The following is a 246,844-nucleotide window of genomic DNA, read 5'->3' on the forward strand; positions in this document are numbered from 1 at the left end:
ACCAGCTCCCTGCTAATGCCCTAGGAAAGCAGTGAAAGATGGCCCAAGGCTCCGGGCCCCTGCACCCACATGAGAAACCCAGAAGAAGCTCCCAGCTCCTGCCTTTGGCCTGAACCAGCAGATGCAAGATCTGTCTCTGCCCCTCCTCTCTCTGTCACTCTGCCTTTACAATAAATACATAAATCTTTGAACAAACAAAAAGGTTCATTTCATTGTGGAATCCCATTTCTACACTGTGCCCGTGAGAACCATGGCTGGTTTGGGCTGTAAAGCTGCTCTCATACCGGTCTGGCTGCTGCTTCTCCGAGCTTCTGGAGCGAGCAGTCTCACCGAGACTCAGTGGGAGTCTGTGCAGAATACCAGGCGGCTCCAGTCTTCCTGCCGGCGTTCCTGGGCAGCCCCGTCTCCTTCTCTGGGGTCACCCTTAGAGGGCAGAGTGTCAGGCAGACACAGAAGTCAAAGGAGCACCGAGCCCCAGGCTGCGCGGGTGCCCACGCGGACAGAGAAACTGTGCCGCTGAAAGCCGTTGAAAGCAATTATTGAGAGCAATTTCAATTCTAAATACACTGAATTTTAGAGAAAAAAACTCTGCAATGAAATGACACTTTTATGAAAAATATATGAGGTTGCTTCCAGTAATTATAGATCAGTGCGGATATGTATCTTTCATTGGCCATTAATTTGTATCAATTATTTATTGAATCCTGTGATGCTGTGTGCTTAAAACCACTTAGGCCTGGGTGCAGAAATGTGTTCTTGGAGGGGACAGATTCCAGATTCCACTTGAAGATTTTTTTTTTTCTCCTGTGACTGACATGGCAAGAAAGTAGTGAGATCAAAGTCGATTTGATCCTCAAAACGAAGTTAGTTTCCCCACCGTCTACTCCCAAAAGTTATGGAGAAAGTTTTTACAGTGTTTTGGTTTTTGGCCATTAGTTTTGCTGATCACATGGGCGATGCTACTCTTAAGGACATCCCCGGTGGTCCCAGACAACAGTCATGGGAGTTAGCGCATTCCCGAGGTCCCGGCTGGGTAGCCCACTAGGCACCAGCGCGAGGCCACCCTTGAGCCCTGGGCTCGTGCACTCACAGCTGAGGTGCAGCTGCTGAGGGCTGACCCACCAAGGTCGTGTTCTCTGCGCTGCCTTCTGTTCTCTGATCCTGCGTGGTAAGAACCGAGACAGCTCTGTCCAGAGCGGGAGCTTCTGCACTTCCGGGAGGTAGAAGTGTGGAGTAACAGTGTTGCCGCCTCTGAGTCAGAACGGGTTGCTTCCGCCTCAAGAGGAGCAAGATCGCATGGGTCAGTGCGTCAGTTCCAACCCACCTTGCAAACTCCCCTCACCCTCTCGGGCTGTGTTTGGACACCAGCGCGCTGGCCGGCCACTGTGTCTCTTCTCGATTCACAACAGCCGTGGGCCTGGCACGCTCTCAGGCTGCCCTCCCATCCTCCACCGGCCACCTGTGTCCTTCTTCTCCTCCAGGCTCTGCATGGCGGCTGCTCTCTCGCCCTCACATTCTCCCTCCCAGCTTCTGTGCCCTGAATGACCCTCCTCGAGCACGTCCTATTCTGAGAAGCTTTTGCACGTGGCCCCTGCCCCCTCCATCCTCTGCTTCCGGGGGCCATGTGTCATGGCCACAGCTGCCCGGGGGCCACGTGTCATGGCCACAACCACCCGGGGGCCACGCGTCATGGCCACAGCTGCCCGGGGGCCACGCGTCATGGCCACAGCTGCCCGGGGGCCACGTGTCATGGCCACAACCACCCGGGGGCCACGCGTCATGGCCACAGCCGCCCGGGGGCCACGTGTCATGGCCACAGCCGCCCGGGGGCCACGTGTCATGGCCACAACCACCCGGAGGCCACGCGTCATGGCCACAGCTGCTGCTTTATTTGGCAAGCTCCCTGCTAGGCTGAGACTCCTGCTAGGACAGAGAGGATGTCTTGCTCATCCTGGTATTCCCAGGGCGGTCGCGTAGCGAGAGCCTGGCGTGGGCTGCATCCTTAATGAAACTCACCAAAAGCTAGCAACAAACCCCAGATCTACCGAAGGGGCAAACCTGGAAAGGCCCCGCCTGTCTGACATCTCAGGTGTTGGCTGTTTTCCTCCCGATGCCTCACGCCCTGAATCCTTCCAGAAACCTTCCGACGAGTGCTGTTTCATTTCAGATTTCGAGAGCTGAGAAGGAAGAGGAGAACCAAAGACTTTATTTGTAAAAAAAAAAAGGAAGGAGCACAAAGCCTGACCCCCCCCCCCCCGGAACAGGCCCGGAAATCTCTCAAGAACACAGATCACCTGGTATCTCCTGACGACGATGCCGATGGAAGAAAAGTCTTGCTCCGTGTAATGACTGTCTGTTGTGGGTCACAGATGCGTGGGGGTTAAAGGTCATGGGAGCGACAGTGGGAGCAGCAGGACAGGGGTCCCCCGAATCTGCAGCTTCATTTTCTGCGCTTTCTGTTACCCGTGGCCATCCTGAGTCTGAAATGTTACACAGAAGACTCCAGAAACAAACCGTCCTGGCTCCAACCGTGCCCTCCTTCCAACAGTGAGATGAGGTCTCATGCTGCTCCACTCCATCCTGTCTGGGACCCAGACTTGCCCAGTGTGTCCACGCTGTGTGCACTGCCCGCTCACTGACCTCCGCACAGCTGTCTTGGTGGTGGGACAGGCTGTCAGGGTACCACAGCGCTTGTTCTACTTAAGACTGGCGCCAAAGTGCCGGGACACATTTCCTCCAGAGAAAAGGTGGAAGTTCCCGACTATTAAAGAAGAAAGGCCACGCTGAGGTTGCTGTGGCCTACAATAAAGGAGGAAAATGCAGCTGGCTGGCCAGGTGGGGAACGCAGCAAAGAACCCAGGGCCCAGTCTGCGTTCACACTGGGGTTTTCATGGGTGCGGGACCACCATGTCTCCTCCACCTCCCTCTTCTGCGATATTGCTGGGCTGAGGGCTTCCCGGGCATGGAATTCGTGGGCTTCCTCCTAGGGCTTCATCCTCACCAAACAGCCCCCCGGCCCGGGGCCGGGAAGATGCAAGATTCTCCCCTTCCTTCATAGCCTTCTCACGAGGGTGGCAGCCCTGGGTCTCAGGGGCAGCGTGGGTGGGATCTGCCTGCCCTGCTCCAAGAGAGCTATTAGTTCCGGGAGGAATTTCAGGAATTCCATGTCCAGGAAGCCCTCCACCCAGCAGGATCCCAGACGGTGTGTGGGGAAGAGAAACGGTGGGCCATGCCCAATTTCTGTAAAAGCTCCAGTGTGAGTACACACTGGCACTCAGTTCTTTCCTGAGATGCCTGCCCGGCCCAGCAGGAGTGCTCACCCCATCATACATTGCTGTCTTGCCTAGCTCTCCTCTCTTCTCATGTCTGGATTCTTTCTTCCCTGAAGACAAGACCTTCCAGTCAAATGACTAAAATAACACGGCTGCAACTAAAATATCTAAGAGAAGCTGTTATGAAAGAAGGTTTATTTTGGTTCTATTTTTTTTTTTTTCAAAAAAAAATTTTTGAAAGGCAGAGTTAAAGATATGGAGAGAGCCGGCGCCATGTCTCACTAGGCTAATCCTCCGCCTTGCGGCGCTGGCACACCGGGTTCTAGTCCAGGTCGGGGCGCCGGATTCTGTCCCAGTTGCCCCTCTTCCAGGCCAGCTCTCTGCTGTGGCCAGGGAGTGCAGTGGAGGATGGCCCAGGTGCTTGGGCCCTGCACCCCATGGGAGACCAGGAGAAGTACCTGGCTCCTGCCTTTGGATCAGCGTGGTGCGCCTGCCACAGCGCGCCGGCCGCGGCAGCCATTGGAGGGTGAGCCAATGGTAAAGGAAGACCTTTCTCTCTGTCTCTCTCTCTCACTGTCCACTCTGCCTGTCAAAAAAAAAAAAAAGATAGATATGGAGAGAGATCTTCTCTCTGCTGGTTCACTCCCCAGATGGCTGCAACAGCTGGGGCCGGGCTGGCTCAGGCCAAAGCCAGGAGCGAGGAACTCCATCCTGGTCTCAAACATGGGTGCAGAGGCCCAAGCACCGGGGTCATTTTCCACTGCTTTTCCAGGCACATTAGCAGGGATCTGGGTTGGAAGTGGAGCAGCCAGAACTCAGACCAGCACTCATATGGGATACTGGCATTACAGGCGGCAGCTTAACTGGCTATGCCACAATGCCAGCCCTTTAGCTTCACAGTCTAAGATCGGTGTCAGACAAGGGCAGTGGATGGTAGAACACATGCAGAGTTGGTAGGAAACAGGCAGGCAGCTAGCTAGGTCTGATGAGCTGGAAGTCACCAGCCCCCATGTAACTCAGGCCTCCCACTTGCCAATTAAGCTGCTCCCTTTCCTGGGATGCATTTGCTTCATCTGGGACTTGTTGGGACAATGCCATGAAAATATGGATATTGAGCTCTACACAGAGCTTGTGGTGGGGCCGTGTAATTCCCAGGTGGCTTCAACCTTGGTGGCCCCATTCCCTACCTCATACAAGAGACCAAGAACTGAGGGGAACCCCCTCTTCCACTGTGGACCACAGCTGGAAGGCTGCTGGTTCTCTCCTTCTCTCTCTCTCTGATTCCCTCCCTGTTTCCCCTCCCCTGTGCTTCCTCCTTTGGGGCGATCTTCTGGCCCACTGCCCCCTGGGTTCTCTCCCTCTCTCTCTCTCTCTGATTCTTCTTCCCTGTTTCCCCTCCCCTGTGCCTCCTCCTTTGGGGCGACCTTCTGGCCCACTGCCCACTGGGTTCTCTCCCTCTCTCTCTCTCTCTGATTCTTCCTCCCTGTTTCCCCTCCCCTGTGCCTTCTCCTTTGGGGCGATCTTCTGGCCCACTGCCCCCTGGGTTCTCTCCCTCTCTCTCTCTGATTCTCCCTGTTTCCCCTCCCCTGTGCCTCCTCCTTTGGGGCGACCTTCTGGCCCACTGCCCACTCATAATGGGTATTTGTCTGCATGGGGCAACCTGTGCTCACTTTCTCACCTTTTAACTAGATTTTATCACCTTGTACACCTTACATGTGTCAGCACTTAGAGTGTGTGTGTGTGTGTGTGCATGACAAGAGCCTGGAGTGACATTAACACACCCCTCACCCACGTCAGAGGAAGCCAGGAAGCAGTCGCAGGCAGTGCTTGTCCTGTGCCTGTGGCCTGTCCTTACAAAGCCGCTCCATTCAAACACAGGCGCAGCACCCTAACAATCTAATCCAATCTGGTTACACTTCCAATCCATTCTGTTACGTCATTTACAACCTGCCAAAAAGTGCAAATGTTAAAGCTGAGGCAAAAGTCAGTGTGCTGACGGCAAGAGGAAGTGAAAACCACAGACTGATAGCTGGGAGAGAGACAGGAAAATGGGTACTTTTTGAATTGTGACCATCACAAATGCACCTTCCCTCCGTTTTCCATTCAACAAACAAAATCCAGTGACTAACCTTGTGACTTAGCTGAGACTAGTCTTATGGCTATCTTGCGGCTAGTGTTGAGATCTCTGAGTAATAAGATTTGTACAGACTGTCAGGAGTGATGGAAAGGAAATAATTAGAATGGCAGACCTCACACCCAGCTAAGGAAGAAACCTGCAACCAGCAATTACAGATGAGATGGGGGGTTAGTTTTTATTCCAGGCTCTTGCCGTGCACAAATGCTATGGAGACGATGAAGGCAGTCTAGGTTCTTGTTTCACATTGAAGAATTTCCACACGGACAGGGACAGCGAACGGAGCAAGGTTTATTTAAGTGGAAGCTTCCTGCCACAGCAGTCAGGAGGGGAGCTCCCAGGGTGGAATGCCCAGAGAAACGTGCCGATCTGGGGCCTTTCGAGCACCATTCTGGGGTATAACACCAGCTGACAATCAACCAGAGGGCAGGACAAAACCCATCAGAGGGCCAGACCGTAACCCTGTTTAGCCTGAACATGATAAAACAAAAAACCATCAGAAGGGTGGGTAATTCTGTCTGCTGTTCTACAATAAAACTAGAAACTCCAAGGGGTCAGAATGGTATTTTTGCCTTTGCTAAAGGCGGCTTTGGGGAGAAGTAAGCATTTCGTCCACCCCTAAAGGATTCTGCCCCTTTTCTCATTCTGGCAGGGACCTGACCTAACTGCCTATGAGCCCATCTACCTGCTGACACAAAGATAAGAACTGCAGTCCTGACCTACATAACTTTCCTTCAGGAGGTGAGAAAGCAAACACGCACGAGCTTGGTTGTCCCACATTTTGATTGACATGTCGAAGAATAGAATTATACGTGGGACGGGGCTTGTGACTTCCACCTCAGTGATCCTAAACCAGCCTCCTGCCTATCCGCCATCACAAACAGCTGAACTCTCAGAGTCGTCCACATGACCTATGATCGTTAGAATACCTGAAATCCTGCCAACAATCAAGTGCCTAAGCCCACTGCTTTTTTAAATTTTTTTTTTATTTTTTTAAAAAGATTTTATTTATTTATTTGAGAGGTAGAGTTACAGGCAATGAGGAGAGACAGAGAGGTCTTCCTTCCGTTGGTTCACTCCCCAAATGGCCGCAATGACTGGAGCTGCGCCGATCCAAAACCAGGAGCCAGGAACCAGGAGCCAGGAGCTTCTTCCTTGTCTCCCACGTGGGTGCAGGGGCCCAAGGACTTGGGTCATCTTCTACTGCTTTCCCAGGCCACAGCAGAGAGCTGGATTGGAAGAGGAGCAGCCGGGACTTGAACCGGCGCCCATATATATGGGAATCCGGCACAGCAGGTGGAGGATTAACCTACTGCACCATGGCACCAGCCCCAGCCCATTGTTTTTTGCAAACCTCCCCCCTACAGCTATGCTTTTCCCTCAAAAATCCTCCTTATGGCTTGTGGGCTGGAAAGAGGCCATTTCTGACCCAGACAGCCACCCATTCCCCTACTGCCCACTGCTGGAAATAAGCCTTTTCCTCTTATCAGCTCTTGTCTCTGGTGCACTGGCTGCCCAACACTGAGTCCCTGGGGCCTGATTTTATCCAGTAACAGAATTCTTTAGATTGTGTCTTTCCAAAATTTGAGAAGTGATAAATATGTCAGTTCCTCTTGAAGATGCAATGGCACACAATTGCTTGGAGAATTTTGTAAAGATTTACTTACTTATTGGCCAAGTAGGGTCAGCAACATTGCTGGCAGAACTGGAAGTTTCCTGTTAGAGGTGCCACTTGCCTTCACCTGGCCAGCTCTCCTCCCAGGCCAGACAGGTAATGAGGTGCCTTCCCACGGAGGTTCACACCTCCCTTAGGATGTACCCCATGTGGAGAGATAGGTCTGGGCCTCATAACTGGCAAGGCTTTAAAGCCCACCAGATTGTTATCAGGCCCCTTCTGTCAGTTTCTAGTGGCCTCTTAATCGGAAAACTTATTCATGGCTTAGACAGCAGCTTTCCAATAATGACTCTGTCCTTTGTTCTAGACCCTGTCTAGCCCACTTGGGGCCTCATTACTTTGTACTCATAGTCTCTACTCTAATATCAATGACTCTACTCCCAAAATCATACCATACATCTTCTTGGACCACAGTGGAATTACTAACTTATTAATTTACTTAATAGACTTAAGAGAGTCTATTAAGTAAAAGAGTCTAATATGTAAATTAGTAACTTACTAATTTACTTAATAGACTTACTAATTTACTAATAGACTTACTTCTAAGGGCACAGTTTAAAAACTTGTCATGGGACCCCAAATCCCATTAAGCTGGGTGGTAAGAATGTCATCTTAGGTGTTCAAGTGATCATATTAAGTGTTAAAGTGAACATATAGACAGGATTAAGTGTTAAAGGGATTATATAAATATGATAAAGTGCCTGGTAATAATAATAATAATAGATAGAATTAAAGAGAGAATGTTCCAACATGGGAAGAAGCAGTCCACACAGCAGACTCATAGAATGACAATCTCTTTAAGTAACACTCTGACCTCAGAATCAGCCCTTAAGAAGCTTCCTGGTCTGGCTGAAAAGCCCATGAGAGCATTTCAAGCATGGAAAGCCAAGACACTGTGGCAAAAAAATATGCTACATGAAGGATCTCTGTGACTGAGACCCCAGCGGAAAGAAGTGGGCATTAAAGAAGGATGTACTTTTCTCTGAAGGGAGGAGAGAACTTTTACTTTGCTTATGGCCTTGTCCAAATACTGACAGAGTCTGTGAACTCAAAAGGCTTCCATAACCCAGGCAGCTCATGTCAGAGCCTTGAGTGTTCACTGACGTCATAGATAAGAGTGTTAATTGTTAAATTAACAATAGGAGTCACTGTGCACTAACTCCCCATGCAGGACCTCTGTCCTCAATGAATTGTAAAACTAGTTCTCAAACACTTGTGTGTGTATAAATTATTGAAATCTTTACTTAGTATAAAGTTGGTCTTCTCTGTATGAAGTTAATTGAAAATGAATCTTGATGGAGAATGGGACTGGGAATGGGAGAGGGAGGAGGTGGGGTGGGAAGAATAATTATATTCCTAGGCTTGTTCTTAGGAAATTTGTATGTCTTAAAAAATAAATTAAAAAACAAGGAAAATCAATGAGACCTTAAAGAAATATTTACTTATTTATTTACTTGGAAGGCAGAGTTAAGAGAGAGAGAGAGAGAAATCTTCCATTTACTGATTCACTTCCCAAATGGCCATAATGACCAGGGCTGGGGCAGGCTAAACCCAGGAGCCTGAAACTCTACCCAGGTCTCCCACCTGGGTATCAGGGGCCCAAGCACTTGGGCCACCTTCTGCTGCCTTCCCAGGTGCACTAGCAGGGAACTGGATACAAACAGAGCCCAGGACTTGAACTGGTACACCAGTATTGGATGCAGGCATCACAGGTGATGGTTTAACCAGCTGTGCCACAACGCCAGCCCCTCTCTCTGAGAGTCTTATAAAGGAAATGGTTCCGCTTAGCACAAACCAGAGTTTCTAACCAGAGACACATCTTGGAAAGTATGTCACCTGCAGTAGTCTGCGAAATGCTGACAGAGAATTACAAACCGTAAAGAGCCAAGAGACGTTGATTACCTGTCCCACAGCTCCCAAATCTCCCAGAAGCTTCATCAGAGTTTCATCAACTTTACTAAATGAATAATTTTCCTGCTATGGCAACTGCTCCAAGACACACACACAACAGATGGAAAGCTGCCCAACTTACTCCAGCAGGCAAGCAGTTGCTAACACAACAAAAACCGGAGCAAGGCAGGACAAAGAGAAGGTGATGAATGGATCTACAATTCAGCAGCAAAGGAGCAAAGCCCTTGAACAAAGCAGAGTGCGCCAGGGTGTTCAGCACTGTGAAACGAACAAAGATAATTCCCAACACTAGACCAGCAAAGGCAAAAGACAGTGCCTTCAGCAACCGACACTGCAGCACAGCGGGTGCAGGGGCTGCTTGTGACACCTACATCCCACATCAGGGTGCCAGCTTCAGTCCTGGCTGCTCCTCTTCTGACCCAGCTCCCTGCTAGTGCACCTGGGAAGGCAGTGGAGGATGCCCCAAGTACCTGGGCCCCTGCCACCCACGTGGGAGACCTGGATGGAGTTCCTGGCACAGCCTGGCTGCTGTGGGCATTTGGGGAGTGAACCAGCAAATAGAGATTGCCATCTCTCTCTCTCCCTCCCCTGTCTCTCTCCCTCCCTCTCTCTCTGTCTCTTTCTCTCCTGTCACTCAGCTGCCCTCCAGGGTGACGTCAAAGCAATGCCACACTTTACAGTGATGTCAAAGCAATGCCACACTCCAGGGTGACATCAAAGCAATGCCACACTCCAGGGTGACGGAGGGTGCCATCCTTCAATCAGGGACTCCTCAGGGCAGCATTAAGATGTTCATGAGCCCTACACAGTTTTGCTTTCATGGGCCCTTTAGTCCACTAAGTCTTAAAAATGACACGATGATGCCTGCATTCATATAAAGGCTGACATAATCCAGTCTGAGCCACTTCCATTCTTCTGGTTTAAAAATCTGTGGCACAGCCCCTCCCCCCAGGTATCCGTACACACCACCTCCTGGGCTGATGGAGGAGCCCACCTGCCTGAGAAGGCATCTCCCGCTGCTGAGTGGCAGCCCCTGGCGTTGGCTGCAGCTGGCTGGCCCACGTCTAATGGCTGGTGGGTGCAGGTGTCCACAGGCCTGGCCATCTTGGTGCAGAGCAGGAAAGCTCAGAAACACCACGCTCCAGAGACCCCAGTCAGCAGCTGGGTCCATGTCGGCCGACTCCTCCCCTGCCCCCTCCTTGCACTACCATAACCAAGTATCTGAGCCAAGCCAATTTCATGTTATGTTTATTTTTTAAAAGATTATTTATTTGAAAGAGATAGAGAAAGCAGGAGAGAGAGAGAGAGAGAGAGAGATAACTTCCACTTGCTGGTTCACTCCCCAAATGGCCTCAATGGCCAAGGCTGGGCCAGGCCAAAGCCAGGAGCCAGGAGCTTCATCCAGGTCTCCCACATGGGTGACAGGGGCCCGAGTATTTGGGCCATCTCCTGTTGTTTCCCAAGCACATTAGCAGAGAGTTGGATCAGCAGCAGAGTAGCTGGGACTTGAACTGGCGCTCCAACATGGGATATGACACCCTGAGCAGTGTCTTAACCCACTGCACCACTACACCAACCCCTAACTTTATTTGACAAAAAAAAAAAAAGGTTTTCTTTGACTCATGGTTCTATAGGTGCAAGGCCTAGGGCCCAAATGTGGCCATGGCTGCCTTGCTGGCCGGGTTCCAGGGTAGCACAGTGCGTCACATGGCAAGAGTCAGGGAGTGTGTCTGTTTGTCGTCTGTATCTGAGTGGTCTTCACTTATAAAGCCCCCAGGATCTAGTCCTGGGAGCTCTGTCCCGATGACCTAACCTGCTCAAACCTGCGCAAAGGCCCCACTTCCAAACACCACCGTCCAGCTACCTTCCCACACTCTTGATACCATTAACTCCTGCGCAAGTTTGGGGGCCAAATCATACTTAGACCATAGCACCTCCTTTCCTAAGGGGTCGATGCCATGTGCACCCTCAAATTAATGCCCCCATTCAGTCTCCTTCCCAGGAAACCAACGAGAGGCAACAGCACGTGTCACAGAGACAGACAGCAGGCTTCCTCATGTGCACGGCTCAAAAATGTTCAATGACACACTTGGGGCTTGGAAACTGAAGCCTGTTCTCATCGCAAAGCCAGGGTCAGGGTCACTGTAGATGGAGGAGCACACACGGAGCTCCTGGGTTGCTGGCCGTATCTGTTCTCTTGACCTCTGTGGCGTTCCAGGATTCTTTCTCTGTGAGTATTCTGTTAACCATACGTGGGTGTTTCGTGCTGTGCTCTGTGATGTTAAATTGTGCATTAAAGATGAAAAAGATTTAGCATCCGGGCCGGCGCCGCGGCTCAATAGGCTAATCCTCCGCCTAGCGGCGCCGGCACACCGGGTTCTAGTCCCGGTCGGGGCGCCGGATTCTGTCCCGGTTGCCCCTCTTCCAGGCCAGCCCTCTGCTGTGGCCAGGGAGTGCAGTGGAGGATGGCCCAGGTGCTTGGGCCCTGCACCCCATGGGAGACCAGGAAAAGCACCTGGCTCCTGGCTCCTGCCATCGGATCAGCGCGGTGCGCCGGCTGCAGCGCGCCGGCCGCGGCGGCCATTGGAGGGTGAACCAACGGCAAAGGAAGACCTTTCTCTCTGTCTCTCTCTCTCACTGTCCACTCTGCCTGTCAAAAAATAAAAAATAAAAATAAAAAAAAAAAAGAAAAAGATTTAGCATCCAAATGTGTATTTATGGGGAGTGGACATTTAGCACAGTCGTTAAGACGCCTGCATCCCCCATCGGAGTACCTGGCCTTGGACCTCCGCTTCAGCTCCCGAATTCAGCTCCCTGCTAGTGCACACCAGAGGCAGTGGTGACAGCTCAAGTAACTGACTTCCCGCCATCCACGTGGGAGACCTGGATTGCATTCCAGGCTCCTGGCTTCACCTTCATCCCAGCCCCCACTGTGGGTGTTTGGGTGCTCTCTGTCTCCGCCTCTCAACTAAGAAACAAAAAGTAGGGGCAGACGTCTGCCACAGCAGTCCCGCCACTTGGGATGCCCAAACCCAAAGCCAGAGTGTCTGCTCCTGATCCAGCTTCCTGCCAATGCAGACCTGAGAGGCAGCAGGGGCCGACTCACATGGCTGAGCGCCTGCGCCAACAGAGGAGCACAGATTGAATCTCTGGCTCCTGGCTTCTGCCTGTCCCAACCCTGGCTGTTGTGGGCATTTGAGGATTGAACCCGTGGGTGGGAACTCATTATCTCTGACTCTGTCTCTGTCTCTCTCTGTCTCTTTCTGCCTTTAACAATAAATAGCAATTTTTAAAGCCTATTTATTGTCACTGTCATTTCGGTGACGGCACTATCTGTTCCTCCATCCGTTCCAGTCAGCAGGAAGGAGAGGGTCCTTCACTCGGTCCTCCCTGAGTGAGGTGGCCAGCTGTGTTGCAGGCCAGTGCTGTTCCCAAACTTGCTCATGCACGCTTCCCAGGACGGTGGGATTGTGGAGAGGACCGACGTAGGTGAGTGGCAATGAGGGCTCTTCCACGCCTAACGGAGTCGCGGGCTCCTTTCTGAGCCTGTAGCAGGTCTTACTGTTGCCAGTGAGTGACAAAACGAGGTCCCTTGTTACTGCCCTCCCCAGCAATGGGATGGGTGAGCACAGCCTTCGGGATGTTAGTTTTTCACCAAACAACGCTCTCTGTGACACCAACAGACTTTTTATCCACTATCCTCGAAAGGGTATTCAACTAAGGAACAGGCAGACATCCAAATGTCTAACTCCCCATGCGGTGGGACTCGGAGCTGAACTTGAACTCTGCCACCCAGGCCCTGCAGGGAATTCAGCCCCAGGAAACACAGGAGTTTAGAAACGTCTTTAATCCTCACAGCGATGTGAAAGGCAGGTAAAACGCCTCACACTCCGGTGCACAGGGCAGCCACTGCTCCAGGCAACATTTTCTGCTCACGGCCATTTCCAAGTTGCGGCCAAGACGTGTGAAACTGTCAGCTCCCTCTGGGGCCCCACGGTCCATTAAGCTCCAGGAGCAACACGGTTAGGTGTGCCGTAAAAGCCCAGACAGCACAAGCAAGCTCCGAGGGCGAAAAAGTACTGCCCACCAACAGGAGGAGGAAAGTAATGTGGTGCCATTTAGAAATCTCTGCTTCATGGATTTGATTTCCATTTGGCTTTTTAGGACTGTAAAAGCGAGATCCAAGAGTCGTTTTCTGAACTAAGGTAGCAGCTCTTTCCAGATCTCAGAAAAACTTTGAGACTTGGGTTGGTAATCGCACAAGACTGCCTGCACCCTGCTGCTCCTCATACTCAGGTGCTCACCCAACACACCCTGTCACTCCCATCACGCCATTAGGATACCAAGTGGAAGTAGCCCCTCTCTTCTGCCTGTTCTTCAGCTCCCGTCCCCACCTGCATGGTTAAGAAATCAGCATTCCTGGGGCTGGCACTGTGGCATCGAAGGTTAAGCCTCCACCAACAGTGCCACCATCCCATTCGGGTGCTGGTTTGAGTCCTGGCTACTCCACTTCCAATCCGGCTCCCTGCTGATGGCCTGGGAAAGCAGCAGAAGATGGCCCAGGTGCATGGGCCCCTGCACCCACACACCTGGGAGACTCAGATGAAGCTCCTGGCTCCTGGCTTCAGCCTTCCCTAGCTCCAGCCATTGCGGCCATTTGGGGAATGAACTGGGGGATGGAAGATCTCTCTCTCTCTCTCTCTCTCTCTCCCTCTCTCTCTCTCTCTGCTTGTCCATGTATTTCTGACTTTCAAATAAATAAATAGATCCAAAAAAAAGACAAGAAAACAAAGAAATCAACATTCCTTAGCAACTATTATACTCATGCCAAACACTGTGCCAGGTGCGTTACCTAGCTCATTTCACTTAATATCTGTAACACTACAAGGGAGACACTGTTCCCATGTTACAGATGACAGAACCAAGCCTCGGATATATTAAGATGCCTTTGGCTATAAACTGCAGAACTGGGACTTGGACAGAGGTCATCTCCCTCCTTGGTAGGGGTAGTGGGAGGATACGAGATATAGACACTGTTGAGCACAAAAATCCTAAACAGTGTTACATGATTGCCAATTTTATTACCAGCTGCCAGAAGTAGATGGCTTGCATTGCATGTCCCAATCCCATGACATTATCCAACACGGAATCAGTCATTCAGTCGGGGGCATCTATGGGGCCTGCTGTTACTCTGAGAAGAACACAACGAACAAAGAACAGAATGGAGTACAGGAAAAAGGAAAGACAATGGCCATCGAACCTATAGACATCTGCTCAACGTAATAAGGAAAACTATGACAAGACCAGACTCTGCCAGGTCGAGTACCCAAGATTCTGACCACTCGTGTCGAGGACACGGGAACTGTACGTTGATGGCCACCGTCTGCAAGGTGCAGCATTTGGCACTATCAGATTCTTGTGCAGTGTGGGCAGACCCTTTAATCCAGCACTTCTCCACCTACAAGTCCATCCTGCCTGCCTACTCACACATCTGCAGTGTCCATCCTGCCTGCCTACTCATGCGTCTGCGGTGCATCATACAGACGCAAAGGCAACCCGGGCTCTGTTCTTCCAACAGTCAGAGGTCATGGCTGAGAACCATCTATTCATCAGCAGGGAGTGAGTTACATTTAAAAAAGCCTATGCGGCCGTTGCCGCGGCTCACTAGGCTAATCCTCCGCCTTGTAGCGCTGGCACACCAGGTTCTAGTACCGGTCAGGGCGCCGGATTCTGTCCCGGTTGCCCCTCTTCCAGGCCAGCTCTCTGCTGTGGCCAGGGAGGGCAGTGGAGGATGCCCAAGTGCTTGGGCCCTGCACCCCATGGGAGACCAGGATAAGTACCTGGCTCCTGCCATCGGATCAGCGCGGTGCGCCGGCCGCAGCGCGCCAGCCGCGGCAGCCATTGGAGGGTGAACCAACGGCAAAGGAAGACCTTTCTCTCTGTCTCTCTCTCACTGTCCACTCTGCCTGTCAAAAAAGAAAAAAATAAATAAATAAATAAAGCATATGTGGCTGGCGCCGTGGCTCACTTGGCTAATCCTCCACCTGGGGCACTGGCACCCCATGTACTAGTCCTGGTTGCTCCTCTTCCAGTCCAGCTCTCTGCTGTGGCCCAGGAGCGTAGCAGAGGATGGCCCAAGTGCTTGGGTCCCTGCACCCGCATGGGAGACCAGGAGGAAGTGCCCAGCTCCTGGCTTCGGATCGGTGCAACACCAGCCATGGCCAGTAGGGAAGTGAACCAATGGAAGGAAGACCTTTCTCTCTGTCTCTCTCTCACTGTCTATAACTCTCTGTCTCTCTCTCTGTCTAACTCTGCCTGGCTAAAAAAAAAAAAAAGTATATGCACCCAATGGCATCTTCCTTAAGTATTAAAGAATTTTTTAAAAGATGTATTTATTTATTTGAAAGTCAGAGTTACAGAGAGAAAGAGACAGAGAGAGAGGTCTTCCATCCACTGGTTCACTCCCCAGACGGCCGCAACGGCCGCAGCTGCACCGATCCAAAGCCAGGAGCCAGGAGCTTCTTCCAGGTCTCCCACGCAGGTGCAGGGCCCAAGGACTTGGGCCATCTTCCACTGCTTTCCCAGGCCACAGCAGAGAGCTGGACAGGAAGCGGAGCAGCCAGGTCTCGAACTGGCACCCATATGGGATGCCGGCACTTCAGGCCAGGGTGTTAACCCACTGCACCACAGCACCAGCCCCAAGCATTAAAGAATTAATGTATTTAACAAGCGTTTAAGTCCTACTCACTTTATAAGGTATTAAGGACTTTACAAATATCATTGCATTTACTCCCCATCACAACACCACGAGCAGACCACTCATCTTGTGATGAAAGCAGAAGTGCAAGGTTAAATACTCCCCAGGTTCACACAACGAGGAGTGGAGGAGATGGCCCTTGAACCCAGATTCATTCACTGCACGATGCCGCAGGCTCTCGGGACAATTCTCACCTTCAACACATCCACCATGAGATAGAAAAGAATGATCAAGTCATCACATCAAGAAGTTAGACCACAATGAAGAGAATGGCTTCCACGCAAAATGTGAACCGAAAAACTCACCAGTTGTAGAAGATATAAATGAGATAAGCCCAATAAATAAATGGAAGTATTGGTGCTTTGGGGAAAAAAATACATGGAAAATATAAACCAGCAGATAGTCTAACCAAGGAAAATACATGGAGGAAGCCCAGCATTTGCAAGCTGACTCAGAGCTGGCACTACCCCCCATCACTTCCCCGGCACCAGCCCAGCCCAAAGCAGAGGCAATCATGTCACCACCCAGAGAGAAAGCAAAACGTGGAGAGATGCAGCCCTGGACATCACAGCTGTGAAGCCACCGCCAGCAGCCACCGTATTGCCAGGCTCAGTGTTAATAGGAACAGTAAATCCCGTTTGCAAACGCTGCGGCCACGTGGATTTTCAGACCTTGCAGCTAACACCACTCCTACCTAACAAACCAGGCCACTGACAGCCTGTGTCACTCTCACTACCTCCATCTCTACCCGTGCGGATCCCTCTCTAGTCTCACCAATGATGCCCCTGCTGAAAACTTGAAAGAACTGTCCCTACCCCCGGCCCTCTCAGCAGTGTTTGGTGCGTGGACCCTTCTCTCCTCTACGATGTCCTGACCCTGTTAGCCACCCACCCTGCTCCCCACTGATTGCGTTCCCCAGATTTAAATGTTGAGGTCCCTTGTGGTCAGAACCAGATCTTCGTCCCATTCTTCTCTCCTCCTGAGTAACCACACCTTAAACCAGGCATCAGTCACCACCATGCGTCCCCGCCTGCCCACTTCAAATGTGCAACGCAGATCTCTTTCTGTGCCCTGGACCCTTACATCTCTCTGTGAACTCAGGGTTTCCACCTGGATGGTTCAAGGAAGCCTCCAGTGCATCACCACGCAGGACAAAGCCACACGTTTCTGCATCCTTTCCTGTTCTGGTTTTATTATTCCTTCATCCTTGTGTATCGGTGCTAGATCATGGTCACAGGACGTTGAGGGCTCACCCTCGGGCCAGATCAAGATAAAACACAAAAAGGGACAGACATGTGATTAAGACTAGAGCTGACAAGGCTGGTAGATGCAGTGAGCATAAATTTGAGCATTGGGGACAGGAAATTAGTGAAATCATGTGCACAAGGTAGTTGAGTATGAATACAAAGATTACCTTGGAAAGTTAGTAGAAAGAAATATTTATTTATGTATTTATTTAAGGCAGACTTAGAGAGAGAGAGAGATATCTTGCATCTACTGGGTTCACTCCCCAAATGGTGCAACAGCCAGGGATGGGCCAGACCAAAGCCAGGAGCCTAGAACTCCGTCCCACTCTCCCACATGGATGGCAGGGGCCCAAGAACTTGGACCAGCTTCTGCTGCTTTCCCAGGCACATTAGCAGGAAGTTGGATGGGAAATGGAGCAACCGGGACTCAAACCATATGGAATGCCGGTGTCACAGGCCCCAGCTTAAACTGTTGGGCAGAAATGTCAGCCCATCCACTCTTTCTTCCTTTTCTTTCTTTTTTCCCAATACCTGTGGATCATTTTTTCATATGCCAACAAGTTGGTAATAGAAAGATAATTCTGCCTTTCTTCTCATAGGGTTGATCTAACTTTGTTTTTGATAGCAATAGGTAAGCTGCTTAAACGTGAGACTTCCCGTAGAGAGGAGCTGACACATTATTTTTTAGATTTACCTGGTTTGTAGCTTACAAAACACAAAATCTGATAAATTCCACTTGGTACAGTTCTCATAAAAAATCGACGACTGGGAACACACACGATGTGTTTATAATAGCTGACATTGCCTCATCTCAGCATGAATGTCGGCAATGGGTAGTGGGAATATTCTTGGAAGACATTCTGACATCAAGATGACTAGCAATTACTTAGATTACAGAGAATTGACAGAAAATTACATAAATATACCCCACAAAACCCACGTAAACATATCTTCAATTCTGTTTTTCCCTTGGATCTCAAAACATGGCTATAGCCCATCTAAAGCCACCCAACACAGGGCATTTATGACAAAGGGGAACTTGGAGTGGAAAGAGATGGATGCCTTAATTGATGACGGGAAAGAAAGCTCACTACCAAAATTGTCATAAAAATTAAGACCAAGTCAACAAACAGCACAAAGCCTTTGCAAATGAGGGCTTCTGAAGTTTGAGCTTTGTTGCTTTCATGGTAAATGGGTCTCTGAATACTGCTTATATTTACGAAAAAAATGCTAGTGTGATTGATTAGGTTTTAGGGGTGGGAAAATATTCAGCTCTCCATCTTTCCTGGCAATATAGCCATAAGTACATTCCAGATGAATTAAAGAGGTGTGGGGGAAATCAAGCCCTGTTCTAAAAACATACTAGCATGTGAATCTTGGTCATGAAATGGGGAAAGATAGTCTAGGCTTCTAAACAATGAACAGTAAGACAAAGGAAAAGACTGACAGATATTCTGTATAATTTGAATCTTTTGCCTATTTTAAAAGGCAAGAGCAATTTAATGAAACAAGAAGATGGGGAAAATTGCTGCAACAACATTATATAGAGAGAAGCACTTTAATATAAAAATATTATACAAGCAAATAAGCAAACATTAAGACTGTAGTAGAAACCAAAGGTTAATAAATGTACGAAAAGTGTTCAACTCAACCAGTTTATGAGATACGAAAGTCAGACATGGTGCAAAGAGAAGCCTTTTTTGCATTTGATAATTTTTTTTAAAAATGAATGTGTTCGGGCCGGCGCCGCGGCTCACTAGGCTAATCCTCCGCCTAGCGGCGCCAGCACACCGGGTTCTAGTCCCGGTCGGGGCGCCGGATTCTGTCCCGGTTGCCCCTCTTCCAGGCCAGCTCTCTGCTGTGGCCAGGGAGTGCAGTGGAGGATGGCCCAGGTGCTTGGGCCCTGCACCCCAGGGGAGACCAGGAGAAGCACCTGGCTCCTAGCTCCTGCCATCGGATCAGCGCGGTGCGCCAGCTGCATTGCGCCGGCCGCGGCGGCCATTGGAGGGTGAACCAACGGCAAAGGAAGACCTTTCTCTCTGTCTCTCTCTCTCTCACTGTCCACTCTGCCTGTCAAAAAAAAAAAAAAATGAATGTGTTCAGTACTGAGAAAGCAGAAGAGAAACTGGAGTGTGCAAGCATCAGTAATGGAGAGTCCACGTGCCCGAGTATCAGGATCTTTAAAACATTTATACACGTTGACAATTTTCCCTTTTGGAACGTCTCCAAGGAAATTATTTGAAATTCAGAGAAAAACTTGTGTATAAACATGTTCATAGCAGGCACCGTTCTTGATTGAAAACTACCCTGATGTGAAAGCTCAGCCGTGGTGAAGTTAACACATCTCGTCTAAGATGCCTGCTGTAACACACAGGTTTGCACCTGTGGAACTCCCAGCCTTGGCTTCCACCCGGCCCAGGCCTGGCTGTTGTGAACATTTGGGAAGTAAACAAGCAGATGGAAGATTCATTCCCTCCCTTCCTCCCTCCCTCTCTCTTTCCTTCAATCTTGCTCTGTGCCTGTTTTCAAATATTTAAAACAAGAGATTTTTTTTTTTTTTAAAAATTGGACTGTATGAGGCACTGAATGTAACCAAAGCAACAGTAAGACCCAAGTATAGATCGTCTCCTGAGTGGATTCCCTCAGGAATGGCCTGATGGTAGAGTGTGTCCATTTCTAAGACAACAGTGCACCTCAGTTTATTCTGCTCATGATGGCCAAGCACTGAAAGAGAAACAAGGAAAAATAGCCCATTATTCATAAAGAAGTCAACCAACTTAGAGATGGACTGGCTATTGAGACCTGCAGGTATGAACTTTACAGTAACTGTGATTAATGTTAACAGTAGCAGTGGAAGAGTTGGACAGAATCATGTACATACGGGAAATTTAGCATAGAGGTGAAAATCTTAAGGAAGGGACAAATGGAAAAAGAAATAAAAAATATAATATCAGGTATGAAAATTTCTCTTAACAAGTTTATCCGTATTCTTGACACAGCTGAAGAATAGGTCAGCTTGAAAATGGGTCAGGAGGGGCCGGTGCCGTGGCACAGGAGGTAAAGCCGCCACCTGCAGCGCCAGCATCCCATATGGGCACTGGTTCAAGTCCCTACTGCTCCACTTCCAATCCAGCTCTCTGGTATGGCCTGGGAAAGCAGCAGAAGATGGCCCAAGACCTTGGGCCCCTGCACCTGCGTGGGAAGACCCGGAGGGAGCTCCTGGCTCCTGGCTTTGGATCAGCACAGCTCCAACCACTGTGGCCATCTGGGGAGCTGGGGAGTGAACCAGCTGATGGTTATCTCTCTCTCTCTCTCTCTCTCTCTCTCTCTCTCTCTGCTTCTGCCTCTCTGTAACTCAGCCTTTCAAATAAATAAATAAATTTTTTTTTAAAGAAAATAGGTCAGGAGAAATTATTCAAGCTGGAAACAAAGACCAGCAGAAAGGAACAGAAGATCCAAGAGATGTGAGACTATGAAAGACGGTCCCGCGTGTGTGATCGGAGTTGCGGAGGGAAAGGTGGGAAACAGGGCGAAATAGAGATTCGGGAGACGGCCGAGTCAGCCGGGGAGCACCATGCGGCAGCTGGAGGTCCCTCCTATGTGGCTATTGAGGGTGCACAACCAACACCACTTTCCCCACCCATTTGGAGGATATGCCACCCTTTCTCGGGGAACCTTGTGAGACTTATTGAAAGCAAACTTTAATATTTAATAAGAAAGTGCTTTTGCTTGGTAATCTATGGCATGCTTTTCCCTTCCGTTTTCTAGAAATGCGTCTCATCAATAAACAGCCACAGTCAGACGAAGTCTCTGCCGGCCCAGTCCCTCCCAGTGGGGATTACGCTCCGACAGGAGTTTCAGAGGGGACAGTTCGTGGTCAACCCAGAGCGTGCACGGTCCTCTAGCTCACTGAGACTCCAGACTCTTCGAGGGCAGTTCCTTCCGAGAGGCTCAGGCGCCACCTGCCCGCTGGATGCTCACAGCAAATGTCGACTGACGCTTCCAGACAGGGAGACGGTTCCCACCGTCTCTGTGACTTCTCTTCCCCAGAGCACTCTCAGTTAGATCCTGTTTTTAGCATGGAGGAATGACTGCAAATGGAACGCATACCATCCTCATAATAAATTCAAGTGTGTGATAAATACTATTAGACGCCATAGAAAAGAACAGGCATGGAAATGAGAATTATTGCTTTATATTAAATACTTACAGAACTATAGAATTAAGAAAATTCATGGGGGCCAGCACTGTGCTGTAGAAGATTAAGCCTCCACCTGCAGTGTCTCCATCCCATATGGATAGCAGTTCTAGTCCCTGTTGCTCCACTTCCTATCCAGCTCCCTGCTAATGCTCCTGGGAAAGCAGTAGAAGGTGGCCCAAGTCCTTGGGCACCTACACCCATGTGGGAGACCAAAAGGAGGCTCCTGGCTCCTGGCTTTGGCCTGCCCCAGCCCCGGCCATTTGGGGAGTGAACCAGCAGATGGAAGATCTCTCTCTCTCTCTCTCTCTCTCTCTCTCTCTCTGCCTTTCAAATAAATTTTTAAAAATTTTAAAAAGGGGCCGGCGCCGCGGCTCACTAGGCTAATCCTCCGCCTTGCGGCGCCGGCACACCGGGTTCTAGTCCCGGTCGGGGCGCCGGATTCTGTCCCGGTTGCCCCTCTTCCAGGCCAGCTCTCTGCTGTGGCCAGGGAGTGCAGTGGAGGATGGCCCAAGTGCTTGGGCCCTGCACCCCATGGGAGACCTGGATAAGTACCTGGCTCCTGCCATCGGATCAGCGTGGTGCGCCGGCCGCGGCTGCCATTGGAGGGTGAACCAACGGCAAAGGAAGACCTTTCTGTCACTCTCTCTCTCACTGTCCACTCTGCCTGTCAAAAAAAAAAAAAATGTTAATTCTAGGGACCTGTGCTGTGGCGCAGCAGGTTAACGCCCTGGCCTGAAGCGCCAGCATCCCATATGGATGCCAGTTAAAGACCCAGCTGCTCTACTTCCAATCCAGCTCTCTGCTACGGCCTGAGAAAGCAGTAGAAGATGGCCCAAGTCCTTGGGCCCCTGCATCCATGTGGGAGACCCGGAAGAAGCTCCTGGCTCCTGGCTTCAGATCGGCGCAGCTCCGGCCATTGCAGCCAACTGGGGAATGAACCATCGGATGGAAGTCCCCCCCCTCCTCTCTCTGTGTAACTCTAACTTTCAAATAAATAAATAAATAAAATCTTTAAAAAAAGTTAAGTCTAGGAGCAGGTGTTCGGCCCAGCAGTTAAGATGCCACTTGAAACACCTGCAGCCCCTGTCAGAGCGCCGGGGTTCCAACCCCTCCACTTCCAATCCGAGCTTCCTGCTGAGGTCAACCCTGGGAGGCTCAGGAACTTGGTTCCCTGCCACCCCGTGGGAGGGCTGGATGGCTCCTGGCTTCAGCCTGGCCCAACCCCCAGCTGCTGTAACAGGCATTTGGTGAATGAACCAGAAGATGGAAAATACCTCTCTCTCTCTCCTTTTTCTTCAAACAAAACTCATTTTTTAAAGACTAATCCTACATAAAGACTAGATTCACCAATATCTTGCAAAAAGCAGAACAAAGTGTTTTCTGTACCTTTCAAACGGACTCCAGTGACCCATGATAGGGGAGAAGGGCCTGCAAGCAAATAATGAAAGAAGAAATGCGGGAGGGCAATCCAAGAGCATTTCTAGGGTGCGGAATTAGAAAAATACTTTAGCGAATTATCAATTCACCCACAGCCTCCTGATTTAAAAATATTCACACACAATAATGGAAAGGTGATCCTGACCGCTCCAGCGAAAGATGGCCTGAGAGTTTTCAGATCCATAACTAATAGGGCTGATTAAAAATAGGTCACCCGAATCAGCCTAATTGCCTTCTATTTTTAATGTAAATTCTTTTCATTGATTTTTAAAATGGACAGCCCATTAAAACACATTAATCATGACCCTAAAAGTGAATTTTTCATGCAAAAAAAAAAACAAACCCAAGATGAAGAATAAAAGGCAATTTCCCACCACATGATACTAGGGGCGGGAACGGCAGCAAGCAGAGCCCAACTTTTCCCAGGAAAAAAACATTTCTGGGTAAGAGCCGGGAGGTGAGCTCTCACGATGGCGCAGCTTGGGCCAGCTGCGGACGGCTGTCGCAGGGTGTGCGGAGCCGTGTGTCTCATGTGGGTGAAAGGTCTCTAATTTTGCAGAGCCCAAGTACCCTCACCACTGCATAATAAATGCTCATTCTAGCAAGTGAAGCAAAAGAACGGGAATACTGAAAACCACTCAGCACGCCATCATCCAGAGATGACCCTGGGGTGTGGTGTACGCCCCTTGTTTGAAAACACAGAACGCGTACTTGCCAAATGCAGGTGTGTGACCTTTACGTGGGGGATGCCCTCTGTGCTAAAAGCACAAGCTGTACACGTTCGAGGTGCCAGTCAGTGGAGCTCCCCCGAGTCGTTAGTGGGGCACAGAGGGGCTCCGTCACCGCTGAGCCAATTCCCCTGCTGGTGCCGGACACTAGAGATGGCTTCCTACAGATCCTTCGGCTAAGTCCTTCCAACGTCCTCCATCAGGCAGGAAGCAGTTCAAGACAGACTCTCCAAATCACAGTATTAATAAACAGGCTTCGAAGGCCCTTTCAGGCCAAACTGCCCTCTGGAGGCCCCGTACTCACTGATGCTGTCCTGAAGGGGAGGAGTCCCGATGCGTAAGGCAACTCCACTTCACACCCTCGCTAATGCGTGCGTTCTCCATCGTTACTGATTAACAGGCTTGAAATAACAATCCGTAGCTTTCCATTTCATTTTTCAGGCAGGAAAGTTTATGTGTGTTATAGGTCCTTTGAATCCCATTTTTTTTTTAATATTTATTTGTTTGTTTGAAAGGGCTACAGGAGAGAGGGAGAGACAGAAAGAGCTGTTCCGTCTGCTGGTTCACTCCCCACATGGCCACAATGGCTGGGCTGGGCCAGGCTGAAGCCAGGACCCAGAACATTTCTCTGGGTCTCCCATGTGGGGACAAGGGCCCAAACACGTGGGCCACCCTGTGCTGCTTTTCCCAGGCCATCAGCAGGGAACTGGATGGGAAGTGGACGCTGGCGACCATGAGGTGGCTTTGCTTGCTATGCCACAGTCTGGCCCCTGTATCCCATCTTTGATGCCAGTTTGGGACCTTTGCTTATTCCTCCTCTGGAGTTCACTCCTCTTTATACATTCTCACTATAACCCTTTTTAACATTCAATAAAATTACTTTTCCTATTTTGTTGTTCCACCTGTTAAATTTATCTCAAGAATTTTTGTCATAAATAAATGTTTGAATTCTATGTATCAAATTGTGTTAAAAATCTGTTTTCTTTATACTTTTTGGTTTGGGCACCATTAAAAAAAAAGATTTATTTATTTGTTTGAAAGTCAGCGTTACACAGAGAGAGAAGGAGAGGCAGAGAGAGAGAGAGAGAGAGAGGTCGTCCATCCTCTGGTTCACTCCCCAGTTGGCCGCAATGGTCAGAGCTGGGCTGATCCGAAGTCAGGAGCCAGGAGCTTTTTCCACGTCTCCCACATGGGTGCAGTGGCCCAAGGACTTGGGCCATCTTCTGCTGCTTTCCCAGGCCACAGCAGGGAACTGGATTGGAAGTGGAGCAGCCGGGATTCGAACCGGTGCCCATATGGGATGCCAGCACTGCAGACAGTGGCCTTACCCACTACACTACAGTGTCGGCCCCTGGGCATCATTTTTGGAAAGGCTTGTCTAACCCCTGTATGATATTGAAATATTCATGAATATTATAATGATCCTTTATGTTTTAAAGCCTTAAATAATATAGACACAACTTTTTTTAACTAAGTAAAATAGCCCAATATGAAAACAAAAGGGAGCATATTAATTCTTTATGAGATAATATGCATTTCTGAGTGCACATTAGTAAGTTCAGCTACTATAAAAACATAAATGAAACAAAATTAACAGCCATTCTGTATAAAATACAGAAAAATGAATACCTGAGATACTAATGACCAACAGAATAAAAACATGAAGTTCCAACGAGCACTAGAATCTAAAGTTATTGTTGAGTAATAGTAGACCTCATTAAGCGAATATAAGAGAAAGAAAAGGGAAATTAAGGGAAGAGAGAGAGGAAGATAAGGCAAATGACATTGTGCAGAAGTGGGGAGTATCAGGCAGTGTGACGTGCACAGGTGTGACGGCCGTGTTTTCAGAAGCGTGCCAAAGACTTCTCTCTCGTTAAAAAATATTCAGTATCTATTTATTTGAAAGGCAGTTACAGAGAGAGAGAGAGAGAGAGAGAGAGAGGCAGAGAGACAGAGAGAAGGAGTGATCTTCCACCCACTGGTTCAGTCCTCAACTGGCCGCAACAGCGGGGGCCTGGAATCTGCATCTCCCACATGGGTGGCAGGGCTCACGCACTTGGACCATCTTCTGCTGGACCAGAATCGGAGCAGCTGGAATTCCACTGGTGCCCATATGGGCTGCTAGCGACAGGTGACAGCTTAGCCCACTGGGCCACAACGCGGGCCCCTAGGAAACGTTACCAAATGTTGAGCCACTAATAAGTCAAGGACCTTAGAGTCACGTGCTTTAACAGGCGACAGGAATGGAGAAGGCGTAAGAGAAGAACCAGGAATCCAAGAGGATACAGAGCAGTTTACTGGGAGTGTGCTTGGACGTTGTGCGGCCTGGAGTCAGTGACCCAACAGCAGGTTGCTCCAGTATTTAATTCTCACAGCCAAAACAACTATCCTAATGGTTGGCAATACCTTGTATGTAAATTTGAAATGGTGTAAAATATTTAAAGACAACTTTTATTAATGAAATTTAGTGAGGTCTGTGCATCTCAGCTGTTTCTATGAACACTTGTTAATGCTATTTGGGCCCAAGTCTTAAGTCTGCTGTCACACATGTGGAATTGGCTTAGTTGATTTGCAATAACTGGATCACTGCTCTGAAATGCTTTCCGCCCAAACACGGACATTTAGCTAAACACATTATACTAAGTGTGCATATTTCCAACACAGTGGTTGTGAAGAACCAAGAGTTTCTGTTCCTTGACTGGTTTTACCAAGTTTGGTAGAGCAAGTCCTTCTAGAAATGCGAGTTAGCACTTGGTTTAATTTACCCAAACTGATCAGATCTTCCATGATTATTCAGCTCCTTACATACAATCACATTGTAATTAATATCCTCTAAATTAGCAGAATATACTTCCCTCAGTATCCTTAACCATATACTCATCCATCTGTTACAAAGATGTAAACAGTGAGGCACATTTAGAATAATATGTTTTTCATTTTTTATTTTTTTGACAGGCAGACTGGACAGTGAGAGAGAGAGACAGAAAGGTCTTCCTTTGCCATTGGTTCACCATCTAATGGCTGCCGCGGCCGGCGCACCGCGCTGATCCGATGGCAGGAACCAGGTACTTCTCCTGGTCTCCCATGGGGTGCAGGGCCCAAGCACTTGGGCCATCCTCCACTGCCCTCCCTGGCCACAGCAAAGAGCTGGCCTGGAAGAGGAGCAGCCGGGACAGAATCTGGCGCCCCGACCGGGACTAGAACCTGGTGTGCCGGCGCCGCAAGGCGGAGGATTAGCCTAGTGAGCCACGGCGCTGGCTGAATAATATGTTTTTAAAAATAATCTCATAGTAATTCCCTTCACCTTAATGAGATTGATTCATTCTTTTAAAGATTGAGAAGGATCTCATTTAACTTTCAAATATAACTAAGTCTCAATCTTTCAATGTTTACTTTGTCATTGATTAAATCATTCTTTGCATTAGAATCAGATATTGAACCAAGTCGCTTTAATCCATGTCGTTTGGAGAGACAACTTTCCGTTTTACATATAGGACCAGACATTAAAATTCTTCACGTTCTTTGCCAAGGAATATCTTGGTGGAAGGACATCACCAGTTGCAGTCATTGTTGACAAACTCCCCCCAGCCAGAAAGCACCCATGAAACAGTCACCAAAAACAATACTCTGCACCATACAACAGTTTCCAGCACATTTGAAAGTCCTGTATGTGCCCTCATGGTGTGAAAACATGCCATGCGTTCTTATGGTGTGCACATATATATGTTTTGGAATCTCTTCTTATATAAGATGATCATTTGCATTTTACAGTCCAATGACGAGTTTTGAAAAACTGCTGTTATATTTTCGAGAAAACTAAAGAAAAAAAGGAAGGAAGGAAGGAAGGAGAGGGGTTGAGGGAGGGAGGGAGGGGAAGTATGGGTATCCTAGAACTGCACCATGAGATACGTGAAATCTGTCCTCTATCAACAAAAACTAAAAAGGAAAAATGGTCGATGAACACGGATGCTATCACCACTCCCCAGCCAGCACGGGCGCTAGGAACCGCTTCCCCAGATCGCCCCGCTAAGTCCGTCCAGCGCCCTCGGTGGCTCTGGACACATCTCAGGAAGCAGACTCGTTAAAGCGGAGAGAAAGCCCGTCTGCGAGCCTTGACGGACACCTCGTGGGAGGCCCACGTGTGGCACGAGCCCGGCAGCCACCGGGCAGGGCCTGGAGCTTCCCAGAGGCAACTGGTCCCGGCAGCTTCTCACTGTCACCAAGGGGCCGCTGAGCCCACGCCGTGCTTCCCCTCACAGCTGGGTGGCGCCATGTGCAGCCCTTTCCCACCTGAATGATCCATTCCCACCTACTGTGTTTGAAGCAACGTTCAGGCAACACTGTACGGAGCAGCTATGGGAAAACCGATGGGAATGACTTCCCAGGCCTGTGGCTGGGAACAGCACGTCCGGGGCCGCGAACCCCAGCCTGGCCAGCAGAGGGTGCTGTGCAGCCACGGCACAGGGAGACCCCCGAGGGAGAGCGAGCCCCGCGCTCACCTCTGCACCTGCAGGACCGAGGCTGGGAGGAGCCGAGTTACCATGCCTGCCGGTTACACGGGTGGGATGCGGCGGGGGACGGGGTTGCTGCCCAGGTCTGGGTTCCCGAGGTCGCAGGGTTAAGCTGCCAAGGTGAGTGGAGTTGGGAGGAACTGCATCGTGTAAGAAACCTGCAGGGTCCCTCTTTCCTTAGCTGGGCCGCCACTTTGGAGCACCGGACGGGGGACAGTCAGAGAGGGCTCAGGCTGTGACTGGTTCAGAAGAGGACCGCCCTCCCCATGGTACCCAATCCCGGCGTGCGTTAAAGAGACGCTGTCACAACATCCGAGCCAGTGAAGGAGGAAGTCCTCAAATGCCTTGCAGGTGACACCGACCTGGACTTCCACATGTGACAGGGCACGTGCAGTAGGAGAAGTGATGGCATTTGCGTTGTAAACCTGAAGCTGATCTGGGAGAAGACTCTGCTGGCGGCTCACGCCACTGTCGCCATTGAAAACCCCACTGCTCAGTGCCACGTCCCCCAGGAATGCTGGCCGGAGGGCGGGGTGCAGTTTGCCGCTGTCACTCAAGTTATGCCTCTTGCTGGCCGCGTCACACCTGGACCCCTCGGTCACCAGGCCCAGGCAGCCTCCCGGGAGCCAGGTGTTCTGGTGGTTAGTATCCCAGTCTCTCTCGTAAGAGGCATCGGATGGGAACTTGTCAACCATTGCTCTACGTAACACAGACCCTCCTTAGCACTATGCGGCCATTGCCATCCCACGCAACAGCCAGGGAGCCCTCTCCGAGGGTCTGATGTGGCGGGTGCTGGCCTGGGAGGTCCTGCACACACGTGGTACCATCATCTCCTGGGAGCGTCCATGGAGGTCACGCCTCACCTCTGCTTCCAGAGATCCAGAACAGCTCGAACAGAGAGCAGCCGCTGCAGGCAAAGCTGTGACCAGGGAGGAGCTGCAGGTGAACGGACCGCGCCAGCCCCGTTTCCCGCCACTCAAGCTGATTTGCAGACTAGTCTGAAGGTGCAGTGCCTTGTGCCTCCCAGCAGTTCCCAGCTGAAGCCTGGAGCCCTCGGCCTGCACAGAAGACGGAGCTGCTGGTCCCACTGCTCAGCTCCACGCGTGTCAGAGGGACCCCTGAGTGCCTCCAGCTGCTCTTCACAGACTCCACAGCAACATGGAAATAAGCGAGACGGGAAATAAACACATTTCTACAGAGAAGGGGCTGGCCAAGAGAAGTCGTGGGTTTGGCTTTCAATGAAAGCGTTGAACTTGAGGCTGAGAAATCTTTCTCCTGAAGTTACCCATGAGCCCCTGGGGACACAGGCAGATCCTGGGATGGTCACTAATTGTCACTGAAGCCAGCCAGGGAGGTCTTGGAACTTGGGAGTGGTTTCCAGGGATGGGGACCAATTCTTGGGAGAGGCCACTTTTCTGTTAGAAAGTCATCGAGGCCGGCGCCGCGGCTCACTAGGCTAATCCTCCGCCTTGCGGCGCTGGCACACCAGGTTCTAGTCCCGGTTGGGGCACTGGATTCTGTCCTGGTTGCCCCTCTTCCAGGCCAGCTCTCTGCTGTGGCCCGGGAGTGCAGTGGAGGATGGCCCAGGTGCTTGGGCCCTGCACCCCATGGGAGACCAGGAGGAAGCACCTGGCTCCTGCCTTCAGATCAGCATGGTGCGCCGGCCACAGTGCACTGGTCACGGCGGCCATTGGAGGGTGAACCAACGGCAAAGGAAGACCTTTCTCTCTCTCTCTCTCACTGTCCACTCTGCTTGGCAAAAAAAAAAAAAAGTCATCGAAGAGAAAGTGTCCAAAACATAGAAGGAATAAAACACTTTATCCAAGGTCTCGGGTCTTGCTCGAGTCACTGGCCCGTGGAAGTGCAGAGCCAGAAGGAGCGGCACCCCACAGTCCCAGAATCCCCACGGGAGGAGGGGACCCAGCCCTGGCAGAGGTCAGCACTTACAACGGTCCAGCTGTGCACTGCGTTGGCTTTCGCTCGCCATCTACAAAATAAACCTAAAACTCTCACTGAGCAGCACAGAACGCTGGGTTGCAAGGCGGGAACAAGGAAACAAAAATACAAAAAAAAATCTGAGACGCTAACGTCACTTTTCTAAGGGTAAAAACAGAAGAACCCTTCTTAGTGTTACACTCAGGACTGGGATCTCTGATTGTTACCAAAAACTGGTCTGTTGGCTCTGTCTGCTTCGTTAAGTTTGATTGACATTTAGCCTGAGTGACTCCATTTTGGTTTGGTCGGTTGGAGCCTATAAACAATGACCTCCCGTAATTTTTATTTAACAACTTGTTTGTGAAAACCTGGAAAGTGACCAATCGAGTGGTAGATCCATGGCCACTTGGAGCTAGGTCCTTGTTACAGCTGGCTTCTCAGAGGGGCGGGCAGGATGCCCGGAAGGGAGTGCCCTGCAGGCCAACAGCTGAGCGAGCACCAGAGAGAGGCCGGGCGGACTTGGGGTTGTCCTGGGGCCTGGAACGGCACAGGCTTCTATGTTCCTGCCTGGATCAGTCATCGGATTTGGGCTTCCCGGGAGCAGCACAAGCCTGGGCGGAGTGGCTCTGTCACTGAACATTCCGGAACACTGACTAGGGAAGGGCCCTGCCAACAGCCCAATGAGACCCCCAGGGCCATCTCTGTTCATGAGCCCTGAGGCCCCCTCTGCACCCTCGCCCCAGATTCCTGCAGGGGGCAACGTGGGATCCGTAGGAGACTGGTACAGGGACCTACTGCGTTCAGTAGCGCTTTTGTTTTCTATAAAGATTTATCTGAAAGGCAAAGACAGAGAGAGGAGAGGCAGAGAGAGGTCTTCCATCCACTGGTCCACTCCCCAAGTGGCCACAAGGCGGAGCTGACCGATCCGGAGCCAGGAGCCAGGAGCCAGGAGCTTCTTCCGGGGCTCCCACGCAGGTGCAGGGCCCAAGGACCTGGGCATCTTCTGCTGCCGACACCACGGCACTGTCCGGGCCGCCGGACGTGGGCCCGGCCACACCACCGCACTGTCCGGACCGCCGGACGTGGGCCCGGCCACACCACCGCACTGTCCGGACCCGCCGGACGTGGGCCCGGCCACGGGCCCGGCCACACCACCGCACTGTCCGGACCGCCGGACGTGGGCCCGGCCACACCACCGCACTGTCCGGACCCGCCGGACGTGGGCCCGGCCACGGGCCCGGCCACACCACCGCACTGTCCGGACCGCCGGACGTGGGCCCGGCCACACCACCGCACTGTCCGGGCCCGCCGGACGTGGGCCCGGCCGACACCACCGCGCTGTCCAGACCCGCGGACGTGGGCCCGGCCACACCACCGCACTGTCCGGACCCGCCGGACGTGGGCCCGGCCACACCACCGCACTGTCCGGACCGCCGGACGTGGGCCCGGCCACACCACCGCACTGTCCGGACCGCTGGGGGTCAGTCTTCCCTTCCAGACCCGCGGACGTGGGCGGGCCCTGACCCCCTCGCCGGGCAGCGGCCCCACCCCGCGGCACCGACGGCCCTGGCCGCACCGCCTCGGGCGCCCAGCGGCAGAAACCAGCGAGCCTCCGCGAGTTCTCGCGAGACAGGGAGGGGGCGGGGCCTCACGCACCGCGGCTGTTGCCGGGGCGCTCGCCCTCGTTTCCGCCCGACGCGCGCCTCCGGGCGGGGCCATAAGCGAGGGCTCGGATTGGCCGAGAGGAAGCGGCGTGAACCATTTTTTGAAAGGCCCAATCAGAGCCCGGCCTCCTTGCTCCAGCCAATGGAGACTCGAGAGGCGAGCGGACGGGGCGGGGTTTCCTATTTGAGCGGCGCGCGGGGACCTGGGGCCTGGTTCGGCGCTGCAGTTGTGGCTGGGCCGGGTGCGCGACATGGGGCGCCAGGAGCTGGACGAGGGCGCGCTGCAGCGGAAGCTCAGGGACAGCCGCCGCCGCTTCCAGAGGCGCATGCAGCGGCTGATAGAGAAGGTGCGGCTGGGCGAGTGGCCGGGGGCGAGGCCCGCGGGGCCCGGCGTTCGGGAGGGGAGGGGGCTGCAGGCGGGGCTGGGGGCTCGGCCTCCGGAGTGGGGGGCAGGCAGGGGAGGGGGCGAGGCTGGGGTGCGCAGCGCCGAGAGGCAGGCCTGGGGGTCCAGCTGCGGGGCGAGGGCTGGTGGGGCCGGGGTGCCGGGAAGGGAGAGCGCGGTTGGGGCTGGGGGCTCTGCACCTGCTCTGCGTGGGCCAGGGCCCCCGGCGGCCCCGGGACCTGACGGGACGCCCCTTCCTCCCCACAGTACAGCCAGCCCTTCGAGGACGACCCGCTGGTGGAGATGGCGACGCTGACCTACGAGACGCCCCAGGGTAGGGCCCCCGCCCCCCCCCCCCGAGCTTTCTAGGATTGGGGTCGCATAGGAAAGTCAGCCCCGTTCGCCGGGGGGCATCACTCGCGCTCAGGAATTACTGGTTTCCATCGGGATTAGGTAAACTAGTTTCTGGGGACCCCAGGCAGGCCCGGTGTGTGGTGGCCTCGGGTGTCCCTGGGCAGCTCTGGGGGCAGCTGAGGGGTCTCCCCTGTTGCCCCGAGGGCCTAGCGCTGCTTCCGTCCCGGGTGTCACCTGCCTGCGGGGCTGCTGGGGACACCTGGCCTGGGGTGGGGCCCGGAGCACCTGCGGGGTGCTCCTCCGTGGGTTCCTGTTTCCTCTCTGTTTCTCTCTCTCTCTCTATTTAAAGATTTATTTATTTATTTGAAAGACAGTTACAGAGGGAGAAGGAGAGACAGATCTTTCACCCACTGGTTCTCTCCCCAAACGGTCGCAACAGCCAGGACTGAGCCAGACCGAAGCCAGGAGCTTCCTCCTGGTCTCCCACGCGGGTGAGGGGCCCAAGCACTCGGGCCATCTTCTGCTACTTTTCCTAGGAGCATCAGCGGGGAGCTGGATCGGAAGTGGAGCAGCCGGGACTTGAACCGGCGCTGCAGGCCGGGGCTTTAACCTGCTGAGCCGCAGGGCCGGCCCCTGGGTCTGTGTCCCTGACAGGCTATAGCGGATGTTGATGGCACAGACCATTCAGTTGCTTGTTCTGCAGCGACACTCGCCGAGCGGCAGAGCCTGTGCGGGTACCTGATGGCGGGGGCTCCCGTGGCGGGGATTCCTGACTGCAGGGAGTCGCAGGGGGCAGATGGAGCTGCCAGTGCCGCAGGATCGCTGCGTGGGCAGTGGGAAGTCGTAGCCGGGCACGCGTGCCCTGGAGAGACAGGCACTGTTGCCGGAATGCTCCGTGTTTAACGTGGACGCCGCACGGAGAGGTTAAGCAGCTCGCCCTGGGTGACTTCGCCAGAGGGGCAAAGCCTTGGTTTGACCCAGCCCAGGGCACGCCCTGGCCCCAGCACGCGGGCAGAAGGCCCCTGCCTGTGGACGGGCTGTGTGTGCGCACTGCGCGTACGCTTGCAGAGGGCTCAGAACGCGGTGCGTGTGTGCCCTTGTCGCTGACGGCTGTCCTGGTTCACTGAGGCCGGGTTCTGCGAGCCGGGCAGCGGCAGGCAGGACAGCGTCCTTGAACCGCAGATCTGCTACTGCCGGGCTTGGGCCGCGTGTGGAACGAATCCAGCACCCCCGAGACCGCTCAGCTCCCCAGGCAGGGGGGTGCCCTCAGGGCGTCAGCCCTCGCGGGTGTGGCGCGTGGGTCTGTTGAAGGAGCAGCCCTCGCATGGCTCTGCTCCCTGCTTAGGTTTAGACAGGCTGCTCCCTCCCATTAATGAAGGACCGTTAATGACAAATTTCCCTAATGTGGACTTAAAACAAAAACCCCTTAGCCCCAGAGACATGGGCGGGAGGGCAGGGACTTGGCTTGGCTGCCTGTGAACGCGGGCTGCTCACGTTGCCTGGTTTCTCTTTGAAGGCCGGCGGATGTGGGGTGGACGACTGATACAGGAGGGAAGCGAGGCACAAGCCCAGGTATCTGATGTCCGACGATGGCCGTGCTGCGGGGTGGGGAGGCTGACGGCGGGGAGCACGGGAAGTGCTGCAGCCCCGCGCGTGGGGGCTCGCCTTCCCCAGCCTCGCCGCATTGCCTGTTGCCGTTCTTGTTTGTTTTGTTCTGTTTAAGATTTATTTTATTCATTTGAAAGACAGAATTAGAGGTAGAGGCAGAGAGAGGTCTTCAGCTGCTGGTTCACTCCCAGGAGCCAGGAGCTTCCTCCGGGTCTCCCACATGGGTGCAGGGTCCAAGCACTTGGGCCATCCTCCACTGCTCTCCCAGGCCACAGCAGAGAGCTGGACTGGAAGAGGGGCAACCGGGACTCACAGGAAGAATCTTGACTAGGCTGAGCGTTTGGCTCAGCGGTGAAGCTGCCGTTTGATGCCTGCATCCTGTGTCAGGGCCTGGCTCAAGTCTGGCTGCTCTGCTTCCGATCCGGCTTCCTGCTGATACGCAGCCGGGAAGGCGGTGGGTGGTGGCTCCGTGCTCTGGGGCCCCGCCAGCCCTGTGGGAGACCCGATTTGAGTTCTGGACTTCTGACCATCCTGATCCAGCCTCGGCTGTTGCGGGCATTTGGGGAGTAAACCAGCGGATGGAAGACTTCTCTCTCTGATTCTGCCTTTCAAATAAAATAAAGAAATGTCTTGAGGAGCTCTGGGGCTTTCTTTAAAGGGGGCGCACGGGGAGCCTGGTGAAGCTCTGGTCCCCTCGGGGTTGCGGGGGGATTGTTTGTGACTGACAAGCGTCCTCCATCCAGCAGGTGAGGAGGAGCGACGGCCCCCTGCAGACCGCGTCCCAAGGTCATGAGGTCTCCCTGGACAGCACGCGGGGCCCGGAAGCCGGTGAGTGTCGCCTCTGGTGGCAGCAGGGCAGCAGGCTGCTCCGTGCCTGCCGCAGAGTTTGAAGTCTGGATTCCTCGCTGTTGAGGTTTTTATTTTTTCCAGGATGCATCGTAGGAACTAAACATCCTAAAGTGCCCGGGTCTGCCCCCGGGCTCCTGGCGGGTAGGGAGCCCTGCCCACAGGTGCGTCCGTGGTGCTTGGCACGTGAGTGGCGCTCATACAGCCGTGAACAAGTAAAGCAATGGAGATTTCATGGGAGGCCGGGTTTGCCCTTGGTTCTGCAGCAAAGCTTCTCTGCCTCTCCCCAGCACCCCGCCCCTCGCCGGCGCCCCGCCCTCAGGGGTCTCTGCCTGGGCCCCGCCCCGCCCACCCTGGGGTCCCTGCAGCGCCCCTCCTCCTCTCTTCTGGATGTATCCGGCAGTGTTCAAACACGCCCGGGTTCCGCCCTGACGGAGAGCGTGTTAGAGGAGGCGCCCCCAGCCCCGTCTGTCCCCTCCTCACCACCTCCCTCTGTCCCGGTCCCTCCGCAGCCCTTGCTGTGTGATTTCTGCCCCGGCCCCATCTGGCTTCTGTGACGCCACTGAGGCTGAGCTCTGCGTGAGGCTGCCAGACCCGCGTGCCTTCTCTGGCTGTGTCTCCCCTCCCCTCGGTGGCATTTGAAACATCTGGGAGCCCTGGCCCTGGCCTGCGAGCTCTGCGCCCTGCAGGTCCCCGCCTCTCCTGGGGTCGCGTCTCCCTCCCCACCCACTCGCGCTGACTTCTGCCTCCGGCCCAGGCCACTCGCTGGGGCTGTTTGAGCGCCCAGCGTCTCCCTGCTCAGGCACTTCCTGTCCAGACCTGCAGGCTCCCCCTCCCTTAGGTTCCTCCCGCGGTGCACGTCCACCGTCCACCGCCATTGCTGTCCTTTCCTCCTGCTCGGGGCGTCGCCGTCCTGAGCCTTTGATGCCACCCGGTCGTGCCGGCTGCTGTCCCTGCCTCAGCTCCCGTGCCCAGGGACACGTGTGGGAATCCGGACGCTGTCTTCCTGTGCTCTTGGCAAAGGCCAGGGTCCAGAGCATGGTGCCTTTCCAGCCCCCCCCCCACCCACCGCCGCGGCCAGAAGAGACCCCGCTTTGATGAAGGCTCCGCACACGGGGCTTCCCCTCGAGCGGCAGGCAGCTTGTACCGGACCCTTAGACACCTGCCGCCTGCAGCCCCCGCCCCGCCCCGCCCGGCCCCTGCCCCGCGCCTCGCCTGCACCACAGCGCAGACCGGTGCTCTGAGAGCAGAGGGAAGACCCTGATGGAGCGAGGTGTTCACGGGTGATCTCTCGTTGCTGGCAGGAAGCCACACTGAGCTCTGTAAATCCTTAGGTGTGTGGATTTTTCAGACTGCTCACTCGGGAGCCACGGTGTCCAGCACGGTGTCCACAGCTAGCTGTGACTGTCCAAGTTCTCTGAAAACTACGTGAAACCCAAACCCAGCTCCTCGGCCTTCCTTGGCCACGCGTGGCCCCCACGGTTCACAGAGTCCCCGTTGCCTGGACGGCACGGCGGGCGGCACTGGGGGGCCGCGTTTCCAGGAGCTGGGGTGGTGCACAGCTGTGCTCCCACCACCACGACTGTGGCGGGCTCTCAGGGTCGCCCCTCCGTGGGCGGCCACGCGGGGCCCCGTCCTCAGGGTCGCCCCCTCTGTGAGCGGCCACGCGGGGCCCCGTCCTCAGGGTCACCCCTCTGTGAGCGGCCACGCGGGGCCCCGTCCTCAGGGTCGCCCCCTCTGTGAGCGGCCACGCGGGGCCCCGTCCTCAGGGTCGCCCCCTCCGTGGGCGGCCACGTGGGGCCCCGTCCTCAGGGTCACCCCCTCTGTGAGCGGCCACGCGGGGCCCCGTCCTCAGGGTCGCCCCCTCCGTGAGCGGCCACGCGGGGCCCCATCTTCAGGGTCACCCCCTCTGTGAGTGGCCACGTGGGGCCCCGTCCTCAGGGTCACCCCCTCCGTGAGCGGCCACGCGGGGCCCCGTCCTCAGTGTCGCCCCCTCCGTGAGCGGCCACGTGGGGCCCCGTCCTCAGGGTCGCCCCCTCCATGGGCGGCCACGCGGGGCCCTGTCCTCAGGGTCGCCCCCTCCATGGGCGGCCACGCGGGGCCCTGTCCTCAGGGTCGCCCCCTCCGTGGGCGGCCACGCGGGGCCCTGTCCTCAGGGTCGCCCCCTCCGTGGGCGGCCACGCGGGGCCCCGTCCTCAGGGCCGCTCCCGAGGCCGTGAGGTTTTCACAGTAGCACCTGCTCCATCCTCCAGGCGGCACAGGCACCGTCCTGGAGGGGAACACGCAGGCTCCCCGCAGCTCTGACGTCGACTTCCTTCCTTCCTTCCTTCTTTCTTTCAGGCTCCAAAGGCAGCGATGTGGATGCGTCTCCGGAGCGGGAGGCTGCGGCTGCCCGGGCTGTGGTGGTGAGAACTGTGTGCGCCAGGGACGGCAGGCGGCCTGAGGCCTCGCGTTCTCTGGCTCCCCCTTGAGGCCCCCTGAGGTAGCACGTGCCTCCCTCTCAGGCTGGCCGTGGCGCCTGGCTTCCGTGGCTCTGAGTGATGTGGGGCGACACACCTGGCAGCGTGGTCCCCCCTGCCTGGACTGAGCCCCCAGGCTTGAATGCAGGGTTCCGAGTTCTTGCCCAGAGCCTGTCACCCACCAGGGGGTGTTCTAGCCAGCGCTTCCAGATTGGCCCTCGCGAGCTCATGTGACCTGCGAGCTGGCACCACGTCAACAGTGGTGTTTGTACGGTGGTCTCCCCTGTGCCCCGCGGGTCACAGAGGCCACCTGCCATCTCGCCTTCCTGCGGGTCGGGAATGGGGGTGGGGTGCACACAGGCGTCTCCCAGCCCCGGTCGCCTGCCGTCAGACACCGTGAGAGCTGGCGTCTGGTTTTACCACGGGATTGCTTTTGGGTGCAGGTTTGTGGCCAGGCACCCACGTGGCACTTTTAGGAGAAGAGGCAGTGATTCAGCGTGGGGGGGGGCACTTTGTAAATATCTTGCAGGGCTGGGGGACAGGCAGGGTGTCCTCAGCCAGAGGAGTGGGGTGCTGGCCCTGCCCCAGCAAGTGGCTGGTACCTCCTGGTCCCACACCCCTGCCTCCCCCGAGCAGGTGCAGGAGTGGAGCAGGGCTGTGGAGCCAGCCACCTGGCCTCCTGGGCTGGTCATGGTCTCCTTACAGGCCAGGGCTCACTCCTGGCGCTGGGCCCTGAACTCCTGGGAGGTTGTTCCGGGTGTTTTCCTGTTCCAGGAACGCTGTCATAAACCTCGCCAGACTTATTTATTAAACTGTACTTGGGTGACCGGCCTAGGGCCAGGTTGCTGGGCCGGGGGAGCACCGAGGGGCTGGACCTCTGGCACGGTGGGAGGAGAGGTTACTCGGGACAGCCCGGTGGAGGGAGCTGTGCGTTCTGAGCCTGCCAGTCAGTCCAGAGCTCACCGGGTCAGCCTTCTCAACACCGCCTCTCCCCCGTCAGCCCGCAGCGCCCCAGGGCCCTTTGGAAGTTGAGTTGAGAAGGAAGTATTTGACCCAAGTGGATATACTGCTGCAAGACGCGGAGTTTTTTGAGGTAATGTGTGTGCCCTGAGCTCGTAAGCGGAGGGCGCCCTGCACGCACTGTGCCCGTGTTACTGCTCAGAGCCAGGGCGGCTCCCGTAAGCGGAGGGCGCCCTGCACGCGCTGTGCCCGTGTTACTGCTCCGAGCCAGGACGGCTCCCGTAGGCGGAGGGCGCCCTGCACGCGCTGTGCCCGTGTTACTGCTCAGAGCCAGGACGGCTCCAGGCTCTGAGACCTCCCCTGCCCTGGGGCAGCACCACTGGGGCAGCTGCTGGAGGCCGGAGCCCTGGGGGTGTGCCCTCCGCTGCCCACTGCAGAAATCTGGGGCCGTGCGTGGGGCTCGAGCTCTTGGGCAGAGGGGCTTTGAGCTGCACAGTCAGGGACCAGAGCCCCCCTTCCCTGGTGTGAGGGGCTCCGGCTCGTCCCAGCTGCCCTGGGTCCGTGTTCTGGTGGGAAGGGAGGAGGCCCCTGGATGCCTGAGCGCCCGTTACCCTGCAGCTGCTCCCGGAGCTCTGCCCGCGGAACGGAGCCTGGCAGTGCAGGGACACAGGGGTCACCTCTTCAGCTTCCTGCCTTCTGTCAACGTCACTCACACCAAGGAGGACGCCCTGGCTCCCAGCAGGCAGGCAGGGCCCGGCACGATGAAGAGCACCCCTCTCCCAGCACAGGTCCTGCCGTGCCTGCGGCCGCGGCAGCACCACGGGTCCTGGAGGGGCCTGTCTCCACCGCCCGCAGCGAGTGGCGTCCTCTCGGTTGCTGTGTGACCTGGCCAGGGGACTGGAGGGCGGGGCAGCTCCCGGGGGTCATTGCCCGTCACCAGCTGCCGTGAGGTGCTTGCTGTCACAGTGGACGGTGAAGAGAGGCCACCAGCCCTCCCGTCGGGGGGAGGGAGTCCCTGGAGCCATGTGGACTGCTAGATGTTGCTGGGAGTGTCACGGCCACGTGCTTGTCCACACCGCCCTGCTGCTGCCCGCCGTGTGTTGAAAGGGGAGCAGCTCCTTACCCCGCCCTCGGGGGAGGCATTGCACTGGCTCCACGCGCCCAGGGCCTCGGCACCTGACAGCTCTCGCGATTGTTGGCTTTCATTTCAGAGAGCAGCTCTCAGAGATGGGAAGGACACGTACAAGACCCTGGCCCGGCCAGCTACGCCTGCCCCTGGTGAGTGTGGCCCATCCCCTTCACTCGGGCACAGGAGCAGTGCGGTGGGCGTGGCTGCCCTGCACGCCACAGGGACCCTCCTGTCAAACCAGCTGCGTCCTGTGCACACGCGCACGTGGACGCACATCCATGTGCACACTGTCCCCTAAGAACAGGGCACCCCCCAGGGGAGTGTAAGAAGCTGAGCATATGGTAGACATGAAACACTGACACTGACAGGACCTGCCCCGTCTGTCGTAGCCGTGTGTGTGTCTGTGTGGCTGTGTGTGTGCGGGTCGAGTTGTGGGTCCCTCACTGTTCAGCTGTCACCCCCCCAGCCCGCAGCACCCCTGGCGTTGGCTCTCTGGAGCGGTCCAGGCCTGTCATTCTGCAGGGCGGCCCTGGGCGTGGAGGTGCCTGGTTGTTTCCTGGGTTGTGCTCGTGGGAGCACTGCTGGCACACGCGCTCGCTGGGTGGTGCTGTGAGCCCTGCAGGTTCCGGCCAGCCTGTCCCATCGTTGCTGGCCTTTGGGTCCGGTGGTTTAGTTGAGGTGGGGCCTGCTCAAGAGCCCTGGGTGCCGTCTGTGGCGGCCTTTTCCACCCAGTGGTTTTGGCGTGCAGTGGCGATGGTGGCCAAGGCTGGTGGCTCCGTGGTCAGCTTTGCTCTGCGTAGGGGGGGCTGTCCCCTCACTGTGTCTCCTCTGCACGCTCAGGATTCAGGTGTTTACTGTCTCAGAATCAGGACTCGCGGGCCGTTTTTAAATTCATGTCGTGTTTTGTTGCTGGCGTCCGGGCCAGTGCTCCGGCGGTCCTGGATTGGGCCTGGGGAGCCCCTCAGGCTGGCCTCCGTGTCCTTTAGCTGTGCCCATCAGTTCTTGTTTTTGTGTAAGGATTTATTTACTTGTTTGAAAGGCAGAGAGAGAGAGACATCTTCCATCGTCTAGTTCACTCCCCGATGGCTGTAACAGCTGGGGCTAGGCCAGGCCAAAACCAGGAGCTTCTTCCAGGTCTCCCATGTGGGTACAGGAGCCCAAGGATTGGGCCATCTTCTACTGCTTTCCCAGGCCATAGCAGAGAGCTGGATCAGAAGTGGAGCAGCCAGGACTTGAACCGGTGCCCACATGGGATGCCAGCACTGCAGGTGGAGGGTTAACCTGCTGTGCCACAGCGCCGGCCCTCCCCGACTCGATGTCCATCCCTCTGGGTCATCACCGCAGTAAAGCGTGCTCACCTGGCCGGTTGTCCAGAGCCCAGGAGCCCCGCAGGGCGGCACCTCTCGCCCTCCTCCCCTTCTGCTTAGTGAGCGTGACACTTTTTTCCCAATACATAAAGCATTTCGCATCCTGCAGAAGTCACAGCTGCGCGAAGCAGTGCATTCGGGATGCTTAGCTCACTCCCGCCCAACCTGGCGGGAAGTGTGTGGGCACCTCCTGCCTTCCAGTGAGCTCTCGAAGACAGCAGGTTCCAGGTCAGTCCCGGGGTGGGAAAGCAGGAGTCTAGTTTTGATGCCTGGAAAGGAACCTCTCCCTCGGAACCTGGGGCTTCTTACTGTCATTGTCATTGTCATTATTGTCATCGTTGCTTTGAGAAGGTCGCGGTCCGGCCTCGAGTTCCATGATGTCTGCACAGGGACGTGTGACTGTGTGTTTCTCCCAGGGTGCCGTGGTGGGGTCTCTGGAAGCAGCCCCGGGGGCCCGGCTAAGCCGGCCTCGCCGCCCCAGGAGCAGTGCCCCCTGCATCCTGGCTCCACAGACACGGGCACGGAACACCAAGACGACAGCCTCTGCTCCCTGGGGACGGACGGGAGCGGCCGGTCCTGGGCGGCTGAGGAGCTGTGCGACGTGACCATCAGCGAGCTGTACGCGGGGATGCTGCGCTCCATGAGCCGGCTGCTGAGTGCAAAGCCGGCGTGCGTCATCTCCACCAGAGCGTCTGTGCTTCAAGCCTGGAGCTGCAGGCGGCGGCACAGGTGGAGGAGCAGGCTGAACAGGACGTACTGCGAGGCGGGCAGGCGTTCCCGGGGGAGCTCCTCGCACCCACCCCTGCCGGGGCCGGAGCCGGAGCCGGGTGCGGGACCACTGAGAGACTGCAAGAACCTACTCGATGTTTCTCGCCGTAAGGCGGGTTTTAAATTGGAAAGGGCTTGTCTTGAAGGCAACAAATCCCAGGTGCAGACGTCAGATCCGGGCTGGAAGGAGCTGCAGCTGACGCCACGGAGGAACTCGGCTCCGGCAGGCTCGGACGTCGGAGCGGTGCGCGCCCTGGGCCGGGAGCGCAGGCTCGGGATGCTGCAGTGGCTGCTTTCCCCTGTGAAGCTCATCTCTGGACCAGCAACGCCACAGGGCCCCCGCAGGGAGCGCTACAGGGAGATCCGGGTCCGATTTGAGAGACTGCATCGGGAGTACGCCCTGAGCCCCGGCAGGCAGCCTCGCCACACGGGCCTCGCGGACTCCTGGGCCGTGGGCCTGTACAGCGGCGGTCCGGTGAGCCCAGGGGGTTCCTGGAGCTTCGAAACCCACAGGCCGGGTCTGTCTGTGAGAGCGAAGGGCAAGACGTTGAGGGAGGCCTTCGAGCGCCTGGGCAGATCCGTGGACTCAGGCCAAGGCCGGCCAGAGGACGGTCCCTCTCCCTTGCCTGCAGGGCCCAGCCCCGTGCCGAGCCCAGGCCGCCCGCAGCAGGCGAGGAGCCTTGTCCCGGGAAGCAGCCCTGGCCTGCTTAGGAAGGCGGCGTCACCCGGCGGAGCTGTTCCAGGACCCAGGACAGAACCTCTGGGCTGCGGGAGGAATCGTTACGATGAGATTAAAGAAGAGTTTGACAAGCTGCATCGGGAGTACTGCAGCACGGCACCGCGGCCGGTCGCAGCGTCTCCAGACACGGCAAGTGCGCAGGCCCGGCACCGGACAGACGATGTCCTGGGAAAACCGAACCCGGACTCCCGGTCCCAGAAGTTGTCGCTGTCAGCCCAGTGGCACAGAAAAGGCGCACTGGGCTCGAGCGCAGTGGAGGACGGGGTGTCTGCTGGAGCCACCAGGGGTGACCATTGGTCCCCTGCGAAGCGCCGCAGGCTGCCGGACCCCCAGCTGCGCGCACCCCAGGCCGACTCCTGGGACTCCCCAGGCCCGGACCACCCAGCGGGGAAGAGAAGGTGAGTTTGTGTAGCTGGGGCTGGCGGCTTCCTGCGGTAGTGACCTGCGTGTGCCTTTGGACAAATTCCAGAACATTCTTGGGTATTTGTTTCTAAGCATTCTCTCCCCTTTTCCTTCCTCTAAACCAGCGTTTCCATTAGGAATGTGTGTGAGCGTGCACACGTGTGTGTGTGAGAAAGACGCATCAGACGCGTGTTCTGTGATGTCACGTGTGTATAACATCACGTGTGGGCTCGCCAGCAGCAGATTGAACAGGCTGCGTCATCTGCTGTCGGCCAGAACCCTTCCGAGGGGGAGCCCAGGAGGGCGGCCCAGCCCTGGGCGCGGCGCGGCAGGCTCCTGGTCTCCGCCAGTGCTCCGCTGGAGCTGGGCTCGCTGGTGGTCCTGGGCCATTTGCCCCGCCCCCTCAGCCCCTTCCTGTGCCCCTTGGGCTTTACAAGACCAACCCACCAGCCGAGTGACTGGCGGCCAGCGTTGCAGGGGTTCTGGGAGGGGGAAGCCTCAGACAGCCCCCAGCCCCTTCTTCAGGGAACGGCCTTGAGCGCAGTGCCACGCCTGCACGCTGCTGCCAGCTGCCCTCTGAGGATAACCTTGGTCCTCGTAAAAGGCAGGACTTCACGGAAGACAGTCCCACCCAGAGAGCCACGCCGGGCACCCGGAACTGCCGTGTGCTGTCCTGCTGTCTCCACTCCTCCAGTGCCCTGCCCAGCCTCCTGTTCCTTCACTGTCATCCCGCCCTGGGCCCCCCGGGCCCCTGTCCCACCTGACCCCAGTGCAAAATCACCTCGTGCCTTTTCACCTGCTTGGCCTAAAGGCCACGTGGAGGGGACAGCTTTATAGACAGGTCCGTGTCGTGAGCAGGCGCCCCGGCGCCTGCAGGGGGGCACTTAGGTCCCCCTGGAACTCGACTGTCGGTCTCGGTGGCCAGCACCAGACGCCATCTTAAGGCACAATGTGAGGGCGTTAAACCATTGTGACCGGTCTGAGGAAGGGGCCAGATCATCCTCGTGCTGTCTGGGTCTCCCATGTGGCTTCCAGGGACCCGCGTACTTGAGCCATCACCTGCTGCCCACCAGGTGCAGTAGCAGGGAGCTGGAGTGGAGGTGGCGCCTGGTCTCAAACGCAGGCCTCTGTGGTGGGATGCAGGCTTCTCACACGGGGTCTTAACCACCAGGCTAACCACTGCGCCCACGTGTCCTTTCTCACACCGCGTGGAGAGAACCCTCCCATCGGATGAGGTCGGCAGAGCAGGCGGGTTCTCCCATTTGTAAATGAGGCAGTGAGCTTCACTGTTAGGACCTCTGTGTTGACACGGGCAGTGCAGGGTGGCCGGCGTCAGAGAGCCGGGGACTGTGTAGTCTCGCTCTTTGTCCTGAGTGGCCAGCATTGGAGAGCCGGGGACGGGCCACAGCTGCACTGCCTGTGTGGGGATCGCTGTTGGGTTTGTGTCTGATTCCTTGGGGCATCTTCTACCGTGAATACAGATACTTCTGTGCACGCCCTGGGATGACCGGAAGGCAGGGGGCTGTGTGGGGCCTGGCTTTGGGGGCCCTGTCAGATGGGGCTGCAGTCGGATCTGTCTTTTCTGCCCGCAGAGGCGAGAGCGCGGCTTTCCAGACAGACGGACGGAGTGACTGTCGCTAGAAGGCAGTGCCGGCGTCTCCACCGGGCAGTGTGCAGCGCTGTCCCCCTTGCTCTCTGGTTTGTGGCTTTTTCTTCGGCATCACAAAGACGGGAGAACCTGGTTGGCTTTCCTGCCCTTAGACAGATTTCAGCAGCACCCACTCTGTCAGACGGCGCTCGGGCCCCGGGACGAAGTCATGGAAATAAAGTCGCTTAATTAAAAAACTCCCAGACGTCTCTGGAGACCCGTCTTTCTGTTTCCTTTGAACGGGGACGTTTCCGGCGACACGTGCCCCGCCTCCCGCATCACGAGGACGTCGTCTGGGTACGGAGCCGCGCAGGCCCTGCCGTGGGGAGCAGAGGGGGCCGCAGCTGCGCCGCCTGCAGCTCAGCCCCTGCGCCAGAGCTCCGCGTCCTCCCCGTGGGGGGATTTCACAGCCCGGAGCCCCTTCGTCCAGGAGCAAGGAAACAGCGGGAAGAGGTGGGCCCCGCGGCCCCAGTGTCGCCGGGGCACCGTCCAGCGCACTGTCTCATTAGACCCGGCTTCCCGGAAGACAGCCGCCTCGCCAACACCGGACGGCTCAGCTCAGCCTCCTGAAATAACGCTGGAGCCCAGGTCAGTGGCTTAACCGCTTCCGAGGTCACGATGCCAGCGAGGTCAGGTATGCTGGGAGCTGGAACCCCACCCTAGGAATGTGAGGGACCCACGGGTCAGCCCACCGCACCGTGAGCGGTCAGCCTGCTGGTGGCCAAGAACCCGGCCAAAGCCTCGCACCTCGGCAGGGTCAGCTTTAACAGGCGGCCTGGCTCAGTCGGGGCTGGCGGAGGGGCCCTGCCCGCCCTCTAGCCGTTCTCGGCCTGCTGCTTGCTGAGAGCCCGGCCCACGCATTTCCCTCGTCATCCTTGCCCGGGGTGCTGGGGCGGTGCCGAGTCTCCCCAGCCAGGCTGCGTGCTCCCGCTTCCCATCTCCGTCCACGTCTTGTGGAGGAGGGCCAGGGCCGGGGGCTGCCCCGGCGGGCGTCTCGCGTGTTAAGAGCTCCAGGTAGACACTGTGCTCCCCCGTCCTGGTTGTCTGCAGACGGGGACAGGTGGCCGTCCTCGGGCACACACCTGGAGGCGAGTTGTGTGTCAGGGCAGGTGTGTCTTGGCGTCCCCGCCTACTGCCTTTTCACTTCCCCAGGGCCTGGCCCGGCTACTCTGGCCTGCGGTGCCCGGGGGCTCCCGGGGCTGTGAACGGTCACAGCACAGATGGCAGGGCCGGCGCCCGTGCTCCAGGACGCTGCTTCTCTGCTGGTCTCCTGTCACCACCTTGTGCGTTCTGGCTCCAGTTCTGCGAACCCCAGCTCAGAGGCTGCAGGAGGCTCCTTGCGTCCGGGGCGCGCTTAACTCGATGGCGTTTTGTTGACGCGGCCACAGAGCTCAGTCAGCACCTGGCGGGGCTGGCTCTGCTGCCGGTCGTGAAGAGACACTGCCTCCTGGGACCAGCAGTGCCACCTCCGACGGCGCTCTGCGGGGTCAGGCCCTGGGACAGACTGCACGGAGCACGGCCGTCGCCCCGTGTACGGTCAGCGCAGCGCCACTGCTGGCCACGTCTGTGGGATCCGGCTTTTAGCGGCAGCCCCGTGCGGCTCCAGGCGGAGCCCAGCTCACGGGTCCCTGGGAGCCATCACCTGTGGACAGCCCACTGGTACTGCCTGCAGCAGGTGTAGGGGGACAGCCTGGAAGTCGGGGTGACTGCTCGGGGACTGCCAGACAGCTTGCTCTGGGGGACAAGTCTTCCTGCACGTGGGGCCCATGCCTCCTTTGCACACTCAGCCTCCCTGGACTCCTGGTCCAGCAACCCAAATGTGCCCTGGTAACTGTAGGCCAAGCCTCGTGTGAACATGGCTTCCCCCACGAAGCCATCCTGGGTTGTGCCCAGGCTGACGCGGCCACCACAGCACCTCCACCCTGGCTGTGTGTCGTCTGCCCTTCCCTTCCGGAGCAGGGTACCTGGTGCGGAAGCTGGACGACTGCTTGGTGCCTGGCAGAGGGCGCACCCTCTGCAGACGGGACTGGGGTCCCAGCGGGGGCCGTGACACACCCTGGTGCAGCCACCTCGCGGACCTGAGCTGCACTGCAAACGGCTAAGGAGATTTATTTGAAAAACAAGGAAAGCAAAGTTTATCTTAAAACAAACTCAAGTGCACAACAGCGCGCGCGGCCGTGGAGGACCTGGCACACTCGTGGTTTCCACCCGTCCGAACCAGGAACCACCAGCCACCTAGGACCTTCCTCCTGGCAAAGCCGAAACCCAGTGCTGGCTGCAGCCGTCCAAGACTTGGAGGGTCTCCAGGGCGGCCCTCCGGACGCCAGGGTCCGTGTCCAGCTGGAGTTCCTGGAGCGCTGGGGGCGGGCACAAAGGGGAAAAGACCTGCTGCCCCCCAGGCTGCCTGCTGCATGTGGGACCCAGAGACGGCAGGAGCCGGGCCCACCGCCCGCCACAGACGGCTTGGCCAGAGCTCAGGCAAGCACCTGCGAGCTGCCGAGGAAACGCGTGCCGCCTGGCATAGTGCAGGTGGTGTTTCTTCCTAGAGACCCCGCCCCGCCGTGCCCCCGTCTCTCCCTGGCCACACCCCCAGGATAGCAGCCCAGGTCACCTGGCTCTGCCCCCAGCCTCGGCTGCAGCACTCACAGTTGCGGAGGGAGGGGAAGTCCAGCTTTTTCAGGTAGTGGGCAGACATCTGCTTCATCATAATCCCTAAAACGACAGCAGAGGGACTCGGCCGGCAGTAGGAGGCCGGCCAGGAAGCAGGAGACGGTGGCGCCGCGCAAGACCCTCGCCCTGGGATTGCGTCGGGCCAGACCTGAGCTCGCGCCCACCTGCCAGGTTACAGGAGGCGATTCTGATCCTGGACAGATTGTTGCTGACGTAGGTCAGCGTCTCCAGCAGGAAGCAGTAGAGGACCGCCGGCTTCTTCTGAGTCTGCGAGACACGGGACAACGCGCAGCCTCGGGGGACAGGCTGCTGGCAGGGTGCTCCCTTCCACAGGGACGGCCTGCGCCACCCCAGACTCACAGCGAGCCAGCTGGGCAAGTTAAGGACCCTCGGCCCCTGGCTGCGTTCTTGGGAGACCCTGCGGGGATGGGAGGTGGGGCTGTGTGGTCCCCAGCAGTAGCCGCTGGCCACCCTTGGCCCTTGAACACGTGGAATGTGGCTGGTCTCAGTGTGGTGTGCTGTGTGGATTCGGAGGGCTAGACCCAAGACAGTGCAAAGCATCAATTTGAATGTTGATTCCACGTTAGTGATCATATTGTGGTTATGGTGGACTGGATGAAATAAATTATTATGGCGTTTCCCGTCCTCCCACTTCTCTGAGTGTGGCTGCTTGAAAGGTAAACATGGGCCTTTGGCCAGCCCCAGGGTGCTTCCCAGGGAAAGTGGGATGAGGACACGTTTACTTCGGTGCAAAACAAGTGGGACCCACGCGCGCCAGGGTCTTCAGGAGCACACGGGGATGAGTACGGCAGACGCCAGTCCTGTGTGCCCCAGGGCGAGCTCAGGTGTCCCGTGAGCTGTCTGCAGTGCCCTCCCTCTCCAGTGCTGCCCCTGCCGTCCATGGCTAGAAGGGAATCGGGGTCACGGGGAAGTAGCCCCTCACCAGCACGGAGCACATGGTTGTCTGGAACACAGCCAGGTCGTCGGCGCTGGCCTTGCCTTGCCTTGGGGGCCGCTCCAGGGACTTCCAGCCCCAGAAGTGCACACACTGGAACATGGTGGCCGTGCAGGCCTGCAGGGGCGGGGACACGGCTTGAGTGGCATCAGGTGGCTGGGGGCCAGCTACACCCCTGAAGTGTGGGGGGAGGAGGCAGGGCTACCCCCATCTCAGCCACCTCTTCACCACCCCTCCCCCAGTCTGTATGGGAAGAAAAGGGACTGGGGTCCTGAGCCCAAGGTGGACAGTCCCCATGTAGGGGTCCCAGGCAGCCAGCATTTGCCCAAGAGGCAGCGGCCACAGGAGCAGATCCAGACACCGTTCTGCCTCCTGCCCCAGCATGGAGGAGCTGGGCCTTGGGGAGGAGGGAGAGGAGAGGCCAGGCCAGGCATCCCTCCCTCCTCCTCGGGTGCCAGCAGCCCCAGCGTGGGCCTGCCCCACCGGGAGGTGGAGAGGGAGATCGCTGGTGAGTCTCAACCAGAACTCTGAGTCCTAACACCGAGAAGTGCCGCAAGGCGCGGCGTCTGCCGGGAGAAGGGCTGGGCAGAAGGTGTGGCCACAGCCGAGAATCCCCAAGATAAGCCGGTCTCGCGGGTCTGGATGGTCCCCCTGCACAGCCTGCATGTCCCAGGTGCCAGTCCTCGGGGACACGTCTCACCTGGGCAGCCCTCGGCACGGCCCGCGGGTCCCAGATCTCAGGGACGCGTCTCACCTGGGCAGCCCCTCTGCACGGCCCACGGGTCCCAGATCTCGGGGACGCGTCTCACCTGGGCAGCCCCTCTGCACGGCCCGCGGGTCCCAGATCTCGGGGACGCGTCTCACCTGGGCAGCCCCTCTGCACGGCCCGCGGGTCCCAGATCTCGGGGACGCGTCTCACCTGGGCAGCCCCTCTGCACGGCCCGCGGGTCCCAGGGGCCGGGCCTCGGGGACACGTCTCACCTGGGCAGTGTTGGAGCAGGGGTCCTGGCAGTGCAGCAACAGGGGGACCCAGGCCTTCCTCACTTCGCCCTTGAAGAAATGCTTCTTGGAAATCCCCACCACCGTCGCCAGCTTCCCAAAGAGCTCGAAGGCCTTGAAGCGCAGGAGCTCGCTCTCCTGGACCGAGGGGGTCACACTGGGGCAGGTGCCCGGCGCCCTGGGTGCTGGCCCCTGTCCCAGACTGTCTTCCCTGGACCAGGACTTGGGCCAGATTTGAACACAGGCCCCTCTTAGCAAGGCCCAGCTGCCCACAGCGCATCCGCGAGCTGTGCAGGGCTGAGGGGCGCGGCCTCCCCTCCTGCTGAGGCTGGGGCGTCCGTGAGCCCTGGGCTGCCGCAGAACTGAGTGTGTGCGAGATCCCGGGATCGGCCTGTTGCCCCAGCAGGGCCACGTGGGACGCTGGGCTGCTTCTCCCAAGCGTGCCATTCCTTTGGGGATGACACAGGTGCTGCTCACTCACTGATCTGAATGTCCCCCAAGAGTTAGGAACAGTCCCCAAATTCACATGCTTGGGGGGTGACTAGAACCAGGTGAGCCTCGAGGGAGGAGCCCCAGGGTGGCCCTACTGGGTTTGTAATAGGAGGAGGAGGGGCCGAGCCGTGGCACAGCGGGTTAACCCGCCGCCTGCACACGAGCGCCAGTTCTAGCCTAGGTGCTCCACATCGGATCCAGCTCCAGGAGGGGCCGAGTGTCTGGGTTCCTGCACACACGTGGGGGTGGAGGTCCAGCCTCCTGGCCAGCCTGGCCCAGCCCTGGCTATTGCGCCACTTGGGGAGTGAACCAGCCAATGGGAGAGTTCTCTTTGTCTCTCTCTGCAACTCAGCCTTTTCAATACACACTTTAAAAAAAAAAAAAAAAAAAAAGGAGGAAGCGAGCCCGAGTGGGTGCACTTGCTCTGCTCACCACAGCCCCCCCCCCCCCCCGTGAGGACACGGGCCCCATAGCAGATGCCTCCCCACCACGGGACCACGAGCCACCTCGGCCCGCGTTCCACGTAGACTCACGTTGTCGAAGAAGAGTCTGCAGTGCTCGGAGATGGCGTCGAAGGAGGCCCCCACGTCCCCTTCGCGGAGCTCGGCCAGGAGTTTGGTCAGGGCCTCCATGCCTTCCGCGGTGGCGCGGGTGCTCGCCGGGACCCGCAGCGAGCCCAGGCAAGTCTCCAGCAGGAGCTTCCGGTACTGCTTCACCTGCAGGGCCACGAGCGGCTCAGCCTCCCCCCAGCTCCTCGGGGGAGCCCGCCGCCCCCGGCCCTGCACACCTTCCTGGGGGCCCCCAGGGCCATGTTCCCCAGGGCGCGCAGGGAGAGCACCCGCAGGGCCTCGTCCTCCTCCTGCTCCGCGCCCCTCTCCAGGAGCAGCACCGCCGGCCTCAGCAGCTTCTCCTGGTGCAGCACCGGCTCGCCCATGAACTGCAGGGGAGAACGGGGCGTGGCCTGCTCGCGGCAGCCCGACAGGGCAGGGGGCCACGGCAGCTCACGTGGCCGCTGTGTGTTGGGGAGGGCTTGGGTTCTTCATCTGTGAACGGGGGGTGATATCCTTGCCCCCGACTCAGGGCTGCCATGAGGATTCAGTAACAATGTGCGGGCAATGCTGGGCCGATTCACACATTCATCTCTGTCAGCGAACACGCCTGCACCGCCGGGAGCAGGAGCCACGCCCACCCACCGCTGAACAGCCACAGGCAGGGTGATGCCTGTGTTCCTTTATTTGGGAGGCTCACTATTGGCCGAGACCTCAGGCCCTGGCGTGCATGTATGCAGGCACACGCACACACACACACACACACACACACGTGCACGCACAGGCACCCGAGTGTGTTTTAAAGGGATCTCAGGAAAGCCAAGCAACCGATCCATAAGTCCAAGGGGAAAGGAGAAGGGCAGGCACTCTGCACCTGTGCCTGCCTCGCTCCCGGCCCGGCCTGACGTCAGCGCGGCGGGAGCGTCCTGCCTGCCTCAGTTTACCGCAGTGTTTACTGGGCTCCTATTCAAGCCAGCGTCGTGCCTGAGACACACCTGATGGTGAACGCCGTTTGGGATAAAGTCCTAACGTCTTATCACTCCTCTCACGGGGAAATGGAGCCCTGGATAATCAGCCCTGCGGGTTTTGAAGAGTTTAGGGCATTGGCTTCTTAGAAGCTGAACCTAATCAGGAGTCATTGGCTAGCAGTGAGCCAGGCAGCCCGGCAATGAGAATGTCACCGCATCGGAGTCTCACCGAAGCCCCCAGGGCGGCCCCAGCTTGGCCCCTGTGGAAACTGAGGCACAGAGACCCTAAGCCACTTGTCCTTGGCTACACAGCTGCTGCACCCAAGAGCTGGGCCTCTGCCTGCAGCCCCCTGGGACTGAGCTGCACCAGTGCCCGCATGAGGCAGAGGGGGGGGCCTCGCCTTCCCAGCTTTGTTTCGAGGTTTTGCAGAGGCAGCCTCACACTGGGAGGAGCCCACTGAACTGGGACAGGCTTGGTGAGCATGTCCCGGGAGCTTCTGGGTGGCCCACAGCCAAGAATCGTCGCGGTTTTAAAAAGTAAGAAAAAACATCTGAAGGACGTAGGTGACACACGACAATCACACTTGAAGTTTACGTTTCGGCTCTGTCGGAATCCCGACGTCGCCAGTGTCGGCGCTGACTTCCTGCCACAACAGCCCAGTCGGCCGCACAGTCAGGAAGGGGCCTTTCCCGGAGGCTGGGTCTGGCCTAGCAGGAGGGGCACTCGCATCCCACGCCAGGCTACCTCGGGCGGCTCCCGGCTTTGGCTCTGACTGCTGACTCCTGCCGATGCAGACCCGGGGACAGCGCAGGTAGTGGCTCCCAGCCACCCACGCGGGGACCTGCACTGAGAGCCCAGCTTCTGGCTCCGGCTTTGGCCCGGCCTTGGCTGTCGTGGGCATTTGGAGAGTGAACCAGCAGACGGGAGATCTCCACCCTCCCTTTCTCTTTACCCCTCAAATAAAAATCTGCTACATGACCCTCTACAGAAAGGGCTCGCCCCCGCCTGGGCTGTCTGCTTCCTACTGCGTTTCGGGCGTCCTGCAGTCAGGGGATTCCTGCTGAGAGTTTGCTGGCCAATTCCCTCGGGCCCCCGCAGAGCTCCAACAGCCACAGCACCCCCCCCCCCCGCCTCCCTGCTCTCTGAGCCCCTGTGAGAAGCCTTCCCCAGAGCCCAGGTGCACCCTCTGAGCACCACCGTGTCACCCAGGGCTCGGCTGCCACCCCACAAGTGCCTTCACCCCCACAGCGCCTCACCGTGAATCTCTCATGAGATGAATGAATGAAGGAACCAGTGAATGAGTGAATGAACGCACGACGGAAGGCAGCTCTCCTGTCCCCGGCCCAGGCGTCCCTCAGAGACTCAGCACCTGCCCTGGAGGCGAGCCCAGGGCACCCACCCCCCTCCACTCGCAGCCGGCCCACGGCGGGGCCCTCACCTCCACGCAGGCCTCCACTCACACCCGGCCCACGCCCAGGACCCTCACCTCCAAGCAGGCCTCCACTCGCACCTGGCCCACGCCCAGGGCCCTCACCTCCAAGCAGGCCTCCACTCGCACCCGGCCCACGGCGGGGCCCTCACCTCCACGCAGGCCTCCACTCGCACCTGGCCCACGGCGGGGCCCTCACCTCCACGCAGGCCTCCACTCGCACCCGGCCCACGCCTGGGACCCTCACCTCCACGCAGATCTCCACTCGCACCCGGCCCACGCCCGGGGCCCCCATCTCCACACAGGCCTCCACTCGCACCCGGCCCACGCGTGGGACCCTCACCTCCACACAGACCTCCACTCGCACCCGGCCCACGGCGGGGCCCTCACCTCCACGCAGGCCTCCACTCACACCCGGCTCACACCCAGGACCCTCACCTCCACGCAGGCCTCCACTTGCACTCGGCCCACGCCCGGGGCCCTCAACAGACCTCCACTCACACCCGGCCCACGGCGGGGCCCTCACTTCCATGCAGGCCTCCACTCACACCCGGCCCACAGCAGGGCCCTCACCTCCACGCAGGCCTCCACTCGCACCTGGCTCACTCCCGGGACCCTCACCTCCACGCAGGCCTCCACTCGCACCCGGCTCACTCCCGGGACCCTCACCTCCACGCAGGCCTCCACTCGCACTCGGCCCACGCCCGGGGCCCCCATCTCCACGCAGGCCTCCACTCGCACCCGGCCCACGCCCAAGGCCCTCACCTCCACACAGACCTCCACTCGCACCCGGCCCACGGCGGGGCCCTCACCTCCACGCAGGCCTCCACTCGCACCCGGCCCACGGCGGGGCCCTCACCTCCACGCAGGCCTCCACTCGCACCCGGCCCACGGCGGGGCCCTCACCTCCACGCAGGCCTCCACTCGCACCCGGCCCACGGCGGGGCCCTCACCTCCACGCAGGCCTCCACTCGCACCCGGCCCACGGCGGGGCCCTCACCTCCACGCAGGCCTCCACTCGCACCCGGCCCACGGCGGGGCCCTCACCTCCACGCAGGCCTCCACTCGCACCCGGCCCACGGCGGGGCCCTCACCTCCACGCAGGCCTCCACTCGCACCCGGCCCACGGCGGGGCCCTCACCTCCACGCAGGCCTCCACTCGCACCCGGCCCACACCCGGGACCCTCACCTCCACGCAGACCTCCACTCACACACGGCGGGGCCCTCACCTCCACGCAGGCCTCCACTCGCACCCGGCCCACGCCCAAGGCCCTCACCTCCACGCAGGCCTCCACTCGCACCCGGCCCACGGCGGGGCCCTCACCTCCACGCAGGCCTCCACTCGCACCCGGCCCACGGCGGGGCCCTCACCTCCACGCAGGCCTCCACTCGCACCCGGCCCACGGCGGGGCCCTCACCTCCACGCAGGCCTCCACTCGCACCCGGCCCACGGCGGGGCCCTCACCTCCACGCAGGCCTCCACTCGCACCCGGCCCACGGCGGGGCCCTCACCTCCACGCAGGCCTCCACTCGCACCCGGCCCACGGCGGGGCCCTCACCTCCACGCAGGCCTCCACTCGCACCCGGCCCACGGCGGGGCCCTCACCTCCACGCAGGCCTCCACTCGCACCCGGCCCACACCCGGGACCCTCACCTCCACGCAGACCTCCACTCACACACGGCGGGGCCCTCACCTCCACGCAGGCCTCCACTCGCACCCGGCCCACGCCCAAGGCCCTCACCTCCACGCAGGCCTCCACTCGCACCCGGCCCACGGCGGGGCCCTCACCTCCACGCAGGCCTCCACTCGCACCCGGCCCACGGCGGGGCCCTCACCTCCACGCAGACCTCCACTCGCACCCGGCCCACACCCGGGACCCTCACCTCCACGCAGACCTCCACTCACACACGGCGGGGCCCTCACCTCCACGCAGACCTCCACTCACACCCGGCCCACGGCGGAGCCCTCACCTCCACGCAGACCGCCACTCGCACATGGCGGGGCCCTCACCTCCACGCAGGCCGCCGTGCTGCTGACGCGGCAGCTCAGGACGTCCGAGTCCATGCCCCTGAGCACGAGCTCCGCGAGTCTCTGCCGGTAGCCTGCCAGGAGCCACGCGCACAGCCTGCAGACAGGACGCGGGGCTCACAGGCTGGCTGCGGGCAGATCCGGGACTCCTCTGGGCCTCTCCCACCTCCTCCAGGGGCTCGGGTGGGGTTGCCGGTCCCTTTCCACTTCCTTTGTATAAAGGAGTCACGAACGAGGACTGCTCTGCTCTATGCGTGATGAGGACGCAGCAAGCAACTGCCCATCCTGACCTGGTGGCCTTGGGCAAGCCCCTCCCCTCCAGGACCTCAGGGCACCTGCGATGAAGGGTTCCCGATGTCCTGCACGCTGCTGTCACTCCAGCCCGGGCTGGGGCCAGTGTGGCGGGTCAGCCCCCGGGGAACGAGGCACTCAGCCACGGCTGGAGGGTGCACTTCCCGGGGGAGCCTCTCCCACCCGGGAGAGCGCGGGCCGTACCTGGCCAGGAGGCTCACTCCCTGCAGGAAGGTCCCGCTGCTCTCCAGCAGGGTCCACACCGACTGCTCCTCCAGGGCCCGCAGCAGGCGCTCGCTGTGCAGCCTCCGGAACAAGAGCTGCATGGACTTCACCGCGACCCTGGAAGGAGGCGGGGGCTGTGGCTACTGCTCCATGAGGTCGGGGTCCCGGGGGCCTGAGGGTGTGGTCACAGGAGAGAACGGGGCTGCCAGTTCTGAAGCCCCCACATGCTGGACGCACAGGAAGGAGTAAGACCAGCTTCCAGAAACTGCTCCTCCCCACCGGGAGAGGACATTTGGGCCCCTGTGGGACAGCACAAGGCCAGTCCTACCCAGGCTACAGCCTTGCACCCGTGCTGGCCTCCCCACTGCCCACCTGCCTGGCCGCCCCGAGCACCTTTGCAGGGTCAGCTCCTCGGGCAGGGGCCCCGGCTGGACCAGCCTCCAGGTCTTCAGGGCGGGCGAGGCAGCCTCGGGCTGGTAGCTGCAGCCGAGCTGCAGCAGGAGGGTGTAGATGAGGTCAGGGGCCAGGTCGGACAGCTCGTCATCGTCGTCCATATTCTCAATGAGGAGGTGGGTGGTGCACAGCGTCTGCCGAGAGACCGGCCAGGGGCGTCGGGGGCGCCTCCTCCCCGAGACCCTGAGGAGCCCCAGCGCCCAGCCCAGCACTCACCATCAGGGGGTCCACCGCGGCCATGCGCCAAATGTCCGCCTTGGAGGTGGCGTTGACCCTCCGAGTGAACCGCGACTGCAGCCGGCCCATCAGGCCACGGAGCACGGTCCTTGCAAAGGGCGTGCTCTTGGCCACAGCCAGCCACACCTCCGTCAGGTGGCTGCCCAGACACGGGGCAAGGGTTATGGGATTCCTGCCACGGGGGGATCCCCTTGAACCCCCTCAGCAGCCCCCTGAGTAGGGGCTGAACCCCGAGGGCTGCCTCTCAGAGAGGCGGAGTGAGCTGGTGGAGCTGGTGGAGCTAGAACCCCGTTCTGGCTCCCTGCCTGGCCCCTTTCTCTGTTCAGGCTCACGGTGCCCCTAGGAAAGCCGTAATCCACTCAGAACTCTGGCTGCCCTGCTGGGTGACCTCGGGGTCCCCAGCCGGCCCACTGTCTGAGGTCCTTCCCGACATGTCCCCAAACCCCCAACCTGCGTCAGGCCAGCACAGGCAGCTTGCTGGTGTTGGATACCACCTAACCCTCCCAACGCATCTTTTGAAATTTGTATTTATGTATTTTATTCCTATGTGAGAGGCTCAGAGACGGAGAGGGGTCTTCTAGCTGCTGATTCACTCCCCAAATGCCTACAGCAGCCAGGACTGGGCCAGGCGAAAGCTAGGAACCAGGAGCTCAAACCCGGTCTCCCACAGGCATGGCAGGGACCCAAGTGCTCCCATCCACCCCCAGGTGAGTTCTGGCTCCACCCAAATAATGCTCCCCACATGTGGAGAGACCCTGTCCACACATGGGAACTTGGCACAGCTGGCAGAGATTAAGCCACGAAAGGAGGGGCTGCCACGTGTCACTCGGGGCTGGAGGTCGGGCCGGGTTATCCCCGGGGACTCGGACAAGCCACACGCTTTGAGAGCACCGGGCCTGCGGCATCTCAGAAGGCTTGCTCGGATCCTAGGCCCACCCACCTGCCACAGGCACCGGGCTCCGCGGGTGCTGGCCCAGAGGAGCCACAGGAGCCAGACCCCAGTGCCACGGCTGGGCTGGTGCCCGGGTGCCCCACGGGGGGGTGCCCCATGGGGGGTGCACCAGAGGCGGCCCCTCCCACAGGGATCTGGAGGATTTAGAGGGTTCAGGCCCCGCCCCCGGGGGGCCCACCTCTCCATGGGCAGGGGCCGCCTGAGCAGTGCCGTGAGGACGGTGTCCTGGTGGTAATGCGCCAGGAGGAGGATGCCTTCGATGAGGAGGCGCCGCACGTCCGGGTCTTCCGCCACCGGCAGGTGGACCAGGATGGCGCCCAGGATCTCGGCCACCTGCGGAGGGGCGGGGCATCACCACGGGCACCCCGTCTCTGCGGCCGACGGTAGAGGGACCCCCAGCACACACCCCGCCCCCCCCCCCCCCGCCTCGAGCGCATTTCCTTGGGTTTCTGGCACTCAGGGAGAGGAAGCCGCAGGGGCCAGGTCTCCCGTCGGTCCACACGCTGACCGGGACACCTTCTGTGTGCTCTCTGTCCACATCTCTCCTTCTCCCCTTGGGCAGCCAGGGGCTTGGTGGAGCCTTGTGAGGTCCCCCAGTCTGGGTGCAGCCAACAGCCCCAGGCACCTCGCCCCGACCCACCCAGCCCCAGGTGCCCCTCCACGCCCCAGGCAACCGGCCCTGCCCTAGGGGCCCCGCCCTGCCCGGCCCCACCCCGCCCCCGCAAGCCCCGCCCTGCCCAGGCATCCCGCCCCCGCAAAGCCCCACCCTGCCCAGGCGCCCCGCCCCGCAAAGCCCCGCCCTGCCCAGGCGCCCCGCCCCCCGCCCGACCCCGCCAGCCCCGCCCTGCCCGGCCCCACCCCGCCCCCGCAAAGCCCCGCCCTGCCCAGGCGCCCCGCCCCCTGCCCGGCCCGCCCCGCCCAGCCCCAGGCGCCGGGCCCTGCACCTCGTCCTCCAGCTCCCAGGCCCGCGTCTGCAGGAACGTGCTGATCCAGGTGACCGAGGCCTTGTCGTGCTGCGGGCCCAAGGCCCCGATGTTCTCGCAGAGCTTCTGGACCAGGGAGACCAGCTCGCCGCTGCTGAACTCCACGCAGACTGCCTGGGAGCAGAGCGGCTGCCGCTGCGGTCCCTGCTCCAGGGAGCCCGCTCGGGCCCGAGGCCACGGGCAGCAGCCACCTCCAGGGGGAATGTGGGGGAGCAGCCAGCCAGGGAAGGCCCAGCACCTGTGGGAGGGCCGGGTGCCCCTAGGCCAGCCCCCTGTCACCTTGGCGATTCGGGCGGTCGCGCCGAGAATCGAGTGGGCATCCGCGCCCCACAGGTCCTTCTCACACCTCTCCAGCTCCTTCTCCTTGGAAGCGCCCCACAGGGAGCAGGTCTGGCTCGCTGCATGGGGGGAGGGGGACACAGGGCCTGGCCCAGGCACGCCACAGAGCCTCCTGCCCCGCCCCCAGCCCCAGGAGCCTCCGCTCCCACTGTCGCTGGTGAACGGCCTGCAGTGCCTTTTGGCTCAGCTCCGGCCAGCTCTGCCACGCCCTTGGTGTCTACAAGCTCATCCCTGCACAGGCCCTGGCTGACCCACCCGAGCGCAGGAGCCTCGGCTTCCAGCAGCTCTCCCTACTCTGCTCCCTCTACCGGACACCCTGTCTGTCTCCAGGCCTGTCCAGCCAGAGGCCACGCCCCCTTCTCATGTCCCGCCCACCGCGTACCGTGGAGGTCCAGCAGGCAGGACAGGACTCTGGCTGAGGCCACGCGGGTTCTCAGGTGGGTGTCACAGGTGCAGGGGGCGACGAGTCCCACCAACGTGCCAAACTGCCCCAGCTTCAGGGGGATCTGAGGGACCCGACCGCCCGGTGCTCACACGCTCCGCCCTCACGCACAGCGTGCAGGGTGACCGAAAAGGGCGGCCCCACTCTGAAAACATCAGGGCCCCACGGCCGGCCTCCCCACCCCACGGCTGGGCGCCTGGAGGCCGATCTGCCAGGACAGTGTCTGCTCAAGACGGTGCCAGGCCCCTGCCTGGCTCCTGGAACTCAGCCCCGGGTTCTGATCCGGTTTCCCCGCCCACTCACTAAGGGCCCTGGGTCTCCCAGTCCCTCCTGCATCCCATCTGTAACGTGGCCTCCTCTTCCAGGAAGGGAGGGAGGACGGGTGGTGGGGGGGAGAAGTAGAGAATTCCTTAGCACCGACCTCGGCCCAGGTGCGCCCTGCCTTCCTCCCCACCTCCACTCACCATCCCAGGGTCTCACCGGCCCCAGCACCGAGGCCAAGCCCCACACTGGAGCCCTGGGACCCCACCGTGCTCCTGGCACAGCTACTGCCCAGGACAGACAAAGGGGGAGGAGCCAACAAGTGTAGGATAAGGGTCTCACGCATACACGCAGGACTCTGTAGCCACCGACTTTCTCCTGCTAAGAAAGCAGTTTACTTTCCCAGCCAGCATGGCGCCCGGGATTGTGTTCCCTCTTCCCAAAGAGGGCCCTCACCACTGCCTCAGACCCCACAAAACCCAGAACCAAGCCCAGCCAGCCCGCCCTCTCCTCCCCATCCAGCCGCGGGGCCTTGGGGCCAGCTCCTGGCGGCCTCTTCCCAGGGGACACGTGTGGGGCCGACTCGGGCTCCCAGCGTGTCGTGCTCCCCTGGAGGGAGACAGGAACTCCCCGGGGGATGTCACAGAGGCGGGCGTGGACTCACGCAGACACCGATGCTCTGTGCGTAGATCTGCACGAGGTGCAGGTGCAGGTTCATGGCCTTCTCCCGCTCCCATTCTTTCTCCGACAGGATCCACTTCTCCAGGAGCTACAAGGGCACAGAGCACAGGGGTGGCCATGAAGATCCGGGGCCTTGCCCTGGCTGGCCAGCCCTGGCCCTCCGCAGCCTTTGCCCTCCGTGGCTTCTGTGTGGTCCTCAACACCTCTGGTTTTCTCCCTGAGCCCTGGCACGGAGGGAGATGAGGCTGCAGGATAGGACAGCGGTGCCAGAAGCCTCCAGGAGTGGTGCTTGGCGGTGGCATCCGGCCTGGCTTCAGATGTCTGCCTGCAATAAAGGGCACAGCCCCCCGCCCCGCCCCCCACCCCCACCCCCATGGCCCTGGGGCTGCTCTGATGTCAGGGTTCATTTCAGGGGGCCGGCATCATGGCACAGCGGTTTGGGCTGCATCCTGCAGTGCCCACTTCCCTGTGAGCGCCAGTTCAACTCCCAGCTGCTCTGCTTCTAATCCAGCTCCCTGCCATACGCCGGGGAAGGCAGCAGAAGATGGCGCCTGCACCCATGTGGGAGACCTGGATGGAGTTCCAAGCTCCGGGCTTTGACCTGGCTCAGCCCTGGCTGTTATGGGTCTCTCTCTATACATAATAAATAAATAAATCTTTTTAAAAGATGGAATATCAAAAGGTTGATTTCAGAGCAAGGGATGTGACTGGACAGAGGGTTCATCTTGATGATCAGGGTGGGTTTGTCAAGACGACGCAAGAGCCCTGAGAGCCTGTGGCCCTGTGACACGGTCACAGCACACGGGCGGCAGAGACTGACGGAGCAGAGGGGACATAGGGAAGTCCACAGGCACAGAGCAAGACTGCAGGGCCGCTCTATTTATTTGAAGGCAGAGTTGAGAGAGAGAGAGAGAGAGAGAGAGAGAGAGAGAGAGCGTGGGTGCACACTTTCATCCACTGGTGGACCCCCCAAGTGGCTACAACAGCCAGGGCTGTGTCACACCCACACCAGGAGCCAGGAGCTTCTTCCAGGTGTCCCATGTGGGTGCAGGGGCCCAAGCCCTCAGGCTATCATCTGCTGCTTTTCCCAGGTGTGTTAGCCGGGAGCAGCCGGGACTCGAACCAGCACCCACGTGGGCTGCTGGCATTGCAAGCAGAGGCTTAACAGGCTGCGCCACAATGCCAGCCTCGGCTGCTACATATTCTTGCTATGTAAAGACAATATAGGTTGGACATCCCTAATCTAAAAATGTGAAACCCAGCATACTCCGGAGTTTAGAACTTTTTGAACTCCAGGTGGGAAACTGTCCCAAGAGGGAGGTTGTACACCATGAAATTAGGTTTCCTGCACAATTTCTTTGAAAACATCACCTTTAGGCCACAAAGCGTAAGTTGTGCATGAAACATAAATGGATTTCCTGTCTAGACTTGGGTCCCATTCCCAATATATCACACTGCATTTAGGCAAACATTCCAAAAGGCAGAAGAGAAATCAGAAACATTTCTGGTCCCAAGCATTTTGGATAAGGGATCTTAACAGGTGATAAGAAAGCAAACAACCCGCTTTAAAAACAAACAAAAAACTATCTCACCTCTTCCAAAAACGCTGAAGATATGAAAGACAGACAGAAATTGTTTGTGACTAAAGAGGAATAAAGAGACAGAGTAATTGAACGCAGTGCATATCTGAATTAGATCCTGAACCAGGGAGAACATATCCATTAGGAACTCTTTTAGGGCAGCTGATAAAGTGAAATTTGAATCTGGACCAAGATGTTTAGCATTGTGTGAATATTAAGTTTCCTGACTGAGCAATGGTACCATTGTCATAAGAAAATGTTCTTGTTCTTGATGTCTAAAACTAATTTTCTTTTTTTCAAAATGTGTATTTTTATCTACTTGAAAGGCAGATAGAGAGAGAATTTTTCCATCACTCCCCAGATGACTGCAATGGCCAGGCTGGGGCAGGGAGCCAGAGCTCCGCCCATCTCCCACATGGATGCCAGGGAGCCAAGCACTTGGACCATCATCTGCTGCCTCCCAGGGTACGTTAGTAGGAGGCCTGATTGGAAGTAGAGCAGCTGGGACTCAAATGGACACTCCGACATGGAGTGTGGGCGTCCCAAGGGGTGGCTTAACCCGCTGTGTGCAATGCCCACCCTTGCAACTAATTTGCTGTGATTCAAGATGTGTGTGTGTGTGTGTGTGTGTGTGTGTGAGAGAGAGAGAGAGAGAGAGAGAGAGAGAGAGAAGACAGAAAGAAAGAGGAAGACAGAGAGGGAAAATGTGCAAACTGTTACAAACAGTCACTCTGGATGAAGAGGGTCTCTGTCTGTTCTTAGAGCTTTTGAGCAAATGTGGAATGTTATCACAGGGGCTGGGACTGTGGTATAGCAGGCAAAGCTGCCTGCAGTGCCGGCATCCTGTATGGGCTCCAGTTTGAGTCCCGGCTGCTCCTCTTCCAGTCCAGCTCTCTGCTATGGCCTGGGAAAGCAGTAGAAGATGACCCAAGTCCCTGGGCCCCTGCACCCTGTGGGAGACCCAGAAGAAGCTCCTGGCTCCTGGCTTTGGATTGGCCCAGCTCTGGCCGTTGTGGCCATTTGGGGAGTGAACTAGATGATGGAGGACCTCTCTCCCTCTCTCTCTCTCTCTCTCTCTCTCTTACTCTCCCCTTCTCTGTAACTCTGCCTTTCAAATAGATAAATCTTTTTTTTAAGTTATCACAATAAAATGACTGCAACCATTGCTGCTGCCTGCACCTGTTCCCCCTGGACCTGACCCTGGGCCACTGGCTGGGAGGGGCAGCCCCTGCTGGCTCCTGCCCCCCGCGCAGCGACTCACCTGCACCATCTCCTGCAGCCCCCTGGGGTCCAGGTGCCTCTGCAGGAGGCTCTCCATCAGCTGCTCCAGGGCACTCAGGGCGTTCCCATACAGGGCCTGTGCCAGGACAGAGAGCTGGGCAGCAGTGGGGGCAGCACACAGCCCCCTCCCAGGGGACATCCACGCCAGGGCTGAGAGCTGGGGCTGCTCTGTGCCAGGACAGAGAGCTGGGCAGCAGTGGGGGCAGCACACAGCCCCCTCCCAGGGGACATCCACGCCAGGGCTGAGAGCTGGGGCTGCTCTGTGCTGGGACAGAGAGCTGGGCAGCAGTGGGGGCAGCACACAGCCCCCTCCCAGGGGACATCCACGCCAGCGCTGAGAGCTGGGGCTGCTCTGTGCTGGGACAGAGAGCTGGGCAGCAGTGGGGGCCACACACAGCCCCTCCCAGGGGACATCCATGCCAGGGCTCAGAGCTGGGGCTGCTCTGTGCCAGGACAGAGAGCTGGGCAGCAGTGGGGGCCACACACAGCCCCTCCCAGGGGACATCCATGCCAGGGCTCAGAGCTGGGGCTGCTCTGTGCCAGGACAGAGAGCTGGGCAGCAGTGGGGGCCACACACAGCCCCTCCCAGGGGACATCCATGCCAGGGCTCAGAGCTGGGGCTGCTCTGTGCCAGGAGAGCTGGGCAGCAGTGGGGGCAGCACACAGCCCCCTCCCAGGGGACATCCACGCCAGGGCTGAGAGCTGGGGCTGCTCTGTGCCCATCCGTCACCCTCTGCTATCCGTCAGCTTCTGCCCAGGCCCCGAGCCCCTTACGTCCTGTTCTGCCTCTTGCGTGGAGTACAACACGGCCTTTGAAGAGAGATCCCTGTCCCAAAACTCCCAGAGCCCACTTCTCCTGACCTGTGATTTGGGGCCAGGCCCTTAAGGCAGAGGTGGCCATGAAAGATTTGCCCTCCTCTTCTCAGTGTCACTGGGAAACAGCTAGGGACTACATTTCCCAGTAGCCCCTGCTTCTAGGTAGAGCCATGTGGTGCATTCTGGCCAATGGGAGGAAGGCGAAGTGACTGCTAACTCCCTGTGCCGCCTCTTCCCCCAAGTCCTGGCTGGATGTCCCAGGGCCCTGTGGTGTGGACGATGGCGGGGCCTCTGTCAGCCTGGGTTCTTGAACAACTGCATGAAGCGACCCCACACCCACTCCCACTGACAACTGGACTTTACTCGGGTGAGGAATACACAGGGCTGGGGGGTGTGCCCGTCACAGCGGCTGGCATTACCCGACCCTGACCAACAGGCACAACGCTGCCTCTGGGCACTCGCGGCGGGGCAGGAAGCTGGGCCCATGGCGCTGCCTGTGTCTGCATGGACTTCCAGCCCCTGCCCTGGCCGACGCGGTGCCCAGGGGCGCCTACCTTCATGGACTCGTTGTCCCCTCCCGGGGGCTGCAGAGAAATCACCGAGTGGATGCTGATGTCCATCAGCTCGCTGCTCTCCTCTAGGGAGTAGAAAGGCTTCAGCTTGCTGGGGAAAGAAGCGGTGGCAAAGGCAGGCGTCACCAGGAAGTTGGGGCCCCGCTGCCCAGTCTGGACGTGGACTGCACATCGGAGTTCAGACAGGTGTCCCTCCCCCGGGACCCTGGCTCGGCCCAGCCGCCAGCATCCAGAGGTCAAGGCCCCCTTTCCTGTTGTTGCCGGCTCTAAACCTGTGACTGTCCCACCAGAAACACCTGCTGTTCACTGCTGGCCATGGAACCTGCCCTGGCAGGCTGGTCCTAGCCCAGGGCTCTCCAAGGTGTGAGAGACTCGGACCCGCAGCAGCATCGCATCCACGGCCCCGCTCCAGACCTACTCAGTCAGAAGCCCTAGGGCCGGCTCTGAGCGCCGTGTCTTCTCGAGCCCTACCGAGGTGTAGCCGGCCACCTGGGGCGCACTACCTCCTCCTCTCCGTCACCTTCACCTGTAGCCCGCAAGCCTGCTTGGTAACAGGATCTCAGGGCTCCTTGCAGCCCCAGGGATCCTTCCTTATGGACTGGGGTGGGGCCGAGATATCAGCATTGTGCAAAGCCCCCCCCCCCCGGCTCCAGGCAGCCCCCAGAGTTGAGAGCCACCATCCTACATCAACGTGGGACCCCTGCCCCTAAGGGTGTCTTGTGCTTCACCCTCTTATCAAATCTGCCCATTCTGTGTGAGGCCGCCCCTGCAAGTGTCCTAACCGTGACCAACGGGAGCGCGGGTACTCATCCCACAGACTCAGGGCTCCTTTCCAACCCACTCGTGGGTCAGCAGCTCCAGGAAAGCAAACTCTGGGGTTTTGAATCACCTGTGTTAACCCCATCAACAAACAGCGCTCCACTTGCGGCCTGAGCCCAAGCCCAGTGTCCTCGTGAGATTCCCGGCTCAGAACGGCCTGTGCGTGATCAGCTGGGGACCGGTCACCTCCTGCCGTTCGGCCCCAGCATGAGGAGAGCTGCCCAGCTGGATGTCATGCCGAGAACTCCGGACAGGAGCCGGCTGGAGCAGACCCTGCGCCCTGCTACCGAGGCAGGCTGTGTGTGTGTGTCCTGGGGGATAGAAGGGTGCCGACCCCTGCAGGAGCACCAAGGAGGAGTCCGCTCACCTCAGGTGGGCCAGCGCCTCCATTGCCATGGTCCGCACAGGAGAAGCCAGCTGGTCGGGCGGCTCGGCCTTGATGATCGCCTGTCCAGCGTAAGCAGGGAGGGCAGTGAACCCTCGCTGCCCAGGGGTCCCGGGAGGCCTCGGACAGTGACAGCGAGGGCAGCAGTGCCCCCGCCCCTGCCCCCAGGTTAGTGCACAGAAGACCCAGCCCCGCACACAGTGCTCCAGCTCCCCAAGCCTCTTTTTTTCTTCCTAGGTATCTCAGGGCAGCCAGGCCCTCGGTGGGCCTGGGCTCCTCGCTCCAGGCTGCCACTGTCACCCGCCTGGGCCCCCAGCCCCTTCTCTGGAAAACAAGGCTTGGCAGCCTGTTTGCCAGGGCTGGGCCACGCTGGCATGAGGCGCCAGGTGCATAGCTCCCGGTACGTAGCGGGAAGCAGGTGAGTGCTCACCACCTCCCCTCCCCCTCCTTGCCTCCACCCTCCAGGCCCCGGCAGGGGTGCGAGGATGGGGCGGCCTGGGAATGGAGCACGCTGGCTGCCCCACAAGGCCCGTCAGCCCTGGCGCAGGTGACATTTTCTACGTCTACCAATGCCACCCCAGGTCCTGCACCTGGTGAACCTTTTATCCCCACCAAGAGGAGTATTTGTCACCTCACACCGTCATCGCCTGGACCCCGATCCTGCCTGTACCTGCGCTGCCTTGGCAGGAGCAGATATGCTGACCGAGGCCCATTCTCCCCCACCCCGGTTAGGACGTCACTGTCCCCTAAGTGTCTCCCATGGAGGGACGTCGTGCTACAGCTGGCCTGACCCACGGTGCCCCTGCCCACCGGCCCCTGAACCAGCCACTTCTGAGCACCCTGGGTCCCCGCACAGCCAGCCTTCCACCCTGGTTTTCCAATGGATTCCTGGCTCTGAAAACCTTTATCAGCCCCAACCCTGGTTCTCAGAGCCCCCCCAGTGAGGCCTAGCAAAACGGGGCTGAGTCCCCTTGTCCCGCAGGTGCCCCCCGGACCTCTCAAACACTCTGACGAGGGGGAAGCCGGGCAGCCCAGGGTCCTGCCCGAGCCACCCGGGACAGAGGAGGCCCGGCCCCACTCACCACAATAGTGCTGGTGAGGGTCACCTTGTGGGCAAACTGGAAGTCCTCCAGACTCTGGACGCCTCTGATGGCGCTGGTGACCTGTGCAACGCTCTTCATGAAGGCCATTTTGAGGCTGATGTCCTGTGCGGGGGAGGGATGGGAAGGAGAGCCCGCTTGCCCCAAGGTGCTCTGGCCGCTGCCTCTATGTGTTCTCCTCCTTGCCATTCCAAGAAAGTAGCCAGTGCCTTTGTGTCTTCCTATTTCCTGTCTGTTACGAATACGCCTGGGCCCGCGCAGAGGGAGTGAGAGGCTGGGGAGGGTCGGGGCTCATCCCGTGGCTCCTGGGGTGTCATGGTGGCTCCTGGGGTGTCATGCTGGCCCACTCAGCACCACCTGCTCCCCTGCACGACCCTCAGGTGCAGAGAACAGCATAGCTCTGGGCACCCGTCTCCACAAGTGCTGGGGTCACCTCGGTGGGGAGGAGGAGGTGCAGACGGGGACAGAGGGTGGCTCCACCCACCTGGCTGGAGGAGCACCCCTCGCTCGGGTGCCAGGTGTGGGTACCTGGCAGCTGCTGGAGTAGTGGTGAATGATTTTGGCAGTGATGAGGTTGTCCACGAGGGTGAGGAGCAGCTGGGGGTGGCAGTAGGAGGCCACACGGCTGTACATCACCATGAAGGCGCTCTTCACGGTCTCTCGCCCCCAGGGGTGGTCCTTCTGCAGGGACAATGAGAAAAGGGAGGAGCCACTGAGCTGGAGGGGGTGGGCAGGGGCTGCTCAACTTGACCTTCTGGGACGAGTCTGTGGCCACACGACCAGAGGAGCCATTGCGTCGGCTAAAGGTGCTGCAACTGACGGCTCGCTGGGTGCCCGAGAGGCGCATTCAATTGTTCATGCCCTCATTCATTCATTCCCCTGTATCAGGCACCTCCTACACACCAGGCACCGGGAATAGGACAGACCACCCTGGAGGACTTCAGGCGAGTGCAGGTGCCAGGAGCTGTGCGTGGGAGATCGCGTGGAGAGCTCTGAACAGCGGCTGTGCAAGCTCCTTCATGCCGTGGAGCTACCCCGGGCCCTCCCCTCCTGGTACCCACGCCCTCTGAACAATCTCACAGCCGGAGGAGGCGTTGGAGGCCGCCAAACCCACAGTGGGAGGGAGCAAGGTGTCCACGCCCCACTCGGATATGAGATCCAGGTCTCGGGTCCTGCTATGAGCAGAAGCCCAGACGCTCTCTGGAACGCCCTTGATGCTTCCCACACAAACAAGCAGTCCCTGGGGCAAGGGTTCAAGTCCAAGGGCAAAGCCTACAGTGCCAAAGGCTCCGGGGATTCTCCTAGGGGCTCAGCCAGCCTGTGGACCATCCCCTGGGGCAGGGAGGCACAGATGATGGGGCCCTGGGATGCCTGGATCCGAATCCTGGCTTCCCCTCGGCACCAGCCTTTGGAGGAGCTGCAGGTTCTTCCCTGCGCTGCTGTGGGATTAGAGGGCCACCCCCGCCATGTCAGCTGTGTCAGCTCCTGGAGGGAGAGCTGCTAACAGAGGAGCACCCCCGAGCACCCCCCGAGCACCCCCTGAGCACCCCCAAGAACCCCCGAGCACCCCCCAAGCACCCCCAAGCACCCCCGAGCACCCCCCGAGCACCCCCTGAGCACCCCCTGAGCACCCCCGAGCACCCCCCGAGCACCCCCCGAGCACCCCCTGAGCACCCCCGAGCACCCCCCGAGCACCCCCGAGCACCCCCGAGCACCCCCTGAGCACCCCCGAGCACCCCCTGAGCACCCCCAAGCACCCCCGAGCACCCCCTGAGCACCCCCCGAGCACCCCCTGAGCACCCCCCAAGCACCCCCAAGCACCCCCGAGCACCCCCCGAGCACCCCCGAGCACCCCCCGAGCACCCCCTGAGCACCCCCGAGCACCCCCGAGCAGGGCTGCAGCTTCCGTGGGACCGGGTGGGGCCCAGGGCTGGGCATTCCCAGCCAGCACCCAGTGAGCCCTGGCTGCTGCCTGGGGAGCAAACCACGAGTAGCCTGGGGCTGGGCTCCTCGGCAGGGCTGGGTCCCGGAGACGCCTGACCTGCGCTCTGCGGCTGAGACCGTACCCGCCAAGCCCCGATCTGCCAGGACCGCTCCGACTCCTGGATCCGCTCCTCGAAGTCTTGGAGCACATTCAGCACCGTCTTCACCTGGCCACGGGCACACAGGCCAAAGCACACACTCACACCCTGCAGGGAGACCCCGCAGCCAGGGTGAGGGCAGGGCAGGGCAGGGGCCCACACCAGCGAGCAGCACACACACACACACACACACACAGAGACACACACACATGTGGTAACATGCACACATGGGCACACAGGCCAAAGCACACACTCACACCCTGCAGGGAGACCCCGCAGCCAGGGTGAGGGCAGGGCAGGGCAGGGCAGGGGCCCACACCAGCAAGCAGTGCACACACACACACACTGGCATACACATATGTACACACAGAGACACACACACATGTGGTACACATGCACACATGGGCACACAGGCCAAGGCACACACTCACACCCTGCAGGGAGACCCCGCAGCCAGGGTGAGGGCAGGGCAGGGCGGGGGCCCACACCAGTGAGCAACACACACACACACACACCGGCATACACATATGTACACACAGAGAGACACACACATGTGGTACACATGCACACATACACATATGCATAAGACACAGTGCATGCATACACATACCCACAGTACATACATGTGGATATGCACACACGTGGCGCACATGCACACATATGTGCACGGCACACACGTGTGTATGCATGCATATGCACATATGCATACACACATTACATACATGCACCAGGCATACACACAAGCACACAGAGGCACATACACATGTACACACATACACATACAGACATGTGTTTGAGGCACACATTCATATACATGTTGCATACATGCACACACATGTGCATATAGGTGCACACATGTATACACATGCACACGTGGGCATACACGTATATGCATAAGACACACATGTGTGTGCATGCATCTACACACATAAACACATTACACACGTGCACGCAGGCATACACAGAGGCACATGCACATGTGTACACAGACATACACACATGCACAAGACATGTTCACAGGCACACATTCATACACACGTTGCACGCACACAAGGCACCCACACGTACACATACAACTACACATGTGTCCACAGGCACCCATACATGTATACACATGCACACCGGGATCACCCAGGTGCACACACGTGCACAAGGAGGCGTGCACACGTGTACAGACACTCAGGTGCGTGCCCTCACCTCCCGGTCGAAGCCGTTGCCGTAGTCTGTCTTGTACAGCAGCTCCAGGAGCAGCACCTCCACCTTGTCGGCCTCCGGGGTCATGGCCAAGGTGAAGCCCAGGGCCTGGTACAGAAAGCCCTGCACAGCACCAGGGAGCAGCGGCTCAGGCCTCAGCAGCCCGCCCCCAGGAAGGTCGGCTAAGGACTGGTAGGACGATGTAACATGACGTGTGCTCCTTATCAAAGGCATGGCTTGCAACCGTTTCTCCCACCCTGTGGGCTGTCTTTCGCGTTACTTATTTGAAAGGCAGAGTGACACAGAGAGAGAGAGTTCTTCCATCTGTTGGGGTTCACTCCCCAAATGGCCACAGCAGCCTGTGCCGGGCCAGGCTGAAGCCAGCAGCCTCATCGGGGTCTCCCACATGGGTGGCATGGGAGCAAGTACTCGGGGCGGGGCATCTTCTGCTGTTTTCCCAGGTGTATCAGCAGGAAGCAGGATGAGAAGTGGAGCAGGCAGGACTTGAACTTGTGCCCATATGGGATGCCGGTGTTGTAGGCAGCGGCGTTACCCACTGCGCCACAGCAGCAGCCCCCGCGGTGTTGTATTTAGGAAGACTTTGCCCAACCCAAGACCACTCCACAGCCCAGTCGGCCTCACACACACAGCACAACCCTCCCCCCACCTCCCGGAAGTGCTCCGGCCCCGCGGGCAGAACCTTCTCCACGGAGGGGCTGTCAAAGTTCTCCATCTGGTTGTTGAGCTCTCTGCTCAGGCGCAGGATCCAGGTGGACCCCCGGGTCTTCTTGAGAGAGTGCTTCAGAAACTAGGGAGGCAGAGGGTGTGGGCGGGAGGGGGCCAGGGGAACTGGCTGTTTCCCTGAGCAGTGGGTCCTCCTGCCTGGAGCCCCTTCCCCCCAGCCTCAGCCCCTCCATAGCTCCATAGCTCCTCTTCCGTGGCTCTGGTGGCTGGTGAGAAAGGGGCGACCCCCAGCTGCCTCCCTAGGCAGGTGGTTCCCTGGGGGCAGGCTCACTCCCTCCCCTGGCAGGTGGCTCCTGGGGGCAGGCTCACTCCCTCCCCAGGCAGGTGGCTCCTGGGGGCAGGCTCACTCCCTCCCCTGGCAGGTGGCTCCTGGGGGCAGGCTCACTCCCTCCCCAGGCAGGTGGCTCCTGGGGGCAGGCTCACTCCCTCCCCAGGCAGGTGGTTCCCTGGGGGCAGGCTCACTCCCTCCCTTGGCAGGTGGCTCCCCCAGAGAGCAGGCTCACTCCCTCCCCTGGCAGGTGGCTCCCTGGGGGCAGGCTCACTCCCTCCCCTGGCAGGTGGCTCCCCAGAGAGCAGGCTCACTCCCTCCCCTGGCAGGTGGCTCCTGGGGGCAGGCTCACTCCCTCCCCTGGCAGGTGGCTCCTGGGGGCAGGCTCACTCCCTCCCCAGGCAGGTGGTTCCCTGGGGGCAGGCTCACTCCCTCCCCTGGCAGGTGGCTCCTGGGGGCAGGCTCACTCCCTCCCCTGGCAGGTGGCTCCTGGGGGCAGGCTCACTCCCTCCCCAGGCAGGTGGTTCCCTGGGGGCAGGCTCACTCCCTCCCCTGGCAGGTGGTTCCCTGGGGGCAGGCTCACTCCCTCCCCAGGCAGGTGGCTCCTGGGGGCAGGCTCACTCCCTCCCCTGGCAGGTGGCTCCTGGGGGCAGGCTCACTCCCTCCCCAGGCAGGTGGTTCCCTGGGGGCAGGCTCACTCCCTCCCCTGGCAGGTGGTTCCCTGGGGGCAGGCTCACTCCCTCCCCAGGCAGGTGGCTCCTGGGGGCAGGCTCACTCCCTCCCCTGGCAGGTGGCTCCCTGGGGGCAGGCTCACTCCCTCCCCTGGCAGGTGGCTCCCCAGGGGCAGGCTCACTCCCTCCCCAGGCAGGTGGCTCCCCAGAGAGCAGGCTCACTCCCTCCCCAGGCAGGTGGCACCTGGGGGCAGGCTCACTCCCTCCCCTGGCAGGTGGCTCCTGGGGGCAGGCTTACTCCCTCCCCTGGCAGGTGGCTCCCCAGAGAGCAGGCTCACTCCCTCCCCTGGCAGGTGGCTCCTGGGGGCAGGCTCACTCCCTCCCCTGGCAGGTGGCTCCCTGGGGGCAGGCTCACTCCCTCCCCTGGCAGGTGGCTCCCCGGGGGGTGGGGGGCAGGCTCACTCTCAGGGGCTCCTCCACTCCCCCCTCCCCGCCCCGGGTCACCTTGTACCTGAAAGAGTTTGTCCTCCCAGGCCTTCTGGTTCCAGGTAAACTCCGTGTGTTCTGCAGAAGCACACACACGGGGTCACCCTCTAGGTCAGCTCCTTAGCCGTGCACTGGGCGTCAGGGCATTTCCCTCCCTCCCGCGTGGAGCCTTGTCACGTGACCAGTCCCCAGCAGGCGCTCACCTTCCAGGTACCGCACCAGCAGCGGGATTTCCGTCTCCCAGACGTCTGCCATGAAGGGCACGATGCTCTGGCTCAGTGTCCGCAGGAGGTTGAGCATGGCGACCCCACGGCCCTCCCCCTTGTAGGGTGACGACATCAGCACCTGCAGGGCAGGGTGGGGCGTGGAGCAGGGGTGGGGCTGGTGGGCTTCCAGGGGCTAGCGCGCCCCGGCCGGGTCTCAGCCATCACAGCAAGCTGCCCAGGCCACATCTACGCAGGAGGATGGCCCTGGGCTTGGCACACCCTGTCCTGCCCGGTGTCCAGCTCCCTCACTGTACCCTGGATCCCGCCTCCTTCCAGGGCCCTATGAATGAGCTCAAGGCAGAGGCACGCAGGGCATGGCCACTCACCAGCAGACGGGCCAGCAGCTTCTGAGGGGTGGGTAGGTCCACTGAGGAAGAAAGAGACACAACGCCTACTGGAGCTGCCTGGCCCACACCCCGTTCCCCACCCTCCACGGGCAGCTGCACCCAGCACCGCCCCTTTGCACCCCCAGAATGGAGAATGGATTGCCCAGGGGTTTTTTCCTTCTCCTTGGCTCATTCTGGGAAGAGGGGAGGGCTGGGCTCTAGCTGGGGTGATTTCTGGCCGTGCCCGTGGGCACCATGACTGGGTCTTACTTCTCCTGTGAACCTGGGCCTCTGCTGAGCCACAGTGACCAGACGGCCCCCTCCCCACCCCTGTCTGCAGCTCTGGGAGTGGAAACACTGTGCTGAGCCCTTGCAGGGTCTGGGTGGGAGGGGCGTGCGGGAGACCCCAGCTCCCCCCACCCAGGCTTCCAAGACCAGCTCAGGGCATGGGCTCTGACCTTTGCCATCCCAGGTCCTAGAGTCTCCCTGCATGCCCCGATTCCTGGCCCCACCCGTCCCCCTGGAAGCCAGAGTTGGGAGGGAGGCAGGGGGACATGGGTGGTGGTGGTGGGTGGGCACAGCGGCGAGCCGAGCGCCTGGTGTTAATGGTGCCCACTGCAGGTGGACCATGGGGTGGGGATGGGTGGGAAGGCTGTGGCGCCCCTGGCTGGCTCAGAGACATGGGACAGAGCAGAGGACCAAGGAGTCCACATGGGGAGAGAGGCCAGGCCAAGAGCTGCCTGGGGTGGGGTGTGGCCAGGGGTGTAGCTACCCCTCGGCAGGCTACAGGATTCCCACACCTCCTCGGATAGCTCAAGGGCAGGCTCTGCATGGTTCCTGGAGAAGGGGAAATTGGGGGACGCACAGATGGAGTGGGGTCGGGGGGTGACGAGGAGCCGGCTGCGGCCGCCTGCTCCCACCAGCTGGCTCGGGGCTGCCCACCGAGCTTGTTCTTGCTGGCCACGCCGGCCTCCACATCCTGGCCGTGCAGCTGGCGCTCCGCCAGGTTGGTGAGGCTGATGCAGATGGGCGTCAGGGCCTCCGTGTAGTTTGTCTCCATGATGTAGCACAGGAGCCTCACCCAGAACTCCTGTGAGCAGGGGCCTAAGGTCAGCCGGTGGGGTCCCGCGGCCACCCCGGGAGGCTGGGCAGGCCCCCGCCCTGCTTCTCCAGAGCTGTGCCCTGACCCTGTTGCAGCCCTGAACTGGCTGTGCGCCCACCCCGGTCTTTGTCGGGGTGCCCAAGTGGTGCCCCGCTGGTACGCTGTCATCCAGTCCCAACCCCACACCCACCACAGCCTCGCGCCCTGAGCCCCTCTCCGATCCCAAATCCTGTAGAAGAGGTGCACGCCGGGCAGATGACCCGGCAGGGCCACCTGGTCGTGGTGGCCGGAGTTATGGGTTCGATTACACAGTCATGCAGTTGGGCACTAGGTGTTGCCGGGAAGGAGCTGTGCAGCTGTGACAAACGCCCACGCCCCACATGGGGGGTCATCCTGTGAGCAGACACTGGGGCTGCCATGAAGGCAGAGGAAGAAGAAGGTATTCTGCTGGCCTGCAGCAGCAGCCCCTGCCTCGGTGTCCAGCCCGCCCCACACGCTTCAGACAAGTGCAGGAGCCAGCGCCTTCACTAACCCTGACTTTCATTACTTCTGCTGGCCCCGCTTCTCCAGAGAAGCTGGACCCACACAGAGTGTTGGGGCTGCATCTCTACGCCTCTCCTTGGCTGACCATTCGACACCCCAGCTAACTGTGACCCCTCTTGGGTGAGACCCTGCGCTACCAGCTACCAGGTGCAGCGGCTGGAGCCATGCTCCCCACCAAGACTGAAACCTCCGGGCTCCTGGGCTCCCCTGGGAAGCAGCCCTGGGAACAGGAAAGGGCGTTTTATCCTGGCTGTGCTGCTTAGCAGCTGTGAGGCCTTGAGGAAAGTAATGGGTGCCTTGGAGCTGCAGTTTCTTCATCTACAGAATCAGGTGTCACAAAATCAGGGAAGTGAAGGAACCCACCTGGTGTGTTCACTGACAAAGCTGCGTGAGACTGCACCTGTGCGGCACCTGCTATGGCAGGGTCTCCATGTACTGTGCTGTTATTATTCTCAATGATTCTGATTATTATCAATATTTCTGCCATTCAGTGGTCAGGGAGCACCCGCCACTGGACAGGGAGCAGCCAGGCTCTGGCCTCACTTAGTGGACAATCATTCTGTTCATGAAGTTTTCATGATAAATTTTTTCTGTCTTATTGCTATCTCACATTTATTGCACTTAAATATGACCATTTTTTTCCTCCTGTAGCCTATGAACTCCTTAGGATCATCCTGGGACGTCCTAGTCTGTGCCCTTGATTGTGAAAAAAAAAATAATCACTTCTTTACACACACACACACACATACACACAGCCTTTGTGACCTGAAGGGGTTTTGAGGCAACAGACGCAGTTCAGGCATTTAGACCTACTGTGTGCCAGGCCCGCCCTAGCCTGCGCAGGGGAGACAGAGATGAAGATCAAAAGGATGAGCACGCACAAGGGGATGTGCAAGACCCCCCCCCCCCCACCGCCCCGGGACCCTCAGCAGTGGGCTGGAAGAAGCGAGGCGGCACACGTTCTGGGCACACTCGTTCCCGGCACAGTGCAGCCTGCGGCCAGGGCTCACTCACGTTGCTCATGCCACTGACGGAAGACGTGATGACCTTCACGGTGTCCATGGTCACTCTGTGCACCATCTTCTCCTCCAGGTCCCTGTGGCACAAGCTCTCCCGGCAATTTGTCTGAAGACAAAGTGAGGGGTCCCTTCCTGAGGGCTCAGCCTGTCGTGGTCTCAGGGGTGAAGCTCTTGATGTGGGGTTCCCAGGCTGCTCAGAGGTGCGTGCGTGTGTGTGTGTGTGTGTGTGTACACCGCCAGTGGGAGTGTGCGTGGCATCCTCAGGGCTTTGCAACCAGTTCCGAGATCCGGTGGCTGCCGGTGTGGCCCTGGGGCCACTCACCAGTTTGTACGTGGATAAGGTCAGCTGCACCGACACGTACTTCAGTCCCCAGCCTTTGATCCTGTCCTGGTAGCCGGACAGAGCCAGCTGGCTGATGATCCGCAGAATGGCCATCCGCACCTGGCGGGGGGACAGGGGTTGGGGTGGGTTCAGGGACAGGGGCTCGGCACCTCACGTCCTGTCCTGCAACAGGAGACAGCCAGGAGTCTGGGGACTAGAAGGAGCCTCCTGCCCACTCTGTCCCCACCCCTGCCTCACAGGATGCCCCTGTGCACACGCGCACGTGGGAGTCTCATCAGAGCCCACCCATCCCCTTCTTTTCTTTTCTTTTTTTGACAGGCAGAGTTAGACAGTGAGAGAGAGAGAGAGAGAGAGACAGAGAGAAAGGTCTTCCTTTGCCGTTGGTTCACCCCCAAATGGCTGCTACAGTCGGCACGCAGCACCAATCCAAAGCCAGGAGCCAGGTGCTTCCTCCTGGTCTCCCATGCGGGTGCAGGGCCCAAGCACTTAGGCCATCCTCCACTGCCTTCCCAGGCCACGGCAGAGAGCTGGACTGGAAGAGGAGCAACTGGGACAGAATCTGGCGCCCTGAGTGGGACTAGAACCCGGGGTGCCGGCGCCGCAGGCGGAGGATTAGCCTAGTGAGTCGCAGCGCCAGCCCACCCATCCCCTTCTAACACTGGCTGCTCCCCCCCACCCCCCCGCAGCCCTCATGCAGGTGGGGGGAACTTCTCTCACTGGAAACCCTGGGGCCCACCACAAGGGGGAGACAAAATGCCAGACCCAGCCTCTTCCGTGCCTTGGACAGCCCCAGATGCAGCCTATGACCCTGCCATTCTCTCCCCTAAGATCAGCTCTCTCTAGCCCGGGCCTACCCCTCCAGCCAGCAGCCAGAGCCAGGGCCACCTTCCTCTCCACACCCCGCCCCAGGCTGGCCACTGCTGGGACTGGGGTTTTCAGCCTTTGTGGGGTTGGGTGGGGGGAGGGTTGGAGGTCATATCCCTTAGTTTCTGTCCATCCACGTGCGATAAGGACCTCAAATAGCCAAAACCACCGAGCAGCCCGGCTGCTCCCCTGTCCCAAGGGTGCCTGGGAGGCCACACTCGGAGACTCCAGGTTCCTGGCGAGGATGAAGGTCCGGGCCAGAGTAGGACACCAGCATCTTATGGGTCTCGCTCTCCCACCGCCCTGCTCAGGACCAGGCAGGGAGCCAGGGTCTCATCACAGGCCCCTGGGCGCCTACACCTGCCAGGGCCTTGGTACCTTGGAGCGGGTGTCGGACAGCGTGTTCTTGACCACGCGGATGGCCAGGCAGACAGTCCTGATGTTCATTCTGGGCTCTGGAAAAGGGGAGTGGGGCCTGGAGGGCCGCAGCTTCGGGTGACGTCGTGGGGCTTGTCCCGTCCTGTCTGGTTCTTTCTTCCGCTGACATCACACAAGCTCAGGGAACTTTCAGGCCCGGCTCCCCCTCTCCTGTCCACGGCACCACCCCCGGCGGGCCCCACACTCCCCTAAGGGCCTGTCAGCGCCCGCAGCAGCCCACCCAGCAGTGGCGAATGCTCACTGTTGGCGCTGACCACAGCCCTAATCAGGGTCAGGGTGCCCACGCGCACGGCCTCCTGGCTTATCTCCATCTGGCTGAAGAAGAACCGCATCAGCTCCTTGGGGTAGGAGTGCGCTGCAGGAGGAAGGACCCTCTGTCAGGGCCCAGGCGCTGGGAGCCCGCCCGGGGAGGCCGCCCCACCGGGCAGACCCAGGAGCGCCCCCGCAGAGCCTCACCCAGGGCTATGAAGCAGTGCACAATCTCCACCAGGTTCTGGCTGCTGAACTGGTGCTGGGCCGGGGCCTTGGTGCACACCTGGGGAGGGGCGTGCAGGGAGCATGGGGGGCTCACAGGGCCTCAGGCTGCCTGGGCACCACAGCTCCCCTGACCAGCAGCAGGCACCGAGAGAACCAGGCCCTGGCCCCTCCCAAAGCCTAGCCCCTGCTGATCCCACCCTGAGCTCGCCAGCCTCACCTGCACGTGAAGTTCTGTGAAGAGGGGGTGCAGCTGCATCTGGGGGATGGGGGTGTTGGTGGAGACGGACATCTCCAGGATCTGCCTCAGGACCTGCGACGGGTGGGCAGATGGAGGCAGGGTCAGACTCTGGACTTGCACCCCCTAAGGGTGGCTTTTCTGGTCCTGCCCTAGACTTGCTGAGTCAGCGCTGCTTGTCCACCAGCCCCAGATCTGCTGAGTCAGCGCTGCTTGTCCACCAGCCCCTGGTGATGCCCATGCCCAGATCTGCTGAGTCAGTGCTGCTTGTCCACCAGCCCCAGATCTGCTGAGTCAGTGCTGCTTGTCCACCAGCCCCAGATCTGCTGAGTCAGTGCTGCTTGTCCACCAGCCCCAGGTGGCTCCCATGACCAGATCTGCTGAGTCAGCGCTGCTTGTCCACCAGCCCCAGATCTGCTGAGTCAGCGCTGCTTGTCCACCAGCCCCTGGTGATGCCCATGCCCAGATCTGCTGAGTCAGTGCTGCTTGTCCACCAGCCCCAGATCTGCTGAGTCAGTGCTGCTTGTCCACCAGCCCCAGGTGGCTCCCATGCCCAAATCTGCTGAGTCAGCACTGCTTGTCCACCAGCCCCAGGTGATACCCATGTCCAGATCTGCTGAGTCAGCGCTGCTTGTCCACCAGCCCCAGATCTGCTGAGTCAGCACCACTGAGCCTGGCACTCAAGGCCTTTTCACATTTCTCTCCTATTTCCCTGGAGACGAATCCCACAGGCAGGGGCAGGTGTTCGCCTTGTGGGTTAGGATGCCAGCGTCTCACATCAGAGGAACGGGCTCCATCCCTAGCTCCAGTTTCCCACTAACTGGGCCCTGGGAGGCCTCAGGGATGGCTCCACCAGCGTGGGAGCCCTGGATTGAGCTCCCAGTCCGGGGTGCAGCCCCTACCCCCACCTCAAGCTGTTGTAGGCAGAGAGTGCACCAGCAGGTGGGAGCTGTCTCCCTGCCTCACAAATAAATTATATATATATATATATAAAAGATTTATTTATGTGAGAGGTAGAGTTACAGACAGAGATAGGGAGAAACAGAGAGGTCTTCCATCTGCTGGTTCACTCCAAAAATGGCTGCAATGGCCGTAGCTGGGCCAATCTGAAGCCAGGAGCCGGGAGCTTCCTCTAGGTCTCCCACGTGGGTGCAGGGACCCAAGGACTTGGGCCATCTTCCACTGCTCTCCAAGGCCACAGCAGGGAGCTGGCTTGGAAGTGGAGCAGCTGAGACTTGAACCGGCGCCCGGGAAGCCGGAGCCACAGGCAGTGGCTTTACCTGTTACGCCACAGAGCTGGCCTCACAAATAAATTATATTTTTATTAAAATAAAAAGGATGCACAGGTGGTCCTCTCAGTGTGTCACACCGTTTCTGCTCCTTGCTTTTAGAGCTGAGACCCCCCCCTTTGCACGTCGCCACTGACAGCTGATCCCATCAACCCAGGCCACGCCCCCACCGGGAACCCTCCCCGGCTCGGCCTCTGGTGTCCGCCCAGGACCTCAGAAGGCGACCTCATTTTGCAACAGGGTCTCTGCGTAGATCTGTAATCGGTTACGGAGCTCGAGGCGCCACCCCGCTGGACTTTGGGCAGACGTTCAGTCTAGTGACTGGCGTCCTCGGAAGAGGCGAGGAGGACTCAGGGGGACAGCCCTGGGCGACAGGGGCAGCAGCGGGAGCACCTGTGGCCCGCACAAGCCAGCAGAGGCAGGGAAGGGGGCGTCCCCCAGGCTCCAGGGGGAGCATGGCCCTGGGGCACCTTGACTTTGGAGTTGTGAGGCTGAACGTCTGCCGTGGCAAGCCCCCGCCTGCGGTGGTCATGGGTTGGAGCAGCCCCCATCCCCAGAGACTGACACAAAGGCCCTCCCCGCGACCCCCACAGCCTCTGCCATCCAGGACAGCAGCAACCCTGCACGTGCCAGGCCCCACGGCCCCCTCACAGGGCACAAGCATTGGGTCTGCTCACACAGCACTAAGACACCTGTGGGTGCAGGCGGCCCCCACCCCGGGACACTTGGGGACCCCAGGTTTCCGGAGCCCCTGGCCCGCACCTGTGTGATGAAGAGCGCCTCCAGGCTGCCCTGGTACTCGGCCAGCAGCAGGGGGATGTAGTCATAGACCTGCTCCCGCAGGTCATCATTGGGCAGAAGCAGGTTCAGCATGGGCTTCAGGGACTTGATGACCCCCAGCTTCACCTGCCACAGGAACTGGGGCCGTGGACTCATCCCTGGGCTGCCCGGCAAGGCCAGGACCTCCGCCCCACGCGTGGAACCCAAGGCCGCATGACTAAAGGAACCTCACAAGCAGGGCCAGGCCGCCCCGGGCTCTGACTGGCGGTTCTGAGGCCCAGCGGGGAGCCAGGTGGCTCGGGCAGCTATCTGACCCCTCTGTGTCTCAGGGTCCTGGCCTCATCAGACGGGTGGTGCAGGAACCGCAGCTAGAGCCACAGATGCCTGGCGGGCAGCGCAGCGTGGAACAGGTGCCCCAAGAAGGACAGTGACCATATCCAACACGCCCGGGGGCCTGAGGCCGGGCCGCTCAGTTCCCGCAGGTCCTGGCTCCCTGGGAATCCGGGAAAGGCTGCACCCAGGGGTCCCTCAGCGCCTCCCGGCCTCTGCGGGCCCCCTGAGATGGGCCCGGCTCACCTCCGGGTTCTGGTGCCTCAGCCACACGGTCACAAAGTAGCGGTACATGGGGAACAGCTTCAGAGCGAACTGGTCCTCGGTCATCACAGGGTACACGCTGTCCTCCAGGTGCCGCAGGTAGAACTGCACCGTCTCGCAGAAGGTCTCCATGGCTGCCGGCGGCGGGGAGGGGCAGAGTGGGAGGCTTCTCTGGGAGAGGGCGCTCGTGCCCCCTCCCCAGAGCCAGCAGGTGGCCGGGCCCCTCCCTCTGCTCTTCCAGCCCCTGGCAGCTCCCTAATCTGCACTCTGCGCATCTAGGTGAGAGCTGAGCACACCCCTGTGTGCCGGGCCCTCCCCTTCAAGGACACGGGGTCAAGGGCACAGCCTGGAAACCCACTCTCTACCCACACCCTGGGGACTGCAGAGGGCATCCAGCACGTTTGGATCTTTTGCCTCACAAAACTCGAAGCCGGGTTTTCAGATCTCAACAGCATCAAAAAGGAAGACGTGTTCCTGGGTTCCCATCTCCCGTGGACGCCAACCCCCGCCTCTTGTCTCCTGAGAAGCTGAGCTACTGAGCAAGCTGCAGAGGGTCCCAGTGACGCCCCCCGCCCCCAGCCATGACCTGCTAAAAAGCACCCATGTCTCTGCCACTTGTCACCCAGAGGGCCAATCAGAGGCCACGCCAGATAGGAGACTGAGCAGATGAAAAGCACACCTCTCATCCGGCAACCCCTCCACCCGCTCCTTACTCCACTTCCTCCCGCACCCTGATCAAGCCACACCTGCAGGCCCAAGAGGTTCACGCACCGTTACAGATCACCTGGCGCATCTTGGCTTCGTTGGCAAGCCTCAGCATTGTGAATATGGTGGCCAGGGTGATGCCCATGTACGGCATGAACTCGAACACTGTGGAGTGGGTGGGGGGTGAGAAGGGAGGTGCGAGAGAGGGCACCCCCACTGCCCACCATGTCCAGCCCCTGGCACTCCACAGTCACAGGGTGGGTGGGAGTCAGGCCAAGAAGGAGTGAGCTAGAGGTGGCCAACGGGTAAAGGAAGACAAGGAGGGAGGAGAGGAGTGAGGGACAGAGGGAGAAGGAAGAAGGGGCCAATGAGAAGCCGAGGGGGGCGGGACCCAAGAGCTGCTGGGAGGTGGGGAGGGAAGCGAGAGGCAGAACCTCAGTGTGCCCCGCCCCCATGGACCCGCTTCTCACTCCTTTGTGCCCCCCACCCCCGTTCTTGCAAGAATGAAAAATGGGGAGGTGGCGGGTGGGAGAGAAGGCGAGAGACCAGCAGCAGGGGGGGAAAGAGAGCAATGCAAGGAGGGGCTGACAGCCGGCGGCAGCCCTGGGCTGGCACGGGGGCCCTCGGCGTCCCTACCGTTGCCGTTGGCCAGCTTGGCCAAGGTGACGATGACGAACTCGTCGGTGAGGTGGAGGGGCTTGAGGTGGTGCTGCAGTTCGTACATGACCAGGCTGAAGTGGTTGCGGGACAGGGCCACCAGGGTGTCACTGGCCACTTCCGCATTCACATAGCCCTCCACCTGTCATGGACGGGACGGGGACCTGTGGCCAACGCTGCACACCCTGCCCTCGCGGCTGCCTTGGGCTCAGCCTGCCTGTGCCCCGGCCACAGCTGCGCAATGACCCTGGGCTTCCCAGGCCACCCAGCACCGGGGCTCCGCTACCTCGGGGCTCTCCCTCATCTCGCGGGAGGCGATGGCCACCAGCCTCTGCACGCACTGCTCCTCCAGCTCGCCCTGCTGCTGGATGATCTCCTGGAGGATGCTGTAGATGTTGACCTTGCGCTGGGGGGAGATCTGGAACACACAGGGGGGCAGGGGGTGGGGCACGTCCATGGCTGGAGCCATCCCGCCCGTCCCAGTGCCAGAGTCTGGCCGCTCCCTGTGGGCAGGGTCAGAAGCCAGGAGCCAGGAGCTCCATCTGAGTCTCCCACACAGACGGCAAGGGTCGAGTACTTGAGCCATCACCTGCTGCCTCCCAGGGCACACATCGGCAGGAACCTGGATTGGAAACTAAACTTGAACCAGGCATTCCGACATGGGATGCAGGTGTCCCAGCTGGTGGCTTAACCTGTTGTGCCACAATACCTGCCCCACATTGGGTATCTTAAAAGCCCAAGAAGGGACCAATGCTGTGGCCCAGTAGGCTAAGCCTCCACCTGTGGCACCAGCAACCCATACGGGCGCTGGTTCGTGTCCTGGCTGCTCCTCTCCCAATCCAGCTCCCTGCTAATAGCCTGGGAAAGCAGTGGAGGATGGCCCAAGTGCTTGGGCCCCTGCACCCATGTGGGAGACCTGGAAGAAGCTCCTGGCTCCTGGCTTCAGGTGGACTCAGCCCCAGCCATTGTGTCCATCTGGGGAGTGAACCAGCAGATGGAAGATATTTCTCTCTCTCTCTCTCTGTCTCTCTCTCTGTAACTATGACTCTCAAATGAATAAACGAATCTGAAAAAAAAATCAAACAAACAAACCAAGAAGATAGCCTTGTTCCACCCTTTGCCCTGGGGGGCAGCATTTGATTCCAGGACACTTGCCTTGGATTCCCAATTCCTATGTGGGTTGCACTTAACTGCTAAAATGGCAGGGCTTAGGCTGGGATGGGACGGGTGGAGTGCCCGAGAGCAGGCCTGGAGAGCTGTGTTGGAGGACGACACCTGTTGAATCCAGTGTGACAAGCACTGCTAAGGGGCGAGGCTGCCCTCGTGATCAACTCCTGCCTCGCAAGGCCCTCTGGGAAACGGCCGCTGCCTGGGGGCTTTGGGAGGGAAGAATTCACCCGACGTGTGAGTCCGGTGGAGTCCAGTGCAGGGAGTCTTGGCCTTTGGTCTCCCAGTCTGGGGACGGCAAATGACAGACGTGTGAACCTGTGGTCAGAGATGCCTGGAAGCTCCTGGGCAGGAGGCAGCGAGGGCCTGGGAAGTTGCTCTGCCTGCCCGAGACCGCGTACCCCACTCTACTGATGCTTTTAGACACTCTTTTTTCAACTGCTTCCCTAACAGAACCTTAACACCACAGACATAAGAGGGTACTTAAGCTTGAGGAAAATGGAATGAAATAAATGGTTTGTTTTGGTGTAAAAACACTGAAATTTGTCCATAGCTTTTGTGGGGAGCAACTCGGACTAGACTAAGTTACTGGAATTAAGACTTATTCTATGCATCTGCTCTCCCACAATATGGCGCTGGGAGAGGAGGAAACAGCTTCTACGCAGCTGCCTCTCGCCAACTTGAGTGATGACCTGCAGGAGCTGATCCTGCTCCTGATTGGAGCAGCGTACTCGGCGTGTGGGTAGCAGAGTTGGGATTGGTGGAAGAGGACTATAAAGGAGGAGAGAGATGGCATGCACCAGGAACATCTGGATAACATCTGAGCAGCCCCCGAGAGAGCCGGCCAGCGGTGTGCTGCTCCCCCGCGAAAGTGGGGAAAGTGGCAGGGGGAGCCGCCCTTCCACGGAGGTGGAAGGATCGGCAGCCAACCCGGGAAGAACCAGCAGCAAACCCGGGAAGGGCCGAGCAGACAAAAGAACAGCGCAGGGTCCTGTGTCATTCCTCCGCGAAGAGGGGGAGCGACAGCTTTTTTCTTAATATGCATTTTTCATGAACTCTCTCAAGACCCCCTAGTACGCTTGGGTTTCAAACATTTTTTGCACTAACATAAACTTATCTTTTAATTCCATTTCCCATGAACTTTTGGAAGTACTCTCATAGTCTGTATCTGTTTATGTGTTGTATACCTGTAAAAAGTAAACTTTTTTATTTATAAAAATTTATTTATTAGAAAGAGTTACAGAGAGGAGAGACAAACGGAGAGAAAGAGAGACATCTTCCATCTTGCGGTTCACTCTCCAAGTGGATGCAATGACCAAGGCAGATCCAGGAGCCAGGAGCTTCATTCGGGTCACACACTTGGGTAGCAGGGCCCGAGCGCTTGGGCCATCCATCCTCTGCTGCTTTCCCCAGACCATTATCAGGCAGCTAGATCACAAATGGAGCAGCCGGGACTCACACTGGCGTCCATATGGGATGCCGGCGGCACAGGTGGCAGCTTTACCCGCTATGCCACAGTGCCGGCCCCAAAAGTAACCTTTATTTTGATGCCCCTTCCCACCAAGCCAATTTTCCCCATTTGGGGATCACATCACTCTACTGTGAATTCAGGTTCTAGATTTTCCAAGCAAACTCCAAGAGGCCCGTGTGCCTAATGAATACTCCTGCTGCAGCCTGTAAAAATGGCGGGGCAAATTCTAACGAGACTACCCTTTTCTGTGATCAAGAATAACGTTTGGGCAGATTCACAATTGCCAAGATACAGAATCAGCTTAGATGTCTTCAGCAGAAGGATGGATTTTAAAGATGAGGTGAATATATGCACAACGGAACACCATTCAGTTATACAAAGGATTGAGTCCTATTACCCGTGACAGCATGGGTGACCCTGGAGGATGTCACGTTAAGGGAAATAATCCAGCCACAGGGAGACGAAGTCCACGTGCTGTCATTCGTGCGTGCAGCCTGAAAGCCTGGAGCTTCTCAGAGCTGGGCTCCGACACCAGGAGACAGGAGAGGCTGCCCACCGGGCGCAAGGCTGCAGTTGGATGGGAGCAGACGGTTCTAGCACTCCAGCACATGGAGGCTGGACACAGTTAACAACAACACACTGTGTATCTCAAAGTAGCTGGGAGAGAGGATTCGGAATGCACTCGACACACACAAATAATGAGAAACCTTTTAGGTGACGGGTATGCTAATTGCCCCGTTTGATCAATGCACAATGTTTACATACATCAAAATATCACATTGTACTCCATACGTGTTTACAATTATTACCTGTCAATTAAAAATATTTTAGGGTGGGTGTTTGGTGCAGTGATTAAGGTGCAGCTCACATCCCATAAAGGGCGCCTGCATTCAGATTCCAGCTCCGCCTCTGACCCAGATGCTGCTAACGTGCCCTAGGGGAGCAGTGGTGATGGCTCAAGTAGCTGGGTCCCTGCCACCCATGTGGGAAGAGCCACACTGAGTTCTGGGCTCCTGGCTTCAGCCCGGCCCAGCCCTGCCTGTTACGGGCATTTTGGGAGTGAGTCAGCAGATGGGGTGCTCCCCTGTCCCCTGCCTTGCCAATGAATTGGAAACTAAAACACATTTTAATCATTTTTTAAAAGGACAGTCTTCAGAGAGAATATAAGATCACAAGAGACAAATCGTGAGACTTGGAAACTGGCAAAGCAGTCCCCGGGGTGGCTTCAGACGAGCGCCCGGGGCCGACTGGCAGAGGCTCTGAGATTAGGGGGCTCTGCAATCATCTGTGCTGCCTAGGCTATTTCTTTTTCTTTTTTAAAGATTTATTTGAAAGTCAGAGTTAAGGAGAGAGAGAGAGAGAGAGAGAGAGATCTTCCATCCACTGGTTCACTCCCCAAATGGCTGCAAAGGCCAGGGCTGGGGCAGGCCAAAGCCAGGAACCAGGAGCTTCTTCTGGGTCTCCCACATGGGTGCAGGGGCCCAAGGACTTGGATTGTCTTCCGCTGTTTTCCCATCAGCAGGGAGCTGGATAGGAAGTAGAGCAGCTGGGACTCAAACCGGCACCCATACGGGATGGTAGCGCTGAAGGCTATGGCTTTCACCCGCTGCCCCACAGCGCCAGCCCCCTGCTAGGCTACTTCACAGCTCTGCAGAGAGGAGAGAAGTAAGGTGTGAGGTTTCCCTCCACAGCAAAGAAGTGACTCCCCTTCAGGGCAGGGCAAGTGCGTTGTGAAAAGGAGTCCGTGTAGGTAAAATCCCGCCTTGAGCAGCTTTGAACATCTTCCAGTTTCCTTCACTAAGGGATAAATGAAATCCTTGATTTGTGCATTAGAAAAAAGCACCTGTGTGATTGCTAGTGGTCATTGCCACCGGTCACTGATCGGAGCCTGTGTCTTGTGCTGTTGATTTTCTGTGTTTCTGGTGTTTGGACATCTGGAGAGACAGCCCACCCCAGTTCCGCCCAGGGCCCCCAAGCTGCCCACCCGTGTGCTTTTCCAGCACAGAGCAGCTGTTAGGGACGCGACTGCCTTCCCTCAAAGCTCCCGGAGGAAGCCCTGCCCCTCCGTGGAGTGGTGTTGGGAAGCGGAGCCTTGGTCACCGGGGTTAAAGGAGTTCACAAGGGCTCTAACCCAGTGGGCGTGGCATCCTCAGGAGAGGAGGGGGCCAGGGCAGAGAGCGTTCTCTCTGCTGCAGCCTTGATCTTGTGCCTTGAACCTCCAGACCTGGACCTGGCGGGCACAAATTTCTGCCGTGTCGGCTCTCAGGTTGGTCCTCTGCCAGGGCAGCCAGTGCAGACCAGCGCCCACACTCCAGCCTCATCCTTTGCTGGGTCCCCGCCCTTGGGGGCTGCCAGTCTCCCTGCCCAGCCACCCAGGCCCGGGGACAGCACCCATGCCCAGCAGAGCCTGCGGAATTACTCAAACCAGCTAATTCCGAGCCCTCTCACCCAGCTCTGTCTCTTCCTGCCCACAGGAGGCACAGTCAAGGCTGTTGGCCAGGAACTCCCCTGGCTCCCTCTGCCCAGGGGCAGACTCAGTCCTGTCCCAAGTGGCCGTGTGTGGTGTGGCATGTCCCCGCCTCCTGGAAACTGAGCCGGTGTCTCCTGAGCCTTGGCCTTGCCAAGGTTTTGAAACAGCCTGAGCTGAAATTCTTTGTCTATGTGGCCAGGCCCTGGCCCACCTCCCTGCAGCTGCCATCCACCTCTTGGGAAGACGAAGCTTTCCAGAAAGAAGCCCCTCTGCTTCCAGAACTCTGACGCCACCCTCTGCCACAGCTAAGGGGGGAGGGGGGCTGCTAAAATCCTGTGGTTCCCGAAGTGTGGCCTGCAGCCCGGCAGCACAGGCCTCGCTGGGGTCTCGCCGGGAATGCTGACTCTCTGGGCCCACCGCAGGCCCTTTGGGAGCGGAAACTGTGTGTGGGGGGGTGCTCCAAGCCCACCAGGATCTCCAGTGATCCGTCCTACCCTCCCTCCCACACCCTCTACCCCTACTCCAGCGATACCGCTGGCCCTGTGCCCCATCCGCAGCAGCAGGTGGGACATCACCCGCCATGCCCACCTGGCTGGCACCTGCTCAGTATCTTGCAGCTCAGCTCCTGTGCCTAGGTCCACGACTCCCAGACACCGGATCAGGTGACAAGGGACTTCTGAAACCTGTGGGAGCCACAGCCCTCCACTGGCCCGCAAGGGGTAAGCACCTTCCTCCCAGTCTTGCACCCAGCAGCCGTGATGCCCGGTGAGTGCACGTGGGTTGGCGGCGGGGTGCAGGTGGCCCTACCTCCGGCACCTGCAGGCAGCGGATGAGTGCGCTCATCACCACAGAGGGTGCGCTGGCCGCCTTCTCCGTGATTATCCCCGAGGCCAGGGTCTTCCGCAGGTCCACACCTGACCCGGTCGTGTCCGTCGTCGCTGGCTCACTGTCCATGATGTCCAGGAGGTTCGTGACTTGTTGGAAAGTGCCTGAAACCAAGACGGCCCAGGCGCAGAGCTGAGGGGGCCATCCCAGGAGGGGCCCTGCTGGCCTCTGGCCTCCCTTACACCTGCATTGTTCTAGTTTCCTGTCGTGTGGTGGCCACTGGGCAGGTGGCAGTCCCAGGCTGGGACCAAGGTGGGGCGAGAACGAGGAGAAGGGGATGATGGACTCACCAGTGCGATCCAAGTCAGGGGGGCTCAGGTCCTCGATTTCCTCTGGCACATCTTCCTCTGAATCTGTCGCTACTTCCGTCATCTCGTCCCAGAGCTCTTTGAGAAATGAGATTTGGAAAGCACTTGACCTAAGATGACCCGCATCACGCACAGCTTTGCATAAGCCCTTCCGCTTGGTCCACTGAACGTGGCAGGGATGATGGGAGGTCCCTCCCCTGAGCGGGTGGTGTTGTATCTGCACTGTTGATGAGAAACCTGTCTTTGACCGGGTGTTAACACGAGTCTCCGTCTCAGCGGGCTGGAGAGACACATCCTTCCAGCCTTGAAACGGAAGTAGCCATGACACAAACTGCCCATGAAGGAGGCATGTGTGAGGAACTGGGGGCCTCGGTCCTGCAACCGTAAGAACTGAGCGATGCCAACCACCTCACGGCGTGGAAGGGGAGCTGGGGCCTCGGAGAGTGCTGCAGTCCAGCCAACACCCTGGTCCCCGCTCCAAGACCCCAGGCAGAGGAGCCGCAAAGGCAAGCCAGACCCTTGGCCCCTGGGCATCACTGAGTTCACGATGACTTGTTGCCCGGCTGCTGGTACCCTAAGCTAAGAAGAGCCTCTCTCCTTTTCTAGACCTTGCAAGTGGATGCCTAAGGATGCTCACATGGCAGCTCGCTCATCCCTGTCAGGGGCTCTCTGCGTAGCAGCAGCTTCTCGCGGGCCGACCACAGCAGCACAGAAGCCAAGACGGAGGACGCCAAGCTCCCAGACCCCTCCTCCTCCTGCCCCAAGGCCCCCTGGTCTCAAAGTCCACCACCCTGTGCTCTTTCCTCCCGGGAGTCCCCTAAGAACTCTCCAGGGGCTCCACACTGACCTTTCCTCAGAGCCCTCTTCTGCACGGAACAGAAATCAACCACACGAGAAAGCTCTGCTCTCTGCCTCACACACATCAGTGGAAACGTGGACAGCGGAGACCTGGCTGTCCACGCGTGCCCATTAGGCTGCTCAGCCGTGATCCTCCCAAGGACTGGCTCTCCTGGCAGGGCGAAGGCGTCATCAGAATCACCACCGTTAGGTCCCAGCTCCTTGGAACTTTGAGACCCAACTGCCTCCCTGAGGCTCTGTCTACCCACGGTTTTATGGAGTGTCCAGGGCCCTGCGACAAAAGCTCCAGCCCCTGTTGTAACTGAACATTTTGGTGATGCACGTATGTGCGTGTGTGTGCGTGCGTGGTGCGTGTGTGTGTGTGTGTGTGTGTAAGTACGGTGGCCCATCTGGGAAAGGGAAATGCTGTGAGTGGTGGGTGGTTCACCACCGGGTCTTGGGTTTGCAGTCACACAGGTCCAGGCTGGGGAGGTGTGGAGAGAAGAGGAGGGGGCAGCAGAGAGGTCCTGGGGAGGGGCCTCCTCCCCAAGGACTGAACCAATAGCAGGATGAGGATGCGGGTTCCCACTGGTAGAATACTTAGAAGATAAAGAAACTCAACAACACACAGGAGAGTAGGGGCCCTGCTTTCTTAAACCAAAGTGAGTCCCAAAGGATTTCTCTGTCCCTCGTGTCTTTGAGATGAGGATCGGATCTGTAGTTTGAACAAGAACTACTGGACTTGGGGACGTCTCACTGTCCATTACAGGACTCAGAGCCACCCGGGTCGAAGGCTGCTCAGTTAAAATGCCCACTTAGAATCTGCCCTTCGCACTCAGTGGGGGTTCCCCTGCTTGGATGCCTCTGATGCCAGACAGGTCACCCTCTGGAGCAGCCCACTTGAACTCGGTGGGACTTGGATGCTCAGAAAACTTCCTTCTTGCATACCATGCCCAACGCGGCCCCCACAGTACTCCTGCAGCGTTCCTGGTTTTGCCGTTTGCAGGCAGGTGGATCAGCGTGTCCCATCCGCCAGGCAGGTCCCAGGTCATGCTGCCCTCAAGGGGTCGGGCATAGATTCCTTCTCCTGATAGGAAGTACACAGTCACATGGCTGTCAGGAGGGACGGAGAGAGGGGCCACTTTGGTGTGACACAGAGGGCGTACGTGAGTCATGACAAGTGCAGGGCCTCTGAACACATTATCAAGAGAGGAGCCCAAGGTAACGAGGGTAGGAATCAAAGAACGGGCTCTGCTTGGTTTTCACAAATGAAAATACTTTTTTCCTCCTGATGGTTACATTAATATTAGACTCACAATTCATCCACAGAATTGGCCTCTCCTAGGGTCTGTCACTCTCCTGAGCTTCCCACCTCAGCCTCTGTGGACACTAATGGGAAAATACGAAAAGATGGAGTTTGTAGAAACCTGTGAACTCAAACCCATGAAAGGGCCAAGACGGATGAGAAAATGGATATGTGTAGAAGCTGACTCAGGAAACCTCCATGCAGTGGACACATTTTGGGGTTCTGCCCATCATCTCACAGGGTTCCTTCTTCCCCGACCTACGGGGCCACAGGAATGGGGTCCTGGCAGCCATGTTCTCACTCTGTTACCCCTTCATCAATATTCCTGATTGGACAAGAAGTGGACACCTGATCCAGCTGGACCAATCAGATCTTTGGGCATTTGGAATTCTGGGTAGAGGATATAGTCAGTGTCTTATAGGGTATTGGGAGCTGGGACAAAAGGGGTCTGGGGATTGAGGAACAGAAAAGGCCTTGAGAGGCGGAAAGAGTCAAGCAGGCGCCCAGAGCAAACAGGGACAGACTTGGATATGAGCCTCATGTTGGCAGGACGCCGGTCTCCTTCCAAAAACGTTGGGTTTATTGCTTAAGATGGGCTAAGTTGGATTCTCTTAGAAACAAGAAGGCCTGAGGGCTGTAGACTCAAAGGCGTATGAGCTGTGTGAGGTCATGAGCACTTTGGGGGCTCCTGAGATAAGAGGGGCCTCACAGGGCATGGTCAGGGAGGCTAGGAGATGGTCGCTGCGTGGACCAGGAAGGGTCTGAAGGAGGGCGAATGTAGTTATAAGAACCATCGTGGAGCCTCCAAGGTGTCGGGAAGGAACTGGTGTGGGCAGGTTTTGCTCCAGCCTCTGGGAAGCAGTAACGGGATCAGGACCTGAGGTCGGGAGGCTGGCTGATAGCCCAGCTCCCCTCCGCGACCTCAGCTGCAATTTGAAGCCTACAGGTTTAGATCTTCTATCTGTAACACCAAGCCAAACAAACAAAAACACAAGAATCAACAAAAATCCCTAAAGGCGAGGGAGACAAGTAGGAAAATATTGATGGTGGAGCAATTCTCATCAGCGCCACAGGCACTCAGGCTAACATACCCCAACAGGAAAAATGAGCAAGGGGCATTCTCCAAGAAGAAATACAACTGGTTCATAAGCTTGCAAATATCAACTGTAATAACAAAAACAGCTCATTTCAAATGAGATCCCACTTCTTGCCTATCAAACTGAGGACTTTCTTATTCAAGGCGGCACTTCACAGTGACAAGGGAGTGGGAGCCCGGCTCTCGCACACTGACAGGGACTCTGAGGCTGCAGCTTGGGAATGTCTTCTGTCAGCTGCCAAGGGCAGCAAAGCCAGGGGTGCCCCAGCCAGATCCACTGCTCCTCCCACCTTGGTGCACATGAGCCCACCCCCCTCTTGCCCACCTGCCTTTCTCTCGGCAGGCTCTTTCTGGCTTTTAAAGTCCCCTTGGTGACCAACCGGCAGTGCAAGGAAATGAGCAGTCCCGAGAGTGGGTCTCAGCCAGTCACTGACAGAGCCAAGCGTTCAGATATCTAACAGCCTTGCTTGTTGGGTGGGATAAGGCTGCATGTTCTCAGCTGGCTCTGAGTCCCCCAGCAGAATTGAGCTCCAGCTGCCCACAGGAGAGGCACCACCGCCACCGGTGTTTCCCTGGTGCTGGGCGTTGGGAATGGATGGGTGCACCCCTCAAAGGCTCCTGTGTGGGGCTTGGTCCTCAGTGTGGTGGTGGGAAGTGGCGGGGCTTTAAGTGGAGCCTGATGGGAGGTTCTCGGGTGGTAGGAACCCAGCCTGCCTGGCTTCCTGTGGGTGACGGGGTCTCTTCCTCTCACTCAGGGTTCCGCCATCTCCCTCTGCCATGAAGTGACAGCGAGGAGCCCTCACCAGGCGTGAGCGAATGCGATCCTCCTGAATCTCCAAACCTGTGAGCAAAACAAACTTCTGTGCGAACTCAGCCTGCCCCGGGTGCTGTTATAGTGACAGAAAGCAGATGAACACACTTTACATGAACGCCTCCTGGACCTGGGGTCCTCTCATCAGGGGAACCCCGTCTACACAGCCAGCAGCAGGTTGTGACACACTTTCCCTCCCACGGAAAGGACATGCACTGCGCAGACACAGCTACGAAGACAGTGGAGCAGCCCTTTTTACAGAAGACAAGGAAAGGGAAACCACCGGAAGTCGTGGCTAAGGAAGCCCTGGTCTGTCCGTGCAACGGCATGCCTCCCCTGGCCACGAGAGTGAATTAAATGCTGTCCACAAACACTGCGAGGACAGAGTGCAGGGCCGTGGAAAAGGAATGTCAGACAACACGGAGCAGATCTGGTGTCTCCACGGGGTTTCCTAAGAGAGCAGCAGCAGTTCTGTTGGGCTAGGGGATTCGGATTCCTAGCATGTTTCTTTCCCTGTGTGTGCAGGTGTGCACATGCAGTGTGTGTGTGCGTGTGTGTGTGTGTCTTTCAGATTTTGCCATGATCTTGCATTATTTTTCTACGTGGAAAAAGTAATTCAACTGTAGATAAACACAACACCAATGAAGAGAAAAACATGTAAGAAATTAAACAAATTTATTAATAAAATTTTAGTTGTGCAAATACATGGGCCTGGCACTAGTTTGGGGTTTGCTCATATTCAGATCCATTTGGCACAATCACGGATGATCCCCTCACAGACAGCACCCAGCAATTTGAACAGCTTCATTGTTCCCCCAAGGCCAGAAATCACACAGTGCTTTCCAGGGCTCCACAACACTCTTCCGCTCCAAGTGTGCCCCAAATATACAAAGGTCGTCTTCTCAACTTAATTAAAACAACAAAAAAGAAGTTGTGGGGATGTCTGATTTATGGCAAAGCATTTGTTTAACAAGAATCAAACGAATTTTATACTGCCTCTGCAAGTTTGGAATGGGCTGGGAGTGGATCAAAGCTTCACCCAGCATCCCTCTCACTTCTCAGTGCACCTTGGACTTGTGTGCTTTCTTCACCCGCCCCTTCTTCCCAAAGCACTTCCCCCAGGCAAAGGCACAGCACTTAAAGGTGACGAAGGCCACGGTCAGCACGATGGCCAGGAGGAAGCCGATCACGTCCAGGGAGTGGTACTGGTACCAGGTGAGGTCGTGGGCGGCTGGCCGCAGGTGCGGCGCCCCCTTGTGCCTCATCACGAACTCCACCCAGAACACGGCCAGGTCCAGCGGCTCCACAGGGCGGTCCTTGTGCAGGCTGGAGAGGCGCATGATGTTTTCCTTGTAACTGAACACACAGATGGTTGTGTTAGTGTTGGAACACCATGGCAATGAACCACTCTCCCTGGATGCTTGCTGCCAGTTAGAAATGCTACCGGATTTTCTCCAAACTGTTTTTATTACAACCAGAACACACACACACACACAATAAATGTTCTGTATCTCCAAAAAGAATAAATAGAATTTATATGAATTTAATGAATGCGGGGGGGGGAGGGAGAGGGAAAGGGAGCGAGAGAGAGAGAGAAAGGAAAGAAAAGGAAAGAAAAGGGAAGGTAACATATACAAGAGGAACAAACAAAAGAAACTAGAAGCCAAAATTCTTTTTTTTTTTTTAAGATTTATTTACTTATTTGAAAGAATTACAGAGAGAGGAGAGGCAGAGAGAGAGAGAGAGAGAGAGAGAGAGGTCTTCCATCAGATGGTTCACTCCCCAGATGGTCGCAACAGCCAAAGCTCCGATCCGAAGCCAGGAGCCAGGAGCCTCCTCCAGGTCTCTCATGCAGGTGCAGGAGCCTAAGGACTTGGGCCATCTTCTGCTGCTTTCCCAGGCCACAGCAGAGAGCTGGATCAGAAGTGGAGCAGCCAGGACCAGAACCGGCAGCCAAATGGGACGCCAGTGCTTCAGGCTAGGGCTTTAACCCGCTGCACCACAGCGTCACCCCCAAAATTCTAATTTAAAAGTGGTTGAGAGGCTGACATTTGGCGTAGCAGGCAAAGCTGTCACCCGCAACAAGTACTTGGGTCCCTGCACCTACATGGGAGACCTGGGTGAGGCTCCTGGCTCCTGGCTTTGGCCTGGCTCAGCCCCCACCATTATGGCCATCTGGGGGAATGAACCAACAGATGGAAGATATCTCTCTCTCTCTCTCTCCTTTTCTCTATAACTCTTTCAAATAAAAAAATCTTTTTTTTTAAAACAGTAGTTGAACCTTGTTTTCGACTTCTTTCCCATTTTTGTCAGAAATTAGATTATACTTTCTTTGCAGTAGAGCAAAGAAATCAGAATTGTGCAGGAAATTTTGTTTTATAGTAACATATATAAGTGATTACACTTCAAAATAAAGGGAAGGCCATGGCAGAAATGCAGGCTGGTCTCCCTGGCACTCGCCAGCAATCCTGTGTGGCCAAAGCCAAAGCTGACCTGCAGACCTAGACTCCAAGGCGGCAACAGACGCTCAGTTCAGTCGTTGCCATCCCAGTGCAAAAGGCAGCAGGAGGCCGCGTCTGCACAGCCTGCTAATGCAACACGGCTCCCCGTTTATTTTGGAGAGTGCTGGTAGCTGAATAAGAACATCTAAATCCAAGATGGATTCGCTTCCACCCTTGGTATCGCTGCAGTGAGAGAAGGAAGGGGAGGGGGGAGGAAGAGGAGGAGGGAGGGAGGGGAGAGGAAGGAAAAGAGAAGGAGGAGACTGAGCACTGGATGGCAGGCCTGGTGCAGACCAAGCCGTCCTGGGACACAGCAGTACTTTTATTCGGATGCACTATTGTCATGCAACGTTAGCCTCTGGCCACCCATGCTGGATACGTCTTCTTTTTATGTAAGTCTTCTCTTAAGGTAGAGTTCCTTGGAACTCTGGCTCATTCATTCTAAGTTTATTGAGCACCTTCGATGGCCTGGTGTTCTAGGAAAAGTGTTTTGAAATGTTTCCATTTCTCTTCATTTTCAGTAAGGACAGTTCCAGCTAAGACTGTTGGGTCATGGAGATCCACAATCAGATAAAGATGATTCAAAAATGAATGACTGGGGCTGGGGCGTAGCAGGTAAAGCTGCCACTTGCAATGCCAACATCCCACATGGGCACCGGTTCGAGTCCCAGTTGCTCCACTTCTGATCTCTGCTATGGCCTGGGAAATCAGCAGAAGATGAGACAAGTGCTTGGGCCCCTGCACCCATGCGGGAGACCCGTAAGGAGCTCCTGGCTCTTGGCTTCGGATTGGCGCAGCTCTGGCATTGTGGACAAATGGGGAGTGAACCAGGAGATGGATCTCTCTCTCCCTCTTTCTTTCTCTCCCTCTGCCTCTCTGCAACTCTGCCTTTCAAATAAATAAATAAATCTTAAAAAAAAATGAATTGCTGAAGTTAGGCAATGACCTAAGCAGATTGGTCAGAGTTTTCAAGAAATAATAACATCCTGGAGAACCTCTACCAAGTCACTTTTAGGTTACCAGCTATGTCACTGAACAATGGATCATAATTACAGTAACAACGTGAACCTGAAGAACGAGTGTTGTCAGCACCAGGGCAGAGGTCAGGTCTCCCGCTGGACATATGAGCAGTGCTGCACGACGCTAGGCCAGGCGTGCAGAAGGCACAACCAGAATGAGGGGCAGAGGCTCACACCGCCTCCCTGGGCACTTACCCTGAACTATGTGGACTTTCCCTTCTTACCCAACGGCATCACACACCACAGTCCCAGTTTTCACATCTCCTGACTGATGTCTCTCTCTCCCTCTAAGATTTATTTATTTGAAAGTCAGAGCTACAAAGAGAGAGGGAGAGAGAGACAGCGAGAGAGAGAAATAGAGCGAGAAAGAGAGAGAGAGAGCGAGAGAGGTCTTCCATCTGCTGGTTCTGGTTTACTCTCCAGATGGCCATGATGGCCAGTGCTGGGACAGGCTGAAGCCAGGAACCTGGAGATTCAAATGGGTCTGGGTCTCCCATGTAGGTGGCAGGGGCCCACGCGCTTTGGCCATCTTCCATTGCTTTTCCCAGGTGCATTAGCAGGGAGCTGGATCGGAAGTGGAGCAGCCAGGACATGAACCAGCACTCATAAGGGATGCCAGCATCCCAGGTGGCAGCTTCACCTGCCATGCCACAACACCAGCCTCACTGATGTCTCTTTCCAAAGGAAGCCATGATGAGTGACAGGCTGCTGTGGTGTGAACGTGTCCCCACGGTTCACACATTGACCTCGATCCCCAGTGCAGTGGCGATGAGAGGTGTGGAGCCTTTCAGAGGGGACTGAGTCACTAAGAGGGACTGACGTCTGCCCTGGGCTGGACTGGTTCCCACGAGCATGGTGGCTGTGAAGCGAGCTAACCCTCACGTCTTGCTCTTCCACACACAGCTGCCTGCCTACCTCCCTTTCTGCCGTGTGAGGAGGCAGCACGGGGCCCTCACAAACACAGCCCCCCAACCTCGGACTGCAGCCCCTAGAGCAGTGAGGCAAATAAAGCTTTATGTCTAAATCAACCAGCCTCAGCTCTTCTGTTACAGCAAACCAAACGGGCTCAGACAATGCACCTGGCAATCTCGTGAGCACAAGCACACATGCATAAATGCACACACATGCATGCACAAAAGCACACACACACAGATGCCCACACACATGCTGGGCACACACACTATGTGTCCACACACAGATGTACACACACCATGCACGGACACACAGATGTACACACACGCAACATGCACAAATGTATGCACACACACACTGCTGTTGGACGAAATGCCCCAACGGCCACCAGTTCTTCCCAGGTGTGGATGAGCCTGTTCACAGTGAGTTTGACGGCCGTGTGATACGTTTTATGCAAGGACAATGTGCTCTGATGACAGCTGTCTATAAACAGTTTTCGGGGCCACATCTGAACAAATTTGCCTTTGCTCTTATTCTAAGCCTTTGTGATATCACATGACTTCCCTCTTTATAAACTCCCATGGACAAAGTTCTCATGAGTTCCGGTTCTGGGGAAAGTCGCACTTCTAAGCCCCTCTGTGTTCTTCTCTTGTGAACTCTATGCTCTTGTAGTTGAGTGCTTCTCTCTTTGCAGAACCTTATGTCCATCATGGTGACATTAATTTTTATAAATTGCATTTTTAAGTCAATCATGGGAAATAAAATTTTAAATACATTCTGATAATATATAAATATTCTGATAATATATAGCTATTCTGATAATTACACAGGAACCAAAGGATCCTTTCATAAAGTGAATAATAACATCACCCACATGATCTTATTTATAAATCTAGACTTTTATGTATTTGTTTTTACCCTAGAATATTTATCATTAAAATCACGGCCAAAATACAGGGAGCATTGCCCTGTACATATCTCTTACCTTTTGTCATTGATGACTGTTTTTAGGGCATTCGCTAGGTCATCAGAGGTCATTTCAAGGACGTTCAGGGTCACTCCAGCCCCACGGGTCTCTATGCGCTTCGCGTTGTCCATCTGGTCGCCAAACAAGGGCAGCATCACCATGGGGACACCGTTGCATATTCCTTCATAAATACCGTGGGAGCCGGAGTGCGTGATGAAGGCACGCGTCTTCGGGTGACCTGAGAAGCAAGGCAGGAAGGGATGCCAGCAGTTACGTCACGGTTTCCCAGTCTGACACAGTGTAGACTTCGAAAGCACTGTAAGGACTCCGCTGTCCTTATGCCACCAGTGCCAACATTCGCAGAAGAACGTGTGGGCGGAGACACCCCACCAGACAAAAAGGCCTGGGGGAGGTAGTGGCCATGCTGTTTTCAGGCTAAACCACCCTTTACAACTGCTGTGCCTAGCCCAGTGTCTTAAGCTTGGTCTGACCTGCATGCCAGATCCAGCCAACATACCGAGCAGATCGTTTTGGGGTAGCCACTTGACAAGGATCGTGTTCTTGGCAAGATTCGATGGCCGACTTCCGGTGTACCGCCACAAGACCTTGCAGGGACAAAAGAACAGGGCTTAAAGAAAGAACACAGGACTTTTTTTTTTTTTTTTTTTTAATTGCTACGGTAGCTAGAAAGATGGGTCCCTTGAATGAACACAGAAAGGCGGGCAGTCTGGTGACCAGGAAGGCTTCCACGGGCTGGCAACATTCTTGGTCTGAAGGGCTGGTTCAAGGGTATGCTGGGCGAACCTGTGAAAATTCATCTGGCTGTGTACTTCCGAGGTCTCCCCACGTCTGCACTTCTAGGGTAAGTTTGCCTAATGAAACAGGTGGATGCAGAACTGTAAAAGCCGAAATGTAAGGAATAAATCCAGTTTTCTAACCAACAACTTTTAAAAGAAATATTTCTACTTAGTATGAGGGAAGTCAGTTTCTTTTAAATAAATTCTCCGTAATACACTTGCGAGTCTCATAGAGAAGATGAGACTCCTAACTGAAGTGGACCACAGCTTACTGGAGTCCTTGAGAGTTGCAAATCCTAGCGGACAGGATGGCAGGATGTTGCACTAAATGAAATAAGCCAGACACCGAAAGGTAAACACTGCCTGTTCTCCCTCATACGTGGATGCTCTGAAGAGCAGATCTGAACACAGACCAGCGATTACCAGAGGCTGGGAAAGTTAGGAGGGCAAATGCAGGGAGGCAGGATCGTGGGTTCTGGAAATAGATAAGAGGCCCAAGTTCTAGTGCCACACAGCACAGGGGCGACTCCAGGTCATAATCACCCATTACAGGTGAGTAGACAGAGTTCAAAGGTGCCAGATTAAGGACAAGGAGTGGTCGTTAACTCCTCAATATGATCAGGAGATACTGTATATATTTGTTGAAATATCTGCAGTTACTATTAGTTAAAAAAACATTTTTGAAGGTTTATTTATTTGAAAGGCAGTGTGACACAGATGGAGACACAGAGGGGTCTTTCATCTGCTGGTTCACTCCGCAGAAGACTACAGCCTGGTTGGGCCAGACTGAAGCCAGGAACCTGGGACTCTGTCCAGGTGTCCCATGTGAGCAGCAGGGATTTGAGCGCTTAGGCCATCTTCTGCTGCCTTCCCAGGTGCATTTACAGGGAGCTGGAGCAGAAGCAGAACAGTCAGGACTTGAACTGGCACTCCCGTATGGGAAGCCAGCACCACAGGCAGTGGCTTAACCTACTGTGCCACAACGCTGGCCCCCAAATGGTTTTTAAATGCATAAGAAGAGGCAAGCACTTGGCACAGAGATTCAGCCACTGTTTGAGATGCCTACAGCCCACAGCAGGGTACCTGGCTCCACTTTCCACTCCAGCTTCCTGCTAATGGAAGGCAATAGGCGATGGCTCCAGTCGTTGGGTCCTTGCCATCCATGTGGGAGACCTGGATTAAATTCCCAGCTCTTGGCTTTAGTCTGGCCCAGTCCTGGCTGTTGCAGCCATCTGGGGAGTGAACTGGCAGATAGGAGATCTCTCTTTCTCTCTCTCCTTCTCTCTCGGTCTTTCTAAATAAATAAATGCTTTTAATTTCTTAAGGAAGTATAAATGTTAACTAACCTTATCTGATCCTCACAGACTGAATACATGTGTTATCCTCTGTACCCCATTAATATGTAAAATTAAAATTTTTAAATAGGAAAAATAAAAAATATGAAAGGTAAGATCGTGAAATGCCTTAATCATAATATGATCTTAACAAAACTGAACTCTGGGCTAATAACTGGGAAGAGGCAGGAGAAAATCAAGTCTAAGTTTCCAACTACAAGGTGAGGCTCACTCCTCCTCTGTGTCTGGGGACAGAAGTGTTTCTGATTTTGAAATACTTTCCGAGGTGCGACAAGCTATCTTGGAGATGAGACCCAGGTCTGAACATGAAAGTCACTTGCGCTTTGTGTACACCTGACACACATGGTTTCAAGGTGATTTTATGCAATATTTTCAGTGCACCTGAGCCTGGACTGTGACCTCACACATGAAGTCAGGCGTGGAATTTTCCATTTGTGGCATCATGTTAGTGTTCAACAAGTTTGGGATTTTGGAGCATTTGGGATCTTGTGTTTTTGGATCAGGGATGCTGACCTGTAAGGGAATTCATTTATAGATACTGGAAGTTTCTGGTTTGAATGCCTATGAGTATGGAGACGAGGGAGCCATATAAAACTGTCTTACCGTTTGAGGTATTTTGCCCAAAGCGTCTGCAATTTCCATAGCTTTCTTCTCCGGAATCTCAGACACCATGGACCCCAGGGAGAAAACCACAATTCCATGTTCTCCGGAAGCATTGACGTAGGCTTCAAATTCCTAGAGGCAAAGAAGAACACCTGGTTTGATTTGGGAACCACAGACCTTAAGCTATGAATTAGGTATCTTCCTCTTAAGAATGTGATTAGAAGTGTGTGTGTGTGTGTGTGTGTGTGTGTGTGTGTGTGAGAGAGAGAGAGAGAGAGAGAGAGAGAGAGAGAGAGAGAAACAAAAATTATAAGAGAGGAAGGAAGAGGAAGGGCAGGAGCGTTACGGGAGGGAGGATAAGGTGGAAAGTATCACTAAGTTTCTAAATCTGTGTCTATGAAATGTGTTCACCTTAATATTTTTAAAAATAAATTAATTTTTTAAAAAGAGAAACAAAAATCAGTAGTGTGTTTTGTAGCATCTCCCACTCCCTTACTCCCTTCCAGAAGAGGAAAGCTGGAGGGGGGGCATTCGATGCTGTTGTGAGGCCACCACTTGGGACATCTGCGTCCCATGGCAGAGTGCCTGGGTTTGAGTCACTGCTCCGCACCATTCTACCTTCTTACTAAGGAGCACCTACCTCCACCCTCAGAGACCTGGATTGAGTTCCTGCTTCCTGCCTTCAGCCTGGCCCAGCACCAGCTCTTGTGAGCATTTGTGGGGTGAATCAGCAGATGAGAGATGTGTCTGTGTGTCTTCTGTCTCTTTCAAATAAATTAAGAAAAATTTTTCTCCAGCAGAGGAGGAAGGCTTCTTGCTTAGTTATTGCTGGGGTTCTCCCTTGACTGCAATTACAGAGCCCAGATATCGTGCTAATTGCCCAAAAGAAAAACAGGCAGGCACTTGCACGTGCGCCAAGTCCGCTGAGAGGAGACAGAGCAAGGTGTAAGTGTGGCATGTCTTCCCCAGTTGTAGGTCATTACTGGTCTAATTAACCCCAGGGAGTCTCCCAGGTGGTTTTGTGTGATTCCAAAGAATGTCCAGGGCATTAATGAGATTGTGCGACTGGCAAGGCTTGTCCAGAACCAAGTGTCTCCCTGGGACATGGTACTTGGACTGCTAAAACATCAACACTCCTGGGCAAGCCCCTAGGCCACTGGTCACCGCCAGATGTGAGATATCGGAGACTTCAGACAGGGCTCAGCTTGCACAATTCAGACATTTCTGCCAAGCTTGATGCTGAACCTGACCAGAAGAGCCCAAACACTGTCCAGACCTCCCCAAGAAAAGTCCTCTCTGCCACCTACCCTCCCCAGCCCCAGAACCTCTGGAGTGCCCGGGCTCATGGCAGCAGGTCTTGGTCTTTCTGCATCGGGCTTATCTGAAAAGGCCACGGAGGCCAGGGTCATCCTCTCTGCCATCACACTGCACTTGGGGTTCTTCCACAGCCCTTCCTCCCCGGGATCTGCATCCCCATGCTCCCCCCCCCACCCTTTCCCCTGGGAGAGGTGGCTCATTTCCAGGGTTCCTTAAGCTCCCTCCCCAGGGTGGTGGTAATGGACTCACCTGCATCTCCCAGGACCTTTGCTCCTACTTTGGAAAGGGCCACGCCAATCTCCCCTCCACGGGCGTACTCCCACACCCACTCGGCAACCAGCAGGATGTGACTAAGATAAAATGGAGCCTGTAGGTCCATCAGGAGCCAAGTTCAACAGCAGGAGCTGGCTGAGGGTGAGGTGGCACACAAGTCCGTCTAGGGAGGAGGGCAGGGACGTGAGGAGATTATCATGGCCAACATCTAGGTCTGGGCCAGGTTTTATGGGGCTCAATAAAGGTAAGGTCCATTCCCTACTTGGCAAAACTTCTCGTACCTCTTGCCCTGACTTTACAGACCCTGGAATAGCCAAAGAAGGAAGCACTGGATAACCCTGGATCCCCACCCCTGGCTCATCTGCGTCCAAATATGGTGCAATCCTTGTGCGCTGCTGAAACTTCCCCACCCAATGGGAGACTTCAGATGGCTCCTCAGTTCTCCCGTGAGTTCAGCGTTTTCAGTTCAGACTTCCTAATAGATTTTCCCCTTCGCAAATGTCTATGGTTTTTCCAGAATCTTTCTGTAGCACTCAGACAACATGTTGGAAGCATGCTGCTGTCCCACGATGCACTCGAGTTCCCTGCACACACCCCATGCTCCCCGGAACCTGCTTCCTTCTCCTCCTCATCTTGAGGTCTCTGGCCCTGCTGATGCTGTGCCTGGCTGTTCTCAAAGCTGAGATGGTCCCACACCCTGATGGGGCCGACATCCTGGAATCCTCCACTTTCATCTCTCCTCTCAATGTCACTTGGACACGTCAAAGACTCATCTCATGGCAGGCCATGCTTTCTCTATGGGATTTCTTATGAAATAGGAATTTTATCTTTATTTTTGAAGTTCAGGACTTTTAAAGTGAGTGTTGTTGAGACTGGAAGATCACCCCCAGGGGAATCCAAGTGTAGAGTAGCAGTTGTTGTTGTTTAATGAACACAGGGGAAAAGAGAGACAATAAATTGAAAAGCCAGCAAAAACTAGGAAAAGGAAACATGGCAAACACAATGAGACTCAAAGAGCTTGGGAGAGTTATAATCGGGTCAATTGGCCAGAAAATCCAAACAGATAAAATTCATCTAGTAAAGAACTCTGGCCAGATTAAAAATACCTGCTCTGTGTTGTTTAAAAAGAAAGAAAAAGAAGATCTGAAGACAAAGGGATTATAGAGAACTATAAACAAAAATAATACAGGGGTATTGATATCAATATCAGAAAAGTAGAATTCTTGATTAAAACATTAAACAAGACAAAGAGGGTTCCTATCAGGTGCAATTTACAAAGACATTTCCACACATAAGCCTGCTTGCACTAAACAAGGTGGCAATCACCATGCAGTCAATATAATTCACCACCTGGACAAATCTGTGGGGTAGGGGGTATTATCATTACATTAATAAATGTCAGAAAGACAGTCGATAAAGTTCAGCAGTCTCTCCCACAAACACCTTAAATACATAAAGGCTACTTGCCAAAACAAAAGGCAAACACAAAATGACAACATAAAAATTAATTTCCACTCAAAGAACCCTTGCTACCACCAGAGTTATGCAATGGTTTCTAGAAATTCCAGTGAACTCGGCAACACTGACATTTAGCATCGAGTTTACCACCGAAGGAGCCAAAATTCCTTTATCAGCAAATGACTGCATGTGAATTTTTAAAAAATATGGAAATCAACATTCTGGTGAAATAGTTGAATACTGAGGAACTGGCTAGAAACAAAAATAGTGATAACCAGCTACAGACAGAAATGGGAGAAATGACACATTCACAGTAGTGACCAAAAAACTGTAAACAAGAATAAGGTAGAACCAGAAAAAAGGAGTAAGAAACAACAAATATGAAGAAAACTCTAACATACTAATCTTCATTATGATCTTCGAAGTCACAATGACAAAGTCCTGGAACAGAAATCTCAGTGTGTTTCAGAGGTATCTAGATCAGATGGCCAGCAGAAAAACCTGTGGCACATAAACGCCATAAAGGTTATTTAACAGTTAAAAAATTTGACTCATATTTTGAATAGGAGCAATACTCATGATGTATTAATAAGTGAGCAATAGGGACCTATATTATTACCAAATTTTGTAAAACAAACAAAAATGCTGTGTGTGTGTGTGTATATATATATATATATATGTAGGAGAATAAAGAATCATTGGGGTTTACTAAGTCTCCAGGAACCAGTCCCAACTACATATTATCTGTTTGTATTCCTTCATTTAGCCACTATTTGCTGAGTGCCCACTGCCTTGGGTGCTAACATTTAAGGGACTCCAAGCATTGCAGAGCTGGCGCAGGTGTTGAGAGTGCTGCACACAGCAGATGTGACTGACACAAAACCACAGCTGCCCTGACCATGGCCCAGGGAGTGCAGGACACAGTCAGTGGACAATGGTCTAAATGCGCTGACTGAAGCACCGAATGTGCTGCAAAGGGAAGTGAGAGTGCTGGGTTAGAGAGGGCAGCTCTGCAAGGAAGTAGCATTCAAGCTGTCCTGGAACATGAGAAGGTGGACATCTAACTAGCTCAGGGAACAGCATGCTCAAGGGTTCTGAACTGGGAAAGATTCTGGAATGTTCCAGGAACAGGCAGAAGGCCAGTGTAGCTGGGGAATGCCCACCAGATTTACAGATGACTTCTCCCATTTTGATTAGAATGTCCATTATGCATGCACATCTCCAATGTCTTAAGTTTCAGAGTGAATGTGAAACACAACGACTTTCTCTTGGATCCTTCATGATGGTGTCAAAAATATTCCCCTTGAATACTTCTCCAATGTGGACACGCTGGCCCCGTCTCTGTCCTTTGTTTTGAGAGGTGTTCATTGGCTTGGTGGTAGCTCACCATTCCTTGCCCTCTACTTGAGAGAGAACCACTAATGGTGTTCTGTACTGTTGGGTTTTCTCATCTTACTTCCAGGAAACCAGCACCTCCTTTCTTAACCAGACCACCCCATCCAACCACACTGTGCAACAGCCTGCGGGGTGCCAGAGCCACAGAGTCAGATGCCTGAAGGGTCATAGGATCCTGCTTCACATGACAAATGAAGGCTCGAAGCCCACAGAAGGGGAATCTGGTCACAAGGCAGTGGAGCACAGGCAGCAGCCCAGCGTCTGATTCCTCACGTGGCGCTCTCGCTGGTGCCGTCTCTCCTCGCCAATCACACAATCATTTAGAACACGGCTGGGACTGCCACAGAAATAAGGCCCAGTGGTCTCCACGGGCGAGAACAGCCCCTTAGTAGGAGCCAGACTCAGCAGCTGGGAAGTGCCTGGGCTACTGGGAGGTCCTCGACAAATATCCGAAGAATAAAGGAATGACGGGCCACTGAAACGCCCCCCTCCAGAGAGTCCTTCCCCTACCATCTGAAGATGCCTCTCCTGCTCACTTTCTACTAAATTAAGGAGATTTAGAAGCGGGTGTGAATGCCATGTTTTGTACATTTCGAAATCTGGGGAGGGAGAAATTAATGTATTATCATTTCTGGGAAGGTGACTCTGCCCGGTGTCACAACCTGAGAGTTGGGCAATTCACTCATTAGGAGGAAAGAACTGCAGGATCTAGCCACCCACTAGAGCGTCTCGAACAGGGGTGGGGAACCTTTTTCTAAGAAGCCGCTAGGATATTAATAACATCGTTCCTGAGCCATGCAACACTGTCAACTTAAAGATCGCTCTGCTGGATCACTGAATTGCAAGGCCTGCCTGCAGTTGCCTTGGCAGGGCCAGACCAAATGATTTTGCAGCCAGACATTCCCCGCCCCTGATCTGGAAACTGCAGCCGTAACCAGGACCATCAAAACGACTTTCCTTGCCAGAATCTATAGATATCAAACAACTATTTCATCAACCTCAAATATTGCCTACCTGACCCCATCAAGGTGCCCGCCGCACACTGCTGTGCTCACGGCAGATAATGCCTGTTGCATCCAACTGATCTTTATCCACTGGAGCACACAGCAAAATATCAAAAATATCAAAATATACTTTGTACCTGCGGCTACAAAGAAATAAGCCAGAAGATGATGCCAAAGACAGACGAGCTCAGGCCCAGAAGACTTGCAAGGCAGAAATTAACCAGGTCACTTTAAACTACCTCAGCATACTCATTCAGCAAGCTCATCCATACAGTGCGCTTGCAAGAACAGAGGCCTACTCACATACACACCGGGGACAGTGGGTTTCTGTGGAGGCAGTTGATCCCCCCAACAAAAACCATGTTGGGCATGATGGGCCTGGGGTAGTCCTTCACGAAGTCGCCTCTCAACAGCCAGACAGACGCAGAGCTCATAAGCTCCTGGACACTCATGTCTCTCTGGAGGACTTCCGAGGCAAGCGATGCATACGGGGAATAAACCACATCACACAGGAAGTTTTCCATCAAGGCCACGAGCGCATTCTTCACGCGCTGCAGGAAGCTCATGCGATCCGAGCTAACGGTCAAGATCCTGGGCACGTAGGACAGAGGGCTGGGGCACTGGGTAGCCTTGGAGTCCATGCTGCACGGCAACGCGTTCAAGAAGTACACGGCGGGCAGAGCCAGGTAGCGGGCCACGATGGAGCCACAAGGAAGGAAAGGGTCAGTCAACACGGCATCAAAGCCGGCTTCCGCCAGGGAGGCCATGACATCCTTGTTGTGCAGTAAGTGGGAGCAGCCAGAGAGCAGCAGAGCGGAGTCCTTTTTGACCTTCTTGTATGTTGTCACCATACGCTGCAGGAAAGGAGCATTCTCAAAAAAGTTACGCCCGAGTGCGATAAAGCTTTCTTCCACTTCCTTCCTTTGGAATGGCACGGGGTACTTCCTCAAGGTGTAAGATGCTCCCTCTTTTATGAACACTGAGGCGTCGGGCGCTAAGACCACTATTTCATGTCCCCTCTGCTGCAGCTGCTGGATGAGCCCAAGCATGCTCAGCCAGTGGCTGCCGTCAATGGGGACCAATAGCAGCTTGGCGGCATGAGCCACGCTGGGGCTGAGCACACACAGCAGCAGGCCCAGGACGGACAGGCGATGTGGGTCCTGGCACCCTGTGACCATGGTGCTCTGCCTCTGCTCCTGCCAGAGTGCGCCTGTTCTCTCCTGCTCACATGTTGCAAGAACCAATCTACCCAACAAGTTAATGTTTGACTGTGTCACATGGCGAAAGCCAGCTGCTCGAGCAGCAGGAAGTCGAGATGAAGACGGTGGTTTGCTGGGCTTTTTAATGGGCAGTCACAGTTGAACTGACTGATTCAGATTCTTGAGTGGCCACAGAAAGCAAACTTCCTCCAGAACCTTTGGGTCTATTAAATTAGTACTTTCCTCAGTCAAAAAGTGCCACCAGAGAGGGGAAACGACTATGTGGTGACAAATCAGACTTCCCTTTCAGAAATGACCGTTTTCTAGAAAGACTTCTAGAAAGAAAAGAACAAGACAGTGCAACTCCTCTTCGGCCATGGAGACCTTCACCAATACCCTTCTCCACATCTCACTCAGGGCTCTGCATCACCGCTTGGCATCATTTTTGACTCATTCTTCAACGAATATTTATCAAGCCTGGCACAGCACTGGGACCACCACCTAAGAGTCTCCTGCTTCCTCAGCATTCACGCTCCACCAGGAGGATCAGACTCACCGACTGCACAAATGGGAACCCTGGAGACTGCGATGCCTACGACTGGAATCGATGAGGCGGCACAGGGCTGGGGCATACCCGGGTAGAGGACGACCAGAGAGGGAACTCTGAGAGGACATGCATGCCAGCCTTCTCCAAAGACAGATCTGCAATCGCTCAGAAAGAACATTCTCTAAACAGAAAGCCAAAATATGAAGGAACTTGAAAACGAAAGTGTGGGAAAACAGAATTGAAAGACAAGTTTCTTTGGGTGCATAGTTTTTTAAATCTGCAATATGCATTTTCCATGAACTTTATGAAGATCCTTGTATGCGTGAATTTCAAAACTTTTCGCACCACAAACAACTTATCTTTCAATTCTGTTTTCCACAAATGTTTTGAAGTACTCGCAAGATAAACACTAAAGCAAGTTAAATTGTATTCCTCATAGGAACCCAAGGTTCAGAGCAAATAAGGCCCTCAGGAAAATTCTGATGACCGGGTTGAAGGCAAAGGGGAGAGCTGGGTAAAAACAGTAAGGATTCAAATATACTGAGTGTGTACTATGTGCCAAGCATGGTGCTAAATTCATCACAACGCATCCCTGGTAATCCCTCAGAGCTGTCCTGTAGAGGCAGGCTCTACTTTCCCATTTTATAAATGAAGACAGGCTGAGACATGCAGAAGATGTTGTTTCTGATCTGGACTGCAGGAAATCCAGAGTCACGCAGATCAATCCAGATGAATCAGACTGGCAGCCATGACTAAGCAATCCAGTACAGCCTCCTTCCTAGAACCTAAGCAGATCTACACTCAAAATCCATTGTGAATCCCTTCACTCACAAATATGTAGGGAACATGTGAGCACTTCTGCACCCCAGGCTCTGTGCTAGGCGCTGGGGCCAGAAAACCAGGTTAGAAATAGTCCCTGCCTGCAGGGAGAGACAGAGAACGAGGCAGTTACAGGGCAGGGTGAGCTCTGTTCTGGTACGGGAGCACAGGTGTCCTGGGAAATGCACAACGCTGCAGTGACACGGTCTTGCACTGGGGCTACTGCAGAGTGGAGTGCCGGCTGGGGCATGGCTGGAATCCACTAAGAGGCGCTCTCCTCTTAGGCTAAAGCCAGAAGAGGCCCCCACCACTCAGCATACTCCTAGCTCTTGGATCATAGCAGAGTGAAAGGATTTGTTACTAAAGGAGCAACCTAGACACAGTCATTGCCCCGTGGGTCATCTATGGGCATCTCCAGTGGAAACAGAACTGTCATTCTCGTTTCCTGTTGTGCCTCGTATCCGGTAGCAGTTTGTACAACTGCTCTTGCTACTAGACTACAGAGAGAGGCATCTACTGCTTATAGGCAGGGTCTGGGCTCTGGAATCGCTCACACAGGCCCCAGAACATGGTTTTGCAGACAGTAAGCACTCAGCAGGTTTCTATGTAGAGGGGACTTCACTCCCTCTCTGTGCTCTGGGCCCTAAATCCAAGCAAGTGCTGACCGGAACATTCCGTCACTATCTCTCAGGTCCCGGTACATGGTCCAGTTTCAGGGCCCCAGCTGCCCGTCTCCCCACCTCCAGCTATCATTTCCCACTCAGCTGCCCCTTGCACTTCCCCTCTCCACTACCACTTCCGACACCTTGGTAAGCAGCTTCCCGGGGCCCAGAGGAAAACTCAGCCCCTGTGGTCCTGGCCTTAGGACTCCCTTCAAAGACCCCCAGTCCACCTGTCCACACTCACTTCTCTCCACCTGTCTCTGCCCTTCACCCTCCATTCTCGATTGCTTGCCCTTCCCAAAGGTGCTCTGTACTTTCCTACAGTTCATTGCTTCCTTACCAAGTGTCAAGTTCAAAGCTTCAAGTTCAGCCACTCAGCCTGATAGAAGCTCTGTGGTTGTGGTGCTGAGACAGTGTGGCCTCTGCAGACCTGTTATCTCTTGTGGTGAAATCAGAGAGTTCACTGGTTAATCATTTTCCCCTTGGAACTAAGTGACCTTAATTGGTGTGTTGCACCCCAGTTTATCCAAGCAGAACATATAGCGGCGACAGAGAATAAAGAGAAACTGAAGTTAACTCAGACGTCAAGAAATGTCAGAGGAAAACCACGGTCACGCTACGGTCTTTGTGGGAATGCCAGCTGCGCCTCAGGTTCGCCCGGACTCGCATCATGAACACGGCCCACAGGTTCTGATGATTTTGACCCATCAGACCAGCAGCTCTCGGGGCTCGGCCAGGGAATCCGGGGGATCCCCAGGCAGTTTTGCAGTCAAACCATTTCCGTAATAATGACGCTTTCTGAGTTTTCTCCTCTGATTCCCTAAGCGCACACCGGCGTATTGCAAAGGCTCTCACGAGAGACTGAAGACAGAGCAACCAGCTCGCTCCTACTACAGGCAGATGCTGAAGAGAGAAGGGGGGGGGCGCCATTCTCACTCTGAGTTATTTCCTCACAACAGTGCGACTTGTTAGTGCGCACTGGATTCATCCGTACTCTTGTCTGCCTGTATCTTTTAAATGGTCGGAGCAGCGACAGAGAAAAACCCGCATTAACAAAAGCGCAAGAATCCTGAGGACAAACCATCGGCGAACCGGCACTGTGGACAACGGACACGGCTGCCCTTCAAACCCAGGGCCGGGCTAAACCCACGGCCGTCACTCCGTCCACGCGGCAGGCCGAGGGGACAGGCAGCCAGACTCACGGCCCCTCCTAAGCGCCCCTTCCCGCCACCCTACCTGGGGACACCTGGGCGACCGCCGCCCCCTACCCCGCGGCAGGACGTCACAGAGCGCTTCCGGGAGGCCGGCGCAGGCCCTGCGCACGGCATTCTGGGATGCGGCGGCCGCCGCGGCCTCGGCCAATGGGACGCGGCCACGTCACAAAGGGCGCCGCTCTCGCACGGCCCGGCGTCGCCTGGCACGCGGGCACCCGGGCCGGGCCCCTGGGCTGCTCGCCTCGCAGGGTCTCCGCGCCGTGGCCGCGGGCCGGGGCGGCCTCCGACATGGTGGACTACTACGAGGTGCTGGGCGTGCCCCGGCACGCCTCGTCCGACGCCATCAAGAAGGCGTACCGCAAGCTGGCGCTCAAGTGGCACCCGGACAAGAACCCCGAGAACAAGGAGGAAGCCGAGAGGCGGTTCAAGCAGGTGGCCGAGGCGTACGAGGTGCTGTCGGACGCCAGGAAGCGCGCCGTCTACGACCGCTGCGGCGAGGCCGGGGTGGGCGGCGGCGGCGCGGGCGGCGGGCCCTTCGAGGACCCCTTCGAGTGCGTCTTCACCTTCCGCGACCCCGCCGACGTCTTCAGGGAGTTCTTCGGCGGCCGGGACCCGTTCTCCTTCGACTTCTTCGGGGACCCGCTGGAGAACCTCTTCTTCGGCGCTCGGAGGAGCTCCCGGGGCAGCAGGAGCCGGGCGTCCGCGCCGCTCTTCTCCAGCGTCGGCGACTTCCCGGCGGCGTTCAGGGGCGGCTTCTCCTCCTTCGACGCGGGCTTCCCTGCCTTCGGGTCCCTGGGCGGTGGAGGCCTGTCTTCCTTCTCCGTGTCGTGTGGGAGCGGGGGCACGGGCGGCTTCAAGTCCGTGTCCACCTCCACCGAGATCGTGGACGGCAAGAAGATCACCACCAAGCGGGTCGTGGAGAACGGCCAGGAGAGGGTGGAGGTGGAGGAGGACGGCGAGTTGAAGTCGCTGACAATAAACGGCAAAGAGCAGCTACTGCGCATCGGCACCCAGTGACCGCGGCCGCGCCGACGGCGGAGCGCAGTCGGAGGGACAGCAGGGACTTTGCCTTTTTTTTTTTTTTCTTCCCAGCGATTGCTTGGAGAACCAGGGATTCATAAACGGATCATTCCAGTGCCTGTTTTGTTGTTGATTGCTGGGACCACGTGCCGGGGGTCTCTGTCTTTGAAACTGTTGTAAATATCTGTATGCACTTTGCTATTTATTAAACTCAATACCAAGGCAAACGCTTACTTTCCTAGAGTTGGACAAAATGTTCACCACGGTACCTTGACACTTCCCTTTCCCGGTTTGGGTTGAGCGTGGCCAGGTAGCTCGCTCAGCCCGTTCATATTGAGTTGTTTCAGTGCACGGAGTGAACGGTTGAGTGCCACAGACTTGCTGCTGATGTGCAGGGAGCGCTGACTGGCCTTAACCATGTTAGCACCCACCGGGCTTTTTAAAAGCAGGTGAGCCTGGCCGCAGGTGTATTGGTTTTTTGTGGTCCCATAACCAATCACCATAAACTTGATGACTTGTGAAACAAGCATTTATTAGCTTTTGGAGGTCAGAAGTCTAAAATCCATTTCACTGCGCTGGAATCAGTATTGGGCAGCGCACACATCCTCTGAAAGCTAAGGGCAACATTCCTAAGTAACTGCCCCAGGATAGCACGAGTGGTCAGTGGTGTGTTAAACTATGCTCAGCCCTGACTTGGTCTATGACCATACTTGATCCTAGGAATGCAGGAAAGCATCTCCCTGAGGCTGCACAAAATACCACTGTCGTGTATGACACATACATTAGGTTTATGGAAACCGGGTTTCACCTGAAATGCTGATTAGCTGCAGCTGAGGTGCCTACATACAGCAGAGGAAAGGAAAGAGCATTATTTTGGTGTGGGTTGTGCCCCAGATGAATTCTTACGGGGACATAGTTGTCTCAAGAACGTTCCTCACAAAGTGTCCCATCTCCTCGATTATTTCTGAAGAAGATTTGCATGAGTCATGAGAACCACAGGACAGCTGAACTAGACAGGCTACACATGCAGCAAGTTCTTAGCCTTTTGCAAGGCGGTTACGTGGCCTGCACACGTGGTCAACAAAGTAGGACGACACGGGAAACCCTTTAGTGCCCTCAGAGTGCCATCCTCAGGGAGTGCAGCAGCCAACACAAGCCTGGGATTCAGCCAGCACTATCCTGTGAGAGCTGCTCAAACCGCAGAGGAATTGTCTCCCTGGATCAAGAAGTAGCAGAGTAGGAAAGACTACCACGCTGTTAGAAACAGCTCAGTGAGACGCATCTGTGCCGGTTCAAATGCCTCCGTCCCACCTGGAGTGCCTGGGTTCAAGCCCCTGCCCTGGCTCCTGACTTCAGCTTCCTGTTAATGCAGACCCTGGGAGGCAGTGGTGATGACAGAAGTAACTGGGTTCCTGCCACCCACGTGGGAGGCCTGGACTGAGTTCCTGACTCCCACCTTTGGCCTTGGCTCAGGCCCAGCGTTGTGGGCATTTGGGATATGAACCAGCTCACTCTCTTTTCCTTTCAAATGTTTTTTTAAAAAAATAATTTACATGCCAATCCGGGGAGCTCAGACCAGTGAAGATATTCACTGAATAGTTTGCTGAGGTGAGTTTGTTTCTGTAGAAGTTGAGGAAGTGATAGGGTATGTATGTTGGAAACCACCACTCTGGATAGGATAGACCTAGTGTGTGTTTTATCTACAGAATTGGTTAAAATAGATAACCGTTCACTGGTCAGCAATTTGGTGCACCAAGTTCACTCAGAGGTCATGGGTTATTAACAACCCTGGCTTGTAACAGCTGAGGGAAAAGACTTCAGCTTTGACATATCCTGGATTTACTGATGTTGTAAATACAAAGTTCTCCTTTTAAAAGAATTTTCAAAATTGAAAATCTCTTTTAAATGTCTTGGTTCCAAAAAATAACAACAACAAAACCACTCATATGGGTCTCCATGTGGGCGTTCGCCCTTTGTGGAGTGGTTTGAGTAGGCTTTCAGAGTGGGAAAAGGCTTTCTCTCCACTGCAAAGGTGACTGCCTCATGTCCTGTGCAGTGGATTTTCCCCGCAGGATCACCGTGAGTTTACCAGGCAGGGAGAGGAAGCCCCTCAGGAGACATGGAGACCAGAGTCCATCTCCTGGTCCAAAAACCCCAAAAGGCAGACACTTCTGACTGCAGTTCACACACAGCTGATTTTAGGTCAGCTTTCTTCACATGGTGGGAAGCATTTGGAGGTGAGGGTGTTCTTTTCAGAAAACCATTTAACAATCTATTCGTTTCTCTCTAATTCTACACTTTTATCTCCAGACGGAGAGAGACCTCCTCCATCTTGGGAAATCATTCACCTGACTCTGCTTATCTTTCTAGAAATTCCTGATTCCACTTTCTCAACAAATGCAGATTCATTTTTTCTCCCTCTTGCTTGGCATCCATTTCAGTGTAATTTCACCCACTGTCTGTCCAGTGTGGCTCCTTGCTGGGAAGTAGTTGGTGGCCCAGATTGAAGTTCCTAGTCTGTTCTCTACCTTTATCCCACCCAAAGTGGAGTCCACTAAGGGAAGTTCCTTGTTTTCCTCCTGGGAAAGACCTGCTCAGCCTTGGGACCCGAGCTCTGGGGGGAGGCCAAGGTGGAGAGCCCTCTGCGACCCTCCCTTCCTCCCAGTTGTAGCCCTTGTACCCCAGAGATGTGTCCTAGTGCTCCCGTGGCCCTCCCCACTGCTGTCCAAAAATTTCAGTGGCATAATAGAGGGGGGAAAACCTTCAAGTTTTGAATAAGATCTAGGTATAATTTGAGATTTCCTGTCTATGGCAGGCATAATAATGGCCCCCAGAAACTTGTCCACATTCTAATCCTTGGAAACTGACCAGGTTACAGTGAATGGCAAAGGGACCTTACAGGTGTGACTGGATTAAGGCTTTCAAGATGGACGATGGGCCCAGTGTAAGCACTCTTACAAGTCAGAGGTCTCAACATGCCTCACTGTGTCCACATGTAAATGGAAAAGTGCCATAGGATTCCAAAATTGAAAAGAAGTCTTAAAAAATAAAAGCAAAAGGAAACAGTAATATGAAAAGAATATGCTTACAATAGAAGGAATAAAATTAAACATACACACTATGAATGGACTGAAATCTCACATCAAAACAAGTGCCTGGGCCCTGCCACCCCTATGGGAGACCTAGATCGGGTTTTGGCTCCTGGCTTTGGCCTGGCACAGTCCTGGATGTTGCAGCCTATTGGGGAGTGAACCTACAGATGAAAGATGTTCTCTCTCTCTCCCCCTCTCCCATGTATCTCCTCATTTCAATGAGTGCTCCTGCCATTGCCTTCTGCCACCCTCACCAGACTCCTAATCAACGGGACTGCTTGATCTTGGACTTGAAACTCCAAAGCTATGACCTAAAGAAATCTCTCCATCCTACTTTGTCAGTAGCCTCTGTCAGGTATTTCCTTATAGTAACAAAAATCTAATACATCCTTCTACCAAAAATCTGCAAGCAAAACCCCTTGATGAAGTAGTTCACAACTTAACTGTTCTGACACAGTTGAAGGAAATCAAACAACCAAGAAGACAGGACCTTGACCAAGCAGACAGAATTAGCAGAGTCACACCAACACTGTCCACCCTATTACAGGGTCTCTTCCCCTGACTCTCACTCCTCTTGGAGACCACTGCAATCCTTAACTACACCATGATGCACCCACAAATATTTGTGCAGATGGGTTCAAAAGTAAACATTTGATTGGATGGAAGCAGCAATACAGACCTGAGAGAGAGGCTTCCTGTTGGCACAGTTGATGCCCCCAATGAACACCATGTTGGGCATGATGGGCCTGGGGTAGTCCAGCACAAAGTCTCCTCGGAACAGCCACACGGACGCATGGCTGAGAATATCCACCAATGACACCTCTCTCTGAAAAAGCTCAGATGCCAGGCTCGCATACGGATCATAAGAAATGTGGCAAAGGTACTTCAGGGGCAGAGGGTAGAGCATATTCTTGACCCTTTGCAGGAAACTCATGTGGTCTGAATTCATTGTTAGCATCCTGGGAATATATGAGGAAGGGTTTGGGCACTGTGTGCCCTCAAAGTCTAGATCACATGGAATCGCACGCAAAAAAAACACAGCAGGAACCGACAGGTACTTAGCCAGCAGTGCCCCGCAGGTGAAGACAGGGTCAGTTAAGACCATATCAAAGGAGCTCTCATTCAAGTGCCCGATTAGAGGTTTGTTGTATAATAGCTCCTCACAAGACCTGTAAAAGAATGTAGAAACATTTTTCATAGCTGCCATAGTTAGCAAAAATGTCTTCAGAGAGTTTTCCGTTTCAAAGATACTTCCAGCATTGCCGAAGAATAGTTCATTAAACTCCTCCTGGGTGTAAGGAATGGGGTAGGTTCTCAGGGTGAAAGTGTTGTCTCCTTTGATGTGCACATTGAGCTCTGGAGCAAGGACCACAGCCTGGTGTCCTCGGGCGTGGAGCTCCCGCACGACCTCTCGCATGCTGAGCCAGTGGCTGCCCTCCATGGGCACCACCAGCACCTTGCCGCCCTCAGCCCAGGGCAGCACACAGAGCAGGAGCAGCAGCCCCGCCTGCCCCAGCAGGGGAACCCGCACTGCCATGGCCGCCTCCACAGAAACCGTCCGCAGCTCACTTTCTACACCAGGCTGTGCCACCTATATTAGCTTTCCTCATCATTGCTATGCTATCACCGGGCCCCTTATCAAAACAGCATGTCATTGGAAGGCAGAGTTAATCATTGCAGAATACACCTGTTCCTTACTTCAATCACTGCCCTACCCTCTACCTCCACCCAGGAAAGAATAATCTCTTCTCTCCTATCTTGGAAAAAACTTGTCTGAACCCGCTGCTATCTCCAGGGAACATCCTAGTTCACTTCCTACTTTTCATGCAATCTCCAAAAAAGGCTATGGACACACATTCCATTTCATTGCCTACTGCTTCTCTGTGAATCACCTTCTATCAGCTGCAACTGAACCTGGAGAGGCACTGATACCCTTTCTCTCAAATTCACTTCTCTATTGGACGTGATACTACTTGACAAGCCCTTAAATTCTTTCCTGGCATGAATGAGAAACATGGAACTGATCCAGAAATCGTAAAACACTGATAAACCAATTTCCTTAAATGGGAGTGAAGTCACTGGCTCTCCAGTTTTGTTCATTTTCCGCATCAGCATAACTCTTGTAATGATCAGGAAGGGATTGATTGGAAGCAGCTTTCAAGTATGAGACTTGTTGGAGGGAAAACCAAATGAATCTCAGCTTTCAAACTTGAGGATATGGTGATTTGAATCTTTTTTTTTTTTTTTTTTTGACAGGCAGAGTGGACAGTGAGAGAGCGAGACAGAGAGAAAGGTCTTCCTTTTCTGTTGGTTCACCCTCCAATGGCCACCATGGCCAGCGCACCGCGCTGATCCAAAGCCAGGAGCCAGGTACTTCTCCTGGTCTCCCATGGGGTGCAGGGCCCAAGCACTTGGGCCATCCTCCACTGCACTCCCTGACCACAGCAGAGAGCTGGCCTGGAAGAGGGGCAACCGGGACAGAATCCGGCACCCCGACTGGGACTAGAACCCGGTGTGCCGGCGCCGCAAGGCGGAGGATTAGCCTAGTGAGCCGCGGCGCCGGCTGGTGATTTGATTCTACTGAAGGGATTCTGAAGGCTCCATATCTCCCCACAGGAAAAAGTTGCCATTATCTAAAGGACGCATGAACAAGACAGGACTAAGCAATGCATTCAGACAGCACCTGCTCCCTCTGGCTGCTCACACGGACAGAAGAGAGAATCTGACCAGACCTGGCCTCATCTGCATCTCTCTTCCCCTGAGCGTGAAGCCAGGGAGACCCAAGGGCCTGGTGCGATGGAAATGTTTGTGAACCACGTCATCTCTGCACAACCACGGTGGTCTCAGGCCACGGAAGGAATACAGCAGCAGGCGGAGAGCAGCAGCCTGGGCCTTGGATCCCCCTCTCTTTCGCGTGGTCTCAGCAGTCTCCTGTACTCTGTTTAGTGAACAAAGTATACAGTGACTCTGGTCTTATTGCTTCCTGAAGTCTGTCTTCAGGTTTTCCTCCAAAGCCATTGCCAGCCACAAGTCCTGATGAGAACAGAGTTCCCCCAAACAGGACGATGACATAACTCATGGGGTCCAGCGTTCATATTTCAAGGATATCCCACTGTGGGATTATGGTGGGGGCAGGGCCCTATGGGACTGCATTGGTCCCACACTCAAGCCTGGCCATACTCCAGTAAGTTATTCTACGTGTACTCAGCAGATTATCATCACCTCCCTCACTTGTTCACCGGGGGGGTGCGGGGTGGGGGGGGATAAGATGATGTGGAAAGGCACCCGGTGCTGTCCAGCTTAAAGTCCCAGAGCCACTTTCCATCTCTCCTCATCATGAGGATCTACCTTGTGCTCACAACCTAACCTCACACAGGCATCAGACACCAAGTCAGAAGACAGTCTGCCTTGGCAACCAATTGTAAATATGGACTGAAATAGACAAAGAGACCCAAAACAAACATTGAACATTAGAACATTCATAATTTTGTCACAAATTCAGCCATAGCACTGATTCAAGGCCAAAAAAGTTTCACTGGGATTTTTTTCATCATGACAAAATATAAATCTTAAAATTACCTAACATTATATCCAGCTTCTGGTAATGAAGGTTTAGCTCCTCTCAGACAAATGTGCCCACAGTCATGACATAAAATCTTGAAAAATGTTAAGGAAAAAAATTCCATCTGCAGGCAGGGATGATGAGCTTCAAGTGTGACCCAAGTTAGCATCAGTCTTGGTGGTCAAGGCACTGCCTCCATCATCCCTGCCCCCATCTCAGCACTGCATAGAAAAAGACTCCATCCACTGGAGGGGAGGATAGGGAGGAAAGCACAGGACTTGACTTTGGATATCAGTGCTGGTTCCACCATGGTGAAGCCCAACACCAGGCAGAACCCAATAGCCGCCGTTGATCCCAGGCCAGTGCCCATGGAAGCACCTTCTGGACTTGCTCTAAACCAGGTACAGATCTAAGGTCCTGGTAGGACAGATGTATTTCTGGCCCATAACACCCCCGACCAATTGCAGTGGTCTCAAGCCACAAATAGTCCACAGCACCAGACAGAACAGCAGTAGTCTGGGTCTTGTATTTCCCTGTATTATGTGGGTCTCAACCTACGCAGGTTGTAGGATTCGTGAGTGACCTAATTCATTATTGATGGCCACAGTGGCCACAAGACTTCCTATCCTATCCCTCCACCAACCCAAGGAAGTCCAACATGAACAGAGTCATTGTCCACTTGGAGGAAGAACAGAGAGTTGGGTATAAAATGTTGCTCTGGAGCCCAAGGCTAGATCTTCTGTGGTGAAGCCCAGTGCTGGTAGAATCCTGTGGTTCCTAACTACAGGGCCTTGATTATGGATGAGGGTAGATGCTTGTGGACCCAGAGGAGATGACTGCCCTCTTATGCATGCCACAAGCCTATTCTGAACAACACATCCACTGTAGGTATGCAGGAAACATGGGCTTTGGGTGCCTTCTAATGCTGAAACAATGACAACACACCAATCACAGACTTGTAATAAACCTGATCTTAGGATACAATCTAGTGCTGAAACAGCAGTCATGAACACAGGTTCAGATAACATAACAAATAGCCTGATTAGAATTTCTGGAAGGATGGGCACAAAGCCATACTGTGCAGCCTGCAATAGATATCTAATTATTCAATGTGCAGGGGTTGTCATACATCAATAAGCATCAAGAATGTCCAGGGAACCATGATGTCACAAAGTAGAAAAAATTAGTCACTAAATATTGATCATAAAGTGATGCCTATGTGTGATCTCTTAGAGAATTCAAAATAACTGTTTTAAGAACACAGGAAACTATAAAATATGGAGGAAAGAAATTGAAGAGTCCTCAAAAAATTGGAAAGATATCCTGTGTTCATGGATTGGAAGAATCAATATTGTTAAAATGTCTATACTACCCGAAGAACCCTACAGATTCAAGATAATCTGTCAAAATGCTAATGACATTCCTCACAGAACCAAAAGAAAACAATTGTAAAATTCACATGGAATAACATATATATATGTAAATATATATATACATATATAAAGTGGTCTTGAGAAAAAATATGAAGCATAATGGATTACACTTACCTGACTTTGTAATATACTACAAAATTATAGTAATCAAAAAACTGAGGTATTGCTATGAAAACAGCAAATAGCAATAGCAAATAGCAAAATAGCCCAATTTAACCGAATAGAGAACTTAGAAATAAATCCATTCATCTGCAGCCAACTGATTTTAGAATTTTATTTGTTTATTTTTACGTTATTTGAAAGAGACAGAGATCCTGCATCCACTGGTTCATGGGAGGCAAGGCCAAGTTGAAGCCAGGAGCCAAAGCTCCATCTGGACCTCCCACGTGAGTGACAAGGACCCAAGTATCTGACCATCACCTGCTGCCTCCCAAGATGCACGTTAGCAGGAAGCTGGATCAGAAGTGGAGCCGGCAAGACGCAAACCAGGCACCTCAGTATAGGATGTGGTCATCCCAAGCAGTGAATTGAGTCACTGTGCCAAATGCCCAGATCCTCTCTCCTGACCCAACCTCAAGCCAACTGATTTTTTACTAAGGTGCTAAGAATATACACTGGGGAAATGGCAGTCTTTTCAAAAAATGGTGCTGGGGAAACTGGGTATAAACATGCGGAAGAGTTAGAGTAGACCCTTGTTGCTCACCATATACAAGAATGAATTAAAAATGGGTTAAAGATTTAAGAATAAGACCTGAAATTACTAGAAAAAAATCTAGGGAAAACACAGCATTTGACAAGACAAAGATGAGAGTTTTTTAGATGAGATTACAAAAGTACCGGAAACAAAAGCAATGATAGACCAAATGGAGAGTACTGAACTCAAAACCTCTGTATAGCAAAAGAAACAATCAACAGAATGAAGAGGTGATCTAAAGACCTGTAGACAATCTAAAGGAGAAAAATGTTTGCAAACTGTATGTCTGATGAAGTGTTAACATCCAGAATATATACAGAATTCAAGGAACTCATAATGAAAGTCCAAATAATTGGATTGAAATATTGGCAATAGAACCAAGTAGACATTTCTCAAAAGAAGACATACAAAATATTATGATGTAAATGAAAAAATGCTCAACATTTCTACACTGGAGAAATGCAAATCGAAATCATGCTACATCACCTCACCCCAGTTAGAATGGCTGTTATAAAAAGACAAAAGACAACAATGTCAGGAATACAAAGAAGAAGAAACACTAATTGTAGCAATGTAAACTAGCACAACCATTACAGAAAACAATGTGGAGCTTCTTCAAAAAATTTTTAAAAATATTTATTTTATTCAAAAGTCAGAGTTACACAGAGAGAGGAGAGGCAGAGAAAGTGTAGGAGGGTGGTCTTCCATCTGATGGTTCACTCCCCAGTTGGCCACAATGGCTGGAGCTGCGCCAATCCGAAGCCAGGAGCCAGGAGCTTCTTCCAGGTCTCCTGCGTGAGTGCAGGGGCCCAAGGACCTGAGCCATTTTCTACTGCTTTCCCAGGCCATAGCAGAGAGCTGGATTTGAAGTGGAGCAGCTGGGACTCGAACCGGTGCCCATATGGGATGCTGGTGCTTCCGGCCAGGGCTTTAGTCCACTGTGCCACAGCACCAGCCCCTCCTCAAAAAAAATTTTAAAAGGACTACCAAAAGATATGGCCTCTCCTATGCATCTTTCATACTAAATAAAAGCCTAAAATGTAAAAAAAAAAAAAAAAAAAAGATCTGGCACTCTCACTACTGGGTGTATATCCAAAGGAAAGGAAAATAGGATATTAAAGAGACATCTTCACTCCTGTGTTTACTGTAGGACTATTTATCCACAAGAGACTAGGAAAGGAATCAACCTAACTGTCCATCAACTGATGAACAGATTTGTTTCAAGGTGGTTGGCATCCACAAAACAACACTATTCAGTCAAATGCTGTGGTTTACAACATTGACGCAACACAAGGGCACTACATTAAGCAAATTAAGGCAGACGCAGAATGACAAATGCCACATGATCTCATTAATACAGGAATCTAAAAGAATTCATCTTATAGAAATTCAGAGTAGAATGGTGGTTGCCTGGAGGTCGGGACAAAAGGGAGAGGACAGGAGGAAAGCGCTGGTAGGCAGACAATAAATTACATGTTCAAAGGGGAAATACGTTCTGGAGTTCTGTTGCACACTTGGGTGATTGTTGATAAGGATGATGTTTTATATACCTCAAAAGACCTAGAAGAAAAGATCTAGCATGTTCTCATCATAAAGAAATGATAAATGGTTGAGGAGATATGCTTACCTTGATTTGACACTATATATTTATACATATATATTATATATATAAATATCAAAACATCCATGCTGTTATGTGTATAATAATTAAGGGTCAAATAAAAACTATAAAATAATTTAATAAGACAAAAATGCTTATGGCATGCCTATCACTTATACATGGTAAAGATTTCAGAGTAAATGATCTTTCATGCAGCAGATAAGGTGGAACTAACATAGGTCTTTGGGTCATGCACACACCTTGTCCTGCTGGCAACTTTTAGGCAGTACTAATAATAACGATAAAAGCTCATACTTAGTGGATACTCATTATGACATCATCAAATCCAGAATGGTTAGTCACTTGCCCATGGTCATCTAGCTAGAAAAAATGGGAGTGAGGCTTTGAGACAACACAGCCATCTCGCCGTCTCTACAGAATATAACCATACAGTGAAGCTTTAAAAATAGTTACCTTGTAAATCCTTTCTTCCTTTTCAAAATTTTAGAGACATAATAAAGACATGCATAGCCATAACAGAATGACTGCATTGCTCTGAGAAAACCAAGAATGAGACTTAGAGTCCTTTGTAATGACAGCTGTATTATTAAGAAGTATACAAGAGGGCTGGTGCTATGGCATAGTGGGTAACGTGGCCATCTCTGGTGCCAATATCCTATATGGGCATTGGTTCAAGTCCTGGCTGTTCCACTTCCAATCCAGCTCCCTGCTAATGCATCTGGGAAGGCAGCAGAGGATGGGCCACGTGCCTGGGCCCTGCACCCACGTAGAAGACCCAGAAGCTCCTGGCTCCTGTCTTTGGATCAGCCCAACTCCAGCCATTGTGGCCACTTGGGGAGTGAACCAGCAGATGGGAAGATCTCTCTGTTTCTGTCTCTCTCTCTCTCCCCCCCACCTTACTCTGCCTTTCAAATAAATAATAAATTAATAAATAAATGAATAGATAAATCTTTTTTAAAAGGTACAGAAGAGGGGCCGGTACTGTGGTACAGTGAGTTAAAGCCCCGGCCTGCAGTATTGGCATCCCATATGGGCACTGGTTCGAGTCCCAGCTGCTCCTCTTCCAATCCAGCCCTCTGCTATGGCCTAAGAAAGCAGTAGAAGATGGCCCAGGTCCTTGGACCCCTACACCCATGTGGGAGACCAGGAAGAAGCTCCTGGTTCCTGCCTTCGGATCAGCTCAGCTCTGGTCGTTGTGGTCATTTGGGGAGTGAACCAGTGGATGGAAGACCTTTCTCTCTCTCTCTGTAACTCTTTCAAATAAATAAAAATAAATCTAAAAAAAGTTCAGAAGAATATAAAACCAATACAATAGCTGAATTCATGGAAGTTGATACAAATGAAGTGAATATGCCATAAATGGGAAGACTCTCCTTCCCCTAAAAAGGTAGTTTCCCAATATATTAAGAAATGTGCTCCAGCTTTCAAGGGTCCCCTTTCAATTAAACTCAAATGTTCAGGGTCAAGGCTGCTGGAACTCTTGGTACAGAAGATCACGCTTGGGAGGCACAGCGTAAGGTGATGGGGGTTGCTGGTGTGGTCAGCGTCTCCCTAAAACCCTTCCTTCTTCACACTCATGTCTCCTCAACACTGACCGCACCTTTAATGGATTCCTAGGCTCACAGTTTTGTCTCCTTCCTAGCCCCTTCCACCATTCCTTGATCATGTCAGTGTCCCAAGTAGAACCCACTTGACATGCAGCCAGGATAATGTCTCCCAACTCAGGAAATGTCCTCACCTCGCCACTGCACACCAACTCCTGGACAGAGAGTCTCCCTTCAGCACTGCTCCAGCTCTGGAGAGTAGGACTCGATGGTGCCATTCTCTAATCGCAGAGATCACACCTTCGGCATCCAGCTTCCTCTTAGCCTACTGGCCTCTTTGAACTTTCACTTCCTCTGAGAGCTTAGGTCACCTTTGATCGCATCTAAATCCCTTCCAAGACAAGGCCACTAAAAACTGCTATGTCCACAATTGCAATTTGCTAATTCATTTATCCTTTGGTATGGTCCCCCCAAGGCTCATGTATTAAATGCTTGGTCTCTGGAGTGGAGCTATTGAGAGGTGGTAGAATAATTAGGAAGTGGGGGGCTAGAAGGATGTCCTTAGATAGTTGATAACATGCCCTCAGAAGGTAGCTCTCATGAGGCTCCTTGACAGGTATCACACAAGGATTGCCATTATACCTGAGCTTGGTATCCCTCCATCTTAATCTCTCTCCATCTCTATGTCTGTCTGTCTCTCTCGCTTTCACTCTCGCTCTCTCTCTGTCTATCAATCATTCTGTTTCTGGCTTGAGACATGACAACTCATTCTAACAAGTGTTCACACCATTGCCTTTTGCTCACTTCATCAGAGATCAAACCCATGGGCTCACCTGATCTTGGACTTGAATCTACCCTGACTGTAAGCTGAAAACCCACTCTGTTTTGTAAGTTGCCTGTGTCAAGTGTTTCATTATAGTAACAAAAAGCTAATACAGCTTTGTACTGAAAATCTACAAGCAAGATACTCTTAGGGATCAGTTCACAACTCAGTTTCTCCTCTCCAGCACAGGCAAAGGATATCACGCTACCAGAAAGATGGTGCCTTGGCAAATGGACAGTCTTGGTGGAGTAACACCATTGCTTGTCAATCCTATTACCCACCCTCTTCCCAGCTTCCCATTCCTGTCAAGGACCACTGAAACCCTTAGCTACAACACTATGATCCATCGCTGAAGACTGTCAGGACAATGAGAGGTAGAGGCATTTGGAAACATGGGGAGATAAGTAAACATTCACCACCAAGTTTTCTTTTAAAATGTTCTGCACATTGATATGAAGGCAGCAATGCAGACCTGAGGGAAAGGCTTCCTGTTGGCACAGTTGATGCCCCAATGAACACCATGTTGGGCATGATGGGCCTGGGGTAGTCCAGCACAAAGTCTCCTCAGAACAGCCACACGGACGCATGGCTGAGAATATCCACCAACGACACCTCTCTCTGAAAAAGCTCAGATGTCAGGCTCGCATACGGATCATAAGAAATGTGGCAAATGTACTTCAGGGGCAGAGGGTAGAGCATGTTCTTGACTCTTTGCAAGAAGCTCATGTGGTCCGAATTCATTGTTAGCATCCTGGGAATATATGAGGAAGGGTTTGGGCACTGTGTGCCCTCATTGTCTAGGCCATATGCAAAAGAACGCACTAAAAACACAGCAGGAACCGACAGGTACTTGGCCAGCAGTGCCCCACAGGGGTGAATGGGGTCCACTAAAACCACATCAAGGGAGCTGCCATTCAGGTGCCTGATTAGGGGTTTATTGTGCAAAAGCTCTGCACAAGATTTATGACAGAACACAGACATTTTTCAAAACTATGGAAGTTTTGAAAAATGTCTTCAGAAAATGTTTTGTTTCAAAGAGCCTCCCACTCTGGCCTAGGATGAGGTAATGAAATTCATCCTGGGTGTAAGAGGTGATGTAGGTTTTCAGGGTGAAAAAGTCCTCTCCTTTGACATGCATATTCACCTCTGGAGTGATGACCACAGCTTGGTGGCCTCGGGCACAGAGCTCCTGCATGGCCTTCCGCACGCTGAGCCAGTGGCTGCCCTCCATGGACAGGACAGTACCTTGCCACTCTGAGCCCAGGGCAAGGCACACAGCAGGAGCAGCAGCCCCCGCCAGCCCCAGCAGGGGAGCCTGCAGCCCCATGGCCATCTCTGCAGAAGCCCACATTACCTTGTTTTTAACACCAGTTTGCACCTCCTGTTATTATGTTATCACCAGGCCATGTTACAAAACAGAATGTCATGGAAGGCACAGTGCTCTCGTTAAGTTAACCATTGTGGAATGAATCTACCCTGTCTTTCATAACTGCCCTACCCTCTGCCTTCACCCAGGAGAGACAGATGTGACGACTGTATCCTGGAGGAACTCATCTGACCCTGCAGCTCTCTTTGGGGAGCACACTAGTTCATGCTCTTCTTTTTCTTTTTAGTCCCAAAACAAGACGTTGGATCCTCACTTCATCACGGGCTATCTGTCCTTTAACTACCATTTAGCAGGTTGCAGTTGAGCGCTGAAGAATCACCAAGGCTCCGGCCCCCAATTTCGTTTCTCTGCTGGATGTGACACTACTGGTAAGTCTTTATCAACTCTTTCCTTTGATGGAGAACACATAGCCTCTGGACATGCCCAAGCAGCAGACACAGACCCTTGGCTCCACATGGATGGACTTGTACTCCAGCCCTGTATCACCCAGCTGTATGCAGTAGTCTCAGGCCATGAATAGATCATAAAAGCAGGCAGGCATAGCTGTCTGAGCCTTGGAAATGCCTCTGGGCTGCGTGGGTTTGATGGGAGGTGGGCTTTGCACCCCAGCATGGCAGCAGCTTCAGTGGCCACAGGACTTCCTACCGCATCCTCTCCCAACACCAAACAACACAGCAGAGAGAAGAGAGTCAGGGTCCAGTTGTGGAAGAAGAGGGAGGGAGACAGTGGCTGTTGCTCTGGAGCTAAGGGTGAGACCCACCATGGTGAGGCCCAGTGTCAGGCAGCATCCACAGCACCTGACCCCATGACTGTGGATGGCTACCTGACCCTGCCCCAAACCCAGGCCCTGGCTCACAGATCTGAGCAGGACTTCCTGCTTCATGACACACCAAGGTCACCATGAGAAACATGCAAATACTCAAAGCCATAGATTTTTTTTTTGACAGGTAGAGTTATAGACAGTGAGAAAGAGAGAGAGAAAGGTCTTCCTTACATTGGTTCACTCCCCAAATGGCCACTACGGCTGGCGCTGTGCCGATCCGAAGCCAGGAGCCAGGTACCCCTTCCTGGTCTCCCATATGGGTGCAGGGGCCCAAGCACTTGGGCCATCCTCCACTGCTTTCCTGGGCCACAGCAGAGAGTTGGACTGGAAGATAAGCATCCGGGACTAGAACCAGGCGCCCATATGGGATGCCAGCGAGGGATTAACCAAGTGAGCCATGGTGCAGGCCCTCAAAACCATAGATTTGCAACAAAGTTTGGTTGGGCTCCCTCTAGTGCCAAAACAATGAAAACTCAAATGGCTGACCCAGAGTAAAGGTGGACTTAGGGTGCCATATAGTGCTGACACAGCACCAGTGCCCACAGGCACAGAGAACATCTACCATAGTCTGCTTAGAATTTCTGGAAGGTGAAGCAAAATCAAAGCCAGACTACAAGGAGGAGGAAAAATGCCTGATCCTTGATTGGCAGACATGGTCACTGGTCAGTAAAAAACAGGAACTATTAGGGAACCATGGCCTCACCATATATAGGGAACCATGGACTCAGACACCAATTGGAATGTGAGGTCTTTGGGTATAGGTCTCCTCTTCTTTCTGCCTCATCAATGATAATAAATTAATTTTAAAAGTTTTTTAAAGAAAGGCATACAAAGGGCTAACAACTATATGAAAAAATACTTGAAATTATTATTAACTTGGAAAAATGCAAATCCAAAGCACAGTGAGATATCACCCCATTCTAGTTAGAGCGATGATGATCAAAACAGAATGACAACAGGTGCTGGTGAGGAGATGGAGACCAGGGGACTCTTACGCACTGTTGATGGGAATGTAAATTAGTAAAGCCATTGTGGAAAACAGTTTGGAAGCTTCTCAGAAAAGTTAAAAGTAGAACTACAGTATATTCTAGCACTCCCCATTAGGAGTGTGCATGCAAAGCAGAAGAAATCCACATAACAAAGCGCACTGCTATGATTACTGCAGCACTCACGATTCCCAGTCGCCAAGAGATGGGTCAACCAACGACCCATCTACCGATACATGGACAAAGAAAACGTGACAAGAATTCACAGTGACTATGGGAGCTTACTTCAAAGAGTCTGCAGAAAATACAAAGCAAGTGCTTTTGTTGACAATATTGTGAATTCACACCCACTTTTTATAATAGGAAAGTTCTGTGAATCTTTGACACATCTCATATGCAGCCACCAAAATAAGAAATTTTGTCATTTGCCACAAAATGGATAGAGCCAGATGACATTATAAGTGATGTAAGTCAGGTATAGACAGACAAGTACCCCTTGATCTCACTCATTTGTAAAATGTAAAAAGGTTAATCTATGGGCTGGCACTTTGGCTTTGTGGGCTAAGCATCCACCTGTAGCACTGGCAACCCATATGGGTGCCAGTTCTAGTCCCAGCTGCTCCTCTGTGTGCAGCTCTCTGCTAAGGCCTAGAAAAGCAGTGGAGGTTGGAACAAGTATTGGGCTCCTGCACCTTCGTGGGATACCTGGAATAAGCTCTTGGCTCCCGGCTTTGGGTTAGCTCAGCCCTAGCCTTTGCAGCCATTTGGGGAGTGAACCAGAGGATGGAAGACCTTACTCTCTGTCTCTCCCTCTCTCTCTGTAAGTATACCTCTCTAATAAGTACATCAAATCTTAAAAAAAAAAAAAAAAGTTGATCTCATAGAGTAGAAGAGTAGCTTCTAAAGGTTGGGTGTGAAATGGGGAGGAAGAGACAAGGAAAGGTTGGTCGGTGGGAAAAAGTGACAGGAAAAATAAGTGCTGGGCTCCATTGCTCAGTAGCACTTACAGGCAATGATCACGTATGGATCTCCAAAAGGAAACCAGAGGAACGACTTGGAATCTTGTAGCCACAAACAAATGATGGAAGTTGGAGGAGACAGATATTACATGAGTATCTGGATTTGAACACAACACAATGTACATGTGATTCAGAAATCACATGCTGTTCTATATATTTTATATATTTATATATATTATATGTATGTATGCATAATTCTTAGGTGACAATCTAACAAACAAAAAAAACATATATTATAGAACTTCAGAAAACAATAATGATCATCATTTTCCTATCATATAATACATGGTGAAGATTTAAGAGTAAATACTTTCTCTCTTCAAAAAGATGTGGAACTCATAGATTTCCTTTTGACACACATGGTGCTTCTGGCGTTTTGCTAACCTGCAGAAATGAGAGTGCAAATACATAATATTTACAAGGTCTTCCACTGAGATACATGGGAGTGAGCACTGCAATCAATGATTCCAGAGAATATAGTCACACAGGGAAACTAAAAGAAAACACAATTAGTTTAACTGCTTTCTTGCTTTTCAACATTTTTACAAATATAATGGACACATAGCAATTATATAATTGATAAGCACACTGCAAAAGAGGGAAAAAGAGATGATCCATGTGGTTTGGTCAATAACAAATTAGAGTCCTTTGAAAGAACACATAATTTAGTGATAGAAAGAGATAAGCAGGACTACAGGAACTATCAAAGTGTACAATCGGAAAATCAACAGGAATTAAAATAATTGGCACAAGTGGGAAGACTCTTGCTCAAAAACATTTGTTCCAGAGTTAAGAAACAAAACCCAGCTTCCAAGATCCCACATCACTAAAACCCTAACAGTCAGACCTAATGTAAAAAGGCCCAGAAACTGTTGGCAAAGGAGTAGCTCGCTGTTGAAATACAGCATGAGGCCAGGAGGGTCGGGTGATGAGTCGGCCTCTTCTGAGAAAACATTCCCTCGTCAGACTCTGTCTCCTCATCACATCTCCACACTCTGGCTTTCTAGGCCCTCAGGTTTGTGGGCTCCATAGAACCATTCCCCATGGATTGAGATTACAGGGTTCCAAGTAGAAGACTTAGTTGACATGTAACCCTCATATTTCTCCCACCTCTAGAACGTCCCCACACTACACAGCGGACACCAAGCCCCAATGAGGAAACCCCATCAGCACGGCTCCACCTCTGAGAAGTAGGACTCTGGGATGCCACTCTCTGATCACAGGTGCGCCATCTTCATTATCTCCCTCTCACTTGACTTACTGAAGCTCTTTGAAACGTCTGCCTTCCTGGGTACCTTAGGTCCCCTGTGCTTGCATTTCCATCCCTCCCAAGAGAGCAGTCCTCAATATGGGGTAGCAGCCAGCTAAGGTAGGATGTGCTGAGCTGGATGTCACAAGCAAATGCCCCAGGTTCAATACTACACTCCTGCTTGTCAATCCAAATGCCCACCATTCCAGATTCATCGCTTCATCCGGGACGTGGGGGAAGATGACACGAAAGTGGGTATTTTGAGATCCGTGTGGAGTTTAATGAGATTTCATAAAAGTCCCACATGGTTTTATGCAGTAGAGGCACCACCTCCCTGCGACCTCACAAAACAGGCCAGCAACCGTGGGGAGATCTCTGTTCCTCTGGAGACCACAACTGAAGGCGGTGCGTGGGTGCTGCATACCTCCCCCTCCCCCTCCCCTTGGCCCCTAGCCCACTGCCCACTCACAACAGATATGTCTTCTGTGAGGCAACCCATGATCACGTACTGGGTGTAGGTGTTTACATTCTCAACTCTTGTATGAAAGTTACCTTCTATGTGCCAGCACCTATGATTCTGACCTTTCTGCATGGCAAGAGCCTGGAAGAAAAAGACAACCCCTCTCCCCGACTTCTTACTGAAAACTCATATCAACATGTGCACATTGCTAATTCTGTTATTGTTCTCTTAAAAATTTGCAATAAAATCCCCCTGATGAGTCAGCTCACAACTCATAGTCTGTGCTCCTGCACAGCTCAGGAAATCACTCACACAGGAAGGGTGCCAGGACACAGGGCCAGTCTTGGTGGCGTCACAGCATTCCTCGCTTGCTTTATGAAACAACCACTGACTGTATCTCATTCTTCTGAGGGACCACTGCGATCTTTAGTTGCACTACTTGTGCACACCATCACAGTTCCTCTTACTTCATACTCCCTCTACTTCATAGAACATTCTGGAAAGATAGGTAGCTAAGGAAGTACTTAGATGTTTCTCTTGTAATTTTTCAAACTAGAGCACTGATTAGAGTAGGCAGCAATACAGACCTGAGATAGAGGCTTCCTATTGGCACAGTTGATGCCCCCAATAAACACCATGTTGGGCATGATGGGCCTGGGGTAGTCCAGCACAAAGTCTTCTCGGAACAGCCACACGGACGCATGGCTGAGAATATCCACCAACGACACCTCTCTCTGAAAAAGCTCAGACGCCAGGCTCGCATACGGATCATAAGAAATGTGGCAAGTGTACTTCATCATCAGAGGGTAGAGCATGTTCTTGACCCTTTGCAGGAAGCTCATGTGGTCTGAATTCATTGTTAGCATCCTAGGAATATATGAGGAAGGGTTCGGGCACTGTGTGCCCTCAAAGTCAAGGTCACATAGGATAAAACGCAGCAAAAACACAGAAGGAACCGACAGGTACTTAGCCAGCAGTGCACCACAGAGGTCAAGCGGGTCAGTTAAGACCACATCGAAGGAACTCTCATTCAAGTGCTTGATCAAGGGTTTGTTGTGCAGTAGCTTCCAGCAAGACCTACTGCACAGCATCGAAAATTTTTTGAAGTTTTTCATAGTTTCCAAAAGTGTCTTCAGAGAATGTTGTGGTTTAAAGATCATTTGATAGTTGTGCTGCATCAGCTGGTCAAATTCTTCCTTGCTGTAAGGGGTGGCGTAGGTTTGCAGGGTGAAAAAGTCCTCTCCTTTGATGTGCATGGTCACCTCGGGACCTAGGACCAGGACTTGGTGGCCTCGGGCGTGGAGCTCCCGCACAACCTCCCGCAGGCTGAGCCAAGGGCTTCCATCCATGGGCACCACCAGCACCTTGCCACCCTCAGCCCAGGGCAGCACACAGAGCAAGAGCAGCAGCCTCACCAGTCGCCACAGGGTGATCCACAGTCCCAGCACCATGTTAGCAGAGAGCAGCAGCCTGCAATTTGAACACCAGATTGTGCCTTCTAGATCAGCTTTTCCAATCTTTTTTTATTGTTTTCACCAGGCCATGCATCACAATAGCATGTGATTGGTAGGCACAGTGCCCTACTCAAGTTAATCATTGTGAGAAAAAAAAATCTATTCTAGTCTTTATAACTGCCCTGTGTTCTACCTTTACCTTGGAGAGATTTCCTCATTGCCCATATCTGTAGCAAATACAGTTGATTAGTCTGCTCTCGCTGGGAGCACAGAGTTCATGGCCTATGTTTCATGCAGTTTTGAAAGCACGACTTTGGACACGTGTATCAGCTCACCTCCTGCTACTTCTCCCTTAACCACTCTTTAGCAGGTTGCATCTGAGCTCTGAGGAGTCACCAACACCCTGGTCTCAACCCTTTCCCTGCTGGATGTTTCCATCTTGGATTGGGCTGCAAATTCTTTGCTCCCTTGTAACTCAAGATGGCTGATTAGAGGTACCTGAGCACTTCCCAACAGAGACGGATCAGAAGCAAAGAGGAAACAACTACCTCTGGGTCACAATACCTACAGGAGCACGCTAGAATACACTGCAGATGAAATGGAGAGATCGGCCACTGGACAGTCAGAGAGACCTCACCCTGCACAGACCCCAGAGACAACAGGTGCACCCTGGGTTCAGCACCTGCCCTGCTCCTCCTGTTCTGCACGTGCTGAGCTCCACTCAGGCCACTGGGGTGCTGCTGCACAGACCCCAGTGACTGACACCTGCAAGTTGTGCCCCCTAAATTCTCTGCTCCTGCTTCCATACAAGGTGCATGGCACCTCCTTGGCCACTGCAGTGGCCCTTGCCCAGTGTTGCCCTCAGAGACTAACTAGTGGACTGCTACCACTGATACATCACCTAGGGCACCCTCCCTCTTTGGGGTGGGAGGAGCCCCTCTGTCACATGACTGCTGGAGTCTGACAAGTCCAGTGCTGCTGTCATGTGTGCAAAGTACACAGGTGCCCAAGCCCAGGGGAGAGTCCACACTGTGGAGCTCTATCACTTTGCTGTGTGTTCCTCAAGCCCTGTACTTCTGGGATGTCCCTTCCCCAGCACAGCCTGTGAGACAGACAGGCCCTCTGCCCTAACTGCCACAGTGACCTTGGCCAGAGCCTCTGATCAAGCTGAAGAAGCTGTTATACATCAACACTAAGGCTTCCACAGGACCCAAATCCAACACAGCTCGCAAAACAACGCGCTAACTCACATCATTTGGAGAAACTCTCTTATTACAGTAGCCATCCAGTAATGTTGGTACACATCCCAGATCTGTCACACGCACAAACACCAACTAGGGAGAGAAGTGTGGAGAAGTAAGGGGGCAGGACTCCTGCAAAGGGACACAGTGATGCACTAGCAACAGACCCCAAAGAAAGAAATCTGGGAAATCCCTAAAAGGGACTTGAAAGAGCAATTCCAAGGAAATGCAATGGAACAGAAGGAAATATAAACAGATACTACAATACAATTATAGTATCCAGATGTGAATATGAAATACAAAAAAAGCAAGAGAGATCATTAAAAGAGTCCATTATAAAACCTAGAGAAAAGAACTCAATAAATCAAGAAAAACTACAATAGAGCACCTCGACAACAGGCTAGATCCAGCAGAATAATTATTTCAAACGTGAACACAGATCATTTGAAATAAAAGTCAGAAGCAAAAAGAGAATGAAGACAGACTCCCAAACTTATGGGACATCATTAAACAAGGTCGGCAAAGGCATAGAAGTAACGCAAGGAACAGCTGGAAATGTCCAAACCTTGGCAAAGGCACGAAATTCCAGGCTCAAAGGACTCCAGAGAGGTTTCAGCCAGAAAGATCCTCTCCAGTGCAAGGCAAACTTATTAAAGAACCAAGGCATAGAAAGACTTCTCATAACGGATACAGGCTGGCAACCACCTGGGACACGTACAGCCCATATTAAAAATGGCAGGCCCAGTTTCTCTGCTTCCAATATAGCCTCCTGGAAGCCTGCAGAAGATAACTCATTTCTTAGGCCTGCTACCTACAGGAGATACCAAGATGTGGTTCCATGTTTCTGGCTTTGGTCTGGCACAGCCCCAGATGTGGGCATTTGAGGAGTGAGCCAGTGAAAGGAAAATAAAAATAAACCAATCTCTCTCTCTATCTCACTGTCTCTCTCTATCTCCCTCTTTCTCCCTTCCTCTCTCTCCCCTCTCCCCTCCTCACTCTCTCTCTCTCTGTGTGTCTCACTGTCTCTCTATCTCTCTCTCCCTCCCTCCCTCTCTCCCTCTCTCACTCTCTTTGTATCACTCTACAATTCAAATGGATAAAACTTCCATTAGAATAATAGATTTTTCAACAAAAACCATATAGGCCAGGATGAAATGGGACAAAATATTCAAATCATGTGCCAAAAACAAAAGTCATCCAAAAATACTATATTCAACACAATTATGCAACATAACGAAGAGAGAGAAACTTTCCAAGATAGCAAACACAGAGAAATCATCACCACCAGTATTGCCTTATGAGTCTCTTAAGGGAATCCTATGTCTAGTCCTATATCTAGATATAACCTAATGCAAATGGATTAAATACCCCAGTTAAAACATATGAACTGGCCGGCGCTGCGGCTCAATAGGCTAATCCTCAGCCTGCGGCGCTGGCACCCCAGATTCTAGTCCCGGTCGGGGTGCCAGATTCTGTCCCGCTTGCTCCTCTTCCAGTCCAGCTCTCTGCTGTGGCCTGGGAGTGCAGTGGAGGATGGCCCAGGTCCTTGGGCCCTTGCACCAGTACGGGAGACCAGGAGAAGCACCTGGCTCCTGCCTTCGGATCAGCGCAGTACGCTGGCCGTAACGCGCCGGCCGTAGCGGCCACTGGGGAGTGAACCAACGGCTAAAGGAAGACCTTTCTCTCTGTCTCTCTCTCTCACTGTCCACTCTGCCTGTAAAAAAACAAAAACAAAAGCAAAACAGAAAACATATGAACTAACTAGATCAAAAAATCAAGACTCAAGCATATACTGCCCACAAGAAACTAACTATTAAAGACATAAACACACTGAAAAATAAGGAAAGAAGAAAGGCATTCCAAGAAAATGGAAAACAAAATTCACAATTCCTGTTACTTCACACTCCCACTAGAACATAGAACACTCTGGAAAGATGGGTAGCTAAGGAAGTAGTTAGATGTTTCTCTTGTAATTTCTTTCAAACTAGAGACCGATTGGATGGAGAGAGCAATACAGACCTGAGGGAAAGGCTTCCTATTGGCACAGTTATGCCCCCAATAAACACCATGTTGGGCATGATGGGCCTGGGGTAGTCCAGCACAAAGTCTCCTCGGAACAGCCACACGGACGCATGGCTGAGAATATCCACCAAAGACACCTCTCTCTGAAAAAGCTCAGATGCCAGGCTCGCATACAGATCATAAGAAATGTAGCAAATGTACTTCATCATCAGAGGGTAGAGCATGTTCTTGACTCTTTGCAGGAAGCTCATGTGGTCTGAATTCATTGTTAGCATCCTAGGAATATATGAGGAAGGGTTCGGGCACTGTGTGCCCTCAAAGTCCAAGTCACAAGGGACAAAATGCAGAAAAAACACAGCAGGAACCGACAGGTACTTAGCCAGCAGTGCCCCACAGGGGAAAACCGGGTCAGTTAAGACCACATCGAAGGAACTCTCATTCAAGTGCCTGATCAAGGGTTTGCTGTGCAGTAGCTCCCAGCAAGTCCTACTGTACAGCATCAAAAATATTTTGACGTTTTCCAAAGTTACCAAAAGTATCTGTAGGAAATATGGTTTAAAGATCATTTGACTGTGGCTCTGCATCAGCTGGTCAAATTCTTCCTTGCTGTAAGGGGTGGCGTAGGTTTGCAGGGTGAAAAAGTCCTCTCCTTTGATGTGCATGGTCACCTCAGGACCTAGGACCAGGGCTTGGTGTCCTCAGGCGTGGAGCTCCCGCACAACCTCCCGCAGGCTGAGCCAGTGGCTTCCCTCCACGGGCACCACCAGCACCTTGCCGCCCTCAGCCCAGGGCAGCACACACAGCAGGAGCAGCAGCCCCGCCAGCCGCTGCAGGGGAATCCACACTCCCAGCACCGTCTCAGCAGAAGGCAGCAGCAGCACACTTTTCACACCAGGCTGTGTCTTCTACACCAGGTATTCCAATCTTTATATTGTGGTTGCCAGGCCACTTAACACAACAGCACATCTTGGGAGGCACAGTGCCCTCCTCAAGTTAATCACTGCGGAAAAATCAATCCTTGTCATTATAACTGCCTTACACTCTGCCTCCACCCAGGGGAGACTGATCTGATTGCTGGTATCTGTAGCAAGTATATCTGACCATACTGCTCTCACTGGGAGCATATTAATTCATGGCCTGTGTTTCATGCAGTTTCGAAAACACCCATATCAGTTCATCTGCTGCTACTTCTATTTAACCACTCTTTAACAGGTTGCGACTGAGCTCTGAGGAATCACCAATACCCTGGTCTCAATTCACTTCTCTGCTCGTTGTTTCCATCTTTAATAGGTCTGCAGATTCTTTGCTCTCTTGTAAGTCAAGATGGCTTACTAGAGGTACCTGAGCACTTCCCAACAGAGAAGCATCAGAGGCAAACAACTACCATTGGGTCACCATATCTATAGAAGAATGCAAGAACGCAGTGCAGATGAAATGGAGAGACTGGCCACTGGACCCACAGAGAGATCTCACCCTGCACAACCACAGAGACAACAGATGGACCCTGGATTCAACACCTGACTTGCTTCGCTTTGCCTATTATGTGCAGAACTCCACTCAGGTCTCTGGAGTGCAGCTGCACAGATCCCAGTGACTGACACCTGCAAGTCCTGTCACCTAAATGCTCTGCTCCCACTTCCATGCAAGGTGCACTGTACCTCCTTGGCCACTGGAGTAGCCTCCACCCAGTGTTGTGTAAGGGAATCCTACATCTAAAAATGTAAGTAAGGTCACCACTGTCAATGACAACATGCAAACACATGAATCCCACAATATAAACACTTGGAAGATCCAGATAATCAGAACTTACCAATACAGAGAACCAAACAACCATATGCATAGATAAGAAACAACAAATATTCAAAACAACTGGGAGAAAATTCATGAAATGGCATGTCTTACAGATCAATAATAATCTGAATGCAAATGGATTAAATATCCCAATTAAAACACATGGTCTGGCTAACCGGATGGAAAAAATCAAGACTCAAGCATATACTGCCTACAAGCAACTCACTTAACCAGTAAAGACATACACATGGGGTGTAGTGGGTAAAGCTGCAGCATGCAGTGCCACCATCCCATATGGGCATCAGTTCAAGTCCTGGCTGCTCCAATTCTGATCCAGCTCTCTGCTGTAGCCTGGGACATCAGTGGAAGATGGCCCAAGTCCTTGGGTTCCTGCACCCACATGGGAAAACCAGAAAAAGCTCCTGACTCCTGGTTTCAGGTTAGCTCAGCTCTGGCCATTTTGGCCATCTGGAGACTGAACCAGTGGATGGAAGACCTCTCTCTCTCTCAATCTCTTTCCCTCTGTCTCTCCCTCTAGTTCTATCTCTCTCTATTTCGATCCCTTTCTGCAACTCTGCCTTTCAAATCAATTTTTAAAAAATCTTTTAAAAAGACATACACACAATGAAACCTAAGGAAAAGAGAAAGATATTTCAGTAAAATAGAAAACAAAATTCACAATTCAACTTACTTCATACTCCCGCTAGAATAATTAGAACTCTTTTGAAAGCTAGGTAGAGAAGCAAGAACCTAGAAATTTATCTTTTAATTTTTTTCTACCTAGAGCACTGATAAGAGATGACAGCAAAACACACCTGAGAGAGAGGCTTCCTGCTGGCACAGTTGATGCCCCCAATGAACACCATGTTGGGCATGATGGGCCTGGGGTAGTCCAGCACAAAGTCTCCTCGGAACAGCCACACGGACGCATGGCTGAGAATATCCACCAAAGACACCTCTCTCTGAAAAAGCTCAGACGCCAGGCTCGCATACGGATCATAAGAAATGTGGCAAATGTACTTCAGGGGCAGAGGGTAGAGCATGTTCTTGACCCTTTGCAGTAAGCTCATGTGGTCTGAATTCATCGTTAGCATCCTGGGAATATATGAGGAAGGGTTTGGGCACTGTGTGCCCTCAAAGTCCAAGTCACATGGGAGAAAATGCAGAAAAAACACAGCAGGAACCGACAGGTACTTAGCCAGCAGTGCCCCACAGGGGTAAACCGGGTCAGTTAAGACCACATCGAAGGAACTCTCATTCAAGTGCCTGATCAAGGGTTTGTTGTGCAGTAGCTCCCAGCAAGTCCTACTGTACAGCATCGAGGCATTTTTCATGTTTGCAATAGTTTCCAAAAATATCTGCAGAGAATGCTGTGGTTTAAAGATCATTTGACTGTGGCTCTGCACCATGTGGTCAAATTCTTCCTTGCTGTAAGGGGTGGCGTAGGTTTGCAGGGTGAAAAAGTCCTCTCCTTTGATGTGCATGGTCACCTCGGGACCTAGGACCAAGGCTTGGTGTCCTCGGGCGTGGAGCTCCCGCACAACCTCCCGCAGGCTGAGCCAGTGGCTTCCCTCCATGGGCACCACCAGCACCTTGCCGCCCTCAGCCCAGGGCAGCACACACAGCAGGAGCAGCAGCCCCGCCAGCCGCTGCAGGGGAATCCACACTCCCAGCACCATTACAGAAGAAGCCAACAGCACCCCACTTTCCACACTGGGTTGTGCCTCCTGCACTAGTTTCTCCAGTCATTATATGCTGTCAACAGGCTGCTTATCACATCAGCATGTCATTGGATGCCACGGTGCCCTCCTCAAGTTAATCATTGTGGAATAAACTATCCTCCTCTCTATGAATGCCCTACCCTCTGCCTCCACCAAGCAGAGATTGATCTGAAGGCCCAATCTAAGCGAAACTCATCTGACCCTGCAGCTCTCTCTGGGGACATCCTAGTTCAATGTCTTGTGTTTCCAATGATCAAAACAAGACTTTGGACACTGATATTGATATGTGCTATGTGGGCAGCTTTTAGGATCTGTTGGGCTAGAGGTAACATATCACATGCTATCTCTCCATGTGTCATTCTATCCTCTTACTGGTCAATCAAAATGTCTCCTTTCCCAGGATGCATCTGCTTCACCTGATCCCTGCAAGTAAGACTGCAAAGAAATACAGACACTAAACTCCACATTCAGCTCATAGTTGTGCCATCAAATACCCTAGATGCCTTCTTGTCCATAGGGTACCCCTAACCTCATTAAAGAGAGGCTGGGAGCTGCATATTCTCTCTCTCTCTCCTTCAATAGCCCACTGGGAAGCACTTAAAATTAGTAATTTCCCACATCAATTTCATTTCATTGCCTACTATTTTTCTTTTAACCACTTTAGCAGGCTGCAGCTGAGCTCTGAGAGTCACCACTACCCTGGCCCCAATTCCGGACTGTGCTGCATGGGGCCCTGTTGGATGACTGTGCAGTCTCTGTGCTCTCAGGTCTGGCAAGATGGCCAGTGACAGACACCGGAGGACTTCCCAACAGAGACGGATTAGAAACTAAGAGAAAAACAAACTCTCGTTTAGCTACAACACTTGGGGGAGTGCAGTGCAGGTGGAATGGAGAGGCCTGCCCTGGACAGACAGAGACATCGCACCTACACAGAGCCCACAAGCTGACAGATGTTGGCTTCACGGCGGCCCCACTCCTCCTTGTTCTTTAGGTGCAGAGCTGCACTCGGGCCACTGCAGTGCCCCCGCACAGACCCCAGCTACTGAGGAGTACAAGTCGTGCCACTCGGGTACCCTGCTCCTGCTACCATGCAAGGTGCACTGCACCCTCCTGGCCACTGGAGTGCCCCTCCCAGTGCAGCCCTCAGAGACTGCTTCATGCCGTGACACCACAGATACATCGCCTTGCTCCACCCACCCTGGTTTGGTGGAGGAGCCCCTTGTCCATGTGGCCTGTGGGGTCTGACAGGCCCAGGACCTCTGCTGTGTGTACTGCACACCCTTGACTCGGCCTGCTGGAGTAGGCACACTGTGGGTACCGCACCCCCACTGCTATATGTTCTATACCCACCTGGACCACTAGAATGTCCCCATCCTGCACAGGCTGTGCACATGGACAGGCTGTCTGCCCAGTGGCCACAGTGTCCCTGCCCAAAGCCTCTCATGGAGCTGGAGAAGCTGTATAGAGGCCACACTAAGGCTCCCAACTGGAACCAAAAGTAACACAGCACAGAGCCAACACCCGAAGGCACAACTTGGGAGAAACTCTCTTACTACAAAAGCCAGCCATAAACTAGGTACAGAATCAGACCCACCAAATGCTCAGACACCAACACAGGGACAGGAGTATAAAAGTAAAGTGACATGATGTTTCCAAAGGAATGAATAACACACCAGCAGAACATCGCAAAGCAAAGCAATGCGATGAAATGCATGAAGAAGCGTCTGAGAGAAACTCAGTGAGATCGGAGAAAATACAGATAGGTCGATACAATTGTGAATATTATGAAACGGATGATAAATTCAGAAAAAAATAGAGACCATGAAAAGAATCAAACAGAAATATTAGAGCTGAAGAACTCAACAGATAAAAGATACAACTGAGCCCTGCAACAACAGACTAGATAAGCAGAGGAAGTAATTCCCAAATGCGAAGACAGAACATTCCAACGAACAGAGTCAGAAAAAGAAGGACTTCCAGACTTATGGACAACATTAAACAAGATTGGAAAAGGCATGGGAAATCTATTCACTGATATAACAGCTAAAAGTGTCCCAAATCGTAGAGAAGATGTGGACATCCAGGTCTAGGAGACTCAAAGTCCTCAAGCGGATTTCACCAGGAAGGTCCTCTACATTCCATAGAACAGTCAAACTATCAAAAGACCAGGACATAGAAAAACTTCCGACAATATCAAGAGAGGAGGACATTGATCCTAGCAGCTTAGCAACTTGGAAACCCAGACACTGTACTGAAATGCCCATTTGAGGCCCAGTTCCTCCTATGCCCATCCAGCTGCCTGCTAATGCAACATGAGAGGCAGCAGATGAGGGCCAGAGCCCTGCCACCCACTTGAGATACCTGCATGGGGTTGCTTCCTCCTGGATTTGGCCTGGCCCAGCCCTAGCTGGTGTGAATACCTGGGAGAGAACCAGTAAAGGAAAATCAATCTCTCTCTCCCTCTCTTTTTCTCTGTCCCTGTGCCTTTCAAATGGATGAAAATAAATGAAATAAATAAACCTTACAAACAACAAGAGAAAAGCGTGAGAGTCACATGGAAGGGATCTCCCATGACACTGACAGCAGATTTCTCACCCTTATAGGCCAGGAAGAAGTAGGATGACATGTTCAAAGTTGTCAGAGAAAAGCCTGCCCACCAAGAACACAGACTCAACAAAACTACCCTGCAGAAATGAAGGAGTAATACAGACTTCCCAAGATAGCAGAAACCAGCAGAGACCAGCGCCACCAGACCCACCTTACAGTTTCCTAATGCAGTCCTACACCCAGAAGCAGAAGGAAGGTCATACTGCCATGAAAGATACAAAACCGACAAAATGAACAGATACATGAAAAGTCAAGAGAAAAGAATAAAACCCTTCCAACACAGAAAATGATATAACCATGAGGATAAACAATAAGAGACAGAATATACAAACCAACTGACAGAAATTCAACAAAATGACACAGCTTTACATATCAATAATTATCAGATTGTAAATGGATTAAATTTCCCAATTAAAACAATTGGCTAAGACGATTTTAAGAAACCAAGACTCAGCTGGCGCCGCGGCTCACTAGGCTAATCCTCCACCTAGCGGCGCCGGCACACCGGGTTCTAGTCCTGGTCAGGTCGCCGGATTCTTTCCCGGTTGCCCCTCTTCCAGGCCAGCTCTCTGCTGTAGCCAGGGAGTGCAGTGGAGGATGGGCCCTGCACCCCATGGGAGACCAGGAGAAGCACCTGGCTCCTGCCTTCGGATCAGCACTGTGGGTCGGTTGCAGAGCACCAGCCGTGGCGGCCATTGGAGGGTGAACCAACGGCAAAAGGAAGACCTTTCTCTCTGTCTCTCTCTCTCACTATCCACTCTGCATGTCAAAAAAAAAAAAAAAAAAAAAAAAAAAAAAAAAAAAAAACAAGACTCAATGATATGCTGCCTACTAGAAACTCACTTAACCAGTACAGTAATGCACACACTGAAAGATAAGGAAAGAAAAAAGATGTTTATGAAAATGGCCACCAAATGTCAATGTCAACAGGAATGGCTGTAATTATATCAAATAAATAAACTAAGAAAAAAACAGTAACAAGAGAATGTGTCAGTATATAATTAAGAGATAAATTCAATAAGAAGATTTAACAATGGTGAATATATATTCATCTCATGCTGAATCATCTAATTTTATACCACAGAGTAGTAGATCTTAAAGGGAGAGATAAGTTCCAGCATCAACCATAATTGGGGAATTCAATATTCCATTTCCATCAATGGACAGATCATCAAGACAAAAAACGAATAACTAAGCCCTAAAGTTAGATGAACTGAACTTATTGAATGGAAAACAAAATGTAAAAAGAATAAGCAAGTCTAAAAGTTATTTCTTTGAGAACACCCATAACATAATTAAATCCATTTAAAATCACAAAGGAGGAGACAGAGAAAAAAATATAGCTTTCTTGGACTTGGGTCTTTTGCATGAGGAGAATTCCACAAACTCCTCACAGGAGTCAAATCTTAGGGTTAAGCAAACCACAGGAGCCAGGGACACTAACCTGAGATAACACTGGGGCGGAGCCAGAGAGCAGATCAGGTCCTCCTGCGATTGTCTCTCCAAAGAAACGTCGATTTCAACAACTCTCTTAGCATGGAAGCAACCCCACAAGAGCTGAGGAACCATGTGGAAGAGCACAGCACCTGGGGTTATTGCCAGCATGCTAATAAGAAAAGAGGAATTGAAGAAGACATGAGGGAGCTTCCTGTACCAGCCCTCCCCTAAATCCAAGCAGTGCAGCTTAGAAAAAGACACCAGCCACTTAGTGAAGGCAAAGGAAATTAAAAATGGACCACAGATGGGGGCCGGTGCTGTGGCTTAGTGGATAAAGCCGCCGCCTGCAGTGCTGTCATCCCAAATGGGCACCGGTTCGAGTTCCTGTAGCTCCATTTCCCAAACAGCTCTCTGCTAACTGCCTGGGAAAGCAGTGGAAGATGGCCCAAATCCTTGGGCCCCTGCACGCACGTGGGAGACCTGGAAGAAGCTCCTGGCTTCACATTGGCACAGCTCCCGCAGTTGCAGCTATCTGGGGAGTGAACCAGTGGACAAAGAACTCTCTCTCTCTCTCTTCCTCTGCCTCTGCCTCTCTGTAACTCTGCCTTTTAAAATAATTTTTTTGAAAAAAGGGCCACAGACTTGGAACACAGTATGAGGCCTGCCAAGAAGAATTCCATATCAGGTAGAGCCCCAGACCAGTGACTGTGGATGGAGCCTCTTGAACCATCCCAGGGCCCAGTGGAAATTACAGATCTCAGCAGAGTGGACTCACACCTGCTCCACAACACCACTAGCCATGGATGGCCTGGGCCTGGGTGGTCAATCTGTGACTTCACTGGTGCTTATAGCCATGAGCTTCAGGTGCAAACCAGCTTGGTGTCAGCCTTAGTAGCCAAGGGACCTCTCCACCATCCCTACCCTACTGAAGAATCACAGAGTGTTGAAAGACTCCATTTCCTAGGTTAGAACAGGGAGGGAATTACAAGATTTTGCCTTGGAACTCAGTGTAGGGCCCACTGTGGTGAATCTGAACACTAGAGGAACCCAACAGCCCCTGGCACTTGCACCCACACATAGAACATTGGATGCCTTTGGGTTGGACTTGTGCTCAAGCCTCTATCACCCCACTGCATGCAACAGTCTCGGGCCATGAGTAGACCTTAAGAGCAGGCAGGCCCGCGCTGTCTGGGCCTTGGCACTGACCCTATGCTGCGTGGGTTTCATGGGAGGTGGGCTTTGCACCCCAGCGTGGCAGCAGCTTCAGTGGCCACAGGACTTCCTACCACATCCTCTCCCAACACCAAACAACACAGCAGAGAGAAGAGAGTCAGGGTCCAGTTGTGGAAGAAGAGGGAGGGAGACAGTGGCTGTTGCTCTGGAGCTAAGGGTGAGACCCACCATGGTGAGGCCCAGTGTCTGGCAGCATCCACAGCACCTGACCCCATGAATGTGGATGGCTACCAGACCCTGCCCCAAACCCAGGCCCTGGCTCACAGATCTGAGCAGAGGACTATGCTTCAATCACTCATCAAGTTAACCATGCGGAACATGCAAACACAGTCATAGATTTGCAACAAAGTTTGGTTGGGCTCCCTCTAGTGCCAAAACCATGAAAACACAAAGATGGCCGACTCACAGCAAAGGTGGACTTAGGGTGCCATCTAGTGCTGACACAGCACCAGAGAACACAGGCACAGAGACCAGTATCAACAGCCTGCTTAGGATTTCTGGGTAATAAAAACAAAGCCAGACTGGGAAGAATGGAAAGAGTGCCTAAGCCTTCGATTGTCCAATGTGGTCATTGGTCAGTGAACACCAGGATCTTACAGAGAACCACAGCCTCACCAGACAGACAAAAATAAAGCTTCTGAAACCAATCAAAAAGTGATAGCCATGGGTGATCTCTCCAGCAGAGAATTCAAAACTGCTGTTTTCAGGAAACTCAACAATTTTCAAAAACCACAAGGAAGCAAAAAATCCTGAACAAAAGACACTGCAGAACATGAAGAGGACGCTCTACCTTGATCAAACAGAATGCATCCAGGGATGCAAGGATGGTTCAGCGTAGAGAAATCAATGAACATGATGTACCACACCAACAGAGTGAAGGAGGAAGACCTTGATGCAGAAAGGTTTTCAATGAAATTCCAACTCCTCTTAAGGATGAAAATTCTCAACAAGTTAGCTAAAGAAGAGGCATACCTCAACATGCTAAGTGCCATAATATAATAGGCCCAAAGCTAACAGCGTCCATAATGGAGAAAAGTTGAAAATTTTCTCTGAAAGATCAGAAACAAGACAAGGAATGCAACTTCCATAACTTTTATTCAGTACTGTGCTAGAAGTCCTAGCCATTGAAATCAGGCACGAAAAAGAAATACAAGACATTTAAATTTAAATTGGAAAGTACAAACTCAAAATACCTCCATATGATGTGATCTTATATGTAGAAAACCCCAAAAAAGCATAAAAATCTTTCAGAACTAATAAATACATTTAGCAATGCTGCAGAATACAAAAGAAACATACAAATATCCGTAGCTTTCTATACAGCAATAGAGCATTCTCTAAAATATAAGTCAAGAAAGAAACCCCATTTATCCTAGACACAAAAATTCTAGAATAAATTCAACCAAATAGATGAAAGATCACCACACTAAGAATTATAAAAGTTAAAGAGGACATAAAACATTGAAAAGATATCCTATGTTTCTGTTCTGGAAGAATGATGTTGGTAAAATGTCAGTGCTACCCAAAGCAATCTTCAGATTCAAGGCCAAACTTATCAAAATACCAAGGAAATATTGGGCAGAACTAGAAAAAGAAATAGTAACATTCACAGGAAAACACAAAACCTTGGAGTTACCAAAGCAATCTTGAGCAAAGAACAAAGCAGCAGGCATTATCCTACCTGACTTCAACATATTCTGCAAAGTTAGAGTAATCAACACAACATGGAGCTGACATGAAACAGATAAACACATCACTGACCAGCCCACACCGCTCTCTGTCACCACCAGCCACTCCGCCAGCTTCTACCCATAGCTGCAGGGCATGCCCCGTTGCTGACTCCTCAAATCTGCTTAGTGTGCACCTGACAGAAACATTTGTAACTTTGAAGGACAAGTCTGACCAGCTCTGAAGACAAGGGTCTGGTCAGCGTTAGTCCACAGCATGGTCCAAAAGCTGCTAAGCAAGACACCCAAGCAGAACACCAAGTGCACTCGTCGCTAGCAGACTCAATAGACCAAAAAACACCAATGGAAGCTCATCAGGTTGGAGCGCATGACCCCGCACAGTAACATGAATCCACACAAAAGGGCAAAGGGGAACACCTGCAATTGTGAAGGATGTACAAATGCATATTTCCTCTACTTTATTCCCTTAACAAAAGAAGTTCTAAGGGGCTGGCACTGTGGCATAGCAGGAAAAGTCACCGCCTGCAGTGCTGGCATCCCATATGGGCACTGGTTTGAGTCCCTGCTGCTCCACTTCCATCCAGCTCGCTGCTAATGTGCCTGGGAAAGCAGAGGAAGATGGCCCAAGTACTTGGGCCTCTGCCATCCATATAGGAGACCCAGAAGAAGCTCCTGGCTCCTGGCTTTGGCCTGGCCACCTTGTCCATTGCAACCATTTGGGGAGTGAAGCGGCAGATGGGAGACCTCTCTCTCTCTCTCTCTCTCTCTCTCTCTCTCTCTCTCTGTAACTGACTTTCAAATAAATAGACAAATCTTTAAAAAATAAAAGAAGTTCTAAAAAACCGTGCACCTAGAATAGTGTACTGGGTCCTCTAACAGAGAAGTATAGTGAACCTGAAAATGACAGCACAGGCACAAAGGAGGAGGAGCCAGAATGGTGGATAAGGAGAGAATGCAAGGAAACCAGGATGGATACATCTATTTTGGCCCCAAAACAAATTTGTAATTTGCTTTTAGTTTTCTCAAAATACATATTTTTCCATAAATTTTTGGAAGGCCCTTTGTGTACATGGATTTTACAACTTCTCACCAAAATCAACTTGTCTTTTATTCCATGTCCATGGATTTTTCTGACTCGTCCTGTAGGAAGCATCCATGGGGAGTGACTAAAAATGTTCCAAAGCTGACTCTGGTAAAGGTTGCACAAACCTCTGAAGACACTTAAGTCTGCTGAATTGTGAAGGACAAATGACTGAATTGCTTGCCATGTGGTCATATCCCAACAAAGCTGCTTTCTTAGGAAAAAAATTCACTTAAGGCTGGCCCTGTGGTGTAATAGGTTAAGCCTCTGTCCTCGGAACCAGCATCCCATATAAGCACTAGTTCAAGTCCCAGCTGCTCCACTTTAGATCCAGCTCCCTGCTAACGGCCTGGGAAGGCAGTGGAAGATGACCCAAATTCTTGGGCCCCTGCACCCATGTGGGAGACCTGGAAGAAGCTCCTAGCTCCTGGCTGCAGACAGCCCAGCTCCAGCCATTTCAGCATTTGGGGAGTGAACCAGCTGATGGAAGAGCTCTCTCTGTCTCTCCCTCTCCTTGGAACTCTGCCTTTCAAATAAATAAATAAAACCTTTTTTTAAAAAAAATCCACTTAAAAAGACATCCAAAAACCATTTTTTGGATTTGAAAATCTGACACTCTAAATATACCTGGATTATGAATCAAATTGTTAAATCATTAACTCGGCCTTAATCCTGAATAATTACTTAATCATAGATTATAAATTAAAGACCAAGCTTTGGGGTTTGGGATTCTTTCATTAAAAACCCTGAATCCAATAGCATTTAACTACTTTTTAGATAATTACTCATTAACAGCAGCACTGCTGTCAAAATTTTCCACTTCTCTGATAATCTCCAAGAATCAATCACAAAGATAAACACAGGATTTTGAAATAAGGGCAGCATATTAAAGGCTGTGCAGGCGTTGGCCTGGGTCATGCATTTTTGAAAAGTGCCTGTTAAGGATGACATGGCATTTTGGGGTTGGTTTCCCTCTTGGCTTAGCCAAGAAATGTTGACATTTCAGCCTGGACCAGCATCACTTGCAGAGACCCCTGCAGGGAGACCTGATGAATGGAGGGTGGGCAGAGGGAATTGCTGTCCCTCTCATTACCTGGCTGGGAGCCCTGCTGGGAAGACACGCACTTGGAAGGTCCTCACTTCAGAGTCTCTCCACCTCAGCACCATGGACCTCTTGAGTCAGATTACTTTGCCGGAAGTGGGTAGGTGGATATTATGCACCATGGTGTCGCTCCCCCATTCACAGAGGAACGACACAGGACCCTGTGCTGTTCTTTTGTCTTCTCGGCCCTTCCCGGGTTTGCTGCTGGTCCTTCCCGGGTTGGCTGCCAACCCTTCCACCTCTATGGAGGGGCGGCACACCCCCCGCCGCTTTCCCCGCTTCCGCGGAGGAGCGGCACACCGCCGGCCGGCTCTCTCGGGGGCTGCTCAGGTGTTCCTTCAGATGTTCCCTCAGATGTTCCTGGTGCATGTTGTCTCTCTCCTCCTTTATAGTCCTCTTCACCAATCCCAACTCTGCTACCCACATGCCGAGCACGCTGCTCTCCTCCAATCAGGAGCAGGATCAGCTCCTGCAGCTTATCAGTCGAACTGGTGAGAGGCAGCTGCGTAGAGGTTGTTTGGGCTCTCTCTCAGCGCCATATTGTGGGAGAGCAGATGCATAGAATAAGGTGACTAGAGACAAAATCACTTCACCCTTTCTCCCCTACCCTCATTTGAGAACTACTGTTTTAGAAGATTCTGGAACACAAGAGAAGGAAATGTGGGCACGGAAGAACTAGTCCTGAGGAGTTGGGACCTAATTTTCCGGAAAAATGCTCCTGAAAGAATGTTGCAAGAAATCCATGTTGTTTTCCCAAGTTTTGGCCCATATAGAGCTAGAAGTCTCCACGGAAGAGAGGAATAAGGGCCATGGCTCCCCAGTCCACAGAGCACTTGCTGTCCTATTTGACCCTGAAACAATCTGAGAAGGTGCATGAAAGTCGTCAGCCTCACCTTCAGAGGTAGAAGCTGAAGTCACAGTCCTACGTATATTTGTTTAGGCTATACTATTATAGCATATAGTTACCTAAAAAACACTACTTTATCCTAATTTGATAGGCAAAATTGAACTTCATTGTTTATTTTAAAAAGATTTATGTATTTATTTATTTGTGTCAGAGTCACAGAGGGAGAGTCAAAGAGAGAGAGAGAAAGAGATCTTCCATCAGCCAGTTCACTCCCCAAATGGCTGCAACAGCCAGGGAGGGGCCAGGATGAGGCCAGGAGCCAAGAGCTTCTTCCAGGTCTCCCACATGGATGGCAGGGGCCCAAGAACTCGGACCAACTTGTGCTGCTTCCCCAGGCCATAGCAGGGAGCTGGAATGGAAATGGAGCAGCCAGGATTCAAGCTGGCATCCAGATGGGATGCCCACGCTGCAGGCGGCCACTCTACCTGCTACACCAAGACACTGGCCCCTCATTGCTTCTTTACCTGAATTTCTTGGGTTGTTTCTGAAGTTAGGTCAAAGTTTAACAGGCCATTGTGCTGTGTTTGGTATTTGTAGCATCTGCTTATGTTATTTGCCTAATGAGGAACCCATTTTTAAGCTCTGAATCAGGGCTTTAGTTTTATAAATATGATGCATGTTCTTTTTTTTTTCTGTTGGTAATCTTCTGAGTTGTCATCATGTAAGGTAACATTAGTCATTTTAATGTGAATAATTCTGTGGCATTTAGCACATCCACAATGGCGTGAACGGTCACCTCTACCTGGTTCCAATACAATTTCCATCACTCCGAAGGGAATGCTTTTTCATAGTGTTGAAATGGTTTGATTACTGCAAAAGGCAAGTTGATTCTTATCACCTTGATTCAGCTGCTAAGAACTAAATGTCCAAGCTAATGATTACCCATTCTAACACAGGTCGTTTTCTTCAAGGCCATATAAGATGATAATGACACGCAGGTGAGGCAGCATGGAGACCGCACCCTGCACTACTCTGGTTTCAATGTCACTGCAGACAACTCTTCTCACAGAACCAGTGTGTGGGACCAAGGTACCAAAGACGACAGTGTTTTCCTTTTTACGTCCCATATTTCTTTGTGATAAGAAACCCCTTTGGATAGACAATAACAAATAAATCTCTTGTACTCATAAACCTCTGGTTGAATCTTCCTGACACTCGGAGTTTCAATTTCACAACGTAGGCTCCCTGGACCCCATCCCATTTTGCTCAGCCTCCTGCCCCTCTGGCTCACGGGACCTGTGTCCAGTGTTTGGTGTGGAAGACACATTGCAAGCATCTTTGGGACTGTCTGAGGCTTCTTCCGATGAAAAATGCATTGAGAAGGAAATTCTGGCATGAAGATGAAAACTTTCAAAGGTATAAATATTTAAGAAAGCAACTCACAGGTTTTGATTTTCCAAAGTGACTCTGGGCACTGTGCCCCACTTCTCAGGGGGGCATGTAGGAACAGTCCCTGAGGTCTGAGGCTCCCACACCTGTCTGCACCAGCCCAGCAGTGAGCAGTCAGCTTTGCAGGCCACACAGCTCAGTCGCAAGTTCTGTGTGCTGGTGCTGGTGCTGGTTTTTAACCTCCCTCTAAAACTATGAAAGCCATTCTTAGCTCTGGGCTATTTAAAAACAGGTCTGTGGGTACAAGTGTCTGGCATAGTAGTTGGCATGAAGCTTGAGACAACTGTATCCCACTACAGAGTTCCTGAGTTCCAGCTCCACACCAGCTTCAGTGCTTTCTAACTTGGCTGTGCAGCCCTGTGTGAAGTGAACCCCGTGGATGATGCACTGTCTCTATATCCCGATTTCCTTTCTTTCTCCATAGGAGTACATCTTTTTAAAAGGACGGCACGCAGATTTGGCCTGTGTGTTTCCTCATAGCTGCCTTGGGACCAGGGACAAAAAATGGACAGAGCTGGGAGAGTGGGTTTCAACAAAGACACATTGCCTTGGTCAAGCCTTCACCTCTGCTGGACTGCAATGCCATTGCTGCAATGATCCTGGGACTGTCCCCAGAACAAAACTAAGTGTATCTGTATATCTATGGCTGTCAGCAGGCATGAGCCCAAAGTTCACTGCAACACCTGCATGTCACCTGGGCCTCAGGTCCCCCACAGCCCTGCTGTTCCAGGCCTGGCACCCCTCCCCACTCCCCACCACCATTTCTTCTCCCAGGGGACAGGACACACGTGAGTGGGAGAAGACAGAGCCCAGAAGAGCAGTGTCTGCCTGCGAGAAGCACACCCACCCACCTGAGACAGGACGTCCGGCTTCTTGCAGTTGATCCCGCCAATGAGCACCATGTTGGGCATCACCGGCCTGGGGTACTCAAACACAAAGTCGTATCTTAGCAGCCACACGGGGTCCTTCTGAAATAAGGTGGGCAGGTCCACTTCCCTCTTGAGGAGCTCTACCGCCAGGTCCTCATACTTTGAATACAGACAGTAAAATAGAGGGACCTCCAACAAGCTAACGAGGAAGTTGACCACGCGCTGGGGGAAGCTCATCTGGTCGGAGAACTTTGTGTAGCACCGGGGGATGTACGACACCGGGTTGGGGCTTCCGCCAAACCCATGCTCCAGGGAACAGGGGAAGCCCCTGAACAGGTACACGGAGGGCAGGCCCAGGTACTCAGCCAGGATCACACCACAGGGTAAGAATGGGTCTGTGAAAAGAGCATCGAACTTGGCCGCCCTGAGGAAATCCAAGGTGTCGCCGTGTCTCAGCAGGCTCTGGCAGTTGATGAAGTACATGTCAATCACAACCATGAGTTTCCTGTATTCCGTCTGAGGCTCGCTCAGCCAGGACCTGTCAGTAAAGTGCTTTTCTCCAAAGGTGCGATACCGATAACTCTGCTCCTCCTGGTCAAACGGCACTGGGTAGATTCTCCTCGTGTAGAACCTGGATTCTCTCAAGAGCAAGTTGACTTCTGGCACCAGCACCACGATTTCATGCCCCCTCGCCCCAAGAGCCTCAACTATGTCCTGCATGCTAAGCCAGTGGCTTCCATCCTGGGGCACCACCAGCAGCCTGTCACCCAGCACCGTGCCCCAGAGTGCCACGAAGAGAACCCCCACAGACGCTCTCTGAGCTGCAGAAAGCAGGCAGGCCATCCTGGAGAGAGTCAGAGTGACAACAATAATAAATATTCATACGCCCTGCTCTGCACCGCAGGCCTGGGAGGCTACGTCCCCTGAACCAAACAGTGCTTTTTGCAGACTCTGCCTCTCTCTCCCTGGCTCAGAATCCTGCCCTTTTATTTGAATGAACCTAAATTAATCTTTAACCATTTTTTAAGCAAGCTCTCTTGAACCAATTAGGGCCCCATGAGCTTTCACCTGAGATTTGTTTACTTTTTCACCTCCACCCATCTGCCTCTCTCTCTCTGACACACTCCTTGCAACAGTCTGAGGGCAATTTGGAAAGAGCCATGATCCTCCCCACCCACCTTTCTGCCAGCTCTGAAACCCCCTGCATTCCTCATCACTGGTGTTGTCCATCCTTGAATGAAGGCGAGTGCTTCTGTCATCTTTTTAGGCAACTTTTCTCAGAAGGAAAAGGAAGCATTAACAGGTAACAAATTCAAGATTCAAAGCAGCACAGTGGAGCTCCACTCTGAAAGTCTGGTTAGCACAGTGATGGCTGGATGAAAAGCTGCCCTACCGAGGGGTGGGGGCACTGAAGAAGCCAAGGTAACTTCCACCCCCATGACCTGAGCTCCAGGTGTATCCCAGCTCAGTGTCAGCCACAGCATTCAAGTGACTGCCTTGCCATCCCTACCCCACCTCTGTCAGCACAGGTGGAGAAAGATTCCACCTCCTGGGGAAGAGAACAGAGAAGGAATCGCAAGCCTTGCCTTGGAACTCAGAGCTGGGCCCACCATGATGAATCTTAACACTGAACATAATCCTACAGACTCAGGGAGAGTCTGGTGGACACAGTGGGGATGGACTACCCTCCCCACGTCCGTGTTGAAGAACCCATGGATTTGCCACAGATTTGGAATTGGGGCTCTCCCTGATGCTGACAGAGTAAAAACACTCACACAACAAACCTGGATTCTGCGTGGCACTGAATGCTGAAATAGCACCAGCCACCAAAGCTCAGGGAACAAAATCAACACCATGCTAAGAACTTCTGGAAGGTCGGGAACAAAGTCATATTGCAAACACTGGGAAAATTACCAAATCCTTTAATGTGCAAATGTTGCCACACACCCATAAGTGTCAGGGAACCATGACCTCATCAATAGACAAAATAAAGCTTCCAGAAGCAATGGTTGTGCGTGATCTCTCAGAGAATTCAAAACAGCTGTTTTAAGGAAATTCAACAACATTCAGGAAAGCACAGGGACAAAAATTCTCAACAAAGTGAGTATGAGCCAACTATTCCAACACCACTTTAAAACGAGTATTCACCACGATCAAACGGAATGCTTTCCAGGGATGCAAGGACTGTTCAGCACACACAGAATAATAAATATGATACCCCACACCAGTACGATGAAGGGATGAAAATCCTCTTATCTCCCCAGTAGACAGAGAAGTATTCATCAGAATTCAACACCCTTTCATGCTAAAAGTTCTCAAGCAATTATCTGAAGGAGGAACATACCTCAACATACACAACAAGCCCACCAACAACACCAGACTGAATGAGGGAAAACTGATCTCTAAATCTAGAGTGAAAAAGGATGTCGGCTTTCATCACTTTTATTCAACATAGTCTGGAATTTCTAACCAGGGTAGTGAGCAAAGAAAAAAAAATTAAAGACATCCAAATTTCAAAGAAGGGAACTAAATTGTCATTGTTTTCTGATATTGTGATCAAAGATAGAAAGCCCCAAAGACCCTACCAAAAAACAACCAGAACAAATAAATCAACTCTGCAATGTCGAAGGAGACATAATCAACATACAAAACTCAGTAGCATTTCTACGTGGTGATAGAGTGTTATCAGAAAAAGAAGTGCAATCAGCAACTCCATTTATAATAGCAACAATAAGACAAGACTAATAAATTTCACCAAAGCAACAAAAAAAGAACACAATAAAGAGGATGAAAAATTGTTGGAAGAAATCGAAGAGAATACACACAAGAAAGGAATGATAACTGTGACTGTGCACTGGGAGAAGCAATATTGTTAAAATGTCCATACTGCCTAGAGCAGTCTATAAATTCAACGTAATCCTTATCAAATACCAATGGCATCCTTCACAGAACAAGATACGGCCATGCTAAAATTCATAGGAAATCACAAAATCCCCTCAATAGCTAAGGCAATCTTGAGCAAAGAACAAAGCAACAGGCACTACACTGTCTCACTCAAAATATGCTGTACTTATAGCAATCAAAACAATATAGCATTGATATAAAAATACATACAAAAACCCATGTGACAAAATAGAAAGTCTAGAAATAAACCCAGGCCCTGATATCCAAGGGATTTTCCACAAAGTGCTAAGATCACACAGTGAAGAAAGGACAGTCTCTTCAATCAGCAGTGCTGGGAAAACTGGAGATCCGCATGGGGAAGTGGGACATAGACCTACACATGCAAAAGGGCGTTCAAAATGGGTCCCGGCAGTTCATGGAAGACACACACTGTGAAAGTCAGGAGAAAACCCTGGAGAAATGCTTCACGACATGGCACTGGGAAGCTGCTGCTGCTTTTTTTTCTAATAAGACCACCTTAGGAGGAATAAGACCAAAAACAGCCCAATGGGATTACATCTAAGTGAAAAACTTCAAAGAAGATAATCAACAGAATGGAGAAACAACATACAAAATGGAAGAAAATATCTGGAAACTACACATCTAAAAAGGAGTTAATATCCAGAATATATAAGGAACTCAAGCAACCTACTATCAAGAAACCAATAACATGCTTGTAAGTTGGCCAAGTGACATGAATTGAGATTTCTCAAAAGAAAAGACAAACATCCAACACACACGCACACACACACACACACACACACGACATACACACAAAATCAACATCACTAATCACTGGGGAAACATAAATTGAAACCATAATGAATATTGCTTCACACTAGTTAGAATGACTATTATCAAATTCCACAAAAGATAACAGGTGCCAGTGAGGATGTGGAAAAGAGAGAACACTAGAACACTATTCACGAGAGTACAAATTAGCATAGCCATTATGGAAAACAGGATGGAATATTCTGAAAAAAAATTAAAGCTGGAACTACCATACGATATAACAATCTCTCTTCTGGGTATATGCAGAAGGAAGGAAACCAGCATGTTCAAGAGACAACAACACTGCCATGATGATTGCAGCACTATACACAATAGCCAAGAAATGACATCAACCTAAGTGTCCATCAACAAATGAATGTGTAAAGAAAATTTTAGGGGGCTGGCACTGTGGTGCAGTGGGCAAATCCACTGCCTGCAATGCCAGTGTCCCATATGGGTGCCAGTTCAAGACCCGGCTGCTCCACTTTGGATCCAGCTCTCTACTATGGCCTGGGAAGGCAACAGAAGTTGGCCCAAGCCCTTGGGCTTTTGCACTCGCATGGGAGACCTGGAAGAAGCTCCTGGCTCCTGCTTCAGATCGGAGCAGCTCTGGCCATTTCAGCCAGCTGGTGAGTGAACCTCTCTGTCTCCCCCCACCCCCTCTCTATTTTAGGACAAGGAGCTAGAATGGCTGCGGAGTATGTCTTTGCTCCATCAAGGGTACTTCCCAAGGGTTGTAGAAAATGCAATGAAGACAAAAGTTCATTTTGTTACAAAGATTTCTGGAATGCACACATGCTTTTTTCATAACTGGCAATTTCCACAGATTTTTAAAAGATCCCTAGCATTTAGCCATAAAAAAAGGACTAAACCTTGTCATTGGTGAAAAGGTAGATGGAACTGGAGGCTGTTAGTTTTAAGCAAAACAAGCCAGCTACAGAAACACAAACAGCCCTTGACCTCAGTCATAGGTAGAAATCAAAACTTGACCTCAAAGCCGGCGCCGTGGCTCAATAGGCTAATCCTCCACCTTGCGGCGCCGGCACACCGGGTTCTAGTCCCGGTTGGGGCGCCGGATTCTGTCCCGGTTGCCCCTCTTCCAGGCCAGCTCTCTGCTATGGCCAGGGAGTGCAGTGGAGGATGGCCCAGGTGCTTGGGCCCTGCACCCCATGGGAGACCAGGAAAAGCACCTGGCTCCTGGCTCCTGCCAGGATCAGCGCGGTGCGCCGGCTGCAGCGGCGGCCATTGGAGGGTGAACCAACGGCAAAGGAAGACCTTTCTCTCTCTGTCTCTCTCTCTCACTGTCCACTCTGCCTGTCAAAAAAAAAAAAAAAAAAAAAAAAAAAAAAAAAAAAAAAACTTGACCTCACTGAAATTGAGAGCAGCACAGCAGTTCCTAAGCACCAACAGCATAGAGGAGAGGGAGAGGGAGGGAAGGACTGGTCAGCGGGAACAAGTTCCAGTTAGGAGAAAAGTGCTGGATTCATCTGCACAGTTGCATGACCATAGGTGACGAACACATGTGATATATATTTTTTTACACGTGATATATTTCAAAACAGCCAGGAGAAAAAGATTTTGAATGCTGTCTCCACAAAGACATTTTGATAAAGACATTGAGGAGATGGACTGCCTTGATTTGAACATGACACAATATACACATGAATGAAAGCACCGCATGCTGGCCCATAATTGTGTGTAATTATGAGATAATAACCCAAAATATTTTTTAAATATTTAATAAAAATGATAGTGGCACAACTATCACATATAATACATGGTGAATCTTTAAGGGTAAATGGTCTCTCACTTGACAAATACAATGGAACTAACATGGGTTCCAGGTGACACACCTTGTCCTGCTGCATACCGTTTAAGCTGCAGAAATAATGAGACTACATAATGTGTGTCGTGTGCTCACTACGACAATATCTAAGCCAGAATGGTCAGGTCGCCTATCGAAAGTCATCCAGCGAGGAAAGTGGGAGTCAATAAAACTGGAGACAATGAAGTTAACTGCAGAGAATATAATTGCAGTAAAGGCAAAAAAAAAAAACAATCATTTTAAAATAGTTGCTTACTTTTCAACATTTTTACAAATATAATATAGACACACAGAGATGATATAATTGAATGACTGCATTGCACAAGGGGGAAACAAACAGAACGGATGTTTCATGATCTGACCAAAAATAAAGCAGATCAGTCAGCCCTGGGAGGCCCTCTGCTCCTTCTCCCACATTCACTGCATCTCCTGCTCAGCTCTGCCTGTGCCATCCCAGGCAGTTTCCGAGCACTCACCCTGAGCTTGCCACCCGCTGCCTCTGTGCCTCGTTGCCTGCCACCTGTGGCTCCCCTTCGCATGAACCTTCTCTACCTCAAACTCTCTGCTCTGTTCTCATGCATCCTGAAGAGAGTGGACATGCTCCCGGGACTTCCCAAGGTGCATTAGCAGGGAGCTGCATTAGAAGTGGAGCAGCCAGGTCTCAAACCAGCGCCCATGGAAGATGCCGGCACTGCAGGAGGCTGCTTAATCCCCTGTGCCAACCCAGGGCAAAATTAATAATTTTTAAAAAAGATAGAAACTACATGCCTGAGAAAAAGGCAACTCACAGCGGAAAACCCAATGAGAACAATAGAAACAGTCCATGTCATATGCTGAAAGAACAAAGAAGGAAAAAAAAAAGCCAGTGGCTTCCCTCCATGGGCACCACCAGCACCTTGCCGCCCTCAGCCCAGGGCAGCACACACAGCAGGAGCAGCAGCCTCACCAGCCGCTGCAGGGGAATCCGCAGTACCAGCACCAACTCAGCAGAAACCAACAGCACCGCACTTTGCACACTGGGTTGCGCCTCCTACTAGTTTCTCCAGTCATTATATGCTGTCAACAGGCTGCTTATCACATCAGCATGTCATTGGATGCCACGGTGCCCTCCTCAAGTAATCATTGTGGAATAAACTATCCTCCTCTCTATGACTGCCCTACCCTCTGCCTCCACCAAGCAGAGATTGATCTGAAGGCCCAATCTAAGCGAAACTCATCTGACCCTGCTGCTCTCTCTGGGGACATCCTAGTTCAATGTCTTGTGTTTCCAATGATCAAAATAAGACTTTGGACACTGATATTGATATGTGCTATGTGGGCAGCTTTTAGGATCTGTTGGGCTAGAGGTAACATATCACAGACTATCTCCCCATGTGTCATTTTTTTATTTTTAATTTATTTTATTTTATTTTATTTTTTTTATTTTTTGACAGGCAGAATGGACAGTGAGAGGGAGAGACAGAGAGGAAGGTCTTCCTTTTGCCGTTGGTTCACCCTCCAATGGCCGCCGCAGCTGGCGTGCTGCGGCCAGTGCATTGCGCTGATCCGAAGCCAGGAGCCAGGTGCTTCTCCTGGTCTCCCATGTGGGTGCAGGGCCCAAGGACTTGGGCCATCCTCCACTGCACTCCCGGGCCATAGCAGAGAGCTGGTCTGGAAGAGGAGCAACCGGGAAAGAATCCGGGACCCGACCGGGACTAGAACCCGGGTGCTGGCGCCGCAAGGCGGAGGATTAGCCTATTGAGCCACGGCATCGGCCTCCTCATGTGTCATTCTATTCTCTTACTGGTCAATCAAAATGTCTCCTTTCCCAGGATGCATCTGCTTCACCTGATCCCTACAGGTAAGACTGCAAAGAAATATGGACACTAAACTCCACATTCAGCTCATAGTTGTGCCATCAAATACCCTAGATACCTTCTTGTCCATAGGGTACCCCTAACCTCATTAAAGAGAGGCTGGGAGCTGCATATTCTCTCTCTCTCTCCTTCAATAGCCCACTGGGAAGCACTTAAAATTAGTAATTTCACACATCAATTTCATTTCATTGCCTACTATTTTTCTTTTAACCACTTTAGCAGGCTGCAGCTGAGCTCTGAGAGTCACCACTACCCTGGCCCCAATTCCGGACTGTGCTGCATGGGGCCCTGTTGGATGACTGTGCAGTCTCTGTGCTCTCAGGTCTGGCAAGATGGCCAGTGACAGACACCGGAGGACTTCCCAACAGAGACGGATTAGAAACTAAGAGAAAAACAAACTCTCGTTTAGCTACAACACTTGGGGGAGTGCAGTGCAGGTGGAATGGAGAGACCTACCCTGGACAGACAGAGACATCGCACCTACACAGAGCCCACAAGCTGACAGATGTTGGCTTCACGGCGGCCCCACTCCTCCTTGTTCTTTAGGTGCAGAGCTGCACTCGGGCCACTGCAGTGCCCCCGCACAGACCCCAGCTACTGAGGAGTACAAGTCGTGCCACTCGGGTACCCTGCTCCTGCTACCATGCAAGGTGCACTGCACCCTCCTGGACACTGGAGTGCCCCTCCCAGTGCAGCCCTCAGAGACTGCTTCATGCCATGACACCGCAGATACATCACCTTGTTCCACCCACCCTGGTTTGGTGGAGGAGCCCCTTGTCCATGTGGCCTGTGCAGGGTCTGACAGGCCCAGGGCTTCTGCTGTGTGTACTGCATACCCTTGACTCGGCCTGCTGGAGTAGGCACACTGTGGGTACCACACCCCCACTGCTATATGTTCTATACCCATCTGGGCCACTAGAATGTCCCCATCCTGCACAGCCTGTGCACATGGACAGGCTGTCTGCCCAGTGGCCACAGTGTCCCTGCCCAAAGCCTCTTATGGAGCTGGAGAAGCTGTATAGAGGCCACACTAAGGCTCCCAACTGGAACCAAAAGTAACACAGCACAGAGCCAACACCCGAAGGCACAACTTGGGAGAAACTCTCTTACTACAAAAGCCAGCCATAAACTAGGTACAGAATCAGACCCAGCAGATGCTCAGACACCAACACAGGGACACAACTGCAAAAAGTAAGGTGACATGATTTTCCAAAGGAACACAATAATGTACTGGCAACGTACTTCACAAAAAAGAAATGTGATGAAATGCCCAAGGAAGGATTTGAAAGAATGATTCTAAGGAAACTCAACAAAATTGAAGAAAATATAGATATGTCAATAAAATTGCAAATACTATGATACGAATGATAAATTCAACAAAAACAAAAAGAGACCATGGAACAAATCAAACAGAAATATTAGAGCTGAAGAACTCAATAAATAAAAAAAAATACAACTGAGCCCTTCAACAACAGACTAGATAAGCAGAGGAAGTAATTCCCAAATGCGAAGACAGAACATTCCAATGAACAGAGTCAGAAAAAAGAAGGACTTCCAGACTTATGGACAACATTAGACAAGATTGGAAAAGGCATGGGAAATCTATTCACTGATATAACAGCTAAAAGTGTCCCAAATCGTAGAGAAGATGTGGACATCCAGGTCTAGGAGACTCAAAGTCCTCAAGAGGATTTCATCAGGAAGGTGCTCTGCATTCCATAGAACAGTCAAACTATCAAAAGATCAGATTTGAAAAACTTCAGACACTAGTCTTGATCATGTGATCTCTCTGATTCTTAGTCCTATCATTATGATAAACTGTGAACGGGAATTGATCATTTGGACTAGTGAGATTATGGGGGGGGGGGAGCCATTGTTATCCATAAGCTGTACTTTGGAAATTTATATTCATTAAAATAAAAGTTAAAAAAAACTAAATCAAAAAAAATATCATACACACACACAAAAGAAAAGAAAAGAAAAGAAAAACTTCAAAAAACATCAAGAGAGAGGATATTGATTCTAGCAGGTTAGCAACTTGGAAACCCAGACACTGTACTGAAATGCCAATTTCAACCCAGCTTGGAATACCCAGACACTGTACTGAAATGCCAATTTCAACCCAGCTTGGAATACCCAGACACTGTACTGAAATGTCCATTTGAGGCCCAGTTTCTCTGATTCCAATCCAGCTTCCTGCTAATGCAACATGAGAGGCAGCAGATGAGGGCTCAAGTGCTTGAGCCCTGCCACCCACTTGAGATACCTGCATGGGGCTGCTTCCTCCTGGATTAGCCCTCGCCCAGCCCTAGCTGGTGTGAATACCTGGGAGAGAACCAGTAAAGGAAAATTACTCTCTCTCTCCCTCTCTGTCTTTTTCTCTGTCCCTGTGCCTTTCCAATGGATAAAAATAACTTAAACAAATAAACACTTAAAAATAACAAGAGAAAATCACCAGTCACACAGTAGAGATCTCCTATTATAAAATAGCATTTCTCAACAGAAACCTTATACACCAGGAAGAATGGGATGATATGTCCAAGGTTGTCAGAGAAAAACCTGCCCACCAAGAAGAAATACTCAACAAAACTACCCTGCCAAAGTGAAGGAGAAACAGGTACTCCCTAAAATAGCAAAAACCGAGGGAAACAAGCACCACCAGATGCGCCTTACAAGTTTCTTAAGGGAGTCCTACGCCTAGAAGCAGAAGGAAGGTCATACTGCCATGAATAGATACAAAAATATAAAACCAAAAGATGAATAGATACACGAAAAATCAATAGAAAAGGATAGAACCCTTTGACACAGAAAAACAATGAGAGAGATAAACAATGACAAAGAATATTCACACCTACTGACAGAAACTCCACAAGTGGCAAGGCTTACACATCAATAACTATCTGACTGTAAATGGATTTAATGTCCCAAGAAAACAATGGACTGACTGGGACAATTTAAAAAAACCAAGACTCAATGATATGCTGCCTACAAGAAACTCACTTAACCATTAAAGACATAACGCATAGTGAAAGATAAGGAAAGGAGAAAGATATTTCCTGAAAATGGATACCAAAAGTCAACATGAAGAGCTGTAATTATATCAGATTAAACTAACAAGGTCAAACACTGTAAAAACACAAAGAATGTCTCAGTATATAATTAAGGGATCAATTCAATAAGATTTAACAATTGTGAATGCATATTCATCTAATGTTGCAGTTCGAAGTTTATACCACAGAGTAGTAGATCCTATGGGACAGATTGGCTCCAGCATAAATCATAACTGGGGAATTCAATATTTCACCTTCATCAAAGGACAGGTCACTCAGACAAAAAAAACCACAATAATTAAATCCTAAAGTTAAACGAACTGAATTTACTAAAACAGAAAACAAAATAAAAAATAATAGGCAAGTCTAAAAGTTATTTCTTTGAGAACACCCATAACATAATTAAATCCATTTAAAATCACAAAGGAGGAGACAGAGAAAAAAAATATAGCTTTGTTGGACTTGGGTCTTTTGCATGAGGAGAATTCCACAAACTCCTCACAGGAGTCAAATCTTAGGGTTAAGCAAACCACAGGAGCCAGGGACACTAACCTGAGATAACACTGGGGCGGAGCCAGAGAGCAGATCAGGCCCTCCTGCGATTGTCTCTCCACAGAAACGTCGATGTCAACAACTCTCTAAGCATGAAGCAACCCCACAAGAGCTGAGGAACCATGTGGAAGAGCACAGCACCTGGGGTTATTGCCAGCATGCTAATAAGAAAAGAGGAATTGAAGAAGACATGAGGGAGCTTCCTGTACCAGCCCTCCCCTAAATCCAAGCAGTGCAGCTTAGAAAAAGACACCAGCCACTTAGTGAAGGCAAAGGAAATTAAAAATGGGCTACAGACGTGGAACACAGTACAGGCCTGCCAAGAAGAATTCCATATCAGGTAGAGCCCCAGACCAGTGACTGTGGATGGAGCCTCTTGAACCATCCCAGGGCCCAGTGGAAATTACAGATCTCAGCAGAGTGGACTCACACCTGCTCCACAACACCACTAGCCATGGATGGCCTGGGCCTGGGTGGTCAATCTGTGACTTCATTGGTGCTTATAGCCATGAGCTTCAGGTGCAAACCAGCTTGGTGTCAGCCTTAGTAGCCAAGGGACCTCTCCACCATCCCTACCCTACTGAAGAATCACAGAGTGTTGAAAGACTCCATTTCCTAGGTTAGAACAGGGAGGGAATTACAAGATTTTGCCTTGGAACTCAGTGTAGGGCCCACTGTGGTGAATCTGAACACTAGAGGAACCAACAGCCCCTGGCACTTGCACCCACACATAGAACATTGGGTGCCTTTGGGTTGGACTTGTGCTCAAGCCTCTATCACCCCACTGCATGCAACAGTCTCGGGCCATGAGTAGACCTTAAGAGCAGGCAGGCCCGCGCTGTCTGGGCCTTGGCACTGACCCTATGCTGCGTAGGTTTGATGGGAGGTGGGCTTTGCACCCCAGCGTGGCAGCAGCTTCAGTGGCCACAGGACTTCCTACCACATCCTCTCCCAACACCAAACAACACAACAGAGAGAAGAGAGTCAGGGTCCAGTTGTGGAAGAAGAGGGAGGGAGACAGTGGCTGTTGCTCTGGAGCCACGGGTGAGACCCACCATGGTGAGGCCCAGTGTCTGGCAGCATCCACAGCACCTGACCCCATGACTGTGGATGGCTACCAGACCCTGCCCCAAACCCAGGCCCTGGCTCACAGATCTGAGGAGAAGGACTATCTGCTTCACTGAAACCAAGTTCACCATGAGAAACATGAAAATACTCAAAGCCATATGTTTGTAACAATTTTGGGCTTGGGCTCCCTCTAGTGCCAAAACCGTGAAAAGACAAAGATGGCCGACCCACAGCAAAGGTGGACTTAGGGTGCCATCTAGTGCTGACACAGCACCAGGGAACACAGGCACAGAGAGCATCATCAACCGCCTGCTTAGAATTTCTCTTTAATAAAAACAAAGCAGACTACAAGGAGTGTGGAAAGTAACTGGTCCTTGATTGGCAGACATGGTCACTGGTCAGTAAGCAACAGCAACTTTTGGGAACCATGGCCTCACCAAACAGACAAATAAACTTCAGACATGAATAGGGAAGTGAGTCTTTGGGATAGGTCTCCCCTTCTTTCATCTATCTCACCAATGAAAAGAAATGATTTTTTAAGAAAAGCATACAAAGGGCTAACAGCTACATTTAAAAAGACCTGAAATTACTATTAATTGGGATAAATGCAAATCCAAACCACAGTGTGATATCACCCCATTCCAGTTAGAACAATGATGATCAAAACAGAATGACAACAGGTGCTGGTGAGGAGATGGAGACCAGGGGACTCTTACGCACTGCTGATGGGAATGTAAATTAGTAAAGCCATTGTGGAAAACAGTTTGGAAGCTTCTCAGAAAAGTTAAAAGTAGAACTACAGTATATTCTAGCACTCCCCATTAGGAGTGTGCATGCAAAGCAGAAGAAATCCACATAACAAAGAGCACTGCTATGATTACTGCAGCACTCAGGATCCACAATCGCCCAGAGATGGGTCAACCAACGACCCATCTACCGATACATGGACAAAGAAAACGTGACATGGATGCACAGTGACTATGGGCGCTTACTTCAAAGAGTCTGCAGAAAATACAAAGCAAGTGCTTTTGTTGACAAAATTGTGAATTCACACATACTTTTTTAATAGGCAATTTCCATGAATCTTTGAACACATCTCATATAAGAGAAAATTTTGTCATTGCACAACATGGATGGAAACGGATGACATTATAAGTGATGTAAGGCAGGTATAGAAAGACCAGTACTCCTTGATTTCACTCATCTGTTAAATGTAAAAAAGTTGACCTCTGTGCTGGCGCTGTGGCTTTGTGGCCAAAGCACCCACCTGTCGCCCCGGCAACCCATACGGGTGCCACTTCTAATCCCAGCTGCTCTTCTGTGTATGCAGCTCTCTGCTATGGCCTGGGAAAGCAGTGGAGGATGGAACAAGTATTGGGTCCCTGCACCCGCATAGGAGACCAGGAAGAAGCTCCTGGCTCCTGGCTTTGTATCAGCACAGCTCCGGCCAATGCAGCCATTTGCAGAGTGAACAAGCAAATGGAAGACCTTTCTCTCTATCTCTCCCTCTCTCTGTCTGTAACTCTCTCTCTAATAAGTAAATAAAATCTTTTTTTTAAAAAGTTGATCTCATAGAGATTGAGGCAGAAGAGTGGCTACTAAAGGCTGGATGTGAAAACGGGAGGAAGAGACAAGGAAAGGTTAGTTGGTGGGAAAAAGTGACAGGAAAAATAAGTGCTGAGGTCCACTACAGGCAATGATCACGTATGGATATCCTCAAAGAAAACCAGAAGAAAGACTTGAAATCTTGTAGCCACAAAGAAAAGATAAAAGTCTGAGGAGACAGATATGACATGAGTACCCTGATTTGAACAAGCTAAATGTACAGGTGAATCAAAAATCACACACTATTCTATACATTTTATAAATTTATATGTATATATGTGTGTATATATATTTCTTTTTTTTTAATCCCCTGGCACATTTCTATCTCCACCATTTGGGGCAAATCCGATTGAGCATGTCCCAAATTGTACAACTCCTCCCTCTCTTATTCCCACTCTTACATTTAACAGGGATCACTTTTCAGTTAAAATTTAAACACCTAAGAATAATTGTGTGTTAATTACAGAGTTCAAATAATAAAGTATTAAATTTTACATCAACAGTCAGGACAAGGGCTGATCAAGTCTCTGCTTCTCATAGTGTTCATTTCACTTCAACAGTTTCCTTTTTGGTGCTCGGTTAGTTGTCACTGATCAGGGAGAACATATGATATTTGTCCCTTTGGGACTGGCTTAATTCACTCAGCATGATGTTTTCCAGATTCCTCCATTTTGTTGCAAATGACAGGATTTCATTGTTTTTGACCACTGTATAGTATTCTATAGAGTACATGTCCCATAATTTCTTTATCCAGTCTACTGTTGATGGGCATTTGTGTTGATTCCAGGTCTTAGCTATTGTGAATTGAGCTGCAATAAACATTAAGGTGCAGACTGCTTTTTTGTTTGCCAATTTAATTTCCTTTGGGTAAATTCCAAGCAGTGGGATGGCTGGGTTGTATGGTAGGGTTATATTCAGGTTTCTGAGGAATCTCCAGACTGACTTCCATAGTGGCTTGACCAGTTTGCATTCCCACCAACAGTGGGTTAGTGTCCCTTTTTCCCCACATCCTCACCAGCATCTGTTGTTGGTAGATTTCTGAATGTGAGCCATTCTAACTGGGGTGAGGTGAAACCTCATTGTGGTTTTGAATTGCATTTCCCTGATTGCTAGTGATCCTGAACATTTTTTCATGTGTCTGTTGGCCCTTTGGATTTCCTCTTTTGAAAAATGTCTATTGAGGTCCTTGGCCCATCTCTTAAGTGGGTTGTTTGTTTTGATGTTGTGGAGTTTCTTGATCTCTTTGTGGATTCTGGTTATCAACCCTTTATCTGTTGCATAGTTTGCAAATATTTTTCCCATTCTGTCGGTTGCCTCTTCGCTTTCCTGACTGTTTCTTTTGCAGTACAGAAACTTCTCAATTTGATGCAATCCCAAATGTCAATTTTGGCTTTGACTGCCTGTGCTTCCGGGGTCTTTTCCAAGAAGTCTTTGCAGGTACCTATATCTTGCAGGGTTTCTCCAAAGTTCTCTAATAATTTGATGGTGTCGGGTCATAGATTTAGATCTTTAATCCATGCTGAGTGAATTTTTGTGTAAGGTGAAAGGTAGGGTTTTGCTTCATGATTCTGCACGTGGAAATCCAATTTTCCCAGCACCATTTATTGAATAGACTGTCCTTACTCCAGGGATTGGTTTTGGATCCTTGATCAAATATAAGTTGGCTGTAGATGTTTGGGTTGATTTCTGGTGTTTCTATTCTGTTCCATTGGTCTATCCATCTGTTTCTGTACCAGTACCATGCTGTTTTGGTAACAACTGCCCTGTAGTATGTCCTGAAATCTGGCATTGTGATGCCTCTGGCTTTGTTTCTGTGGTACAAGATTGCTTTAGCTCTTTGAGGTCTCCTGTGTCTCCATATGAATTTCAGCATCATTTTTTCCAAATTTGAGAAGAATGACTTTGGTATTTTGATTGGTATCACACTGAATCTATAAAATGCTTTTGGGAGAATGGACATTTTGATGATATTGATTCTTCCAATCCATGAGCATAGAAGATTTTTCCATTTTTTTGGTATCCTCTTCTATTTCTTTCTTTAAGATTTTGTAATTCTCATTGTATAGGTCTTTAACATCCTTGGTTAAGTTTATTCCAAGGTATCTGATTGTTTTTGTGGCTACTGTGAATGGGATTTATCTTAGAAGTTCTTTCTCAGCCGTGAAATTGCCCGTGTATACAAAGGCTGTTGATTTTTGTGCATTGATTTTATATCCTGCTACTTTGCCAAACTCTTCTATGAGTTCCAATAGTCTCTTAGAAGAGTTCTTTGGATCCCCTAAATAAAGAATCAATCTGCAAAGAGGGATAGTTTGAGTTCTTCCTTCCCAATTTGTATCCCTTTAATTTCTTTTTCTTGCCTAATAGCTATAGCTAAAACTTCCAGAACTATATTGAATAGCAGTGGTGAGAGTGGGCATCCTTGTCTGCTACCAGATCTCAGTGGAAATGCTTCCAACTTTTCCCCATTCAATAGGATGCTGGCCGTGGGTTTTTCATAAATTGCTTTGATTGTATTGAGGAATGTTCCTTCTATATTCAGTTTGCTTAGAGTTTGCATCATGAAAGGGTGTTGTATTTTAGCAAATGCTTTCTCTGCATCTATTGAGATGATCATATGGTTTTTCTTCTGCAGTCTGTTAATGTGGTGTATCACATCGATTGTTTTGCGAACACTGAACCATCCCTGCATACCAGGGATAAATCCCACTTGGTCTGGGTGGATGATCTTTCTGTTGTGTTGTTGCATTCTATTGGCCAGAATTTTATTGAGGATTTTTGCATCTATGTTCATCAGGGATATTGGTCTGTAATTTTCTTTCAATGCTGCATCTTTCTCTGGCTTAGGGATTAAGGTGATGGTGGCTTCATAGAAAGAATTTGGGAGAAAATTCCCTCTTTTTAGATTGTTCTGAATAGTTTGAGAAGAATTGGAGTTAGTTATTCTTTAAATGTCTGGTAGAATTCAGCAGTGAATCCATCTTGTCCTGGGCTTTTCTTTGTTGGGAGGGCCTTTATTACTGTTTCAATTTCTGTCTCAGTTATGAGTCTGTTTAGGTTTTCTATGTCTTCTTGGTTCAATTTAGGTAGGTGGCATGTGTCCAGGAATCTATCCATTTCTGATAGATTTCCGTTTGCTGGTATACAAGTCCTTGTAGTAATTTCTGATGATTCTTTTTATTTCTGTGGTGTCTATTTTTACGTTTCCTTTTTCATCTCTGATTTTATTGATTTGGGTCTTTTCCCCTCTTTTTTTAGTTAGTTGGGCCAATGGGGTGTCAATTTTGTTTATTTTTTCAAAAAAACAGCTTCTTGTTTGGCTGATTTTTTGTAATTTTTTTTTGTATTCAATCCTATTGATTTCTTCTCTGGTTTTAATTATTTCTCTTCTCCTACTAGATTTGGGTCTGGTTTGCTGCAGTTTTTCTAGATCCTTGAGATGCATTGAAAGCTCATTTATTTGGTGCCTTTCCAATTTCTTGATGTAGGCACCTATTGCTATAAACTTTCCTCTTAATACTGCTTTTGCTGTATCCCATAAGTTCTTGGTATGTTGTGCTGTTATCTTCATTTACTTCCAGAAATTTTTTGATCCTTCTTTTGATTTCTTCTATGACCCAGTGTTCATTCAGGAGCATGTTGTTCAATCTCCATGTGTTTGCATATTCTCTAGGGATTCCTGAGTTGCTAATTTCCCACTTCATTCCCCTATGGTCTGAGAAGCTGCATCGTATGATTCTAATTCTTTTGAATTTGCTGAGACTTGCTTTATGGCCTAGTATGTGGTCAATCCTAGAGAAGGTTCCATGTACTGCTGAGAAGAATGTAAATTCTTTAAGTGTAGGATGAAAAGTTCTATAGATATCTGTTAGATCCATTTGGGCTATAGTGTCATTTAAATCTACTGTTTCCTTGTTGATCTTCTGTGCGGTTGATCTGTCTATTTCTGAGAGTGGAGTATTGAAGCCCCCAGTACTACTGTATTGGAGTCTAAGTCTCCCTTTAAGTCCCTTAACATATCTTTTAAATAAACTGGTGCTCTGTAATTAGGTGCATATACATTGATAATCGTTATATCTTCCTGTTGAATTGGTCCCTTAATCATTATATAGTGCCCCTCTTTGTCTCTCTTAACAGTTTTTGTATTAAAGTTTATTTTGTCTGATATTAAGATGGATACACCTGCTTTTTTTTTCATTTCTGTTGGCATGGTATATCTTTTTCCAACCTTTCACTTTCAGTCTGCATGCATCTTTGTTGGAAAGATGTGTTTCTTGTAAGCAGCAAATAGATGGGTTTTGTTCCTTAACCCATTCGGCCAATCTGTGTCTTTTAACTGGACAGTTCAGGCCATTAATGTTCAATGTGACTAATGATAAGTGGTAACTTTGCCTTGCCATTTTCCCAAAGATATTTTCTAATATATGCTTTCAACTTCCTGTGATCTTTTGCTGTGAGGTTTCCTTCCTTTTCCTTCTTTCATATTGATGACCATGTTTCTGTGTTTCTGAGTGTAACACATCTTTAAGCAGCTTTTGCAGGGCTGGACGAGTGGCAACAAATTCTTTCCATTTCTGTTTGCTATGAAAGGTCTATTTCACCTTCGTTCACAAATGAGAGCTTTGCAGGATATAATATTCTGGGCTGGCAGTTTTTCTCTCTTAGTACCTGGGCTATGTCTCGCCATTCCCTTCTAGCTTGTAGGGTTTCTGATGAGAAGTCTGCTATGAGTCTGATTGGAGATCCTCTGAGAGTAATCTGACGTTTCTCTCTTGCACATAGAATCTTTTCTTTATGTTTCACTGCGGTGAGTTTAATTACAAAGTGTCATGGTGAGGATCTCTTTTGGTTATGTTTACTAGGGGTTCTATGAGCTTCCTGTACTAGATGTCTCTGTCCTTCTCCAAACCCGGGAAGTTGTCTGCAAGTGTCTCACTAAAAAAGGCCTTATAATCCTTTCTCTCTCTCCATGCCTTCAGGAACTCCTAGAACCCGAATGTTGGGTTTTTTAATAGTATCCTGTAGATTCCCAACAACATTTTTTAGATTTCTAATTTCCTCTTCTTTTCTTTGATTTGACTGTATCCTTTCCTGTACTCTGTCTTCTAAGTCTGATATTCTCTCTTCTGCTTCACTGACTCTGTTTTTAAGGCTCTCTAATGTGTCATTTGATCTATTGAATTCTTCATTTCATTTTGATTTCTCTTCACTATCACCGTTTCATGTTCTGCTAGTTGCTTCATTTCATTTTGATTCCTCCTTAATATTTCATTTTCACGAGAGAGATTTTGTATCCTGTCCAGTAAGGATTTCTATAGTTCAAGCATTTGTTTTTGAAAACTTCTAAATGTTCTTATCATAAATTTTTTGAAATCCATATCTTGCATTTCTTCTATCTCATCATCTTCATAATCTTGGCTTGGGGTGTCTTATTCATTTGGAAGCATAATAATGTCTTCCTTGTTCTTGTTTCCTTGGTTTTTGCGTTTGTTTCTTGGCATTGTGGAGATATTCTTTGGATTCTTCTTCCCTCGCTGTGGTGTTTTTTCTTGTTATACTATGACTGTATTAAGTGGACTGTGTGCTTTTGATGGAGCCTTACAGGCTTGAGATGTGTGTGGCCAGAGAGCTCTGTTTAGTTCTTCAGGGTTAAGGGTGTGCCAAAGGTGACACACTCAGGTTAGGTGTGGTAAATCTCTCTCTCTCTCTCTCTTTTTTTTTTTAATTCAGAAGGGACGTAATTCCACACAGCTGAGCAGAATTGAAGGTAGTCAGCTTCCAATCTCTGGCTCCTGTGGGTATAACATTCACTTGCTCTTTCCCAAGGACCACACAAAGAATCTGTTCTGCCCTCAGTGTGGGCTCAAATTCTCCAGCAGTCTCTCACTGGGTTACCAAGGTTACCGAATTATAGCATCTCTGGAGAGTGCTCAAATGACTCCATGAGAGTTCTCTCACCCACCATCTCTTTTTTAACAGTCTCAGTTCATTAGCTCTACACATTCACTAGGTCCTAACCTCCTATCATTTCTTAGGTGACAGTTTAACAAATAAAAATATTTTTATCTCATTGCTGGTATCTGTAACAAATATATCTGACACTATTGCTCTCACTGGGAGCATTGGTTTATAGATTCTTTCCTCTATTGTAGTCAAGATGGCTGACTAGAGGTACCTGAGCACTTCCTAACACAGAAGGATCAGAAGCAAAGAGGAAACAACAACCATTGGGTCACTATACCTACAGGAGCATGCTAGAATGCAGTACAGATGAACTGGAGAGATTGGCCACTGCACAGCCAGAGAGACCTCACCCTGCACAGACCCCAGAGACAACAGGTGCACCCTGGGTTCAGCACCTGCCCTGCTCCTCCTGTTCTGCACGTGCTGAGCTCCACTCAGGCCACTGGAGAGCTGCAACACAGACCCCAGTGATGGACATGTGCATGCTGCATCACCTAAATTCCCTGCTCTCACTTCCAGTTCGGGTGCACTGTACCTCCTTGTACTTCTGGGGTAGCCCCCATCCACTGTTGCCCTCAGAGACTAACTAGAGGACTGCTGTCACTGTTATATCACCTTAGGCAGCCCATCCTCACAGGATGTAGGATTCCCAAGACCACATGGTCTTGGGAGTTTGACAGGTCCCATGTTCTGCATTGTCTGTGTAATGCACACAAGGTCCCGGGCCCAGTGGTGTGGCCACACTATGTGTGCTCTCCTCTCATTGCTATGTGTTCCACAACCCATGGCCACTAGAGTGTCCCCTCCCCAGCACAGCCTGTGGGAAGGACAGGCTCTGTGCCCTAGCTGCCACAGTCACCATGTCCAGAGCCTCTGGTAGAGCTGAAGAAGCTGTTACAAGACAACACTAAGGAAACCAATAGGAGCTGAATCGAACACAGCACACAAACCAAAATGGTAAGTCACATCTTTGGAAGAAACTCTCTTATTACAAAAAACTCCTTATAATGTTGGTATACATCCCATATCTGTCACATGCACAAACACAAACTATGAAAGAAGTGGAAAAGAAAGGGGACAGGACTCCTGCAAAGGGACCTAGGAATGTACTAGCAACACAACCCAAAGAAAAGAAACCTAGGAAATGCCTGAAAAGGAATTTGAAAGAGTGATTCCAAGAAAATTCAATGAAATAGAAGGAAATATAAACAGATATGCCAATATAATTGTGAAAAACCCATGATAAAAATGAGAAATACAAAAAAGCAAGAGAGATCATGACAAGAGTCAACCAGAAGTCTTAGAGCAAAACAAGTCAACAAACCAAGAGAAAAATACAATTGACCACCTCAACAACAGACTAGATTGAGCAAACAAAGTATTCCTTACTTGAAGACAGATCATCTGAAATAACAGTCAGAAGGAAAAACAGAATGAAGAAAAACTTCCAAACTCCTGGGACATCAGTAAGTGCAATTTGCAAAATCATAGAAAACCTATTTACTGAAGTAACAGCAGAAAATATCCAAATCTTGGTCAAGATTGAAATTTCAAGTCTAGGAGACTCAAAGGACTCCAAATGGGTTTCACCAAAAAAGGTCCTGCCCATTGCTTAGGACAGTCAAACTAGTAAAGGACCAAGAAACATAAAGATTTTTCAAAATGAAACAGGTTGGCAACACCTTGGGACACTCACATCCCAAACTGTAATGCCAATAGCAGGCCTAGTTCCTCTGCTTCCAACACAGCTTCCTGAAACTCAGCGGATGATAAGTCATTGCTTGGGCCCTGCTACCCACAAGAGATACCAAGATGTGGTTCCAAGTTCCTGGTTTTGGTCAGGCAGAGCCCTAGCTGTTGTGGCATTTGGGGAGTGAGCCAGTGAAAGGAAAATAAACCAATCTCAATCTCTCTCTCTCTCTCTCTCTCTCTCTCTCTCTCTTTCAAATGGATGAAACTTCCATTAGACTAACAGTAGATTTTTCATCAAAAACCTTACAGGCAAAGAGGAAATGGGAGAACAAATTCAACTTCACAAGAGAAAAACAACAACCAAAAATACTACACTCAACACAATTATGCTTCATAACTGAAGACCAAAGAGAAAACTTCTTAGATAGCAAACCTGATGCAAATCATTACCACCAGACTCAGCTTACACGTTTCTTAAGGTTGTGCTTAAAATAAAAACAAAAGTCAGATCACTACTATTGTGATATCAAGCCAAAACATAAAATTGACAAGAATAAATACTCCAAAGATCAAAAGAATCAAACCTTATCAAAACAGAAAACCAAACGAGAACCATCATAAATAAGAAACAACCAATATTCAAAACAACTGACAAAAAGTTAATAAAATGACATGTCTTTAAAATTCAATAATGACTTGAATGTAAATGGGTTAAAAGTCTCAATTAAAACATACTGACTGACTAACTGGATGCAAAAAATCAAGAATCAAGAGTTGAAATAAAAATCTAACTCCATTTCCCCCACCTCATATTGAATATTTTCATATCAACATGTACTAACTGCTATTTCCTTTATTATTCTATTGAAAATATGCAGTAAAATCCCACGATTCATAGTCTCCGCTCCAGCACAGCTGCAGGAAATCACACACCCAGGAGATGGCGCTGTGACGACTGGACAGCCTTGGTGGAGTCACAGCTTAGCTTGCCTGTCTTAGGACAGAGCCCCTCCCATGCCTCTCATTCTACTTAGGGACCATTGCAACTTGAATGACATTACTTGTGGAAACTTCCACAATTCGTCTTACCTCAGACTCCCAGGACAATACAGAGAACTCTCTGGAAACATGGGTAAAGACATGCACAAGATATGCTTTTGATTTCTTTCAAACTAGAACACTGATTGATTAGAGAAGGTAGCAATACAGACCTGAGAGAGAGGCTTCCTGTTGGCACAGTTGATGCCCCCAGTTAACACCATGTTGGGCATGATGGGCCTGGGGTAGTCCAGCACAAAGTCTCCTCGGAACAGCCACACGGACGCATGGCTGAGAATATCCACCAACGACACCTCTCTCTGAAAAAGCTCAGACGCCAGGCTCGCATACGGATCATAAGAAATGTGGCAAATGTACTTCAGGGGCAGAGGGTAGAGCATGTTCTTGACCCTTTGCAGGAAGCTCATGTGGTCTGAATTCATTGTTGGTAACCAGGGAATATAATAGGAAGGGTTTGGACACAGTGTGCCCTCATAGTCAAGGTCACATTGGACAAAATTCAGGGGAAAAGACAGCAGGAATGACAGGTACTTGGCCAGCAGTGCCCCGCGGGGTAAAGCACGCCAGTTAAAAGCACATCAAAGGAAGTCACACTCAAGTGCCTGATCAAGGGTTTGCTGTGCAGTAGCTCCCAGCAAGTCCTGGTACACATCATAGAGACATTTTTGAGGCTTCCCAAAATTTCCAAAAGTAGTAGCAGAGAATGTTATGGCTTAAAGATCATTTGAGAGCTGTGCTGAAGCATGAGATCAAATGCAACCTAGTGTAGAGGCCTAGGTGTGCAGGGGGAAAAGTCCTCTCCTTGATGTGCCTGGTCACCTCAGGACCTAGGACCAGGCCTTGGTGGCCTCGGGCGTGGAGCTCCCACACAACCTCCCGCAGGCTGAGCCAGTGGCTTCCCTCCATGGGCACCACCAGCACCTTGCCGCCCTCAGCCCAGGGCAGCACACACAGCAGGAGCAGCAGCCCCGCCAGCTGCTGCAGGGTGATCCACACTCCCAGCACCAACTCAGCAGAAGGCAGCAGCAGCACACTTTTCACACCAGGCTGTGTCTTCTACACCAGGTATTCCAATCTTTATATTGTGGTCGCCAGGCCACTTAACACAACAGCACGTCTTGGGAGGCACAGTGCCCTCCTCAAGTTAATCACTGCGGAAAAATCAATCCTTGTCATTATAACTGCCTTACACTCTGCCTCCACCCAGGGGAGACTGATCTGATTGCTGGTATCTGTAGCAAGTATATCTGACCTTACTGCTCTCACTGGGAGCATATTAATTCATGGCCTGTGTTTCATGCAGTTTCGAAAACACCCATATCAGTTCATCTGCTGCTACTTCTATTTAACCACTCTTTAACAGGTTGCGACTGAGCTCTGAGGAATCACCAATACCCTGGACTCAATTCACTTCTCTGCTCGTTGTTTCCATCTTTAATAGGTCTGCAGATTCTTTGCTCTCTTGTAAGTCAAGATGGCTTACTAGAGGTACCTGAGCACTTCCCAACAGAGAAGCATCAGAGGCAAACAACTACCATTGGGTCACCATATCTATAGGAGCATGCTAGAACGCAGTGCAGATGAAATGGAGAGACTGGCCACTGGACCCACAGAGAGATCTCACCCTGCACAACCACAGAGACAACAGATGGACCCTGGATTCAACACCTGACTTGCTTCGCTTTGCCTATTATGTGCAGAACTCCACTCAGGTCTCTGGAGTGCAGCTGCACAGATCCCAGTGACTGACACCTGCAAGCCCTGTCACCTAAATGCTCTGCTCCCACTTCCATGCAAGGTGCACTGTACCTCCTTGGCCACTGGAGTAGCCTCCACCCAGTGTTGTGTAAGGGAATCCTACATCTAAAAATGTAAGTAAGGTCACCACTGTCAATGACAACATGCAAACACATGAATCCCACAATATAAACACTTGGAAGATCCAGATAATCAGAACTTACCAATACAGAGAACCAAACAACCATATGCATAGATAAGAAACAACAAATATTCAAAACAACTGGGAGAAAATTCATGAAATGGCATGTCTTACAGATCAATAATAATCTGAATGCAAATGGATTAAATATCCCAATTAAAACACATGGTCTGGCTAACTGGATGGAAAAAATCAAGACTCAAGCATATACTGCCTACAAGCAACTCACTTAACCAGTAAAGACATACACATGGGGTGTAGTGGGTAAAGCTGCAGCATGCAGTGCCACCATCCCATATGGGCAGCAGTTCAAGTCCTGGCTGCTCCAATTCTGATCCAGCTCTCTGCTATGGCCTGGGACATCAGTGGAAGATGGCCCAAGTCCTTGGGTTCCTGCACCCACATGGGAAAACCAGAAAAAGCTCCTGACTCCTGGTTTCAGGTTAGCTCAGCTCTGGCCATTTTGGCCATCTGGAGACTGAACCAGTGGATGGAAGACCTCTCTCTCTCTCAATCTCTTTCTCTCTGTCTCTCTCTAGTTCTATCTCTCTCTATTTCGATCCCTTTCTGCAACTCTGCCTTTCAAATCAATTTTTAAAAAATCTTTTAAAAAGACATACACACAATGAAACCTAAGGAAAAGAGAAAGATATTTCAGTAAAATAGAAAACAAAATTCACAATTCAACTTACTTCATACTCCCGCTAGAATAATTAGAACTCTTTTGAAAGCTAGGTAGAGAAGCAAGAACCTAGAAATTTATCTTTTAATTTTTTTCTACCTAGAGCACTGATAAGAGATGACAGCAAAACACACCTGAGAGAGAGGCTTCCTGCTGGCACAGTTGATGCCCCCAATGAACACCATGTTGGGCATGATGGGCCTGGGGTAGTCCAGCACAAAGTCTCCTCGGAACAGCCACACGGACGCATGGCTGAGAATATCCACCAACGACACTTCTCTCTGAAAAAGCTCAGATGCCAGGCTCGCATACAGATCATAAGAAATGTGGCAAATGTACTTCAGGGGCAGAGGGTAGAGCATGTTCTTGACTCTTTGCAGGAAGCTCATGTGGTCTGAATTCATTGTTAGCATCCTGGGAATATATGAGGAAGGGTTCGGGCACTGTGTGCCCTCAAAGTCCAAGTCACAAGGGACAAAACGCAGAAAAAACACAGCAGGAACTGACAGATACTTAGCCAGCAGTGCCCCACAGGGGAAAACCGGGTCAGTTAAGACCACATCGAAGGAACTCTCATTCAAGTGCCTGATCAAGGGTTTGTTGTGCAGTAGCTCCCAGCAAGTCCTGAAATACATCATAGAGGCATTTTTCACGCTTGCAATAGTTTCCAAAAATATCTGCAGAGAATGCTGTGGTTTAAAGATCATTTGACTGTTGTGCTGCATCAGGTGGTCAAATTCTTCCTTGCTGTAAGGGGTGGCGTAGGTTTGCAGGGTGAAAAAGTCCTCTCCTTTGATGTGCATGGTCACCTCGGGACCTAGGACCAAGGCTTGGTGTCCTCGGGCGTGGAGCTCCCGCACAACCTCCCGCATGCTGAGCCAGTGGCTTCCATCCACAGGCACCACCAGCACCTTGCCGCCCTCAGCCCAGGGCAGCACACACAGCAGGAGCAGCAGCCTCACCAGCCGCTGCAGGGGAATCCACACTCCCAGCACCATTACAGAAGAAGCCAACAGCACCGCACTGTCCACACTGGGTTGTGCCTCCTGTACTAGTTTCTCCAGTCATTATATGCTATCAACAGGCTGCTTATCACATCAGCATGTCATTGGATGCCACGGTGCCCTCCTCAAGTTAAACATTGTGGAATAAACTATCCTCCTCCTATGACTGCCCTACCCTCTGCCTCCACCAAGCAGAGATTGATCTGAAGGCCCAATCTAAGAGAAACTCATCTGACCCTGCAGCTCTCTCTGGGGACATCCTAGTTCAATGTCTTGTGTTTCCAATGATCAAAACAAGACTTTGGACACTGATATTGATATGTGCTATGTGGGCAGCTTTTAGGATCTGTTGGGCTAGAGGTAACATATCACAGACTATCTCCCCATGTGTCATTCTATTCTCTTACTGGTCAATCAAAATGTCTCCTTTCCCAGGATGCATCTGCTTCACCTGATCCCTGCAAGTAAGACTGCAAAGAAATACAGACACTAAACTCCACATTCAGCTCATAGTTGTGCCATCAAATACCCTAGATACCTTCTTGTCCATAGGGTACCCCTAACCTCATTAAAGAGAGGCTGGGAGCTGCATATTCTCTCTCTCTCTCTTTCAATAGCCCACTGGGAAGAACTTAAAATTAATAATTTCCCACATCAATATCGTTTCATTGCCTACTATTTTTCTTTTAACCACTTTAGCAGGCTGCAGCTGAGCTCTGAGAGTCACCACTACCCTGGCCCCAATTCTGGACTGTGCTGCATGGGGCCCTGTTGGATGACTGTGCAGTCTCTGTGCTCTCAGGTCTGGCAAGATGGCCAGTGACAGACACCGGAGGACTTCCCAACAGAGACGGATTAGAAACTAAGAGAAAAACAACTCTTGTTTAGCTACAACACTTGGGGGAGTGCAGTGCAGGTGGAATGGAGAGACCTACCCTGGACAGACAGAGACATCGCACCTACACAGAGCCCACAAGCTGACAGATGTTGGCTTCACGGCGGCCCCACTCCTCCTTGTTCTTTAGGTGCAGAGCTGCACTCGGGCCACTGCAGTGCCCCCGCACAGACCCCAGCTACTGAGGAGTACAAGTCGTGCCACTCGGGTACCCTGCTCCTGCTACCATGCAAGGTGCACTGCACCCTCCTGGCCACTGGAGTGCCCCTCCCAGTACAGCCCTCAGAGACTGCTTCATGCCGTGACACCACAGATACAGCACCTTGCTCCACCCACCCTGGTTTGGTGGAGGAGCCCCTTGTCCACGTGGCCTGTGCAGGGTCTGACAGGCCCAGGGCTGCTTCTGTGTGTACTGCACACCCTTGACTCGGCCTGCTGGAGTAGGCACACTGTGGGTACCGCACCCCCACTGCTATATGTTCTATACCCACCTGGGCCACTAGAATGTCCCCATCCTGCACAGCCTGTGCGCATGGACAGGCTGTCTGCCCAGTGGCCACAGTGTCCCTGCCCAAAGCCTCTCATGGAGCTGGAGAAGCTGTATAGAGGCCACACTAAGGCTCCCAACTGGAACCAAAAGTAACACAGCACAGAGCCAACAGCATTAGATACAACTTTGGGAGAAACTCTCTTACTACAAAAGCCAGCCATAAACTAGGTACAGAATCAGACCCACCAAATGCTCAGACACCAACACAGGGACAGGAGTATAAAAGTAAAGTGACATGATGTTTCCAAAGGAATGAATAACACACCAGCAGAACATCGCAAAGCAAAGCAATGCGATGAAATGCATGAAGAAGCGTCTGAGAGAAACTCAGTGAGATCGGAGAAAATACAGATAGGTCGATACAATTGTGAATATTATGAAACGGATGATAAATTCAGAAAAAAATAGAGACCATGAAAAGAATCAAACAGAAATATTAGAGCTGAAGAACTCAACAGATAAAAGATACAACTGAGCCCTGCAACAACAGACTAGATAAGCAGAGGAAGTAATTCCCAAATGCGAAGACAGAACATTCCAACGAACAGAGTCAGAAAAAGAAGGACTTCCAGACTTATGGACAACATTAAACAAGATTGGAAAAGGCATGGGAAATCTATTCACTGATATAACAGCTAAAAGTGTCCCAAATCGTAGAGAAGATGTGGACATCCAGGTCTAGGAGACTCAAAGTCCTCAAGCGGATTTCACCAGGAAGGTCCTCTACATTCCATAGAACAGTCAAACTATCAAAAGACCAGGACATAGAAAAACTTCCGACAATATCAAGAGAGGAGGACATTGATCCTAGCAGCTTAGCAACTTGGAAACCCAGACACTGTACTGAAATGCCCATTTGAGGCCCAGTTCCTCCTATGCCCATCCAGCTGCCTGCTAATGCAACATGAGAGGCAGCAGATGAGGGCCAGAGCCCTGCCACCCACTTGAGATACCTGCATGGGGTTGCTTCCTCCTGGATTTGGCCTGGCCCAGCCCTAGCTGGTGTGAATACCTGGGAGAGAACCAGTAAAGGAAAATCAATCTCTCTCTCCCTCTCTTTTTCTCTGTCCCTGTGCCTTTCAAATGGATGAAAATAAATGAAATAAATAAACCTTACAAACAACAAGAGAAAAGCGTGAGAGTCACATGGAAGGGATCTCCCATGACACTGACAGCAGATTTCTCACCCTTATAGGCCAGGAAGAAGTAGGATGACATGTTCAAAGTTGTCAGAGAAAAGCCTGCCCACCAAGAACACAGACTCAACAAAACTACCCTGCAGAAATGAAGGAGTAATACAGACTTCCCAAGATAGCAGAAACCAGCAGAGACCAGCGCCACCAGACCCACCTTACAGTTTCCTAATGCAGTCCTACACCCAGAAGCAGAAGGAAGGTCATACTGCCATGAAAGATACAAAACCGACAAAATGAACAGATACATGAAAAGTCAAGAGAAAAGAATAAAACCCTTCCAACACAGAAAATGATATAACCATGAGGATAAACAATAAGAGACAGAATATACAAACCAACTGACAGAAATTCAACAAAATGACACAGCTTTACATATCAATAATTATCAGATTGTAAATGGATTAAATTTCCCAATTAAAACAATTGGCTAAGACGATTTTAAGAAACCAAGACTCAGCTGGCGCCGCGGCTCACTAGGCTAATCCTCCACCTAGCGGCGCCGGCACACCGGGTTCTAGTCCTGGTCAGGTCGCCGGATTCTTTCCCGGTTGCCCCTCTTCCAGGCCAGCTCTCTGCTGTAGCCAGGGAGTGCAGTGGAGGATGGGCCCTGCACCCCATGGGAGACCAGGAGAAGCACCTGGCTCCTGCCTTCGGATCAGCACTGTGGGTCGGTTGCAGAGCACCAGCCGTGGCGGCCATTGGAGGGTGAACCAACGGCAAAAGGAAGACCTTTCTCTCTGTCTCTCTCTCTCACTATCCACTCTGCATGTCAAAAAAAAAAAAAAAAAACAAGACTCAATGATATGCTGCCTACTAGAAACTCACTTAACCAGTACAGTAATGCACACACTGAAAGATAAGGAAAGAAAAAAGATGTTTATGAAAATGGCCACCAAATGTCAATGTCAACAGGAATGGCTGTAATTATATCAAATAAATAAACTAAGAAAAAAACAGTAACAAGAGAATGTGTCAGTATATAATTAAGAGATAAATTCAATAAGAAGATTTAACAATGGTGAATATATATTCATCTCATGCTGAATCATCTAATTTTATACCACAGAGTAGTAGATCTTAAAGGGAGAGATAAGTTCCAGCATCAACCATAATTGGGGAATTCAATATTCCATTTCCATCAATGGACAGATCATCAAGACAAAAAACGAATAACTAAGCCCTAAAGTTAGATGAACTGAACTTATTGAATGGAAAACAAAATGTAAAAAGAATAAGCAAGTCTAAAAGTTATTTCTTTGAGAACACCCATAACATAATTAAATCCATTTAAAATCACAAAGGAGGAGACAGAGAAAAAAATATAGCTTTCTTGGACTTGGGTCTTTTGCATGAGGAGAATTCCACAAACTCCTCACAGGAGTCAAATCTTAGGGTTAAGCAAACCACAGGAGCCAGGGACACTAACCTGAGATAACACTGGGGCGGAGCCAGAGAGCAGATCAGGTCCTCCTGCGATTGTCTCTCCAAAGAAACGTCGATTTCAACAACTCTCTTAGCATGGAAGCAACCCCACAAGAGCTGAGGAACCATGTGGAAGAGCACAGCACCTGGGGTTATTGCCAGCATGCTAATAAGAAAAGAGGAATTGAAGAAGACATGAGGGAGCTTCCTGTACCAGCCCTCCCCTAAATCCAAGCAGTGCAGCTTAGAAAAAGACACCAGCCACTTAGTGAAGGCAAAGGAAATTAAAAATGGACCACAGATGGGGGCCGGTGCTGTGGCTTAGTGGATAAAGCCGCCGCCTGCAGTGCTGTCATCCCAAATGGGCACCGGTTCGAGTTCCTGTAGCTCCATTTCCCAAACAGCTCTCTGCTAACTGCCTGGGAAAGCAGTGGAAGATGGCCCAAATCCTTGGGCCCCTGCACGCACGTGGGAGACCCAGAAGAAGCTCCTGGCTTCACATTGGCACAGCTCCCGCAGTTGCAGCTATCTGGGGAGTGAACCAGTGGACAAAGAACTCTCTCTCTCTCTCTTCCTCTGCCTCTGCCTCTCTGTAACTCTGCCTTTTAAAATAATTTTTTTGAAAAAAGGGCCACAGACTTGGAACACAGTATGAGGCCTGCCAAGAAGAATTCCATATCAGGTAGAGCCCCAGACCAGTGACTGTGGATGGAGCCTCTTGAACCATCCCAGGGCCCAGTGGAAATTACAGATCTCAGCAGAGTGGACTCACACCTGCTCCACAACACCACTAGCCATGGATGGCCTGGGCCTGGGTGGTCAATCTGTGACTTCACTGGTGCTTATAGCCATGAGCTTCAGGTGCAAACCAGCTTGGTGTCAGCCTTAGTAGCCAAGGGACCTCTCCACCATCCCTACCCTACTGAAGAATCACAGAGTGTTGAAAGACTCCATTTCCTAGGTTAGAACAGGGAGGGAATTACAAGATTTTGCCTTGGAACTCAGTGTAGGACCCACTGTGGTGAATCTGAACACTAGAGGAGCCCAACAGCCCCTGGCACTTGCACCCACACATAGAACATTGGATGCCTTTGGGTTGGACTTGTGCTCAAGCCTCTATCACCCCACTGCATGCAACAGTCTCGGGCCATGAGTAGACCTTAAGAGCAGGCAGGCCCGAGCTGTCTGGGCCTTGGCACTGACCCTATGCTGCGTGGGTTTCATGGGAGGTGGGCTTTGCACCCCAGCGTGGCAGCAGCTTCAGTGGCCACAGGACTTCCTACCACATCCTCTCCCAACACCAAACAACACAGCAGAGAGAAGAGAGTCAGGGTCCAGTTGTGGAAGAAGAGGGAGGGAGACAGTGGCTGTTGCTCTGGAGCTAAGGGTGAGACCCACCATGGTGAGGCCCAGTGTCTGGCAGCATCCACAGCACCTGACCCCATGAATGTGGATGGCTACCAGACCCTGCCCCAAACCCAGGCCCTGGCTCACAGATCTGAGCAGAGGACTATGCTTCAATCACTCATCAAGTTAACCATGCGGAACATGCAAACACAGTCATAGATTTGCAACAAAGTTTGGTTGGGCTCCCTCTAGTGCCAAAACCATGAAAACACAAAGATGGCCGACTCACAGCAAAGGTGGACTTAGGGTGCCATCTAGTGCTGACACAGCACCAGAGAACACAGGCACAGAGACCAGTATCAACAGCCTGCTTAGGATTTCTGGGTAATAAAAACAAAGCCAGACTGGGAAGAATGGAAAGAGTGCCTAAGCCTTCGATTGTCCAATGTGGTCATTGGTCAGTGAACACCAGGATCTTACAGAGAACCACAGCCTCACCAGACAGACAAAAATAAAGCTTCTGAAACCAATCAAAAAGTGATAGCCATGGGTGATCTCTCCAGCAGAGAATTCAAAACTGCTGTTTTCAGGAAACTCAACAATTTTCAAAAACCACAAGGAAGCAAAAAATCCTGAACAAAAGACACTGCAGAACATGAAGAGGACGCTCTACCTTGATCAAACAGAATGCATCCAGGGATGCAAGGATGGTTCAGCGTAGAGAAATCAATGAACATGATGTACCACACCAACAGAGTGAAGGAGGAAGACCTTGATGCAGAAAGGTTTTCAATGAAATTCCAACTCCTCTTAAGGATGAAAATTCTCAACAAGTTAGCTAAAGAAGAGGCATACCTCAACATGCTAAGTGCCATAATATAATAGGCCCAAAGCTAACAGCGTCCATAATGGAGAAAAGTTGAAAATTTTCTCTGAAAGATCAGAAACAAGACAAGGAATGCAACTTCCGTAACTTTTATTCAGTACTGTGCTAGAAGTCCTAGCCATTGAAATCAGGCACGAAAAAGAAATACAAGACATTTAAATTTAAATTGGAAAGTACAAACTCAAAATACCTCCATATGATGTGATCTTATATGTAGAAAACCCCAAAAAAGCATAAAAATCTTTCAGAACTAATAAATACATTTAGCAACGCTGCAGAATACAAAAGAAACATACAAATATCCGTAGCTTTCTATACAGCAATAGAGCATTCTCTAAAATATAAGTCAAGAAAGAAACCCCATTTACCCTAGACACAAAAATTCTAGAATAAATTCAACCAAATAGATGAAAGATCACCACACTAAGAATTATGAAAGTTAAAGAGGACATAAAACATTGAAAAGATATACTATGTTCATGTTCTGGAAGAATGATGTTGGTAAAATGTCAGTGCTACCCAAAGCAATCTTCAGATTCAAGGCCAAACTTATCAAAATACCAAGGAAATATTGGGCAGAACTAGAAAAAGAAATAGTAACATTCACAGGAAAACACAAAACCTAGGAGTAACCAAAGCAATCTTGAGCAAAGAACAAAGCAGCAGGCATTATTCTACCTGACTTCAACATATTCTGCAAAGTTAGAGTAATCAACACAACATGGCATTATTCTACCTGACTTCAACATATTCTGCAAAGTTAGAGTAATCAACACAACATGGAGCTGACATGAAACAGATAAACACATCACTGACCAGCCCACACCGCTCTCTGTCACCACCAGCCACTCCGCCAGCTTCTACCCATAGCTGCAGGGTGTGCCCCGTTGCTGACTCCTCAAATCTGCCTAGTGTGCACCTGACAGAAACATTTGTAACTTTGAAGGACAAGTCTGACCAGCTCTGAAGACAAGGGTCTGGTCAGCGTTAGTCCACAGCATGGTCCAAACGCTGCTCAGCAAGACACCCAAGCAGAACACCAAGTGCACTCGTCGCTAGCAGACTCAATAGACCAAAAAACACCAATGGAAGCTCATCAGGTTGGAGCGCATGACCCCGCACAGTAACATGAATCCACACAAAAGGGCAAAGGGGAACACCTGCAATTGTGAAGGATGTACAAATGCATATTTCCTCTACTTTATTCCATTAACAAAAGAAGTTCTAAGGGGCTGGCACTGTGGCATAGCAGGAAAAGTCACCACCTGCAGTGCTGGCATCCCATATGGGCGCTGGTTTGAGTCCCTGCTGCTCCACTTCCATCCAGCTCGCTGCTAATGTGCCTGGGAAAGCAGAGGAAGATGGCCCAAGTACTTGGGCCTCTGCCATTCATATAGGAGACCCAGAAGAAGATCCTGGCTCCTGGCTTTGGCCTGGCCGCCTTGTCCATTGCAGCCATTTGGGGAGTGAACCGGCAGATGGGAGACCTCTCTCTCTCTCTCTCTCTCTGTAACTGACTTTCAAATAAATAGACAAATCTTTAAAAAATAAAAGAAGTTCTAAAAAACCATGCACCTAGAATAGTGTACTGGGTCCTCTAACAGAGAAGTATAGTGAACCTGACAATGACAGCACAGGCACAAAGGAGGAGGAGCCAGAATGGTGGATAAGGAGAGAATGCAAGGAAACCAGGACGGATACATCTATTTTGGCCCCAAAACAAATTTGTAATTTGCTTTTAGTTTTCTCAAAATACATATTTTTCCATACATTTTTGGAAGGCCCCTTGTGTGCATGCATTTTACAACTTCTCACCAAAACCAACCTGTCTTTTATTCCATGTCCATGGATTTTTCTGACTCGTCCTGTAGGAGGCATCCATGGGGAGTGACTAAAAATGTTCCAAAGCTAACTCTGGGCCGGCACCGCGGCTCACTAGGCTAATCCTCCACCTTGCGGCACCGGCACACCGGGTTCTAGTCCCGGTCAGGGCGCCGGATTCTGTCCTGGTTGCCCCTCTTCCAGGCCAGCTCTCTGCTGTGGCCAGGGAGTGCAGTGGAGGATGGCCCAAGTGCTTGGGCTCTGCACCCCATGGGAGACCAGGAGAAGCACCTGGCTCCTGCCATCAGATCAGCGCGGTGCGCTGGCCGCAGGCGCCAGCCGCGGCGGCCATTGGAGGGTGAACCAACGGCAAAGGAAGACCTTTCTCTCTGTCTCTCTCTCTCACTGTCCACTATGCCTGTCAAAAAAAAAAAAAAAAAAAAAAAAAAAAAAAAAAAAAAACCAAAGCTAACTCTGGTAAATGTTGCACAAACCTTTGAAGACACTTAAGTCTGCTGAATTGTGAAGGACAAATGACTGAATTGCATGCCATGTGATCATATCCCAACAAAGCTGCTTTCTTAGGAAAAAAATTCACTTAAGGCTGGCCCTGTGGTGTAATAGGTTAAGCCTCTGTCCTTGGAACCAGCATCCCTTATAAGCACTAGTTCAAGTCCCAGCTGCTCCACTTCAGATCCAGCTCCCTGCTAACGGCCTGGGAAGGCAGTGGAAGATGACCCAAATTCTTGGGCCCCTGCACCCATGTGGGAGACCTGGAAGAAGCTCCTGGCTCCTGGCTGCAGACACCCCAGCTCCAGCCATTTCAGCATTTGGGGAGTGAACCAGCTGATGAAAGAGCTCTCTCTGTCTCTCCCTCTCCTTGGAACTCTGCCTTTCAAATAAATAAATAAAACCTTTTTTAAAAAAATCCACTTAAAAAGACATCCAAAAACCATTTTTTGGATTTGAAAATCTGACACTCTAAATATACCTGAATTATGAATCAAATTGTTAAATCATTAATTAGGCCTTAATCCTGAATAATTACTTAATCATAGATTATAAATTAAAGACCAAGCTTTGGGGTTTGGGATTCTTTCATTAAAAACCCTGAATCCAATAGCATTTAACTACTTTTTAGATAATTACTCATTAACAGCACCACTGCTGTCAAAATTTTCCACTTCTCTGATAATCTCCAAGAATCAATCATAAAGATAAACACAGGATTTTGAAATAAGGGCAGCATATTAAAGGCTGTGCAGGTGTTGGCCTGGGTCATGCATTTTTGAAAAGTGCCTGTTAAGGATGACATGGCATTTTGGGGTTGGTTTCCCTCTTGGCTTAGCCAAGAAATGTTGACATTTCAGCCTGGACCAGCATCACTTGCAGAGACCCCTGCAGGGAGACCTGATGAATGGAGGGTGGGCAGAGGGAATTGCTGTCCCTCTCATTACCTGGCTGGGAGCCCTGCTGGGAAGACACGCACTTGGAAGGTCCTCACTTCAGAGTCTCTCCACCTCAGCACCATGGACCTCTTGAGTCAGATTACTTTGCCGGAAGTAGGTAGTTAGATATTATGCACCATGGGTAGGTGGACATTTCTTATGCACTGAACTTTTTGTAGCAATATCCTTGACCTGTGTCTACTAGAGGGCAGTATCACTCCTCTAATGGTGACACCAAACGTAACTAGAGACAAAATAACTTCACCCTTTCTCCCCTACCCTCATTTGAGAACTACTGTTTTAGAAGATTCTGGAACACAAGAGAAGGAAATGTGGGCACGGAAGAACTAGTCCTGAGGAGTTGGGATCTAATTTTCCGGAAAAATGCTCCTGAAAGAATGTTGCAAGAAACCCATGTTGTTTTCCCAAGTTTTGGCCCATATAGAGCTAGAAGTCTCCACGGAAGAGAGGAATAAGGGCCATGGCTCCCCAGTCCACAGAGCACTTGCTGTCCTATTCGACCCTGAAACAATCTGAGAAGGTGCATGAAAGTCGTCAGCCTCACCTTCAGAGGTAGAAGCTGAAGTCACAGCCCTACGTATATTTGTTTAGGCTATACTATTATAGCTTATAGTTACCTAAAAAACACTACTTTATCCTAATTTCATAGGCAAAATTGAACTTCATTGTTTATTTTAAAAAGATTTATGTATTTATTTATTTGTGTCAGAGTCACAGAGAGAGAGAGAAAGAGATCTTCCATCAGCCAGTTCACTCCCCAAATGGCTGCAACAGCCAGGGAGGGGCCAGGATGAGGCCAGGAGCCAAGAGCTTCTTCCAGGTCTCCCACATGGATGGCAGGGGCCCAAGAACTCGGACCAACTTGTGCTGCTTCCCCAGGCCATAGCAGGGAGCTGGAATGGAAATGGAGCAGCCAGGATTCAAGCTGGCATCCAGATGGGATGCCCATGCTGCAGGTGGCCACTCCACCTGCTACACCATGACACTGGCCCCTCATTGCTTCTTAACCTGAATTTCTTGGGTTGTTTCTGAAGTTAGGTCAAAGTTTAACAGGCCATTGTGCTGTGTTTGGTATTTGTAGCATCTGCTTATGTTATTTGCCTAATGAGGAACCCATTTTTAAGCTCTGAATCAGGGCTTTAGTTTTATAAATATGATGCATGTTCTTTTTTGTTGTTGTTGGTAATCTTCTGAGTTGTCATCATGTAAGGTAACATTAGTCATTTTAATGTGAACAATTCCGTGGCATTTAGCACATCCACAATGGCGTGAACGGTCACCTCTACCTGGTTCCAATACAATTTCCATCACTCCGAAGGGAATGCTTTTTCATAGTGTTGAAATGGTTTGATTACTGCAAAAGGCAAGTTGATTCTTAGCACCTTGATTCAGCTGCTAAGAACTGAATGTCCAAGCTAATGATTACCCGTTCTAACACAGGTCGTTTTCTTCAAGGCCATATAAGATGATAATGACACGCAGGTGAGGCAGCATGGAGACCGCACCCTGCACTACTCTGGTTTCAATGTCACTGCAGACAACTCTTCTCACAGAACCAGTGTGTGGGACCAAGGTACCAAAGACGACAGTGTTTTCCTTTTTACGTACCATGTTTGTTTGTGATAGAAATCCCTTTGGATAGACAATAACAAATAAACCTCTTGTACTCATAAACCTCTGGTTGAATCTTCCTGACACTCGGAGTTTCTGTTTCACAACGTGGGCTCCCTGGACCCCATCCCAGTGTGCTCAGCCTCCTGCCCCTCTGGCTCACGGGACCTGTGTCCAGTGTTTGGTGTGGAAGACACACGGGAAAGGTCTTTGGGACTGTCTGAGGCTTCTTCTGATGAAAAATGCATTGAAAAGGAAATTCTGGCATGAAGATGGTGTGGTCTGACAACTGTCAAAGGTAGAAAAAAATTTACAAAAACAACTCACAGGTTTTGAGTTTCCAAAGTGACTCTGGGCACTGTGCCCCACTTCTCAGGGGGGCATGTAGGAACAGTCCCTGAGGTCTGAGGCTCCCACACCTGTCTGCACCAGCCCAGCAGTGAGCAGTCAGCTTTGCAGGCCACACAGCTCAGTCACAAGTTCTGTGTGCTGGTGCTGGTGCTGGTGCTGGTTTTTAACCTCCCTCTAAAACTATGAAAGCCATTCTTAGCTCTGGGCTATTTAAAAACAGGTCTGTGGGTACAAGTGTCTGGCATAGTAGTTGGCATGAAGCTTGAGACAACTGTATCCCACTACAGAGTTCCTGAGTTCCAGCTCCACACCAGCTTCAGTGCTTTCTAACTTGGCTGTGCAGCCCTGTGTGAAGTGAACCCCGTGGATGGTGCACTGTCTCTATATCCCGATTTCCTTTCTTTCTCCATAGGAGTACATTTTTTTAAAAGGACGGCACGCAGATTTGGCCTGTGTGTTTCCTCACACCTGCCTTGGGACCAGGGACAAAGCATGGACAGAGCTGGGAGAGTGGGTTTCAACAAAGACACATTGCCTTGGTCAAGCCTTCACCTCTGCTGGACTGCAATGCCATTGCTGCAATGATCCTGGGACTGTCCCCAGAACAAAACTAAGTGTATCTGTATATCTATGGCTGTCAGCAGGCATGAGCCCAAAGTTCACTGCAACACCTGCATGTCACCTGGGCCTCAGGTCCCCCACAGCCCTGCTGTTCCAGGCCTGGCACCCCTCCCCACTCCCCACCACCATTTCTTCTCCCAGGGGACAGGACACACGTGAGTGGGAGAAGACAGAGCCCAGAAGAGCAGTGTCTGCCTGCGAGAAGCACACCCACCCACCTGAGACAGGACGTCCGGCTTCTTGCAGTTGATCCCGCCAATGAGCACCATGTTGGGCATCACCGGCCTGGGGTACTCAAACACAAAGTCGTATCTTAGCAGCCACACGGGGTCCTTCTGAAATAAGGTGGGCAGGTCCACTTCCCTCTTGAGGAGCTCTACCGCCAGGTCCTCATACTTTGAATACAGACAGTAAAATAGAGGGACCTCCAACAAGCTAACGAGGAAGTTGACCACGCGCTGGGGGAAGCTCATCTGGTCGGAGAACTTTGTGTAGCACCGGGGGATGTACGACACCGGGTTGGGGCTTCCGCCAAACCCATGCTCCAGGGAACAGGGGAAGCCCCTGAACAGGTACACGGAGGGCAGGCCCAGGTACTCAGCCAGGATCACACCACAGGGTAAGGCCGGGTCTGTGAAAAGAGCATCGAACTTGCCCGCCTTGAGGAAATCCAAGGTGTCGCCGTGTCTCAGCAGGCTCTGGCAGTTGATGAAGTACATGTCAATCACAACCATGTTATTCCTGTATTCCGTCTGAGGCCCGCTCAGCCAGGACCTGTCAGTAAAGTGCTTTTCTCCAAAGGTGCGATACCGGTAACTCTGCTCCTCCTGGTCAAACGGCACTGGGTAGATTCTCCTCGTGTAGAACCTGGATTCTCTCAAGAGCAAGTTGACTTCTGGCACCAGCACCACGATTTCATGCCCCCTCGCCCCAAGAGCCTCAACTATGTCCTGCATGCTAAGCCAGTGGCTTCCATCCTGGGGCACCACCAGCAGCCTGTCACCCAGCACCGTGCCCCAGAGTGCCACGAAGAGAACCCCCGCAGACGCTCTCTGAGCTGCAGAAAGCAGGCAGGCCATCCTGGAGAGAGTTAGAGTGACAACAATAATAAATATTTCACATGCCCTGCCCTGCACCGCAGGCCTGGGAGGCTACGTCCCTGAACCAAACAGTGCTTTTTGCAGACTCTGCCTCTCTCTCCCTTGTTCAGAATCCTGCCCTTTTATTTCAATGAACCTATATTAATCATTAACCTTTTGTTAGGTGCTAGCTCACTTGAACCAATTAGGGCCCCATGAGCTTTCACCTGAGACTTTACTTTTTCACCTCCACCCGTCTGCCTCTCCCTCTGACATACTCCTAGCAACAGTCTGAGGGCAATTTGGAAAGATCCATGATCCTCCCCACCCACCTTCCTTTACTGAGTGCGAATGCTTCTCCCATTTTTTAAGCAACTTTTCTCAGAAGAAAAAAGAAGGACAGTCTCTTCAACAAACAGTGCTGAGAAAACTGGATTGCCACATGCAGAAGCATGAAAAAAGACCTTTACCTGACACCTTTCACCCAGATCCACTCAAAATGAACTAAAGACCTAAATCGACAACCCAACATCACCAAACTATTATAGAATATTGGAGAAACTCCACAAGACCTCGGCACAGACAAAGAGTTGCCGGAAAAGACTCAAGAGGCACAGGCAATCAATGCCAAAATCAACCAATGGGATTACATCATATTGAGAAGCTTCTATACTGCAAAGAAACAATCAGCAAGGTGAAGAGACAACTGACTAAACGGGAGAAAATTTTGCAAACTATGAAACTGATAAAGGATTAATAACCAGGATATATAAAGAGATCCAGAAACTCAACAACAACAAAACAATCTGGTTAAGAAATGGGCAAAGGACTTAAGCAGACATTTTTCAAAAGAGGAAATCCAAATGGCCAGCAGACACATGAAAATATGCTCAGGATCCCTAGCTGCAAAGAAATGAAAACCAAAACCACAATGAGGTTTCACATCACCCCTCCCCACCACCCAGTGTGGCTTCCATATGGAAATCAAGAAACAACAAGTACTGGTGAAGATGTGGACAAAAAGGTCCCCTAATCCACTGTTGGTGGGAATGTAAACTGTGGAAGACACTATGGAAGACAGTATGGAGATACCTCAGAAATCTGAATACAGACCTATCATATGACCCAGCCATCCCACTCCTGGGACTCTACCCAAGGGAAATGAAATCAACATATGAAAGAGCTCTCTGTTCCTGCATGTTTATCACAGCTCAAGTCACATTAGCAAAGACATGGAATCAACCCAAATGCCCTTCAACTGAAGACTGGAGAAAGAAATTGTGGGATAGCTACACCATAGAACACTGCACAGAAGTAAACAAAAAAAAAATGAACTCCTGTCATCTGCAACAAAATGGATGAGACTGGAAAACATCATACTTAGTGAAACAAGCCAGTCCCAAAGGGACAAATTCTGTATGTTCTCCCTGACCTGGGATAACTAACAGAGAACCTTAAGGACAACCTGGAGAAATGAAATGAACACTTTGACAAGCAATGATCTGGAACAGCCTTCTCTCAACTGTTGAGAAATAGCTTCTAATTCTATATTTTGTTTATCTTTTCCTTTCTAATATTTTCCTTATCTTCTCTTTCATATGATTCATTGAACACTATACTTAACATAGAGTTAATCATCTATGTATGTAGTTAAATATAAACAGAACTTTTTTTATTTTTGACAGGCTGAGTGGACAGTGAGAGAGAGAGAGACAGAGGGGAAGGTCTTCCTTTTGCCGTTGGTTCACCCTCCAATGGCCGCCACAGCCAGCGTGCTGCAGCCAGCGCATCGCGCTGATCCGAAGGCAGGAGTCAGGTACTTATCCTGGTCTCCCATGGAGTGCAGGGCCCAAGGACTTGGGCCATCCTCCACTACACTCCCTGGCCACAGCAGAGAGCTGGCCTGGAAGAGGGGCAACCGGGACAGAATCCGGCACCCCGACCGGGACAAGAACCCGGTGAGCCGGCACCCCAAGGCGGAGGATTACCTTAGTGAGCCGGGGAGCCGGCCAATAAACAGATCTTAGTAAAGAATAAGAGTGAGAATAAATAGGGAAGAGGAAGGGGGGGGAGTGTAGGTGGAAGGGTGACCACAGTGGGAAGAATCACCAAGATCCTAAAGTTGTAATTGTGAAACGCATGAAGCTTGCAACTGCAAAGCAGTACAGTCCTACACACATTCCTACGGAATGACTTCCAAGAGTACAGCTTGACAAGTAGCCATAGGACCCAAAAATCCCTTAAGCTGGCTGACAAAATAGCAGCTTAAGTGTTACAAAGATCAAATGGTTAGAAATAAGCAGAAAGTGACCATATAGATAGGATCAAGTGTTGCAATGATCATATAAATAGGGCTAAGTGTTTGGAAACAGTAACAGAATTACGAAGGAGTGAATGTCCAACATGGGGAACAGTCCATAGAGCAGACTCATAGAAGGACAATTGCGTTAAAAGTAGCACTGACCTCAGAATTATCCTTAATGGCATTCCAGTCTGGCTGCAAAGTCCAGGGGAACATTTCAGGCATGGAAAGCCAAGATACTCTGGAAAACAAAATGTCCTACATACAAGACCCCTGTGGGTGAGACCCCAGGGGAAAGAAGTGGCCACCAAAGAAGGATGTGCCTTTCTCTGAAGGGAGGAGAGAATGTGCACTTTGCTTATGGCCTTGTTGAGCCAATGGATCAAAAAGGCTTCCACAGCCGAGGCAGCTCATGTCAAGAGCCTTGGTGATCACTGATGTCCTTGCCAAGAGTGTTATTTGTTAAATAAACAACAAGGGTCACTGTGCACCAACTTCCCATGCAGGACCTCTGTCCTCAAAGAGTTGCATTGGGAGACTTAATAGGAAAACTGTTCTTAAGAATCACTTCTATTTAGGGTATTAATTGGAGGATAATACTATGTCTCATAAGTTAGTTATGTCTAAGAGCTCACAAGAGATGTACCTTCCTTGGGTTCCTCTTTAAAGAGAATTAAGTTTCTAAAAGGAAAGAAGGAGAAGGAAGGGAAAAGAGGGAGTGGGGAGTGAAATCACCTTTGAGAAGCAAACACATAGAACAGCCCTGGTCTAGATACTGAGGAACAGTTCTCTCAGCTTTGATAGTCCACTCTTTCTTTTTTGTTTTCCTTCCGTTCTTTCTGTTTCTTTCTCTTTCTTGCACTAAACAGGAGAGGGAGGAGGAAGGGGGAGGAACTGGGAGAGAGGGCAAGAATGGTGGGAAGAATTGCTATGTTCCTGATGGTATATTTATGAGATACGTACAAATAAATTGTTTTTAATTTTTTTCAAAATAAAAGCAAAGTTTAGAGTCCTTTGGAATAGTGCACACATTAGTAACAAGAAGGGAAGAAAGATGTGTACAACACTATAAAGTCATTGAAGTTAGTATAAATTAAATGAATATGACATAAACGGAAAGAATCTCCTCTCAAAAAGAGGATCCACAGGGGCTGACGTTATGGCACAGCAGATAACGCCTGCGATGCTGGATCCATAGGGACACTGGTTCCTGTCCCAGCTGCTCCACCTCTGATCCAGCTCCCTGGAAGTGGCCTGGGAAAAGCAGAAGAAGATGAGCCAAGTGCTTGGGCCCCTGCACCCATGTGGGAGACCCAGATGAAGCTCCTGGTTTCAGCCTGGCCCAGTGCTGACCATTGAGGCTGTGTGGGGAGTAAAGGGTGGAAGCAAGTTGGTTGTCTGTCTGTCTGTCTCTCTCTGTAACTCTTTCAAAAGAAATAAACAAATCTTTTTTAAGGTTTATTTGTTTGTTTGAAAGGCAGGGTTACAGAAAGGCAGAGGCAGAGAGAAAGAGAGAGAGAGAGAGCAAGCAAGCTCTTCCATCTGCCAGTTCACTCCCCAAATGGCTGCAATGGCTGGGACTGAGCCGATCCAAAGCCAGGAGCCAGGAGCTTCTTCCAGGTCTCCCATGCGGGAGCAGGGGCCCCAGCACTTGGGTCGTCTTCTTCTGCTTTCCTAGGCCTAGCAGAGAGCTGGATCAGAAGTGAAACAGCCAGCTGGGACACGAACTGGTGCCCGTATGGGATGCCGGCGCCACAGGCAGAGGTTTGGCACAAAAATAAATAAATATTAAAAAACATGATTCACCACAGAAATTATGAAGCAAAATCCGGCTTGTAATCAGGGTCCATGTAGGATATCTCCAAAGTTCTTGGTAAAGGAATAGATACAACTTTGAAACAATGCCAGGTGAGGAGAGGCTGCTCATGGGGTCAGCAGAAAAAACACAGCAGGAATGAACAGGTGCTTAGCCAGCAGTGCCCCACAGGGGACCATGGGGCCGGTTAAAACCACATAAAAGGAGCTGTCATCCAGGTGCCTCATCGGGGCTTTGTTATGCAATAGCTCTGAGCATGACTGGGAATAGGTCCTGGATGCGTTTTTCTAGCTTGCTACATTTTCCAAAATCGCTTCAGAAAACTTTGTGTTTCAAAGATCGTCTGATGGTGCTGCCAGAGCACATGTTGAATCCATCCTGCATGAGAGGACTGGCACAGGTTCTCAGAGTGAAAGGGGCCTCTCCTCTGAGACTGATTCTGCTGTATCACAAGGACCACAGTCTGGTGGCCTCGGGCCTGGAGCTCCTGCAGGACCTTCTGCATGCTGAGCCTGTGGCTGCCCTCCAAGGAACCACCACACCCTGCTGCCCTCAGCCCAGCGCACCACACACAGCAAGAGCAGCGGCCCCGCCGGCCCCGGGAGGGCAGCAGCATTGCACTGGCCACACCAGCCTGTGCTCCTACCTGAGCTTTTCCAATCTTCGTATTGTCGTCACCAGGCCACTTAACAAAACAGCACATCAATGGAAGACACAGTGTGCTCCCTAAGCAAATCACTGTGCAATAAACCTATCCCTCTCTTTTACGGTGGCCCTACCCTCTGCCTCCACCCAGGAGAGATGGATCTGACGGCCGGTCCTGGACAAACGCACCTGCCCCTGTGCTGTCCCGGGAGCATGCTAGTTCGTGCCTTTCTTTTCCTGACTACTCCCAAAACAAGGTATTCAACACTCATTTTATTTTAATACCTGCCACTCCTCTTTTTAACCACTCTTTGACAGATTGCAACTGACCTGCTGCCAATTCACTTCTCTGCCTGCTGTGGCCTAATCTGATAAATCTGTTAACTCTTTCTTCTCTGGGGGAGATGACTGATTATAGGCAGCTCAGCAACTCCCTGATAAAGAAGCATCAGAAAAAAAAGAGAAAAACAGCTACTATTTGGCTACAGTACTTGTGGGAGTGTGCTGGAGAGCAGTGCACAAAAACGGAGAGCCAGCCCACTGGGCAGCTGGAGAGACCTGACCCCAGACACCCCAGACACCCACAGGTGCAGCTGGGCTTCACACCTGCCCTGCTCCTGTTGGTTCCTGAGGTGCAGTGCTGCCCTCAGGACACTGCAGTCTGCTGCACAGACCCCAGTAAACTCAGGGGTGCAGGCCACATCACACAGGGCTGCCCTGCCAGGTGCATCACACCTCCTTGGCCACTGGAGTAGCCCCCCCCCCATCCAGTGCAGTGCTCAGACACTGACCTGGGCCCCCCTCCCACTTGATGGAACAAAGACACAAGTCTCAGCCATTGTAGCTCAGTGCCCAAAAGACAGATAAAATCAGCATTTCTCCCTTGTCCCTGAATCTCATTTCAGTCTCACACCAATCTACCTTCCCGACCTTGTGTCAGAGTGCTGGCTCCAGGGAGATCCCTGGGACTTCACACCTACACAGAACTCCTTTTCCCTTCCGTTCACACTTCATACAGGAATGCACTGTCACCCTCTGCTACTGTTTGTAGCCGCAGTCCTAGCCCTAACCTTTGCCATAGGCTTGACAGCCATCGTCCCCACAGGCTGACCTGTCTTAACAAACTGCTCTTAGCACTCTGTTCCCCTTCTGGTAGGATGCTTTTCTGCTACCTCCTGCTTCTAACCTGATCCCCTTTTATGGTTCAAAGCCCCCACATTTCCTCCCAAAAGTCTTAACATACCTCTCCCCAGTAGTTCTTCTAGCCTATTTTTTAAAGATAATCCCCATGTCTCTCATGTTGGATCTGCACACATTCCTCTTCTGAGGGCTGGCAAGCCCTCCCCATCCCCACCCTGCTCTGGGAATGGGTCCATGTTCATATGACCAGGACCAGAACCTTCCTGGCAGAACCCCAGGAAATAGATCTCTGTTGGAGCTTCCCGGAAGAAATGCTGGCATGGCTAGAGGACCAAACGCTGATATTGTATAGAGGATCCACCTGTTAGACCTGTCCAAGGCATCTCTGCTACAGCCTCGCTAAGCAGTCAAGCCCCTTTAAGCATCACTCACACTTCCTTCCCTTCTTCCCACAATGTGGGTTCATTTGCCCCAGGACACCTGTGACCTAATGTCCCCCTTCCAGGCCCACCCCCTACTGGCCACCACCACTCCTCACACCCAGTGGAAGTGGCTGCCATGGCATTTACTCATCACATTCCTTGCCACATGAAACCGTAAAGGTTGTCTCCTAGCATATGCTCGCGTGTATAGGACCAGAATCAGGGCATTCTTTCTCCGTGGTAACCAGGCGTGCATCTGCCTCCCCACCACTGCACAGGGACTTGTACACTTGCCATCCTACTTCCTGCTCCATCCTTTACCCTGGACCCATCTCTACTTTCTGACCCTCTAAACTACCACATCAAGAGAGATTTTAGACTTAACCTCCTTGATAATCTCGCTGGAGAAAGAGGAAATGGAACAGGAATGACCAGACTGGCATTTCAGTAGACAAGGCAAATAAAATTGAAGATTTATCGCCCAATCTCAAAGAAAACATAAATGCACAGAAGCTGTCTTGTCTCCAGGTTCAAGTGGATTCATGGGCAGGAGTAGAAATCCAGAACCACTGGAGGCTAGACCTCCTCAAAGCCAAGAGAGGTGGACTTTGCCTCTTTTTGGCTTTTACACCAATAAATTGGGTATGATAAGACATGGGATCAAATGCATAAAAACTGTGCTAATGAGATGTATTCTCAAGGTCACTCTGCCTCGTTTTGGCCATCTTTCCCACCATGGGCAATGTCTCTAATATCTCCTTTTATCCTCATACTCATAGTGCTCTATTTCTACCATGCATAGTTAACATATTCCAAAGGTTCTTGCAGGAACAAATGACGGCTCTATCTCAAGCCATCTACAGGAACATCAGACTTCTCTCCTTCTTCAATCAATCTGACCCTGAGTATAGGTTTTGCCCCACATCTACACCCAGAATCAGCAGGAAGCAGCCGGAAAGACACCAGTGCCCCTCTCCTTTTCTGTACTCAGAGTCAGGATGGATGGAACGAAGACACGAGTCTCAGTCATTCCAGCTCACTGCCCCAAAGATAGATAAAATCAGAATTTACCCCTTGTCCCTGAATCCCAATTCAATCTCATACCCTCTTGTTCTCTACCCTACCCCCTTCATTCTTCTCCAGGTGTGGAGACATTGGCCTGGTCATGCATTTTTGAAAAGTGCCTGTTAAGGATGACATGGCATTTTTGGATTTGTTTCCCTCTTGGCTTAACCAAGAAATGTTGACATTTCAGTCTGGACCAGCATCACTTGCAGAGACTCCTGTAGGGAGGGTGGGCAGAGGAACTGCAGTCCCCCTCACCGCCTAGCTGGGTGCTTTGGTTTGCTCTCCCAAGTGAGGGTCAGTCCAAGGATGCTAGCCCAAGTGGCCCCGCCTCCTTTCTGTTGCTTCCTTGGCTGCCAGAGGTCTCCTATGAACTTGCTCTCCCTGCTGCTGGAGGGAGAACAAAAAGCAACCCCTTGCATTCTTTTCCAATAGCTCAGCCCCACCCCTTGCATTCTCCCCCAGCCAACCAACCAGCCAGCAGAGAGGAAGGCCAGCTAAGTTTGAAAAGCCTGTGCCCGCAGAAAACCCAAGCAAAGCAGCTCACTCCCATGTAATGCCCTCCAGCTTAGGACCCTCAGCTGCCCCCGCCTGTAAGAGAGCTCTGTGTGTCCACTCCCTGCACATGCCATAGTCACTCCCTGTCAGGTTTGCTCCTGCATAAACCTGTTCTGGCTGTTAGTTTCTGTCTTGCCTCCTCTTGGCCTTGCTCATCTATCCTGACTCTCACCCTTGCACACCTCCCTGGGTGTTCTCATTCTACAGACAGAGAAGTGAAAGATTCAAATTCAAACCCTGGAGCTCTTTTAAAAAAAAAAAAAAAGATTTATTTATTTGAAAGTCAGAGTTACACACAGAAGCAGAGACAGAGAGAGACATAGAGGTCTTCCATCGCCTGGTTCACTCCCTATTTGGCTGCAAGGGCGAAAGCCAGGAGCTAGGAGCTTCCTCCGGGTCTCCCATGTGGGTGCAGGGGCCCAAGGACTTGGGCCATCTTCCACTGCTTTCCCAGGCCACAGCAGAGAGCGGGATCAGAAGTGGAGCAGCCAGGACTCGAACCGGTGCCCATATGGGATGCCGGCACTGCAGGCGGTAGCTTTACCTACTAGGCCACAGCGCCACACCCATGGCCGCCCCCAACCCCCAACCTTGCAGTTCTTAACCTGATTCTCTTGCTCTGCTAACATAATGGGAACAAGGGAGGGGTCCTTGGATCCAGCAGGGGAAGCTCTCCAGCCCCTCCTTTAGAGCAGGCTGGGCCAAGAAAGTGTGCTCCTTCCCAGAGCACCTTTCTGCCTACACCTGGCTCCAAGCTCTTCAAAGTCCTAACAGGGAAAGACACAGCATGGGCTTTAAAGGTTTGAGTGGTTCTTTGCAGCACAAGTGGAAGAAACTAGGATTTATCTCAATTCCTTGGTTCTGAGAAAAATACTCCAGTGGCTCTTCTAATAATGAAATGTTAGGCTAAATTCTCCTCCAAAAATTGAGATACTTGGAACCTGAGCCTCCTAACAGGACGAGAGGTAAGCCATGGGAAAGATGGGGCTCTACCGATGTGCAAATAGAATTTGAGCCCCTGTAGGCAGAGAGCAAGGATCTAAAGACAAATGTTCTTTCTTACACAAACTGTGTGTGATTCTAGGAAAGAAAAATGACAAGAGAGGAAGATGGGAAGGCTGCAGAGGCAAGGGGAGATTCTGGCACCATCAGACCTCTCCTGGGGCTGATGAAGGTGCACACGGTTGAGAGTCGGCCCTGGGAAGACCTAGGGGAAGAGGTTTCAGAACACAGGGAGTGCTCCTGATTCTGTCTCTCACAGCGGAAGTCACTAGCCAGGAAGCCAACATAGGCAGAAGCAACCAGGCAGTCCTCTGAGATGCCTGAGCTCCTCCCTGGACAGAGGAGGGGGGCTGGAAGAGTCACACTCACAGGAGCCTAAGAGGTTTGTCTCACTGTGCTCTCCCACATGGGCAAGGCTGGGAGCCCAGCCATGGTCCTGAGAGGGGCCTCTTCCCAGGAGTGAGAGGCACAGCATTATGCAAGGAGATTTACTAAGCTAGCATTCTCAAAGGCTTTGCTCATTTTTCAGATATGTATGATCCTATTTAGGTTACACTATCACAGCCAACAGTTACAAATAACAACTGTTTTGCTAATTTGATAGGAAAACTAGGTTTCAATGTTTATTAATGTGTGTTTTGGGTTATTTCTGAAGTGAGAAGTAATTACAAAGTTTAATTGGACATTTGTGTTTTGTTTGGTTTTTGTGTCACCTGCTTGTGTTACCCGCCTAATGCGAAATACATTTTAAAGCTATGATCAGTGATGAGTGTTCTTCTTTACTGGGTAATCTACTGAGGTAAAATCACATAACATAACGTTAGCTTTTTTTTTTAAATAAAGGAAAATTCCATGGCATTTAGTAAATTCACAATGACAGGAACCATCACCACATGTTTCAGCGCCTTGAGATGGCTTGATTATTTGACAAAGGAAACTTGATTCTCACTACCTTGACTCAGTTGCTAAGAACAAAACATGCAGGCTGCAGACTGCCCATTGCCACAAGGAGGCCGTCTGGACGACAGTGACACGCAGGTGAGGCAGCCCAGAGCCCACCCAGCACTGCTCTGGTCCAGTGTCACTTTCACAGAAACAGAGTGCGTGCACCAAGGGACCAGAGACGACAGTGTTCTCCTTCTCACGCCCCATTTTTCTTTGTGAAAAGAAGAAATCCCTTTGAATAGACAATAACAAATAAACCTCTTGTACTCATAAACCTCTGGTTGAATCTTCCTGACACTCGGAGTTTCTGTTTCACAACGTGGGCTCCCTGGACCCCATCCCAGTGTGCTCAGCCTCCTGCCCCTCTGGCTCACGGGACCTGTGTCCAGTGTTTGGTGTGGAAGACACATTGCAAGCATCTTTGGGACTGTCTGAGGCTTCTTCTGATGAAAAATGCATTGAAAAGAAAATTCTGGCATGAAGATGAAAACTATCAAAGGTACAAATACTTAAAAAGAAACAACTCACAGGTTTTGATTTTCCAAAGTGACTCTGGGCACTGTGCCCCACTTCTCAGGGGGGCATGTAGGAACAGTCCCTGAGGTCTGAGGCTCCCACACCTGTCTGCACCAGCCCAGCAGTGAGCAGTCAGCTTTGCAGGCCACACAGCTCAGTCACAAGTTCTGTGTGCTGGTGCTGGTGCTGGTTTTTAACCTCCCTCTAAAGCTATGAAAACTTGGGGCAGTGTTGGGGCACAGTGCGTCAAGCCTCCACCTGCAATGCCTGGATCCCGTATCGGTGCCATTTCAAGTCCTGCCGGCGCCACTTCTGATCCAGCTCTCTGCTAATGCATCTGGGAATGCAGCAGAAGATGGCCTAAGTGCTTGAGATGGAGTTTCAGGCTCCTGGCTCTGGCCTGAATCTGGGGAGTGAATCAGTAGTCTAGATGGAAGATCTCTCTCTCACTCTACCTTTCTCTGTAATCTTGCCTTTCAAATATAAAAAATAAATGTTAAAAAGCATTCTTACTCTGGGCCATATAAAAGCAGGCCTGTGGAAGTGTAGTGGCTAAGATGCCAACTGGGGTACCTGCTTCCCAAGGAAGAGCACATGGATTTGGAGACCTGCTCTGGCTCTGGCTCTGTTCCCTGCATTAGCCTGGCCCAGCCCTGGCTGCCTTTAGCATTTGGGGAGTGAATCCAGGGATGGGAGATCTCTCTCTCTCTCTCTCTTTCTCTCTTTCTCTTTCTCTATCTCTCTCTCCCTCTCTTCCTCACTCTCTCCTTCTCTCTCTCTCCCTCTCCCCCTCTCTTCTTTTTCTCCATGATCACAAATAAATAAAAAGAAATAGATAAATAAATAATTCCTTAAAACAACTCAAAAAGAACAGATTTGGCCTGTGGGTTTATTCATGCCTGCCTTGGGACCAGGGACAAAGCATGGACAGAGTTGGGAGAGTGGGTTTCAACAAGGACACGTTGCCTTGGTCAAGCCTTCACCTCTGCTGGACTGCAATGCCATTGCTGCAATGATCCTGGGACTGTCCCCAGAACAAAACTAAGTGTATCTGCATATCCATGGCTGTCACCAGGCATGAGCCCAGAGTCCACTGCAACACCTGCATGTCACCTGGGCCTCAGGTCCCCCACAGCCCTGCTGTTCCAGGCCTGGCACCCCTCCCCCCTCCCCACCACCATTTCTTCTCCCAGGGGACAGGACACACATGAGTGGGAGAAGACAGAGCCCAGAAGAGCAGTGTCTGCCTGCAAGAAGCACACCCACCCACCTGAGACACGACGTCCGGCTTCTTGCAGTTGATCCCGCCAATGAGCACCATGTTGGGCATCACCGGCCTGGGGTACTCAAACACAAAGTCGTATCTTAGCAGCCACACGGGGTCCTTCTGAAATAAGGTGGGCAGGTCCACTTTCCTCTTGAGGAGCTCTACCGCCAGGTCCTCATACTTTGAATACAGACAGTAAAATAGAGGGACCTCCAACAAGTTAACGAGGAAGTTGACCACGCGCTGGGGGAAGCTCATCTGGTCGGAGAACTTTGTGTAGCACCGGGGGATGTACGACACCGGGTTGGGGCTTCCGCCAAACAAATGCTCCAGGGAACAGGGGAAGCCCCTGAACAGGTACACGGAGGGCAGGCCCAGGTACTCAGCCAGGATCACACCACAGGGTAAGAATGGGTCTGTGAAAAGAGCATCGAACTTGCCCGCCCTGAGGAAATCCAAGGTGTCGCCGTGTCTCAGCAGGCTCTGGCAGTTGATGAAGTACATGTCAATCACAACCATGAGATTCCTGTATTCCGTCTGAGGCCCGCTCAGCCAGGACCTGTCAGTAAAGTGCTTTTCTCCAAAGGTGCGATACCGATAACTCTGCTCCTCCTGGTCAAACGGCACTGGATAGATTCTCCTCGTGTAGAACCTGGATTCTCTCAAGAGCAAGTTGACTTCTGGCACCAGCACCACGATTTCATGCCCCCTCACCCCAAGAGCCTCAACTATGTCCTGCATGCTAAGCCAGTGGCTTCCATCCTGGGGCACCACCAGCAGCCTGTCACCCACCACTGTGCCCCAGAGTGCCACGAAGAGAACCCCCGCAGACGCTCTCTGAGCTGCAGAAAGCAGGCAGGCCATCCTGGAGAGAGTTAGAGTGACAACAACAATAAATATTCATACACCCTGCTCTGCACCGCAGGCCTTCTGGCTACGTCCCCTGAACCAAACAGTGCTTTCACAGACTCTGTGTCCTTCTACCTGGCTCGGAATCCTGCCCTTTTATTTGAATGAACCTATATCAACCATTAATCATTTTTTAAGCAAGCTCTCTTGAACCAATTAGGGCCCCATGAGCTTTCACCTGAGACTTTAGTTTACTTTTTCACCTCCACCCGTCTGCCTCTCTCTCTCTGACACACTCCTTGCAACAGTCTGAGGGCAATTTGGAAAAAGCCATGATCCTCCCCACCCACCTTTCTGCCAGCTCTGAAACCCCCTGCATTCCTCATCACTGGTGTTGTCCATCCTTGAATGAAGGCGAGTGCTTCTGTCATCTTTTTAAGCAACTTTTCTCAGAAGGAAAAGGAAGCATTAACAGGTAACAAATTCAAGATTCAAAGCAGCACAGTGGAGCTCCACTCTGAAAGTCTGGTTAGCACAGTGATGGCTGGATGAAAAGCTGCCCTGCTGAGGGGTGGGGGCACTGAAGAAGCCAAGGTAACTTCCACCCCCATGACCTGAGCTCCAGGTGTATCCCAGCTCAGTGTCAGCCACAGCACTCCAGTGACTGCCTTGCCATCCCTACCCCACCTCTGTCAGCACAGGTGGAGAAAGATTCCACCTCCTGGGGAAGAGAACAGAGAAGCCGCAGACCTTGCCTTGGAACTCAGAGCTGGGCCCACCATGATGAATCTTAATACTGAACATACTGAACATTGAGGAGGAACATACCTCAACATACACAAGCCCACCAACAACACCAGACTGAATGAGGGAAAACTGATCTCTAAATCTAGAGTGAAAACGGATGTCAGCTTTCATCACTTTTATTCAACATAGTCTGGAATTTCTAACCAGGGTAGTGAGCAAAGAAAAAAACTAAAAGACATCCAAATTTCAAAGAAGGGAACTAAATTGTCATTGTTTTCTGATAATGTGATCAAAGATAGAAAGCCCCAAAGACCCTACCAAAAAACAACCAGAACAAATAAATCAACTCTGCAATGTCGAAGGAGACATAATCAACATACAAAACTCAGTAGCGCTTCTACGTGGTGATAGAGTGTTATCAGAAAAAGAAGTGCAATCAGCAACTCCATTTATAATAGCAACAATAAGACAAGACTAATAAATTTCACCAAAGCAACAAAAAAAGAACACAATAAAGAGGATGAAAAATTGTTGGAAGAAATCGAAGAGAATACACACAAGAAAGGAATGATAACTGTGACTGTGCACTGGGAGAAGCAATATTGTTAAAATGTCCATACTGCCTAGAGCAGTCTATAAATTCAACGTAATCCTTATCAAATACCAATGGCATCCTTCCCAGGACAAGATAGGGCCATGCTAAAAGTCATAGGAAATCACAAAATCCCCTCAATCACTAAGGCAATCTTGAGCAAAGAACAAAGCAACAGGCACTACACTGTCTCACTCAAAATATGCTGTACTTATAGCAATCAAAACAATATAGCATTGATATAAAAATGCATATAAAAACCCATGTGACAAAATAGAAAGCCTAGAAATAAACCCAGGCCCTGATATCCAAGGGATTTTCCACAAAGTGCTAAGATCACACAGTGAAGAGAGGACAGTCTCTTCAATCAGCAGTGCTGGGAAAACTGGAGATCCGCATGGGGAAGAGGGACGTAGACCTACACATGCAAAAGGGCGTTCAAAATGGGTCCCGGCAGTTCATGGAAGACACACACTGTGAAAGTCAGGAGAAAACCCTGGAGAAATGCTTCACGACATGGCACTGGGAAGCTGCTGCTGCTTTTTTTTCTAATAAGACCACCTTAGGAGGAATAAGACCAAAAACAGCCCAATGGGATTACATCTAAGTGAAAAACTTCAAAGAAGATAATCAACAGAATGGAGAAACAACATACAAAATGGAAGAAAATATCTGGAAACTACACATCTAAAAAGGAGTTAATATCCAGAATATATAAGGAACTCAAGCAACCTACCATCAAGAAACCAATAACATGCTTGTAAGTTGGCCAAGTGACATGAACGTGTTACTGGAGAATGGCAGGGTTCTTGTCTTTGAGCATGAAAGAATTCAGGCATAAGACAGACTAGTGGAAAGTAAAAAGTAGCAAAGTTTATTAGGGAAGGGACATCCGTAAAGACGGAAGGGCACCTCTCCAGACAGGACCTGAGAGAGAGTGCAGTCGCTCGGACTGGGGGGAAGGAGCAAGGTTACATGGTTGAGTGGAGAGATTACACCTGGGCAGGCAGGCAGGCAGGCAGGCAGGCTACTCAGCATAGAGGAAGAGGGCTGAGCGAGCTGTCATGTTGATGCCGGGTGTGTGTGTGTGTGTGTGTGTGTGTGTGTAGGAGATGGGTCTTTTCTTCACACATCTCCTGAAACAAAGGATTTTATGGATGTAGACATTAAGGAGCTCCTGAGTTTTCCCTGAAGGCATCAGACAGGAGGAAGCCTCGCTGGCATCATCCTGGGTTCAGAGGAAGGGTGAGCAGGACCCCCTGGAGAATCAGGATCCTGAGCAGGGTGTTTGAGATGCAGATACTGGGCTGCATCTGGGAGACTGTGGAAGATTTGTCAGGCAGGAGGGGCGGGGACCCCCACCTGGCAGGTTATCAGGTAGAAGGGGGCAGGGCAGGATGCGAGTACCCAGCTGCCCCTGAAACATTACCAGGATGGCTTTGAGATGCATGTGCTGGACATAGAAGTCTTCTCTTTAGGCCCGTTACACACACATAAGCTCATATCTAATTCCTACCTAACAAATGGAGAATTCTCAAAAGAAAAGACAAACATCCAAGACACACACACACACACAATCAACATCACTAATCATTGTGGAAACAAATTTAAACCATAATGAATATTGCTTCACTCTAGTTAGAATGACTATTATCAAATTTCGCAAAAGATAACAGGTGCCAGTGAGGATGTGGAAAAGAGAGAACACTAGAACACTATTCACGAGAGTACAAATTAGCATAGCCATTATGGAAAACAGGATGGATTATTCTCAAAAAATATTAAAGCTGGAACTACCATACGATATAACAATCTCTCAAACTGGAATGGTGTCTGAGACCCGGCTGCTCCACTTCTGAACCAGCTCTCTGCTATGGCCTGGGAAAGCACTAGAAGGTGGCCCAGGCACATGGGCCCTTGCACTCGCATGGGAGATCCAGAAAAAGCTCCTGGCTCCTGGCTTCAGATCTCTGCACCTCTGGCCATTTTGGCCAGTTGGGGTGTGAACCTCTCTCTCTCCCTCTCCCTCTCTTCCTCCCTTTCTCTCTCCCACTCTCCTTCCCTCCCTCCCCCTTCTCTCTCTGTGTAACTCTGACTTTCAAATAAATAAATAAATCTTTAAAAAAAGAAAAATCTGTGTGTGTTTGAGTGTGAGTATACACACACACACACACAAATACTATGACGGTTATAAGGAAAAGGGGTGCAGAACTGAGAGGAGACAGGATATGAACTCACAGCCAAAATGAATTTATTGAAGAAAAATAAATGGCAGAGATTGGTGACCAACTGCCAGTGTGCACACAGACTGAACACATGGTAGAGGGCGCAGACCCCAGCGGACTGGGCTTTCTATCTTAGGGTGGGCTAGAGGTCTGCAGGGGAGGGAGAGTAACTGATGAATCTGAGTTGCTCTGCACAGATTCTTCAAGCTTGGCTTTGCCTTCGAAACCTGGAGAACAATGCAGGGGCAGGGTGGGGACGATACAGGTTGTGAGACTGGACTGGGATGCAGGGGTAAGAGAAAAATTCAAAGGATGTATGGATAAAATGTAAATTCTGATTTTATCTATTTTCGGGAAAGGAGCTAGATAGAATGGCTGCGGAGTATGCCTTTGTTCCATCAAGGGTACTTCCCAAGGGTTGTAGAAAATGCAATGAAGACAAAAGTTCATTTTGTTACAAAGATTTCTGGAATGCACACATAGTTTTTCGTAACTGGCAATTTCCACAAATTTTTTGAAGACCCCTTGTATTTAGCCATAAAAAAGGACTAAACCTTGTCATTGGTGAAAATGTAGATGGAACTGGAGGCTGTTAGTTTTAAGCAAAACAAGCCAGCTACAGAAACACAAACAGCCCTTGACCTCAGTCATAGGTAGAAATCAAAACTTGACCTCACTGAAATTGAGAGCAGCACAGCAGTTCCTAAGCACCAACAGCATAGAGGAGAGGGAGAGGGAGGGAAGGACTGGTCAGCGGGAACAAGTTCAGTTAGGAGAAAAGTGCTGGATTCATCTGCACAGTTGCGTGACCATAGGTGACGAACACACGTGATATATTTCAAAACAGCCAGGAGAAAAAGATTTTGATGCCGTCACCACAAAGACATGAATAAAGTTTGAGGAGACCAATGAAACAGAATAGAAACACCCAAAATCAATTCAAGCATCTGTAACCAACTTCTCTTTGACGAAGGAGCTTATATCAACCCCTGGAGCAAGGACAGTCTCTTCAACAAATAGTGCTGGGAAAACTGGATTGCCACATGCAGAAGCATGAAACAAGACCTTTACCTGACACCTTTCACCCAGATCCACTCAAAATGAACTAAAGACCTAAATCCACAACCGAACATCACCAAACTATTATAGAATATTGGGGAAACTCCACAAGACATCGGCACAGACAAAGAGTTCCCGGAAAAGACTCAAGAGGCACAGGCAATCAATGCCAAAATCAACCAATGGGATTACATCATATTGAGAAGCTTCTATACTGCAAAGAAACAATCAGCAAGGTGAAGAGACAACTGACTCCCCACCACCCAGTGTGGCTTCCATATGGAAATCAAGAAACAACAAGTACTGGTGAAGATGTGGACAAAAAGGTCCCCTAATCCACTGTTGGTGGGAATGTAAACTGTGGAAGACACTATGGAAGACAGTATGGAGATACCTCAGAAATCTGAATACAGACCTATCATATGACCCAGCCATCCCACTCCTGGGACTCTACCCAAGGGAAATGAAATCAACATATGAAAGAGCTCTCTGTTCCTGCATGTTTATCACAGCTCAAGTCACATTAGCAAAGACATGGAATCAACCCAAATGCCCTTCAACTGAAGACTGGAGAAAGAAATTGTGGGATAGCTACACCATAGAACACTGCACAGAAGCAAAAAAAAAAAAAAAAAAAAAAAAAAATGAACTCCTGTCATCTGCAACAAAATGGATGAGACTGGAAAACATCATACTTAGTGAAACAAGCCAGTCCCAAAGGGACAAATTCTGTATGTTCTCCCTGACCTGGGATAACTAACAGAGTACCTTAAGGACAACATGGAGAAATGAAATGAACACTTTGACAAGCAATGATCTGGAACAGCCTTCTCTCAACTGTTGAGAAATAGCTTCTAATTCTATATTTTGTTTATCTTTTCCTTTCTAATATTTTCCTTATCTTCTCTTTCATATGATTCATTGAACACTATACTTAACATAGAGTTAATCATCTATGTATGTAGTTAAATATAAACAGAACTTTTTTTTATTTTTGACAGGCTGAGTGGACAGTGAGAGAGAGAGAGACAGAGAGAAAGGTCTTCCTTTTCGCCGTTGGTTCACCCTCCAATTGCCGCCGCGGCCGGCGCGCTGCAGCCAGCGCATCGCGCTGATCCGAAGGCAGAAGCCAGGTACTTATCCTGGTCTCCCATGGAGTGCAGGGCCCAAGGACTTGGGCCATCCTCCACTGCACTCCCGGGCCACAGCAGAGAGCTGGCCTGGAAGAGGGGCAACCGGGACAGAATCTGGCTCCCCGAATGGGACAAGAACCCGGTGTGCCGGCACCCCAAGGCAGAGGATAACCCTAGTGAGCCGCGGAGCCGGCCAATAAACAGATCTTAGTAAAGAATAAGAGTGAGAATAAATAGGGAAGAGGAAAGGGGGTGGGAGTGTAGGTGGAAGGGTGGCCACAGTGGGAAGAATCACCAAGATCCTAAAGTTGTAATTGTGAAACGCATGTAGTTTGCAACTGCAAAGCAGTATTGTCCTACACACATTCCTACGGAATGACTTCCAAGAGTACAGCTTGACAAGTAGCCATAGGACCCAAAAATCCCTTAAGCTGGCTGACAAAAATAGCAGCTTAAGTGTTACAAAGATCAAATGGTGGCCGGCGCCGTGGCTCAATAGGCTAATCCTCCACCTAGCGGCGCCGGCACACCGGGTTCTAGTCCCGGTTGGGGCGCCGGATTCTGTCCCGGTTGCCCCTCTTCCAGGCCAGCTCTCTGCTATGGCCAGGGAGTGCAGTGGAGGATGGCCCAGGTGCTTGGGCCCTGCACCCCATGGGAGACCAGGAAAAGCACCTGGCTCCTGGCTCCTGCCAGGATCAGCGCGGTGCGCCGGCTGCAGCGGCGGCCATTGGAGGGTGAACCAACGGCAAAGGAAGACCTTTCTCTCTCTGTCTCTCTCTCTCACTGTCCACTCTGCCTGTCAAAAAAAAAAAAAAACAAAAAAAAAAAAAAAAAAAAAAAAAACAAAGATCAAATGGTTAGAAAGAAGCAGTAAAGTGACAATATAGATAGGATCAAGTGTTATAGTGATCATATAAATAGGGCTAAGTGTTTGGAAACAGTAACAGACAGAATTACAAAGGAGTGAAAGTCCAATATGGGGAACAGTCCATAGAGCAGACTCATAGAAGGACAATTGCTTTAAGTAGCACTCTGACCTCAGAATTAGCCTTAATGGCATTCCAGTCTGGCTGCAAAGTCCAAGGGAGCATTTCAGGCATGGAAAGCCAAGATACCCTGGAAAATAAAATGTCCTACATACAAGACCCCTGTGGGTGAGACCCCAGGGGAAAGAAGTGGCCACCAAAGAAGGATGTGCCTTTCTCTGAAGGGAGGAGAGAACGTGCACTTTGCTTATGGCCTTGTTGAGCCAATGGATCAAAAAGGCTTCCACAGCCGAGGCAGCTCATGTCAAGAGCCTTGGGTGATCACTGATGTCCTTGCCAAGAGTGTTATTTGTTAAATAAACAACAAGGGTCACTGTGCACCAACTTCCCATGCAGGACCTCTGTCCTCAAAGAGTTGCATTGGGAGACTTAATAGGAAAACTGTTCTTAAGAATCACTTCTATTTAGGGTATTAATTGGAGGATAATACTATGTCTCATAAGTTAGTTATGTCTAAGAGCTCACAAGAGATGTACCTTCCTTGGGTTCCTCTTTAAAGAGAATTAAGTTTCTAAAAGGAAAGAAGGAGAAGGAAGGGAAAAGAGGGAGTGGGGAGTGAAATCACCTTTGAGAAGCAAACACATAGAACAGCCCTGGTCTAGACACTGAGGAACAGTTCTCTCAGCTTTGATAGTCCACTCTTTCTTTTTTGTTTTGCTTCCGTTCTTTCTGTTTCTTTCTCTTTCCTGCACTAAACAGGAGAGGGAGGAGGAAGGGGGAGGAACTGGGAGAGAGGGCAAGAATGGTGGGAAGAATTGCTATGTTCCTGATGGTATATTTATGAGATACGTACAAATAAATTGTTTTTAATTTTTTTCAAAATAAAAGCAAAGTTTAGAGTCCTTTGGAATAGTGCACACATTAGTAACAAGAAGGGAAGAAAGATGCGTACAACACTATAAAGTCATTGAAGTTAGTATAAATTAAATGAATATGACATAAACGGAAAGAATCTCCTCTCAAAAAGAGGATCCACAGGGGCTGACGTTGTGGCACAGCAGATAACACCTGTGATGCTGGATCCATAGGGACACTGGTTCCTGTCCCAGCTGCTCCACCTCTGATCCAGCTCCCTGGAAGTGGCCTGGGAAAAGCAGAAGAAGATGAGCCAAGTGCTTGGGCCCCTGCACCCATGTGGGAGACCCAGATGAAGCTCCTGGTTTCAGCCTGGCCCAGTGCTGACCATTGAGGCTGTGTGGGGAGTAAAGGGTGGAAGCAAGTTGGTTGTCTGTCTGTCTGTCTCTCTCTGTAACTCTTTCAAAAGAAATAAACAAATCTTTTTTAAGGTTTATTTGTTTGTTTGAAAGGCAGGGTTACAGAAAGGCAGAGGCAGAGAGAAAGAGAGAGAGAGAGAGCAAGCAAGCTCTTCCATCTGCCAGTTCACTCCCCAAATGGCTGCAATGGCTGGGACTGAGCCGATCCGAAGCCAGGAGCCAGGAGCTTCTTCCAGGTCTCCCATGCGGGAGCAGGGGCCCCAGCACTTGGGTCGTCTTCTTCTGCTTTCCTAGGCCTAGCAGAGAGCTGGATCAGAAGTGAAACAGCCAGCTGGGACACGAACTGGTGCCCGTATGGGATGCCGGCGCCACAGGCAGAGGTTTGGCACAAAAATAAATAAATATTAAAAAACATGATTCACCACAGAAATTATGAAGCAAAATCCGGCTTGTAATCAGGGTCCATGTAGGATATCTCCAAAGTTCTTGGTAAAGGAATAGATACAACTTTGAAACAATGCCAGGTGAGGAGAGGCTGCTCATGGGGTCAGCAGAAAAAACACAGCAGGAATGAACAGGTGCTTAGCCAGCAGTGCCCCACAGGGGACCATGGGGCCGGTTAAAACCACATAAAAGGAGCTGTCATCCAGGTGCCTCATCGGGGCTTTGTTATGCAATAGCTCTGAGCATGACTGGGAATAGGTCCTGGATGCGTTTTTCTGGCTTGCTACATTTTCCAAAATCGCTTCAGAAAACTTTGTGTTTCAAAGATCGTCTGATGGTGCTGCCAGAGCACATGTTGAATCCATCCTGCATGAGAGGACTGGCACAGGTTCTCAGAGTGAAAGGGGCCTCTCCTCTGAGACTGATTCTGCTGTATCACAAGGACCACAGTCTGGTGGCCTCGGGCCTGGAGCTCCTGCAGGACCTTCTGCATGCTGAGCCTGTGGCTGCCCTCCAAGGAACCACCACACCCTGCTGCCCTCAGCCCAGCGCACCACACACAGCAAGAGCAGCGGCCCCGCCGGCCCCGGGAGGGCAGCAGCATTGCACTGGCCACACCAGCCTGTGCTCCTACCTGAGCTTTTCCAATCTTCGTATTGTCGTCACCAGGCCACTTAACAAAACAGCACATCAATGGAAGACACAGTGTGCTCCCTAAGCAAATCACTGTGCAATAAACCTATCCCTCTCTTTTACGGTGGCCCTACCCTCTGCCTCCACCCAGGAGAGATGGATCTGACGGCCGGTCCTGGACAAACGCACCTGCCCCTGTGCTGTCCCGGGAGCATGCTAGTTCGTGCCTTTCTTTTCCTGACTACTCCCAAAACAAGGTATTCAACACTCATTTTATTTTAATACCTGCCACTCCTCTTTTTAACCACTCTTTGACAGATTGCAACTGACCTGCTGCCAATTCACTTCTCTGCCTGCTGTGGCCTAATCTGATAAATCTGTTAACTCTTTCTTCTCTGGGGGAGATGACTGATTATAGGCAGCTCAGCAACTCCCTGATAAAGAAGCATCAGAAAAAAAAGAGAAAAACAGCTACTATTTGGCTACAGTACTTGTGGGAGTGTGCTGGAGAGCAGTGCACAAAAACGGAGAGCCAGCCCACTGGGCAGCTGGAGAGACCTGACCCCAGACACCCCAGACACCCACAGGTGCAGCTGGGCTTCACACCTGCCCTGCTCCTGTTGGTTCCTGAGGTGCAGTGCTGCCCTCAGGACACTGCAGTCTGCTGCACAGACCCCAGTAAACTCAGGGGTGCAGGCCACATCACACAGGGCTGCCCTGCCAGGTGCATCACACCTCCTTGGCCACTGGAGTAGCCCCCCCCCCATCCAGTGCAGTGCTCAGACACTGACCTGGGCCCCCCTCCCACTTGATGGAACAAAGACACAAGTCTCAGCCATTGTAGCTCAGTGCCCAAAAGACAGATAAAATCAGCATTTCTCCCTTGTCCCTGAATCTCATTTCAGTCTCACACCAATCTACCTTCCCGACCTTGTGTCAGAGTGCTGGCTCCAGGGAGATCCCTGGGACTTCACACCTACACAGAACTCCTTTTCCCTTCCGTTCACACTTCATACAGGAATGCACTGTCACCCTCTGCTACTGTTTGTAGCCGCAGTCCTAGCCCTAACCTTTGCCATAGGCTTGACAGCCATCGTCCCCACAGGCTGACCTGTCTTAACAAACTGCTCTTAGCACTCTGTTCCCCTTCTGGTAGGATGCTTTTCTGCTACCTCCTGCTTCTAACCTGATCCCCTTTTGTGGTTCAAAGCCCCCACATTTCCTCCCAAAAGTCTTAACATACCTCTCCCCAGTAGTTCTTCTAGCCTATTTTTTAAAGATAATCCCCATGTCTCTCATGTTGGATCTGCACACATTCCTCTTCTGAGGGCTGGCAAGCCCTCCCCATCCCCACCCTGCTCTGGGAATGGGTCCATGTTCATATGACCAGGACCAGAACCTTCCTGGCAGAACCCCAGGAAATAGATCTCTGTTGGAGCTTCCCGGAAGAAATGCTGGCATGGCTAGAGGACCAAACGCTGATATTGTATAGAGGATCCACCTGTTAGACCTGTCCAAGGCATCTCTGCTACAGCCTCGCTAAGCAGTCAAGCCCCTTTAAGCATCACTCACACTTCCTTCCCTTCTTCCCACAATGTGGGTTCATTTGCCCCAGGACACCTGTGACCTAATGTCCCCCTTCCAGGCCCACCCCCTACTGGCCACCACCACTCCTCACACCCAGTGGAAGTGGCTGCCATGGCATTTACTCATCACATTCCTTGCCACATGAAACCGTAAAGGTTGTCTCCTAGCATATGCTCGCGTGTATAGGACCAGAATCAGGGCATTCTTTCTCCGTGGTAACTGTGGGGAGCAACTGGGAGCAACTCGGACTAGACTAAGTTACTGGAATTAAGACTTATTCTATGCATCTGCTTTCCCACAATATGGCGCTGAGAAGGGAAACAGCTTCTACACAGCTGCCTCCAGTTCAACCAATAAACTGTGGGACCTGCTCCTGATTGGAGGAGAGCAGCGTACTCGGCGTGTGGGTAGCAGAGTTGGGATTGGTGGAAGAGGACTATAAAGGAGGAGAGAGACGGCATGCACCAGGAACATCAAAGGGGAACACCTGTGCAGCCCCCGAGAGAGCCGGCCGGCGGTGTGCCGCTCCCCCGCGGAAGTGGGGAATGTGGCAGGGGGAACCGCCCTTCCACGGAGGTGGAAGGGTCGGTAGCCAACCCGGGAAGAACCAGCAGCAAACCCGGGGAGGGCCGAGCAGACAGAAGAACAACGCAGGGTCCTGTGTCGTTCCTCCACGAAGACGGGGAGCGACAGTAACCAGGCGTGCATCTGCCTCCCCATCACTGCACAGGGACTTGTACACTTGCCATCCTACTTCCTGCTCCATCCTTTACCCTGGACCCATCTCTACTTTCTGACCCTCTAACCTACCACATCAAGAGATTTCAGACTTAACCTCCTTGATAATCTCGCTGGAGAAAGAGGAAATGGAACAGGAATGACCAGACTGGCCATTTCAGTAGACAAGGCAAATAAAATTGAAGATTTATCGCCCAATCTCAAAGAAAACATAAATGCACAGAAGCTGTCTTGTCTCCAGGTTCAAGTGGATTCATGGGCAGGAGTAGAAATCCAGAACCACTGGAGGCTAGACCTCCTCAAAGCCAAGAGAGGTGGACTTTGCCTCTTTTTGGCTTTTACACCATAAATTGGGTATGATAAGAGATGGGATCAAATTTTTACACCAATACATTGGGTATGGTAAGACATGGGATCAAATGCATAAAAACTGTGCTAATGAGATGTATTCTCAAGGTCACTCTGCCTCGTTTTGGCCATCTTTCCCACCATGGGCAATGTCTCTAATATCTCCTTTTATCCTCATACTCATAGTGCTCTATTTCTACCATGCATAGTTAACATATTCCAAAGGTTCTTGCAGGAACAAATGACGGCTCTATCTCAAGCCATCTACAGGAACATCAGACTTCTCTCCTTCTTCAATCAATCTGACCCTGAGTATAGGTTTTGCCCCACATCTACACCCAGAATCAGCAGGAAGCAGCCGGAAAGACACCAGTGCCCCTCTCCTTTTCTGTACTCAGAGTCAGGATGGATGGAACGAAGACACGAGTCTCAGTCATTCCAGCTCACTGCCCCAAAGATAGATAAAATCAGAATTTACCCCTTGTCCCTGAATCCCAATTCAATCTCATACCCTCTTGTTCTCTACCCTACCCCCTTCATTCTTCTCCAGGTGTGGAGACATTGGCCTGGTCATGCATTTTTGAAAAGTGCCTGTTAAGGATGACATGGCATTTTTGGATTTGTTTCCCTCTTGGCTTAACCAAGAAATGTTGACATTTCAGTCTGGACCAGCATCACTTGCAGAGACTCCTGTAGGGAGGGTGGGCAGAGGAACTGCAGTCCCCCTCACCGCCTAGCTGGGTGCTTTGGTTTGCTCTCCCAAGTGAGGGTCAGTCCAAGGATGCTAGCCCAAGTGGCCCCGCCTCCTTTCTGTTGCTTCCTTGGCTGCCAGAGGTCTCCTATGAACTTGCTCTCCCTGCTGCTGGAGGGAGAACAAAAAGCAACCCCTTGCATTCTTTTCCAATAGCTCAGCCCCACCCCTTGCATTCTCCCCCAGCCAACCAACCAGCCAGCAGAGAGGAAGGCCAGCTAAGTTTGAAAAGCCTGTGCCCGCAGAAAACCCAAGCAAAGCAGCTCACTCCCATGTAATGCCCTCCAGCTTAGGACCCTCAGCTGCCCCCCCCCTGTAAGAGAGCTCTGTGTGTCCACTCCCTGCACATGCCATAGTCACTCCCTGTCAGGTTTGCTCCTGCATAAACCTGTTCTGGCTGTTAGTTTCTGTCTTGCCTCCTCTTGGCCTTGCTCATCTATCCTGACTCTCACCCTTGCACACCTCCCTGGGTGTTCTCATTCTACAGACAGAGAAGTGAAAGATTCAAATTCAAACCCTGGAGCTCTTTTAAAAAAAAAAAAAAGATTTATTTATTTGAAAGTCAGAGTTACACACAGAAGCAGAGACAGAGAGAGACATAGAGGTCTTCCATCGCCTGGTTCACTCCCTATTTGGCTGCAAGGGCGAAAGCCAGGAGCTAGGAGCTTCCTCCGGGTCTCCCATGTGGGTGCAGGGGCCCAAGGACTTGGGCCATCTTCCACTGCTTTCCCAGGCCACAGCAGAGAGCTGGATCAGAAGTGGAGCAGCCAGGACTCGAACCGGTGCCCATATGGGATGCCGGCACTGCAGGCGGTAGCTTTACCTACTAGGCCACAGCGCCACACCCATGGCCGCCCCCAACCCCCAACCCTGCAGTTCTTAACCTGATTCTCTTGCTCTGCTAACATAATGGGAACAAGGGAGGGGTCCTTGGATCCAGCAGGGGAAGCTCTCCAGCCCCTCCTTTAGAGCAGGCTGGGCCAAGAAAGTGTGCTCCTTCCCAGAGCACCTTTCTGCCTACACCTGGCTCCAAGCTCTTCAAAGTCCTAACAGGGAAAGACACAGCATGGGCTTTAAAGGTTTGAGTGGTTCTTTGCAGCACAAGTGGAAGAAACTAGGATTTATCTCAATTCCTTGGTTCTGAGAAAAATACTCCAGTGGCTCTTCTAATAATGAAATGTTAGGCTAAATTCTCCTCCAAAAATTGAGATACTTGGAACCTGAGCCTCCTAACAGGACGAGAGGTAAGCCATGGGAAAGATGGGGCTCTACCGATGTGCAAATAGAATTTGAGCCCCTGTAGGCAGAGAGCAAGGATCTAAAGACAAATGTTCTTTCTTACACAAACTGTGTGTGATTCTAGGAAAGAAAAATGACAAGAGAGGAAGATGGGAAGGCTGCAGAGGCAAGGGGAGATTCTGGCACCATCAGACCTCTCCTGGGGCTGATGAAGGTGCACACGGTTGAGAGTCGGCCCTGGGAAGACCTAGGGGAAGAGGTTTCAGAACACAGGGAGTGCTCCTGATTCTGTCTCTCACAGCGGAAGTCACTAGCCAGGAAGCCAACATAGGCAGAAGCAACCAGGCAGTCCTCTGAGATGCCTGAGCTCCTCCCTGGACAGAGGAGGGGGGCTGGAAGAGTCACACTCACAGGAGCCTAAGAGGTTTGTCTCACTGTGCTCTCCCACATGGGCAAGGCTGGGAGCCCAGCCATGGTCCTGAGAGGGGCCTCTTCCCAGGAGTGAGAGGCACAGCATTATGCAAGGAGATTTACTAAGCTAGCATTCTCAAAGGCTTTGCTCATTTTTCAGATATGTATGATCCTATTTAGGTTACACTATCACAGCCAACAGTTACAAATAACAACTGTTTTGCTAATTTGATAGGAAAACTAGGTTTCAATGTTTATTAATGTGTGTTTTGGGTTATTTCTGAAGTGAGAAGTAATTACAAAGTTTAATTGGACATTTGTGTTTTGTTTGGTTTTTGTGTCACCTGCTTGTGTTACCCGCCTAATGCGAAATACATTTTAAAGCTATGATCAGTGATGAGTGTTCTTCTTTACTGGGTAATCTACTGAGGTAAAATCACATAACATAACGTTAGCTTTTTTTTTTAAATAAAGGAAAATTCCATGGCATTTAGTAAATTCACAATGACAGGAACCATCACCACATGTTTCAGCGCCTTGAGATGGCTTGATTATTTGACAAAGGAAACTTGATTCTCACCACCTTGACTCAGTTGCTAAGAACAAAACATGCAGGCTGCAGACTGCCCATTGCCACAAGGAGGCCGTCTGGACGACAGTGACACGCAGGTGAGGCAGCCCAGAGCCCACCCAGCACTGCTCTGGTCCAGTGTCACCCCAGACAGCACTCTCACAGAAGCAGAGCGCGTGCACCAAGGGACCAGAGACGACAGTGTTCTCCTTCTCACGCCCCATTTTTCTTTGTGAAAAGAAGAAATCCCTTTGAATAGACAATAACAAATAAACCTCTTGTACTCATAAACCTCTGGTTGAATCTTCCTGACACTCGGAGTTTCTGTTTCGCAACGTGGGCTCCCTGGACCCCATCCCAGTGTGCTCAGCCTCCTGCCCCTCTGGCTCACGGGACCTGTGTCCAGTGTTTGGTGTGGAAGACACATTGCAAGCATCTTTGGGACTGTCTGAGGCTTCTTCTGATGAAAAATGCATTGAAAAGAAAATTCTGGCATGAAGATGAAAACTATCAAAGGTACAAATACTTAAAAAGAAACAACTCACAGGTTTTGATTTTCCAAAGTGACTCTGGGCACTGTGCCCCACTTCACAGGGGGGCATGTAGGAACAGTCCCTGAGGTCTGAGGCTCCCACACCTGTCTGCACCAGCCCAGCAGTGAGCAGTCAGCTTTGCAGGCCACACAGCTCAGTCACAAGTTCTGTGTGCTGGTGCTGGTGCTGGTTTTTAACCTCCCTCTAAAGCTATGAAAACTTGGGGCAGTGTTGGGGCACAGTGCGTCAAGCCTCCACCTGCAATGCCTGGATCCCGTATCGGTGCCATTTCAAGTCCTGCCGGCGCCACTTCTGATCCAGCTCTCTGCTAATGCATCTGGGAATGCAGCAGAAGATGGCCTAAGTGCTTGAGATGGAGTTTCAGGCTCCTGGCTCTGGCCTGAATCTGGGGAGTGAATCAGTAGTCTAGATGGAAGATCTCTCTCTCTCCCCCTCTCTCTGTAATCTTGCCTTTTTTTCTTTTTTTTTTCTGACAGGCAGAGTAGACAGTGAGAGAGCGAGACATGAGAGAAATGTCTTCCTATGCCGTTGGTTTACCCTCCAATGGCCGCCATGACTGGTATACTGCGGCCCGCACACCGCGCCAATCTGAAGCCAGGAGCCAGGTGCTTCTCCTGGTCTCCCATGGGGTGCAGGGCCCGCGCTTTGGCCATCCTCCACTGCACTCCTGGGCCACAGCAGAGAGCTGGCCTGGAAGAGGGGCAACGGGACAGAATCCGGCACCCTGACCGGGACTAGAACCCGGTGTGCTGGCGCCACAGGCAGAGGATTAGTCTATTGAGTGTGGCGTTGGCCCTTGCCTTGCAAATATGAAAAATAAATGTTAAAAGAAAAACAAGTATGAAAACCATTCTAATTTCTGGGCCATATAAAAGCAGGCCTGTGGAGGTGTAGTGGCTGACATGCCAACTGGGGTACCTGCTTCCCAAGGAAGAGCACATGGATTTGGAGACCTGGCTCTGGCTCTGACTCTGTTCCCTGCATTAGCCTGGCCCAGCCCTGGCTGCCTTTAGCATTTGGGGAGTGAATCCAGGGATGGGAGATCTCTCTCTCTCTCTCTCTCTCTTTCTCTCTTTCTCTCACTCTGTCTCTCCCTCTCTTTCGCCCTCTCTCCCTCTTTCGCTCTCCCTCTCCCCCTCTCTTCCTTTTCCCCATGATCACAAATAAATAAAAACAAACAAATAAATAAATATTTCCTTAAAACAACTCAAAAAAGAACAGATTTGGCCTGTGTGTTTCCTCACACCTGCCTTGGGACCAGGGACAAAGCATGGACAGAGCTGGGAGAGTGGGTTTCAACAAGGACACGTTGCCTTGGTCAAGCCTTCACCTCTGCTGGACTGCAATGCCATTGCTGCAATGATCCTGGGACTGTCCCCAGAACAAAACTAAGTGTATCTGCATATCCATGGCTGTCACCAGGCATGAGCCCAGAGTCCACTGCAACACCTGCATGTCACCTGGGCCTCAGGTCCCCCACAGCCCTGCTGTTCCAGGCCTGGCACCCCTCCCCCCTCCCCACCACCATTTCTTCTCCCAGGGGACAGGACACACGTGAGTGGGAGAAGACAGAGCCCAGAAGAGCAGTGTCTGCCTGCGAGAAGCACACCCACCCACCTGAGACAGGACGTCCGGCTTCTTGCAGTTGATCCCGCCAATGAGTACCATGTTGGGCATCACCGGCCTGGGGTACTCAAACACAAAGTCGTATCTTAGCAGCCACACGGGGTCCTTCTGAAATAAGGTGGGCAGGTCCACTTCCCTCTTGAGGAGCTCTACCGCCAGGTCCTCATACTTTGAATACAGACAGTAAAATAGAGGGACCTCCAACAAGTTAACGAGGAAGTTGACCACGCGCTGGGGGAAGCTCATCTGGTCGGAGAACTTTGTGTAGCACCGGGGGATGTACGATACCGGGTTGGGGCTTCCGCCAAACCCATGCTCCAGGGAACAGGGGAAGCCCCTGAACAGGTACACGGAGGGCAGGCCCAGGTACTCAGCCAGGATCACACCACAGGGTAAGGCCGGGTCTGTGAAAAGAGCATCGAACTTGCCCGCCTTGAGGAAATCCAAGGTGTCGCCGTGTCTCAGCAGGCTCTGGCAGTTGATGAAGTACATGTCAATCATAACCATGAGTTTCCTGTATTGGGTCTGAGGCTCGCTCAGCCAGGACCTGTCAGTAAAGTGCTTTTCTCCAAAGGTGCGATACCAATTTCTCAGCTCCTCCTGGTCAAACGGCACTGGATAGATTCTCCTCGTGTAGAACCTGGATTCTCTCAAGAGCAAGTTGACTTCTGGCACCAGCACCACGATTTCATGCCCCCTCGCCCCAAGAGCCTCAACTATGCCCTGCATGCTAAGCCAGTGGCTTCCATCATGGGGCACCACCAGCAGCCTGTCACCCAGCACCGTGCCCCAGAGTGCCACGAAGAGAACCCCCGCAGACACTCTCTGAGCTGCAGAAAGCAGGCAGGCCATCCTGGAGAGAGTTAGAGTGACAACAACAATAAATACTTCACACGTCCTGCTCTGCACCGCAGGCCTTCTGGCTATGTCCCCTGAACCAAACAGTGGTTTCACAGACTCTGTGTCCTTCTACCTGGCTCGGAATCCTGCCCTTTTATTTGAATGGACCTATATCAACCATTAATCATTTTTTAAGCAAGCTCTCTTGAACCAATTAGGGCCCCATGAGCTTTCACCTGAGACTTTAGTTTACTTTTTCACCTCCACCCATCTGCCTCTCTCTCTGACACACTCCTTGCAACAGTCTGAGGGCAATTTGGAAAGAGCCATGATCCTCCCCACCCACCTTTCTGCCAGCTCTGAAACCCCCTGCATTCCTCATCACTGGTGTTGTCCATCCTTGAATGAAGGCGAGTGCTTCTGTCATCTTTTTAAGCAACTTTTCTCAGAAGGAAAAGGAAGCATTAACAGGTAACAAATTCAAGATTCAAAGCAGCACAGTGGAGCTCCACTCTGAAAGTCTGGTTTGCACAGTGATGGCTGGATGAAAAGCTGCCCTACCGAGGGGTGGGGGCACTGAAGAAGCCAAGGTAACTTCCACCCCCATGACCTGAGCTCCAGGTGTATCCCAGCTCAGTGTCAGCCACAGCACTCCAGTGACTGCCTTGCCATCCCTACCCCACCTCTGTCAGCACAGGTGGAGAAAGATTCCACCTCCTGGGGAAGAGAACAGAGAAGCCGCAGACCTTGCCTTGGAATTCAGAGCAGGGCCCACCATGATGAATCTTAACACTGAACATACTGAACATTGAGGAGGAACATACCTCAACATACACAAGCCCACCAACAACACCAGACTGAATGAGGGAAAACTGATCTCTAAATCTAGAGTGAAAACGGATGTCAGCTTTCATCACTTTTATTCAACATAGTCTGGAATTTCTAACCAGGGTAGCGAGCAAAGAAAAAACTAAAAGACATCCAAATTTCAAAGAAGGGAACTAAATTGTCATTGTTTTCTGATAATGTGATCAAAGATAGAAAGCCCCAAAGACCCTACCAAAAAACAACCAGAACAAATAAATCAACTCCGCAATGTCGAAGGAGACATAATCAACATACAAAACTCAGTAGCGTTTCTATGTTGTGATAGAGTGTTATCAGAAAAAGAAGTGCAATCAGCAACTCCATTTATAATAGCAACAGTAAGACAAGACTAATAAATTTCACCAAAGCAACAAAAAAAGAACACAATAAAGAGGATGAAAAATTGTTGGAAGAAATCGAAGAGAATACACACAAGAAAGGAATGATAACTGTGACTGTGCACTGGGAGAAGCAATATTGTTAAAATGTCCATACTGCCTAGAGCAGTCTATAAATTCAACGTAATCCTTATCAAATACCAATGGCATCCTTCCCAGGACAAGATAGGGCCATGCTAAAAGTCATAGGAAATCACAAAATCCCCTCAATCGCTAAGGCAATCTTGAGCAAAGAACAAAGCAACAGGCACTACACTGTCTCACTCAAAATATGCTGTACTTATAGCAATCAAAACAATATAGCATTGATATAAAAAAAATACATACAAAAGCCCATGTGACAAAATAGAAAGCCTAGAAATAAACCCAGGCCCTGATATCCAAGGGATTTTCCACAAAGTGCTAAGATCACACAGTGAAGAGAGGACAGTCTCTTCAATCAGCAGTGCTGGGAAAACTGGAGATCCGCATGGGGAAGAGGGACGTAGACCTACACATGCAAAAGGGCGTTCAAAATGGGTCCCGGCAGTTCATGGAAGACACACACTGTGAAAGTCAGGAGAAAACCCTGGAGAAATGCTTCACGACATGGCACTGGGAAGCTGCTGCTGCTTTTTTTTCTAATAAGACCACCTTAGGAGGAATAAGACCAAAAACAGCCCAATGGGATTACATCTAAGTGAAAAACTTCAAAGAAGATAATCAACAGAATGGAGAAACAACATACAAAATGGAAGAAAATATCTGGAAACTACACATCTAAAAAGGAGTTAATATCCAGAATATATAAGGAACTCAAGCAACCTACTATCAAGAAACCAATAACATGCTTGTAAGTTGGCCAAGTGACATGAACGTGTTACTGGAGAATGGCAGGGTTCTTGTCTTTGAGCATGAAAGAATTCAGGCGTAAGACAGACTAGTGGAAAGTAAAAAGTAGCAAAGTTTATTAGGGAAGGGACATCCGTAAAGACGGAAGGGCACCTCTCCAGACAGGACCTGAGAGAGAGTGCAGTCGCTCGGACTGGGGGGAAGGAGCAAGGTTACATGGTTGAGTGGAGAGATTACACCTGGGCAGGCAGGCAGGCAGGCAGGCAGGCTACTCAGCATAGAGGAAGAGGGCTGAGCGAGCTGTCATGTTGATGCCGGGTGTGTGTGTGTGTGTGTGTGTGTGTGTGTAGGAGATGGGTCTTTTCTTCACACATCTCCTGAAACAAAGGATTTTATGGATGTAGACATTAAGGAGCTCCTGAGTTTTCCCTGAAGGCATCAGACAGGAGGAAGCCTCGCTGGCATCATCCTGGGTTCAGAGGAAGGGTGAGCAGGACCCCCTGGAGAATCAGGATCCTGAGCAGGGTGTTTGAGATGCAGATACTGGGCTGCATCTGGGAGACTGTGGAAGATTTGTCAGGCAGGAGGGGCGGGGACCCCCACCTGGCAGGTTATCAGGTAGAAGGGGGCAGGGCAGGATGCGAGTACCCAGCTGCCCCTGAAACATTACCAGGATGGCTTTGAGATGCATGTGCTGGACATAGAAGTCTTCTCTTTAGGCCCGTTACACACACATAAGCTCATATCTAATTCCTACCTAACAAATGGAGAATTCTCAAAAGAAAAGACAAACATCCAAGACACACACACACACACAATCAACATCACTAATCATTGTGGAAACAAATTTAAACCATAATGAATATTGCTTCACTCTAGTTAGAATGACTATTATCAAATTTCGCAAAAGATAACAGGTGCCAGTGAGGATGTGGAAAAGAGAGAACACTAGAACACTATTCACGAGAGTACAAATTAGCATAGCCATTATGGAAAACAGGATGGATTATTCTCAAAAAATATTAAAGCTGGAACTACCATACGATATAACAATCTCTCAAACTGGAATGGTGTCTGAGACCCGGCTGCTCCACTTCTGAACCAGCTCTCTGCTATGGCCTGGGAAAGCACTAGAAGGTGGCCCAGGCACATGGGCCCTTGCACTCGCATGGGAGATCCAGAAAAAGCTCCTGGCTCCTGGCTTCAGATCTCTGCACCTCTGGCCATTTTGGCCAGTTGGGGTGTGAACCTCTCTCTCTCCCTCTCCCTCTCTTCCTCCCTTTCTCTCTCCCACTCTCCTTCCCTCCCTCCCCCTTCTCTCTCTGTGTAACTCTGACTTTCAAATAAATAAATAAATCTTTAAAAAAAGAAAAATCTGTGTGTGTTTGAGTGTGAGTATACACACACACACACACAAATACTATGACGGTTATAAGGAAAAGGGGTGCAGAACTGAGAGGAGACAGGATATGAACTCACAGCCAAAATGAATTTATTGAAGAAAAATAAATGGCAGAGATTGGTGACCAACTGCCAGTGTGCACACAGACTGAACACATGGTAGAGGGCGCAGACCCCAGCGGACTGGGCTTTCTATCTTAGGGTGGGCTAGAGGTCTGCAGGGGAGGGAGAGTAACTGATGAATCTGAGTTGCTCTGCACAGATTCTTCAAGCTTGGCTTTGCCTTCGAAACCTGGAGAACAATGCAGGGGCAGGGTGGGGACGATACAGGTTGTGAGACTGGACTGGGATGCAGGGGTAAGAGAAAAATTCAAAGGATGTATGGATAAAATGTAAATTCTGATTTTATCTATTTTCGGGAAAGGAGCTAGATAGAATGGCTGCGGAGTATGCCTTTGTTCCATCAAGGGTACTTCCCAAGGGTTGTAGAAAATGCAATGAAGACAAAAGTTCATTTTGTTACAAAGATTTCTGGAATGCACACATAGTTTTTCGTAACTGGCAATTTCCACAAATTTTTTGAAGACCCCTTGTATTTAGCCATAAAAAAGGACTAAACCTTGTCATTGGTGAAAATGTAGATGGAACTGGAGGCTGTTAGTTTTAAGCAAAACAAGCCAGCTACAGAAACACAAACAGCCCTTGACCTCAGTCATAGGTAGAAATCAAAACTTGACCTCACTGAAATTGAGAGCAGCACAGCAGTTCCTAAGCACCAACAGCATAGAGGAGAGGGAGAGGGAGGGAAGGACTGGTCAGCGGGAACAAGTTCAGTTAGGAGAAAAGTGCTGGATTCATCTGCACAGTTGCGTGACCATAGGTGACGAACACACGTGATATATTTCAAAACAGCCAGGAGAAAAAGATTTTGATGCCGTCACCACAAAGACATGAATAAAGTTTGAGGAGACCAATGAAACAGAATAGAAACACCCAAAATCAATTCAAGCATCTGTAACCAACTTCTCTTTGACGAAGGAGCTTATATCAACCCCTGGAGCAAGGACAGTCTCTTCAACAAATAGTGCTGGGAAAACTGGATTGCCACATGCAGAAGCATGAAACAAGACCTTTACCTGACACCTTTCACCCAGATCCACTCAAAATGAACTAAAGACCTAAATCCACAACCGAACATCACCAAACTATTATAGAATATTGGGGAAACTCCACAAGACATCGGCACAGACAAAGAGTTCCCGGAAAAGACTCAAGAGGCACAGGCAATCAATGCCAAAATCAACCAATGGGATTACATCATATTGAGAAGCTTCTATACTGCAAAGAAACAATCAGCAAGGTGAAGAGACAACTGACTCCCCACCACCCAGTGTGGCTTCCATATGGAAATCAAGAAACAACAAGTACTGGTGAAGATGTGGACAAAAAGGTCCCCTAATCCACTGTTGGTGGGAATGTAAACTGTGGAAGACACTATGGAAGACAGTATGGAGATACCTCAGAAATCTGAATACAGACCTATCATATGACCCAGCCATCCCACTCCTGGGACTCTACCCAAGGGAAATGAAATCAACATATGAAAGAGCTCTCTGTTCCTGCATGTTTATCACAGCTCAAGTCACATTAGCAAAGACATGGAATCAACCCAAATGCCCTTCAACTGAAGACTGGAGAAAGAAATTGTGGGATAGCTACACCATAGAACACTGCACAGAAGCAAAAAAAAAAAAAAAAAAAAAAAAAAATGAACTCCTGTCATCTGCAACAAAATGGATGAGACTGGAAAACATCATACTTAGTGAAACAAGCCAGTCCCAAAGGGACAAATTCTGTATGTTCTCCCTGACCTGGGATAACTAACAGAGTACCTTAAGGACAACATGGAGAAATGAAATGAACACTTTGACAAGCAATGATCTGGAACAGCCTTCTCTCAACTGTTGAGAAATAGCTTCTAATTCTATATTTTGTTTATCTTTTCCTTTCTAATATTTTCCTTATCTTCTCTTTCATATGATTCATTGAACACTATACTTAACATAGAGTTAATCATCTATGTATGTAGTTAAATATAAACAGAACTTTTTTTTATTTTTGACAGGCTGAGTGGACAGTGAGAGAGAGAGAGACAGAGAGAAAGGTCTTCCTTTTCGCCGTTGGTTCACCCTCCAATTGCCGCCGCGGCCGGCGCGCTGCAGCCAGCGCATCGCGCTGATCCGAAGGCAGAAGCCAGGTACTTATCCTGGTCTCCCATGGAGTGCAGGGCCCAAGGACTTGGGCCATCCTCCACTGCACTCCCGGGCCACAGCAGAGAGCTGGCCTGGAAGAGGGGCAACCGGGACAGAATCTGGCTCCCCGAATGGGACAAGAACCCGGTGTGCCGGCACCCCAAGGCAGAGGATAACCCTAGTGAGCCGCGGAGCCGGCCAATAAACAGATCTTAGTAAAGAATAAGAGTGAGAATAAATAGGGAAGAGGAAAGGGGGTGGGAGTGTAGGTGGAAGGGTGGCCACAGTGGGAAGAATCACCAAGATCCTAAAGTTGTAATTGTGAAACGCATGTAGTTTGCAACTGCAAAGCAGTATTGTCCTACACACATTCCTACGGAATGACTTCCAAGAGTACAGCTTGACAAGTAGCCATAGGACCCAAAAATCCCTTAAGCTGGCTGACAAAAATAGCAGCTTAAGTGTTACAAAGATCAAATGGTTAGAAAGAAGCAGTAAAGTGACAATATAGATAGGATCAGTGTTACAGTGATCATATAAATAGGGCTAAGTGTTTGGAAACAGTAACAGACAGAATTACAAAGGAGTGAAAGTCCAATATGGGGAACAGTCCATAGAGCAGACTCATAGAAGGACAATTGCTTTAAGTAGCACTCTGACCTCAGAATTAGCCTTAATGGCATTCCAGTCTGGCTGCAAAGTCCAAGGGAGCATTTCAGGCATGGAAAGCCAAGATACCCTGGAAAATAAAATGTCCTACATACAAGACCTCTGTGGGTGAGACCCCAGGGGAAAGAAGTGGCCACCAAAGAAGGATGTGCCTTTCTCTGAAGGGAGGAGAGAACGTGCACTTTGCTTATGGCCTTGTTGAGCCAATGGATCAAAAAGGCTTCCACAGCCGAGGCAGCTCATGTCAAGAGCCTTGGGTGATCACTGATGTCCTTGCCAAGAGTGTTATTTGTTAAATAAACAACAAGGGTCACTGTGCACCAACTTCCCATGCAGGACCTCTGTCCTCAAAGAGTTGCATTGGGAGACTTAATAGGAAAACTGTTCTTAAGAATCACTTCTATTTAGGGTATTAATTGGAGGATAATACTATGTCTCATAAGTTAGTTATGTCTAAGAGCTCACAAGAGATGTACCTTCCTTGGGTTCCTCTTTAAAGAGAATTAAGTTTCTAAAAGGAAAGAAGGAGAAGGAAGGGAAAAGAGGGAGGGGGGAGTGAAATCACCTTTGAGAAGCAAACATGTAGAACAGCCCTGGTCTAGATACTGAGGAACAGTTCTCTCAGCTTTGATAGTCCACTCTTTCTTTTTTGTTTTGCTTCCGTTCTTTCTGTTTCTTTCTCTTTCCTGCACTAAACAGGAGAGGGAGGAGGAAGGGGGAGGAACTGGGAGAGAGGGCAAGAATGGTGGGAAGAATTGCTATGTTCCTGATGGTATATTTATGAGATACCTACAAATAAATTATTTTTAATTTTTTTCAAAATAAAAGCAAAGTTTAGAGTCCTTTGGAATAGTGCACACATTAGTAACAAGAAGGGAAGAAAGATGCGTACAACACTATAAAGTCATTGAAGTTAGTATAAATTAAATGAGTATGACATAAACGGAAAGAATCTCCTCTCAAAAAGAGGATCCACAGGGGCTGACGTTGTGGCATAGCAGATAACACCTGTGATGCTGGATCCATAGGGACACTGGTTCCTGTCCCAGCTGCTCCACCTCCGATCCAGCTCCCTGGAAGTGGCCTGGGAAAAGCAGAAGAAGATGAGCCAAGTGCTTGGGCCCCTGCACCCATGTGGGAGACCCAGATGAAGCTCCTGGTTTCAGCCTGGCCCAGTGCTGACCATTGAGGCTGTCTGGGGAGTAAAGGGTGGAAGCAAGTTGGTTGTCTGTCTGTCTGTCTCTCTCTGTAACTCTTTCAAAAGAAATAAACAAATCTTTTTTAAGGTTTATTTGTTTGTTTGAAAGGCAGGGTTACAGAAAGGCAGAGGCAGAGAGAAAGAGAGAGAGCAAGCAAGCTCTTCCATCTGCCAGTTCACTCCCCAAATGGCTGCAATGGCTGGGACTGAGCCGATCCGAAGCCAGGAGCCAGGAGCTTCTTCCAGGTCTCCCATGCGGGAGCAGGGGCCCCAGCACTTGGGTCGTCTTCTTCTGCTTTCCTAGGCCATAGCAGAGAGCTGGATCAGAAGTGCGGCAGGCAGGACACGAACCGGTACCCCTATGGGATGCCGGCGCCATAGGCAGAGGCTTGGCAAAAAAAATGAATAAATATTAAAAAACATGATTCACCACAGAAATTATGAAGCAAAATCCGGCTTGTAATCAGGGTCCATGTAGGATATCTCCAAAGTTCTTGGTAAAGGAATAGATACAACTTTGAAACAATGCCAGGTGAGGAGAGGCTGCTCATGGGGTCAGCAGAAAAAACACAGCAGGAATGAACAGGTGCTTAGCCAGCAGTGCCCCACAGGGGACCATGGGGCTGGTTAAAACCACATAAAAGGAGCTGTCATCCAGGTGCCTCATCGGGGCTTTGTTATGCAATAGCTCTGAGCATGACTGGGAATAGATCCTGGATGCATTTTTCTGGCTTGCTATTTTTCCAAAATCGCTTCAGAAAACTTTGTGTTTCAAAGATCCCCTTCGTCCTATACGCTAGACCCATCTCTATTTTCTGACCCTCTAACCTATCACATCAAGAGAGATTTTAGACTTAACCTCCTTGATAATCTCGCTGGAGAAAGAGGAAATGGAACAGGAATGACAAGACTGGCATTTCAGTAGACAAGGCAAATAAAATTGAAGATTTATCGCCCAATCTCAAAGAAAACATAAATGACCTAGCAAGGAAGCTCTCTTGTCTCCAGGTTCAAGTGGATTCATGGTCAGGAGTAGAAATCCAGAACCACTGGAGGCTAGACCTCCTCAAAGCCAAGAGAGGTGGACTTGGCCTCTTTTTGGCTTTTACACCAATAAATTGGGTATGATAAGAGATGGGATCAAATTTTTACACCAATACATTGGGTATGGTAAGACATGGGATCAAACGCATAAAAACTGTGCTAATGAGATGTATTCTCAAGGTCACTCTGCCTCGTTTTGGCCATCTTTCCCACCATGGGCAATGTCTCTAATATCTCCTTTTATCCTCATACTCATAGTGCTCTATTTCTACCATGCATAGTTAACATATTCCAAAGGTTCTTGCAGGAACAAATGACGGCTCTATCTCAAGCCATCTACAGGAACATCAGACTTCTCTCCTTCTTCAATCAATCTGACCCTGAGTATAGGTTTTGCCCCACATCTACACCCAGAATCAGCAGGAAGCAGCCGGAAAGACACCAGTGCCCCTCTCCTTTTCTGTACTCAGAGTCAGGATGGATGGAACGAAGACACGAGTCTCAGTCATTCCAGCTCACTGCCCCAAAGATAGATAAAATCAGAATTTACCCCTTGTCCCTGAATCCCAATTCAATCTCATACCCTCTTGTTCTCTACCCTACCCCCTTCATTCTTCTCCAGGTGTGGAGACATTGGCCTGGTCATGCATTTTTGAAAAGTGCCTGTTCCAGCTCTCTGCTGTGGCCAGGGAGTGCAGTGGAGGATGGCCCAAGTCCTTGGGCCCTGCACCCCATGGGAGACCAGGATAAGTACCTGGCTCCTGCCATAGGATCAGCGCGGTGTGCCCAGTCATTGATGGGTGAACCAATGGCAAAGGAAGACCTTTCTCTCTGTCTCTCTCTCTCTCACTGTCCAGTCTTCCTGTCAAATATATATATATTTATACTAAAATGATCTTGTGTATATGAAGATAATTGAAAATGAATCTTGGCCGGCACCACGGCTCACTAGGCTAATCCTCTGCCTGCGGCGCCGGCACATCAGGTTCTAGTCCCGGTTGGGGCGCCGGATTCTGTCCCGGTTGCCCCTCTTCCAGGCCAGCTCACTGCTATGCTCCGGGAGTGCAGTGAAAGATGGCTCAAGTGCTTGGGCCCTGCACCCCATGGGAGACCAGGAGAAGCACCTGGCTCCTGCTTTCGGATCAGCGCAGTGCGCCGGCCACAGCGCGCTGGCCGCGACAGCTATTGGAGGGTGAACCAATGGCAAAGGAAACCTTTCTCTCTGTCTCTGTCTGTCTCTCTGTCTCTCTCACTGTCCACTCTGTCAAAAAAAAAAAATTTTTTTTTAAAAGTGCCTATTAAGGATGACACGGCATTTTTGGATTTGTCTCCTTCTTGCCACATGTTTCAGAGCCTTGAGATGGCTTGATTATTTGACAAAGGAAACTTGATTCTCACCACCTTGACTCAGTTGCTAAGAACAAAACATGCAGGCTGCAGACTGCCCATTGCCACGAGGAGGCCGTCTGGGTGACAGTGACACGCAGGTGAGGCAGCCCAGAGCCCCCCCAGCACTGCTCTGGTCCAGTGTCACTTTCACAGAAACAGAGTGCGTGCACCAAGGGACCAGAGACGACAGTGTTCTCCTTCTCACGCCCCATTTTTCTTTGTGAAAAGAAGAAATCCCTTTGAATAGACAATAACAAATAAACCTCTTGTACTCATAAACCTCTGGTTGAATCTTCCTGACACTCGGAGTTTCTGTTTCGCAACGTGGGCTCCCTGGACCCCATCCCAGTGTGCTCAGCCTCCTGCCCCTCTGGCTCACGGGACCTGTGTCCAGTGTTTGGTGTGGAAGACACATTGCAAGCATCTTTGGGACTGTCTGAGGCTTCTTCCGATGAAAAATGCATTGAAAAGAAAATTCTGGCATGAAGATGAAAACTTTCAAAGGTACAAATACTTAAAAAGAAACAACTCACAGGTTTTGATTTTCCAAAGTGACTCTGGGCACTGTGCCCCACTTCTCAGGGGGGCATGTAGGAACAGTCCCTGAGGTCTGAGGCTCCCACACCTGTCTGCACCAGCCCAGCAGTGAGCAGTCAGCTTTGCAGGCCACACAGCTCAGTCACAAGTTCTGTGTGCTGGTGCTGGTGCTGGTTTTTAACCTCCCTCTAAAGCTATGAAAACTTGGGGCAGTGTTGGGGCACAGTGCGTCAAGCCTCCACCTGCAATGCCTGGATCCCGTATCGGTGCCATTTCAAGTCCTGCCGGCGCCACTTCTGATCCAGCTCTCTGCTAATGCATCTGGGAATGCAGCAGAAGATGGCCTAAGTGCTTGAGATGGAGTTTCAGGCTCCTGGCTCTGGCCTGAATCTGGGGAGTGAATCAGTAGTCTAGATGGAAGATCTCTCTCTCACTCTACCTTTCTCTGTAATCTTGCCTTTCAAATATAAAAAATAAATGTTAAAAACCATTCTTACTTCTGGGCCATATAAAAGCAGGCCTGTGGAGGTGTAGTGGCTGACATGCCAACTGGGGTACCTGCTTCCCAAGGAAGAGCACATGGATTTGGAGACCTGCTCTGGCTCTGGCTCTGTTCCCTGCATTAGCCTGGCCCAGCCCTGGCTGCCTTTAGCATTTGGGGTGTGAATCCAGGGATGTGATCTATCTCTCTATCTCTCTCTCTCACTCTCTCTGTTTCTCTCTCCCTCCCGCATCCCCTCCCTCTCTCATCCCCTCCCTCACTCCCTCCCTCCCTCCCTATCTTCTTTTTTCTCCATGATCACAAATAATTACAAATAAATAAAAACAAACAGATAAATAAATAACTGCTTAAAACAACTCAAAAAAGAACAGATTTGGCCTGTGGGTTTATTCATGCCTGCCTTGGGACCAGGGACAAAGCATGGACAGAGTTGGGAGAGTGGGTTTCAACAAGGACACGTTGCCTTGGTCAAGCCTTCACCTCTGCTGGACTGCAATGCCATTGCTGCAATGATCCTGGGACTGTCCCCAGAACAAAACTAAGTGTATCTGCATATCCATGGCTGTCACCAGGCATGAGCCCAGAGTCCACTGCAACACCTGCATGTCACCTGGGCCTCAGGTCCCCCACAGCCCTGCTGTTCCAGGCCTGGCACCCCTCCCCCCTCCCCACCACCATTTCTTCTCCCAGGGGACAGGACACACGTGAGTGGGAGAAGACAGAGCCCAGAAGAGCAGTGTCTGCCTGCGAGAAGCACACCCACCCACCTGAGACAGGACGTCCGGCTTCTTGCAGTTGATCCCGCCAATGAGCACCATGTTGGGCATCACCGGCCTGGGGTACTCAAACACAAAGTCGTATCTTAGCAGCCACACGGGGTCCTTCTGAAATAAGGTGGGCAGGTCCACTTCCCTCTTGAGGAGCTCTACCGCCAGGTCCTCATACTTTGAATATAGACAGTAAAATAGAGGGACCTCCAACAAGTTAACGAGGAAGTTGACCACGCGCTGGGGGAAGCTCATCTGGTCGGAGAACTTTGTGTAGCACCGGGGGATGTACGACACCGGGTTGGGGCTTCCGCCAAACCCATGCTCCAGGGAACAGGGGAAGCCCCTGAACAGGTACACGGAGGGCAGGCCCAGGTACTCAGCCAGGATCACACCACAGGGTAAGGCCGGGTCTGTGAAAAGAGCATCGAACTTGCCCGCCCTGAGGAAATCCAAGGTGTCGCCGTGTCTCAGCAGGCTCTGGCAGTTGATGAAGTACATGTCAATCACAACCATGTTATTCCTGTATTCCGTCTGAGGCCCGCTCAGCCAGGACCTGTCAGTAAAGTGCTTTTCTCCAAAGGTGCGATACCGGTAACTCTGCTCCTCCGGGTCAAACGGCACTGGATAGATTCTCCTCGTGTAGAACCTGGATTCTCTCAAGAGCAAGTTGACTTCTGGCACCAGCACCACGATTTCATGCCCCCTCGCCCCAAGAGCCTCAACTATGTCCTGCATGCTAAGCCAGTGGCTTCCATCCTGGGGCACCACCAGCAGCCTGTCACCCACCACTGTGCCCCAGAGTGCCACGAAGAGAACCCCCGCAGACGCTCTCTGAGCTGCAGAAAGCAGGCAGGCCATCCTGGAGAGAGTTAGAGTGACAACAACAATAAATATTCATACACCCTGCCCTGCACCGCAGGCCTGGGAGGCTACGTCCCCTGAACCAAACAGTGCTTTCACAGACTCTGTGTCCTTCTACCTGGCTCGGAATCCTGCCTTTTTATTTCAATGAACCTATATTAATCATTAACCTTTTGTTAGGTGCCAGCTCACTTGAACCAATTACGGCCCCATGTGTTTTCACCTGCAATTCTATGTGGATTTTCCCTTTGTCTCCAACCAATATGCCTCTCCCTATTAAGGCTTCATAGCAACAATTTGAGGACAAGTTAGAAAGACCCCTGATGCTACCCTTTTCCCTCTGTCAGCTCTCTGTCCTGAACTCCTGCATACCTCATCATCAATGATATTCACGAACGAATGAATAGTAATGCTTTCCACTTTTTTTTGTCATGTTTTCTCAAAACAAATTGAGGCATTAACAGGTGATAAAATCAAGATTCAAAACAACACAATGCACTGCCAGTCCAGTTTCTGGTTACCATGGTGATGCATGGGTTCAAGCCTGCGATTACAGGGAGCCACATGGGCATTGGGCAAGTCTGATATGAATTCCACTTGCAATGCCCTTGACTAAGCTGCAGTTACTGGAATTTTTGCATTATGAGCAGCAAATTCTAGTCCAAAGGATGTGAGCTCTAAGACATAATTGCCACCTCCAGTGTGGTTAAGAGCATAATTCTGGAGTCAGCCTGCCCCTGCCTGGCTGGGTGAGCTCATTGCTCTCTGCCAGTGGCTTCATGTTCAGTGAGGATTGCATCAGTGCCGCTCCAGGACTGTTGCAGGAATTGGCGGAGTGAATTCTCCAGAGACAAGGACAGACTCAGTAGAGGCTCTCCCTCTGGCTCTGATTATGCAACGTGGGTCAATTTGGCAGTAATTAAGGGACAAAAAGTACTTTTGAAATATCTCAGTGAACAAAAGATTCACCCCTGCCCTGTGAACAACAGACAAGAAAAAGGGGGAGGAAGAGGAGGCAGGGTAAAGGAAAAGGGCGGGCGGCAGGCTGGCAGGCCACTCCTACGCTCAGGACTTGGCTGGCCAGAGGCTGACCGTATGGGAGCTTCCTCGACTGTCTTCTGGGGGTTTGCTGGCAATCTTCAGGGCACCTTCAATCTTCAGCACCCCAGTTTCCACCCTACTCCTCTCATGATATTCTCCCTGTATGCCTAGTTCCATGCCAAATTTCCCCTTTCTTTAAGGACAGTGGGCTTGTTAGATTAAGACCCTCCCTAAAAAGCTTGTCTTAATGGATTACAGCTGCAACGGCTGTTTCCAATATGGTCACCTTCTGTAGAATTGGGTATTAGAGCTTGGACACATCCTTTGGGGCCACCATCCAGCCCATAGCCCTTGGAGGTATTGTGCCATGGTGGACATAATACAGTCACATCCCAGACAGTCCAACTCTGGGATGCAGGCATGGCTACCCTTCTATTGGTGAAAAACTGAGGTTTCCTAACAATGGAAAGGATATTTTTTTGTAACTCCTGGGGTTTTAGAGTGAAAAATAAAATTGGCAAACTTTTCCTGTAAAGGTCCAGATAGTAAATATTTAAGGTTTTGCCAACCACTCAATATCTTTGATCATGATCCAACTCTGTCATTGTAGCCAGAGAGCAACCATGGACATTACTGAAAAAAATGGATGTGGTTGTGTTATAATAAAACTTTATTTGTAGAAACAGGCAACCTATTATGTTTGGCCCTGCTGTAGATGATGACGAAAACCAAGATGTCAACTCTACCCAAGATATCCACATGGCTTGATCCCTCCCTCACTGCAGGTTTGGTCAGTGCCATTTCAGACCTTCTGCTGCTCCAATTATCAAAGAACCTGGCCCATCCCTTTGCTCTGAAGTCCCTCCTCCTCATTCCTCAGCCTCTTCCCTACCATATATTTACTGTGTGTCTCCTGGAAGGAATGGGAGCACCTTGGGCAAAGGGCCAACGTCTGCTTTGTTCTCTGCCATATTCCCAGTGCCTGGAACGAGGCCTGGTATGCAGTAAGCTCTCAGCAAATGTTTGCTGGATGGACAAACTAGCTTTTCGGGGTGACTATCCATTTTATTCTCATTTCTCATTTTGTCTTTCACATAGTTAGGATTCACTCAAGAAATCGGAACGATTGAAGACCCACAGGATCCTTTCTGAAAAGCTGGTCACTGACTCCATCTACGTGTGTTTAAGGAAAAGACCGACTGGTTTTGCTTCTATGCCTGCACTCAACACACGCCTGTCTGTGACCAGATGTGTGGGGGTTTCTCCCACACTCACCAACTCTCCAGCACCCACTGGGTGTCTGCAATTCCGTCCTATCTGGCCACCAACCAGAACTCTCCAGCACCCACTGGGTGTCTGCAATTCCATTCTATCTGGCCACCGACCAGAACTCTCCAGTACCCACTGGGTGTCTGCAATTCCATCCTTTCTGGCCACCAACCAGAGTCAGGGCAGACCCCGCAAGGTAAAGGTTCAGTCCTCCAAGACTGCCCTGACTCTGACCCCAACCACAGGAACGCTTGCCCAGACTACCCACAAATTCTGTCTGGCTTGGCTGCAAATTAGAGGTCTCCACACCCTCCATCTTGGCTCAGTTACTTGCTAGGATGACTAACAAAACCATGGATAATGGTTTATTGAGTCAGTTCATAGCTTATTACAGAGGGTGCAATAAATGAACCCATGAAGAAGCACAAGGGAAGATGTGTGGCAAGAGGCACAGGGCTCCACGCTCCCTCCCTGCGAGTGCCCCTGCAGCCTGCTGCAGCCCGAGAGCTCTCTGTGCCCTGCCCTGTGGGGTTTTAACGGGGACTTCATTGAGGAATCACTGGCCATTGGTGGTCAGCCTTTCAGACCAGGCCCTCCTCTACCACGCAGTCACAAGTCGATTGCCCTGGCCACCAGCCCCAGTCCCCAGGGACTTTCTGAAAGTCACTTGAGTCATAAACTCAGGCGTGGTTGAACAGGGCTTGTTTTAGAGAACAGAAGGCACTCAGTTCACCTTTCACACTCCCATCCCTTAGGAAATTACAAGGGTGTTAGGAGCTCTAGCCAGGAAATGCAGACCAAGACCCAGACGGATATTTCCCATTCTATAGCACATATCAAAACATGCAACCCAGGACTTGCCTTTAGGAAATCCAGTCTTCAGAGTGGAAGTGAGGCCAGCACGGTGAGAGCCCCGGAGAAGGACTCAGAGAGCCTGGTGTCTGCCTCCACGTCAGCCAGGGGAGGGGCTGACTTTCTGAGCATCAGATTTTGCAACTCAGAGCCAGGGGGAGGGTCAGATCTGGGGAAGGGCCCACCCTACGTATTATGGAAGAGGGCCCAGAAGATTGTGGATGTGGAAACCAGACCATCTCCGTGAGACACAGTCCCTAGTACAGCCAGCGTAGGCTTGCCCAGAGCTAGTCACGCACAGGCCTGTCCTGACCCACACCTTTGGCACTGGAGGCACAGTAGAGCCTGGGAAAGGAGAAGCAGCTTGAAGCACCAGATTGCAAGTACATGGCAATCTCCAGGCTGGCCCCAGGAACACAGCCAGCATGCAAGCTCATTGTTCAAGCCACGCAAAGATCTGGCCCCATCCAAGCCGGGAGCCACCTCCCAGGGAGAGAGGCCAAACAGGGCTTCCTACTTACAATGATCAGAGTGAGGAGGGAGGCAGGAGGCTTCTACCACACAGCAATAAGGCCCCAGAAAGGTATAACAGAGACAATGGACCGTGGTCAACCCTGCAGACAGTTAAGAGCTAGGCAAGACCCCTCCCCCAAGAATGGTAAGTACAAGTTTACTTGAAAAGGTTCATGGTGAGGCCAGCATGGTGGAACAGTGGGTTAAGCTGCCATCTGCAGTGCCAGCATCCCATATGGGCACCAGTTCAAGTCCTGGCTGCTGATCCAGCTCTCTGCTATAGCCTGGGAAAGCAGTGGAAGATGGCCCAAGTCCTTGGGCCCCTGCACTCAAGCAGGAGACCCAGAGGAAGCTCCTGGCTCCTGGCTTCAGCCTTGCCCAGCCTTGGCTATTGCAGCCATTTTGGGAGTGAACCAAAGGACGAAGGATCTCTCTCTCTTCCTGTCTCTCTGTGTAACTCTGCCTTTCAAATAAATAAATAAATTTTTTTTTATTTGCCAGGCAGAGTTATACAGTGAGAGAGAGAGAGACAGAGAGAAAGGTCTTCCTTCCATTGATTCACTCACCAAATGGCCGCTATGGCCAGCGTTCTGCCGATCCAAAGCCAGGAGCCAGATGCCTCCTCCTGGTCTCCCATATGGGTGCAGGGGCCCAAGCACTTGGGCCATCCTCCACTGCCTTCCCAGGCCACAGTAGAGAGCTGGACTGGAAGAGGAGTAGCCAGAACTAGAACCCGGCACCCATATGGGATGCTGGTGCCGCAGACAGATGATTAACCAAGTGAGCCACAGTGCTGGCCTCAATAAATAAATAAATCTTTTAAAGAAGAAATTCATGAAAAATGGAATGAAAATCCAAGTTTAGGGGCAGGTGTTTGGTATAGTGGTCAAAATGCAGGGAAGTGCGGCTTACCCAGAAGACATGTGCAGTGGGCAACGGTTCTACTGCAAGGGCTGTGTCTACAACTCTGCAGCGGGCTTGCAGCAATATGAGTGGTGGTCCCAGGAGCAGGGGGAGTGGCACAGGCTACTCCTCCTCCTCGTGAAGGGCCCTCCACGATCAGCTCTTTTCGCACCTCCACTTTGACTTCCAAAGTGTAAGTCACAGTCCGAGCTATGTCTATTTCATCACGGCTACATCCCCAGCACTCAGCAAAGCACAGAGTCTCTCGATAGATTCTTGTGAAATGAGGACCCTTCACATTAAATGATGACTAGCAGCCAACCGCAGGTTATTCTGTAACACCATCAGAAACAACTGAAATCTACCAAGGGAACAGTCGATGATGTAAATCAAACCCAGGCTGGGCAAAGTTCACTGCATGGAACATTCCCAAAGGGTCAAGGCAAAACATTTCCCAAGAGCTCTGCTGTCTTCAGAGGGAGGCAGTCATGTGTAGAGGCCAGGCACATGGGCTGTGAAGTCAGTACAACCGGGCCTGTTGCACATGAATGTTCAGAGCAACACTATTCATTGGGAAACAGTCAAAACACCCACCAACAGATAAAGGATAAACAAACTGTGGCAAATCCATACATGGAATGCAATGCAACCATACAAAGGGACAGAGTGCTGACTCATACTACAGTAAGGATCAACTCTGAAGCTAGGTGAAGATGTTAGTCACAAAGGACCACATACTGCAAGACTCTATCTCCAAGAAAAGCCACACAGACAAAGGCCACTTGGGATGGCAGCATCCCATACTAGAGTGCAGTTCAGCATCTCCACCTCTGGTCCAGCTCCTGGCTAATGCTCCTAGGAAGGCAGTGGAGGATGGCCCAAGTGCATGGGCCCCTGAGACCCACATGGAAGAGCTGGAGAGAGTTCCAGGCGCTTGAGTTTGGCCCCCAGCCCCAGGCATTGCAGCCATTTGTGGAATAAACCAGTAGATGGAAATCTCTCTCCCCTCCCGGACCCCTACTCCTGCAAGGTCTGTCGATCCCTCTCCTCCTCACTCTGCCTTTCAAATAAATAAATAAATCTTTTTTTTAAAAGAGAAGAAAATGAATTCCCAAGGCTGGGAGAATGGGGGGAATTGAGAAGTAACTGCCAACGAGCCTGGGGTGTCTTTTGGATTGAGGCAAAGTTCCTGGAATGAGCTAGTGGTGAATGTTGCCTGTGTCTGACTCTGCTGAAGAACACTGAACTGTACAGTCTAAAAGGATGAACGTTAAGGTCTGAGAATTAAACATCAATTTTTTTAGAAAGAAGGACGTGTGGGTTGAACCCTTTATGGAAGTTTAGAAGAAGGAATAGCGGCTACAGGTCTGTGTCTCCTAGACAGTAAAACTCACTCCAAGGCTGCTGTGAGGAAACTACGAAGCTGGTGCCCGAGTAGAAAAACAAATCAGAGAAGCCAGGCTGCAGGGAAGCAGATCAAAAGGGCACAGATGCTCAAAATATGATAAAGGTGCATTTCAATACACTGGATAAAGACTGCATTCTTTGCTAAATGATGTGGGACAATGCACTATTGGTAGAGAAAAAAATAAAATCAGATCCTTCCAGTGTACAGTTTAAAGTTCTCATTATAAAAAAATACTACTAATATCAGAGGAATTAAAAACATTAAAACATGATGTGCCATAAAGATTCCTATGTCTCAGGTTTAGAAAGAGCTAAACAAGTCGAAATCCAGAAAAAAAAAACTGAGGAAAAATTAACCAATCTAACCCAAACATGAAAATCCTGTAGGAAAAATGATGAAGAAGAGCCCAGGAAATAGTCCTAATACTCAACAGGAGTAGAGCATTTCCTGAAACAAATGACCCTACAAAAATAATTTTAAAATGTGACTATATTATTCACAACACAGAATATAAAAATGGTCAATATATCCATGAAAATAGGAAAATTGATGCAGGTACACAGAATTCTTTTGCCCAGAAAATTAACAAAAATTTAAAAGTTTGAAAACCACCGGTTGCCACAGACATGGACAAACTAGAATTTCCATATGCTGCTAACCAAAGTGCAAGGCTGTTCAGAGTGAGGGAAGCGACTTGAACATTTACTGAAATGTCATCTGAGCATGGCATTTGGCCAAGCAACAGTGTATCTAGGATGCTTGCCTGCTGAGTTAAGAGTGAGGGATCGGTGCCATGGCGCAGTAGGTTAATCCTCCACCTGCGGTGCCAGCATCCCATACTGGTGCTGGTTCTAGTCCCGGCTGCTCTTCTTCCAATCCAGCTCTCTGCTGTGGCCTGGGAAAGCAGTAGAAGATGGCCCAAGTGCTTGGGCCCCTGCACCCATATGGGAGACCGGGAGAAAGCACCTGGCTTCTGGCTTCAGATCAGTGCAGCTCCAGCCATTGCGGCCATTGGGGAGTGAACCAACAGACGGAAGACATTTCCCTCTGTTTCTCCCTCTCACTGTCTGTAACTCTACCACTCAAATAAATAAATAAATCTTTAAAAAAAAAGAGTGAGAATCTAGGAACATCAGAATGTAGAGAAAATATTAAAGAATGCTTAGTACAGCCTTGTTCACAAAAGTAAAAAGTGGAAAACCCTGAATACCAATAGCAGTTGGTTGAAGAGAAAACTGTGATTCACCCAAAGTAAAGATGTTTGTGTAATTGTTACAGGTGTGTGTAAAGCTGTATGCATTGGACTGTAAAGATGTCTCTGGGGGCTGCAGCAGTGGCCCAGCAAGGTGAAGCTGCCGCCTGCTGCACCTGCAATCCGCATAGGCACCAGTTCAAGTCCCTGCTGCCCCACTCCCCATCCAACTCCCTGCTAATGTGCCCAGGAAAGCATCAGAAGGTGGTCTGGAGATCAGAAAGCAACCTAAAAAAAAAGTCATCTCTGTTCTATTGGCAAGTGAGAATGGCAAGGTACAAACAATATGTCCAGCTTGGTGCTAGATTTTGATACAGTAGGTATCAGAGTTTCCATTAGATACATGTGTACATATATACAAATCTTAAAAAATTGGAAAAGATATTATAGGGGTGATGAAAGCATTTTTTAGGAAGTCAGCATAGGAATAAAAAAAAAAGGGGGGGGGACTTTCAGATCTCACTGTGTTTTGCATTGCTTTGCAAAACCAGTATCAAAACAAAGCCTAGAAATTATATACAATTTTATATGTCATATATACATCCATATAAGCTAAAGCAGCAGGATAAAATTTGCTAACACACCCTTAAAGGAATTGGCCAAATAACTCATTATACCAGAAAGAAACTCTGACTGCAACAAAGGTAAATGACTAATCAGAGGAATAAGAAACCTTGTGAGTTTTTTTAAGTATCAAAACCCAGATACAGGAAGACAACTCACCTTCGACAAAGGTTTCCCCTGCTGGCAGTTGATGCCGCCAACGTAGACCATGTTGGGCATCACAGGCTTGGGATGTTCCAAAACAAAGTCAGCTCGTAACAACCAAATTGATGTGTGGCTGAAGAGATCGTAGGGTGTGACATGCGTTTCGAGAACTTCAGAAGCAATTTCTAAGGTGCTTTTGAAAAAATAGGAGCATATTAAGCGCTCCTCCAAGTGGATGAGAAGGTTCCAAATTCTCTCCTTGAAGGTCATGACATCTGAGAATGCCAACCAACTTCTGGGCACGTAAGAGAGAGGATAAGGGCACTGCGTAGCTTCCTCAAGGTAATGGCAAAATACGCCCCTTCCAAAGACCACGGAGGGCAGTGAAAAGTACTTGGCAACAATTAAGCCACACATATCAAAAGGGTCCAGGAACACGGCATCAAATGAATTCTGCTTTATATATTCCACTAATTTTTTGTCATTAAATAAACTCCTACAATGTGAAAAAATGATTTCAAAAATACCTCTGGAAGAACCCGTTATTAAGTGAAATAAATTATTCTCCCGAATTTTCCATTGAGTTTTGGCAAAAACCATGAATTCACGATTGAAGTCCTCAAGAGTGTGAGACGTCGTGTAGGTCTTCATTGTACAATTCAGCGATTGTCCCAGTTGCCAACTCACCTCTGGGATGACTACAACCACCTCGTGCCCTCTCTGGATGAGTTTCTCCACGACCAAGCGCATGGTAAACCAGTGGCTCCCATCCATGGGAACCACCAGCAGCTTGCCTGCCTCGCCAGCACCAGAAGTCAGCAGCAGACACACCCATAGTGGAAGGAGGCCACTCACCACCGCAGGCGCCATGGGTAACCGCAGCCCTGAGCAACGCACCTGCTGGGAGTCCAAGCTCAGTACTACAGTAGGTGGAAGAAACACGGGCACAAAACCTGACCCAGGGAAGGGCATGTATTCCTCTAGCTTAAAATGAAAAGCTACACCCACTGCCAATGATTTACTTGGGAAAACAATAATTAATGAGGAGCATTTGCTGAGGTGCTCATTTGTGTATTTTCCAGGCAAGAGCAGCTTTGAACTATGCCCGGGAAGAGCTCACATCCTGGGTTGAAATGTGAGGTTAGAAAGTGTTATTAAGCAATGCTGTTGGCCTTTGGAGACTCAGAAATATTAAACAGAATATGAATTTGAATAAAGCCACTTTTCTGCCACTGGACCCAAATTTAAATGGGGGTTTTATCCTCGAACTATCACAGGCTCTTTCCCCAGAAAGAAATTGGTTTCTCTCCCAGGTTCCAAGTGGGAAAGGGACTGGCTTCTTCCTGGACAAGTGACCCTACTGCTGGAAAGGTCCCTAATTTGGGCATAGATCCAAAACTCAGGCACACAAAGCACAGTGGCTTTCAAAAAATCCAACTCAAACAGGGGACGTCATGAAACATAGTGATTGACTATGCAAAATCAAAGTGAAAGAAAGTATTCTGAGAGCAACAAGATTCAAGTAACAGGCCGGCGCCACGGCTCAACAGGCTAATCCTCCACCTAGCGGCGCTGGCACACCGGGTTCTAACCCGGTCGGGGCGCAGGATTCTGTCCCGGTTTCCCCTCTTCCAGGCCAGCTCTCTGCTGTAGCCCGGGAGTGCAGTGGAGTATGGCCCAAGTGCTTGGGCCCTGCACCCCATGGGAGACCAGGATAAGTACCTGGCTCCTGCCATTGGATCAGTGCGTTGTGCCAGCCACAGCGCGCCGGCCGCAGCGGCCATTGGAGGGTGAACCAACGGCAAAGGAAGACCTTTCTCTCTGTTTCTCTCTCTCACTGTCCACTCTATCTGTCAAAAAAAACAAAAAAAAAAAAGATTTAAGTAACAATTCACATATAAAGGAGTTCCTACACTGTTATCAGGATTCTTCCAGTAGAAATTCTGTAGGCTGGAATAGACTGGGATGATATATTCAGACAAGATAGGGCATGCTCAAGGTGGGATGGCTGTAGACTGGAATGATGTATTCAAAGGACTGAAAAAAAAAATGCCAACCGGGGCTGGTGTTATAGTGTTGTGGGTAAAGCAGGCACCACATGTGGGGGTCAGTTCCTCTTCTGGCTGCTCCACTTTCAATCTACCTCCCTGCTAATGGCCTGGGAAAGTAGTGGAAGATGGCCCAAGTGTTTGGGCTCCTCCTACCCACGTGGGAGACGCAGGTGAAGTTCCTAGCTCCTGGCTTTGCCTGGCCCAGAACTGGGGAGTACCATCTGGGGAGTGGATGGAGGATCTCTCTCTTTGTCTCTCTCTCACTCTCTATGTATCTCTCTGTGTCTCTATTTCTCTGTGTAGCTCTCACTTGCAAAAGAAATCCATTTTAAAAACAAAGAAAAAAATTTCCAGCAAAAAATACTTTACCCAATAGAGTTTTCATTCAGGATTGAGTGAGACATAAACACTTTCCCAGACAAAAACTTGTGAGTTCATTACCCCTGGATCTATCTCTAGGAAATGATAAAGGGACTTTTTAAACTGAACCAAAAACCACTAATTAATAATATGAAACACTCAAAAACAAAAACCCCAATGACATAAGTAAAACATAAGCACATTAAGAATTCAGGACTGTAATAACATTGCGTAAGGCAATTTTATCCTCAGTATAAGAGTTAAACCCCAAAACTATGAGTAGCAATTACAGAGAAAGTAAGTTGTGGAGGGATCCACATGACAAAATGGTGTACACTTTGACATTAAAAACATAAAAATGTAGGTGGACGAGGAGTAGAACTGTAGTTGCTGAATGCAGTCATAGTTAAGTTGTTATTAGATGATAGACTATTGCCATTAAAAGATGTTCTATATAAGCCTCATAGTACCCAAAGGAAAAATGTTTAGTAGGAACACACAACAAAAACAAGGAGGATAAAAATCATACCTCTACAGAAACCATTAAGCCACCTTAGAGGCAAGCAAGAGAGGAAGGAACAGATTATCTACAAAACAACCAGAGAACACCTAACAGAATGGCTGTACTGGGACAGGCATTTGGCACAGCAGCTGGGACACTGCTTGGGATGCTCACACACCACACTGGAGTGTGGGTTTGAGTCCCAGCTCCATTTACACTTCCAACTTTCTGCCGATGCACACCCAGGAGGCAGCAGGTGACAGCTCAAAAGATTGGGTCCCTGCCATCCATGTGGGAGACCTGAACTGAGTTCCAGGATCCTAACTTCAGCCTGGACCAGCCTTGGCTATTTTGGGCATTTGGGAAGTGAACCAACAGATAGAAGATCTTCCCCTCCCCCTTCTCCTCCCCATCCCTACCTTTTAAATAAAATGAGAATAAATAAATAAATTTTAAAATGGCAGTAGTAAGTCCTTTTTAACAGTTGTTAACTTTAAATTCCCAATAAATGGCATACAGTAACTAAATGGATTTTAAAAAGAAAGTCTCAACTACATAAACCCCCCACCCAGAAAAGAGTCCCCATAATTTTAGACATACATGGAATGAAAGAGAAAGGTAAATAAAATATTCCTCACAAATAAAACCTAAAGAGATACAGGTAGCTATACTTGCATCTGATAAAATTCACATTAAGTCAAAAACTGGTCAAAGAGACAAAAAGAAATGCTATGTAATGATAAATGGGTCTATTGATTAAGAAGATTGAACAAGATGTGTGTGTGTGTGCGCACGCGCACACGCACGCACATACGCCAACATGTAGCACCAATACCATGAACCTAACACAGACAGAATCTTCCATTCAACATCAAAGGAATACATACTGTCAAGATCCAGTATGGAGCACACAGTGACAAATAGGCCTCAGCTAACTTAGGGGCATTTAAATTATAACAAGTATATTTACCAGACACAAGGATATGAAAGTAGAAACCAGTAACAGGAGAAATTCTGGAAAATTCACAAGGACATGAAAATTAAACACACTCCTTAACAATGAAGTTACTAAATGGAAACTTTAAAACCATCTTGAGATAAATAAGAGCAAAAACACAATAAGCCAAACTTATGGGACAGAGAAAAATAGTTCTAAGAGGAAAATGAATAGCCATAACTGCCTACATTAAAAAAAGTAAAATTTTAAGCCGGCGCCGTGGCTCACTAGGCTAATCCTCCACCTTGCGGCGCCGGCACACCGGGTTCTAGTCCCGGTCAGGGCGCCGGATTCTGTCCCGGTTGCCCCTCTTCCAGGCCAGCTCTCTGCTATGGCCAGGGAGTGCAGTGGAGGATGGCCCAGGTGCTTGGGCCCTGCACCCCATGGGAGACCAGGAAAAGCACCTGGATCCTGGCTCCTGCCATCGGATCAGCGCGGTGCGCCGGCTGCAGCGGCGGCCATTGGAGGGTGAACCAACGGCAAAGGAAGACCTTTCTCTCTGTCTCTCTCTCTCACTGTCCACTCTGCCTGTCAAAAAAAAAAAAAAAAAAGTAAAATTTTCAAATATAACCTTAACATTACATCTCAAAGAACTAGGAAAAAAAAACTAAATCCAAAATTAGCAGAAAGGAATGTTAACAGATCAGAACAGAAATAAATTAAAAAGAGGTTTCAAAATACCAACAAAACTAAGGTTTGGGTTTTTTAAAAATAAACAAAATTAACAAATCTTTAACTAGCCTAACAAACAAAAAGAGAACACTTAGAATCAGAAATGAAGTAAGAAATGTTATGACCGATGCCAGAGTAATAAAAGGATATGACATTACTGTGAACACAAATCAATAACCTTCAGAATTTGATACATTCCTACACACATGCAACCCACCAAGACTAAATTATGAAGAAGCAGCAAATATCAATAGAGCAGTAGCAAGTGAGAATACTGAATCAGTAATGAGAATCTCCCATCAAAGAAAAGACCAGGACTTGATTGCTTCCCAGCTGCATTCCACGTAACATTTAAAGACCTAATACCTGCCCTACTCAAACTCTTCCAAAAAACCAAAGAGGAGGAACATATCCAAATTCTTTGCACAAAGCCCACATTACTCAGATAGCAAAGCCAGGCAAAAATATTATAAGAAAAGAAAATTACAGATAAACATAGATTGACATGCTTAGATAAACACAGATTCCAGGGCCTGACACTTTGGCCTCATGGGTTAAGTGGCCACCTGCAGCTGCCAGCATCCCATATGGTGCTGGTTCAATTCCTGGATGCTCTACTTCTGATCAGCTCCAGCCATTGTGGCCATTGGGGGTGAACCAGCAGATGAAAGAGCTCTCTCTGTCTCTGTCTCTGTCTCTCTCTCTCTCTGTAACTCTGCCTTTTAAATGTATCTTTTTGTTAAAGATTTATTTATTTATTTGAGAGGTAGAGTTACAGAGAGAGAGAGAGAGACAGAGAGAGGTCTTCCATCCACCGGCTCACTCCCCAAATGGCCACAATCGCTAGAGCTGCACTTATCCAAAGCCAGGAGCTAGGAGCTTCTTCTGGGTCTCCCGTGTGGGTGCAGGGGCCAAAGTGCTCAGACCGTCTTTCACTGCTTTCCATAAGCAGAGAGCTGCATCAGAAGAGGAGCAGACAGGACATGAACTGGAGCCCACATGGGATGCAGCACTGCAGGCAGAGGCTAGTGTACTACGCCACAGCACCGGCCCCTCAAACAAATCTTTAAAAACAAAAACAAGTATAAAAAATAAATAAAATTTTAAAAAAACAAGTAGATTCAAAAATCCTTAACAAAATATTAGAGAACTGAATTCAAGAACACATTAATGAATTATTTCATATTACCAAGTGGGATTATCCTTGAGATACAAGGATGGCTCAACATATGCAAATCAACAAGTGTCATATGTCACATGAACAGAATGAAGAACAAAACCATATAGTCATTTCATTAGACACATGAAAAGAATCTAATGAAACTCAACAGTCTTTCATGGGAAAAATTCTCACCTAAGTAGCTACTGAAGGAATGTATCCAAATACAACAAAGGGTATACATGACGTGCCCACAACTAACCTTACACTCAGTGTCGAAAAATTGAAAGCTTTTCCTCTGAGAACGCCAACAACAAGGGTGTCCATTCTTGCCTGTTGTATGCATCCTAGCATTGGATATCTTTTCCAGCGTAATTACAAAAGACGGAAGTAACAGTGGGGGCTGGCACTGTGGCCAGGCTAGGGCTGGGCCTGGCTGAAGCTAGGAGCCCAGGAAACTCTACCAGAGTATCAGCAGGGACCTTCATCAGAAGTGGAGCAGTGAGGAACTGGAAGCAGCACTCATATGGAATGCACTCACAGTCACAAGGGTGGTTTAACCTACTGTGCCACAACACCAGCCTCTTAAATAGAGCCCTAACAAGAAGTGAGTAGCTGGGGCCAACGCTGTGGCAGAGAGTAGGTAAAGCCACCACCTGCAGTGCCGGCATCCCATATGGGCTCCAGTTCAAGTCCTGGCTGTTCTACTTCCAATCCAGCTCTCTGCTATGGCCTGGGAAAGCAGTAGAAGATGGCCCAAGTCCTTGGGCCCCTGCACCCGTGTGGGAGATCCAGAGGAAGCTCCTGGCTCCTGACTTTGGATCAGCACAGCTCCAGCTGGCGTGGCCATTTGGGGAATGAACCAGCAGATGAAAGACCTCTCTCTCTGTCTCTCTGCCTCTCCTCTCTCTGTGTAACTCTGACTTTCAAATAAATAAATAAATCTATAAAAATAGAAAAAAGAGAGAGAGAGAGAAGTAACAGTCATCCAAAAACAAAAGGGGGAAGAGAAACTTCTTTTTGCTGATGACATGATCTTCTACAGAAAACACCAAAATGTCCACCAAAAAAAAGGCTAGAAATAATAAATGAATAGGATAATGTTGTGATGTTGTGGCATATAAAATGTACACATGAACTTCAGTAACAGTCCTATACGTTGATAATAAACTATCTGTGGGGAGCAACTCGGACTAGACTGTTACTGGAATTAAGACTTATTCTATGCATCTGCTCTCCCACAATATGGCGCTGGGAGAGGAGTAAACAGCTTCTACCCAGCTGCCTCTCACCAACTTGACAAGCTGCAGGAGCCGCTCCTGATTGGAGGAGAGCGGCGTGCTCGGCGTGTGGGCAGCCGAGTTGGGATTGGCGGACTATATAGGAGGAGAGAGACGGCATGGTGGTGTGGGTTGGTTGGAGAGTTCGTGGGGAAGTTCGTGGGGAAGTTCGTTACTTCGTTCTTTCTCATTTCTCTCTACTCATTCTTGCTTTGGGAGTTTGCTGTTTACTTATTCTTACTT

The 246,844-nt window shown here is 51.0% G+C and overlaps 7 protein-coding genes and 4 pseudogenes across 16 annotated transcripts; 2 read left to right on the forward strand and 9 right to left on the reverse strand.

Annotated features, from left to right (window-relative positions):
* Positions 1–31,613: 31,613 nt before the first annotated feature.
* On the forward strand, positions 31,614–47,448 carry HJURP (Holliday junction recognition protein). 6 transcript variants are annotated; one of them, XR_016231348.1, is made up of 10 exons: positions 31,614–31,819; positions 32,122–32,188; positions 33,725–33,780; positions 34,560–34,644; positions 37,003–37,067; positions 38,122–38,214; positions 39,293–39,359; positions 40,994–42,482; positions 44,079–44,722; positions 45,287–47,448. XR_016231348.1 is itself a non-coding variant. In XM_089328884.1 (10 exons), the coding sequence occupies exons 3-10, from the start codon at positions 32,873–32,875 to the stop codon at positions 44,125–44,127; spliced, it is 1,974 nt and encodes a 657-aa protein (XP_089185010.1). In that variant the 5' UTR covers positions 31,748–31,819; positions 32,122–32,188; positions 32,745–32,872; the 3' UTR covers positions 44,128–47,448. The 6 variants fall into 6 exon arrangements, 5 of the variants coding, with proteins under 5 accessions (XP_051690128.3, XP_051690129.3, XP_089185012.1 ...); XM_089328884.1 differs by adding an exon at positions 32,745–32,942 and having other exon boundaries at positions 31,748–31,819; positions 44,079–47,448; XM_089328885.1 differs by adding an exon at positions 32,745–32,942 and having other exon boundaries at positions 31,748–31,819; positions 34,563–34,644; positions 44,079–47,448.
* On the reverse strand, positions 44,319–87,097 carry MROH2A (maestro heat like repeat family member 2A). The gene is made up of 40 exons (XM_089328883.1): positions 87,008–87,097; positions 86,640–86,821; positions 81,011–81,142; positions 80,704–80,866; positions 80,134–80,232; positions 79,345–79,496; positions 78,751–78,894; positions 76,682–76,774; positions 76,444–76,522; positions 76,229–76,342; positions 75,928–76,004; positions 74,665–74,784; positions 74,338–74,448; positions 72,621–72,768; positions 71,679–71,719; positions 71,290–71,431; positions 71,112–71,164; positions 69,618–69,725; positions 68,921–69,040; positions 67,709–67,792; positions 66,171–66,323; positions 65,625–65,747; positions 64,525–64,604; positions 63,321–63,429; positions 61,931–62,026; positions 59,073–59,177; positions 58,088–58,211; positions 57,328–57,764; positions 56,562–56,716; positions 55,411–55,570; positions 55,135–55,328; positions 54,721–54,858; positions 54,208–54,322; positions 50,038–50,187; positions 49,784–49,966; positions 48,741–48,896; positions 47,748–47,876; positions 46,969–47,071; positions 46,781–46,846; positions 44,319–46,491 (listed from the first exon to the last, which is right to left on the reverse strand). Exons 1-40 carry the CDS (start codon positions 87,087–87,089, stop codon positions 46,370–46,372), a joined length of 5,142 nt encoding a protein of 1,713 aa, XP_089185009.1. The 5' UTR covers positions 87,090–87,097; the 3' UTR covers positions 44,319–46,369.
* Positions 87,098–91,734: 4,637 nt separating this feature from the next.
* Positions 91,735–130,304, reverse strand: UGT1A3 (UDP glucuronosyltransferase family 1 member A3). Its single transcript, NM_001089322.1, is given in 7 exon segments — positions 91,735–92,313; positions 92,315–92,320; positions 92,323–92,431; positions 96,493–96,712; positions 96,992–97,079; positions 99,230–99,361; positions 129,418–130,304. Coding segments are annotated over 7 exon segments (1,599 nt in total). The 5' UTR covers positions 130,282–130,304; the 3' UTR covers positions 91,735–92,133.
* Positions 91,735–240,450, reverse strand: UGT1A7 (UDP glucuronosyltransferase 1 family, polypeptide A7). The gene is given in 5 exon segments (NM_001195629.2): positions 91,735–92,431; positions 96,493–96,712; positions 96,992–97,079; positions 99,230–99,361; positions 239,596–240,450. Coding segments are annotated over 5 exon segments (1,593 nt in total). The 3' UTR covers positions 91,735–92,133.
* Positions 91,772–188,711, reverse strand: UGT1-6 (UDP-glucuronosyltransferase 1-6). The gene is given in 7 exon segments (NM_001089319.1): positions 91,772–92,313; positions 92,315–92,320; positions 92,323–92,431; positions 96,493–96,712; positions 96,992–97,079; positions 99,230–99,361; positions 187,770–188,711. Coding segments are annotated over 7 exon segments (1,596 nt in total). The 5' UTR covers positions 188,631–188,711; the 3' UTR covers positions 91,772–92,133.
* LOC100346576 (dnaJ homolog subfamily B member 3) lies at positions 109,142–110,356 on the forward strand. The gene has a single exon (XM_002721440.6). The coding sequence runs from the start codon at positions 109,238–109,240 to the stop codon at positions 110,132–110,134; it is 897 nt and encodes a 298-aa protein (XP_002721486.4). The 5' UTR covers positions 109,142–109,237; the 3' UTR covers positions 110,135–110,356.
* LOC149127247 (UDP-glucuronosyltransferase 1A3-like) lies at positions 122,002–124,385 on the reverse strand (annotated as a pseudogene).
* Positions 133,317–135,381, reverse strand: LOC138849121 (UDP-glucuronosyltransferase 1A4 pseudogene; annotated as a pseudogene).
* On the reverse strand, positions 171,770–173,742 carry LOC138849123 (UDP-glucuronosyltransferase 1A4 pseudogene; annotated as a pseudogene).
* LOC149127248 (UDP-glucuronosyltransferase 1A4 pseudogene) lies at positions 174,402–177,832 on the reverse strand (annotated as a pseudogene). Its single transcript, XR_016231368.1, has one exon. The product of XR_016231368.1 is annotated as a UDP-glucuronosyltransferase 1A4 pseudogene (transcript).
* On the reverse strand, positions 200,952–234,944 carry LOC138843124 (UDP-glucuronosyltransferase 1A6-like). 4 transcript variants are annotated; one of them, XM_089328900.1, is made up of 4 exons: positions 234,806–234,944; positions 230,771–231,632; positions 218,067–218,546; positions 200,952–201,173 (listed from the first exon to the last, which is right to left on the reverse strand). In XM_089328900.1, the coding sequence occupies exons 2-4, from the start codon at positions 231,629–231,631 to the stop codon at positions 201,093–201,095; spliced, it is 1,422 nt and encodes a 473-aa protein (XP_089185026.1). In that variant the 5' UTR covers position 231,632; positions 234,806–234,944; the 3' UTR covers positions 200,952–201,092. The 4 variants fall into 4 exon arrangements, with proteins under 4 accessions (XP_089185026.1, XP_089185028.1, XP_089185029.1 ...); XM_089328902.1 differs by lacking the exon at positions 234,806–234,944 and having other exon boundaries at positions 218,067–218,928; positions 230,771–230,909; XM_089328903.1 differs by lacking the exon at positions 200,952–201,173 and having other exon boundaries at positions 218,313–218,479.
* Positions 240,451–246,844: the final 6,394 nt, after the last annotated feature.

This window comes from Oryctolagus cuniculus, chromosome 3 (assembly GCF_051225735.1).
Source record: "Oryctolagus cuniculus isolate XC-2025 breed Fujian yellow rabbit chromosome 3, ASM5122573v1, whole genome shotgun sequence".
In the NCBI taxonomy this organism is placed as follows: Eukaryota; Metazoa; Chordata; class Mammalia; order Lagomorpha; family Leporidae; genus Oryctolagus; species Oryctolagus cuniculus.

What these genes read in the sequence shown, in the direction of transcription:
- LOC138843124 (XM_089328900.1), bottom strand. Translation starts at nt 231,631, where the DNA reads ATGGCCTGCCTGCTTTCTGCAGCTCAGAGAGCGTCTGCGGGGGTTCTC. An exon ending in AGCCGGACGTCCTGTCTCAG is followed by an intron (nt 218,547 to 230,770) that starts GTGGGTGGGTGT and finishes ATCAACTGCCAG; the next exon opens with AGCCTGCTGAGACACGGCGA. An exon ending in AGCCGGACGTCCTGTCTCAG is followed by an intron (nt 201,174 to 218,066) that starts GTGGGTGGGTGT and finishes AACTCTCTCCAG; the next exon opens with GATGGCCTGCCTGCTTTCTG.
- LOC100346576 (XM_002721440.6), top strand. Translation starts at nt 109,238, where the DNA reads ATGCGGCGGCCGCCGCGGCCTCGGCCAATGGGACGCGGCCACGTCACA.
- MROH2A (XM_089328883.1), bottom strand. Translation starts at nt 87,089, where the DNA reads ATGACGGAAGTAGCGACAGATTCAGAGGAAGATGTGCCAGAGGAAATC. An exon ending in CCTTATCCACGTACAAACTG is followed by an intron (nt 74,449 to 74,664) that starts GTGAGTGGCCCC and finishes CTTTGTCTTCAG; the next exon opens with ACAAATTGCCGGGAGAGCTT. An exon ending in AGCTGCTGGCCCGTCTGCTG is followed by an intron (nt 71,432 to 71,678) that starts GTGAGTGGCCAT and finishes CCTGCCCTGCAG; the next exon opens with GTGCTGATGTCGTCACCCTA.
- HJURP (XM_051834168.3), top strand. Translation starts at nt 31,724, where the DNA reads ATGGGGCGCCAGGAGCTGGACGAGGGCGCGCTGCAGCGGAAGCTCAGG. An exon ending in CACGCGGGGCCCGGAAGCCG is followed by an intron (nt 34,645 to 37,002) that starts GTGAGTGTCGCC and finishes TCTTTCTTTCAG; the next exon opens with GCTCCAAAGGCAGCGATGTG. An exon ending in GCCAGCTACGCCTGCCCCTG is followed by an intron (nt 39,360 to 40,993) that starts GTGAGTGTGGCC and finishes TGTTTCTCCCAG; the next exon opens with GGTGCCGTGGTGGGGTCTCT.